Source organism: Calonectris borealis, chromosome 5 (assembly GCF_964195595.1).
Source record: "Calonectris borealis chromosome 5, bCalBor7.hap1.2, whole genome shotgun sequence".
Classification (NCBI taxonomy): Eukaryota; Metazoa; Chordata; class Aves; order Procellariiformes; family Procellariidae; genus Calonectris; species Calonectris borealis.
This window is the reverse complement of record NC_134316.1, coordinates 28745062-28993345: the sequence shown is the minus strand read 5'-3', so window position 1 is coordinate 28993345 and position 248284 is coordinate 28745062. Positions and strand designations below refer to the sequence as shown.

Sequence of the window (248284 nt, the reverse complement as noted above, 5' to 3'; positions counted from 1 at the left end):
GGTAAACCAAAGAGTTATAGGTTATGGACAGTTTTATTGATTTTTATCTCAGAAATCAACAAGTGCAGGCTTTACACTTTACACATACTTGCTTAGCTGGTGTTAGGATCAAATATTTCAAACTGGCTTTCCCTGCTACCAAGTCAATAAGCATTTTAGTTGTTTTGTTCAAGTTGTACTGTTGATGTTAATATTACAGAACTTTTTTGCACTTAGAAGCTTTGGGGGAAAAGATAGCCAGGTTTATATTTGGGCCTTTTAAAGCAGAAGTCTAAACATTTGTTTGTCCATCTACTTATTTTTCTCCTGTAAGACTGCATTGTTATATTATGGCTATAAGTGGACAAGCATATGTATTTTTAGCTCTGCGTGTGTGTCCTGGTTTCGGCTGGGATAGAGTTAATTTTCTTCCCAGTAGCTGGTATAGTGCTGTGTTTTGGATTTAGCATGAGAATAATGTTGATAACACACTGATGTTTTAGTTGTTGCCAAGCAGTGCTTACACCAAGTCAAGGACTTTTCAGCTTCCCATGCTCCACCGACTGAGAAGGCTGGAGATGCACAAGAAGCTGGAGGGGGCACAGCCAGGACAGCTGATGCAAACTGGCCAAAGGGATATTCCATACCATATGATTTCACACTCAGTATATAAAGTAGGGGAAAGCTGGCCAGGGGACTGCTGCTCGGGAAGTGGCTGGGCATCTGTCGGTGGGTGGTGAGCAATTGCATTGCGCATCACTTGTTTTGTATATTCTTTTATCATTATTATTTTTTTTTTTCCCCCTTCCTTTTCTGTCCTATTAAACTGTCTTTATCTCAACCCACAAATCTTACTTTTTTTTTTTTCCCTGATTCTCTCCCCCATGCCACTGTTGGGGGGAGTGAGCAAACGGCTGTGTGGTGTTTAGCTGCCTGCCGGGTTAAACCACGACAATGTGAGAAAAGGATCTTCATTGTAAAGGCAGCAGAACTGGAGTCTGAACAGGAAGGGTCTGCCAGTTTCTGGAGGTTTAGCACCCCTTCCGTTGACAAGGTAGAGAAGGATAACTGAGATGCAGCTGGTAACAACACCTAAAACCATTTCTGGAGTGCTCCCAAGACATTTCTAAGGCAGTCCTGGAGTGCAAGGGAAGAGAAGGCTTTCTGTTTCTGGAGTTTGCAGTGCACCTTTGAGACAAACCAGACACAAACTTCACTGCTCGTATTCTAGCACTGAAATATGCCTTGGTCCTTTGTCCTGTCTCTGCGGGTGCAGACATTTCCACAAATACCCACTCTCATCAACTGCAGCTTACGGAAATATTTAATCTTTAAAAAACCCCAACCCTTCTTCTCCAAGCTACTTACCATAAACCCTACGTAATTTTGCAGGATGAGTTCAGACATGGGCCGAAATTGGAGAGGGAAGTCCTTGTTTTTCATGCAGACCCTCCATAGGCATTTTTAATTAAGTTTAATATATGGGAAAGATTTCACTGCTAGTCTTACCTAAAACCTTGGCATGCAATCATGTCCCCAATTCAGCAAACAGGAGTTGTGCTGTCAAGCTACAAGATGTCAAGATTCCATGCCAGCTTTTTTTTTAGAGGGAAAATTATTTGGGGTCTATTGCTGTTAATTACACATTTTCATGCAATCTAATTGGTCTTCAAGAATGTGCATCAAGTCAGAGTCTGCTTGTTCATGCACACAAAAAAGCCATCATTCGCATTTAACTCCGCTGTCAGAGCCACAGGCACAGACACGGAGCCCGGGATGAGTGTAGCTTCAAGATTATTTTGATAGCTTCTCTTCTTTGTGTCCTGGGAGATAAGGCTGTTTCTCCCACAGCTGCATTTTTTCCTGAATGACTGACAACCCCTTTAGAGGAGATCAACCCCTTTTTGTGCCCTTTCACTCACTCGGAGGTTATCAGCTAAAACTGCACTCAGCATTCAATCACGTCTTTCCCCTGTGGCCGTAACTCCTGTTAACACAGTTAACCTTCTGATGGGAACATAAAATGAATCTAGGGAGGGAAAAAGAGCAGAAATACATTCCCATGTTAAGGATTAAATGGCCATAGTGCTTATAGCAGTGTTTTTTCACCTCTTTCTCTTCCACAACATCGTGTGTAAGGGGCTATTAGCAGGAAGTCACCTGTCACAAAATTCTTCCTAGCAATCCCAGCAGCTCTTATTTTATCGGCAATTTTTTTACTTTAAGGTTGATGGAAAGTATTATGGGACATAAAATTGGATTGCCAACCAAATTAAAATTTGTATTTGTTTGTGTTTTGGTTTGCTGACCCCCCGCCCCCCAAAAAATCTAAATCTGAAAGATACTGATTGACAACCAACATTTCCTTTTTTTTTTGGGGGGGGGAAATGATGGGGACAAATAATATCTGTCTTCTTTTGGGTTTCTTTTTCTATGACAGTATTTTGAAATGATAAGCGGACCCATTGTACATTCATCTTTGTTCTCATTTACTGGCTGTGTTTCTGTCCTGAGCTCGGTATATCTCTGTGTGCTCCCCTGGCTGTGCCCTAGCACGTGTCTACTTTAAGGGTGTTTTACCCACAGTACTTTCGAGGAGTCTAAGTACACCCCCAAGCCTCCTGAAGCTGCGACATGAATATTCACTCAATTCTTCCCCTTTTGTCTCCCTCTCCACTCCATGGGTGGCTTGTTGTTCTGAAGAGCCGGGGGGGCTGGGGTTGAGGCCAGCAATGCCCCCTTGGGCTCCCTGCACAGGCTGCAGCCCATGACCCCGTGGGTGCTGTGCAGGTCTGGTGCTGAATAAACCTCTGGTCTGGCTCTTGCTCTCACTCTGGTTATCTTGAGCAAGCTAACGCTCTGCCCCATTTTCCTCTACAAAAATATCTGTGGAGGATTTTCCCTCAATTTTAAGCGCACCAAAGTCCTTGAGTGAAGAACTAGACATGTATTTGAGCTGCTGAGGTAACGCACTTGGAGGACACCCCCTTGGGCCCGTTGACCCCCAGCAGTGAGGCTGAAGGTGGAAAGGGGTTGGAAGGCACTTGTTCTCTGACCGACTGAGTCTATACCCCCTCTGTGGTTAGGAGAAGGGCTTGGAGAGGCTGGGCCTTTTGACTTTCTCAGGTCTTGCCTATTCTGAAGTGTTGTCCAGCAGCAGGTACTTGGTTGGTGCCCGGTTTCTGTACTCCAGGCGTTTGCAGGACTCTGTGGTGAAACTTGTAACTGGACAAGGGATGGAAAATAAATACCATTTTTCTAGCATAGGCACATCCCCAAGCACTGACAGTGGTTCAACTGAGCCAGCAGTTAAATGAGACGAAGGCAGTTTGTGTTTTTCTGTAAGATTACAATAATGCTGATTCAGACTCTACCCCATTTACCAGATTTGCATAAAATCACTAATTGTCCAGGTCTAGCTGCACTCTTTCTCTGCTGGTTGAATTGGTTTTATGCAATGCCTCTGGTGACAGGTTTTGGGAACTCTGATCATTGTAGCATCAGGTATTTAGTATGTACGTGCCAAATTTTTCTTTTCAGCATCCTTCACAGAAGTAGAGCTAATTGCTTAAACAGTAACTGAAGCAGGCAGGAAAAGACAACAAGCCACATTTTAATATCTGTAATTCTTACAGGTTTTTGTATGCTGTGATGTGAGGAATAGGATTATAATGCACATTGTAAAAACAAATGGACACGGCAAAATAATGTTTAGGACAGACTTTAATAATGTCCAGTCTGATTTGTATGTTGTTACATTTCCAAGTTTCTTCCTCACTTTCTTGTTACAGCCCTGTTGTCCCCAGTGGGGGGTTAGGGAATGATCCACCTGTGGGTTACTTTCCAGTCTTGCTGCTGTAGATTTGGAAAAGTCTTGTGAGGTTAAAATTTCTGTTGAAAATCCCACAGTTAATAATGCTGGAATGTGTCCCTGGCAAAATAAAAGAAGGTCTTTGCAGCTAGAGACAAGTGCCATGTGCTGCTGAAGAAGAGCCAAGGGAGTGAATCTGCCAGTTTGCAGATGAAGCAGCTACTTGGGCACAGAAGAGATGAATGAGGACACACAGTTGATGGGAAAAGGAAGATGCAGGGCTATCAACTGACAACAAAAGGTTGGGCTAATTTTCATTGTAGGTTTTTTTCTCTATTTCATACCTCTTTTCTCTTTTCTTTTCAGTTCAGATGTGTTAGTTGTTCATCTGTCCTTGTCCTGAGAATTGATTGTTGCATCCATGGGAGATTGCCGGCACGAAGAAAACACTTACAGTAATTAAAGTGAGGAAAGCTGATGTCAGGGTGGCTTTCAAAGGAACTAAGAACTTCACCAGAAAACAGTTTAGTTTCAAATCAAACTTCATTCCACTGGATGCAGTATCCACATGACACAATTAAAATATGGCTTATTGTAGTGCTGTAGCAATGGAGCACAACCGTGGAGCTCTGTGGTGGAGATCACACTTAAGGTAAGGGTACGACAGAAGAATTGCACATAAAAAGGCCAACAAAGGATGAGGCAAGGTTAAATAAGATTGCATCCCTGGCTTGCACTGGTATCCCTTGGCTTGCTTTTCACAAGAGATACCAGTTAGCCATTAGCCTTTCCCAGGCAACTGCCTCCAATTCAAGAATCCTCTTACACGTCCCCGCTGCAGCCTCTTTAGAGGAGCAAAAACCGCGTGCGTTTGGCGGGGTCGCAGGGAGGTGGCCATGCGGAGACGCGGTGTGTGCCGGGGCAACGGTCGCACCCAGGGCACGGGGTGCAGAAGCGCTTTCTGCTGAGCTGAGCCAGCTCTGAAGATCATAACCTGCCGTGCTGGTGGGCTGAGGGCAACGTCGGTAACTCGGGTTCTCCCACCGGGGAGAGAGACATGGATATAAACAGAATGGCTGCAAAAATGTGAATTCAGGACATACTAAGCAGCTCTGATCCTCCTGAAAGACATGTGCGCTGGGGTGTTATGTAAATCCCGAAAGGATGCAGCTCCCAGCTCATCCCGTTGTTGAAAGGGATTAAGCCTTTGTGAGTGCTGGGCGCTTGGGGATTATGGCTCAGCGTCCAGAGCGGGATGCACCCGGGGTGACTTATGGTGTTTAAGGGCTTTATGCCTTCACTCAACACTTACAGCTGTTACGATTTCTTTTACTTGATTTCTGGAGATGGCAGGCTCTTAGTTTTGCCAAGTCCCATTGACACGCAGAATATCATGGACTCTCTTTTCCTGGATCCACACACAGATGTGCTACTGAAAAACAGTATTTGAGAGACAGCACCGTGTCTTTTCTGCTAAACCAGGTCACCTTTACACAGAGCAGCTACCATGTACGTCCTCCTTCACTGCCCGAGACCCACAGCTGTACCAGGCGTATCTGTCACCAATCTTTTCCCAGAAGAGCCTCGCTATATTTTACAGTCCACGGCACCTCGGATTACTACTTCATGTAAAAGTTCAGTGTTGCGGTCCAGCCCCTGGGAATCACAGCGTCTGAGCCGGCTCTGCAGTACCGGGGTGATGTGGTTATTAATCCTTCTGATGGGGCTGGAGCAGTCACTGTCTGGTGGAGGGGCCTGTGCATTACCACATAATACATCAAACCTCCGGTGCGGCAGCTTCTTCCAAAGAGCAGATAAATTTTCCACTGCTCTGTGTGCCTCTGTGCAGGGCTCTGCCATCCCGCGTACCGGGGATTTGCTTATCAGCATCGGGGGACTCAAGCCAGAGCGGGGCAGGTTAGGTTTGATTATTCTGAAAAATGTGTCCTGCTTCAGATGCCACTTAACACAACCGTGGGTTTTTGTAAAGGAGACCTCTCATACAGTTCTTGGAGAAAAGTAAAAGGGGCTTAACTGGGAAATAAATGGAAACAATTCTGTAATAGAAACTATTCACTCTTCCTCATCTTTTTATGGTGGGACAATCTCCTGCACCAGCGACTGTGGGAAAGCCACACCTTCACCCCCCTCTTTTTATTATTTTTTTTCCCTTGACAGGTACTTCTTTTGTTACAACTCCGGGGAATAACTGAGGCTGTACGGGTCTAGGCTGTCCACTGCTGGTTTACACTCTGCATTATCTAGTTTTGCTTATCTGAAGCTGAAACTCAGAAAACAGAAAAGAAAACATGCGAAGATGCTATCGGGGTTGGATCTGCTGTTTCAAAACATCTGCTATTCTCCATTTTTCTGGGCTTGTGCTTCCTCCCCCTTTCCTTCCAGTAGGCATCTCTTGATTAAACAGAAGTAAAATCCATTGGTCTGTATTTCAGAAAGCAGTCTTTAAACTTCCAAACGTAGTAGACATTTTCACCTGTATTTTCTGTGCACAAAAACTGGATGTGGAACAATATCAGGAACAATATCAAAATTGGCAGTGTGTGCCCTGAAGTCCTTTTATAAAACTGGATCCGTTCAAAACGGATTTCATCCGTATTTCACCCTCAGTCCTAAATAACTGATTTATGTTCCAAGTGAATTTCTGCAGCAATTTACAGTTCTTCTACTTTTTCAATTATCCATTTTTCCCCTATTGAGATCTTATTAATTTTCATTTACTTCTGCAAAATCTTTTTTCCTGCTCACAGTACCATTATGCCTTCCCTGACTATTTCTTTGAAATTAAGTGCTTGGTTCTTTATCTTTTCATCATTAATTACCGATGTCTTTTTGACCTCTGCTTTGTAAGCTACCATGACATATTTCTATTTCCTATCTTTCAGACTCGGTTTAGATATTTTTTTTTTCTTTAATGACCTGCTCTGAATAGCTTTGTCCTTGTTTTTCAGTCAGTTCCCAGAATGGCCACACAGCCGAACCTTTGCCCTCTTCTCTTGTTTTTCATTTTGTCTCTATTATATCAATGGCCTAGTTAAAAATGTATTTTACAGCTCCCTGAGGCCAAGCCGCTCTCCGTTTTTATAATTATGCTGATTATAATCTATATAGGCATCTCGATAACATTTTGCTATGACTGTGGGCCAGTTAGCACCTCTCTTTTGAAGGCCAGATGTAGTTGGGTGTGAACAGAAGTGGGTGCCACTGTGGGACTCAGGGTTTGGTTTAGGAGATGGGAATGACATGAACAGAAGCCACTGCATGAATGTTGGATTAGTGCAAAGTTAGTTTAAAGTTAATGCTGAGGATTTTTTCGTGTGGAAAAATTGTGAACTTTTTTTGGCAAGCTCTTCACTGAGATGGGTGACATTTTGGTAGTTCAGGAAGATTCAAACTTGTCCTTAGGTATCCAAATTATTTCTTGGGCTCGTAGATACACATATATATATCCAAATCATATATGGTGATACCCATATATCATTTCACCATGCCTTATAGCGGCATTTTCATTTGCTTCTTTCCTCATAATCCTTCCCGAAGTTTTTTATTTTGTAATTGAAAAAATTCAAGTAGTTCATAAATTATTTTCCTGCCTTTGCCAAATCTCCCATTAGCGTCAGCGGAGTCTCATTTAGCAAGCGAGGTTAGACTCTACCATTGCCTTTAAGTATTCCTTTCTCGGGGAGTGATGGCTAGGAAGGACAGCCAGCTGGTTTCTTCAAAACCGTGAGAGTGGCTGGGCCTTCTCGCTGAAATATATTTTATAGATGTGTAAAGGGAGACATGATAAATGCAGGCATTTGCTGTCATTCTGTTCTTTTAAATAAATAACTGAGTATAATGAGTCTCAGCCACAGAATGAACATAATGAACCTCCAAAAAAGATGTAGTCTGAGAGCAATAGTTACCACTGAGCAAGGGATTGTTACAGAAACAAAGATTGTTTAGACATTAGTGGGTGAGATAAGAATCTATTAAAGGAATTAAAAGCGAAGATGATTCATCACACATTTCTGCTTATTTGTAAGAGACACATGAAAGGCAGGGATTTCAAAACATTTGTATTAGAAAAACATCAATAACAAAGCCCCCTGATTTAATTTTGCAGTCTCTCGGGCTTCAAAAGAAGATGTGACTTTTCCACATTTGCCTTGAAAAACACACAGCACTGGAAACGAGCAAAGGCTCGGTTTGCTTTGCTGCATTTCATTTTTAGATTGGTCACCTATACATGGTATTTACACCATTTTCTTCTGTGCGAAAATCTAGGAACCGTTTTCGTTGCGTTGAGAGTCGGATTTCTGATACCTTTCAAAGGGGTGAAGTGTTTCTCCTGACGCTGCTGCCGAGGCTGCTGCGCGCGCCGAGGAAAGCCTGTCTCGCCTCCCCCTCGCCCCTCGCTCCTGCGTCCGCTCCCCTTCCCCAGTCAACCCCTGCTCTCCCTGCTAAGAAAATCCCTCTGTAGCAGAGATCAAGGGAGTCCATCAGCCGGCTGTGTTTTACTTTTCCCTGTCCTCGGTATGAGAGCGTTGCAATAGGCTAGTGTAAAGATTTAGGTTTGATAGGGCCATACTTTTACGTGGGTACTAGAGCAAGGTCTCACAGCACAACTATGGTAGGAAATTTGTCTTAGAGTGTTTTTCATAGCACAATACAGATAATATTGATAATATAATAGAAGATAATATAATAAGATAATAAGATAATATAATAATACCAGATTTTTATGGGTATGTTTGCTACAGGGGGATAATAGAGAACACAGGAACAAAAGCAAGAAATAGAGAAAGAGGTGAAACCAAAAGAGAACGTGTAAATAAACAGGCAAGCTGTTAGCCAGCGTTGTGACCGTGTGAGCTGTTGGAAGAAAACAGGAGTTACAGTTTAGCAAAGCCCAGTTCCTTTTGTTGTACAGCCCAAGTTTTGCTGAACAATGTTCTTTTAGATGTCTCCTGTAAGTCGAGCATCTATTAAACAGCCTTTGAAAATGAACTGGCTTGTACCAGCTCCTGCTAATTTGAACGGGGGGTCAGTAAAATCCTGACGTGGTGGAAAGCGGCAATAATTTCCCCAGCGTGGGAGTGGTACTTCAAGGACCAAACACACTTCTAAGGCTGAGCAGCAGTAGGGAACGACCGAGCCGGGGAGGAGAGGGAAGAGCTTGATTTGGCTGTTCCCTGGGTGAGCGGGGCCCCGGGGAGCCGGAGCCGCCTGCCCCAGCGTGGCCGGGAAGAGCTGCGAGGCCGCGGGACTGCTGGGGCTCCGCTCCCTTCCTCCGCCTCCCACTGAGCACAGCGCGGTGCTGCAGACGTAGCGTCAGGAATAGCCCTACAGCTCGCTGGCTTTGAGGAGACGTGCAGCATGTTCGGGAAAGTGACTCTGTGCTGAGTTCAGGGCCGCAGGGTCAGCGTCGAACTCCTGCCAGGTTTCCCCAGTCTGCCCACTGGGGTTCCCGGCCCCCTGCTCATTCCCCAAGGATGAGAAGGGTATCTGAGGTGGGGGAGAGGGGACAAAGGGGGCAAGGAGGCTCTGAGATCTCACGTGGTGCTTTGAAAGGTGCTCTTGGATCTAGGAAGGTCAGCGGAACGTTAAGGGAGTTACCTCTGCGTGTGGAGGGCCTCCCCGTCCCCCAAAGCACCACCATCCCCTGCACGGGCTGGGTACAGCAGGCACCACTGAAACCCAAACAGGCTTCTAGGGGCTTTACTTTTTAGGGAAAAGTGATGCCTTTCTGAAGTGCAACTTTATGGAAAAAAAAGAAGAAAATCCCCATTTTGAGAATTAAGAAAAACTTTATCAGACTTGTTTATTTTAATGGCAATTTTTCTCTTTACACTGTATCATTTAAAAATGCCGAACTGCATTTTTGCTCCCACTTAATAGTGTGATGAGCCTTTGTAAACATAAACCGGGCACAGGAGATTTCAACCCAAGAGCCAACCGTTTTGCAGATACACAACGGTCTAAAGAAAAATGCCTTTATGCGAAGAAACACCACACAGCCATAGGAGTCACTGCCTTGTTTGCTACAACGCCCAATGCTTATTTTACATCCTTACTCCACTATTCTTTACTGTCATTTTCATTTCTGATACAGTTCTGCTTGTGTATCTTCCAACTGAACATACTGTGCTTCTGTTTAACTGTCTATTTATAGTCATAAGAGAAATAAACATATAAAATAAATGCATCTTGATGCATAGCTGTGCAGGAGTACAGATGTTTTATTAATGAAAATGAATCCAGCTTTTTGTAAGTCATGGCAGCAATATAACATATCATTGTTTGCTTCTCCGCTAGACGGTCCCTGCTGTTTTTACATAGAAATTCCTGTAATACTTAATGGACATCTGGAAGAATTCAGCCAATTAATCGAATTCACGCAGGAGCTAGGCTAATGGCTGTCTGAAAGGCAGATTACATTAAATCAAACTTGCAATATGAATGAAAGTACTTAATCATACATGCAACATTCATTAGACGCGGCACAGCAAGTGTTTTGATTACTTTAATGAAAGATCAGGTAAAGTGCATCAACTGAACAGATTGAAGAGACAGCATGCTTACAAATGTTTGATTATGTTGACTATCAACAGAAACAGTGCCAGTAATTTACAGCAAAACATATTTGGAGGAGGAGGAGGAGAAGGTTGGAGCTGGTGAACTTGGGAGGGGAAGTGAAATTTGGGCCTCGCCTCCAAGCACTTTAATTAATAGTCAGGATAGCGAGACTTTAATCAAATGTCACGGAAGAAGCAAAACAGATGTATTTGGAGAATCCTGTACGGCAACTGCTAGGGATCGCTTATGTTTGCAGTACTTAGAGCCTGATGCTGGTTTTGAGTCCCCTGTGTTTTGTCCGACTTTGGAGTAAACAGAGTCCTAACCAGAAAAAATATTTTCAAAACAATGAGATTCATGCTTGATTTTTGGTCTGCAAAAGGTAATGATTCCAGCTTGGTGCTGCTCTTCCCCCCAGCTCTGCTGGAGACACCCTCCAGCCACCGCTGCCCTCGCCCTCTGCAGCAGGCGCTGGCTCCCAGGGAGGAGCTTTGGCTGCGGATCATCCTGAGGCACTGCCGCATTTTCCCTTTTCCGACCTCGTCAGCCAGCAGAGCGTTGTGTCCCCCCCGGGGTTGCCCATGGGTGTTGACCACCAAAGACGGGCAGAGCCTCCAGCCTGACGCACCTGCCAGGACCAGCACTGCAGCCTCGCCCCTCCGAAGCTTTGTGCACGACGGGCGTTTGCCAGGTCTCATTTGGGGATGAGCAGGGTGACTGACCTCAGAAGCCGGAGGTGCACTGTTGGAAAAGAGCAGCAGGTCTCTGGCTCAGTGCTGCCTTTCCTTTGCCCTTCTCCTCCATACTCCCCGCATGGAGATGAATCGCCATTGCCTTTTGGGAGCTGTTGCCCTCCTTGTTGCTTTTGTGAGACGCAGGCCCCCAGCTCAGATGTGGTTTCCTCGTAATGCAGTTTTCCTGCTTGTTTCTTTAGGGTGCTGCTCTGCCCAGTTGTTTCTAGCCAGCTTTCTCCGTTGGTTTGCTCTCCTTCTCCTATTCCCTGCCACTGTTTTTCCTTATCACCGTCTCCCGTGCTCCATCTGCCCCTTTGCAACTGTTGCTGGCAACGATAGCTCCTACGCTGCCATCTGCTTTGCAGTGGCCAGGACGTACCTGCACCTTATTCCTCAATAATTCCTGCCATTCCTTTGCATAGGCAAGCAAAGCTGCAATAACATCCTTCTGGCAGGAGCTACCTGCAGCTCAGGCAGGAGAGGGAACCGGGAATTTGGTAGGACCTGAAGAAAATGGAGGAAGAAGTACACAGGGTACCATCGAGTGGGGATGTGAGAAAGGTCTTGGGCAACAGCCCTGGGGAATTGCCTGTTGCCCCTCCGAGCCAAAGGAATTTTATGGAGGAAGCTGGCCTTGGCACAGGGGCATGAAAAAATTCTTGGGGGGGGGAAAGAAGAAAAAGGTAAATATTTTCCTGAGGGCTCAGCTCCCTGCAGGACTGGACGTGCTCCAGCACCAGCACAAGAGCAAGACGAAGCGTGGCCATAACAAAGTATTTGTTGCTGTGATTCACCTGGATCTGCCCTCTGCTTTCCAAAAGCCGCCTGGATTGAGCCCTTTTGGGAAATTAGGCAAACCGCAGGTTTCTCTGTCCTACCTGAACTTTGCAGGAGACAGGCAGGGAGCTTCCCAGCCCCGCGTGCAGCACAGGCACCACTCGGGAGCTGCATTTCTCCCATCTCCTGCTGTCTCGTCTTCTTGTCTCTTCGGCTGTTGCTCTCTTCACATGCAGAACTGTCCACCTATCTGCACGTACATCTGCACGAGCGCAGCTGGGACTCGGCCTCGCTGAAAGCCACTATTGCTATTCACATAATTAATAACCATGACCTTTCTGTACAAGGAGTATCTTGTGAATTACAACATATAATGATGTTTGTAGGAAACAGACCGCTGAGTATCTCATGCCGAAGGAAGCCAAAGCTTCCTATTTATGACATGGTGAGATCAATAAATAACTCCATTACAGGCAAATTTGTCATGGCAAATGGCTTCAGCCTGTGGGGTACGAGCTGAAATCCAGCTGAAATCCATAATGAAATAACAAAAGTCATAATGGTCCCATCGAGGCTCTCAGATGACTTGTATGAGTTTGGGAATGTCGGGGTGCTCCCTGGAGAGGACCTGGTGTCCCTGCGATGGGCTAACGCAGACAGAGGTGGGGTGGTCAATATGCGGGAGCGCCCATTTGGCCCTTACGCTGCTGCTCACTTAGGGAATGGGGATGGGAGCCGCAGCGTCACTGTCCTCCCAATATCAGCTTAGTGCTGGCAGCGTGGCAACACCCACAGCATCACTTCATTTACAACAAAGAGGAAGGCTGAATGTTTTTGTAGTGTCTTAAAACCCCTTCAAATCCCTCTAGCCCGAGTACCTTCACAGAACAGTGTTTCCTACCTTCTCTTACGGAAAGCTTTTTGTTAATATTTGAGCAATGAAGAAAACACAGCAGCTGTTAGCATCGTTTTCCCCTTGAGGCAGATTGTCCTCAGGTAAAACAAAACACAATTAAGGTACCAGCAAGGTCAGTTATATTAGACAATCCATATCCTCATAATGCAGATATTTCCTTCAGTGTCTGTCACCAGCATCAAATCCCCAACCGCAGCAAGATAATTGGCAGCCTCCTTCTAGGAGGAAGATGAAATGGCTTGTGCTGCCACCAAAAACAGCCTGGATTTTGTTTGTGTAAGTGCCGGAGCCTGGGGGTGGTATCGCTCATCTAGCTATATTGCTGGAGAAGTCATGTATCAAGGACAGGCTTCTGAGGCGGCTTCTGTCTCCCTCCTATTTACTGCTCCTTTAATTACAAACCAGATGTCGGGGGAAGATTTAAAAGTCAACTTTATTTGAAATTCTGAAATATAAAAAACTTGACCACAACAATTTTTTTTGTGGTGGGGAGGGGAAACATGAAGGAGAGAAATGTTCTTTAATCCTTTGCTTATAGTTCTTTTCTATTTTATTTTTAACTCTTATTTTTTAAAGTTGTGGTTATTTTTTCTTTTATTAAGTGGCCAAAGGCATTCTCTTTTTCTTTCTGCCCCCTCAGCCCCCAGAAGAGTTTTTAGGCTTTTCTCTGAGAACCAGACCTCACCCGAGACCTTCTCCCTCCCAGCCGGGATTGCTCTCATACATTCCTCTTGCTGTTTATGCCCCAAGACTGTTCAGAAACATCAAATGCAGCTGCCCGCTTGCTTAACGACATTTTATTTGGGGACCGTGTTACACCTCCGCTCCAGCGGCTGTGCAGGCTCCCAGGTGCCAGGCAAGGAGCCAGCGCTGGCCTCCAGGCTCTGCTGGAGATATGGCTGGGGCTGGGAGCAATGGGATTCTTACCTTGCAGCCCGAGATCATGGTCCCTGGGCGGCGCGTGGGCACTGGGACGGAGGAGGGCCTGAGTCAGGAGCTGCTGCTGCTGTGCTCTGGAGTCCCCCAGGCAATTGGACGGAGCATCCTCCAGAAGGCACCAGGAACTCTCTGCTCCAACAGGTATCCACAGGAACCTGAAGCCTGTCCTCACTTTGGAAGGTCCTCAAGAGGTTCACCCAGCCTTTGAGTCTGATTGCTGAATCTTGATAAGGCTTAAACGTGTCTCCCAGGCTTATTTTAGCAGCAGAGTTATGGACAAAGGTAGAAGTCTCTTCACACGAAATGGGAAGCTTCTGCCAAAAGGGAGGCCAAGCAGCACCATACCACTTTCATTTCCATTCCCTATACACACCAGCATTCAACTCCAACCAGAAAGGAGGGAATGGTCTGAGGAGTACAAGGAGGAACTGTGTCCTCTCGTTCTCACCCCTACCAGTTCCCCAGGGGTGCCCGTGTCCTTCCCACTCACCACCTACTGCAGTTTTCCACTAGAAGTTTGATTTCCTATTTACCATGGGATTAATCCTTTGGTTAATCTAAGGTCATCTAAGGATGACTTTCATACGTAAGGGGCCAATATGTTTGATCAAGTCTAACCTGATTTTATCAGACTGGAGGGAACGCAGCGTATGGTCAGGAGCAATGACATTGTTCAGTTTCTTGCTTAGGAAAGCCTCGACCTTAAATAAAGTTCCCCTGTTGTATGATGTGCAGATGGGTTAAGTGCTGCACTCTCAGCTACGTGATGGGACTAATGGAACTTAGTAAGTCTGTGGAAAAAAAATCCAGCAAATTTCTACAGGATTTGGGGGCAAGTGCGCACAAAATTTTTAAATAGCCTTATAAATTATCTGAATTTTCTAATGATAAAATTTTGGGAAGGAGTAAAAGCTGAAAGCAAGAAGACAAACCCATGTAACCGTTCAGAAAGCTGAGAAGCTGTGAAAGCCGGGTGTAATGCCAGTCACCAGGGTTAAACTCACTTGTAAACGCAGGGAGGGAGGGGAAATAATCTACAATGACCCTGCGAGTGGGAGCCAGGGCACTGGGAGCCAGCACTGGGGCAGGGGCAGCCTAGAGAAAACAATATGATTATTGAGACAAACGAATCACAAGGTGGCTGCAACAATTTCAATCCCAAGATCATTTTGCCAGTGTTTTTGTTAAAGATCCGTGGGTGCTGGCACATGCTGCGGCAAGACCAATGATGGAATGATGGGTTCTGCAGTTTTAGATCCCACCTCAGAAACTGATAATAAACCGGAGGCAGACGGAGAAGGCTACAAGAAGGCTGTGCTGCGAGCGCATTGTGGAGCATGGGGCAGACAAACTCTCACCAAATCACGGGGAAGAGCTGAGAAGTGCAGCAGAAGGAGCAGTGGGTGGAGAGGTGGAGCAATGATTCCACCTCTGCGACTTCGGGAGGGGAGACTCTAAGCTGCCTCCCCCCAGTCTTCCTGTGACCTGTGGGCCATCTCAGACCCAGGACACTGAGGGCCTGAGGAAACTCCCCGACGCAACTCCAGCCTACAGCTTTTACTGGAAAAATGTTTGCAGTCTCAGTAAATGCACTCAGTGCACCTGCTTTCCAACTGGCACTTCACCAGTCAAGGCATCACTGGGTTCCTCACTCCTTAGGACAGAAGCTGAGCTGGACATTCCTACCATTGACTGCTTTTGCAACGTGACAAAAGCAAATGAAACATTAATGGGAACATTGCTTACAAGGGGAAACTGAAAACTATTTATGTATCGCTTGGAGGAACAGTATAAAACAGTGGATCGGCAACCAGAGATCCAGTTACTCGGTGAGAAATGTAGCTGGGAAGTCCCAGTTACAAAGGGCAGCCCAAATACTAGGCAAAAATCATGCAGCCAGTCAGTAGAGTGACCTGATTTGCGCTGCAGCATGGCTCATCGGTCTCAATTACAGTGGTTTGTACTAACAAAGGGTGATCTCTAGCCCGCAGAGTCTATAATCTAATCTAAAATTCAGTGCAACCATGAAAATGGAGGAAAATGGGAGAGGAGAGTAATATAAAACATGATTAAGACTTTGCTAAGCAAATATAATCAGAGCACTTACACAGACAAGTGGTTGAGCGTTTTGAGCAGGTGGGGCAAGTTCTGTTCTTGCACGAAGGCTTCAAATCTTTCTTGCCACTTCTGGAAAGCCCCTCGATCTAGAGGTGCTGGTTCTCCCTTTCTCCCGGAGCTCTCTAATTTCTCCTGCTAGGGGATGCTCCCGAGACGGTGAGTCCGACCGTACTGCCGTGGCAAGGGATGTCTGTCCCCGGGCAAGGGATGGAGTAAGGCTTTAGCGTGTTCATTTTCAATGGCACGCCATCTTGTGTATACTGCGAGCAGTAGGTCTCCGGGCGGGATCGCACTGCCTTCAAAACCGGGCTCGGATAAATGAGTGACCAAACAGGAGATGCTGGTAACGCGCGGTGGGGTCGGAGGGGCTGCTGGCAACCCTCTGCGAGAGCACCGCATTCCCCACGGAAACAACCGCATTTCTGAAAAGGCGATTAGTGGTTTAGCAAACACAACTACTGCCTTGCTTCAGGGATGCACAAGCTGCCACTAAGGCTCACGGCATCCACAGCCCGGCCGGGAACTACAGCTGGGGAGGGTGGAGGGGGCCGGTTTTGGCTCTTTGGCAGTTTGTTGCACCACAGCTCAATCCTGCCTCCCCTGGGCTCGGGAGGCTGCCCATGGGTGAAGCTGCCAGGGTACCACAGCCACGGCCATTACACAGATCAGTGATTTAGCATTCTGAGCGGCAGCGGCAATCCTGCTCTTGCACGGGGACCTCACCTTAACACAAGATCTTTCTGGCTACTTAGGAGAAAACTCTTCATGCAGCGGTGCTGAAGGACGGAGCAGGCTCCCAGCTCTCGCTCCCTTCAGAGGAAAGCCGTGCAGGGCGGCCCGGCCCGGCCCAGCAGTGGATGAAGGCTCCTGGCACAACCAACCTCCCGCAGCATCTAGAGATGCTCCTGCCAGAACCCAGACCGGCCCCTCGGCCGTGCCCCGCCGCGGGGGTCTCTCCCGTCTCGGACCCACGCCCCCCGTCCCACACCTCTCTCAGTCCCGCAGGGCGCCTCGGCCGCCCTCCCCGGCTCCGCGCCGCGGGGTGCGCTCCCGGGGACACCCCGCCCGTCCCCGCTGCCCGAGCGCGCCCGCCCCGGCAGCGAGGAGCCCCGGCGCGGCCCGGCCCGGCCGCCGCCGCCGCCTCCCCCCGCCGCCAGCGCCGGCCCCAACTCCTCATTGGCCGCCGCCGCCGGAGGGAGGATGACGCCCGGGCGGGAGCGGGCGCCGGGGGTATAAAGGCCGGGCGGGCCGGTGGCGCCGCGCTCCCGCCGCCCCGCCCCGCCATGCCGCGCGGCTTCCTCGTCAAGCGCAGCCGGCGCCCCGGCGGCTCCTACCGGGCGCGCCCGCGGGAGCGGGACCCGGAGCGGGGCCCGCCGCCCGCCCCGCCGCCGCCCCCGCCGCCCGCCGCGGGGGGCAGCCCCGCCGCCAGGCAGGGGGCGGGGGAGGAGGAGGAGGGCGAGGAGGAGGCGGGCGCCGCCGCCGCCTGCCCCGCGACGTGGCCCCCCGGCGGCGGCTGCGGGGGGCCCGGGCTCGCCCCGCCGGAGGGGCCGGGCGCCTGGGGGGCGGCGGGGCCCTGCAGCGCGGCGGGGCCGCGGGCGGCTCTCTTCGAGCGGTGCCTCAGCTCCCCCGCCTCCGCCGAGTCCTTCCCCCTGGCCGCCTCCTTCCCGCCCGCCGAGAAGCTGCTGCTGCAGCCCCGCACGCCGCTGCCCGCCCCGCCGCCGCCGGCGGCGGTGCCCGCGCTGAAGCGGCCGTCGCGGGCGAAGGCGCCGGCCAAGAAGGCCAAGGCCACGCGGAAGCTGAGCTTCGCCGACGAGGTGACCACCTCGCCCGTGCTGGGGCTGCGCATCAAGGAGGAGGGGCCCGAGGGCCGGCCGGGGCCGGGGCCGCCGGCGGGGCGCACGCCGCTGGGCGAGTTCATCTGCCAGCTGTGCAAGGAGCAGTACGCGGACCCGCTGGCGCTGGCCCAGCACCGCTGCTCCCGCATCGTGCGCGTCGAGTACCGCTGCCCCGAGTGCCACAAGATCTTCAGCTGCCCCGCCAACCTGGCCTCGCACCGCCGCTGGCACAAGCCACGGCCCGGCCCCAGCGCCGACGGCGCCGCCGCCGCCCCGCCGGGCAAGGAGAACAGCCCCGAGCGGCGGCCCCGCGGCCCCGCCGCCGCCCCGCCCCAGCCGTCGCCACCGCCCCGTCAGCACCGCGGCGGCGCGGACAGCGCCGGCGGCGCCCCGGCCCCCGCCGGCCCCGGCCCCGGCCCCGCTCCCGGCCCCGGCGGCGGCCCCGGCGGGGAGGCGTTCGCCTGCCCCTGCTGCCAGAAGCGGTTCCGGCGGCAGGCCTACCTCCGCAAGCACCTGGGCACCCACGGGGCGGTGCGGCCCGCCGCCTACGGCCCGCCGGAGCGCGGGCAGCTCGCCTTCGCCTGCCACCTCTGCGGCGCCCGCTTCCCCTCGGCGGACATCAGGGACAAGCACCGGCTGTGGCACGCCGTGCGGGAGGAGCTGCTGCTGCCGCCGCCGGCCGGGCCCCCCGAGGGCGGCGCGGCGGGCGGCGAGCGGCAGGGCTTCCCCTGCAAGCACTGCCCCGCCACCTTCTTCAGCGCGCCCGGGCTGGCGCGGCACGCCAGCAAGTGCCACCCGCCGGAGAGCAGGCAGGTCCTGCTGCTCCAGGTGCCCGTCCGGCCGGGCTGCTAGGCCCGCGGCCGCCCCCGATGGGATTGCTCCGGGAGCCCGGGCGAGCCGAGCGAGTCCTGTCCACGCTGTAATTCCTATGGAAAGTCGCGGTACTCACGGCTACGGAGGCGGAGGAGCCGCCCGCAGACTCCCGCGCCCCTCCGCCTCCCCGGGCGGTGGGCAGCGAAACTCGGCCCCATACCAGCAGGGCGGAAGGTTGAGCCGACGGGCGGTGCCGCCGCCGCCCCCGCGGGTCCGGCCGGCAGCGTTGGTGCCGAGCCCCGCCGGGGAGGGAGGCGCAGCCCTGCCCTCGGCTGCCGCGGCGGCCGGGGACGGCGGGGGGTGCGAGGAGGGCCCCGGGCTGGCGGGAGCGCGCGAGGAGCCGGGCCCTGCCGGCATCGGCCGGGGCGCGGGCAGTGCCGTGGAGGCGGGTGTCGGCCCGCTGAAAGTACATCTTCCGTAGCTGCTCTCGGTCCCGGGACAGAAGTACAGCTGTATATACGATATTTAAGGAGAGGAATTATTTTTCGTGAGAAAAGGAGCCTGATCTAGTGACCTTGTTCTAATAGCCTTAGCCCCCGAGCTTCAACATTTAAGTTATTGTGAGGTGTTTTGTTCGCTGTACTCTGTACTAAGATAGTCGAGAAGGTAGATGTTCATATTAAGTCAATGTCAAGTCATATAATAGCTAGCAAAACGTTTGGAAAATTAATCGTGCTGTCTGCTTAATTGAAGTACGAGGTGTTGATCTTCTATAGCTAAGTACGCATCTCCCGCTTACTCTGCGTTTCTGTACTCTAGCGACGGTGCGGTAGGCAAAACGCGTGTCTCCGGCAGCTGCCCGTTTCAAAACCCGCTCCGATAGTGGCTTGTTGGTGCGGCACGAACAGCAGCAAGAAGCGCAGTTCGGTCTCGCCAGGCCGGGCAGCGCGTGGCCCTGCCAGCCCCTGCGTCGTGGGCAGGCAGGGGGTCCCTGTCCGCACCCGGCCTTTTCGGGTGGCCTCCGACCCCTCTCCCCCGTGAGCCGCACTGTTGATGTGAACTCCTCTGAGTCTTGTGAACAGCTGAAATTAGAACATGAAACAGTCTTTTGATAGGTTGCTAAAGCGCAGCAGATGACAGGCTACCTTCCTTCTCCCTCACGAGACCTACCTTTAGCAAAGCGACCCACGGTGTGTATTCCCTGGCTTTAACGGTGGTCTGGCCAAATGCTTTGACATACTGTCAAATTTACCAGCTATTTCAGCTGGTGTTTATTTATTTATTTATTTAATTTTTCCACGCATGAGTGCTTGTTTCTAAATGTGACAGCAGATGAGGCCAAAAACAAGGGCAAGCAAATTCAGGAAAGGATTTAAAACAAAGCTCACGCCTTTCTTGAATTCAGCAGGGCAAAGTGGGTCAGCTGGTGATTTCTGAAGAATTGATCCCAGCCGTAGTCTTTGTTCCAACACTCTCTGAAATGAGCATGCAAAATATTTCAGTCTTTTGATTAGCATCCTGTAAAGCAATTATTTCTGTAGTTTTATACTTTGTTACACACAACAAAAGATTCACATGTATCGTGCTGAAAGCAAGCGATAAGTGCTTTACTTTAAATGTGCTTCACGGACTTTCTCGTTTTAGTTCCAGGGCCTGGACAAATGAATTTAACACAATATAACCTAAATCAGCCAAGATTTGCTATCTGACGAAGGAGGCTAAATTCACAGCTTGCTCTTCTCATATGCCAGAAATAAAGCATGTTATTTTAAGTTGTGCATTTTTCCATCATTTGTTGATAACGGAGACTTAGGTAAAAATGCCCGTTTACGCAATTAAGCGAGTCCTCCCCTGGAGAAGGTCACTATGTTTTTTTTAAATCATCGCTCTCCTCTCTCCACTTGTACAGTCAAAGATGAAGGGCTCCGGACCACAGAAACCTGGTGATTATTAACTGCTCCTACAATTAGCACTCGAACAACCAGCCTGCAGGAGGGAACATCCTGCGCTTTGCGTTACCTGCGGAGCTACGTGTATTGTATTTACTAGAGCTGGGGAAAAGTTTTCAGTACGGCGTTCTTGCGATGGGTTGGGAAAGAGCTCCTAAGAACTCGTGTACTTTTTAATACAAATGAAAACTGTGTATCGCACTTAACTGCTCCACGTGTAATATGCTATTCTTCTATAAATTGGAGTAAGAAGCTAATCACTGAGGTGAATGACTAATATACAAAAGGTGGTAAGAATAATTTTATTGTATTATTAAATAGCATGTCTTCTCTTCAACCATTACAAATTTGTAGATACTACATGAATGACAAGACATAATTTATCTTTTTATTGTTGCCCATACGATATATTTACACATGCAGTTAGTACCGATGTCATGCTACATTTTGTTAACAGCATTTTGTTGTCTGCCAGACTCAAAATGTAAGCATTTCATCTTCTGTAGGAAAATATCTCTGGGTGGGTGGAACGCATGTACTAATCTGCACATACAGGGCTGGAATCGTCAGCACTTCAGGCCAGGCTCCTGGAGCAGGTTCCCTTTTCTTCCCTAGTACACATCATCAGAGCACTGAATTTCTATCAGGAAAGTGCTTTTTTTTTTTTTTTTTTTTTGAATGTAAGAAACAAGAATATACATCTAGACCCAGCAGCCCGGTGATAAAGGCTAAACCCCATGAAACTCAATGGCATTTACTATTGATATCACTTGGAAAAGCAAACATCATAAAAATATTTGGAAGCCAAGCATAAGTAGAATTTCAGCACAGTGATTTTTTTTTTTTCTGTTTTTCTGGCATAGATTATGGCATCACCTGCACAGTTATGAAATGATACATTGCTTTGTGAAGAAAGAGTTAGTGCTACGAGCAAGTTATTTTGTTTGGACTCTGTAATGCTTGAAAGGCCGTTGAACTATTTTATTCTTAACATAAATAACCTGTACATCCTGTGCATTAACATTGTGACATCTGACAAAGACTTTACAAATGCAACTTCAATTTAACATTGTACATTCATTTTCAAGTTGTACATATTTCTTCCTTTGTTACAGAGAAAATTGCAATGGGGCACAATAAATATAGTGTAATCAAACTGCAGTCTCCAATTCCATATATGACTCAAGATCAACCAGAGTTAAAAATGACTACTGTTAAGATATCATAATCATACAGGAAGGTAAAAGGTGCAGAGGACAAACTGCACTGCAAAAAAAAAAAAGAAAAAAAAGAAAAAAAAAAGGCAGCCTGGAGTTTGATAAAAAACCAGAAGGTAAAATATTAAAGTAAAATTCCAGTGTCACTGTTTAAAATAAACGTACAGAACAGGGGTATGCAGGGGAGGGGCACACACGCATTAGAGACATTATCCTTTAACGGAAAGCGGCGAGTCGCTGCGGGAAGGGTGGCCGATCGCTGTTCACTAGAAAGCTGCAGGCATCTCGCCACTCAGGACTTGTTGGCTGAGCCAGAGGAGCGGCGCAGTTTCATGGACATGCGGCTCTTGCTAGTCCGAGGAGACATTGGAGAGGCTAAGTCTGTTCCATCCACCTGTGCTGTTGCTGCTGCTGGAGTTTCTCCCGGCTGAGTCTCTGGGCAGAAGCCTGCAGAGGACAGCAAGAACCAGACGGGTCAGTGCCGCCTTCCGCACTCGCAGCGCGAGAATCTATTCACAAGGGGCAGAGCGGAATTTCAGTGCTGCCGTCACTCCCACAGCATCTCCTAGCCCTCTACCAGCTGTGGGTGATGGCACTGCACGTGGAGCTAGCAACTGCCACAAATCCACCTCTAGAGAAAAGATGATGCCAGAAACCACTGAGCTCCGAGACTGCAGAACCCCCTCGCTCTCGGCAGTTGAGGCAGCACTGAAGTGGGCGACATTCTCCCGCTAACCAGGAGAATAAGCACCTCCAGTTCCCTCGAAGGGATGGGGAGTCGTTATTCAAACCACCACCCAGAAGGATCCAGTCTTTAATGAGAACATGAAGGTTGTTAACAGCTCGTTGCTCATGAAGGGAGCTCTAGGAATGCAGCTGAAGAGGTGGAGTGAATCAGGGGCCAACTGGGAGAGCAAAACATCTTCTCCCATCCCAACTTTAGTCGGTGCTTCAAAAGGCAAATTCCTACAGGGCCCACAAGGCAGAAGCTTGAACAGATCATACTAACTGGATGCACTATACGTTAACGTTTCTTTGTAAAAGGAACAAGATGAATTTGAGATAAGGGTATGTAGGTCATTAGCCCAGCGCCCGGAGCTACGCTCCGGTGGGCCCCGAGTCCTCACTGCAAGAGGACAAGGCTCTTCCCTTTCAGACGGGCTGTTTGTAAATCTTCTTCCACAGAGATACAAAAGGAAAAGGAGAAAACATGAAATCAAAATTACGTTCTCCTTTCCATGTACAGAACATTAACACTATGAACTCACATCCACAGAACTAAAGTGCATTTTAATTAGCCATTTACAGAGACTGACAGCCTGACTGAACTCTATTACCTCAGTCACCGCGGATCGCTTCTGACCCATATAAATTACGGACAGAAGCTTAGCCCTGCAGAAGTCAGTGGGGAAACCCCTGCTGACTTCAGTAAGCCAGAATATCACTTGCTATTTCTTCCACACCACGCTATTACTGGCAATTCTTTAAAATAATAATGCAATAATCAGAACTGAAGATCTCTCTCCCTCAGTATACGTTTTATATATAAAGGGGTGCAAAAACCATCCAAAACCGATCACGATTTATTTTGAAAACTCCTCTAAAATAAAATCACAGGTCACCAGGAAAGAAGTCCAAGAGTACATTTAAAACCTATCGTCATAAATCTCAGTGATTTAGCGAGCTGGCCGTCCTCCTTGCCTGGTCATCACCTGCCTGCTCCAGAGAGATGGCACGGTACTTTCCATCTTTTTCAAACTGACACGACCCATGGAAGTGACAGGGAGGAGGAAGGACTGTTATTTGTTCCCCAGCTGGTGACAGTAATTCTGTTCATGAACTAGGTACTTCATTGCCAAACAATCTGGAAAAGCATGATAATGCCTGACTCACTGTGCCTTACAGAAAAAGGCAGGCAGGGAAACATGCACTCTCATTTTCTGAAATTCTATCTTGTTCTAATTTTACAAGGAATTAAAGCATTTCAAATGGTGGAAGTTAGAGAATAGAAAATAACCGTTGTTGTTTTGCACAGCATACCATTCACAGCTAGCGTGAAAGACCTTCCGTTTCAAGCCTTTGCCCTTTACCTTGATGTGGCCAATGCTTTCTAGTGGAGGTTTTGGAAGGAGAAGAAATATCACAGCATTTCTTTCTTTGTTGAGAATGAAGAAGTGATGAGGAAGGAGGAGTGGAAAGAAGTGAGGAAGGGGGAGGAGAAAAGATAAAAGATAACAGGTGTGAGACATGAGACACGAACCGCAGAGATTGAAGGGTATTAACAGATGAGCACAGAAAACGGAATTTCGAATTTCATTATGCAATTGCTGCTCATGCTACAGGTTAAAGAGAGTGATGAGTTAGTTATGTGCAATGAAGCAACAGGTCTGAAATCCGGCGTCATACTTACCAACTAAGCATTACAAGAAAAAAAGGAAGAGAGAGAGAAAGAAAAGAATTCTATAACATTATCCAGATCCAGCAACCTTATTCATAGCAACTGAGATACATCCTAAACATTGTCTGAGATGCTTGCTTAAAGTCTGTGAAAACAGTTAAATACTCACACACATACACACAATCGAGAAGGAAAAACAAATGGCAACTCGATATATGGCTTCTGCTCCCCAGCTGTTTCACAGTATTAAGTATGCTAAAATTACAGCCAGTCTCAACATGAGACTCCCGAAATCATGTACAGAAGAAAAAACAGAATATTTAAGCTAGTTAGTCTGCATCGAATGGTCAAACCCTAGTGTGAAATTTTATCACGGGCTGGATATAGAAAACCTTAACCCCCCCGTTATTTCAATTAAGGTATTATTCCAGTTGTATCTTAAAATTTTGTTTCTAGTTCCTGCAGACAGAAGCACAGACTCACACGCAATCCCATTTTTTTAAGAAACTGACTTAAAGCTATTGAAGAACAGAAGTCATGTAAAGTGATTTTCACATCTGAACATATCACACCAGAAGAGTGAAGAATAATGGCACTTAAAATACATTTACAGTCTGACAGCAGTCAACAGACTGATTAGTAGCTCAATTTCTTCGGATTTTAGATAAGCATATATATCTATATATACATACATACGCACATACACACATGTGGATATTAAATGTGGTATATAGAAATTTTGCAGGTTTTGTTTCCCCTTCACAGTTTTAAAATCTTCAGTGTAAAATGTTATTATCTTTATCTCTCTACGCAATGAAATACTTAGTTATCCAAAATATAAAAATAGGGTTAAATAAGAAGGCTTTATTGACAACTGACCTAGAACCAGAAAGTTCTATAAAATAAACAAAATAGATGTGTTAGGATTTTTAAGAGGTTGAAAAATGTCAGGAAGTGATCCATATTTTTCATCTCTTAGGCTTGACAAGTGACAAATATCATAGTCTGATGAGCTATGATATTTTGGGGCCATAATGTAAAGCCGTTTCAATTGCTTTTGAACAAGGACGTGGATCAACAAAGTTGAAATGCGACATTTTCACACTCCATTGGTAATTTTAGGATCTTCTAATAATAGTATGTTGGTTATTTGACTCTGAAATTAACTATTTAAATGTAAAATCAAATCCTAACTACACACAGACCGAGTTAGAAGCGAGGTGAGGTGGAGGAATCTGGAGGTATCATAACACACGCGTTGGCATTTCTCCTCTCGCTCGTCAGTTCTGATTTTCAGAGAGGTGAAAAATGCACCGAGCAGAAGCCTGACAGGGTGCTGATGTTACGACAGGGTGCTGCATGGTAAGACGTCTAGTTTTATCACACCTTGTTGTCTGGATCAACATTTTCCCGAGTGCCATTTCTGAGAATGACCACAGAGGAAAATTAATTTGTGCATGTTGGTAAATTTTGATGGCCTTTTAAGATACTTCAGCCCTGCCCCCCCCCAACCTCCAGGGAAAAGGGTAATCATTTTTGTACAGCTTGTGCCCTTTGCCGCTCTTACAAATTCCAGTCCGAATCTGGCCAAGTTATCCGTCATGCTCAGCAGAGCCTTGCTAGAGTCAAGTCAATAAAGTCTCTCACTAATTTTGGGAAATGAGGAAAGGAAGCGAGAAGCGGGTGCAGAGAGAAAGACTGCAAAAGCAGCTGCAAAGCAAGACGAGAAGGTGAGGAAGGGATGGCGAGTGGCCTAAAGACCTGGGAGACTGGAACTGGGTAGGAGAGAAAGAACTAAAAGCCAGACATGAGACAGCAAAAAGGGATTAAGTTTATGGCAAAAGAGCGGCAGAGCCCATGTCCAGGGAAGAATGCTCTTCAGAACCCAGCTGGAAACATCACTGTTGGGCAAACTCACTCCTCTCTGTCAACTAATATCTGTGAAACCCACTGGCAAAATTCCCAATCTTTCCACTACTGGAGATCTAGGCAGAGGTAAGACAGCTTACCATTACTACCAGTTATTGCCCTATCTCAGCCTGCTGGCGGTAGTGGTGGATCTAGAGGTTACAGTTTTGCTTATGAATCAGTGGCTGTTAATTAGTATTACAGAATTTCTCTTTTGCCCTATGCCTTAAAGAAAAAAAAAAAGGAAGGAATTACACAAGGAAAATGTTGTCACAAGACAATAAATTCATAGTCAAACATTCAAAAACTAGGATTAAAATTTATTTTTGTCCCCTTGTGCATGGGTTGCTTTTTAATTGGACAATCATACTCTTTTTTTTCCAGTAGACCCATTTCATTAAATGTAGAAAGTTGATCTGTTTGGGTCTCCAGCAGTCCACACTGAATTTACTGCCTCAGAGTGCTGAGGATCCCCAGCTCACTATCACCCAAGTGGTCGACTTAAGGACAACAGTTCAGAAATGCATAAAGTTTCAGCTTCAGTTGTTCCAATATGAAATTTTTGGAAAATTTCAGTAAGTTCTGTAGTTTTGCTCTGATTCTGTGATTAAGTGCAGGTAAATCTCAATTTTTTTTAAATGTACACATCCACTACACTAGTCAGGTTCCTAAACATGGGAAGGTGGACTTGTCAGGTATTTTGACAGGGCAAACTAAGTATCTAGATAAAACAGCAGCAGCCACAATCACACTGTATTGAAGAGCAACCACTCTAAGGAAGGAAACCGCTTTTGCTGAGGGCTGAGCCTTTGATAAAATATCTGAGGAAACAGAGTTTGTTGCCAAATGCCACGTTCTCTATTTGCTCAATTACCATAGCTCAAATGAAAAAACTGGCATGCTGAAACCAGCCAACGGGATCACAACAACAACAAAATTACAACACCTGGTGATGGGCTGTAGTAGCTTCACAGTTTCTATATATCTTCCTTAGAAGAAAAAGTTGTATATACTATTTTATAAAAGTTAAACATATTCAGCAATTGTAATCTTGGAGATCATGATCCAGTTAAAGAATCAAGTCTATAATATCTGAAACGTGGAAATCTTTTCTAGTGTCTTCTGGTCAGTTCTTTTTCATTAAAAAAACAGACATAAATGAAATATTTTTAATTTAAAAAAATAATTGTGATGTATTTTTAGAAGCTGGTCAGAAATTTTCAGATGACATGGAAATGTGTGGCAGACAGCCTGCAAGGTTTTATCCGAGTCATCTTGGGGGTGATGAATGTGTGTGGATTGCCAGGTAGGACTCCAGTGCCACTCCTATGTGCAATCCTGGCACAATTCAGAGCTCTTACAGAATCATAGAATCATTTAGGTTGGAAAAGACCTTTAAGATCATCGAGTCCAACTGTAAACTTAACACTGCGAAGTCCACCACTAACCCACATCCCTAAGTGCCACATCTACAAGTCTTTTTAAATACCTCCAGGGATGGTGACTCAACCACTTCCCTGGGCAGCCTCTTCCAGTGCTTGATAACCCTTTCAGTGAAGAAATTTTTCCTAGTATCTCCACGTATCGTTCAAGAAATCTGTCTGTTGTAGGGACCCTGGAAACTTAGGGGTATCTATTTTTTTAATAGCACATGTGGTGGACTTTCTTGGGATCACGGTCCATCGAAGTTCTGGGTCATCTGTAGCCACCTCGCTCACAGGTCTGCCTTTGTTAGAACTGGAAACCCGTGGTTTTCAGTAACCTTTTTGGCAGACGACTGCAGTGTCAATTTATACCTGCTTCAAGCTTTAGAATTTATGCCCTCCAGAGTCAGCTTAGAGGCAGACGGTGTGGTGCTATCTCAGGCACTCTGTCCTGGAGCTGAGTATCAGAGCCCCAGCAGCCCCAGACCGAACAGGAGCCTGCCCCCAGGCTGCAAGCAGGACTGCCAGAGCACCCCCAGCGTCCCTGTGCTGGAATGAAAACTCAGAGTCAGGCAGGTCTGGGGACAGGTTCTTTGACTCTGACACCGGGTCACACTGTCCTGCATGTCCGTCCTAGGAAGCTCCTGGCTGCTCCTGACACTGATGTATTGGTCAGTTCCACTGCACAGCGCAAGGTCCAGAAGAACGTGGCCCTCAGGACAGGACATCATGTTTCGTGATATGTAAACACACCCGCGCATACAAGCAGATGTGAAATACATCACAAGCTCCTATTAATGAGATTCCTGCAGAAAATTATTACATTTGATAGAAAGATTAAGTCCAAAATCAAGTTTCCAAAAATCATAATCTTTTCCCAGATCATGTTCGAGAGTATCAAGTATGACTGGACAATTTTTAAAGGAATACAGGAATTGTCACTGTAGAGAAGTGTTCTCCAATGCACCAAACTAGTTCAGAAAAGCAGCTTTGCTTCACCCCGAAAGAATGAACTAGAGAAAGAGGGCAGAATGATTTAGCCTGGAATGAGATTTCTGAAAGTGAATAGGCAGAACTGATACAAGTGCACTAGAATATAGAATATATACTAGCCCTACAGAAGTGTCTGGTGTTGAATACTTACTCAGTGCATTAGGTAGGAAATGTGGCAAGGACTGGTATCCCTGGTTATTGTTTTTAATGTTTCTAGTTACAGATTTTTCCTATTCAAATGTTTTCATACATTAAATTATGTTATTTTTTTTAATACCAATTTAATTAGTTTTAAATTAATTACTTTTAATTATGTTTCCCTTTGGTCTTGACTATTTGCACTAGCATATAACTGTACCACTTATTATACTTCGAAACTGCACCTCATTTCTACTTATGGTTTACACTTTCAAGCAAAGGAGTCTCAATGTTTTAACATCTCTCAGTCATTCTTTCTGTAGTCCTATCACAACTTCTCTATAATTTTAGAATTTATCTCTGCATATTTTTGCAATTGAGAAGCAAATTTTGAGATAACAACTTGCCAAATTAATTTATTCTTACAAAATTTCTTTTATTTAGATTTACAGCTTTTCCGCAGAAGCATTTTGATTTGTTTGTTATTAAATACTGAACAAGGAATTTCAAGTGTTACACATTCTTCTTCTCCTTCTCTCCTATGTTATCACTGCAGAATGTCTTACAACATCAATGAAAGACAGCACAGGGTACAAAACACACCACTGCCATCCAGTACTACTTGTTCATGCTGAGAAACAAAGGTCAACACAATAAAGTGTTACTCATTCAACAACTGTCTCTATCATTAGTTACCTTAATCCCAGAACCAGTGTTAGTGCTTCATGCAGACCTGAGGTTAGTAAAACACTAAAACTTTAAGAAGATGTAGTGGTCATTTCTCAAATCAGTGTGAAATTCTTTTTAGTGTGAACAAGGGCAACAAGGAAAGTTCGCATACAATTTGGTTACAAGCTTAGTGCTCTAGTAAAAGTAAGAGGAACAAAGGGGTTTTTTGGACACTTTGTCTTACCTTCAGATAAACAGAACTGATATTTAATGATCTAAAAAGAGGGGAAATAAAATAATGAAATAATCATAAGGAGTTCAAGAAATTTCAGAACAGGAAGGCCTTGAGTTACTCATTTTCTTTTACCGATTTTCTCATTAGTAACTGAAAATGCAGTATCCTTTTATAAAACAGGTATTTTACTGGAAGGCAAAAATGACCTTAAAAACAACTTTGCACCTAATAACCTGGAAACAAAACTGATGATTGCAAGGCTCTCAGTTTTCCAATTTAAAACTTTACATTCTAAAAACGTAGCGAGCCCTAAAACTTTCCTGTGAGGAAGGACAGTACTTTGTACTTAGATTAAAGAATGTGTCTACCTGAACTAGCCTGGATGAAGGAGTACCAACACTTCCATGGAGACTTTATACAAGGGAACGCAATAAAATTCACTGTAAAAATACAGGGTCTGGTTGCTGCATTAAAGCAGCTTGCCAAATCTTAATGCCAGGCATTGGCTCATGATGCCAGGCAACAGAATAAAGATTTAAAAGCAACTTTGCCCAGGTCCTCAAATACGTACATATAGTCTTTTCAATTAATGGTAACTCTTAATGATGTGCGAAGGCCTGAATTTTTAGTCTTTATAAGTAAGGATACTGCATTTCAATAAGACTGTACAAAAACAGTTCTTTACTGTAATTCTTACCTGTCTCTGAGGGCAAATGGTGGTAAGGGGCTGGACAGAAAACCTGAGCAGCAAAATCCTCAAAAGTTGTAGGCTCTAGATGATGTTGAACAATTGTTTGCAGGTATCGTGCTCTCTCCTCATAACTGGTTTAGCCAAGAATTAAGGAGCAATTTATGTAATGTACTGTAACTGCTAAATATCAGTGCCTAGTAATTCAGAATTCTTGTTTTTGTTAAATACATATCATGTATTTCAGTGACTGTACACACTTCTTTTTAATTCTTTATATAACTATGATATTATCTGATGCACTGAAGTAATATTAACTGTAAGATAAACACGATTACTGTAAATCTTATGGTTCAACTATCTTTTTTTCACGCGTGATGCAAAACTTCCCGAAAATTTTTTCAAACAGCAGCAACTGAAATACTCTCTTTTAAGTAACTGATTTGGCTGTACTCTGGTCACAATTACATATAAAAATGTTACAATTTTTAAGAGGTATAGCATGAAAAATAACATTAGCATTAACAAAATAAATGATTTTGCACTTTTCCGTAACAAACTGCTTCATAATCCCTAAACACACACACATGCAGTTAAAATAAACACAGAGCTAAATTTGAGTATTGGGAAAAACACCTCGTCAATTATGCTGTTAAAACAAGCAAGAATATTTGTAAAGAATCCACAGGACCCTTAAATACTGGCTAACAGGGTGTCGGCAGGGCACTGACAGCAAAATACTGTACTTCTTCCTTTTCCCTGTGTTCTCCCTCTCTGATATTATTGACAAGAGACTGGTATCTTGAAGTGTTGTTGCTTTTGAAGAACCCTCTCCAGGCTTTTTGTTCCAGCAGGCCTGATTGTGCTGTTAGCACAGAGAGAGCGAGAAAAAGAGAGAATATTTCTGCTGTTCACGAAAGCAACTATGGAAATGGCTGTCAAAATGTAGAGCAGCAGGCAGCAACATACAATTATCAAGAAAAACTACCATGCTGACTTCATGTCGTATAGTTCCTGAACTGAGAAATCACTTAACCTTTTCTCTCACAACTTTCAAAGTCCTCCAGCTGGACTCAATACGTTGAATGAGGGAGACCTTCTCCAGTTATCTCACAGAACCGTAAAACGATCAGAAATTTTCCCTGGCATTTATGCTTGTGCACACTTTATTTTCATATTTTATTTGTAGATAGTGAGATCATTTTCTCCTTACACAGTTCTCTTTTCCTAAAAAGAAAACCCAAACAAATCGGCATGCTGTGGAGGAATGCACTCAGAACCAGCTTCTTGAAGTTCTGACTCAGGTTTGCTGCTCTTTTTGGGGGGAACAGGGACAGTGAGGAAACCATCTTTCTGACTCAATTTCACCATCTGTAACATGGGGATAATATTGATCTCACACGCTTTTTTTTAGCAATCCAAACATAAAAACTGCATTACAAGTGATAAACATTTTTAATAAGAAGTGCTAACATTTAAAATAAATAACGATACCATTTTCAGTTATGATAAGCAATAAAATTGTCAGCCCCAAATTACAGCTGGAAGCAATACCCTTCATCTTAGCTTTTAAAACTATACTTCAACCATTACGGAACTTTTCCTAGGAAACCTTTTTGCAGTTGTTTTCTGTACCATATTTACAGTAGATTTTGCAGTATATCTAAAGATGAAAAAATGTGTAGAGAATACATTATCTGAAAAGAACTTCCAGTGAATAAATCAATCTTCATTGTATTTCCTTAGACCACAACTTGGTTACATAGTGAAACTGGGAAACAAGTTTCCCTCCAAAATCTGTGTTCCGAATTCTTTCTGGATCCTGAAACAGCTGAACCTCAGCAAAAGTCTCAGGTTGGAGAAGCTATAATAGAAGCACTGGGACAAGAGAAAATATAAAAATCTCCCATTGTAACAGTTCTTAGGTTGGGGGATAAACACAGTATTGAGCCTTAACAGAGGCAAGTAATACAGCACAGTTTTTAAGAGGCTATGTATAAGTGGTAGACGATGAAACTGATGGTTGAAGTCTAAATAATACTACGTATCTCACAACTTGTTGAAAAGCACTTTTTTCATTGGGGGAGATTCACAGCTGCTGAATTTTCTGCAGTTAATAGAGTCCTTTGATTCACAGCAGTGCCCCTTGCACAAAAAATACTGGCCTTTGTGTATTACCAGAAACTAATTTTCTATTTGGCTGAAAAGGGAAAAATGGGGTTATTGCTTCTCCCTCCTACAGAGCTTTTCATTATGCCTGATGCACTCAACTTCTAAGCTCTTCTGAGAAAAAAAAATAACTGAAGAGGCAAGAGGTAGAAAAATGAGCTTGTTAGCACATTAGAAGTGAAGTATCTTGGTGGGCCCTAGAAATTCCCAGTGGTGTGTTAACTTATCACTCTATGCATGCTGGCACTGATAGTCTTCCAATTGATCACTCTCTTTTCGCACCAAAGGTGCTGCCAGGAAGCAAAGGCTGAAGGCCCACAGGAGAACAGGCTGCTATCAAAACAAGCTGTTTTTAAAAGTCTGCTTGAATGGGTAAAATGTTCATGAAAAAGTAGGGTGGAGACACCTACCTGCTTTTAAAATGCTCTACTTTCAGAGGTCTCTAAAGGAAACCTTTTAGTTTATCCTATTATATCCAAAGCTTATACACAAATAAGGCAAAAATGAAGGAAAGTTACTGCTTTGAACGTGACAAGGACATTCACATTCTCCAGTCTAGGTACCTATCTCCTAACCAAATAAAGCAGTCTCGACACAGATGTTGACTGAGGAGGATAATGATGTTTTCGTTACACAGTGGAGAGGACATGCTTGTATCAGTTCTAGAAGTCTAATTCAAATGCACACTTAGTACACCCAGAGAAAAGTAATTCAGCTAGCCAGGTTGCCGCTTGTCCTAACAATCCACAAAACCATCTGCAGCTTGTTAAAAACAGAACCCTGCTTAAAAACAAAACAAAAATCTGATGCGAACGCCAAGTCCAAAGCTTGCTGTATTCTGCACTAAGAAATTACATAGTCTCCTCAGAAGAACTCCTTTTCTGTATGAGAAACTGAGTAGCCAAGATTTGGATACTTTTATCTTCTATTCACTTATACTCTGAGAACATTCTAGTATTTTAAAACTTCAAATTTGTATGCTGTTGTGGCTGAGATAATCTAGTTCTACACTGTATTTGAATGCAACTATCTGCAAGAGTGACCATAAAGCCATGGTAGTTAATTTCCATGTTATTTCGAACAGGCTAGACATTTATTTCTTTAAAATGCTGCTCTCTAGGGAAGAGTTATTAGCAAGTATAAATTGAGTGGCACATACAAACTCAATGGCTAGTAATAATAGGGCAATGCAAGCTGTATTCTTATGGCCAGTGGATGTTGCCACTGGCATCAGCAATTAAGATGGAACGGGAATGATGCATGGACAAACCAATGGAGGAAGACTCTGGCACAGAGAGTGACTGAACACTTAAACAACAGTGTTGTGAGCTTTCTGCTTCTGAAGAAGGTGCTAACTGGAACAAAAGAGACCAGATAAAAAGGTAAGATATACATTAAAGCATTCACCCAAATCTGTCAGCTAAAAACTTGCAAATATATAATCTGCAAAAAGTGTAACAAAAAATCTAATGACTTCATTATACTTTTCCAGAAGATATTGTTCTGAAAAATACAATCAGTACAAGAAAAAGATCAGGAATCATACCTTTATAGGTTATTCAGGTTGTAGTCACTCCAGCTAAAACTTCATTTGCATTACAATACATTTTACTTATTTTCTAAATCTGCAATTTTTTCTATTAATACTGAAAATACTGTACTTTCCATTATTACTGTAAATATGCGATTTTTTTAGAACTGTTGATTTGCACTTGGGAACAAGCACCGAAAACCTGGCTGTCAGATCACCTTCTTATACTTAATCTGTCTGAAAAACATCTCATGTCTTCACCTAATAGCTCTCCATCACTCTTGATTGTATCACTTTCTTTTTTAACTCAAGCTCTGTTTAGATTCCTATGGCAGAATATATCTACACCTTGCAGATTCTTTTTGCATAATCTAAGCTAAAGCTTTTTCTAGCCATCTACATGAACAAATTATCTAGGCTCTTACTTCACATCTTAGTTACTGCCATATCTTTTCTCTGGCCTCAACAAATGAATTTTTATTCCTCCTTATATCTACTCTGAGCATTGCAGAGCCCACTTTCTGAACATACTGCTTAGATGGGGCATTCTCTTCAGATATCGCCATCAGTCTGACACTCCCTAGCACAAAGTCAGGCTACTTATTTTAACTTTATAGTCCATACCTATTTGATCAATTTTATCAAAACTATTCTTGCCTCCAGTCAGTTAACACAGATAGTCACTCTCATCCACCTTGACATTTTTGGACAGGCACTTTTGTACTTTTTTCCACGTGGCTTCTTACGCTGAGCACCAGGTCTCTGTAAGTGTCCACAAAACAATCCCCTCTCAAACTCTCGCCTTTGCTATGACGTTTATCAAAAAAGAAAAAGGAAAACACCTTGGAAGACTTAAGTCCGTTGCTGTGTAGGTCATGCAACTATTCATGCTGTCTACTACTGTGTCACATTTCCCTGAATTTTGTATCTGCCTTCATTTGCTGTCTTCAGTTTTATACTTGGCTTTTTTACCTCTGGGGGACAAACAACATCTGTCTTGTGCTGTACTCCATCTCAGTATAATGAGACTGGGGTCTATGCTAAGGATATATATGTGCCACAATAATACAAGCAAAACAGCTCTCCTCCTTGCATTTTTATCCACCATCTTAATCTTCTTCCTTTATATCCAAAACAATTCCCTCACATTGCCCATTTTTTTTTATCCATGGCTTTGTCATCCTTCAATTTGGTGAGGAAATCTGTTTGCTACATTTTCCCACATCTGTAGTTGTTCAATATTTATTTTTTCCTTTCCTGTAATTTTAACCACGCAGTCTCCACAAAATCCCATACTTCCCATTGTTCAGCCTCTTCTACTGTCTCCATCTTTCAAGTCCTTCTGTTGAATTCATCTCCTCATAGTCATTTCCATAGATTCATTGTCATTCTGACTACACATTTTCTTTCCGTTCTTCTTATTCACACCTCACAGTTTTAGAACAGAATAAAATGCACTACAATAAATCTACCTAGTATTTTGCAGTTAAAGAAGAGTGGATGCATGATTACAATGTTACAATCAACCAGGGAATACCAATCCTAAAATGTCATTAACCTGTGGCTGAAAAAAATGAAAAAAAAAACAGTTTCAACATGGAGTAAAATTTCCAAGACTTTAATTAAGGATATGGCACTTCACAATTCTGTCATCTCTCTATTACCAGAGCATCTAAATGCTAGATTCACAAAAGGGCTGGAGAAGAAATCCTAGTGCCTGCTCCAAAGACCATTTGATAACAAATGCTTCCTGAGCAGGGTCTGGAATCCAGGGACTCTCCTCTCCCAGGAAAGTACCATAACCATTAGGCTATACAGATGAGCATGTACTTTCCCTGTGATTCAGAGGAGATCTTATTTTATGAAACGAAGAGCAATTTCAGCAGTTAACGGAGTGTGCCTGATTACAAAATGTCCTCAGTCCCAATGGTTAGAACAGTTTTGTAAGAGGCAGGAGATGTGGCCTCAAAATTGGAAACTGCGCTCTCATTTCCTGGCTGATTGATATAACCAGGGAGTTACCTCCTGTTGTGTTTGTGTGGGCTCTAATCCACTGAGTATACCTTAAAAACTCTTAGCATCGCTGCCTTGCAGGTCAGATGAGCAAAGAAATACCTGCCTACTCAATGGATAAAGAGGGGCATGAACTGGGCATTTGGCTGTTCAGGATATAGTAAGGACACAGGCAGCTCTAGTGTGTGCTGAAGTGGGCAGATCTCCAGGGAAGGGTGGCAGTGAAAGCTTTAGATACCTGTGAAATTCAGAGGCATCCAAGAGTAGGCATTTGCTGTGTGGCAATTCTCATCATCTGTATTTTAGACTCAGGCACCTATAGGGCCAGTAGGGAGGAACTTGGGTCAGATCAATAGAGTAGTTATATGCTTAACTGCTCTCAAGACTTTTGGAAAAAAAAAAGACAGAGAATGTTTTATCAAGACAGATTTCCTAAGCAGCTTCTGGGGGGAAGCATTATGCTGGGGAACCTACTCAACGACAGAAAGTTAAAAAAGTGCTGAAGAGATGTATAGTTCGTTGATACACTGAAGTGGTGATGGAAATATTTCTAATGTCTGAAAAACCTCTTTAAAAGGTCAATATTTCATTTGTCCAATGGAATTTAAAACGAATGCATTTGTGAAGCACCTAAAGTCACCAAAGGCAGAAACCCCGTATTTTTCCAAAAGTCAAAAGAAAGTATTTATCACTTCAAATTCCACAATAAAATGTTATGCCTCAGCTTCCATTTTAATACATGACTTCAAGATGATGTCTGGATGGTTTAAAGTGCATCAAGATCACTACAGTTCAGGAAATATGCTAGAACTATGAAGTTCCAAGTTGTAAGCTCAACAATGCTACAGGCATTCCTACACCCCTACCGATGCGCTGGTCAAGTCCAGTAGACTGATAACACAACTTTTTTTTTTCCTTTTTTAGGGAAAAAAAGAGAAAAGTCAGAATTATAACAAAAGGACTCCCTTTGTGAAAGGGAGTAAAAATGTGGGCTCTTCACTCAATTTTTTCCATCCCTCTGACTCTCATTCAGCAAAACTGAACATAAACCAAAATGAAAGACTTCCATGAAAGTTTTATTCATAAATATATATATGTGCACACCTGTGTAGTGTATCACAATATAACTGTGTACTGGAATACGTGATCACAATACTGACGGTACGTAGCACCTGAGATTTTTTGATTCCAGTGCTAGGAATGATCGCCTAGAAATACCTCTCAGAAAAAAGCCAGAGAATGCATTTCTAAATAGCAAGATGGACTCTTTCAGGTTAAATTACAAACTACTGTCAGAAATACATGTACAGCTGCATTCCTGGCAGTTCCAACTGTTAGCAAAATCAGCCAGGAAGTCAATATATATTGATATGATTGTGGAGAGTATGACTTTGTCAGCCAGGCATTTGGAAAATAATTTAGACAAGCAGAAACCAAAGCAGTGCTCCATCTTTAACTGGAAAATGAAAATCCACCACCCAGAGATACTTGCTTGTAGGATCAATGGACACCTGCAAGAGGTTTTTTAATTGCATGTATACACTATTTATATAAAAAAGATTAAAAATATTTTAAGAAAAGCTACATAGGATGGCACCCTCTTGTTTACTACATTTGCCCCCTCAGCAAATTTAGAAGCACCTCTTCTCTTCTAGAAAAAACCCAAATCTGTAGTATTGTCAACATACGAAAATACTCCCAGGATATTAAAGACCAAAGGAAACAAAGAAACAGTGAGGCACAACAAATGGCATATGTTGGTAGGAGATTTTAAGTTTCTTGCTCCCTGGCCTGAGAAGGTGTGCAAACCCCACAGAATTAATTGCTACAGTTTGAAGTACTTAAAATGATGAAAGCGTCAATTTTATTGGGCAGGTTTTTCCTAGTAAATTACAATTCCTGATATCAAAATGTGAAAGGAGGACTGCCTCCAGTGAAAAGATAACAAGTACAGGTGAGGACCAAGGTTTTAGAGAAGCTGAAAGGAAAAGTTAGCCATAGCAGAATTTGACTTCTAAAGGAAGACAGGACAAAATCCACACATGACAGAAATGGAAGTTTTTTCTGGGAAATCTCACTCTGAAAGAAGAGATTGTGCAGTGGTTGGCAAACCAGCTGAACCCATACTGAGTCACAGCAATCTGTACTTTGTTGGCTCTTAGAATTAAGGATGTAAGTCAGGCTGCTATTGATCCAGTGTTGGAAGCCCTGCACCTAACTGCGTTTTGTATGTGGGCGGGTGATCAGTATCAACCGGCCACACTGAGAGGAATAGTTAAAGTTCTCTTATATTCTGAAAAGTGACTCTGTAGAACTGGCATCATGGTGTTCCCTATTTATTGCATTTCAGTGATTTCCATATCTAGTTTGCATGGTATACAAATAAAGAGATTATTTTTTCCAACTGCAACTTCTATTTACTCAAGTCAACTTGATATCTCAAAGTCAGCCTGGGTTCTTTTCTGTTCCTTAAATACTGCCAATATTGAAAACGGCATATAAATATTTTGCTCTGCGCATTCGTTTACACAGGTATACTGTAAATGAAAGCAGCTTCTGCGTATGCAATTGGAACTTAGCCACAATACGGATGACTCATAACGCAGAATTCAGTTCATTCTCCTCATATTGGATGCAAGTTATTTAGGTGAAAGAGAAGAAAAAAAATTACTATGCTTGACACTACTGAACAGGTGAAAGAATTAATAATTTTATAGTCTTCTAAGGTGATTTTTGTCTCCACTGAAACCATATTTTCAATATTAATGACAGCACTTTTGCAATAAAATGTAACAATCTATTTTCTTCCTCATAAAAAGGGAACATAAAACTCAGAGGACAAAGTTGTATTTTAAAAATAAACTTTTAAGTTGCATTTCATGAAAATATTTTGAAACTGCAGAAGGGACTCGGTGTTAATTATCTAAACCCACAAATTTTAAGAAGTAATGTATATATATGACAATCTACTAACTAATGTAGATGTCATAAAAAAATGAAAATAAATATGAAAAACAAATAACAGACTAAGACTGTAGAATTTAAGCAAACATAAAATGTAATATCTAACATCCTCAATAAAAATCTTTTTCAATACAAGTTGTAACTGCAAAAGGGCTTTCTGAGGCAATTTCTGAGGTATATTTCTTCACGAAGAAAACAAGGGAATATATAATAAATCCATACAAATTAATCCCATCATTCCAGATCTTGCAATTTGTTTCCAATGCACATCGTTACATCATTCTTTAAATGAATATAATGAAAATTACTTTTTATTTTTTATACTACTAAAAAGTTCAACAAATTTGTAATAAATTAAAAGTTATTGGGCAAATTATAACAACACATATTTTTGCCATTTAGAGGCTTTTTTCTTCAAGAATACTAATCTTACAGCTAAAGTAGATTACTTCCAGTTTATCTATCCTACAGTTAAATGGTCAAAAGTCCTGCAAGGTAAGCACAGACTAGATAAAGTTGCAGCCACTGAGTGTTTCCAAGTCAATGCTATTGCTTTCTGCCTAGTTTACTAACACATTATATATTGAAAGGCATTGACTTTATCTGAATTTATATAAGAATCTTCATTTTTACAGCGTGAGCACTTTCAAAATTGCTAATTTACTGCAAGAAATTGTAATTGATGCTCACATTTTCATTGGAAAACCCAATACGTTTAACATTCTGCAGTACTGTCCTAGGAAAATCCTTGATATATTGTTTATTTTTATGTTGTTCCATCAGGTCTTACAGCTAACTAAATTCTTCAGTGGTTTATAACATCATCTAGGAAGAAAAAGCTGTGATTCATCAGCGCAGACAAAGCTGGGCTTTAATCCATTCCTATAACCATATTGCCAAGTCTATATTGTTTACATTGCGTCTCAATTAAGAGACAGGCAGGACACCTGGTACTTCTTTATCTAAGTCCCACGGGCTGCCAGATGACTCAAAATCCATAACAGGTGCTAAGGCAGTGTGAGTGTAGCACCATTAACACAAGCTGGAATTGGATAAAATTTGGACTATGCTTAACCACTTAAAACACTCAATTATGAAATGAAAAATGTAACCACTCTGCACCAAGCTCCTTTACAAAAGGCACTTATAAAGATATGTAGAATTAGAGTGCAAGGGTAATGGACTTAACAAATTTTAATTTAATATAAATATTCTCCAAAATAAACTATACAAAGACCAGCTATATAAAAAAGTTATCTTTTTAAGATAACCCTATAAAAATATTATGAGACTATACTTAGTGAATTGAATGAATTCTAATTCTGATCATCTGCTTAGGCAGCAAAAAAACCTGATGCTCAGACTTCTAGCAATGTCAAAGTTAAGGGAAAAAAATCTGAATTAATAATACTTTACTGAATTCTTGTACTCTGTAGAACCCAGAAGTTATTTTATTTTAAGGACATTTGCAAATGAAAGCATCCTACGGAAGGATTTTAAAAACAAGGTTCAAGTGAAAAGCTATAGGATAAAAGACACTCCTTTGCACTGAAAAATCCCACTGTAGATCTCTTTTCAGCACTTTTTCAGCTAAAGTGACTGAACTAAGTATTAAGCTTAGACACTGACAGAACACACACCTCATGAGAGAAAAAATGAGTATCAGAAATTTTACAGTGGACAATTACTTAAGAACTATCTGTATCTAAATGTGCAGTAATCCAATTAAGTTTCTATTTAATATTGTAATTATCAAGAACACAATATAGTGATTTTATTACCAGAGTAAGCAGTAACAAAGTACAGTAAACTGTCATTTAAGACAGTGTCATAGTATCTATGATAAGCAGCATATTGGCTTAAACTAATGCACTATATGCCTCTAGGGAATGACAGGTTCAGAGACTGGGTTTTAACATCAGAATCTATCCATTAATCTTGACTTAAATATAATCTACTCTGCAGTAAGAGGAAGAATGGGCATTCAATGAATTATCTGTTTGAAATATAGCAGGAGCATATTAACACAAACATATAGTAGAAAGGCTCAGTTTTGCTGCCATTTACTGTGTATTTGTTGGGTTTACAAACCCATGCATTTTAGCACGAAATTAAAAAGATAGTAAGATCAAATGGCTAGCAGTATCAGAAGGACGAATACCTCAACACTATCACAGAGTACTCATTAAATTTACTGGCTGTGTGGTCAGAAGACTAATGACACTATTTGCAAATACCCCACTCGTCCACGTTACTGCTCCGTAGTAACAGGCTACGGAGGTGAAAACAAAACGGTGAAGGAAACAGTACTGAAGCCCTTGCGCAGGCAGAATTCCTACTCCAACTTCCAGGGAGGATTTGTCTTACTAATGTGTCCAAGACAGGAATCGATGAACCTATAAGGTATGTTGTGCTAATTGTTTTGAAGCCCATTACAGCTGCCGCTGCTTCAGGCCCTCTTTGGAGCGATGCTCCTGCCGGCAGCCGTTCACCTGGCAGCAGCGGGTTTGCAGGAGGCAGCAGGGGAGGCAAAGGGCCAAGGGACTGAAGCTTATCAAGGGTGTTGCACCAAACGTGCCAGTGAGAGATGTTGAGGTGTTGCAGTCATCACTTCAGCCCACAAATAATGTGGAATAGTCCAGGCCAGGGGGAACTGCAGGCCCACACACTAACTCCTGATTTTGGGAGAGGGATTTATCCCCACTCTGACACTCAGTACACGTCAGTTTTAACTCAAGTAATTAAGGCTGATGAGTGTAAAAATACAGAGGCAAAACTGGCTCTTTGCTCTCTGCTATTAGCATGAATGCTTAAGCCCACTGTTCACACATTCAAATGTTTAAATTTCTATCTTAAATAATTTCTCTGCATATATAGATATATTCGTTGATGAGAGAAACAGTAAGGAAAATGCCTTTCATGAAGACATCACTACAAACTGTAAAATTACACAAATATGAAATTATATTAACATTAAATATTGTCCAGCAAAAAGACTGCATATAAAGACATGTATTAATTTCCAATTTCTACACTACATAGTAACAAAGAAAACTTCTCTCCTGACAAATTTTGTCATTAATTCCAATCTGTACTTTAATAAACTTTACAACTACCTTTTTTTTTCCTTTTATAGTTGAAGAGAATGTTTTCTCTTTACCCTGGGTTGCTGCAGCAGTGGGACGAAACAATCGACTTACAAGTCTCTTCGGAGGGCAGTAAAGTCGATTTAAAAAATGATTTTTAAAACTCAAAGACAGGCTTCTTCTATTTAAATGCAGAAAACAAATATTAATTTTCAGTTACTTCCCTCTTCCTTTATTTTGAAGGGCAATTAGTAAAGCAGCCCCTTTGCCCTCCTCCCTAGTGCTGTCAAGCTGTTGAGAGCAGTTTGCAGCACTACAATGGTACTATTGTGAACACAGCCTGGGCTTCCTTCCCACAGAGAGTTAAATGGGCAGTTCCTGCTGCCCATGATTGGTGTCCAGCGAAACAATACTTAAGAGCCAGGTTTTATCAGTTCCACGCCAAAGAAGTGAAGCCAGGGAACCCAAGCCTTCATATCATGCTGAACCATATGCCAACCCTGCTGGCCCCAAAGGTTTATCACTAAGAATCAGGATCCATCATGTCCCCTGTGAAATTTCACTCCACATACCTTCTGTGAAATGCATGGCTTTGCTGAAAACTGACCTTTTTCCACAATTGGCAAGAACAGATGGACGGTAACTATGGTTTGGCAAGCAGAAATTAAAAGATTTTCTAATCGCCTGCATTCTTCTATATTTGGGAGGAGAAGCATTGAGAAGGAGATAGATGCATTTGTGACCCACAGATCTATTCAGGTGCAGTTAATCAGCAATTAAACTATTTTCTCAATGTCTAGAAAGTATATTGAGATTAATTTGATTGGCCAGGCTACGATTAGGACTCATGTCCTTCAGACTTACCATATGGTAATTCCAATTACTGTAATACTAACTTTTAATCCTTACTTTATTTTAGTTTATTCCATTTTTCTATTAAGTATGTGGCACATACAGAATAAACTATATACATACACCCTTTTTTGTTATAATTTTGACCTGTTTAATTAGCAAATATTGTTACATGAAGTATATTCCATCTCCAGCTAGATATTTCCACATACAGACAAGTATTACACATAACTCCTTTTTTCAGTAACCGAAACACAGACCTGTAGGAGAACAAAGACAACCAATGTGCTAGTTTCTATTAATCTCTTTTTTTTTTTTTTGTACCTATCATCTTCTAATCCCTCTGTTGGCACTGGAAAGCATGCCCCAACTGTCCTGATTACCATATGCAGAATGAAGCAGAAACAGTTTGCCAATATCTTATTCAACTCACCCGAAAACATCGTTCTATCTCACAGACATTACTGTTTGTCAGTTTTGCTTGTTATAAATAATCTCCTCCATTTCCCACCAATTTAAATATCAGAATCAACCATACACAATGTTATGTACTTATTCTTCATATATACACAGCTTTTAGTGTTTTATCATACAAATCTTTCAAGTTGTTTGCAAGTCACTTATCTGTTATTAGGAGTGAATTATTACTAGAAAAGGATTAAATCAATAAACAATGCTGTCTTTTTACAACATAAAAATAGGGCTTAAATACGTTAAAAACGTATTCTTTCTTTAAATCTTAGAAACATCAGGAAAAATTGTTTAACCTTCCCTGCTTTAATTCACAGACTTCTGAGAGCTATCAAAGAAATCTATATGAATTTTAACACCTGAAGGGGGCAAGAGTCTTAACATTTTAACAAAGGGCTTTTGTTATGCAAAATGCTTAATTAATTAATAAGGCTAAGTAGGTATTAACAAAAAACCTGTCATTTTGTGTTATGTACAAAGCAATCAACTCTGCGTAAGATTGAACTAGTTTATCTTTTTCATTCCAGTTTAAGGACTCCCAGCCTTCTCCCTGAGAATTTTTGTTTAAAAGAGGGATCTATACACATTTAAAACACATTTTATAATGAAAGAGTGATTGCTCTACTAACTTCCAGTTTACAACATACAAAAATTTCCCACCTTAAAAAGATGCAGTAACAAAGAAGAACTTCCCTCCCTCAAGCGATCTGTACTGACAGATCCAAATTCAGAAGTTCTAGGAGGCTGATAAAGCACTTCATTGCTTTTCAGGGTAGCCCACTGACATCCTTTTATTCTAAACCAGAATGCAACCAGCACAAGGCTACCCATATTTTACACAGAAATCAGTAGAACCAATACCCTCCCTTCAGATGGGTAAATTCAATTTATGAAAGAATGTAGAAGTAAAAAACCTAGAATATATTTTTCTTAACAGTACAAAAAGATTTGAGTCTCCCCCATAATTGTCTATGACATCGACAGAGCACTCAGCTCTTTGTAAGTGCAATTATTAGTAGAAAATTGTATTATTAGAGTCAATCAGTTTTGTCTCATTTGATATTTTTGCTTTTTTAGCACTTTCATGCATTTCATTAGGGAAGAGTAACTAATAAATAAAGCTGTACTACTAATTAAAAAAAAAGTTATAGATATCTTGTGATGACAACAACATTACTACCCATGTGCTTACACTGTAACTCTCTAACAGGTGCTCCCAGCATCCTAGTTCATATCTGCAGACAGCCCATAAGAAGAGGTAGAGACAGTAGAGCTACCTGGGGTAGAGAAGGCAGGTTCTGTGGGATTAGGGCAATTACTGAAGAAAATATGTTTACCTGAACATGTAAAATCCAGAACTGCTGCAAAACAAAAGCATGTATGTGTGTTTTGCAAAAAAACCTCACAGACTATATAGATGAAAATATACTACATTACAACATAGCTTTCAAGTTGTACGCTTCAATTTATTCCTCATATTAAAAATGCATGAAAACCAATTGAAATGATGAGTATGTCTACATGAAAATGCAGTAAAAATAGCAGCTTGGTACACACATCTGGAAGTATTTTCCAGCAGTTATTTCAAGTGTCTATATGACAAACACTAAGGCAAGAGTTTAAAAACCTATCACAAATGTTGGTTCAATCAGTTGTCTCTAGTGGCTAAAATCAAAGGCATTTAAAGTGATGCTTTGGAATTATTCATTGCAAAACAATCCTATTCTTTCAACAGGTAACTAATAAATGATGGCTGAGAACAGGCTTGCACTACCCCTGAGGTCCAATTGTTACTCAGAACACTGCCTACTTTTGCTCCCTGGTGTTGCATTTTAACTCTAATTGCATGATCAAGCCAATAAATTGGACTCAGGGGACAAAAAAACACTACAAAAGTACCTACCCTGACAAAACCAGGGGTTGCAAGAAAATGCACTTCAAACAGAAGTGAAGCAAGACGAGACAAGCGAAGGAGAGGTATCAAGGCTTGAAAGACAGTCATTAATACTGACAGATTACTGTAATTCTGGCTGTCAAGGTGATCGATTTAAGCAGCATATGCCAATCAATACTCTCCTCATTTACTGAGCAGCATTAGATATATAGTTAGGTAAGATGTCCTTAAGACAGGATTTGAAACCATACTTAACAAACACAAATAGCACAATTTATGCTTTGGAATCTTAGCTGTTTTTTCATTTGGCCTTTTTTTAATTGGCTAAACTTCAGTGAGATGTTATCCATACAAAAGTTACTTTAGATGATTCTACTACACTGCATTGCCATCATGTATACAATTCATTTACATGAGATATTTCAAACTGGACCAATTTTCTGTATAACATTAAAACACTAATCTTGAATATGAGCATTCTTAAATGCAGCAGTTATTTAGGTACTATTCATTTTGCTTTTTTTGCATTAGGGGTTTGCCATTCTGAGTACTTTAGCCATCCATGGTTTACAAGAAACCAAATCTTCCTAGAATTTTCCTTACAACAGTCTCCTATTGTTCAAATATACTTGTGACATCAAAGGAAAATAGATTAATTGGATGTACTCGTTCAGGGGAAAAATTCTATAAAGATAATAAAAATAGCTATTACTGTCACTGCATACCTGTAAGTAGACACACACATACACACACAAACGCACACATACACATGCATGACTCTATATAGAAATATAAAACTTTACTCTTATATTTACGTCTTCTTATAATGCACAGAGGAACTGTTACACATGACTCCTTGAAACTGAAACACCTGAACAGTCCATTAAAACAATCAGATACTTATAAATGCCTTGGAAATCTTCAGTTTTTCATGGTATACCATTGTATGCAGGCATTTAATTAATCACATTTTGAATTATTAAAAGATGAAGTGAGTTGTCAGCAGAACTAGGATTTGGGAGGACAGCAAAACTGAGCAACTCAAAGTACAGGAAAGACTGAACATCATATTCTCTCCCTTATGATTCTTGCTTGAACTTGGAAAACAATTTCCGTTGCTAAACAGTAAAATAGATTTTAGAAATAACTCTATTTTCTTCTGGAAAAAACAGCGGGGGTCATATGATGAACTCATCCGTGGCTCTTACTTGAACTCATATCAGATAAGGCTACAATGGTATGATTCAGGGATGGGATAAATATTCACTGAAATCCTGAAATTTTCAATTATTTGTTGTAAAGCATATAGAGTAGTATCTAAAAAGTGTATCAAGCATTATTTTTAATGTCTGTTTCTTCTCACCTGTAATGACAGAAAAACTAGTAACAGGTATGTTAAAACCTTATTAAATGTCCTGTATCAAAATTGTATTGCCAGAAATACAGCAAAGATTGCCAAGAAGCTTGGCATATGGCAGTTCAAAAAAATTCTAAACCAGAACATACTAGAAGAGCAATTATAATGGCATGCATTATTCCTTCCACTATACCACAATTAATTAGTGGCACTGTGAAAAACAAATTCATGATACATATTTAAGGAGACAGAGCACCCTTATGCCTCTTCCATTTGATACACAGTTATCATTGATGCAGTGTCACTGTATTCATTTTTTTCTTACAGATGCTCATGCATCTATAAGATAGAAAACTTACTGGACTCAGAGGAAGAGAAACTGGCATTGCCAAAACCAGTGCTTTCCAGCTTTAACTTGTAAGTTTCTGTATTAGCGAGAAATCTCCAAAATCTTCACAAATTCCAGTTTGAAAATGTAAATCAAACAAATATTCTTAATTAAATGAGACAAATGTGGCCAGAGAATCTGAAGAATATTCCTTGCTCACTATATGTCATAAATAACGAGCACTTTCTTTTTAAAGATAAGCTTTCCAATGTCTGCAATCCTACCTTGAGGCAGATGATGTTCAAGCAGGCACAACAGTGACACTACCAATAAAACCCTTTCTTGGGGCAGTTGAGTATCACATCAAGCAAGAAAGCTTCTTCTGAGCTATGAGTTTTTAATACAGAGGAAACTTTTAACAAACCACGCAAACATATTATTTTATTCATAAAGAAGTTACTGTCTTGTCAGATACCATACGGAGTTAATCTCTTCCCTTCCTCTGGAAGACAACTGTCTAAAAAGGGTAGCTACAATACATCAAGTACCAACTGTTTAGGAATACAATGTCTAAAAAGGTAGGGGGATGTAAATTTTCCAGTCTTGATAAAAAAAGATTAATTTATCAAATCATTTAGATTAAGATTTATTCTGTAGCATTTTGTAGCTGGAATAATTAAAACAGCATTATATTTTTGCTACTTAAATCAATCTGTTTCATACGACACCAAAGAAAAGAAATCTAATTGGTTGAAGAATTCTTGGCATTAGGTCAAAACTTTGTTCATTATTATAAAGAGGTGAAAATTATGCTATGATGATTATATATAGAACACCTATATTCCAGGTGTTCTAAAATTCCAACAAATTTCAGATTTAAAAGATTCTAAATACGATTTCTTGCTGCGTGTCTAGCTACATATTAGATAGTGTCCTTTGGGAGGGGAATACTACGTAAGAGAGAAAGCATTATGGGGTCTGAATTGCGCTATTTGCACTAACTGCACTGTAAGTGCAGATAGTTTGGAATAACTGTTAACACTCCAAAATTTGTGTACAATGCGTAAGAAGTAACACGAGTTGTTTCACATTTGGAATTCCACTCCCACAAGGTTTCTAGTTGTTTTGTTGTTTGACACAAATAATTTTAACACGTTGGATCACTGGAGGTGCTTCCTATGCTCAGTAAAGAATATTATCTTGGTGTACCTCGGCATTTGGCTAACATCTGCTGTTTATTCAGCAAGTTCAGGTAAAATTTTATATGAAGCCACTCTTTCTATTGTTCAAAATATTTAGTACTGATCCATTTCCTACACATGGTAGATTCTGAATTCAGAATGTGACAAAGTGCTTGCTCTGAGGTGCAAGCCATGAATAAAACTATTCCTATCAGAAATTTCAATGCAATTTAGTAAATAAAGAGTATTTAACAATCTCCTAAATATTGGCCTCCTTATTCTACGTCGTAGTGAAAATGATTGTTCCCAACAGTCAGTCCCATTATTACACCTGCAGTTATGAGTCTTAGAAGTTTTCCTAGCATACGTGCAGCTGGAGTGTGTTCAGGAGATAAGCATGTAGTTCTTATGACAACGACAAATGCGATGAGAAGAAGAAACACATTAGCTATGAGATAGAGAAGGGGGTACTGCTGCTTCATTAGCAAGACAATACAAGTATTTTGTGTGTGTCACCTGCTACTGTGTGCATGTATGCCGCCTGTTGGTGAGGGGGTACTGTTACAAGAAAGCCAGGCCACCAAAAGACAGTTGAGGGACTGCAGAATCCTCAAAGGGGAAACTAAAGCAAATTCCACAAATCAATGCAGAAACTCCACCCAAAATGGCAATATTCTCTTCAGGCAGTTGCAGCAATGAAAATGTCAAGCATCAAGTTAAAGCAGGATACCTGCCATGCCCGACTGATGTTTGCTGATAAATTTAGTAAATTTTTAATCTTAAAATACTACAATACGGAAACATATCATTATAGTATTCTGAGCAAAGAATAAAAACACAGAGCAGATGAAACCTTTAAAAACCATTAAAAAAATCAAATCTTCAAAATGTTTTGCTATCTAAGTTTGCTATCAGAAGTATCAAAATAATGTCAGAAAGAGGAAGGTGACTGACAGAGTATGTCAATCTCAGAAAGCTACTTCAGACCGTACAATACATGCTCAAAGTCAGGGCAGACTATAAAAGGGAGATGAGCAGAATTTCCTGTATCCATGCAACCATTATTATACTATTCACACGTACTACCCATTGCCACATCGTGATTAACAGACTAGCGCAATAAGGAAAAAGTTGCAATCAGGTTACATGAAGAGGACTGAATATCCCTGCTGATTACAAATGACAGCTGATTTTTTCAGTCAGGTCTGCACTTAGAAAATGCACTAACTTGGAGGATGGATAAGCCCCTCCTTGGAAGTCGGAGGGCCAAACTCAGTGCCACTTTCTTCACATCCCACATGCAAGCAGATCAACACAATCCTACTTTTAAATTAAGAGTTCACCATGATCCATCCTCACCACAAAGATCTGCAACGTGACATTGTGAATATTTCTCAAACATAGATAAGAACAGACCTACATATCATCACCAACTCCACACTGAGCCAAAGGGTGCCCACCAAGTATTACACAGCACAGTGAAATGAACCACACACCTGCAGGCACAGAGACATCCGTACACTGATGCTGGCTTTGAAATTAAGACAGCTAACACAGAAGTGTAGGGCTTGAAATGTGTTCTGTTTGACAGAAGTCTCAAGTATCCTTGTTCCCTCAAGATCCACATTAAACTGAATTTCTACTAACCGTCATCAAAGTTCCTAATAAACTAACACTGCTCCAGTATATTAGATACTCATAAGTAAGTAAACAAAAATTAATTTCAAGCAGATCACTTCAGAATTCTCTTTCACTGACACCGTTATGGTCCTGGACACGTGGGAAGCCTTGATTATCAGCTTCACTCTTCCAGCTGCATCTCTGCTTTTGGTGTACCTTCTGAAAAATAGTTTCTCTGTTCCTTTTTTCCTCCCTGTTCGAACGTATTGTTTTCAGCACTCTGAGCCCTCTTTTTCTTTGCTCCAGCAACACTCCAACACAAGGGAAGACCACCTTGATCAATGAATCCTGTCTTCTGCAAGAGACATCAAGTCTAGTGGAGTCTTCAGAAAAGCTAGGTAACCACAGACCATAAAATACTCCTGCCCCCACACCCTTCAGCCCACAACAAACTTAAAAGTCAACAGTGAACTGCTACAGCCATAGCTAAAATATGGCAGAGGAAAAAAGCGGGAGACACTAAAGACATCCTTAATGTCTTCAATTCCCCGCTATTGCAGGAACATAATTAGATTCAATTTTCAAATATTCCTAATTAACAGACCATGTCCATGTTACAGGAAACACCCACCAGTCTTTGCCATTTTTGCATGAGGAAAATTCCTTCTTGACCTCAAATCTGGCCACGGGTTGAATACCAAGAGCATGTTCATGACGTTTTTAATCAAGAGTTTTTTAAACCACTGAGAGCTAGGCCAAACCTTGAAGTTTAACATTTTTTGCTATTCTCCACTGACACAAGTGACTCCACCATATCCTAATTCAAGCCAGGGAAGTTTGTAAAGTTTTTTCTAATTTCACGCCAAGCAAACAGCTTTTAAAGAACTGCCCACACCCCCATTTTATTTTTTAAAGTATTATACAAAGCACTGAATATAAGATATTCCAAGCCAGGTGCAAAAAGAATTCCACCAACTACTTAACAAAGCTGCCCTTTAACATCAGTGCCCAATCAACTGGTGCTTCATAAGCTTACCAAGTGATGATACGAAACCCACCAACCAATACTATCTAATATTAAATATACGTAATGCTTTCCAGTTATCATGCTAACTGTATTAGGAGACAAATATCAACATTTTAATGGAGGCCACATTATGTCATAAATGACATGCAGTGCTTTGATGCATATAAAAAGTACAATTTGGAGAACTGAATTAAAAGTGAACGTGCAATACACAGCTCTTAGGAACTGGCCAATTCTAGACATTAAGCTGGCAAGCTATGTCCAAGGAATTTATTACAACTTCCATATTCTGTAAAGAAGTTCAAACATACTAGTTTGTGGGTTTTTTTGGTACTGAAAGTTTGCTATTTCAAAGTAAATTGTTTTCCAATTGCTCATCACTATACATCAATATAATGCTATAAGCCATCACTTTTCATGGTATAATGATGATAATACATTTTAAATTCTTTGATTAAGCCACTTGAGTAATGACAAAAAGATCGGACCTTTCCAAACATAAAAATGCAATGAATCAACATCTGTCATCTACAGAAATGGCACAAACGTCATTTAATGTGATCACATCAAACACCATCCATCATTCATCTGTAAATCCACTTCATGGTATCTAATCAAAAACTCTGAGTATTAACAGTCAGCCTTAGAAAAAACAGAGTATTTTAGCAACAATCTATCACATGATAAATACAAGTATCTACAGCTTGGGTGGAAATTAAGCACAGAATTTCTTTTGGATCAAAATTTGAACTTACCTTTCAATTTATGAAATTAAAAAATAGTATGTTCTTGTTGATTTATCTAACAGGTATATAACAGAACTCAACCTTAAGAAGGGGAGAGGTATAAGTGACTGACTTACCTTATGTTTTTTAATTTCTGGTTGGTAAATCTATTCTTCCAAGAGCAGCTCTTTCAAAAAACTACAATTTCAGTTCCAATGAAAAAAAATGAGATAACCTTTTCTGACATCTTTACAAAAACACTAACATCATTTTGACAACAACTTTGTATTCTGAGCTGAGTAACAAAATCTGTATGATAAAAATATAACAAATTTCTCATCTTGAAGGAAAACAACATTCATATCCCTCTTGGAATTAGAAAACAAAACTATGTCACATTAATACTGGATAAATACTAAATATCTTAAAGAAAGAAAGATTATTAATACCATGACACTGCTATTTTAGAAAGTCTACTCAAACATGGTCATTAAAATAATTTTGTTTAACAAGAAGTGATAAGTACATGTTATAAAATATTAGAAACAGGCGATTTTTCAGCACTATTCTTCACTTAACTAAAAAAGTATTAAAAAAGGCTGGTCTTCATCTGGATTGTCTTATAGAATCAATCATAGAATCATAGAATCATACAGGTTGGAAAAGACCTCTAAGATCATCGTGTCCAACCGTCAACCCAACACCACCATGCCCTCTACACCATGTCCCTAAGGGCCTCATCTACACGTCTTTTAAATACCTCCAGGGATGGTGACTCCACCACTTCCCTGGGCAGCCTGTTCCAAGGCCTGACCACTCTTTCAGTAAAGAAATTTCTCCTAATGTCCAATCTAAACCTCCCTTGGTGCAACTTGAGGCCATTTCCTCTTGTCCTATCGCTAGTTACTTGGCAGAAGAGACCAACACCCACCTCGCTACAACCTCCTTTCAGGTAGTTGTAGAGCGCGATGAGGTCTCCCCTCAGCCTCCTCTTCTCCAGGCTAAACAACCCCAGTTCCCTCAGCCGCTCCTCATAAGGCTTGTGCTCCAGGCCCTTCACCAGCTTCGTTGCCCTCCTCTGGACACGCTCCAGCACCTCCATGTCCTTCTTGTAGTGAGGGACACAAAACTGAACACCGTATTCGAGGTGCGGCCTCACCAGTGCCGAGTACAGGGGCATGATCACCTCCCTACTCCTGCTGGCCACACTATTTCTGATACAGGCCAGGATGCCGTTGGCCTTCTTGGCCACCTGAGCACACTGCCGGCTCATGTTCAGCCGGCTGTCAATCAGCACCCCCAGGGGTCTTCTATGGGTTTAAGTTTCTTAAAGGCATCATCACCATAAAAAATTGAAAATATTTTCCGTATGTTAAGCTGACAAAGATATAAGATGACAGAAACCATGAAGATCCTATCTGTAGAACTGCAAGGGAATGTATATGCCTTGGAAACCATTTGAGTGAAAGGATACAAGTTTTGGTATAATGGGATTAATGATTTCAATGCACGGCTTGCATTTATAGCTGTTGCACGAACCATAATAGGAAGAATTTTTCCATTCACAATAGCACCATCAAAGAGTGGACCAAAAAATGGAACCTGAATAAAAAATTAAGAAGTTCAACATAAAGCAAGATCTTCGCTATAACAATTAGCAATCAACATTAACAATAGAGCACTCAAATATATTTTTTTTTTCTCCTCATCGCTAGATAATCAGACCGGTTATTGTGCTCCATGACAGACCTTTTCTCTTGTAGAAATATACAGCCATGTAACGGCTTGATATCCTTGGTAACAGATAACACAGTATTTGAAGAAAATTAAGCAACCATTTGAATACTATGACTCATCAAAGCTTACTTCCAACATTTGCTGCCAAAATCCTAGGAACAGTCATGCATATGATGTTTATGACGTTGAAAGGCTAGATGACAATATTGTAGGTGGTAGTAAGCAAAAGGAATAATTACTCAAATTTTAAAATAATATTTATCATAGCTTTAGATATAACATGTCCATAAGGACCAACTCAATGTGCAACTGTCATACAATTACTGGCTGACTGACCCTCACCTTCCACTTTCTTCTTCTACCTGTTCTTCTTCCTTTCTATGGTATCTATACTAACAGATTGTAAGCCCTTTACAGGAGAAATCTCTGGTGAAAGTTTGGCCTCTTTGGACCCTAAGTGTAAAGCCTTATTTGTGAGATCAGTAGAAAACCTTGATGTTTAGTATAGGTAGCACCCAAAGGGTTTACAGAACGGGAGGATCTTATGTTTTGGCATTACATTTTTCTCTAATCGATCATCATTTTGCAATTTAAGAAAAAAGAAATTAAAACTCTATTAAGTATCTTCATTTCCTATACATGTGAATAAAGTTCTGAAGCTGCTAGCATAAAGCATGTGAAGAGCACTTTGTGCATCAGGTCAGCAAAGGCAGCAGAGTGTACGCTAATATTCTTCCTGCTAAGATAAAATCAATGCTGCAAAAGAATTTTAGATCCCTGTATTATTTTTGCCATCGGTCATTTAATGTAGTTTTGAGAATACTGAAATCTGATGGAAGGCACTTCTTTTTTCACATACAAGAACCTCTTGTTGGAGTAACAACAATCCCTGCTCTTAGCAGTTTTCTTTTTCTTTCTTAACCTGCACACCCCCAATAACACAACTTTTTGTACTTAAAGTAGTAAGTAAATATATTTATTAATTAAAAACATAAGTAACCCAGTAATAACAAGACCACGTACTGGGTATCATTTCATGCCTATCATCAGATAGAGGCAATCATCATAGAGAGGGAATCCTATTTCTGTCACACTTTATTTATTAATATCAGTGCTTCTAGAAAGAAATTTAATAGTTAAAGTATAGAAATTCATGGCAAGTGACATCACACACCGAAATTCTGCAGTACAAACACTCATGACTACTTTTACTCAGTCTGTGTTCGATACCCTAAACCACTGTTTTAAGAACAGGGCCAACACAGACATTTGAGGAACAGTCATTAGAAAGAGAGTGTGTTCATATGCCTAAGAGATGAACGGTCTTGCTTTGCTGAATTAATCTCCAAATTCTTGTGTGGAGTCAAGGAGAAAGTGAAAACTAGCTTTGAGAAGAAGAAAGGGGAATATGACATGGATGGAGAAAGCTGGAGCAGGGTATTATTCAACTCCCACAGTTATGTATCAAATTTGATAAAGAATTTTGCCAAGTTTATCTTAATATTTAAATGATTATGCAGAATATTCTAGCTTCGTTTCTAGTTTATGATGTTGGCAGATATGCTTGACAGGATCAGGGCTTTGCAATTTCAAGTTACTGATTTTACTATGCATTGTAATCACTGAGTTCTTCCTCTTCCTCCTACCACCACTGCAATTGTCAATGTTAAAGACACATCACCTTGTTGGATCAATCTATTACACCAAAAACTCAGATTCAAAACACAGCTCAGTTCATATTAAACAGACGGAGGAAACACAAAAGAAAAAAAATCTCTTACCTCAGGCTTTTTCATGATCTGGATACTGAACATATGGTTTTTCATGGGATAGATAACTATAAGAACATCACCAAATTCTGTTGGAATTATTCCTCTTCTATAATCTCGAGTATGCTCTGACCAGACAATGTGTACTTCATCATTTCCTAAATGTCTTAGCTGGAAAAGCAGGGATAAAAACCCATCAGTTTAAATCTATTCTATAGCCATACAGCTATACTAAATGCTCATATTTCAAAAGGACAAACTCACTAAAAAGAAATAAAGAAAAATTAATAAATTAAACAAATTACACTATAGTTCTCTTACAATTTCAATGACAGTATTAGTTCACAGTATTGGTTTGTGCTATACATCTTTATACATTGATGCTATATATTTTATACATTAAATGTCTATTTAAATTAACAGATATGTCAATATCTGTTTTCTACTGAAAGCTAGATTTTGTTTCTGTTATCTCAAGAATGCAGAGTGATTCAATCTGATTTACTAAAATGCCTTCAGGATTGCCATCATTGATAGGCAGCGAATTACTAAATTCTATATGAATTTTTAAACAATATGAATGAACATCTGCTTAAAAGCTATGTATCTGAGCAGTCTTTAACCTCATCATTCTAGCCAAATTCCAAACTGGCTACTACAAACAAAAAGCTTTTCAAGGAGAACAGCTACTGCATTTTCCATAGCCCCTAGATTAACTAAACTAAATGCTCATTTCCCATGAAACCTGTGTACCTTCGTAAAAATAACTCCCCCTGTCCCCAAAAAATCCCAAATGGCTCTTGATTTGGCTCAGAATGGCCAAATGGGTTCCTCAAAATCCATGCTGTATCCTCAGTTGTAATCATATAACCAGATTAAGGAATATCTTGAACACTTTGGAATTATCTGCACTGAAGCTCCAAAATGCTCCTTCTGCTAAACGTTACTATCTGCTAAACGACTGTTGACATCATGGAGAGAGGCTTTACATATACTGTAAATATTCAGATTATTAAATGTGAGTTTCTTTCCAGTAAGGGCTATTTCTGAAAATTCAAGCTGGAATCTCATTTTTTCCTCCTTGTGCATCACCAATTATAGCTGACAATTGTCTTCACCTACAGTTTTCAGTTTGTTTGCACAGCTTTAGGTAGGTAGAATTTGTCAAACAATTGCCTTGATGTTATTCAAAGAACAGCACTGCTATTAACAGGTAACATACAGATACTAATCTGAGCACTTAGAAGAAGTTACTGTATAAAAAGGCAACAATTTTCTGTATTCATTTTCAGAACATAACGGCACTTTAAATAAAAGCAAAACATATACACAGTCATCAGAGAAATTTCACTGCAAGTATTCACTTGTTTATATTACAAAACCTCCTGGAATGCTACCTTCGTCTTACCTGAAAGCTTATACTGGTTGTCAGCAGCAGACTTAAAAAAAAAAAAAAAAGGAAAAAAAGAAGCCGCCTCTACTCTTCTCTGCTGGCTTTAAATTGTATCAGACTGAAACAAGAAAAGGATCTTCTTCAGTGTTGGACTGGGCAAAGGACAGATGGCATCAATACGCTACATCTTGTCTGATGCTCAAAAAGTCATTTGTTTTGCCTGGACCAGATCATACATACATCTAATCTACAATGATTGCAGTTCCTTTGAAGCAAGCTGTTCTTGCCTCTTTTGTGGATGGCTGAATTATTTTGAACAACACTTCGTTAGGGATGCTCTTGTGCCAACCGTAAACCCAGCCCAACAAAAGAATTGGTTATAACAACATTCACTATGCTGAGTTTTATTTGACTAGATTAGAACAAAACCAGGCAGCCACCCGAATGACTGATGTGCAACACGCAAACACTGGCTGCAGAAACCTTGGATGACACTTAGCAGCGATGAACATCGTAAAAGACAACTAACCTTGGAATTGTTCTGAGGGCCTGAACTTCTCCTACCTTTCTAGGTGAAGTGACAGTCAAACTATCTGGTGAAATATGACAATGAGAGAAGAGTATGAGGAACTGATGGGCCTGCACTTAGAAGCAAGTGAAAAGCTCAGGAAAGATAAGGCTGCCTAACCAAAGAGAAAGCAAGAGGCAAATCAGTTTAGATATGAAATCTTGTGAAACGTGAAAAAACTGCATGATCCTAGATTGAGGGATGGCCATCCGGTGCACTGACTGAACTGAACTCATTGAACTGACTAAAAAAGCCGAACTAGGACTGATACACCCATCACTGAATTGCACCATTCCTAATTCCTAATATTGAACTATTTACTAGAAGAATTAGCCCTCCTTTACTTACCATCTTTGGACTCAAAGACAACAAACTCATACACTGTTAGAAACAAAGGACAGTGTACATGACAAATAAATGGCTTTAAAATCCAAAACATATAGAGAGTTTCCATAGTGCAGCTTCTTGAGGGCATCACTGCCTCTGAATTTCATTTATCAAAGGTTGCCCCTGTGTGCCTGTTACTGATACTTGCAGCTAATCAGACAGGACATCAGTTCTTGCACTCCTGTGAAAGCTACCCAGGCAGAGCATGGCTACTGATGCATGCTTTCACATCAGACTGACACAGATTTTGGTGTGATAAAAGTGTACTGTGTGGTTATTTCAGGAGGAGGACTACTGACAAGGGGCACATATTTTTGGATGCCAAGTGTACTGAAGCCATTAGTGACTTTTCTCTCCAATTTCAAAGTTTGCTTCACACCCCCATAGAGATGTGAGTATACATTCCAGGCTAAAAGCACTAACTACTTCAGAGGAAAAGCAAAATGAATCAGGTTATTCCAATGAGTTCCAAGTCCTGTCAGGTGTGTTTCACCTCATGATTACTACCAAGAATGATTTGACAAAGATTCAGTTTGAGTAAAGTGTAGAATGGCATCTCTGTGACATATATGGATTGAGAGTCAGAATCAGATGGTGCAAGTAGGTGGATGACAGTATAAACCGTGAATGGTAGTTTATAAGAAGATGTAAAGTACTCAAGATCAAAACTATGATCGATGCCTTGTTTCCATTACAGGAGGTAGAAGACTGACAAAAATAATAGACAAGTAAACAAGACTGGATGTTGCTAATTTCATCTTTATGTTTGGAGAATAATTAAGTTCTGGATAAGTCATTCTGTTCCTTTTTCAAGAGTAGATTAGAAAAAGCTCTGACACTAACATAGTGCGCCTTATTACTTCTTTCAGATGTCCCCACCATGGTCAGCAAGCAAGCTTATGAGAAAGCTGGAATGGTGGTAACTTGATTCATCAACAACACTTGATTCATGGAAGAGATCCAGTACCTGAAATTATCTAGAAAACCTTTCCAAGGTCTGCTAGGTTTTGCATAAACTTTTTAGAAAGAAGAATTTCAGTTTTTCTACTTCATTTTTCTGTTCCCTATTGAAGGACCTTGAAATTGAGCAGTGCTCCACAACAAAGCTCTCCTGCAAGCACAGCAAACATTTGGAGAATCCATCATTCACTGTAATTATTACACCAGAGAGCCAGAGCCTGACCCCTTTCAACTTTAATCTGGATTCTTTACGTCTTTGTATTGAATTGGAAGCATCCTAGAATTCAGTGTCCTGTACACAAATGCTACAAAGATACTGAGCTACAATCACCTCCACTCACTGAAACCTAAAGGACAGACAGCAACATGGTTTCCCAAGAAGAAGGTGTGGTCCCATTGTCATCTAACAGAATCAGGTTTAGTGCACACAGAATGTACAGGTACCAAGGCTGAAATCTGTGTAAATGGCTACTCAAAACTCACCACCAGTTGTGTAAGCCACTACATCTTCACACTAATTTCCTGACCTTGTCTTCCTAAATATACAACTTTTTATGTGCATAAATCACAGTAAGCAAAACAAAGTGCAAATCCTTATTAGAGACATAAAATAAATAATAAAATTCTCTAAAATAATGTTATACTTCAAGTAACTGGTAAGACACTATAGCTGAAACACCTGGAACTATAGGTTACATACCAATATTCTAAAATGCTAAATACTGCATAAATGCAGATCAAACTGCTCTAGGGAGTTTATTATCTAAGCATACGGCAAGACACAAAATGGAGATGGACAAATGCAAAGAAACTGTAAAAAGGAGTTAAAGATTAGAAAAATGTCTTTTATAGCAGCCTTCTTCAAGAATGAAAGTGTCAAGGCCAGCAAAAGGAAGGCTCAGCAATCAAAATAACAGTTTAGGATATAGCGGATAAATTTTAACTGTGTGTATGGAAAAGCTATGTTGCAAGAAATGTTACGCAGAAAAAAGAACCAAGTCTTAAGCACAGACTGAATGTAAGAATCCAGAAAGTGGACCAAATTAAAGACGATTTCAGGCTATGGGCACAAGTGACAAGCACAATGGTCATGTTATCCGTGGTGATCCAGAAAGGTGGCAATAAGAAAGAGATTAAGAACTCTGTTTTAGCCATTTTGAACCTGAGCTGTCGGGAAGACAGCCCTGAGGAGATGTCAGAGACAAACAGATTTTTTTAGGCTTGCTTTGAAACTCTACTCCATTAAAACAAATATATAAAAATGACCGACTGTTAGGTTACCTGAAATTTCAAATTTAACTCAAAATACTTTAAAATATTCTTACTCTATAGCCATCATCATGTGTCAGCTCTCCTAATACATTTATGTTAACTGAATACAAAAGAAACGTGAAATAAATATAACCAGGAGGGATGATCAAATCTAATTTTGATACATTAGTGTCATATGCTGTACATGTTACAATAGCAGCCAGACTTAATACTAAGCTGCAGGCTATACTGAAATTTCCAAATGGCAGATTGTTCTAAGTGATACCAAGTATAATTGAAGTAATAAACGATAGTAAAAGCAAAGCACACTGTCAGGAAGAATTTAAGTATTTACTTTTTAAAATTAAATGAGTTAGGTTTGGAAAGGCAAGACAAGTGAAATAATGCAGGGCTCAATTTACAGAAAATTCCTTTTATTTATCTGTTGCATTAACCCTTGAACTCTTGCCAAAATTACCGTAATTTCTAATACTCACTTACCTAAAGGAGGGAGAAAAAAGGCTATTATATTTTCTTATGATACAACAGCTAGCCCGAACTTTTTTCTTCTTCAAAAATGGAAGTGTTCATTATAAAAAGAACAGAAGGAGCAGAAACATCTGAAGTAATGGCTTAATGCAGCTACTTTTGCGCATTAAATGTAAGCAGCACTGCTGTCTACAGCATATGTACCCTCTAGTTGAATTTTTCACAAAACTTTGTTTCAACAACTATGGTGTGTTTGTTTTTTTTTTTTTAAAGCAATGTGCGTACTTAATTGTAGCTCCAAAGAATACTGTATTAATAATTTACGTCTATAAACCTTGAAGTTCCCAATACATGTTAATACCATAATAAAAAAAACTAGCTATAAATACTGGGAACTATAAATCTTTTATGTGGTTAGGACGATGTCACACATAACCTAAAATCATGTAATACACCCAAAGCCCAAGATGAGTTAATATTCTAATCATTAATAACATTAATACTTTTTATTTACATATCTTGTGTATAATATTCTCACCTACAACGCCTTCATTCCTTTATCAGGCTAAGGAAGGAGGAGCTAGACAGGTGATAAGCTGTAGAGGCACAAACATGAGCTTTCTCATTCTGTGAACTAAGAGTCTTCACAGTTTCATCTAATCCCGATATTTTCTTTGCAAGTTTGTTCTTGTAAGGATAGTGTAAATACTTTTTACTCTAACCTTTAATTCTAAGAAAAACAAAATGAATTGCATTATCAGCATTAAATCTTTAATTTACTATTTGCAAATTAAATACCTATTTTATATATGCATTTCAATGTCAAGTTCCTTTACAAATTCAGAAGATTTTCATCTGTTCTCCCTGAATTAATGTATTTTCTTGCTCTTGTTTATGTCTTCAGAAACAAATGCTTCAGAGGTATCCAAGTCACTTAAAAGTTTTATTTACTACTCTGTAAGACTGATGGAAAATAAGTTTAAAATTGGCTTAGACTCTGAAACAGCAGAATCTTGATTTTGTAGTGGCTGGACTGGCAGGAAGAAGTTTTGTTTTAATTTAATTTAATTTCCATTTATAAGATCAACCTATCATGCACCTCTAGGCACATTCACAATATAAAAACCAGCAGCAGTTCTAAGCCAACTACTGCAAATTTGCTTGTTTTTCTCCCATTGAGTGAAAGAGACAAAGAAAGTACATGGAAGATCTGTAGAGAAGCTCAAAACTCAAGTTCCTCTGGAGATCGTAACAGTACATACACTCAGAACAATTACAATTGTTAGCACACACACGGCTCTCAAATTATTTTGAGGTCCCCCATGTTGTGTGTGAGCTGGCCAGCATCTCATAAAACACATTCCTTTTGCTGATGTGTTCAGTCTAAGCAGCACGAGTAGTTGCAGAACTAGTAGTAGAGTTAGGCCTGTTTTCCTGCTCACATCTCCTGATAACACTTGCTGCTTTCTCCCAAGATGCAGACTTCAGTTGATGCTTTTCTCAAGTCTGGGATGACTTTCATAGCACCTCTCCCTGGTGCTGGTTCCTTGATGTCTAATGCTCCTTCCCATGCAGTCTTTACCTGCTGAGTAGGAGCACTAAGAGTCTCTCTCACTCTATCTCCTTTACTTAGCCTATCTTCATTAAACATACATGAAATTAACACCTTTGAAACATGACTCTCTCAAATTCGATTGAAATGGGCCAAAAGGTGTTAGGGAAGGGAGGAGAGACATAAAGACGGGCTCACAAGCCTCCATTCATGGGGAAACTGGGCTTAAAAAGAAGAACAAAACCCACACACTGAGGAAGAACAGGAAAGAAAGTCACACAGAAATAAAGCAGCTTGGTTAAACAGCCCATCAGTAGCTGAGCTACAAATATAATCCCAATCTTTTGATACACTCTACTTATCCATACAGTCCTCAAATATTCCATGTTACTGACGAGTGAGACTGCGGGTAAAGGAGGAGAGAAATAGGCCTGGGGCAAGCTGGAGTTGTTAAAAAGTCCAGCTGACACCATTTTCTCAAGCTAAATCACAGGCAGCCTGGACCAGCACTGAACCTTGCCTAGCAGGAACAGCTATATGTAGCTTTAGGGTGCTCCTGGAAACAGATATGAGATCCTGCCTGTGTGTTCTGCCGAAGTCCACAGCATTTGCAGATTATTTATTATGAATTAATTTTCACCGTGACCCATCTTCTGCCTTGTCAACACTTTTTAATGCTCTAATTCAAACAGACTATAAAAAAATATTGTAAGGATAATTACAAGCTGTGTTTTATAAAACCGAGTTTCTGTTTAAAAAATACAGAAGCCAGTCAGCTTAGAAAAATCTATATACACACACTGTTCCATACTAGAACAATAGCAACAATCTTATTTTAAAATTAGTTATTTTTGGTACTAAACCACTTTTATAAATCATTTAACAACCTAAGTATTACCCTGGCTCTACTTCAGGAAATGAAGAACAGAAAGGACCCAGCACCATAGGCATACAAGAAAAAACATTTTTTAATTTAAAAAAAACCACCAAACAAACCAACCTAAGATGCGACAGTGAGAAGTTAGAACTCATAGTCAGTCTATAATCATAACAATAACAACAATATTTTTTTCTTCAAGTGAACACAAAGAACAAAAAAGTCATTAATAATTGAAGCTTGCCAGAGGCATGGCTATTTCTCTCTTCACTGTCTACTGTCTAATTTAATTACAAGTATTAAACTCCATGCTGAGGTCAACCAGCTTCAGTTCCTCCAATATTACACTTCAACCAGCGCTCATTAACGTGTCTACTGAATGGATTAGCACATCTGAAGATGTATGTACGCAGGACGGGGGACAGTCTAATGATAGCCAATTGTTCATTTATAATAGGACACATGTTTGAGACTGTAACTTATTATCACTAATGTGGAATTTATTAAATTCTAAAGAAAAAAATACCAATACAGAAAACCATTTTTTTCTTAATGTGGCTATGAGAGATCATACCACTGTTGAACATTTGTGCCTGCTCCAAGACAAAACACCTTACATACAATAAACATTATCGAATTCTTAGTATTTTTAACTTTTTTTTGAAGGGAAAATTAGGTTAATAGACAATATGTGACTCTTAAGTGAATAAAAAGTCATCTTAGAAAGTACTCACCACATATTTATTAATTGGTATTTAAAGTACATCTCAAAGTACTAAAACATCATTCAGAAGTAATGCTTTTTCTTCCACCCAAACCATTACTTCCCTTCATCTTTCACCACTATGCAATGTGATCCTGCCAACATTTGCAATGATGGCAAATATCACCAGTATGGCAAAATTAGAAATTGGTAGAGAATAATTTAAATGGCTTTACCTACTTCAGTAAGATACCAACTATTAGCAGGTAAAGTGTTATGATAGTCTATGTTTTTTTAGAAAATGTTTTCTTTGACTTTAATTTATCTGGCTTTATTACCAAAAGAAAATCTGTTATTCAGAAACACCTACCTTTTTTGTTAAAGAGTCATCTGAATCAGAAGGCATTCTTGTTGACACATGGAACATTACTTCTACTGTCGAGGTAGCAAAATATGGAGTGGTCAGTCCAGTGCTTTTGTTTTTTTGCAGTCCTCCCATAAAGCCACAATGGTTTGTGAGATTTACCTAGAAGTAAAGCCCAGGAAGCATTAGGAGAAAAAAAAATTATCAGGTGATAAATACATTCTTTATACTTTGAAATGCACTGTCAACTGAATTTTTAAAAGTGAAGGCCCTTTTCACAATAGTACAGTTATGCTTTTCTAAAAGAGCTCAGACTCGCTGACTAGACTGGAAATCAACTGCAACGCAGTGGCATTCTATATTCCACTGTCACCACAGATGCTGCTGGGAAGACAAGGTTAGAGAAAAGGAAAGGTGGTGTAAATGAATATTTACTGCATTATTCCCTGATCAGCTGACTGCAGTCACTTACATGTGCTTTTAGAATTTTTAAAAATTCTGTGATACTACATCAGCCTTGACCTGACCTCTGAAGAAACCCTGCGTGAGAGCCAGATAATTTTAAATTGTCTTGTTACCTTCCATATATTTTCTTGAAAAATTTTCATTCTGTGAATATGAAAAAAATCACAGGAAACTAACTGATAATTTGTAGGTAAGTTTCTAAGTCTTAGTTCTATGGGAAACAGTTTGACACTGAAACAAATAAGCATGCCTAAGGTGCTATTTCACTTTTACAACAGTGCCTAAAGAAACCTGTATCTCAGATGTGAATACATTTAATCTCTGCCCACATGGGATATATTTGCTTTTCTGTTAATAAATGATCCAGAATTTAATGTTAAGAGGTTAAAATATTAGATGTCTCACCATGGAATATTAATCCAAATTAGCAACTCTTTAATCTAGCTAATAAAGGCTAGGAGAATTAACCCACTAAAGGAGGATATTTGAAGACATTAATGTGATTTTTTTTTTCTCCTGAAGAATCAGGAATGTGGCAAATAAACATCTATGTTTGTGACAGTCAGCAGACTTCTAGCAGTTTTCCGCTGTCCTGTGGAAAAGTCAGAACCATTATCCACACTGCTAATCTAGTAGTGCTCTTATATACCTAAGGAGTAAGAAAAAGAACAAATAAGATGGACACTCCTGTGGACACTCCCGATGAACACAAGTCACAAGAGGAACAGAAAACCTGCAGATTCTTATGCAGCCAGCCAGGAGCAGGAGTGATTCCTGTACTTCTGTGCAACAGTGCTGAGTTGAACTTTACAATGGAAGTTAATCCTGTGCGGTCAGAAAGAAAGGATGCAAAAAAGGAAATCCTCGTAACAGTATCGAACTAGTGACTACAGAGTTGCAGGTCGATATAGATGATGGGGTACATCACAGTATTTCTGGCTGCTGGAAGAGACATGGAGCGGAGTGTGTGAACAGATACGTGCCTGCAGTGGAAGGCATGAAGAAGGGAGCATGACAGAAGCTGCATGTTTGTAGTTTTTAGATTCCCAGATTTGAGCAAATCTCAAATTTCAATGGACTTAACACTTTACAGGCCTAGAAGGAACTCAGGATGCCTCCTAATCAGTCCATGAAAGCCAAGTACAGGACTGCACATTAAAGAATCATCTCTGCCTGCACAAACTTTCTTAAATCGAAAGAGCTTAAAATTAAATAGCTAGTATTGCTAATGAAATTAAAATCAGAATTCTTCTCCACATCCTACTTGCAAAACAGTGTATTTCAGTACTTGTGAGTAATGCTAAAGAGCCGAAGACTTACAATATCTAAAAGGATCTGTAATTTTCTCTGTAAACAAACTTAGGATAAAAACGTTTTAACAAATACCTCCCAGCCAAGACCAGCTACAAAGTCTTCATAGGCTTGACTTCCCCCAGTATTAGTAAGAATGGAGTGTTTATCTTCTTGTCCCTCAGCAACATAAAACACTGCAATCTTGTGTGTCTCTCGGCTGTAAAACAGAGAATGGTCACTGCATGACAGTGCCTTTACTAATATGAAATCAAAATATGCAAAAGTACACACAGAGCATGGCTTTTAAAACATCAAAAAAGATAGAGGAAGTAAAGTAGAACTATATGGCTTCTTTTTGAATACCTTCTATATTTCCATATTCCCATTCTGTCTTTCCTAGTCTGGTCGTCTCTAGAGCCTAAAGTTTTGCTATACATGAATAGCATTTACCCCTTTCACCACTTCTAAGATGTAGGATGGTGCTGGCAGTACCAATTGCTAATGGAATAGCTGGGCTTCTGAAATGAGCAAAACCTGTAACACAGGCATTACTGGCACTGCACTGCCCATTAACAACAGTGCCTTGTGAATGCTGCGGCAAATGCAGCTTATGCCACTGAATGAACAATCTTTAAGTACTATAGCAATGTCTTCGGTTCACAGCTTGCTGTCAGACATTGGAGCAACTGAAGGTGGTTTCTCACACTTCTGGATTTTATTTCAACTTCTACAAAAACAATTCAAAGTTTCTAATTCTGTGCAACAACTCCAACTAGAATTCCATGTCTTCAAATACTAACAGCATTGGCAAACAGCTAAACAATTAGCCGAAGCTTAAAACGTGGAGACTTCGATATATCAAAGTTTTAAAACCATTCCATGTTATGCATACAAATGTTCATTTTGAAGTTTGTTCTACCTCATGATATTCTACTTGCAGAGTTTCACTCTACAAATAACACCAATGTAACTTCAATATAACACCAATAACTACAATACAGTGCAAAATACATGAATAATTTACAAAACTATTTTAAATATTAGTTAAACTCTCACATCTATAAATTAGAGCCATTTAAGTATAAGCACACCTAAAACAAGTAAGTAGGCAGCCATTAAAAGAATTTACCATTGTCTTGAGTCCAAATTTCTGAGTTCTCGAAGTAACTTCTCATTTTTCTTCAGGAGATGAAAGCTCCTTCTAAATAGAGAAATTTGTAACTCTTATCACCTGTTCACTGATGGATACAAAATAGTACAAGAATGGTACAAGAACATTTGCAGGTCCATTCAACAACAGTCAACAAATGCTTTTGCCTTTTCAATAGTCCTTTCTTATATAAAATACTAAGATATCTTTTAAAAAATATACAAGAAGCAATTTTTTTTACTTCAGGAAATCTTCTATATCCATTATAGTCCTGAGTACAACCTTTACTTCTTTCCACTTTCTTCTGTCAACATATTGGATCCAACTGTGATCAATCTCTCCTCTACTGAAGAACAGACAGAACTCCCTTTGACGCATATATAAGCTGCACACTTTACTAGGCCATAATATATATGCTTAGTGACAAAAGACACTCCCATAATCTGTCCTAGGGAGTTAGTGCATTAAACTCAGAGCTTTTGCTATTCTGAATTGCAGAAGAGAGCAGAACATAGCTCACTAGTCACCCAGCCAGCTGTAACAATTTGAAGAAAAACCAAAACAATATGTTAGAGCAAGAAAGGCACTTTTAATTTCTTTTAAACTGCGCTTAAGATGTTTCCCACAAAACACAGTGGAATGAGTTTAAGAGCAGTACTGTTCAAAACCAGACTGCCTTGAGGAATTAAAAACCCAAATAAGAAGGGTTACAACACCAAAATTCTGTCCGATTCCAGTGAATCTCAGCGACACAGATTAGTTTTGCTTTACAGAATATCCATTTCCCTTCATAGTAAGAAAATATTTCAATGCCTCTAATATGGAATTTGACAGCTATGGTAAAAGAAGATTTCAGAAAGACCCTTAAATTCTAGGATGCTAATATTTGTACATACCCACATGTATATGCAGACATACACCTAACTACACCCACACAAAAATAATAATGTAAACAAAGACACTATTTTGTAACTGAACATGGCTTGTCTCCCAGACAGTACCCAAACATTGCCAATGTTAAAAGAAATATTAGGGGACCCATCTTTCTCGTTAGCTAACACAGATGCAGTGCTTTGAGGCTGCATACAAGCATGCTCTTAGCAGGCAAAGCAGCAGGACACTGTCCAGCAACACAATAATTGAGAATATGACCCTTTCAGAGTCTCATTCTGGCATAGAAAGGTAATGATTTTTGCAGGAACATACATGGGAAGCAAAGAAAGCAAAAAAGATGCCTTCTTTACCCATGGTAGTACCCCTTAGTACAGTTGGTGAAAGGATTATTAGAAAAGATACCATTCCTTCAATTTGCCTTCCAATACTGTTCTAAGGAAAGAATGTAAATAACAATAAAGGCAACAGGTTCCTCCTTTCTGTCTCTCTAAATGACAGGTTGAAACGCAGAATAAAACCGCTTTTTTCCCCTTAGTTGCACATCCCCTCTCCTCTTTTGTTGGCTGGCTGGAGTATTTTTAGCTTAACCCACTCTATGATCAACTATTATTACACAGTAAGAATAGCACAATTCCTTAAAAGAAAGTTCTTAAACTGTGAGTCTTTTCTTTTTACCTTTTATCCCAAGAATTCATTCCCAGTATACTGAGAAGTAATCTGCAGTAGTAAAATGCTGACTGGGGCTTTTGTGAGGTTGGCTCATCCTGCTCCATAGCCCTCATATTTAAATCATTGAAATGCTTTTCAACAAACTCCCTCTCTTCTGTGTGCTGTTTCAGAATCGCATTGATGACATCGTTCTCCTGCTTCTCTGAGATGCAGACTGGTTGAGGAGCAGGAATGTTGAGTGAGACACCAGTTCTCTGTAAGCATTCAGGGCTTGTAACACCTAAATACTGCAGGAGCTCATCAAGGGCATCTTCTTCATCCCTAATGGTATCCCATGTTGGTATAGTGTCTCTAAACTTCCTTTTTACTTGGAGTGTAATTCCATCCCTTGCAGATATATCCTCCACATGCTCAAAAGATGAAAGAGCATCTTCTGATTTATCTTGTTGAGATAATGAAAGTGCAAAAGAGGTTTGTTGTGAAGATCCACATAACGATGATGGTCCATACAAAATGGCCGAATCCCATGAGTATTTGCCAGATAGATCACGCACTATAATTCTAACATTTGAATTAGCAGATGCAAGTCCAGCAGACAGTCCCCCCCCAGGCATGTCGTCTTCTGCTTGGATTTGTATGCAAGACACCAGGGAAGTATTGTTTAACACAAAGAATTGAAGGTTTGGGTTCTCAAAAAGTTCAGGAGAAAGTTCAGGACTTTCACTGTATGGATTGTCATTGTTTTCACACACTTGACTGGTTAGCATAGCAGGACCTCCGCTCATAGGATAGTGGCCTAAGTGGTTGACTAGATGTGTTATCACAGTACGAGCAGCAACAGAAATTAATCCTTGTTGCATGTGACTTTTCACTGCGAGAGAAAGAACATAGGTTTTAAAAGAAGAGTTCAAAAAACAACACTGAGATTTACCTATTTCTTTTGGTCTCTTCTTCATGAGTTTTAAACAGAGGATGAGCACTGCAAGGTTAGAATACAGCCAACTCAGTAATGGAAAATATGTATTTGGATGAACAGTGGTCCCATATATAAATAGCATGAAAAATCATAAGACAGTTAAAGAAGCACCTTCATTATTTTACGGCCTACCACACCTCCTTTACCATAGCTTTGTAATCAGCATGGTTCTTCTAAAATACACAATTTCTTAATCTAGTTAAAATAAATCTTAAATTGCTGATGAAGTAGAGATCATAATTGTGTTGTAAGAAGTCCATTTCCAACTCCAGTGGATTTTTATATTTATACACATCATTACATTGTGAAAAACAAAGGAACATAGATGCACAAAACCTCTAATCCATCTTAATTTCCCTGGGGAGCATACAGCTGTAGGTTAGGTTGAGAATAATACTGGATGTTTTTAAAGTATCAAATCAAACACCGGGCTATCCACACTGAACACAATCTAAGAGTAGCAAAATTTTCAAAAAGCAAATCTCATGCCCCAACTGCATTTTAAGAAGTTTCAGGTTGGAAAAACTTGGAGGGAGAAAGAGAAGTTAATTGTGCCTATCTTACGTGAAATTCATCTTGTGAGATGCACTGGTATCTCGATATAGTTTTGCCACCTCCTTCTTTGTTGCATACTTTCCACTTGCATGCAACATTATCTAAATTCACAACAGGAATTTCTTAATGTTTATACCACACCCTGCCAACCCAGTACTTTATTGTTATCGGATTCTTCTATCAAATCTACTCTACATTACCCATGAAGTACAGAGCTGGTCAAAGCAACTCTGTCAGGCAGACAACCCTCAACTGCTCAGAGTACCCGCTGAAGAACCCATACACAAAAGTATTACACTGTAGAAGACCACAGGTAGAAGAGAAAACAGGATCAATATGGCAAAGCACATACTTCTGCAGCCTCCTTCTTTTAACAGGACCTGGATGCTCTGAATTCGGGATTTACAAGGGGCAGATAAATCAAGACTGTATTCCTCAGGATTACATCATATATTTTAAACTATATTAAACATTGAAAACTGCTGCAAACACTTCCCACCTTCTTTCTCACTGAAAATCCATCAAACTAGAATGTTCTGAACCATGTTACTTTTTCATTCAGTATTTACTGAGAAAATGTAAGCTCTTGGACATGTAAGTATGGTATAATGAACTCATCTCCCTTTATATTGTGTATTTATACACAATAAAAACTAATGTTTAATAAACAAATTTCTTTTTGCAGGTTAAGGTGTCTTAATTGGTTTAACTGAAAAAATAAAGGCAAATTTGTAATGCATACTGACTGTCATGACAGATCTTTAGATTCTGAAGCACTGGATGCATTCTGCGTCTGCAAAAGTAAACAGTTAGTATATATTTGCCTTTTTTGTTTTTCCCACAGGGTTGAGTAAAGCACATAAAAGACATTTGGGATTGTGGCTCTTCTTTACCTTTAGGAAGCACTAGATATGAACTGCAAAAAGGGAAACATTTCATCCTGTTAATAGTTGGTAAAATCAACTTAATTTTTACACTATTCCAAAACTTGGATAAACTCAAATATTTTAATAAATTAAGGCCTTGAAAACTTATATAAACAAATTAGAGACTATATTTTTATTATTTATAACATTCTTGAGGTTTAAGAATTTACAAACACAAAAACATTCAGTGAAGCTGAATTAAATGTCTAGATATTGATAGCATACAAGGAAATTAAGTTATAGTGCCATCTGCTGAAATATAAGAAGGAACTGTAAGCAAGTTTATACAAGACAAAAAGAAAATAAGTTGGATGCTTGAAGAATAATTTATCTGTGCAGTACTAACCAGCACCTGGACAACGCAGAGGCTGGCTCCTCTTTGTCAGGATATTCACGCCAAGTGTTTAGCATTTGGCACTGCACAGATAAGTAAGGTCATGCTCTTCTCAGGTTCCTAGGAGCAAAGACACCTGAGCTTCCCAGCTACCTGAAGTCTCACATTGTTTAGGTTCAATGCCTGCAGTTAAGTTCTGCTGAAAAACCTGAAGAAATGAGAGGGACCTGCTAGCCTGTAAGTTATTACTATCACTGTTTTGTGGCAAATCCTAAAGATCTCAAACCTGACCATGGTTGTACTGTGCCTGTGTGCATGAATTTACTCTCTTAGGAGCCTAAGGGACATATGGAAAAGAAAGGTGATACAACGATACGGAGAGTGGAACATCGAATTTAAATTTGGAAGGTCCATTCCCAGTCCTACCACGGTCTGTCTCTGAAAATTAAAATAAAAAAATAAAAGAATTGGGATATAAATCTGTCATTGCCTCTTTTATAAAACAAGAACAGTACTACTCATTGAGTTTTCACTCAGAATACAGTATTATTGATCTAAAAATGACACAGAAAACTTAAATCAGAAGTACTACGAGAAGCATACTGAGAAGTAAACTGTAAGATGTCACCTGTTATGTTGAAATAAAATAAAGCAGTCCAAAACATTTTTGCCACGCAGAAAATCAGATTTTCGTGGTGGTTTTCCCTTAGCAAAAAAAAAAAACCCAAACCCAGTAATGCTTTTTGAAAATATGAGAAGTTTAAATTAAATTCGCAACTTAAAGGATACATATTAGTAATTTGTTCCTAGAAGCACACCTCCTCAATCAGGAACAACTGGACATTCAATATATTAGAGTTCTTAAAATGAGTATCTAAACCATACTCTTTGTTTCTGGAGGGCAGATCAAAACACAGAATAACACAAGCCATCACAGCTTTACCACAAATTCTATGAACTAAAGCCATACCATTACACGTTAAAGCAGTCTAGCCGGCTGCTTTCCCAACCTGTCTTCCTGAGTGAACTCATCTCTGCTCTCTTTACAGTGATACAGTCTTTATCTTGGGCAATGTAATTTATATGTGTACATGGTCACTTGGTAATTTGCTAGAAGCATGTTATATTGGCTATTTTTTCTCAGTCCCTGAAATTACCTCATTTGTGGAAAGGCTGAAGGTCCATCATCACTAATTTGTATCAGTGGCATGAATGGAGGATTCCTGAATTTCCTTAAGATATGTTGTTAACTCTTTAATTCAACTTTGGCTGAACAACTTCTGAACAACTACAGTTATGCAGTAGAAGGAAAAAGTAATGACTGAGGGTGGAATTTAACTCTCCTCACCCTTTTAGCTATCTAAAGAATGATGCACCTGTGCAGACTGATTCATCTCAGTTAGTTTCCCAAATTGGAGAAAAGGGATGAATCACTCTCTGGAACTCTCTTTCTCCATTACATTCAGAGGGAGCCTAAGAGAGTTCAGGTTAGCTTAGCTACCTGTATTTTCCATTAGCTTAAGGAAGTCTCACTCCTCTCTAATTTTAAGCTTCAGGTAGAGAGATGCGGTTACAGAGAACCTATTTCTAGAACACCCTTCACAAAACACAAACTGTGCTAATCTGGATGCACCATGTATAAAGTGTTTTTTTTAAAAAGTGTACTTTTTGACCCCTTTCAGTAAAAAGGCGAACAGCAAAGCCTTAAAAGAAAAGTACTTTTTATTTCTGATTTTTAAATAAAAGCTAAGACTAAGCATCAGATGGGGGAAACCTTTTCTTCAGAAATTGAAATATATTAGGAAAAATGATCGATCTATCCAAAAGAGTTTAAAATATATTTGGAGAAATATGACAAATGGGGGAAAATTCATGCAATCAATAATTGATGGACCACTGTATCTATGCAATGCAACTACTACCTTCCAATCACAACTCTCTCTAACAGATTTGTGATCTATGAAGAACAGGTTTCAAAATGTTTTTGCCTGTAATTGCCAAAAACATCCCATAAAATATTATTTCCATAAGACTAGACTCTATTCAATAGTCTGATTTTGCTATTAACACTGGAAGATGTATAGCACTTTTTGTTTAATGGTAACTATTTTCATGTAACCAACTTTCCTGTCAATACAAGAGTCACAAAAACCCTCAATCTTACCTTTTCCTAAATGTTTGCATCACTTAATAGAATCATAAAGGTTGGAAAAGACCTCTAAGATCATCGAGTCCAACCATCAACCCAACACCACCATGCCCACTACACCATGTCCCTAAGCGCCTCATCTACACGTCTTTTAAATACTTCCAGGGATGATGACTCAACCACTTCGCTGGGCAGCCTGTTCCAAGGCCTGACCACTCTTTCAGTAAAGAAATTTTTCCTAATGCCCAATCTAATCCTCCCTTGGCACAACTTGAGGCCAATAGAAACAACAAAAAAGCTTTGAAGAAGAGGTTCTCCCTCGTGTATGTTCATGGTCTTGTAATGACAGGTAAAAGATCAGAAGCAGGTAAGCAGATCATGGCACAATGCAGTCCAAGTTGCTTTTGTACATCTAAACTGTATAGTGAAGTGCTATACTATCCTTGGAGAAAGCATACCTCTGTCAATGTGACGCTGAATCCAGGCTAGTTAGGTGTGGTTAATTAGCACAGGCAGCACTTGTATGCCTGTACTGTAGCTAGAGGAAGTTGTTGTCGATACTAGCTAGAGGAAAAGTTCATCAGCTTTCATGTAGACAAGCCCTGTGATTCCTTAGATGTATGAAAGCACCACAGACTTGCTGTCTGCGAGTTTTGATGATGCAAGAAAAGCTTCCTACTGATGTCTTTATTGTCAGCTGCTAAAAGTTCGTTCTGGTTTAAATATAACACTTTAATATACTTAACACTTAATTTCAAAATTATTCTTCGTGTATCTTATACTGCAATCTACCACTTTACCTGAAACCTACAGAAAGGAGGACAAAGAAAATTTCACAGATAATCCTAGGTATAACAGATTCCTTGTGAAAGATAGCACTTGGAAAGTTACTGAAACAGAGAGGGGAATAGTCCTCTTCTCTCCCCACACGGCCTGCTCCCAGAGGATTTATCAAATGTTTGCCCTGCCATTTATTGCAGGGCTTGCTCCAGCCTCTCAATAGATCCTGTCCCCACTACACAGCTGTATGACTGAAAGTCCCATTATCTTCACGGTCTCATAGCACATCATACTGTGGTAAGCGTCCATAAAACTTGTGATGGATCTGACCTTGAACAATGGGAGGCGTAACAGGGTATGTCAATCCCATCTATTAAACTGATCAAAAGCACCCTGTCTTAAGAATTCCAGCATTTCAGTACTTTCAGCTTTGCTTGTGACCTAAGGAAAGAGTCTAGCAATCCTAGTGTCTTTGTATAACTTCCCTGATTTCCCTACAACTGCCATCCTACTCATTTCCACTCCTTCAAAAAAGATATCATGACAGCACTTTTCCTCTACTAAAAAAGAGGTTGACCGATTGGCATACTGCTCTGCTGCTAGCTTGCACTAATTGACCCCTGTCTTGATTGAGTCCCAGACTGGTTGTTATCCACTAACTTTACTCCTCTTACTCCTCCAACAATGCCAGGGAGAACACATGCTGTGTGATCGGTTAAGCACTGCCAATTTTATTCTCTGCCTGGCAATGTGGATTAGAAGTGCCAAGGTTGCAAGACCAGGGTTGCATTATAATGCTGTAGTTTGCCAATTAAATTTCATGATCTGCCTTACAATTCCAGAGCCCTGAAACTTTAAAAACATATGGGGCTTTCTTAATTCATCCAGAGAGATAAAAAGAAAATCTGAAATTACTTTTATTTAGAAATTTAACAAGAAATCATAAAAGACCAGATCACGTACGGAAATGCAAAATGAAGATATCGATGCTAAGGCTTTGTGCAACTACATTCATTTAAAGAGAAATCTATTCAGGGTTGTCTTTTCAGATTGTCAGATTAAACAAGCCACACAGCATTTGCTGCTAACCCATAATTACAGATTATTACAGAATACAAAAGATGCCAGGCATAAAAAGCTACTACAATTCACTACACTGTAATAGAACATGCAGTGGAAGTTAATTTTGGCAAATTCTTTAAATATTAGCTTTACATAATATGTATAGGTGAGACTGTAATTAGGACAGAATGAATCCTTCACAGCCTCTTTCATTCTGACCCAGCAGATGATTACTTTTTACTAATAAGACCACAGCCATTTGACAAAAAGCCAACTATAGTACCTTGCTTCATTCTTCAGTAAATTTAATAATTACAGCTCCTCCTGCCAATAGTTCTCAAATCAGACTTGTTCAATCCAATACTGAGCTTATTAGGGGACAGCTCTATGTTTAGAATTCTTTGGCCAAAAAAGTACTTGAGGATGATGAAGCATGCCTTAGACAAGGGCACAATGATTAGCCATTTTCTCTACATAAAAAACAGCACGTAGTCACTACAGACCACAAAATCACCTGCTGTTAGCACACAGCTGCTACAAAGAGCTTCTGCATTTATCTGGTTCTTAATACCTTTAAGGAAGCCTAAATGGAACAACTTAATATGGAAGGAGAATAGCACTACACAGTTTCTTGTATCAGTATTAATCTCATCTTTTTCAATTTTCTTCCCAATGTAGCCATTTGATATTTACTAGATATACTGCATAATATATGCTACTCCTCTGTAGCTTAGTTGCTTGAGTCTTTATTTTTATTTTCGAGTTCTGAAGAAAATGTTAATTCCCAGGTCTCAAGGTTCTAAGCAGATGAGAGAAAATTTGTCTCTTTTTAGGTAACTCTGTGGTTTTAAACAGTGTAAACAGACTGACAGCAAATTATAATAGGTTAAAAAAAATTCAGAGAGAGCTTTCAATATTGCAAGCTCAGATAGGAAAAATATTCTTAGAAAAAGGAGCAAAATTAAGAAAAAATAAATTAATTTACTGAAAGTAAAATGAAAAGCAACATTTCGCCATGTTGCAGTACTTAACACTTTTTGCTGATACACAGAGCACAGAAGAATCCATACCAAATTGATCTGCCTGTTGTTCAGAAGATACTTATTTCAGTTAATCGAAGAGTAATTGCCCAAAATTATGTTAGCTCATTCCATACTAATGGTCCTTACCTAGTGTCTAGGTATAATTTAAAACTTATGCTTTAGACAAACACTTCAATACTGGAAACCAAGATAAAATCTTTTTGAAAGAAAATGTATTTAGGCAATTTGACAAACCTTCAGTGACTGGCTGAAGTTTAGAAGACCGCTCTGAGTCTGGAGAATGCAGTGGCTCTGGTTCCTTCAAGCTTTCTAAATGCATAAAAGGATCATAATCCACACATGCCAAATCAGAAAGGCTTAGAGGAAAATATTTGGGGTTGCTAAAACATTGAGACCCATAGACACATCCATGAAGAACCTAGAACAAAAACAGAATTTCATGACATTAACTACTGAAATTTCTACTTGATAGTTTTATAAGAAATGAAGTTTATTTTTATTTACATTTTTGAATTGAATTGTTAGAACCAGGTAGGCAGGATAAAATGTTGGAAAAATTTAGATACTAAATGTTTACAGAAACAAACACTGGTGTGGAAAGAAAATTGTTAAAATAGCATCTACACCGAAGTGGAATTTAACAATATAGAAACAAGAAACAAAACTTACAACAAATCACTAAGCTACCTTTATTTTTAGATCTCCTACCTTCTTTAATTGCGTATGCTAGGTCTAAGCTGCTGGAGGTTTTAATCCGCTTCCCTTGCAAAAAAAAAACAACCTATCTTTGTTCCGTGTCTCTAACGGCAGTAATTATAACTTAGTGCTTTTTACTTTGCTTATTGCTAAATAAAATTGTTTGGTATATAAAAGCTACATCCTCCTGTCTTAAATGTATAGCTGGTCTTCTACAACACAAGTGTCTGCTACCAATATGACATACAAAAAGGAACTTGGTTAAACATCACAAAATGTAAAACAAAATCAACAATTCCAAATATACCAAAGACCAAGAAGAGACAGTAAAACGTACAAGAGCTAAGACAGCACTCCACATTTCAGCAATAGAAGGGAGGTCAGCTTACAGAAAGCTTCTGTCTTCATTTCCGTGAAAAATGAGACTACCTCCACACAACAAAAATTCTCATTTAGCAAGTAAAGAAACATGTACCTTATATATACAATTAAGAACGGATCTTTCAGTCTTATCATTTTCTGCTCCTGTAGTGTGAAGAGGCTGCAGCAAGGTCTTTAATGGCAAGGCCATTATCCAATCCAATAAGCACAGAAGTAAAGAAACCACCAACTGGAACAAACACTTTCAATTACAAATCAATTAAACCAGCACCTGCTACTCCACATTTATCACTGTATTTTACTTCTCTGTTTTACTTTCTTTTCTCAGTTCAAGTAGCATCAACCTTCTGCAGTAATGGCAGGTCACACTTGTTTAAAAGCCGCTGTATCCTCAAAACCTACAGCATCAGTAAAAACTTTGGCTACTGAGATATTTAACAAAGACCATCCACACAACAGTTTCTCATCATGGTAAGTCTGTGAGCAGATACCGTGCTTAAGAGGATACCCGTGATTTTTTCAAAATTGATTTGTAGGATGCTGTTTTTAAAATGACAGATTACACAGGTACAAATTAAGGTTGGTGCACCATTCTGCACATAAATCTCACTGAACTATTTCAGTTGCATTTAGTGCTTTATAAATAACACAGAATTTCCTTCACAACATGTCAATAATATTACGCAGCATCAGGTACCATCTGAAAGAAATCCCGCTGCTTTCTGTATTGTAGGCTACTCAGTCAGCAAAAGAACCAACTCCCTCTAGGGGATGTTTTTAAAGACTGTAGGAGAGAATTAGATTAAGACACACATACACACCAAATTATTAATAACTTACTGTCTTCAAATAATAATTTTTTATTTTTAAAACTTAGCTGTGGAAGAGGAAACAATTCAGATAAATAGCTGCAAGATTCTCTAAAATATTTCCCAAGTTAAATAAAAGTCTTTCAAATAAAATCCACTTAACTAGTTCACTAATAAACAACATACAAACTTCATACTTATTTCACATAATACATTACAACTTTGTCTCTCAGAGGTACCGTATAATAAACCTAAGAACGAAGGGCTCCAAGTATTTTTATGTTAAACCAATTTTTAAGAAACCCATTAGGAATATGTTTGTCAAACTATGTAAGTCAATTTTTTACATGATATTTGACATACGATGATCAGCATTAGTTCATGGGGAAACTTTTTCGATTATGGGAAGCATCCTCAAGTGGAAAGATGGCTGGCATACTGCTGTAGTCTACAAGAGCCACTGCCTCCTCGCAAGCAGAGAGGCGAGGCAAAACAGAGCTCTGGAGGCCAAAATGAGCAACAGATGCACGCCAGCTCCCGTGGGAATGGGTGGCCCAGAAGGACAGACAAACTGCACTGAAATGCCCAAGTTTAAATGACCACTGTGTCCCAGAGTCCAAGAGCAGAGCCAGATAATTCAGAAGAGACACAGCTTTCAGGAGGCAGAGAGTACTACTGTGAGTATCACGTGAAGAAAGAGCCCGTCTTAGCTAGGGGACTCAGGCCCACTGAAAATATGAAACGATAGCAATTGTTCTGAAGGATGACAACAATCAAATTCATCTGAAGATTACAGGCTACCTTTCTCATGAATAGATAATAGAATAGAAAGTGCAAAAATCGTAATCTTATAAATATTTTGAAAGGTATTCTCTGCAAGTTGAGAATATATTTTCACTATAAGACAAGTTTTAAAAGTCTACATTACTTTCTTTGCTTGTAAGTTCACTGAGGATAAGGAAAAAGACAACTTTCTAATTGTTGAAAACAATCAATATAAATTAATCTTAAATGCATCTTTTCCTACAGAAACTTCAGAAATTCACTTGCAGAAAAAATATTGCTGGAATTCTGAGAAGACTATACTGTATTATACTTAAGGAGCTGAATCCCTACTTTAAGGTACACCTTCAATTTTTCAACAACGCTATGTCTCACACCTTTGCAATTAAATTGACACATTAAAAAGAAACGAAAAATGTTTACCCTCTTGTCCTGTTCATAAGAGGAAGCTTCTGTACTGGGTAGCAGATGGGTAATAGTTGCTATCAGAATCTGGGGAAAATATAGCATAGTTTCTTTAAAAATACAATTTATATATTTAAGTTTAAAATGAATTTTTAAGCAGGTAAATGTGACACAATACCAGATTCATGGTTAAATTCTATTAAATGTACTTTGAGACAAACTACAGTATTCCTTGCCACTTTTTTTTTTTTTAAATAAAACCCTTTTAATTGAATTTCACAGAAGACATTGAAGGAATACATTCTGCTTGACTGACATAGGCGCATCAGGGACAATGAAATTACACAGCCACTCAAAACGCTCAGGCAGGAAGAGAACTTGATTCAACACACTTGTAGGGTGCAGGAAGGAGCCTGATGTGCGTTTGCGTACGGGACTATTTGAGCTCCATATTTCTTAGAACTACTAGAATTTGTAAACATTGCCTCCACTTAATCAACAATATGACTGCGGAGGAGCAGAGAAATGCCTGCTATACCTCTTGAGAAGCTTCCACACAATTCTCTTTCTGGTTACCTGGGAGACCTCTATCTTTTCTCTGTGGTTCAGACTCACAGAGGCCATCATCTACTTCCTTGTTATTTAAAGTGTATTCAAAATAATTATTTTTGCTTTATACTGAAACACTTCAAAGCAAAGTGTTTTGCATACAGATATGCAAAATACAATTGTACATCCGTATTTTAAGTAATCACTTTCTCACTAAACTTAAATAAACATATTTGAGGATATTTAATATTAAAAAAAATTTGGACTTTATTGACATTCTCATGTAAATAATGACATAGTTGTATCCGAAAAAAAAAGCATGATATAGCCATTTTACATGTTAATATTGGAGTCAGCAAGTAAGTGTGATGTGAACCCCTCCTGTTAATGTTCAGTAAGATTATGTTTACACTAATTCAATGTTTTGTAAAACATACTTGTCAATATTCTGGTATTTTAAGTTCAGGGAAATACATTTTACTGTTGCATTTAAAAGAATTAAAAATTTCAAATTTTTAAAAATTACTTACTTGAATAATTCTTAAAGGTGAATCAGCTTGATACACTTGAAGTCTATGTACATAATGTATCAGCATGTTCAGCATACTGCAGGCAACTTGGGCTACTGTTTTATTTGGAAACTAGAAAAGAGAACACAGCACAGTAACAATGACTACGTGATTTCACGTAAGAGTATGTCAGGTGGCAAGGTGGTCAGGAATTTCAGCGATGGTTTTATACATATAGTTCCTTATGTACCTATCTACAGGAGAAACAGAATTAAATTTTACGAAATTTAAAAGTAAGTATTTTATAGTCATAAACAAATGTTAGCAGCTAACATCAAAGATTTAGGACAGACAATCAGGGAGTTGCGCGCAATGAGGGAAAAGGGAGAGGAGTCTCCTAACTAACTTCAGACTGGTTAGTGCAGTATCACGAAGCCAGGAAGAACAAACTGATTTCTTGTTACCCTCATGATTATTAATATTAATGCATCACTGCAAAAAACCAAGGATCCAATTCTGAAATCAGAAGTCTTTGTTGAGAATCAAGGCAGGTTATCAGCCGTGTATCCAAAATGCATGATATAGTACTAATAGTGAGACTAACTGTTCTGTATTTGCTAGTGACTGCTGTGTACAGCACTTGTCTGAATGGAAATGAATGCACCTCGGCTTCTGTGTTTGATTCCTCTTTTCTCTTTTTCTTTTGAAGGCAGGAAAACATTGCTGCACTGGAGCCTGCCTTCAACAGTTACTAAAATGTTTTCTACTGTGCTGGTCAAGGCAAAAGTGAATGCATTTGTACAATTAGTCCCCAGCCTTGGGAGTGGATGCACACGCTGCCCTACACTCTTAAGTGGGAAAACAAAGAAATGAAGAGACAGGGAGACGTTTCCTTAAATTATTAATGCACAGGACATGTAATTGAGGCTTCTTCCTTCATTGCACTTGCCTTAAAACATTAAGCTGTGCGCCAAACAACAAGCATAAACTGAATTTTACAAGTGAATTTTATTCATCTAGGACATGAAAATCCTACAAAGCTGAGCTAAAGACAAATCTGAGCAAAATGGTTATTAGCACAGCAAAACTACAGACTTCAGAAGACAGCACAAACTACACAGAAGAAAAAATAACATGCAACAGCCCCAAGGGAAGGATTTCAAATACATTCTTATCCAAGAAAATACTCTGTCTTTACTGAAAACAAGTATTCCAAACCATAATACTGATGAATCTCAAATACTCAGAAAACAATTAGGTAATTCGTGATTTAATCATGCAAAATCCTATTCTATTTCTCCAATGAAGGTGAGTGACATCAGAATTCCTGCATTACTAAAAGAATAAAAAAGTAGTTTACATGTTTTAACCTCAGTTTACTTAGCAGTGAAGCTGTCACAGGTGTGTGCTGCAAGGTGGCTGAGTGTTTACCTCTGAACTCAGAAAAGGGTAATTACATTGCAAACATACTTAGATGTAATTTCTTGGCTTCTTAGACTGTTTTCTTAATCAATCCAGTTCTATTAATCTTTCAAGGAAGGGTGTATCTGGGCAATGAAGCCGAGCAGAAAATTAAGGATTTCAGAATAAAATTTTTGAATGGCAAAAATTTAAAGGTGGAAAATACACTGGAAGAAAACTCTGCCCTGGGTCAGCTTCCTATCAAAGCAGAGCTATCATTTTTTACATTTAAGGTCTTGAAAAGAAAAGATACAAGCATAAGCAAAAGTATGGAGTACAAAGCTTTAATTAACATTTTTTTATTTGTGGTATCTATGTAAGCATAAAGGAAGGCTACGAATGGCTCTTATAAGTCAGCCACAGAGACGGAAACCAGAGTACACAGGGTAGTTAATTCTTGTTCTGACTTTCCCTGTTTCTCAGTGGACACAGTTTCACGTTATTGTTGGCTTTCAACTAAAACATAGCAGACACTTTACACCTGCAAGTCTTCCCAGAGCTTACGACAAGAACGCCATTATTTTTTATCCCTCATGAGACAGCCTCTCTCCATGCTGTGAAAGTACATTGTAAGAGCACAGTAAGCAGGGTACAGATTCTAACGTTCAAGCTCAAGTGACAACCAAAAAAAATTAAATAAAATTGAAAGCATAACAATTTGATTACAGAACTTGCGATCAAATCCAGATTGCTGGAAATATCCTTACAAGCTTGCAGGAAAACCCCAAAGTCACTGGAGAGGACAAAAAGGGTGGACAAACCAGAGTAGCTTAATACAGAGTATTCAGATCACTGAATTTAAGAAAAAATTACCTGAGAAAAAGGCCTAGAGACTTTTCAGAGTCTTTGAATAAATCAGCTGTTCACTACTTAAAAACAGGGAGCATTTTCTTGTTTTTTTTTTTGTTGTTGTCGTTTTGGGGTGTTTTTGTTTGGTTTTGTTTTGGTTTGTTTGTTTTTTGAAAAGAGCATCATCAGGCTCTAAACTGAAGACGAGTGAATGATTTCTAGTGCTGGTTTATGCAAATAGGTTAACCTCTTTCTGTTCTCTGGTTGAAGAGAATTTTTTTTTTTTTTTTAATTTAAGAAAGGGAACAAAAGTCAGTGGAGACATAAATTTCACAGAAAGGCTGAAAGGTATAAAGTAACGAATATGAATAAAATTAAAATCTTGTGCACTCGAATTTTCTTTTTCATGGGAAGAGCACCAGGTAGGAAGTTTTGATCAAGAATACGGGGATTGGCCCAAACAGATCAAACGCTTCATCTACTTCAGAAATCTGTCCCAGCATGGTCAATATATCACATTTCAAAAGAAAGCACAGACACTTTAGAACAGACACTTATAGAGCTGTGTGTCCTGAAACGACATTTTCCTGAACTCAAACAGCAACACTGAGTTTATGCTGGATAGCAAAACAATTCACCCCTTCCAAGCCAGCTGCTATGTTCTGACTTCTTTTCCAAGAGCCTTCAGATGTGGCATGAAGGCAGCTCTGCGATGCTACAAACATTTCACCTGCTGTTCTCTATCTCTGGAAAACGCTGTATCTTACAAAGTGCAAGAATTCACTACTTTTATATGATTTTATATTTAGTAGTGTAACTGTGGACATAATTTTTTAAAAGTTACTCAATGGGGGGGGAGGGGAACAGCTTTCAATGAGCTGGCACTTTGCCTGGTACCTAACTCTCAGGGGTTTTCTCGAAAGAGTAGTCTTACCACCCTTTTCATCTTTGCAAGGGTCCATTGCTTTCTGGATGTTACATTAATAGTTTAACCTTATCCATACTTGCAAACAACCTATGTCTAGCACTCGTTCAACTAAGCCTGTACAACACAATTTTGTAATGTATCTGCAGCGTTTTTGAGAGGAGCGTAATATAATCATGAGATGCAGGGTTCTGGACGGCTGGTTAGGATCCTTTGTGCTCAGACTTCAGCAGAGGTTAACACAGATACAGCAGTATCGCCACACTTCTGGGGGAAGAGCTAACTATATTCAGAGTGAGCTGCTGGACTGCAGTTCTGAATATTCCGTATTTCAGAAATAGGTATATAATTGTTGCTAACTTTTCTATTCAATGTTATTTGCTCAGTTGTACTTATCACTAAGTTGGACTAGGACTATAGCTCCTTATCCATTAATTTCTCCTGAAAATAAGAAAATAATCCATTCTGGGAGCTCAAATCTCCGACTACTTGGAAGCCAGAAGACTGCTTAGGTTACAAATGAGAGCTAATTTGTTTCGTCCATGATATATTTATGAACTTTTCATTTCATGATTAAACTCTATTGTGAGTGTATACCACTGCTCAGAACAGAAGAAAAGCCAACATGTTCTGGAAGCTTTTGCCAATGCAAAGCAAAGCAAAGCAGAAATATAAAGATCTTTGTCTTCTCATTCAAGAAGTAATTTATGTTTAATATAAATAAGATACAAATAATTGGTTTAACAAATGCATCAAAGAAAAATAAGAGAAATCACAGTGAATGTCAGGATTAAAAATAGTTCAAAATTTGATAAATTGCAGAAGTAAGATAAAAACAGCATCATTTGCCTAATACCAAACTTGCACAGGAACTTGATAAAATGGACTAGTTAAGGGATATTAAAAAGCAAGGGGAAAACCCTGGAAGAGAGTATTAGTGAAGCTGCAAAGGATGAATGTGATTTTGCAAAACAGGAAATTGCAATTTAGAGTCTAATACTAAAAGCCCTGCAGCTACCCATTTTAGACGTAGACTCAAATCCTACTTCACAGGATGTGATCAGCTGATTTGCTAAGATACTTTTCAGATTCCCATTGCTGAAAAGGAAAGAATAGTTAGTTTACAACATCTGACACAAGCCATGTATAACAGGTGTACACCCCGATTTTTATCAACGTGTATATACAGAAACACTAGACTATTCATTGAATTTTGATGTAAACAAAAAGAATGTACAAAGGTCCTGAAAATAAATTGGGAAATACTTAAAAAGTTGAAGATATTGTTTACGAACATGCAAGTTTGCAAAATGCTAGAAAATGAAATGTTTCTAATAATATTCTGATTATTCCATAAAATATGAACAAATAGGAAAAAGATTTGCAAAAAGTAGGAAAACAAAAACACTCACTAAGGAAAAAAAAGTCAAAAAAGCACAGCTTTTTAACTGAGATGACGAAAGGAATATACTGTTGATATACAAAATATCCAATACAAAAATATACCAATACAAAATCTTGCAACCAGAGTTGAAATCCAGTGAGACTAGTTTCAGAATAGCAAAAACTGTCATTGACAAAAGGAAAGGCAGACAAATGTCAGAAAATCTCTTCTATTCAGAAGCATTTTATAGGCATTGCACCACAATGAACTAGCTGTGTCTGAGCAAGCTGCATTTCCAGGTGAGAATCACTGTGCATACTAGCTACGTTTAACAGATTCAATCAAAACAGCAAATACCGAAAAAGTAAATCATCCTAGATTTCAAGAACGTAATGTGAAGGTGTTTACACAGAATTGCATGGTGACTACCAGAGACTGTAAAGTTTTATCTTACAAATTAGTTTCAGAACCATTGTATTGGGTACAGGTGGGAACGTTTTGGTAGCAGGGGGCTGCGGGGGTGGCCTCTGTGGGAAGGGGCCAGGGACCCACTGCTGTTCTTCCTATGTTCTTCCCTCTCCTGCTGGGGGTGGGTGAATGAGCAAGCAGCTGGGTGAGAGTTTGGCTGCTAGCTGGGGCCAACCCACCACACCCATTAAAAAGAAAAAGTTAAATTCTTCTGAAAAACTGTAAAATTACCCAGTATTACAGCATGCTTCATAAAAACCAGGAAATAAATTTTAACGATAGCCATAAAAACAGGTGCTCTTTACTTTTCACCGAAATTAGAATTCTCGTTATTCCCTTTCAACAGGTAGTTTATTCACATAAACTTTGATGCTAACTCTTGACCTGTCTTTGGATTCAGATTTTTTCTAACAGTTACTGGCCTGACAGACACATCCTGGAATGACCACAGAAAAGCACTTTGCCACAAGAAATCAAACATCTTCCAGTGCTTCCATGCATGCAGTGTAAGTACTCTACATCTCTCCAAATATCTGGCCAGGGCTGAGAAGCAATACTGCATAATGCAGTGGCTCTCGAACTCAGAATTGAACAGGCACAGGATGTTGTGAGGGTATGGGGATAACGGGATTTGGTTGGTGGGAGCAAGAAGAGGGCAGGTGAGCAAGAAGCAGGAGAAGATTTGGGAAACTTCTGCTTGGCCTTTGCATTTGTCACCTTCCTGCTTTCTTCCCTGTCCCCCTCTTACACTGGAGGCTCCACTCAGTCTGGCAGCTAAAGAGTACAAGGCAGCAGCTTGGCTTGGGACAGACTTTTTGCATACGATGGCAGATGGCTTACAAGATTGGAACCCCTTCCAGTTTCCTCTCTACCCTGACCTTTGCTTTTTGCAGTGTGTCAGAAGAATGTACCATGGAGGCTTTACGAGTACTATTAATCGGAGCTGGGGAACCCAGGATGCCAATTAGTGAGGAATGCGACTTCCCTCGGCATCCACGGCTAGCCTAGACAGGAGACACAAATGCTGGAGAAGGAAAGACTCTGACATTTCTGTACTCCAGTCTTTGTATGGATCTGTACTGGGTGTACATGGCAAGGTTTTGGTAATGGAGAGGCTACAGGGGGTCTCTGTGAGAAGAGGCTAGGGGCTGCCCCATGCCAGACACAGCAGGTTCCAGCCATGGACCCACCAAAAGACACAGCTGAGCCTCTCTACCAAGTGCGTGGTGCCTTTGTGAAAACATATTTAAGAAAGGGCAAAAACGCCATACAGGCAGAGAAGGAAAAAACAAACAAAAAAAGGAATGAGAAACAGCAGACAAACACGAAGGTCAGAGAAGGAGGAGGGGGAGGAGGTACTCCAGGTGGTGGAGCGGAGATTCCCCTGCAGCCTATGGAAAAGACCATGCCAGAGGAGATATCCACACTGCAGCCATGGAGTACCCCAGACTGCAGTATTCGATATTTCCTGAATGAACTGCAGTCCACAGACAGCCCACACTGGAGCAGGCTTATCCTGAAGGACTGCAGCCAGTGGAAGGACCCACACTGGAATAGGGAGGAAGGAGTGGCAGAGAGGCACTATTATGGACTGACCGTAACTCCCCATTCCCCATCCCCTCTGCACTACTTGGGAGGGGGCAGGAGGAGGCAGAGGAGTTGGGAACAAAGGGGTGAAGTTGAGCCTGGGAAAAGGGGAGGACAGGGAAAGGTGGTGTTTTAAATCTTGTCTTTGTTTCTCACTGTCCAAATTATTTTAACTGGCAGTAAATTAAATTAATTTCCCCAAGTCAAACTGTTTTGCCCATGATGGTAGCTGGTAAGCAATCTCCCTGTCTTCATTTTGACCCAGAAGATTTTTCATCCTGTTTTCCCCCCTGTCCTGTTGAGGGGGGGCAGTGAGTGAGCAGCTAGGTGGGAGTTTGGCCCTTACCCAAGGTTAATCCACCACAGGCTCCTAGATCTAGTTACAAACAGACGCAGAAAACCCTGCTGGAAACTTGGGTCCAGGATGTGGGACAAAGTTGGACAAAGCCAGTAGTGGTTTTGTTGAAACCTGAATTGCAAGGATTATTAATGAAAGATGGGGTGACGGACAAACTATTATACTCCAAAGGGTAGGGGTCAGAGTGAAGAGGCTAATGATATATATTAAGATAGGGATTCACTATCTTATCTCCCAGCACACCATTTCTTCCAAACTTAAAGAAAGGTAAAGATCTCTTTTGACAGAGTTCAGATATCCACCAATTAAACTGAATTCTTTTGTAAGGATTGAAAATGAGACTGTGAAGTAAGGATGCTAAAATGTGATCATGACTTTGAAAGGGCAAAGTATCTTTACACGTAAAAGCAATAAACATTGTAAAAGTGTTAGTCTCTCACCTTTAAAGAAACACAGATCACATTCAATGCTTCCTTGATCTGAGGATGATGTGATTCATGAACTAGCTCCTCACAGATCCAAATACCAAGGCTGCAAAGAGCAACACATCTGCAAAACAACGTTGGAGGACAAGTTGTTGAGAAACATACTACAAGAATGTGCAATTTTTATGATTCATGATATGTCTTGCTGAAATCTAATAAATATGTTTTTAGTATTTCGAAAAGAACTACACAAAAACCTTTATAATGCTGTAACTTATCTAGAAATGAGAAAGAAATCCCAAGTACAGTGGTGAAGGAACAGGAAAGGACAAAGGAAGCACCCTTCTGGGCACTGAAAAATCCAAAAGACATCAAGAACTCCTGCATCTCTATGTGCTTTTTGGATTAAAAATACTACCTGAAAGCAATGTATGGGAAATTAATATATATTTTTTCTTAAGACAAAGTAAAAATTGTGGTGGGAGGTTCCTCCTCCCCAACATGAGAGTTTGCTCATATTTGTTTAGAGCTTCCGGGACACAGAGACAAGAGAGGGGAACGTTATTCATTCACAGATATTTACATTTTTTTAGATTGACAATAAACAAAGATAAATAGCTGAGAGGTAAATGAACGCTAGAGACAGTATACATATTGTGATTAAATACTTCAACTTTTGTTGTTCTTTCTTCATTTAAAATCAGGAAATAGAAGTGTAGTGTAAAGGTAAAGAGTATTTAGATAGGTGTGTTCAAATCAGCAGAAATGGATGAAATGTTAAGGAGCTAGCTTAAGCAATCTCTGAATCATTAGTAATTATCTTCAAGAACAGAGGCTGCAAGTATTTTGGAAACAACTTCAGAATTCAAAATACTCTGGATAAAATTGGAAAAGAGTCCAAAATTGACAAGATGAAAGCTGGTCACGGGAACTGCAAAGCATTACATCTGGGAAGGAAAAATCATATGCTAGAACAGCAACAGAAACAGAAGTGGCTATGAAGGCTGTGGTGTAGAAAAAGGATTTTAAGGCTATACAGAATCACGAAACTGCTAACAGGTAGCAAAAACACATTTTGGAATTAATGCTACATGATAGTAGAAATCCGTGTTACTATTTAAAGTTTTCTTCATGGTCCTGAGAACCATTCCACATCTGATGACATACTGATGTGCAAAATATCCAGGAGTCTGTGAGGTTTCTACCAAGAACACCAGTTTCATTATCGTTATTCAGAGCAGTCTCTGAAAAACTGTGTAATTATGTGGCTACAATGTTGTTATTAAAGAATCGCAGCCTTAACAGCACAAGCAGAAGAACAGATGAACACTGAGTTCATCAACCTATCACTTCTTTTTCAGACTGTCAGCAGCAGGAGAGGAATTTGATTAATACAGTTATTAATCTTTATAGATGGAGATCTAAGAGTAGAACATGTTTCAGATAACTGACTTCCCTGAAGCTCAGTTGGGTCAAGTATGTAATGAAATGCAAAACATCGAGCCTCTGTGGAAGAGATAAAGAATAGAGATTTATAGCTTGGGTAACAGTAACAGCACTCAGACTTGCTAGAGATATACAAAGCTATGTACCTAAGTTCCAAGAAATCTAAGTTCTCTCCGAGGAAACTGCAAAGACAATTAAGCCTCTACCAGTGGCTGAGATGATGTGGCAAAATAGTAATGCAGATACTAAATATGACCTCTGATAGTAACCCAGGTGAACTATGCACCGCCGTAAAGCAGATGGTATCAGAGAGGTTATTCCCAAAAGAGACAGTGGATAAAGTGCCACTGAGGAGTGAGGCAGTCAAGCTGCAGGTGCTGTGGAAAAATCATTATCCCCACAACAAAGACATACTCAGCTCTCTCCCAGAAGAATGAGAGGGGGCACAGGCAACTCAAAGAGCCATTGGGAATGTATTCCTTTTTAATCTTCATTTAATGTTATTACACACAGTGGTCCAACTTTGTATGTTGGGGGCAGCATAACTCAGCTTTCTGAAAGGCTGGGCATGCGCAGGTGCCTCTGCTCCTCTGCACACACCCTCACAGCCAGACGGGATATGGGGACATGCAGGATGTTCCCTTCCTTTTCCCAGCTACACTCCCAGAACTGGAAATGTTAATACTGTGTGCTTCAGTGCCACTGGATCAGTAATAATATTTTGAAACAACTGGATTTAAACCACCTTTTTCAAAAGCAAAATGGAGAGTGTTATGCTTTTAGAATACAGTTTTGTAAAAGAACATGAAAAATGAAATGAAAATTATCTCAGAACATTCCTTCCTCCCCGTGTTGAGAGAGATTACCAGCTCAAGTAAAGAACAGGTAAGTGGGTTGATGAAAACTGCTCTTGGTTTTCCAACAAAACGTTTTAAGGTTCAATGAACTGATCTTTCCAGTAACACTCTTCAGGCATGTAGTTCTAGTATTTTGCATTTATCAAGTGACGATATATTAGTTGAGCATATATAAACACTCCACCCAAATACATCAGGCAGATAAGTGTGCTCTTCCTCGGTAGGCATTACAGATTCCTGTTCCAATCCCATATGCAGGACTCTATAACTGAAAGCCTCTGGGGATCGGTAAGGAGGAACAAAATCCTAAGCAAATTAAGAAACAGAAAAGAAAACTGGTAACTATCCTCTCTGAAGTTCTCTATTTTATGAAGATGCTTAGGTTTAAGCATCAGAGCAATCATTCCCAGTTTAATGCTTAGCTCACTGTTTTCTGCTTCTTTCCCATACTGTAAAGAAGGGCTCATATACCTTGGATTATTTCTGTTTTTCAAATTAAACCATGTGGTCTAATAAAAAATAACCATACCTCCCTCATAAATAATCTTGTCCTTAATCAAAGTAAAAAATGCCTCTCTCGTACAGAAAATCCCTGAGCTGAACACCAGGGTAGGTTGGGAAAACACACAGCTTATACTCTTACCCATATTTACACCCTTTTCTATCAGCCACTATCAGAGAAAGGATACTGGGCTAGACCAGCCTTTGGTCTGACAGAAGATGTCTGTTCGTTTAATATCTCTATTTACAAACAATTTCAAATTCACATGGTGGACCACAGTTTTGATAGTGGTGAAGAAAAACATGAATAAAATACATATAAACTTTTACGTTAAGCTCTCTAATATATCCACCTCAAAACAGTATAATAAAGAAAATAATCTATTAATTTAGAAGCTCTTTTTGTATGACCTACCGTGCAGGACCAGATGGCTCCTCTCTTGCTGAACTTAACACAGTTTTAATTATGAGTTCCTAAAACAAAGAGTAAAATATTCACTGATTTAGCAGTAACTCCATCACACGAGGCATCAGAAAATTACAATTTTACTACAGCACACACTGGCATGTTGCTTAGCTGAGTCTCTAGGTTTGTGGTCAGATGAATTGTTTGCTTACTACTACTTCAAGCTTCTAGACTGCCCCAGATGCTCACTATTGTGCTACCCCAAGAATACCCCACAGGTTACTGTCCTAATTTCTGCTGATTAACCAGGGTAAAAAAACCCAAAGGACTCCCTAAAGCTAGCTTCTGTGAATAGCGCTGAAGGGTATTACAGAAAGAATCTATTACTTTCAGGTTTAAACAAACATTTTTTTCCCCATCAAAATTATATTAATTTAAAAAGTCTTTGGAAGCAGTTGCAGAACAAGTGACTACAGTGCCTTAAGAATAACGTCAAGAAGAATTTTGACTCAACTGCAGCGATATGTTCCCAAAGCTGTAGGTTGCTCTCAATAAAGCTCAAGTAAACAGCCATTATACAATAGAAATGAGAAAGAAGGAATTCAAAATCAGTCCCCAAAAGGGAGCAGGATGTAAAGCAGCTTCCAAGCCATCATCTCTCTCTAAATTGAAACAGTTTGGAAACTTATGGGGAGCCTTTCTTAGACATAGTAATCATACCTGACACACATACAGCAGTTAAACACACAAACTGAGCCCTGCCCAGTTCCAGTATACTGGCATACTACCCAAGTCTGTGTTGTGATAGAAAGGGTAAGGTCTCCATTAATCTTTGCTTTTTCTCTAAAAGAACACACGGATGTACAGAGGTTCTCTAAAGCCCCTAGGAACACAGGAAGAATTCACCAGTTGTGAATTCTCAATACGTTATTTAATTTATCTTGAACCTCTCAATCTTCTCATCTCAGCTGATTAAAGCTGTGAGACTGCAAATAGCCATAATGAGAGTAGGCTTGAAAAGGTGAGATAACACATCAGTGACATAACACATCATTTCCTTTTACGAACATACGAAAACACTTTATTATTAAGTTAATAGCAACTATAAAGTATGTTCAGTAGTATAAAGTTTGACAAGATTGTACGGTATCTTGAGCCTTACAATCTATTTGAAATTATTTATGAAAAATTTTAGAATCTTAAAATTTTAGTTAATATTTCCTGGAAAAACATCATATTAAACATATACTTGGTAGCTGAATACCATCCAAATATTCTTAAAATTCCTACCTTAACATCCGTAAACTGAGACACAGCAATGTCAGGAATGTTTGGGTGAAGAGCTGGTAGTTCATGATATAAATTGGGAAAACAGACTAGAGATCCTAAAAGAACTTGTGCTTCCACTCTTGGTGCCTAAAAGAAAAAAAGGTCGGGATAAATCTATGTTCTTACTGCAATCAGGAAGGTGACATTTCTAGCTGCCTTAAAAGAGAACAATGGCTGAAACTCTACATAGCTATTTCCGTTCTCCTTCTGCAAATTCTGTAGGGCTGAGCAAACGGAGACCACAGCCCTATGGATTGCTATTCATGCACACCCCATGTTCCCCTTTCCAAAAGGAAGCAGAGGAATTGTTAGGACTACAGACAAATGACTGAACTGCTAACTAGGCTTGGGTCTTAGGCTCAGCTAATTGAACAGGATGTGGAAAACTACTGGACATGACATGAGGTATTGCTGGACATGACAGTAACAGTGTAAGAAGCTGACAGAGGTTTCAGATAGTACCTTGAGGGAGGCTGGACTTCATAGTTAAAGGGGGAATGATGTGAGAAACAGTCAAAACTCACAGACAATTGGAGGGGAGCATTGGGGACCTTTGAGAGAGTACAGTCATGCAAGGCCAACAGCACCTAGGTAATCATATCAGTATTACTATATAAGACTGAAGTTGCCTGGGTAACAATATCAGAAATACATCCAAATAGTACAAACACTAGCAGATTTGAGTTCTCAAGCCTGATCATCAAAGTCATTGCATAGCAGAGATGTGCAGGAATAAATATACTTTTAAAATGAAGGTACAGTCAAAATGGACATTTATCCTAAAACATTTCAAAGCGCAGATAAACGGCAGTCACAATTCCAAGAACTCTGAAGTAAAAGAAGATTCTCTGCTTCAACAGTAATTTTTGCATTCTTCACATATTTTAAGGAGAGGACTTGCATGTGTAGTGTTCTAGAATGAACCACTGACAGTATCTGTATTTGCTAACCATTACATTGACTTCTGGGGACAAGTTAATACCCTAGTGAAGGAAAAATACTGCTCAGTTTTCTCTCAAACCCTTTCCACTTGCATATAAATAAGAATGAACTGATGAATACTTACATTGAGGAAAGAAGAAGCAGCCACTCTTCCTGCGGCTACAATGAAATCCATAATAAGCATGGTGGCGCCAGGCAAGCCAAGTGAAAAGAACTGAGGAGAGCAGTGCTTGATGATTGTATTGACAATATCCTTGCAGGAGGAAAAGGGAAAGAAGGAAAAGAAGAGTATCAACAAGATGAGCGATGAATGAAAAAAAGACAGGTATTTACCAAAGGTAGAAAGTAAAAAAGCAAGAAAGAAATTCATTGTGGCAATTAAGACACTCATTACTGAGCAAAGAGTAATATAAAAAGATAAATTCCTTAAGTATACTCATATTAATATAAGTAAACTGTGGTATACTTTATATATCAATTTAACCTTGTACACCATTGTATGAGGTTGATACCAGGTCATGTATTACATTCATTTACATTTAGCTTTTAAGAGTTCTATAAATGATTAACCATTCATGTAAAGAAGAGATACAATGAGATAACCAGCTATTATACCTTCTTAACAACATGCTTAAATCCTCTCCAACAAGTATCACCTGACTATAACTTTAAAAAAAGGTATTAGCCTCTTACATAGATCCATATGGAACCAAAATATAAAGAAAGAATTATAATAAAGTGTTTTGTAACATTTCTGGTGTGTAGTTTTTCAACACAGCATATTACGTTCTTGTAGACTTGGTGAGGCAGTTTTTAAAACTAAGGTACATGATGCAATTTCTTCAAAAGTATTGGAAAAAGTATAAAATATTTTAATTATTAAAAAACATCCCAGGTTCACAGATAGGCAAAAAAATAACCCTTTCCCTCCTTTGAATAATTCTCCAATACTAGTGATATCCAACAAAATGGCAATGTTATAGGAAAATTTGAAATCCAGCAAGAAAAGCAGCATAAACTGATTGTTACAGAACAGAAACTGGAGATCTCTCCTATCCATAGCCATCTGTGGAATAATTTTGGACTAGTTCTATTTTGCCCAGTTAATGAAAACTGGGTTGTTTGAACCTTTGATTTCCCTACGTCTCTAACTGCTCCCTAAAAGAGTTCACAAAACCAATTTTTTCACACTTGTGATGCAAGCCTTTAAAAAGAGTGTTTAAGCCATACAAGATTTTCAGACCTGTTCATATTAAAACCTATGAAAAAGATCTACTCCCACCGATAGTTATACTCAGTATCCTCGTTCCTGTACTTGCTGTAGAAATAAGCTACTCCAATGTAGTGAGCACAATTTACTTTCCCACTAGCTAAACTGCTGCATGAGGGAGCAAGAAAGAACAGTAGACCTTAAGAGATCTGCTTCCTTCTTTTTCTTGCATGCTTCAATCTGTAACATACGATCAGTAAAAAATGAGAGAGTACCTCTTCTGCCCCCTTATTCGCTTGAAATGGACCACAAAAAAAGCATTTCTGATTACAACCAAGAACATGAGGGCCATTTATCAAAGTTTAGAAAAAGCATCAGTCACATAACCATTTTCAAAGACAAAGTTAAATTACTCAGCTGAAAATCCATCCAGTATTTTTGATAAAACAATTTTATTTTTAGTTATACTATTTATATTAACCTGAATTTCGTAAATAAACTTACTTGATCAACATGAAGAAGTCCACAGTGCATTATATTGTAGAAATGAGTTAAAAAATCCCTGTTTGGAGAAACATCTTGTCTTCGCTTCATTGTCTTACAAATGAGTTTATAAGCATGTAGCTTTCCTTGTTTGTATTTATCAGTCAGCATTGTTGCCTACAGTTTCAGAACAATATTATTCATAAATTAAAAAAATACATTAAACACTCTTCTACAACTACATGAACTTTTATTTCTGTTTCACTGCTTAGTGCTCAAATTTACCTTGAACAGCCATGGTGTTAGAATTCTCAGTGGTGGAATTAAAACTGGTGGAGATGGTGAAGTTAGGTTATCTGTTGAAATACCAAGATTGTCTCTTATCTGCAATTATTCAAAACAAAACAAAACGATAAACATTTAAGGGAAATATATAAGGTGGTGGGTTTTTTCCTTCTGAAAATCCTGCCCTACCAGGTCAGGTTGGAGAAGAGGTTCAGTCCTTTTACCTTGGCCAGATTCTGCCACAGTTCACACAGGTAATCAAAAACCTGAGCATGAATCTCTGGATCCATGATGCTGTTGACATCTCCCAAAATTCCTAGCATTCGCCTCCACATCACAGTAGCAACATCTGCATGCCATCCTGTAAGCGTTCCCCCAGCCATCACGCTGCAACATTCTGAGGGGAATTCACTAGTTTCTGTAATGGAAGAAAAAAGTACATGAGACCTACCAGGGACCTACCTCCAGAGAAAGAAAAGTTCTGACTTAGCTATTACATACATAGTTTTCTTAAAACCAAAAGGAAAAAAAAGATTAGGCTTTCAGAGCAAGATATTTCTTACCCATTCAGCCACCTCAACACTTGAAATGTTTAACTATATGTCTACTTTCAAACTCTGTAGAGGAAGAATTGTCCTGTTCCTTATATTCTTTCCATAAGTAACATTTAAGGTCACTTCTGGAGCCTTAATACTGGTCTGATGGCCCTAGTAAGGCCAGTCCTTTTGTAATTGCTGTCTTACGTTCTTTGGAGTCAATGAATCTCCAGAACTCCACTTGCCTGCTTCCAAGTAAAATTACATTTCAACTTTACATTTTTCCCAATGAAACAGAAAGACAATTTTCCTTAGAATCTACTAGGAATGTGTTTTATTGCAAATTGAAGAGAAAGGTGAGAGTAAACTTGTCTCTGGCTACTGTTCTTTAAGCAGTAAATTTGTATGAGTGGAGAGGCAACATTCAGTAACTAGGACCACAGTCTAACTCTCACCTAGCTCGCTCTACACATCAGCGTTATACGAATGAACGTTCTTTTTTAGGTGGAAGTTTAATCTAGTTTGTCCATACAAAGAAAACTTCAATACATTACGATGGCTTAAGTCTACTCGGTTCACACTTAACTAGCTAAACAACCACACTAAACTAGCTAACGAGCCACAGTTTTAAAGCAGCAGGCATCCAGAATCTCCCTTCTGCCCCTCTCGGGCAGATTTTCAAAACACCTCAGCAACAGAATTTGCTGACATCTTCTGAAAATCTCGCAGCTCCTACAGGCATACAAAATCAAAATGAAATCTGAATTCAGCCTAATCACACAACCTCTTCTTTTGAAGATCTGGACCACTGAAATAGAGACACTAATGGTTTCTAGCCTGTAGATTTCAAAGTACAAAGCAAAATGATGTTATTTCTGTCCATCAGTAGGCTACTTAAAGGAAAAGGGTCTGAAATACACATCAGACACCCTTCTGTTTCCATGAGACCAAATATGGGAGAAATGGGAACTTCGTATTTACAAAGTGAATGTATCCTAGAATTCAATAGCTAGGATAGTGGAAGTAATTATAAATTTGTTTAAATATGAAAGGGAAACAACCGATATTCCAAGAAGAAATTTTAACATTACTTTAAAATTATATCTTATTACTGGTACATCAATGATAAAACAGTCTGTGGCAGGGCCACATACTAGATTAAGCTGCCACAGCTCTAAGCATCAAAAAGAACAATTATAAATGGGTGGACTATTAATCCACTGCTAACAGTTCCAATGAAATGCAAGATAAAACGCAAAAGGTTTTTGTTTGCTTTTAAATCACCGTAATTAAATATTTTTAAAAGTGCAGATGAAATAGCCTTGTACAGGATTGTCTACAACTAATGTGATACTAGCTACTTCACTACATGGCATTGGAAAGAAAGAAAGAACAGGTTTATATTTTCTATTCCAGATATTGCCTAGGTCATCTGGCGTCTGTAAAACAGAGTGGTGGAGCTTCTCATCCAGCTGCAGATCCTTCTGCTCAATATGATCTGCATGAAGAGTGGCAGGAGAGGGTGTCTGTGATCGGGATCCAAGAGCAGATTGGATTGGAGAAGCACTTTCAGAGCCTGCAAATGCAATTTTTAACAGTTACCTTAAAAGCCTTTTCTATTTTCTTGAGCTACTGAAATGTTGACTAAACATAGCATTAAAAGAAAACTGAACTAACTTTTATATATCAAACCTGGGCAAGAAAAGATATAAAAACTGTAAGCAGATCTCCCTGTGAATGGTGCTCTGAAAAGAAAACGAATTACATGCAGGAAAGCTGAGAGATGAACATCAAAATCAGATAGGTAAAGGGATTAACAGAGGTCTATTTTAGGTCCAAATAATTTTAAATGTGTTTGTTCTGCAGCACTTTCAGTGTTCTGACCCAGTCAAGTTTCTCTCCACATTCCCTCACCTAAATTTCTCTCCAGCAAAACATTTAAGCAGAAATTTTCCTGGAACAACTGCTTTTCCAGGTTTATGGATTCATGCCTAAGTTATAAATAAGTTATAAATAAAAGCACAAACCAGTAACAGAAAATTTTTGGTGTTTATCTGCCAATCGGGCTGAGAAAATCCATACGGAGGGAAAGTTCTGTAAAGTCAGAGCAGTGTTATTTTCTCTAAGACGGGAAAACACACGTGTTTGAATGGCAATGCTGCAAAGGCATTTTTCCACGATCACCACTGAGCAGCATCCTCTCCGGGCAACTATTTGGTCTCCTCTATTAAGAGATTTGTGGAGAGGGAGCAGGTACTTGTACTTTTCTTCTGCGCTACCTTAGTTTCACTTCCGGAATTTGCCCAAAGGTCATTATAAAAAGCTGAGTTCAGTCAGAACAGTCAGATGGCAGAAAAAAAGAGAACGGATATTCACCACATACTTCCCTACACATCAGCACATGTTAAAATGGAAGATTTCAAGCCATTAATTTTAACTCTTAGATAAATGTAACTAAGACCCCAAAATATTATAATGATGTGTGAAGTTCAGTGTTAGAGATAAACTGAACTTTAGAGACAGCAATGAAAAAGTGAGTCTTTTAAAATAGTAATTTTCCCCAAATTATTGGCTGCGAAGTGTTCTTTCTTGTGAAGAGAACAAATTGTTTAAAGAACTTGACAGAAAATGTCAGCGTTATCAGAACAGAAATTGTGGTAAACAAACTTAATTACATTGTTAAACTGCAAAGGTCTCTCTCTCATTTAAATGGCAAAGGCAATGAAGCTTTTACTATCAATCTAAATCAACACCTCTATGCAGGAGAGATGGACACTACCACATCACACACAGACTACTGTTTCACTCATGTGGTAATGCTACTCTCCTTTTGCTACTGATCACTTGTTTTCCACATGCTCACAAAGATAATGTAAAATACACACTTAAAAGATGTTCAAAGAAATCTTTTCCTACTTCTCTTCCATTCTGCTCATTAAGTGGGGATGGATGAAAGCAGATCAAGAGAAAGAGTGAGAAAGAGTGATTGGGGGGGGGGGAGAGAGAAAGCGAGGAAGAGGGGGATAGAGAGGGAAAGAGAGGGAGAGAAAGAGTGGGTAGGGGAGGAAGGGAGGGAGGGACCAGAGGAGAGGGTGAAAGAGACCTTCATATGATGGAGGAGAACGGCCAGAAATAATTATGGAGAATTTGCTGAACTACTGGATTCTTCTAAGAAGCACTAAAAGATACTCCAGCATACACGGATCCAAATTTGACAGAGAATACTATGGGTGCAACTTGTTTGTTCTAGGACTCATAAACAGCAATCAATAGTAAACTCAACCATTTGCTAAGAATATGAAATAATGCCTATATGCCAAGAAGAAATTTTCCTTCCAAAAACCTTCAGAGCAGAACTGCTTAGAAACAAGTCGTTTTCTGAGCAGCAGAACCACCGAAAATTCCTTTCTTACGAGTGTATTTTGAGGTTGAGTTTCTGCATGGGTTTGCTGGTATCTAATATAGTGAATTCACATGGCAGCCTCCCTGTCACAGGACTCTGCATACATGCAATTTTCACTAGATAACTGCCTGTCTTTCATAAAATTTCAAAGAAAATAATGTCTTTCTGTTTTCTTCTTACATGTCAACTTAGCAGAAATTAGAAATGGGCTCCAACATTGGAAGGGGGCATGGAACAGTCAGAGACAGACAGTGTAATTGCACAAGTCTTGCTTCCTCAGGAAACTCTGCTAAATGCATGTGACACACAAAAGCTGCCTCTCTAAAACAGTGGTCCAAACAACAAGAAGAGACAGCCACAGAATCTCTCAATGGACAACTCAGTCATTAATTGCAATCTTTTCAATTCAATTATACTGCAAACTTGGACAAAAATACCAAACAGTAATGAAATTATTAACGTATAAAAAAAAAACAAAGAGAAAAAGAACAGATTTTCTGCGAGGACCTTCAACAAGCACACAGAAAAGAGAAAAATGAAGAGAACAAAAGTCAAGCTGAACATTGTTGAACAAGCTGAACAATAATGTCCAAGAAAGCTAATACCATGCTTCTCTCAGCAGAAAGGCAATTTTAGAAAGTGAAAATTGTGGCAGGGGAAGTAAGGATGTCTTTCAGTATCTCTGAAAAAGCAGAGTTTGATTTCTCACAGAGAACAAGACACTGTATGCAGGAATAAGCTTTCAGAGATATATAGGTACTTGTTCCCAGGGTTGTAACAGGAACGGTAGTGCGTAACAGTTATGGAACAAAGAGTATGAAAATGACTATGGATATCTTTACTTCTCATTTACAAAATCTGGCAAGAGACTGTTCTTCCAAATACTCCTCAGAGAGGGAGATTCTCTCTTTCAGAAAGGAGCCCGTTCAATTTGGGTTAACTCATCACTTGGTGGATGCTAACCTAATTGTCATTCTACGGTCTGTCTCAAGAAACAGTTGCAAAGTAAACTGGTGGAGCCTCAAGCTCATCAACTGAGGCCGTGAAACACTGCTGCCTAACAGGCTTACTTTTTCATGAAAACAACAGGGAAAGTACTAAAAGAAAAAGAATTCTTAAGTTACGCAAATGGAATTGATCTTACATGACACAATAACTAACATTTTGCATATTAAAAGCTCCTAGCTACGCAACAGACTATATAGAGAGAGGTTAAGATGGATGTATACAAAAGAATTCCATGATGCTTCAGTGTGATACACTGGTTTGAAAGAGCACTGTCAAAGCCTTCCAGGGAAAAAACCCTTCCTGAAAATTAGCTATCTGACTACCAGTAATAGAAGGACACTTGTAAGAGATCTAGTATACATTATGTGGTAAGAGTTTTCTCCCTGGTAATTGTATAGATTTTCTCATGAAAGGTTTAAAATACATTTAGCACCAAGCCAAGGATCATATGGGTAACTAAGTCAGACAAAGGTTTTCCACTTATGTTATTTCACACGTTACTTTTCAATAGCAATCAAAAATAACTGAAATCCAAGAATCCTCTTATATAGAATATAGATTCATTGCAGAAGCTGGAACCTGCATTCTTCAGGATGGCTGGAAAATTTCTGAAATAAATGCGCTTTTTTTAGGTTTTTTTTTAACTACTTTACCAGTAATAGTTGCAGCTTCAGCAGACAATGGTTGCTGATTGAGACTACTTGTTTCCGAATCTATGTGGAGTGTAGTTAGACTGGCCACTTCTTGCTCCTCGGCACTCTGTTGCTGTCCTGAAATTGCATCAACGTCAGTGGAAGCTGGCGTCCCTGCCTCAGTGCCAAAGCTGAAATCTGTATGAGGAAAGCACTGTATTAACTTACAACCTAAAAATACCCCTAATATAAAAATCAAAAGCCCAGCACCTCCAAAATCCTCCATGTAAAACTTGCATGTGCACCTCCTATGCTACTAACACACTGCTGCAAAATTTACATAAAATGTAACAGCAGAAAGAAATTGATTATCATGAATATTCTCATTTATGTCACAAAACTGTTTACTTCTGGAGAAGACACTCCTATTGTATGTCCTGTATTCTGCTTAGTCGCTGTAAGTGCATCTACATGAGAATAAAGTAAAAATAATGGAAACATACATTAAGAAATTTATTTGCAAAATTTACAAGCTGGAAGAAATATCCAAGTTGGTTGTTAAAGCACTAACTTCAAACTAAAAATATTACAGCAAATGACATTCTAGCAAATGGCTTTTTCAACACTAAAGACAAAATGTCATGCTGAAATGTAGGTTTAAGTAACATCACTTAGTTGCATAACATCTACATATCTAAAAATTGTAGTTTCTTCAATAAATTCTACCATATAAACATTATTTCTCTCTTACATAATACATGAAGTCATAATTCCTAGCAACCATAATGACCCCTTCTGTTGAACAAGAGCGGGAATGGATAAATGAAATGAATGAGAAGCATTATGTTATTAAACAAAGCGTACTAATTTTACCATGATATTACACTTAGTATCTTGATTAATCTGTAGCTACACAAAGACCGCTGTAACTGTATCAGAAGCACTTCTTTAAATTTTACCTAAATGTTTTCAAAAAAGCAACTTCCAAAATAAGTAACCTTTCATTTTTGTATTTTGTGCAAAACAGATGGATGTGCTCCAGGGAGAAGACAATATTGCTTTCTAACTTCTGTTCACTGTTGTTCTGCCTTTTGCACAGTAGTATTCCAGTGCTGTTTTGCTTAGTATCCTATAAACATGATAGCCTCTCTCAAGAACTCTGCTTGCTCCATTAACTTGCTAATGATGTCAGTGGGAAATCAAAATAAGCTCTCTTTACAGAAGACTGCTGGCATATAACTTCAAAAAAAAAGAAAAGAGAAATTTGCAAGCAAGCAATCAAAAATACTACCACTTTTGGAAAAATATACTTGCTTTCAAATTTGCGGCCATCATACTGGAAGGCGCTGAAAGAGTCAGAGTGGCTATCTGAACTGATGAGGTCACTGCTGCCCGCGCTGGCAGGTGATGTCCATTCAGAAGGCACGCCTGGGTCATCTATAGGACGCATTTGGTTCTGTTTGTTCAATATATCAGGAAGGTCTTTAGGAACTTCGAGGCTGCCAGGACTGCTTCCTCTTCTTGTCACATTCTAAACATTGAATAGACATAAATTATCTTACAATCTTGGATGGCTTATTTACATAAAATGGAAAAAACAATCCCACATTTGCAAATGTCAGAATGTAACAAATAGTTCATAAGTACCTAAACCAGAAATTGTCATCATACTACATACATAGCCAAGACTTTCCAAAACCCCAGACAGGCAGCAGTAAGTGAAGAAGCCATGCAGTCACAGAATTTCATAAATACAAATTTTATTTGCACAATGAATTTTCGGGCACATACCTTAAAAGGCTAGGATTCAGACTAGCATGTGCCACACACGTATTAGGTAAGACTTGAGAGAGAAAAATAGTAAAAAAGTATATTATCTCCAGATTATGTTTAAATTACTAAAGAAAACTTGTTAACCTTGGTTCCAGAGACAAGCAGAAAAAAATGTCAAGGAATTTTGTTTTCTGGCCTATATGCTACCATGCTATAAGCAAAAATTTAATGTACACCACAAGCAAATGAATTTACTAATTCATGCATTAATTATCTTATGATTAAGCCAAAACCTTGGTATTGACTTGGGATACCCAAGACAGCATATAGCAGAAATAAGGCATATAGATTTGCTCATGTAAAAGTAAGGTGGTGCTCTACGTGAAGTCTTTCTTCAAGCCATTTTTTTCACAGATAGGATTGTTTACTTGAGAGGGAAGAGAGATGAAAGTAGAAAAGCCATTTTATGAAACGGCTTGAAATCTTTATGCATTATGAGACTGAAGATGACTTCCTTTTACACTAGGCCCAGTCACTTCTCTATTCTTTTACTACCCTTCTACTATCTAGAGATTTACTCAGACTGACAAGCTTTTCATGATACAAGGTTTTAGCATTCAATAGATATAACAACCTAAAACTAATCTTAATAAGTTGGTACTCTGTTTTAAGAAGGCATATCTATTTTTGTGTGATAGATTAGAAAACCAGTGGCAGTTTCAAAGTATTTATTCAAACTTATCTTGGCTGGTTTTTGCTACCTAAGGCAAGTACCAGTTCTCTTGTCTGAACTATTAATAAACAATATTCTTGTGAATATTGATATTCTTGTGAATATCTATGTGAAAACAAATAGCATTCACTCTCTTTCTCTTCTCTTCTGTGGCCAGCTGTGATGAATTCTGTTTTATTAACTTGCAGACTAAGTTAACATTTTTTTATAGACTTCAAGTTAGCATTTTTGTCTTGTAACTCAAGACTTACTAACAAGAACACTTTGTACCAATAGTCAAGTTTCATAAACATGAGTTCAATACAAAAGAGAAAAAAGCATACATTTGGACAAACTCTATAGGTCCTCTCTTGCCATTTATAAAAGATGATGATAAATAAACAAATTTTTCTCATCACTTCGAAGAATCTTCTTCTGCCCATTATTAGCAACAACTAAGTTACTTGTTGACAGCTTTCTACAGGCGCATGTCTTAAAATGACCTTCTTAAAAAAAAAATCTTAAAAAATTCTAAGCAGAAAAAAACCTGAACAACTTTGAAATGCTCCATTTAAATTGCTACCTATTCCGTTCTTCATTTGCTACTTTTTTTTTAATATTTCCCCTTTCATTGCTAGTTAATGAAACACTTGTCTCTTCAAATCAGTCGTCTTGTTCTGTAAGCATTCAACAGTAACCAGAAATTCCTGACTTAAAATTGATTAAAATTTCTCATTATGAATGTCATTTCAAACAATATGACACTTCTGGAAAAGGGTAGGAAGAAAGCATATGAAAAGTTGGTTCAATTAGCAGAGAACTATTTACAAGAAATTACTTAACACTCGTAAGTGAAACAAAAAAATGAAGGAAAAACACACACTGGTGTAGTTTCGTAGTCTGTTGCACTGACTATACCTGTAGAGAATAGTACCATACTACAACACGGTACCTAACTACATACCACACTGAAGACTGCAAATTTACATATAAACTATTATTCTGAAAGTGTCTGTGTACAAAGATCTTTACAGGTGCAATTAAGGCCGTTTAATTCAATGAGATTATTCATCTGACAGTAACTTCTGCATTGCTTCCACAATGAAGATTTAAGAGATATGAAAACACAAATGGCATAAAATGGCATGAATCTATATCAAAGGCAAGGAATAATTAAGTGATATTCTTAATTCTTTCTGATTCATAACATCCAGAGAAATATGTTTTAGTGAACTGATTTATAATGTCATTGACGAGTTCACGCATATATGCGGACTTACATATTGAAATTTAGGAATTTTAAAGGCTTACCAGTGCACTACCACTGCGGAGTCTCTCAGCTATAAATTCATCCATGAGGTCAGGAACATTTGTATTGCTACTGCCAATATCACTATCAATAGGGTGCAGCTTTTGACTCATGTCCTCTCTATTAGCTAAAAGCAAACGAACAACTGTATATAGTAAAGAACACATGAAGACATTTTCAAAACAAAAAGTAAAAAATGAAAAAAACCCTGCTAATTAACAGAAATAATAAAAAAAAAAAATTGCCAAACATGCATTTTAAGAATTTCCCTCTTTTAAAGCAGATTCTACTTTAAGAATTAGTATGGCTTTTTCTTCCCACTAAGCAGGGGTTAGTCGATTTCCAGTACCACCTTTAAGAGCAAGAAGCTTATAGGTAAGCATTACTCAAAGTTGTTAATGCTTGCTTTAAGGATACAGCATATATTCTTCCTCCATATCACAAAAAATAAGTAATAAATCCTAAAAATTTTATATGATTCCTACAGGCTCCTTCTTCATTGCATTCCTAATGAAGAGCAAGGTAGTGGAAAAAGTAAACTAGGTTGTAATATGTACTAATGACAAATGTCAATGTGGCACCGTATACAGTTAGTGTAAATAGTGCAAAGAAAATCTTATGTAATAAAATTATATGCTAGTCCATGGAACGAAAATTCAGACTCTGGATGGTCAATGGTTATGAACAATTTATTAAGTTCACTCATTTATCAGTGTTATATTTTTGATATAACTATACTGCTCATATTTAACTGTGGCTGTTACACCTGACTTCATGATCTTTGCCTTTAAAGTCTTCAAGTTATTCCAGTTCATGTCTTCTCTGTAAGAATTTTTCCCCCAGTGTCATCTCTCATGAGACCACAGTGTAGTTTATTCTAATATTGAGGCTCTGTTAAATGTTACAGATTTCAAATAAAATGTACTTCTAAAATTAGTGCTTTCTAGATATCTCTTTTTCAGAAGTCTAGATTCTGCAGAGAAGCAAATCGCTTTTTTGAGACCCATGACAGTCATGCTCTCGTGGTGCTATGCTTACAAAGACTGCCCTCAGGTGGCATTAACATCTCGATGCAGGATGTATTACAGAATCCTCTGTTAATCATGCCAGCATAACAATGGGAAAAAAGAAAACCTACATTACTGCTGAAAGTCAATTTATTGTTCATTTAAGGTTACTTAAGATGTGAACTAAGACAATGGATATTAGAGCAACAGCCTTCTTTTTTGATCAGTCCACAGAGGTCTCATAGTTAGCAGGAGGACTATCATGAGACCTTCATGAACATCCATGATTCCAAGAAAAAAGAAAGCACTGAAAGATCTTTTCAAGATGTAACTGCATCCATTTTGATTTATCAATACAGAAAGACCTACAGCATGTTTTGAAAAAGATTCAAACCTTATGATTAGACTCACAGAGAACTGTCGTAATGAAATCATTCCAGTAATAGGAGATTTCTGTTTAAGACTATTTTTTAAAAGTTGTCTCAACTGACCTCCAAATGCAAATTTGAGGGGCTTTTTTGTTTTGGAGGAGGAAAAGGAGGAAGAGGAGGAGGAGGAAGAAGAAAACACACTAAATGAACCAGAAATACAATTAGTTCAACCTAGCTGGTCGGAAGCCAGGTCCTTCTCACAAACAAACTACACTCAGAGTGGAATAGCACATTCTGATAAAATATGCATTATGCCAGTCATTCAGTAGGCTGAATTTTAAGGCTCTGCATGGTAGATGAAAATTCAAAACTCTCAAGGCTTAATCCTTTATTAGGTCATTTACTGTCTCTTCCTCTTCCCTAACCTGGTGGTCTTCAGCAGCAAAGAGGTTCAACTAAATATCTTGAAAAGGGAAATTAGTAATTTAAAGTATGTAAAAGTAACTTATGCTGGGAGAAAAATCAGCTGGCTGTAGGCGCATGCATAACCAAACAGGGAAAGCAGTGATCATCCCAAAGCCTTTTGATTGCTTATCAGAGCTTGCTTCAGTTGCATTAAGCCAAACTGGTGCTGCCTTTCTCCTTTTGCACTCTGCACACTGTTAGTGCTCACCTGCAGCTTTCCTTCCAAAATAGCCCATTACATGACTGTACAGATCCCTCAGTGGAGCCTCTGCTGGCATTCTGTTCTGCCTCTGTGGGGAAACATTTGCCTTCGGCTTCGAAAGAGCATGTACAACAGTTTTATAAACACCACCCAGGGAGCCCTGCTGTTGCGCTGACTCCTGACCTGATGCTCTAAAGGCACTACGATTATGGAACTGATTAACTGCAATACCTTCTTTTTGCAACACGGCTGCTTGAGTTTCTGTAGATTCCTTAATTTGCTTGCTGCCAGCTGAAGCAGCATTGATCGCATCTAGAGGTCTATATATTCCAGGTCTAACCAGCTCCGTGACAGCTGATGAGCTGGTGTTTGCACTGGTACTGCTGTTGCTGCTACCACTACCGCTACTACTGAAGCCACTGAGTTTACGAAGTCTTGCTTTCCAAGCGGCCTCTTTGCTCTCAAGAGGATTGTAAAATTGAACCGATTCTGTAGATGGCCTAAAAGTAACATGAACGCTATTTCTTTTTTTAGTCGTTATTTTCATGATTTTGGCCCTATGAGTTACCGTTTCAGATATACTCCTTTTAGTTGGTGACAGTTTGCTTGTGCCTGTGATGTGAGGCATTTGAGGGTTAACTTGTGCTTTAGGAAGAATTTTCTTTGCATGCATAACACGTGAGTTGGTTACTTTTTCATTAAATTGGGCACTTCTATGCTTTTCAGCTACTGCTGCTTCCACAGCTAAATCTACATCAGCTTCAGTGGCTGCTTGCCTGTACAGGTATCTCTTCCCTTCTTTGCTGCTAGGACTACTTGACCCATGATCGAACACGCTTTCATATTGTTTATCAATATTTAACTGTCTGGCTTTATCAAGCGCTTGATTTCTTGTGAAAATGTCTACTTGAGTAGGTGCAATATTACTTATAAAGCCACTTTGGTTCTGTTCTAGGTGCAGGTCTGTGTTATCGGCTCTTTCTGTAACAGTGATGCTATTCGTGCATTGACCGGTCTGATCTCTATTTTCTAATCCATCCAGTGGTAATCTATCATTCCTATTTACTGATGTATCAACTTCGTGAGCAGAAGCCTCACATTTATCTATCTCAAAGTTACCGCAAAGTTCTTCTTTTTCTTTAAGATATTCTCTCAGAGAGGAAAGGAGATCATCTTCACCTTCAAGGTCAACATACTGGCTTTGTTCAAAGGCTGTGTTTGCAAATTCTACTGGCCCTATTAAATGACAAAGATGGTCATAAATACTATCCCCAACTTCCAAGGAGGACTCTCTGCTATTTGTATCAGTGATACGGCTTTCAGTGGATCTATGCATTGAAGAGGTCTCAGTGGAACTCTGTAAGCTTGGAGCATGATGGGATGAACTGTCAATGACAGGAACTGCACCTTTGGCTCGTTCAACTGCGAATGGTTCCAGGATATCAGAGGTGCTGCTGCTTCGTGGCAGTGGCTGTTCCTCATTTAATGCACCAAAAACTTCACTTGGAGCATCCTCACTCTGTGAAAAATGTCTGACTCGAGGTGGACGTGGAAGAATTTGAGCATCGTCAATGTCTGTAGGAAAAAAGTATATGTAACATGCACTAAAATTTACATACAGAGACAATAGTTATTTACCACTACATCCTAATTACGTGACTTTAAAAGCCAGGAAAGTCCAGAGCCTTGTTTTCTTAAGTACAACAAAAATATTTTTTCCAGTACTAGAGTGTTAAAAACACACGCACATAATATCCAGTACAGAATGTAATATAAATGAGTTAGACCATCAGAACACAGTTTTAAATGTTAACATGCATGAGAACAAACAGTGAGACCATGGAACGTTTGGAAATACAGTTAAAGCTAGGGCTGTGCCAATAAGTTCAATAATTCAACCAGTATTATTCCAGCTAGCTTGTTCAGGAAATGGTTACCTGGAATACAAATTAGCTTAACAGTAGTACCCTTCACGGAATTTACATCTTCAGAAAAATGCACAACTCCAAAGAGAACAAGTAAGTTTTCTGGAAAATTAGAATTGTCTATTAAAGTGGCAAACTATTGCTTTTTTCGTAACTTGTATGAATATATGTAAATTACTGAAATATCAGAAAGAATACTATCATACAATTATGAATATTATGGCATATGTAATATAGTGTATACCTAAAGACTAAAGCTTTTAAATGAGAGGGAAGAGCTGGCCCTATATGGAAAAGATGACTATATAAAATGGATAATTTAAAGATATACCCTTTTTCCCTAGAAGGATGTTTTGTCTCTCATCTTCAAAATGAGATACTAAAATGAAACTAAACTTCAAAACGAAATACTAAATGGAGGCTTACCTCCCCCTCTTCTTCCAGTTTTACTCAAGCAAATGTGACATTTCTGAGAATTACCGAGTTAAGGACTCTGCTACTGAAAAACATCCTGCAGCCTCAAAACAGTTAACATTAGAATAAAACCACTTTTGTTTATGAAAAGACCAGAACATTTGTTATGCCCATTTAAATCAGTGATTCCTTGTCTCCGTTGAGACTGCTAATACGTTAGCATCAGTACAAATCATAGTTAACTGTAATGAAAGCTGCAGTTCCAACATGGATCACCTAGGAATTGTACAGAAGTATCTTCAGCCCACTTCACATCACCCACCAAAATCAAGATCCTTCACGCTCCTCTTCAGATTTCCCGATATATTATAGGAACATATATCAAATCACCAGTGTAGGCAAGACTAAATACCTCTTACAGACAATTCAACTAACTGCAAGAATTCAAGCTATCCCTTGCAGTCTTTTTACGGGATATTTTTTCCCTTATTCCCCAAATTTAGTTTTTTACTACCTACCACTTAAAAAGTTGTAGATATCCTTTTAAAATCAGGAATAACAATAAAGAACACCAACAACAGTTACTTGCTACAATAAACTGACTTACCTTGTTGTTCTACCTAGAGGGTTTATCTTCAGGACTGCAATGGTGAATTTACTTAAAATCAGCACAAAATTTAAGCTCCTTTCCCTCCCCTACATCTGATGTGTTACTGCCAAAATAAATATTTCAAATTATTACTTCATGGATCTCTATACCTATTTCAGTAATATTTCATAATGATAATCTGAAGTCACCTTAAAAGTGCTTTAAAGTGCTCACACTTTTCTGAGAATGTTAGAGCTGCAGCTGAATTTTCTCATATTTTCCTTCTGAGCAAAGCATACAAACTGGAGGAATGAGATACATCTGTGCTTAACTAAACGTATGTGTTGGAAGAAAATGAAAAGTGTTACTTCCATGCTCAATTTTCCAGAGAAGTTAAAAATTGAAAATTAAAGTTTGGCCTGATACAAAGTTTACTGAACTGTAAAGAAGCTATTAGAGAAGAAATAGAGAGGTCTATATTGGAAAAAGAGAGGAGATGTCCAAGCTATTTCAGAAAATAAACATGAACTGAAAATCATCGTATACACAATTTACTATCCCTTTCCACTCTCTTCAGCTTTGATAAGCAACAAATTTCTCATCATTGTTCTTGTTCAACTTATTACTAACTATATGAATGAACACCCTCTGAAATGAATAGTATCCCTCTCTAATTGGAACTGTTATTTCAAACTTTCTATTGACTCAGAGGCAGAGATTGAGGCAGAGATTAACAAAGGTTATGGTTATAGTTCTCAAAGCTACTTCTTACACCTGCAAAGAAAGGACCACAGCATTCAGTCAAAAATATGTATCATAATGTTATATATGAGATTAATATATGTAACTATGATGCACCAATCTCATCTTGAGCCCTCAGTATGCATCTTTTATACCTTTTGTAAACTCAAGCTTATCTAAAGCAGCAGCCTGAGGATTGCATACTGTGCATGCATGCAGTGATTACGATTTTCTAGGATGTTAAAAATTACTGGATGGAGAACTCCAAATGCACGCCAAGCAGCTCCACACATTGAAATAAATTCAGCTAGATTTATTTCAATGTTGATCCAGTATTAATTTTGGGTGCTTACGTATGCATGACTAGCACATACAAGTACACAAACATTTTTAAACAAACGAGTAGTGCTTGTGCCAACAGAGATTTCTTTTTTTGTAGAACAGAGGAAGAAATTAAGGAAATGAAAAATATACTGTTATTGCAATATCAGCACTGAAAATATGGACAATGTTTAAAAACCCAAATGAACAGCTCCTTCACAACCAGGGCTCACCCTTGCATGCAGATATACAGTAAAGTTGGGACACCATCAATTCCTAAGGAGTTTTCACTAACTAAATTGCAATTGTGTGCCAGAAGGCTGTGTATCTGACACACTGCATGTACTTAGGAGAAACGCTGGCCTGGTTGCTAATACGTTACAGTGAGGAAGAGATCGAAATTGGTAGTTCTAGCCAATCTCACCCAGTCACAACTTTCCTTAAATCAACCTTACCTCTTCTTTTTCTGCTAGAGGGCAGAAAGAAAAGGTAGTTTTTCAGCATCAAGTGGGAGATAGATACGCTAAAATACAAACTCATGGAGAGACGCATTCTGGCAAGACAGCATGAGTGCAAATAGAAGATTCCCATATAACATTGGGACAGGATTATATTTCCTCATGGAAAGTTAGTTCAGAAAGCAGAGACAAAATAACATGTTTTGCTTCTCAGCTTTCGTTTTGATCCTTTTATAAGAACACACTCATTCAGTGAGTTTCTGGGATTATAGAATAGTTACAGCCATATTGACATTACAATTATGATTTCTTTATATTTCATCTTAATGATTACTTACTGATTAGGGAGCAAGGTTGTAAAGGCATAATATATGTCTCCCTTTCATGTTAATACTTCCTTTGACTCTCTTAGTCCCAGTGGATAAGGAAAAATCTCCCACCTGCAATTCATTAGACTGCCATTGTGGCCCATTGCTTCCAGGAATCTTGCCTACATCTCACCGACAATTTTTTTCACAAGCTGTCTTGTACCTGAAAATCCTCAATAGGAGCAGGAATGTATCATTATTTTGCTAGTTATCCTGTAAACGCATAAGACTGGATTTCCTATGATTCTAACAGGTTCTTTTCTAAAAGAAAAGTTCTTTTTAGAAATATTGCAGATTTGCAACAATTGCACTATACCAAATCACTTTACTAACTAAACATCTTAAAGCATAAATCTCTACTGCCACTTTCTGGATCCTATTTGAAAAGTTGCAAATATTCTGCACATGGAGATACAGCGTAACTTAGAAACTACATGAAGGAACTACAATCTTAGGAAAAACATCCTCTATGATGCTAGATGACTAGATGTCAATATTGAGCTTTTGCAATAAATTTTTTTAACCTACTGACTGATCTTTAAGCAGAAACATTATGTCTCAATAAATAACAAATTATAGTGGGGTGTTCTGCCTTCCTCTTGAAAATTAATATACTGTACTGTACACAAGGTAAAGGTTTTGGCATAAATGTTTTCTTTTGGACTACCTGTCAAGATTCACCAGTGTTCAGTGAGTCAATCTTTCAATGAGAAGTTTCACAGCTAAAAAGGAGCCAAATACTACTTCAGAAAACTTAAGATTAGGGCATCCCACTCTTTTGGAATAATTTGAAATATCCTCTCCTTCGAGTTGTGTTAGATCTAAAAGTCAGTTTGGATAACAAGGATATTCATATAATTGTAAAATAAGAGGAAGGGCTGTCACAGCAAGCTAAACATCATTCATTACCTAAAGCACACTTATGATAGAAACAATTTGATTACTTCCCAAATTACATGCTGTACATCTGAACACAGAAAGCTTTCAGAAAAGAATATATTTACTGTAAGAATATATTTACTGTAAGAAGAAAAGGCAAGGAAAATGATAAAGCTCCATGTTTAAAAAAAAAATAAAGAAGAGAGACAGCGCGCAATAAAAAATGCAAAAATTAAAAGTGCACTCTGATCCGGTGGATAGCTTTTCCTTCACTCTGCTACTTCCCCATCAACACTCTAACGGCTTGCTTTTCTTCACTAGAGGTTTTTAGTTTTCTGGCGATGTTCAAGATTCTTGGGCACATCATAAAGCTATTTCAACACTCATCTGTTGGAGAAGACACCAAAACCAGGAAGCGCCTAGGACTTTTTCTATGTTAGAAATGCAAAGGTCTGTAAAATTATTTCACTTTTAAGAATTACATTGGTTGTGCAGTTTTTGTATCGGATGAGTATCAACAGAAAGGATAATAGCAAGAGAGTCATCAGGTTTGGGACACATTAGAAGAAAGATGCAAGCCAGGACTTTTCGGAAACAGGGATGATAAAATTGACTGCAAAAGCACTTTGGCGTTCTTTAAGACAGGATAATTAAGTATCAGTGACTATATAACAAAATAATAGTTCACTGTGACAATCCCTTCTGCAGGTGCACTTAAGATCTTCATTAAGAATCGACTGTTTCCAACAATGTTATGGCCAGGTAAGATCTATTTCCTAATAGGTTGTTCATGTTTCATTCCTATAAAAAACCCTATCTTCTAATAATTTATATCTCAGAAGAGATATTCTTTGCACTCCTACATTTATTAATTTATTACATATAATTTGTATTTTATTATTCTTTGTTTGTGGTGTCAAGATTTGCATTCAAATACTTAATAATTTTTCATTGTGAAAGTCTGGTATCTATAGAGTGGGTTCCTTGAACTTTCCTGATTCTCCATTTATGTTTTTGGATTGAATACTAAGGCATCACGTTTCTGTCTCACAACACGACGACTTAACTTTGGACACACATCAAAATACCATTATGAAAATACAGTTCTTGATACTTCTTGGGTAACAAAGGCAGGCAGGAGAGACAGAAAAGAAAAAAAAAGAACATATCTCCCATAAAAAAAATTACTGCCATTAAGTCCTTAGATTTGTACACAGTTTTGACTATATATATAGTCCTCCCATTGTGCTTTCATTTTTTTTTTTCACTCTTTGAGACAAAGGCATAGTATGATTGTCAGCCTTACATGCTACTAATTTACACCTATGTAATAGCTGGAGCACAGGAAAAAAAAACATTATCTGTAAACTTTCATGCATGCATTTTTAAAATCTGTGCTAATTCCTAATTCTAATTGATGAACCTATTTGTTCAAAGGAAATTATCCAAAGAAAGCTACTGTCAAACTTCTAGCCAACCACCCTGCTGGACCAAACATAATGTTGAGGAGAACTACAACTCCGTAAAAAAAAGGATCATTTGGAAAACACCACCAAAACACAGCACTTCAGAATTCCAAACAGTATAGATTTTTTTATGTTTTCATATATTAATGAAAAACAGGCATATTGTAAAGTGTATTATATGATACCATATACTTCAGACATTCTTTTTTTGTGGGAGCTAAAGTACATCATTATCATGGTTGGCCACACAACATCTATGACACTGAATTCAAAAATTTGCATAGAAAAGATGTAAATGGCACGTCAAAATAAAACTGTGTTCTTCCTTTCCCTCCCTCACTCATCACAAATAAAAACTTTACATTAGTTGTACTCTCTGGTAGACAGATGCTATATCACTGCTTACCAGTAAATCGAAAAAGCAAGAGATTTCACTAATTTTCACTTTTATGATAGTAATCATTGGCACAGCACTAACTTCCAGCAGTTCCAGAATGAATTGCAAAATAGCATGGTATTTTACATAACTCAAAATATTCATTCTTAATCTCTTCCCCTCTCCCCCCATCCCCCAAAAGTATTTTTACTTTGAAAAATTTAATGATTTAGCAGAATTTGAAAGCAGAAGGTTTAAAAAAGTGATAAAGGGGGTGCAGAAATTAGCAGAGGTGGCACTACCTGAAAGCTCATCAGAAAGGGGAGTGAGAACAATATCAGGCAAGAAGGGTTTGGAAGTATGGATCAGAACAGGAGCACTTTTAGCACTGCGTATATAGGCCGATGGCAGAGCACATTCACCAATGGATCGGCTTCTCATGGCTTTAAAAAGGAAAAGAAAGAAGTGGGGAAGGAAAAAAGAAGAGTGACTATAATGAAAGGCTTGTGTCACAGAAAAAGCAGCAACAGAGAAAACAAAGATAAAAAGGAAGAAAATTCAAAAATTAAAACATTTCAGCACGGCAGATATTGGCAGAGCTGTAAGAAAGAAAAAAATCAGTGGACACGTAAGACATTTTGAGTTTTTAACTTTTATGTAAAGCAGCAACAATGCCTTTATTATGACGATTACAGAGATTTTGCATTCAAAATCAAGAAACTAATTAACACTTTTTTTCCTATTGCATCAGGGGTTGAAAAATCAAAGTTAAAGTCACTCCACAAGCACTCAGAACTTGAAATTTTTTAACAGAAAAAGCAACTTACACAGCATTTGCATTTTTCTAGTTTCCTTTGGTTTACTCCTGAAAAAGTATCTCTGAATTTTACACATACCCATACTCTTGAATTCAAGATTCTCCAAAAGACATTCAAAAGCATAAGGAGAAAATGACCGATTCTGTGTGGAGAAATTTGCAATACAACTTGTTATAGTTGTGAAATGAAGTGACTGAAGTGAAATGGTTTGACAACAAAAAAGCATTAAACTGTTCCTTATCCATAGGGCCTGGCTTTTAATCGATACTGGATAAATCTTGCTAAACCGGTCCTAATTCACTTTTCATATCTCATCTCCTGCCAACAGTCCTACAGAATGGAAAACTTACATAAGAATTCTGGCATCAGGATCAAGGTTATATCTGCAGCTTTTCCAATAGATTTAAAATGAATCTTTATGACACTTGTTTTCCTTTGCCAGAGTAAGACATAGCAAGAACCGATACTGCATTCAATCTCAAAGTACACTTGAAGTTCTTAAAAAAATAATATTCATTGTTTCAAGCAGCTTCCTTTTCAAACTCTTGCAAATTTGATAGCTTGTTTTAAAATAGTTGCTGATAATCTTCTTTAAGGAAACTTCAGTGCATCTTACATAAATATTGTCAGTACAATATTTAATCAGTCTTTGAACTTTTCTATATCTATTTTCAAAACAACATGGAATATGGACTTAGAATCTTAGTGCTCCTGATCTGTATGGGAATCAGAAGTACACGAATGGAGGGCAGTGAAAGTTGAGCACATCACACTTCTAAATCAGGTTAAAGAATTGTCCCTAACAGCAACATGCAGATAACTTGGGTAGGTCAATGTACATAGAGCAGAAAACACATCTGACAAATGCAGCACAACTTAAGTAGAGTCTTAACATCAGTTTGAAAAAACAATTCAGAAAGACAGATGTTTTAAGACTGAAGCAATTCTCTATTAAACTTAGTTTATACAACAGAAACCAATTTTTTTAAAAAAAAGGCAATTACGTATAAGGCTTTAACATCTCTTTTTTTAAGAGATACAATAATAAAATTCAGGATACAGTGACAGATGCATTACATTCATCATTGTGCATCTTTGAATGAATGTAGGCAAGAGAAAAAATAACAAGCTACATAGTAAATCTTAAGGGTCTTTTCCAACCTAAATGATTCTATGATTCTAAATAAACCAAGGTTTTGAGTCTGGATACTGTGTTGATTACAGATTTTAACATGTAGTGTCCCTTGTAATTTGACTGGTTCTTTCCACTGTATTACACTGATACTAGCAAGGAGGGGCAGAACAACCCATTTACAATTTGGAAGGTGGAAATTTTACAGAAACTTTTGAAGGAAAAATTGCAGTATATGATTACTGAAAGCAAAATAAACTGAGACGCTGTAAAAGGAAAATGTGATCTCAGTGAATTATTTTAAATAAGATGTGTCACATTCAATTAAGTAGTTAAGTAGAGGCAGACTTAATAGCAGAATGTGGACTAGATATTTGACAGCTTATAGCCTTCCACTGTTGTCTACAGACAAAAACAGAACAATAGATTAGTAAATTCTTTCTGATGTGATATTTTAATAGGACTAGAATCTGCTGCCTAAGCCACAAATTCTGTATCTAGCCCTATAGAAGATTTTTCAACCCATATGCATATCATGTTTAAAGGCCCTTTTCCAAAAATTACTTTACATAAGTTCAGGCTAAAAATGTACACACTGCATATCAGAAAAGCTGTGATTTTTATTTGAGTAACACACACACACAAATTTGGTGCAGCAATAGATGTGTGCTGGCATGAGGATGGCTCAAAAAATAGAGGTGCACAGATGTACACAAAATGTGTACAACATAAAACAGATGAAAAAGAAACCCCAGCTTTTTCTTAGCATAAAATATTCAACATGCACATCCCCCCTACTCAGATATAAAAAGTGTATTACTCACAATCAAAGGAAATATGCTACATATCGGATATCATGCAACGTATCTGAGGTCTGACTCAATTCCAGACTTAGCTTGTGGAGCTAACGTTAAACTGAAGGAGAAGATCTGACCAGCAAAACGTTCTACAGAACATTTTACTTATTGTGACTATAAAGCAGTTTTTTTAATTATGTGACCCTGTATGAACTGGCACAGATTAAAAAGCATCCGAACAGCTCTCTTAGTAGACCTGAGAGACAATAACAAGCAACCGTTCGCAGACAGTTAAGACATATGCTTTTGTAACATATTCTTCATTAACATTTTAAAAAACTGAGGAGTTTGGCATTCTGGCTCTGGCAACTCTTTTTGGGCTTTTCATCTTTTACAATCATCCTACTAATGCTGTGATGCTTGTCCACAGATGGCATTCTACAACATGAATAGAGCTGAAATTTTAACTGGTTACAGTAACACAAACTTGGCTTATTAGTATCAAATATGTAAGATAATTGGAGGAAAGGAACAAAACCATGGAAGCTAAAGTACAGTGAAACTAAAATCAGATTAGTTTGCTGCTAACCAGGTCAATATATAGCTTGATTAGAATAAATGTCAGTCATTTTAGGGCTAACATCATATAAATAGCCATTTTTCAAATAGCAGCAAAACAAAACCATTAATAAACTGACCAAACAATATAACCTTCTGACAGAATATCTGAAATATTAACAATTTGGGAAGGAGAAATTTTAACATGAGCTTTACCTTGTTAAGATAATTAAGATTTAAAACAAAACCAACTCAACAGTTAATCACAGACTATCTACAAAGAAGGAGAAATTACATTTAAAGTAGCTGTGATCCATAAGGAAAACTTTAGTCAAACTAGGTGCTGTCAGCATGAAATACAAGAAAAGCTGTGTAGCATTTGAATGCATGAAAAAGACAGAAAGTTTTGGAGTAGTGACTTCATTTTCTCACGATTGTTCTATAAGCAGTACAGACACAATTCTCCCACACCAACAAAAGCTTTACGAGAAAACAAATTTTTAAGGTGGAGAATTTTGAAGAATATTCAAATAAAAACTTTGGCTAAAGAACCTCTGTGACTTAAAAAAAATTAATTGCAAATATTTTTGGAAAGAGAAAGAAAATGTTAATTTCTGAAAAGCTAACACAATTATATATTCAATTGCCATTATGCATCCCTGGTTTCTAAAACTGTGTCAGAATGTACCTGCTTCCAAGAAGTATCAGTGAAGTAACAACACACAATGACCGAAGCCACTACTACTACAGAGATAGTAAAAAAGCAAGAGATATTCCTTAAAAGGTTCTTCTCTTAAATAAAAAAGTAAAATCAGCTTAATTTTCCTTCACATAAAGGATAGCACTGAGATCATCAAGATGAGACAACAGAGTAAAGAAATCGGTAGTCCAGTTCATGTTAAGATATTCTAAGCAAATCATACAAACATAGATGAGCCTTCTTTTGAGCAACCCACCTAAAGCACTGTTTAGCATCACTCATTTCTAACTCAGGAAAGAGTATCTGCAAGTAATGAAGTTGAGAAATAAATGGCTTCAGAAATGGAGAATTGCACACATATGTGCCAATCTTTCATTAATGCAAGATACAGGGAACAGTAAAAGACAACACATTTTATAAACTATGCATATATATATATGTTTCTCACACTTTTCTTTGCACAATTGGAAAATCTCAACCTGTTTTGTGCACAGTTTATGAAAACACGCACTTAGAAAGCCTTCTATTACCCACCTATCCATACCATTGCTCAAACCATTCCAGCCTTTTTCTCTTTCATATACGAACAACAGTATTATTTTTCCAATCCAGCTTAAGCATGTGACCAAACTCATTAAGAATTAAATCATCAACTGCATTACTTTCATTTGCAGTAACTGTAATTCTAGTAGCAACAAGCTATTCAGCTACCCTAAAGCACATAAGGCTGCGTAATTTACATATTTAACTAATTATTATAGATGGTACACTTCTGTGGAAAGAAGTTATCCACGTCACTACAAAAGTCAGTTATTAATTCCTTACCCTTTCTCAAATGTCACTTACATCAGCTTTCACAGATACGTACCAACTGTTTTCTGCCGTACTATGCTTCTTGCCTTTTCTGTTCCTGGAGAGCCAGTGGTTGTAGCACTGCGTTGTCTCATTGGTGCTTGTCCAGGCTGATCACGGCTCCAGCCTCTAGAAAAGGACTTATCAACAGAAGATTTTGGGAATTCATGCCCAACTCCTGCAAAAATAGAATTGCAAATCTATTCACTTCTTTTCTGGTATCACCAGATATTTGTAATCGTGTTTTTGCAAAGAGTTTTAAAGTTGGATAGAATAAATTATGTTATCAAAGCAAGCATGATTTTAAAAGCTGAACAGCTCATTACTGGTTTTTAAATATATAAACCCACTCAGCCAGCATTAACACTGAGGGATACTCAAACTTTTTCAGAAGTGTTGGTGCTATTAAACTATTGTGATTTTCTTTTCTGACCAATCAAGTGCAAAACCACAAGAAAACTGGGTTTACAAAGACTGTAGCCTGATAAAAATGTATAACTACAGAAACTTTTCCTTTGCTGTTCCTATTAGACAAGGCACACAAAATCATATGTTACAGACCATTAATATTGTGGGGTTTTTTCCAAATAATTTCGTGACATTTGAGGAACATGAAATAAAGATGATAAAATATTTTAACACCGAATGCAAAAGCAAAAAAATGGGATGATGGGCTCAGAAAACAAGGCGCTCTGCAAATTCACAAAAAAATACTATACTAAGATTAAGAAAAGATGGAACAAATTCAGATTTGACGTTTATACTGAAGTAAATAAAGCTCATATGACGAACTATCAAAAACAACTGTATGTTAAAAAAAAACGTGATCTAAAGAATATTTGCAATGTATTTCCTTATCCACACTAAACTCATATAATCCAAAATTATACTTGATAAACAATTACAATCATTAAAAGGGCATCTTCTTGGAAAGTGAGCCCTAGTACAACATGTTCATTATTATTAGCAAATGAACAGGGCCAAAGAAATTTGGCATAATTTGTATGATATTTATTACTTCCAAAGCTGGAGTTAACTCTGCAACTCACATTTAACAACGGAGGCTTTCTCTGGAACTCTATTACTGAAGGCTAACATAAACTCTTCTCATGTGGCTCTGTATGGGTGATACAGATGATTCAAAATGTTTTTTAAGCCTATATTCAAATAACTATACACATTCTTATCTCACATCAGACTACTTTTTTTTTTTTTAAACTGTGTCTTTTGCAAGTGTCCTGGTTCCGGCTGGGACAGAGTTAAATTTCTTCCCAGTAGCTGGGGAGCTGGGGGTGCTGTGTTCTGGGTTTGGTATGAAAGGAGCGTTGATGGCCCATTGATGCTTAGCATGGTGGTGGTTGCACCAGGGACTTTTCAGCCTCTCATGCTCTGCCAACTGCAGGGTAAGCTACGGGGGGGGAGCACAGCTGGGGCAGTTGACCCAGCTGGCCAATGGGGTATTCTATACCACGTGACGTCATGCTCAGTATAAAAATGGAGGGGGCAGGAGGGGAGGGACGGCTCTCACCCCCATTCGCAACACGAGGTTGGCGAGTGGTGAGCAGTTGCATTGTGCATCGCCTGCCTTGTATATTCTGTTATTGTTGTTGTTATCATTGTTATTATTACTGTTCTACTTTGTTTTATTTCCATTATTAAACTGTTTTTATCTCAATCCGGGAGTTTTCCTACCTGGGCCCTCCTGATTCTCTCCCCCATCCTACTGGGGGGAGGGGGGGAGGGCGTAAGCGAGCAGCTGCGTGATGTTTAGTTGCTGGCTGGGGTTAAACCACGACAGCAAGAAAAAGAAGAAAGCTGTATAGTATAGGAAAACAAAAATGCATGGTCTGGAACAACCTCTCAGGGTCAACTACAGAGAAATGTATTTTTGTCCAGTTGTCACACACCTGAAGAACAAAACAGAAGTGTGAATAATGCCTTTGCCCAAGATGAGAAATTGGGAAGCGTGTGAAATGTTTTTAGCAAAAAACAGCCTACAGGAACATCCTCTTTAAGAGAGGGAGAGAGGGAAATGAACATCCACACAGATTACTTCTCACTGACAAACCCTAGGATATTGTAGGAAATACCTTCCCTCAGGTTTGACTGGAGAACCACATCAATCAGAACGAGAGATTAAAAAGTAGACAAAAATTACACTTTTTTTTCATCTTTATTACTCACCCTAAATATAATCCTGCCTCTCACTATTAGATCTCAAAGCACTTTTTAAAGGAGAACAGTATCGTTACCCGTGTTTTACGGAAGTGGAAACAAAGACAGAAGTGATTGCTCATGGTCACATGCAGAAAGTCTCCGATCTGGGAAGAGAATCCTGGTTTTGCAACTCTCAATCCAGCCCTCCATCCATGAGGACAGACTTCCTGTCCCTTAACAATTCCAGAACTGTACCATTATAAGCAAGCAGCCACCTCCTCTCCCCATATTATGTCCTACAGAGTACTTCCTGCATTGTTTAGGAATCTGGTACCATTCATATGGATTACTAAAAGTATCCTTTCTCTTAAATAGTCCAACAAGGTCACTTCGACAAAACCTGTCTTCACCATGGCTTAGTGATGAATTAGAACCCAAACAAAACTACGTCCATCTTACAGTTCATCTTTAAACAACATTCATTGGATTTCAGGATCAATATTCCAATTGTGCTTGCAATAGCTAATTTTTGCTAACTTCCTACCTGGCTAATTTTTACCAGATATGTAATCTTTGTTACGGGACTCAACTATTTAATTGCTTTGATAAAAGGAGAAAGGCATAACCCATTATAGTGTAACATTTTAGGTTAAATTCAGCACACCTTTAAAGAACTACATTCCATATGTGCTTAACTATCTGCAGGACTGAATTTTGTGGTGGTTTGAAAAAGCAGCTTTATATTAAAGAAACTGGGTTATTTCAGGTGATAGAGATGCCTGATTAGGTGTACTAAGAAGGCTAGACCAAAATTCTTCTGTGCCCAACATCTCATTACCCCAGCTCAAATTCAAACAATGTGTATATAGTGTTGTCTTACCTTTGCCTTTGTGTTTTTTCTGCTTCTGCTCACTTAATTTATCCAATGGCAGGTCACTGAGGTCCAGGCTATACAAGTTTCTAGCTAATACTTTAGTTAGTGTCTCCATTGTCAGTGACCACTCAGTGGCCAACTCTTCCCAATATGTCAGCGATGACATTACAGACAGCAAGTCATCCCAAAGTTCTCGAGAGATGTACACATTTAGGTTTGCTTTGATCCAAGCTACTATAAGAGTCTAAAAGAATAAAGTGAGAAAAGTTGGGTTCTGAACATAAGATGACAGCATTCAAATGTTACTGCTTAAAAAGAAGTTTCTAACTGTCACAGAAATTTCTGTGTAGTCCCAACATTCTTTTCCTCACCAGTACACACAGACTTCTCATGAATTATGAAGTGTTATGTTAGCATGGGCTTCTGACTTAGATAGAGGAACAACTGGTTTAATACATGAAAGATCTTTCAGTATCTTACAAGTTTTGCCAGAGAGTTTTGTAATACTGTTCTCAATTAGTTCTCATCACATTCTTATCTTGTGTATGCTTTTTTTTTTCCTACTGAAGAATCTAGAGACTGTACAGATCCTATTTACAGAGAAGCCACCACAACAGCACCTGCAACTGTAAACTTTGAAAGGATCTGCTACAGCTTACTGTAAGGAGTAAAAAAATCAGTTGGTTAGGCATGGATGGCACAGAAGACTTTGTGCTGACTTGAGCTAATTTTGCAATGGAAGCAGGCTAAAACTGCACACATTGCTAGTTATCCCAACTCAAGTAAAGGACGGGAATTTTTTAATTTCACAGTACCCCAAAAACCATTGTCCTGGTGTCACTGAATATAGGACAGAAAGTGACAAATGTAGCCAGTTCTTTAACCCACACTGTTCGCATTATCTGGGTAACATGATCAATGATTTAAAATGACAAAGCAGCCAACAGTGGTTGTTGCATCTAATCTCTTGGTCAAAATTAAGCTGAATTAATTAAAGTGAATTTATATTTAATTGCCTGGAAAAGAGGTCCTGCAAGTCTTCCAGCTAAAGTGGAGTTTTTTCTTCCTTGATACTGCAAGAAAGTTTGGGGTGGTATTTTCAGTACAGATTCAGTAACCCTGAGCAACACAAGTAGCATCTGTTCCCTGCAAAACAATATTAAACTTGGAGTTACCATTTTGTTATACTTCTCTATATACCAAGATACTTTTACAGATAATAACCGAGTTTGTCTTGCTCAAACACATTCCAAACAGGACATAGTGATTACAAACAGCCTAACTAACAGCAAAAGAAATTACTCCAATCTTCTTTTCACACTTAAGAGTGAGGAACCCCTGTTGCCCTCTAGTATCTTCTGCCAGGCAATTCAAGTGCTATCACCTTCAATGGCCTGAAATTACAGGCAAAGTTTCAATTATATTTCCAAACTGAGTTTTGGAAATGACAGGTTCTGGCAATGTTACATTATCATTAACGTACTTCACCAATTATTTTGTGTGGCACAATCTTTGCCACCGCAGTCTAGAGTCACTTCCTTACAGTGATGTGAAACTGGGGAAGAAAATACTAATCTAGTGGAATCTATTTTCTATTATTACTCCCAAATCTCCCAGTGGCTAGTCCTGAACCGACTCCTTATTTCCTCACAAAAGGAGACAAGCTTCACATGACATGTAATGCCAGCTCTATCTACCCAGAGTTCAGGAAATACTAGTGACGGATTGAATGCAAGTCAAGTTAAAATGGCGGAAACCAGCCATTTGAAATCCCCTTGCTACTCCTTCCTTGCAATGGAGAATGCCTCATTAGAGACAGCTATTTAAAGGAGAGGGGGAAATAATACAAAGTAATTTGAAAATGGGTCCCTTGTACCTGCTAGGCACCTTAAGCACTGGAAAGGAACAAAACAGTTAAACAGGACACGGACTCCTGTACGCAATTACAGATCAAGAGCAACCCACATCTGATTGTAATAGTTATCCGTGCTTATTTTTCATTTATTTTCAAATAAGGCTGTGAAGCTTCATATATGTTTCCATATTTAGCACTTTGACAGGAGCAAAATGCCCTGGAAAAAAGTCATCAGTAGCTTCTTAATAGTAGTCTGTATATCCTAGCTTACTTCTTTCTTCACTAAGGGCTAAGCTGCCCCAAACTAACTAGGTGCTTACTACTGGCTTTAACAGAGCAGATAACCTCTTCCTCTGTGGTAAGTTGTCTGTGATGTTAAAGTTCATAGAATCATAGAATCACTTAGGTTGGAAAAGACCTTTAAGATCATCGAGTCCAACCGTAAACCTAACACTGCCAAGTCCACCACTAAACCATGTCCCTAAGCACCACATCCAGACGTCTTTTAAATACCTCCAGGGATGGTGACTCAATCTGGTTCACATAGTCAATACCACTCTACTGTATTTACTACCAAGTAAATTTTCAAATTGATCTTGTGAACTAATAATCTAAGATAAAAGCATTAGTATTTTACCATGTCTTTTTGTCCATAGTCACTTGGACTACCATGTGACGGTAGATATTAAGAATGCGTTTACACATATCAGTGTGTTCATCCAGCAGAGCTTTAATTTCATTTGCAGGTTCAAGAAAGAATATATTTGAAGAATTTATTATAAAAACCTGCAAGTAGAGAAGAGTGGATGTTATGAGCTTGAAGCACTTTGATGTTTTCAGCAATTCAGTTGACAGTAACCAGGAAGACAAAATCTATGATTAACAGAAAAGGCTGCATATGCACTCAGAAGTATATATTTAAATATATGTTAGCTTGATGTGATGATAAAGCAACAATAAGACTGATTTTTTCCCGTTTTTTTCTATAAAACATACTTGTATATTTTTGATCTCATAGACACATGGTACAACAAACTACTCAATAAAATTATTTTAATATGATGAACAAAAATGTCCCAGTAAAGAAGTCCACTGCACAAAGAAGTTCCACCTGTAAGACAGCCACTGACTAGTATAATATATGCTAAACTACTTGAAACAGTCCTGGTACACAGTGTGTGCTTCAGCATGACAACGCCTGTATTATGTTCTGGGAAACTAAAGCATTCATCCCACTGTGATCAGTAAGGCTTACCAAAAGAAGGAAACAGGATACCTTCTCCAAAGTGGCTGACTTCAGTGGACAGTGAATTAGGGCTTTCAGAATGAAAATGATGAAAACAAAGTAGGCAACGACACTGTGGGAGTTACAGGAGCTACTACTGAAGTGTTGTTATATTTTTATGTAAGTTTAGGAAGTATTTGAATCACGGTGAGCCCTAGATTTCCAATTAATTTTTATTTGTCTTTCTTAATGCACAGGAAATCATTGGTTCTACAGTTGTAATTTCCCTCTACTGAGAGCTTTGGCTTTTAATAATTAAAAACTATTAGTATGCTTTACACTCACTAGCCTCAACTAATGAACTATAAAGATATAGTGAACCACTGTCATTATTCTAACAATATTTATCATCATACTTTTTAAATCTAAAAGAATTTTAAAAATTCAGAGATGCTTTGAAGGAGCATGCATTTCCCTTGCAAGAGTATCGCACTATATTCCACTCTTTATGTACTGATAACAAGAGCTTTATTATTAGGATGAAAATTAGGTATTAAGTCTATTTCATACCTGCAATACTGACTGCACTCCAGCTCGTACATTTTGCTCTTCAGAATCAATTTCGGACATTTTATGCAAGGTGTCTTCATAACAGCCATTTCTTGCCCAGTTTGAATTTCTAACGTGACTGGAGTTCATCCCTTTTTCCTGAAAAAATTTTTTTTTCTTAAAACCCCATGGATTTTTAGACAGGTATTTTGGTTTTATATTAAAGGAAAAAGGATATAATAGATATTAAATAACAAACAATGGTAGACAGATGTTTAAGATGCATCTTAAAGGCACAACTATATTTTAAGAAGTTTGTAACAATTATCTTGAAGTATCTGGATGAAGTAACTACCATATTCCTCATCCTTGTATTTGTATATATTTTTTACACAGCTGAAGGTTGGTATACTGTATAATCCACATCTTTACAACAGTTCATAAAACCATAGGAAATTTTAAATTGAACTAACCATATCAAAAATCTACAGATAATGGATCAAATTGGTAGCCCATTCATGCACTGTTTAATTACCATTGATTTTCCCCAACAGATGCTCCGATATGAAAGTAAACCACATATAATCCGTCGAGGAGGCCACCTCTCTGTCTGCTAGTGTACCCAAAAGATGCATAAATATTAACCAGCAATATTTTACCTCTTCTCTTTCTTTTGCTTTCTCTGATGAATTGTGGTCAACAATTTCATCACAATCTACAGTTGTGCAATGCATTATTTCTTCAGGTTCTTTCATAAATAAAGGCTTGTCTTCTTGCTGAATCCATTCCTGATACACCTTTACCACTTTCCTCATGGCAGCTGCTTCACATATTGGCAACAGAAATGCCTGTGAGTAGAAAAAGAAACAAACAAAAAACCAGTTACAATACTTGAAATCAAGTTCGGCTCTATAATGTACAGGTTCTAAGGTATAAGGGGGGAAAAATAAAATACAGCCACTGTAGGATCGTAACAGATAAATTACTCCTGAACCTAAATGTTTGCTTATTTTCTTCATCTGTAAACTAAAAACATGAAAAAAATGTTTTAACAAGAAAACTTGTCAAGAAAGTACTCCGAAAACTTCACTGCCAAAGAGAGAGATATGAGAATCCATACAGGCATATCTACTCGAGACCTTGCCTGCTGAAACTAAGCCCCACATACTCATCAAAAGTATGCAAAACAAATGAGCAGAAGTGTCTATTACAACTTCAGAGGACTTGGAAGAGTGAAGTTAAATCAGTTCTAAACGACTAACAAAAATTCAAGTGACATATATCACTGGTAGCCACGTATCTTATTTTTAGCTAAATGAGATTTTACAAAACAGTGTCCTTATAAAAAATGACTCCCTGAAAAGACTTCACAATTATTATTTCAAAAAATCGTGCATTTGAGTCAGCGTGATGGCTGATTAGTGCCCTCTTCAGGAGGTTTTCTGTATCTGCTGTGCTAGTAACAACTAGTCATAGATCAGAAACTTTTAACATTAGGCAGGTTTTAACTAACTATAAATACATTTACCAAAGACCACGATGCCCTAATTGCATTTAAAAAAGAGCAGATAAACTACACTAACACATATTTTTATGGAGTCCATGGTGTGAATGTTGAAAACTCATTGTCCATGTCTTTAAGGAGTGCCCACTTGACACCAGCAGTATGTTGTCTCTCTGGAAATGGACATTTCATACCAGTATCGCACTAAAAAGAACTTTGCTGTGTATTACAAATTCAACTGACAAGTTCATCAGTCACACACTAGCACTCATCAAGTCTAATAGTCTTCTGCAAGCCCATATACATTTTTTGTACCCTGGAGTCTAAAATGCATAAAACTTTTTTTTTCCACAGACAATCTTCCCACCATTCAGTAGAACTGAAACCTCCTCCTGACTGGAATAACTTAGCCCTAATGTTTTAGAAACATTACAAACATCTGGCATATTAGAAAGGAACTTACACTGAAAACTTCTGGCTAAACAATGACTTAAATAAGATCTCATAACCACACAAGAAATCCAAATAATTTACATAACTCACGGAGTGGCTTGTGAAAAGAACAAAGAAAATTGCCTTTGCTGCCTCTTTCACTGGGAGTGGCAGTTTCTAAATAGACCATCAATAATTTAACTCTACATTCAATGTCTCAGATTCTGTAAGCCCTTGAGCGGCAACTAAATTTGGGTAACTTTATCTCCTTCAGTAATGTGTCCAAGTTCTTCAACACATTGGATGTGGATAAGCTTCTGACATTTATTTGCTTCATTTGAAAATATCCATTTCATCCAGATATACTGGAGTTTTAAAATGTTTAGTTTTCTGCTGTTTAAAGCCATTAGTGTCATGCATATCAGTTGAAACTTAGTATATTTTTCTTTACTATTATTCAGAAAAATCTCTTCAACTTTTGATCTATAGCATGGGGCATAAAGAACGTCTGTCTTGTTCTATTCTCCCACATTGAACTCAAAGTTATGTATTTTCACATTACAAATAGAGACTCCATATTCTGGCATATGTTCTCAGTTTAAATTTGTTTAATAGTTTCCAGTTGAGAAACACTATTTTGAGTACGCTCAGCTAACATTTCTGGTTGCAGTAAAGTCAGAAGCAAAAGCTGTTACCTTCTATAGCCATCTGTCCCACTCTTCTGATGAACACTATCAAGGGTACGGACATTCGATTGCTCCTAAACCAGCTCTTTAACAGCTGCAGACTCCCACTGGAGGCTTATTTAACATGCCTGGTTGTGAGCTCTAATAGCTACGGGGTTGATGTATAAAAAGATCAAACATTCCTGTCTATGGGGAACTGTAAAGTCTAAGTTAAATGTTGTCAAACTGGTTATTAAAGAAGTAAAATTAGAAAAATCAGGAACCAGGGATATTCTACACAGAAAATATTTCAGAATTCTAACTTTTCAATTCTTGAACCTTAAAGGCAAGATGACAGAAAAAAACCGTACATTTATATAATGTTCTGCTTAGCAAATGCTCTTGAAAGAAAACCATGACATAATGATCATTTACAATATAATAATAAAGATTCTTGCATTCTAAACAGGGTTCTTTACCTGTCGAAAAATCTCAGTTAGAAAATTAACATTGCTTCTTTTAGAAGAAAAGACTTTCCGGACAATTTCAATATCGGTTAAATGCTCTTCATCAATACTGCAGAGGCTGGAAGAACTTGGTTCTCTCTCTGTTAGAGTACTTGTATTAGAATGAGATTGTTCTGGCTCTGCATTTCTATCCTGCTTATCAGTACTGTCATTTTTGCTGTCCTCCCTTGAAGCCATGCTAGCAGCTGCTCTCTGAAACAAAAATTAAAGAATATTTCATAGCTCATTTTTAGTACAACAATTGAACAATACAATTTAAGTTATAAAACAGTAGAATTTAAAACAGTACAAAGAATTCAGAAAAAAACTCAAAGATAGGATTCACTGCATTTCAAGGCTTCTTACGTCCATTTGATTATAAACAAAATAGCAGAATTTGAAAAAAAAGCAGCAGCACAGCGAGTCCTTCTAAAGTGAATTCATAAGCAGAAAATTTGTTTAGAAATTCCTTTTTTAATTCTTCATTAGTTGTAATTATCAGAGGAGTGCACACTGCTGACATAACAATTAAGACAAAAACATGAAAACAAACACTTTTTTTTAATATTTGCTTTTACCTGAATATTCTTTGGCACATTTTCTCCTTCCATCCCGGGAATATGAGGTCCTGTATGAGGTTTTGGCTCAAGCCAGAAAGACACCAACCATCGAATAACAATAACACGACCCTTAATAAAAGGTTCCTTTGTGCAATATATTGCCTCATTGGTTTCAGCATCTTTCTTAACCATTACATAGTGTGGCTTTGGTCTCATTTGCGGTATATCTGTAAGGAAACACAACATCTTAAAAATATGTGCAGAGAGAAAGTTCTATATAAGAAAGAAATCCTAAAACCATAACCAACACACGTGAACTTTCAGAGGTGCTATTTTTTCATATTCATCCCAAGATGTGCCAAAATAGACGAGATAGAGAAAATTTCAAGACTAGACTATAAGACATCAAAAGGCTGCAATTTTCTCCTGGAGGGAGACAATATCGCTGGTTCAACAGACAGCAACTTATTTCTGCTATGCAAAACCTTTAATTTTTCATCTGAAAGTGATTTCTATAGCCTTACACCTTTGCTTGCATTTTTTTTCTAAACAGGTAAACACATTTCTTTTCATCTTTTTTTAAGCTACATGCTATACTCAGTATTTAAAGATAAACTTCAGCAAACTCACTACTTCACACTTTCATTGAAAACTACAAAGGAGTTCTCAGTAGCAAAATAACTATTAAGTAGACTAGAATATGGCCTATATAAGAAAACTATTTTCATATAGAATTAAGATACTGTCAAATTTCTTAATTTTTAAGTAGTGTTTATAGTTGTTTAAGTTACTAAGCAACAATTTATGTAACTCGTACCACTTTACAGCCTTTTAAGACTCCTATATGTCACTTATCCCCTACTATCAAACCTACTGGGAAAAGCACATGCAGTTCAGATGCAAGGGATCACCACATTTCCTAATGCATCCCTAGAAAGAACTCTATGTTGGTCTGCAGCAATCCACAATAAAGCAATGTAATTAGCGATAAGGGTCATCAGTTCTTTACTGACACAGATCCCAACATCTAATCATGGCTACAATGGGAGAACTTTAATTCTAAACTGTATTCTAACAGCAGCTGCAATAAACACAGCCTCTTCTGGCCCTGCAATAGGTGAAAGATGAATAGAACAGAGAGAAATCCTGCTCCAAAGCCATGTGAGTTTCACAGCTTCATCTAATGCCACATCTGCACTGGCTAATTTTGCTGGACTTTGCTGCCAGAGCAAGGGCACATGCATCTTCCTATGACTTAGCTGAAAGATGATTCTGTGGCAATGGCTTCTGTACTAGCTTGCAGGGAATGTAATGAATGATGCCCAGCAGCATGCCAACTGGCAGGAACTGTAGTTATCGGAGTCTATAACCTACAAATCCATTTTCTCCATTCCACATTCTACACGATGGTCCAGAACTGTTTAGCTCTTCTGGTTCTCTACTGTGCTAGTGACAAAGATGCTGACAGTGTCATCAGTATTCCTGAATCTGCTTCAGAAAAAATTGACAGTCCTTAATAACTCAATGTGGATGGAATCGACATGTGCAGTAAAAATGTTACAAAGACGGACAGTTTTTAAACTGTGCATAATGCACATTTCTGCAGGGACAAATATTAACAGCCCAGTTCAACTCTAGCCATGTATCAGCCAACTCAACTGCAAAATGTCATTTCTGGGTTTCACAACCCAGGACAGGGTGTAGAACAGTTCTGCAATACCAATCATCAATCTGAAGCAGCTACAAAACTTTTAGGTGCAAGTGACATTTCTCTGGAAGTGGTGTCTATTCCTAGTTCTAGAAGGGCAAGTATGAGATCTGCTCTGATACAAAAAGTAGATGAAAATTTGTCTGAGGACTGATTTTGACATGTGCTGTCAGAACACACCCTGCTGCTGGTGTTTCAGTATCACAATTTTCATCTGGTGACAGCACACACAAAAAAAACCCCAAACCAACACGAAACAAAAAGGAGGAGGCATGAAAAATGATGGTCCTATTCAGATATGGAGAGTGATAGATTGGACAGAGATGGTATTTCAGCACTGCCTCAACTTTCCTATAGCTTGTGGTGCATGAGTAAGAGAGACGTTCCATGGTTTTACAGGCCAGAAGGCAGTTCAAAGATACTAATGGTGGCAGTCAAAGAAGATGCAGAGCAGTCATGCTGAAGAACATAAAGTTGTTCCCTGACTATATCTTCCTAATGCAAGGTCAAGAGTTGTTTTAAGGGACCCAGCATAACTTCTGCCAGGTTATGGTATCATAATCCCAGAGGAACAAATCTAGATAGCAGCGAAGAAATAATCAGCTACTATCTAGGCAATTAACTTATGACAGCCATATATACTTTTAGGCATTTGAAGTGAATACAGCCTACCTGCCAGACTGCTGTAAAGGCTTCCTTGTTAATGTTACAAATACGCAACACAACAACCAGCACCAGCATTGAGGATATCCAAGCTGTTATATCTTTGTGTCATTTCAACAGCCACATACAAAAGTAGTGATAAACTCATCATGATGCCGCTAAACTGAGGAATGTTTCCAGAACAGACTTAAAAGTTACATCCACTATTTTTAATGGAAGCATTATTTTTAGAGGAAAAAACTACATGACTCTTGCATACCATCCACTAAGTAAGCAACAAATGCACAGACGACTTTTTAAAAAGCTTATAAAGAGTTTATTTACTACAAATAAAAACCAGTACATTGTTCTCATTCTGTGGAAAACAGCAGGTTAGTAAGAAAATTAAAAATTACTATATCTTAAACAGAAGCAAGTATAACAGCACAATCAGTGAAAAAAGGAAGCTAATGCCTGGTAGCGCAGTATTTAAAGATGCAAAAATCAATTCTCTCTGGTATCTATTAGCATTTAGCAGGGCGTGAAGGCTGCAATACTGGCAGTATTTTCAAAAGGACAAGACATCCAATAGACATGCAGTAAACATGTATTTGCAGCACACTGTTTCCTTCTGTAGTTTCATGATATCCTCTCAGAACATCCTCTCTCTCTATTCCCTCTCAACTGCATTATGTGCTGCAGCTACTTCTCAAATGTATCCTCCTTCAGTAATTTCTTTTATTTTCACATTTCTGTCCATCTTGGAAGTAGGTGTCAAGGTTCCAGATGAGGACACTGACGTAAAACCAAAGCAAAACAGAAGCTTATTAGATTGGCTTAAATAGCACAAAAGGAAATATTCCCTTCCCCCAACTTTCCATTTTTTTCTTTCTGTTTTGGGCTTTTCCCACCCCCCGCCCTTGCCCCTCTGGGAACTTGATGTGAGCCAGTGCCAAAAAGGGCAGGAAGCTGTAGGTGGTGGAAGACATACACAGGGTAGAAAATGAAAAGGCTAGCTAAAACACAGTTATAATGGTGGACACTTGTAGTTTTGACCACGATTACTTTTTAAGGCAATAAAGGGCTCAGAAGGAATGAAGAGCTGCAGACAGCTGTAGGACAGCACACTTTATTGTTTCCCTGTAAATCAAGGACCCCATCTAAATGGCTTGGAAATCACACAGAAAGGCACATTACTATGATGGAAGAAACAATGCCCCTGGAATCTTACTGCCGTATCTGTAGTTCTTACTAAACAGTTTCTAAAGACTATCTTACAGCATCTAAACAGATGTTAAATGACATTCAAAACAAAACAGTCTCATGGGCTCTTCTAAGCCTGTAACACTCAAGCCAGAATTTGGTGGAGACACAATACTAGCTTCTTGCAACTGGAATGTCGGTGCTTGTTACTGTAACCAATATACTTATCTGAAAATCTCCCTTAACAGAAGGAAAAAAAAAAAAAAAAAAAAAAGAGAAAAAATCTCAATCCAATATACTATCTCCAGTAAAGCCCTGTATCAATGTTTGCTTACTAAAACTACCGTTTTGATTTGTACCTCATGACTTCTCCTAAATTAAACATTACACCACTAGCATAAGAACTGTTTTTAGTAGCAGGCTCAGTGCCCAAGTTTGCCCTGTTTTCTGCCTAAATGTTGTCAATTTTGACAGAACAGGCACAGGATTATTTTCAAATAGGGTGGGAAGATGTACACCAGAGAACAACTTCTTAGAGGAGAAAAGACTATTCTACTTACCAGTGTTTCTGTTGCTTTCATTACTGTATTCTTCCCCAAATCCTCATCATTGTTGCTGACTTTACACAGTTTAAGGCACTGACAGTGGTTTTGGAGATCTGTGCCCACTTCTTCTTGTTCCCCATTGTCCTCTTCTTTACTAAGGCCTTGGAAGTTTCTTGTTTACAGTTCACAGAAAGACAGGACTACAGTAAGACTTCTGTGAAAGACTCAATCAAGATCTTCACAGAAAGAGAAAATATTGTTTCCACATTTCTTGTTCGAGGATGTCAAGCAGCACTTGGTTTGCTTTCTCAACATTGCTTACCATCCCTCTTGTAGCTATTTTATCACTGAACCTCTTCAGTATCTTCACACAACTCTTGTTCTACTGTTGCTTATGGCTGGGTTTATATTGTTTCTTCTCCCCTAGATGAGAAGGTCCACTGTTTGTCTTTCCCAGGAGAACATGGTTTTGAAACATCCATCTCTGAAGAAAGCCACAATCCAAATACATGTACACGGACTGGCAGAAACTAAGACCTTTTCAACAAACTTCCCTGACAGTTTGATTTTAAAATACGAAATTGTGTCTGGAGATCACTACTAATCCTTGTGAGATGCTGCATCAAATCGTGTGGTGCAGTGAGGTGTCCGTATTATTCAAGTAATGAAATGGCAGCTTAAAGCTTGTGTACATGGTATTGCTTTGCAAACAAGAGTCTTAAACTCTGTTGGCTTACAACCAACATGTGCATGGGTGCATGCAAACCTGAGCTAGCAAAATCAAGATTTGCAAACAACTTTCTAGTTTAGAATGGGCTAAAAACCTCTGAGCAAAACTCTAGTTAGGTTTGCCTAACAAACACCTAAAATTCCACTCTCTATATGGAAAGATATATTCTAGCACCATCAGCTTTAAAGATTGTGTTAAACCCTAGCTTCCTCTTCCTACTGCAAGCTCTTGACAAAATACAGTTGACACAAAAACATAACTAACTTTGCCCTATCTGAACTATGAGCAAGCACCGTACAATCCAAACACTATGATTCCGTACAGATAAAACCAACATCCCCCAAAGAAGAGCACACTAACACCTTTTATGTCAGCAGCAGTAGTTTCTCTTCAGAGCACAACTTAAATCAACAGCAGAGGTCACATTAAAGAACTGTTTTACAAGAACATTTAATTTACCTGAATCAGGTTAATATAGCAAGATTGACTCTAATGAAAGGGTCAGGTGCCTCCACAAACAGAGAACTGAAAACCTTGAACAGGAACTATGCATGACATGTTCTTTCATAAGAAATACTTTTGGAGAATGTTCTTTCTGGGCAACATGACTCAAGCAAAAAACTGCTTTGCTATATTCTCTATTAGAGAAAATGTAATGATTTTATCAGCTGTGCTAACACTTACCAAGTATAGGGTTATACAAGCTGGTCTCCTTACAGATGTTTGGGAAAATAGAAGGTAAGTAGTATTTCTTAAAATTTGAGAATAAAAATGAAAATCCCTTTTCCTGGTTTTCCTTGTTCTTCCATTCTAAACTCTTAACCTTAAAAAAAGAAGTTGGATAAAGTAAACATCTAGAAGTAGAAGAGAAAGATGACTGATGAAATGGCTTCTTTGTAAGTTATTTCTTTGGAACAAAATCATATGCATTTTAATAAAAACTTTTAGAAAGATGAAACAGAAACTAGGTAGGAAATGTCAATGAAACAAAGACCGTTCTCTTCCAAAACGTTGCTTCAAAATGAACTTGAACAGATGAAATACTGAAACCAATAGAAATACATCTGCTTTTATGGTCATCTTGCCAAGTCAGGGAGTAAACCCAAATTGATTGTTTTTAATAAAACTGTTTTTATATTTCAAAATGTTTTACAAGAAAAGGACAATTACCCATGCTACTCTGAACATTTGTTTGACAATTTCTTTTAACACATTTCAGCTAACAAGTGTCCATATATTCATTATAATAGGTACTTGGATTAATTTGTGTGGTTGGCAATATGAAACAAACAAATCTGTCAACCACAAGCAGCAGAAGATACAACTTTGAAGTTGAATTACACAAATCTACTTTCATGGATCATGTGTGCTAAGCCTTTATGAAATGTTTTCCTACTGAAAAGCATGCTAAGTTCTCCTTAATAATAAACCCAACATGCAGTTTCCATCTTTGTCCAGGCGAATCCATCTGCCTGCAGAGCTGGGTAATCTGCCAAGTCTACCGTAAATAAAATAAAGGAAGCTTTGCTTCCCTCCCCCCCGCCAAAAAAATAAAGTCATCATCTTCTCCTAAAACTAAAGTCCCACAAAGTACAGTTAAGATACTAACATGAGTCATGGCACCATCCCTGCAAGTTCTGGATAGTAAATATCTTGTTAGTCAGAAAAAAAAAAACCCAAACAAAAAAACCCCACAAGCTCTTGCTAGGAAGCCATAATCTCTGTGTCACGCTCTAAACACCCTGAAGCATTTCTACTAACCAGGGCTTTCCAGTAGCTCAGAGTGTTTCCATTAAAGAATGGAGAGGCTGTATGGTTAATCTACTGTAACAGCAGAAATTCCAGAAAGATAGCTGGAGGAAAAATATGACCCTAAGCACAGACACTGGCACTCCCAGTCTTACAAACTGTTGAGTATGATCTCCTATTTCTGTTTGGTTTTGTCAGCTAGCCCGAGTATAAACCTAGGGAAAGGGCCAGCAAAAGTCTGGGACTCGTTAAAAGCCTGTATCACAAAAATCCAATGCTTTCAGTTAGAAGTTTCCCCTTAGTTTGAAAAGCAAAGTCGCTGACGACCACAAAACCCACATAATAAAAGCGAGCCCAGTTGATCCTTCCACTGGTTGAAGGCAACAGGGCAGGGAGGGGGAGGTGAAAATGGGAAGGGAGCTGGAATCAGCATTGCTGGAAGTGACTGACAAGTCTTGTTTTTTCTCCATGCTGCAACCTGATGCAAGACCCTCTGATTCAAGGCCTATGAATCTTCACACAGAAGATTTTCTAGGAGAATTTGCTTTTTAAGGACACTTGAGGGAGGGGCAAGGGGGAGGAATGTTTAAAACATTTTTATATACATTTGCAGTGCTACTAGTAAACGTCTTCTTGTAATGGACAAGCAGGTGTTAGTTGTTTCATACTTGTTTGCTTGAAAACTATAGAACATACCTGAATTACTATGTATTTCAAAAGTGCTTCTAAGAAATAGCTTGTTAAATCTTCTTGTCCTTTATCTCCTGATTGTGGAGGAACAAGTGGAGTGATTTCCTCTATAGTCACTTGAGCTATTTTTTTTTTTTTTAAAAAAAAAAAAAAAAAAAGTAGTACATCTAACATTTAGACCATTTCTTCTCATGCATAAATATCTACCAAGTTAGGAAAGTAGAAATGTACTGGGGTAAGCAGAGACAGTTACAGGCAAAACAATCCACCCATAGATTAATGAAAATCAGGAAATTTTAGCTAATAAAGAACCATAGAACTAATTTCTTACACATAAAAACACAGCAGATGATAACTAAGTTCTCCCTATGCACCTTGGGAATCTACCTGCCAAGACCCAATTTTTCCAAAAGGCGTAATCTATTTCTTTTGGAATTTATGCAAACAATAGTGTAACATTTGTGTTGCACACATGCCAAATTTTTATTTACATCTCCCACAATTTTCTTCATTTAGCAGTTGATCAGTTACATTTGTGTTAAGTTTTACCAGCTCTACCCTTCCTTTGCCTCTACAGTGAAGTTACTTCAGAGTTTATTTTTATCTTGTTCCTGTAGTCAGATGTTCGCATTTCACTCTTTGAACTCTGCATTTCTATGCTGCCTGTATCCCCTTTAGATTAGTTCCTCCTTTCCCTCTGTAGAGATATAACACAAGATAACTCCAAAATAGGGCTTTAGGTATGTAGCAAACTTTTATCTGCAGAGCTATCCTGCCATGAAATTTGTCTGCTAAGTTTCAGTAAATTTAATTACCAGTTGAGGAGACACTGCTTGCTTCTACAAGCAATCCTTGTGTCGGCTCCAAAACATTGGGTGGAGGTGGAAAAAAGGCAACAGCACTTAACATTCAGAAGAAAAAGTGGTTAGCTTCTTATTCACATTTATGTGAATGCACAGTTTGCACTTATGACCCCATCCAATTGCAATTCATCAATAAATGAGCTTAAAATTGTACTAACAGGAATAAATTGAGTTAGGAGGCAAGAGGCTCCCCAAAGTAACCAGTAACTGATACTTACCGCTAGAGTGAACAGTCAAAGGAAAACTGTCATGAGAATCATCTTGAGAGAAAAATCACTCTATTGATTAGAGTCAAGATAATGATCTTCACATTTAAAAAAAAAAAAAAATCTCAAAAGTATAAAAAGCTTATCTCAGAATGCTCAAGCCTTTCCACTGATGCAGACCTTTCTAAGCTCAGGTTTTGCAGTTTACAAGCTCCAATTCTTTTGGAAGATTCTGAGCCACAAGAATATCACAGCTTTAATTGCCTGGTCATACACAGACACAGCAGGAAGATCAACCATTTGGGTTTATGCATTGCCCTAACAACCACTCATTCTCTTGAAGGCCATACCAGAAACTGCTTTGCATAGCTTGCTCTCTAGAGTATGGCCAAAGCCAGTGCAAATGTTCAACACAAGCAGAATCCGCCTGTGCAAGCCTGCAGCAGATGCAGCATCTGCTTGTAATTCTTAAGAAGAATTACATAAAGCTGGTCAGTTTATTTTCACCCACTATGTGTTAAGCTACTATAGCCATACTTCTAAAAAACAAAACAAAAAACAACCCACCCTGAAAAACCACAAAAAAAGACAAAGTTACTATTTGAAGACGACCTGATAAACTGCCAAGGAACTCATTAACAGCTCCATAATCTCCCTGGGTACATATGTATCCAAGTTCTTTGTTACTTCAACTTGCCTTTTCTGTGCTGAGAATTGAATTATGTAGAGAATTGGGTAATATTACCAAAATACTTACTTTCTTGAACATTAAGTGGAGGGTTAATGAGATTATCTAGTGTTCGGGGGCCATATTCAGACTGTGGTGACGAAAATCCAGGAATCAAGCAAGAAAACATCCATAACTGTTCTTTACTACAGTTATTTTGAAGTGCTTGCAGCCACAAAAGAAAGAGACGCACGCCCTCTCGCCGTATCTTAAAGGAAAAAAAAGGAACAAGTTAACTTGTCCCAGAACATACAAAAGCATTTCCATTTGTCCTGGAGGGAGAAGAAAGGGAGTAGTAGAAAAGGTGAGAATAGACAGGCAGTATGACCACCAGCAATCAGCAGAGCCAAGCTAGCGCATCTGCTGCTCCTGCTGAAATGCAAGGACAATCCCAGCACCTTCGCTGCTGTTTGCCTCACAGAACCTGTTTCACAGGGTTTTCTCTGAAAGAAGAGGACGAAAACCAACACGTCTAGTCACTTGCTTAACTACAGCACTGCAAGACACCATGTGAATTTTCCAGAAAATACAAAGACCATTTTGAAATTTCTAAATGTGTTCGTGAATTGTAACAACAGAGTGAACTTTTTGCAGCAGAACCTGTTCTACCCTCTTCCATTCCTTCTTCAAGAAAGGTGATGGAGTCCTAGAGCAGTCCCTCCTGGCTCTCACACTGGAGAACTTCAGCACCAGCCAAGCCTGCAGATGGTTTATAGAGGAGTGGCATGGTTGTCTGCTGCAGTACCCGAACTACACGTTACACTTGGGTGGCTTTTGTCCCATGGTCAACCGGTATTACACTACCCATCAACAGGTCTCTTTAGCGCAGATAATCTTCCACTTCCAAGACAGCCTGAGCCCCAAAACCAGCTTCCTTGCCCCTAACAACGAATGGTTAAGGCTTACTTCTGCTTTAATGCAAAATCTTTCAAACCATTTGCTCACATTCTTAACTTGGCTACTCTATATAAACACATTACTACTGTGAGTAGTTCTACTGAGGGAAAGCTGATGATTTGAAGTCATTCTTTCATGACACACAAGTCATGATCTGGTTCTCATTCCTGTGCATTTACCATAAAAATTCGCCCGTATATTCTTATTTGTATTTTAGACAAACACAGTATGCAACTTTTTCTAATACCTTTAATGAATTTCCAGTGTGAAGAAGCTTCTTTAAAATCAACCCTAAAGAGAAGAAGAAAAAAAAAAAAAGTTTGTTTGTTTGTTCTTTATTAAGTAAGATGTCAGAGTTCTCGGTCAGACTTGATAGTAACTTTTAAACAAGTCCTTGGCAACCTCCAGTTTAATCTTGGTGAACTTGATATCCTCAGGCAACTCTCTCAATGCCAGAAGGAAAAAAAAGATCACCTTTCATAGCTTCCTCATAACCCGTAACATTTTTCCACAAGGACTTTTTGGCATGTGTACGTTAAAAGTAAATGATTCTCAAGTCATTAATGAGCATAATATCAGCATTCCCCATTTAGAAATACAGACCTCACCCCAATTTTGAAATTTATTATTAAGAGAAAAAATTAGGAAAAAAAATAATTACAAAGCAATTTTCCACCTGCCCTTGTTCCTTCTCAGATGCTGTTCTATTTCCAGATTTAATTCTATCTAGAAGAGCATTGATTACATTGGTGGGTTTTTTTGTTTGTTTGTTTTCTTTTTTTTTTCCCTTCCTCTAGCTTGCAAGAGTTTCAAGACCATAATCCCTGTTATGCCACTTAAAGGTTAAGGAAATGAGTAGCACAAACCACTAATAGCTACTAATAAAAAATAAGATTTTTAAAAAAAAAAAAAAGACAACTTACCAATACTATGAAATTGCCATCTCTGATGAATCCTTTCTGGAAGGAGTTGCAAAATTTTCTACAAAAACAGAACCCAAGGATCTATGTTGCAGATATCGCTCTTGGAAGACCAAAGAGCGCTTCCACAGAGGCCACAGATCAGAAGCTGAAGGTTTAACTCAGAAAATTTCCACACTGCTTGTCTTGGAAGCATTACTGTCCTTTCAAGATAATCCTATTCCTAAATCTAAGAAGCCCAAAGGCTCTGACAGACTGTCTGGCAAGTCCTGCATTGGAGACTTCAGATGCTACTGCAGTTTATCTGGCTCCACTGCCTCTCTGCTGGATATTGCTGCTTATAGCATAGGGAGTGGAATGGGATGAGTATCTGTCTCAGTCGCCCTGGTTCCCAACAGGTTGTATTAGGTTATTCCACCTTTATAGTGGCTTAAGATGGGATGCTCAGCTGTCAACTTGCCTCTGTCGCACAAGCAAACATTTGCTTCAGCCTTCTCAACAGAGGGGTAATGAGCTACAGCAAAACAATGAAGAGAAGACTTGATGCAATAATGGTCTAACACCTCTCCAGCTAGATTAGAGAATGATCATCTTCAGATGGTAAGAAACAGAGCATAGTTAGTGACAGAGGCATTTAAAAATCTATTATGTAGCATTTCAACGTTTATCTTAGAGGCATGAGCAACTTGTTAATAACCTGATTTCCCAAATGGATTCCTGGCTGTGGCCCTCCAGCAGCCCGTGTAACCGTTTCCAAAGCACACGACACCTAATATCCCTTTATGTAGGAACTAGTGAACAAATGAACTAGCTCTCTTCAGATTCACTCTCCTTGTAATAACTAACCCTACAGTTTTAAGCACCAACGTACCTTACCAAAAAAAAAAAAAAAAAGCCTTGAATTTGTATTCAACCATGTGATAAGCATTCAGCAGCTTTCAATTTTACACATTTTTAAAAAACACAATCCTTGTTCTATAATTAGAAGCCTCCATCAAAAAGGAAAGACAAAAACACTGTAAGCTATATCTAAACTATAATCTCTGCTCAGAAATGTTCCGATTTCATTAAATTAGTTTCTAATTCATCTTAATTAAATCAAGATATGCTTTTGGTAAGGATATTGTGAAACGCTATTTTCAAATAATAAATCTTTTTGAAAATAAAAAGGATCTATAAAAACTAATTCTGCAGTAGTGATCTACTATGAGAAAAGTCAGAGATAATATGCAATCAAAAGGTCAAAAAGATCACGACTAATCAGAGATCCCATTTATAAGAATTTCAGAGTGTTTAACACATTGGAAGGGGGTGGGGGGAAACACTACCACCAAAAAGTAATGAATTATCTGCAGATGCAGAAAACATCTTTTTCCAGTTAAGACATCTTCCTGCAAAACTGCAAGTCAAATTCTTTTTCTTCTCACACAAAGCACATATATTCAACTCAACGCAAAAGGAAAAAGGAATGCAGTTAAATGTAAAGCGTATTTCGAGGCAACTGTAGAATAGCTGTACTGTTATTATTTAACAGAACATAATTCAAAGCAAAAAACTCATATGGGAATATTCAATTTATCTTACCTCAAAAATAAAAAGAATAGAATCTAATTCTTCTCTCTGAGACTTGTGACCTAGATGCAATTAAAAATAAATAGAAGATACACTTTCATTATCAAAACAAAATGTAAAGAACACTGACAAAGATCCTTAGATGTGTAAAACAAAAACATGCATTTCTACAATCATAATTTTGAATTCCTTCTGCAAATCAAAAAAAGAGTATATTTCATAGTTATGGTTTATAACAGTTACAGTTTGTATAACTTTCTATTATGGCATCAACAGCTGGTAGAGATTGAGTTACACAGTATCTTGTTAAACAGAACTTGAAATAATTCTGCAGAACACAAAAGGTATAACATCTTAAGAATCCTCACTTTGCAAAAGGGCAAACCAGTCAGAGAATAAACTCTCCTTGCTCACCTCCACTGCATCCACCTCTAATTGCTCTGCCTTTATTTGCAAAGTTAATGCTTATACATATTTCTGCACACCTAATGTTGCCATTTGTGACCACAGACACACTTCTTTAACACCTTGCTTTACTTTATAACAAAAACACAAGCACAAAGATAAAAAGTGTTCTATTTGAAATACTTACCTTTTTGTTTAAGACCTACTTCAATAGTCACAAAGTTTTCAAAGAACACATAATATATATGTGAGAAATGTAGGTCGAAAAACTGTTTGAGATCAATTGATTCTGCATTCTCTGAAAAATAGAACAGAACATTGTTTTTATTTCTTTCAGATATTCAGGGTCAACCACTGCATACCATTATCCAGTAGTAAGAACTGAAGATATTTAGAAGACAAATTATTATTGGTAAAGAAGTTCTTGAACTTTTCATTCTTTTAAACTGTAGCTAGTGAAATTCAATATGGCATGCCACAAGTGCCTAGTGAATTTTAAAACAGGAAGCAGTGTCTTCTTGCATGCTCATTATTTGCATGACAGTAATGCCTGCAAAACCCCAGTCATAAACCAGAATTCCATCAGGACTAGCACTGTACAGATGAATGTTGTTTTAATTGTTAATTCAATAGAAATAAAGCTAATGATGCTTCCCAAACTCTACAACAGAAAGACCATCACTGCTGCCAACTGTAATTACTAAACACAACTAAGCTTACTTAAGAAAGTGGGAGAAGGATGATAAGTGAAGACCACCTCTGCTCTGTATAGAAACAGGTTGGGAGGAATTCTGGATTCCCACTGCTGCCTCCTTACTCCCTCCAAGCTCCAACATGCATTTCCCTTTCCAGTCTGGCCCAGTCCCCGGTACTCCTTTGATTGTGTAGTCTCAGGAGATCAGAAGTTGGAACCTCAGGGATACCCTGAGGTGGAAACATCATTGTAGTGTAGAGGGATGTGCTTTCTTGTGTACCCCAGGAAGGTTTCCAGACTCTCTTCCCACAACTCCCTAGATGGTTTTGTGCGAATCCTCAGTTAAAGAAATACATGATGATTTCTCTAGATTAATTTTAAATTGGTCGTTTTAATCAATTCTTTCAAGCCCTAGTACACACTAAACCAAAAGACATTCCCTGTCCTGTTATTTAACTACGTAAGACTAGAGAAACTAGGTGGACAGAACAATAGTATGGAAACACAGAGGAATAGGGAGACAGTATTTTAAAAAGCAAAACTCTCCCCTTTCAGAATATCGATGTGAAACAAAAAAAAACCAACCCCAAAACATGAAGAAAGGTGAGGCAAACGAAACCTTTATACCCTTCAACAGCTCTACACACTGAGGCATCATCTTTCACCATCATCATCATATATTTCAGATACATCTTTTGTAAGTCCCCTTCTAATTCTTTATTGGATCATAGTTTTTTTAACATCAATCTTTATCATCTCACATGACTGGATATACAACTGGTAGAGTAAAAAGCACAGAAACAATCAATCGAAAGGATAGCCAAAAGCATGCATATTTTCAATTCTGTTTTATTATGTAGTTCTAAATGACTGTCAACTCAATTTTATCACAAATCTTGCTACAAATGTTTCCAATACATGTTCAATTTTTGCAGTACCACAGCATTCTGCCAACGTCTTGCATAATGAGCGTAGTGGAGCCAGAGTGCTCTTGGAGAAGACAGTGCTATATTAACAGCTAAGGTCAACTCTTAAAGCAAGACAGCTTAGCTAGCAATAAACTTAGCGGTGCAAAGTGGCAAGTGCGTGCCTGATCATGTACAGGATTACCAAACCTCCAGGTTTGCAGAAACTGCTACACCACTTACAGATCAGCAGCTGAACTGCTAGAGCTTAGACTCCGAAATACTAAAGTAAGGACAACAAAAAACAATTCCACTTTAAACTAGACCACGATTTTCAGGAGGTCAGGGCAAGTACGCAAGAAATGGAGCTATGACTAAAGCATAGGCACAACCATTATATCCATTTCCACTCATGCGGCAGAACCCTAAGCAAGTTCTAGACTATGGACAAGAAAACATAGCAAGAGGCAAATTGAAAGGTTTTAAGACAGGAGGATTAAAGGGAAAAAGAAAGCAATGATTGAAACTTTCAGGAGAAAGGAGGCTGGCAGAAGATAATCTTTAAGCCCATACGTTTAACTGCTGTTTGGGAATTACATAGAAAGCAGTGGAACGGTTCACTTGACGCGAAGCAGCGGAAATAGTTCCAAGTACTAAAGAGATCAGAAGCAGTTAAACAAGGTCTCCGCCAGTCAACACACAGGAATGCTGCATTTTTGCAGGCACATTAAATGTTTCATTTCCTGAAATAGGCCCTCATTCTCTCCCCAGACATGGGTCAACTCTGAAGCAGACAAATAAAAAAACCAAAACAAAACTTATTCTTTAAAGACTCAATCTCAACACAACAGTTCATAATTTTTGGAGACACTATTCCTAGACTCGTCAGGAGGCAAACTAAAGGCTTGCCCAGCTAACCAGCTTAACAGTGATTCTCATTTTACCACATAATTACTGTGTGACACTTGCATGCATACAACTGGCACTGCGGTAAGGCGTTCTGCCTTTCCAGAGTTCTGGTGGGGGGCAGGAGAGGGAAATTTCAGAGGATGATCTTTTTTTTATTATTTATTTTGTATTTCTTTATTTAAGAACAATCACCTGCCAATCACCTGAGAAAAGACTCAAAGGAGCATTGGTATTCCTGTATTATTATCATTAACACCCAATTAACACTAAAAGCTAACCTTCAGAATACAGCTATATTTTGGAAGAGTAGGATGAAAGTAAAAAATTCCTTGACTTCGCAACTTTTCTAGCAAATGCATTTCACCCTGATTTCTTCCTAAGATCACACTTGATAGCATAATCAAAAGCAAGTTTTTGGAATTCAAACCAAACAGTTAATAACTGAATTCTTGCAATAAATTCTATTGCTTCAGATGGAAGAAAATCAAAATATAACATTTTATTTAATGGGAATTTTGTCCTGGCATTACCTGAAAATAATACTTTTAAAAAAACCCACAAACTATTTCTGTTAGTAATGAAAAACAGCTTTCCTTCTAAAGGAGAGAAAATACACTTGTGCATCTGATAGGTTTGCCACCTAGAGCAAAAGAGAGCATCTGCTCATCATCAAAGGACACCTATAATGATTCAGTAAACTGCTGGTCCAGAAATTTGGAACCTTGCATTGGTCAAGAAGTTTGGAACTAATTATGCATACCCTGACCAAGAATTATGGCAAGAAGGAGAAGGGTGAAAAAAAGCAGATACAGCATGGACATAATAAGGTAGACCTGAGAAGCATTTGATCTGGAAATCATCTAGTCTGGCCACCTGCATACATCATTCCACTTCACAGCTACCTTTATACTGAACACAATCCACATGACTAATACACACGTGGAGAGATTATTACTCTCCTTGATTACTTTAACATTAAAACTTCCAGCTATATGCTGCTGTTACAGCTTTCTTCATTAATTAAGGATCTGATATTTTTTCCTATGAAAATGTCTCTAAAACATTCAGTTCACCTTTGTCCTTGTGATCAACTAAAGATACAGCTCTTCTACAGTTCTCTCATCTTAAACCATTTTCTCCAATACTAGGTCATTTTCTCTTTTCTATGCTCTCCCAAAGTATCATGAATGCTGCATACAGAGGTAAAAATTTCCTCTACAAGGAGCATATGTATGTCCTTTTCACACAGCCTTGAACTGGGAGTATGCAGGAAGTTGCTTGTCTGCTTTGGCTACTTAACCTTTTCTGCCTTTTTAAGAAGAGAGACATAGCCTTGTTCTTACATGAAGTGGGATTACACAAAAAACAGGCTTTCCTCCATATTTACAGTTCATTTATTTATTTATTTTTAAACAAAAGAACTTTGTATTCTCCTACCACAGATTCATGTAGCTAACACAAACTAACGTATTCCTTATGTTCTTGGTACTTATGCCCAGATTGGGAGGAGTGAAGGACTCAGAAATAGATCTGGCACTGTATAAAATAGTTAGAAAAGTTTCTCAGAATGGGAGAGGGGAAAACGGGACATTACTGTATTCCAACAATGTAGAAATTGAAGCTTCTACTGTACAAAGCATAGTTCCAGTACACTAAAATCCAGATTTCCAGAATCACTTAAGGAAGCTGTTTATCAAGAAAATGCAGTTCTCTTCAGGCTTCACAAGAGCAAGAAACATGGATCTTTGCTGATTTTTCCTTAATAATTTTCTGTAACTTAAAAATTGATACATATCTGATCTCTGCATTAACTGTGTGTTCAATGGTGCCTTTTCAGTTTTTTTAAGGAGAAAGTTACATTTAAGCACAAAGAGACACCGTACAGCTTCTCTGTCCTTTTCTTCCTCCCACAGAACTTTTCTAAAAGTAGCTTTAGTTTTTTCTAGGTTCAGCATTAAGAAGGTAAGTTATCTTTTTTGGTTTAAGTTTTAGAAGTCGTATTCAGCTTACAGATTTCTGTTCTATTTTGATGCATGAAACAGAGAACTGAACTAAAAAATGGAAGACTAGTTATCTAAGCTATTTGTATGACCCTCACTACAAGAGCATTCAAGTACCAGATCAACTGGAATTCATATTTCCATTAAACCCACTGAAATTTGGAAGTTCTACTATACCCCACCTTATAGACTGGAGCAACTTTGTAGCAACAAAGGACTAAAGGAAAAAAAAAAAGGCAATCAAAACAAAAAACCCTCCACCTCTCCTACCAACTTCTGTGCTTACATGTGACTGTACTTTTAGGAACTTACTTTCCTATATTTTCAAGTGGCCAACTCTTTTGAAGGTTAATTGTTCAAAATTTTCTGAAAAGTTACTGAGATACTTGAAAAGAATGTAAGATATTCAAAACTTAAGTGCCCACAGTGATCATTTTAAGAAGGGAAGATTCTAAGCCAAAATTTTCCTGCAGAAAATCTGTTCTGCCACAGAACTCAGCCTGACAGTAAACCCATTTGCTCCAATGCTTTTATTATGGTTCAATTATCAGCACATCCCTTTTTAACTAGGAATAATTTTAATCCACAGAAGTATTTCAATAAAAATGTGACCCTTTAATAATACACATTAGGAGGAGGATACTATTTGAATAGCATATCATACTTAGAATTACAACGCAAGGGTACCACCTCAGAGAGCTTAAAAAAGGACTTTGTCAGATGTAAAACATGAACCAGAAAAAGCAACACAATTTTTACTGTATATTTAAACTTGTAAGGGATCACCTGAGCCCGATTCTGCAAAGCTTACAAGGTTAGATGTACAACACCCCAACCCTCTGTAGGAAGAGAATCTCAGTGGGCTTTAACTTATGTTATACACAATTCACCTTCCCTGTTTACTTTATTTTCTACATATTACCCTCTAAATTATTGTAAACTAATCCACAACACCTGTTACATATTTATAAATGAGTTGAGTTAGCAAGGGAAATGCATCTATACTATTTAGATGATTGCCTGCTGTATGAAATTAAAATATTATTAAGCAGGTAAACTTGTACTTTCTGCACAGGACAGAACTTTAAAGATAAACAGTCAAAATACTGAACTTAAAACTAAAACAAAAACCCACACACAGATCTTAGATATATATATTCACCTTTCTGAAGGGAACATCAACATTCACCAGTTCAAACAAAGCATCGCAGAAATTTACCACAGCATTTAACAGAATAGTCTACATCATTACAGATCAAGTTGTGGTTAATTTTACATTCGATTTTAAGCATTTCAGAATTTAATAGTATGTTTATACTATTAAATAGTATAAGATTGTTACAGCACATAGTACAACGAAAACATTATACTGTCTCATTCCGAGACTTAGTGGCTTTTAAGTCACTTTCCCTCATCCTTACCCAAAAATAAAATACCAGTGACAACTGCAGCAAACAATGACCTGGAAGACGGCCAGACTTGTAGTTCTACTTCCGTAAAGCAAAGGCCCGCTATAGACTGAAGTGTTCAGTATCAATTCTCATAACAAACTGGTGCCATTAGAAAGCAAGAGGTTTCTAAGCATCTTCAATTTCAGTTAACATATAAGCAAAATGGCCAACAGAACTTACTCACTCTTAATTCTCCGAGCTGAAAAATTTAACAGCTGCTTTACAGCAAAGCAGTACAGAGGTTCAGTTACATATGGACAGTCTCTTGAATAGAAAAGCATGTCATTTAGACAGGTTAAGTGGAAAACCTCCAGAACTAACTGGTGGCTCTGGCATAGTTAAGAGACTGTCAAAGCGAAAGAGACCTGATAACAAACCACAATGTTTCAAATAGTGAGCTACAAATGCAAATCTATTAAACAAAGGCTTCACATTAGTCCTTACTGTTTCAGATCACTAACAGCTATTTAACAAAAACAATTCAATTTTTTTAAAAAGGTAATTTTGTCAAAGAAAATATTCTTGAGGTTTTTGGTACTGAGAAAAGAACACACTTCAAGAAATCTTTTAACAGACTTCTATTTTGCATCAGACAAGCCTGAACTGATCACCACTACCTTTTAGATACAAACATACAAGGGGGAAAAAAAAAAAAAAAATCACAAATGACTAAGCAGGTTCACAGCACCAATGAACATCATTTACAGACAAACTCTTACAAATTTCAACTCTACACAAATGAGCAGAAACAGCTGACAGCTCTCCAAGCTAATTCTTTCTGGTTGCTTGCAGACTGCAGAAGAGTTACGCTAGTAAACTTTTAAGAAATGCTTCCATAACAACTCATGCACATTCCAGAACTTTAGCTTTTATGTAAGCAACTTCAAACACTTCCGTAGTAATGTACTTATTTTCATTCTGAACTGCCACAAGCTAAACCCACACAGACCTTTCTTTCGCATCCAAGCGGTCAGAGCCGCCCCTTTGTCTAGCCTGGGGCTTTGATCCGACTCCAGCCCTTAGCCTTGCAAGCCAGCAGCACTGGCCACCGCTGCTCTCTGCAAGTTGGATGCAACGTTAGCCAAAATCCTAAAGCAAAGCAATTCTTCCCCATTTTCTCCTGGCCAAAACAGAACAGAATGGGTTCAGGGTTAAGTCAAGACTGACAGAACATCAAGTCTAATTTCTTAAACTGCGCTCAACCCACAGCCAAATCCAAGAATTACAGCGGTGACATGTCCTCTGCAGTTAGAATTACCAGGAAAGGAAGGGGTGGGGGGGAATCTACAACTCTTGCCAAAAATAATACAGCTTTGCACATCCACAGAAACTTCTGGAACAGTTATCTCCAAAGAAAATTCCAGGCAGCTAGTTTTGCTGTAGCTTCTGACTTGCCTCTCACTTTAACGACCATAAAACATTTTTCATTTATTATAGTATAGAAGTGATATTATAATGTGATGTTGATGACCAATGAATGCCATCCAGCTGAAGCATTAGGGCTCACTGCCAGTGAAATAGATTTCTTAAATTAAAATCCCTTTAGACAAATGCAATCTTGTTTAAGTATATTGTTTAATATTAAACAATATATCAGAATGGATATCCAAGGCAGCCTGTTTCATTCTGTCCAGTATAGCTTGACTTTTCCCTTTCAGAGATCACCTACGTGAGATGTCAAGCACTAACCAACCACCAAGAATAACAAAATAAAATAATAAAAAAACACCCACACTTTAAATACTCTGTTCTCTTAGCATTACATTTTACAAGCATTCTCTCCATGGTTCTAGAGATACAAGCAGTGTATTTTTAGGATATCAGATGCAAATAAAATAATTTATGAGAAACAATATATTCCTTTTTCCTTTACTCTGGATTAACAGATTACAGGCCTGTAACTCCTACTCTACAAAAAAATGAAGAAGAAAGAAAGAAAAAAAAGAAAAAAAGAAAAAATCTCTTAAGAATTCAGCCCTAAACATAAATCTTAAACCAAGTATATTCATTTGACTTGCTTGCACATAGTAAGGTTATGCAGAAATCATTAAATATCTAGGGGGTTTAGCTTTTTTTTTTTTAAAAGATGCATATATTTACAAATTCTGACTGAAACTAGAATTCAACAGGTAGCAGCAACATATTTGATATCAAAACGAGAACAAAACATGAAGTCAATATTGTTAAGGTATGACATTATGAAAAGGTCACATATCTACCTGCCTTAATTATTTAGAGAGTTCTCAAAGCACTGTTTTAACAAAAGGACAAATCAAGCATGATTTGATGCTTGAAGGATTACTAGAACAAACTTTTATGAACTACCATTTTAAAACAATAGAATTTTAGCTTGATGTTGAAGTCTGATTAAACAGTGTAACACTGTTTATAAGAACAATGCAATATTATTTCCATGTTATTTCCTCTGAACGACCCCAAAAATTGCAGTGAGCTGCTAATTCACTAGGGACTGCTAAAAATATATATTTTTCTGGAAAATCACAGGCTTCTTTCTGCAGGCAACACCTAATTCCATAAGGTACACTATATGCCTCCACTTCCATCTGCTAGAAAAGTCTCAGTGATCACACCTGCACGAACTGCAGCTGGCAGCCTTCCTTATAGCAGGGCCTCGCTTCTGACGAGGCTGAGCCATTGCCATACAGACCGCAAGGGAATCCCATTAGATGTTCCTGCTCAAGGTTGATATGCTCTAACCACTGCAGTAGCTCATAGTAAACAAAACTGTTACAGCCTTTCTAGCGTAAGAAAAAAGACAGAAGAATAGTTTGATAAAAAGTCACATACTGACCAAAATAGCATTAGGGAACTGTATGAGACTTAAAGGTACTTCCCAGACTAAGAAGGGGGGGGGAGTGGGAGGGGGGGTGGAAAGAAGGATGAACACTTCCCTACAGGAAGAAACTAATACACCTCATAAGAATCAAATCTCTTAAAGCAGATACTTCCAGCTGTTTCAAGAAAAATACTGCAGCAGGAAAACAATGAAAAGCAGATTACCTTCACTCACAGACTGGTATGTCCCAGGATATGAGACTTCAATCTCTTTCCAATTTTTCTTAGCACCTCTTAGAGATAATAGTATTTATTACTACTTGGAGGTCTCCTAAAGGCTTTAACCTCTATTAAAAAAAACTTATGCCTGTGACATGCATAAACTGGTCATGTATTATATTTACTTTAACAAATAATTTAATCAATTCTGAATTAGTCATCTGAATTTCACTGAGTTTTCCTTGGTTCCTGAATTACAGAAAAGGCTGGATAGAGCCATACTGAAGCAGAGCAGAGAACCAGCCAGAGGCAGGACACTGGAGTGAAGTGGCAAAGAGCAGTTATCTACAAAAGAGTTTCAGCTAAAAAAATACAAATGCATTTCCCCCGGTATGCCTACAACTGATAGTTAGTCTAGGACGCAGGAGCTTCCCAAGCCAAAAATCTTTTACTGTAACTTCAAATTTGGTAGGCCTTAATAGACTTTGTTTCCTACTCTTTTTCGCATATGTTTACATATTTTTCATATGTTTACATATTTTACATATTTTTCATATATACAGAAAGTGATTCCAAAGCTTTCAATGTCTTTTCACATTAAAGTTTTACTCTCATCTGAATCATTCCCATCTCTAAATCCTCTATACACTGACTATAGCAACAAGACTACTAAAGCTGCAATGATATTTGGTGTAACGGTACACCATTGTTTTACAAAGACACTAAATTTTCTATATTCCTTATGCAGTCAGACTAATTTGCATTTTTTACTAAATTTAAACTGAGTTGTCACCAATGACAAGATACTTTTTGCTGAAATGATACAACTCACTGCATTCTAAGTTATCTTGTAAAAGACATTTACATAATTCCATCTAACGTACACTACTTTGAATTTCTTAAAAATAAATGTCACTTGCCTTTGTGCTATCCATTCACTTAGCTTTATATTAGGTTCTCTGAAATTGTTCTGTCTCTTCTGGACTTTACTAACAACAGCATTATACTATCTTAAATATTTTTAGATGATGCCTGACTTGCACCATTGCCTTGCAGGATCCAACTGTCAATCTCTTACATACGAAAATTTTTAGATTTCTCCTCTTTGGCTAATAGACAACCAGCAGTCTATAATTCGCAAGCACTCTGCCTGTTTTCATGACTATTCCATTATTTTAGCTTACTGGAGAACTGCTGCTTTGCATGCCTTGATAAAATAGAGGGAAAACGCACTAGTACTCCCTTTCCTCCCCTCAAGTCTTAACCATGAATCCAAGGCCATGCTTCAGTTTATCGTTGCTAAACCAAAGACTAGAAAGTACAGCAAAAAAAAATTAACTCTGGTCCAATACATCTTGCAGGCCTACTGAAAGGATTTTAAGTTTAAGAACAAGAGAAAATTCTCTCCTTCTCCTGGATGTGGAACTGCAGAGAATTCTCTTCTGGATAGTCTTTTAGTCTCCAATATGCAGGGGCTAAGAGAAATAAACAAGACAAATAATTTTTCATTCATAAAGATGCTGAACAGAGCTGAACTGAGATTTCCTCCTTTCTCCCCTCAGATAGTCTGTTGGCAATAGCTAGCTTGGCTCCCCTGAGCACATGGAAACATGCCAATTATTATGCTGGGGGAGTTGTCACTGAAGAAAAAAGATAAACAGGAAAATGCAGCACTACGCTGCTCAAGCTGCAGGATGGTGCTTGCATGCAAAGCTATCTCAGGTAGCAGTCTGTCTTATGTGGGCACATTATTTTTTTAATCTGGTCCTGCAGACTAGTCAAATAAACAATTGGAGAAGAAAGGGCATAAGCTTATGCTTTGAAAGCCAGTTTAGGGAGCAGAGAAATTTAAGGAATAAGGCAAGGTGATCACTGCAGAAGACAGACTTCAGATAATCTGTTATATACTTCTCTTGCACTACAGTAGGAATATGTGGAGAAATATCCTACTGCCCCTGCCCCCAAAAAAGACCTTGTTTTTGTACCTTGTGCATCTAAGAATATCTGCATAATGACAAAATCTCATAGAAGCACCCAAGACAGACAAGCTGAAGAGTGCTGTTACACCTTTGCCTACTTACAGTGTCACACACTGTATTCACCCAAATGCAAAGAAAGGATATGCGGGAGCTGTGCTTCAACAGCTGATATATATGCATGTGTGGGGGAAAAGGGGGAATGGCCATCACATGAAAACATGCCCCAGCAGATGTAGCCTGTCCTACAGCCAGCAAGCAGAAACCTTAGATTAGATAAGAATGTCTGCTTGACGCAGAGCTCATGGCTTGCATCTTACAGAATGCATCCAAGTATTAACAAAGCTGAAGGAAAATGTTGTAAATAAAAGACAAGCAACAGAAATATCAAATCTAGAACAGATCAGATCAAAATCACACAGATTGTTTTCAAGACTAAAGCAAAACTAGAAATAGTCACAATACTTTAGCCAGGAATCCTAAATTCAGAGAGGTACTTAGTTTCTTTACCGTGATCTTTCCTCTTATGTTTCAACTGACAAAGCAGCTAAAAATAAATATAAAGCAACATAAAGCAAGCCACAACTGGCTCAGTACAGCTAGTTAAGAAGAGTGGTAACATTCTGAGTGAGGCAAGAGCATACATCTGACTACTGAAGTGTCTTGGATAGCGAGCTACCCAACTGTTCTCCATTTCAAAAGACTAAATTATTATGTTGCAGAAAATATGTCATGCAGCAGCAGATGCTGCCATATAGGAACACCTGTTCCTTCAAACACCGATACAAAAGAAAAAAGGGAGCAATAACCGTTTTCCTTTGCAAGGAAAGAATCCAGCTTTGGAGGCAAAGGACAAGGTACTTAAATACCGCCAGACTGTGAGCAGAACCCAAAATAATCTATTTGGAATGGTTAACTCTGTTTTTTTTCCCACTGTTTTTTCATTAGGCAATTACTGCATACCATCACAATTTCTAATTCACTGGTCAGGTCAAACAGCTGTTGACATGGAACTGTGGCAGTGCTTAAGTGCTTATGTTCCCTCCTTGACCAAACGGCAAACCAAAAGTGTTTTCAGACTACCTGTATGAATGCTCACCTACATCTACTCTGGTGAGCACTTATTGTTGTAGCTCTTACCTTGAAAACATACACGAACATAAGTTGTTACTGTAAGCATTTAGGGGAAATGGATTACGGAGTCACAGGCACCATTAGCGTGCACCAGCCACTTGTATCCAAGCGCACCGACTTAGCAGCATTTATGTAGCTCTAGAGAATAATTCACGGCTGAAGCACACCAGCTTTTCGCCTCCATCCACGGTTGCCAAATGAATTCCGCTTTCAAACGCGGTGGAAACGTAGGCGCCTCAGCACAACAGCGGGAGCGCACCATGCCCCGCTGCGCCCGCCGGGGCCGGCGGCCCCTTCACAGCTGAAGCCTCGCCGCCGCCAGCCCCGCGATGCCGGGCGCGGGGCCCTCCCTCCGGCCGCCGTGCCGAGGAGAGGCTGGGCCCGATGGGGTCTCTCGCCCGAGCAGAGCCCCGAGCCCGTCTCCCTCCCCGGGGCCCAGCCCGTCCCTCTAAGGGAGTTGGCTCCTACGCCGGGACTCGGGGCCGGCGGCCCACAAACCCCTGGCCGTGGCCCCCCGCTGATCCACTCCCTCCCTCCCTCCCGGCCGCCTCACCGATGAGGACGCGCAGGTGCTTGAGGCGGGTGAGCGGGTCCTTGCGGGTGTCCAGCACCTTCTGCGTGGATTTCCGCACGTCCCCGTGCGGCTTCTTGGAGAACATCCCGCCGGGCCCGGCCCCGGCGCCGCGCTCCAGAGGCGGACAGCGGCCTCCGGATCCGCCCGCACCGGGGCCCCTACATAGCCAGCGGCGGCAGCGCCGCCTCCGCCTGCCTCCGACTCCGATGCGGCGGGGGTGGAGGGGCGCGGCGCGGCGCCAACTCCCCGCGGGCCCGGGGGCGGGCCGGGCCGGGCCGGGCCTAGACTCCCCCTTCCTCTTTCCCTCGTCCTCCTCCCGCTGCTTCACGACAGCCGTCAGGTGCGACCCCAGGCGTCCCTATGGCAACCGCACCGTGACGTCACGGCCGGCGCTCCCCAGCGCACCTCCGAGGCGCGGCGGGCGGGTCTCTTCCCCTGCCTCCCGCCCGGCCGGGGGAGGGGCAGGGCCGGGGCCCCGGTGGGGAGCTCCGTCCGCCCGGGGCTCTCACGGGTCTCCTTGCCAGAGGATGGCGAGCAGGCACCGGAGCGGGACAGTCAGGGGCTCGCTGCAGCGTGCTCTGCGCAACTCGGCAACAGCAACTGGTGCAGGAAACCGTACTTCAGCTATGTATAAGTAAAATATAAAATCATCCCATTATACAGCTACTTCTGGCTATGAAGTGTAATGAGGTAAGCGGGGAATCCCGTGGGGAATAAGGACATAAAATCCAGGCGGGGATCATATTCGCCCAGGCAGCGACTCCAAACCTTTACTCAAGCCTCAGTTGCGCAAGCGGCAGCGATGTGTCTCGCAGTTCCTCTTTCCACACCGGTCCTCAAAGTGCTGCAACTCCTCACCCGGAGCTCCTGCCCAGAGTCGCTTCTTCCCGGTTTCGCTGCCTACGCCTTTGGCTGCAGCGCTGGCACCGAGACTGAACCAGCAGACGTGGCTGGGTCCAGCGCGACGGTCTAGGGTGTCCTCATTTCTTCTGTGCTGCGCTCCGTGGGACGGTCATGCCCACGGCGCTCCTACGGCAAAGCCAGAAACAGGCTCAAGAGACCGCATTTCTCCCAGCCCCAGGCACAACCTCAGCAGAGCGGCCCGCAACGACAGCCAGGGATATGTACGAGGCGCGGTGTTAACTCTGCTTGCTGAGGGCTGAAGTAGTAATACTGAAAAAGCCCAAAGTTTCTCCTAAAAGCCTGACATTGGTTTACAATCATGAAATTTATGAAATAGAGAATTCTTGAAGTTTTCAATAGACATCTGCTGTTGTGTCGTTTAAGACGAAAGATTTCCAGTGTCTCTTTGCTTGGATGTCTTTAAATAGTCCCTGGTGCTCGGTTTTGTGTTGAGGAAATCTTGTTCCCTCAGCTAAGAGTCTGATGACAACATCTGGAGTTTTTACTATAGGCAATATTTAACTATGTGAGACCTGTTATAAAATCATAAGAGTTCTCAAAATTTACATACCTGCTACATAAATAACATAACCTGAGTATTTAAATGCATGACCAATAACAGTTAATGTTACAAGCATTAGGGCAGTGGGATTTAGTCAGCAGGGCATCAGTGAGGGAGTCAGCGTCATCTGCCTACCTATGTGGTCGCCCCAAAGCATCTCATGTTCTACCATCTCTGTAAATGAGATCTGAAGATTAGCAATGTTAGGTAGTATTGTGGTAGCTAGTATTACAATAGTTTATTTTACCGTAATGCATTACATTTTAGCTCTGTAAGATTTGATGATGATACATTGATTTATCTGCTTTGTTTTCTAAATTTCATTAATTCTAAGCACATTTTTTTATTTTGACAATCTTCAAAATGTTTTCTTTGGAGAATTTGCTTGCTTTTCTGATAATTTTTAGGTCTTTAACTCAAGACAGAGTTTAAAAACAATAAACAATAGTAAGACATCACCAAAATATTAAATGAAAGGAGGGAGTGGTGTTAACCAAGATAATAATGGCTTCTACGGAGAACCTCCTCGTGCAGAGCACACCAGGCAGGAAGGGCATGTTCCATACACAGCGAAAGCCGTGATCTTGCAAAGGCTTGACTTTGAAGCATGTGACTTTGACGCTTTTGATTATGCATGGAGGACAAGGTTAGAAAATAGCAGGATTAGTTAGGGAGGGGTTAGGTTCTGCTGCATTCCAGGCAGCTATTACTGTACCCATTCTTTGCATTTCCACTTTAAAGAAAGAACTTTTCAAGTATTTTTGTCCAGCCGTGAGGGGACCCCCATAAGTAAGTTTAACTGAACTTTTAAAGGAGTAGTGTAGACAATTAAGTGCTGCAGAACTTTTTTCTCCTTCTTTTAACTCTCTCTACAGGGCCCCATAGGGCACCCAAAGTAGTGGGGGCAACTGGGTCACACTCATACCAGTGATTAACTTCTCACAGTTCATCTAGGATTAATGATTTCCAAAGAATTTAGCTGTTGCCAAGTACTTAAAAAAAAAAAAGAGTATTTTTTGATGTATCAAAGAGAGCACAAACCATTCAGTTCTAGCCTGTTTCAACAGTTCACATTTCAAAGAGATAGATTATGTTTTGGGTTCTTGCATCCACCGCCAGAAAACAAAGTTTCTGGAACCCCTGCTTTGCTAATATTTACACCACATTAAGGTACGTGATTAAAAGTGAGTTAAAATTACTCAGAATTTCACCAAGTATTTCCCTTCTTTCAAGTAGCATGAGTCTTAAATCTGACCCCTCAGAGGTGCATACTTATATTCCACTGAAGAGCTATTTGCCCACATGGTCCTTCAAGAGAAAACATTAAATTTAAAAGAATTTTTAAAAAGCGTTCCACTGTTGCTCATCTCTTCGTACTTAGCTCAACAGCTGATCCCTTTGAGGCTTTTCTCTAAGTACTCCTATTTCTACTTTTCTACACTACCCTCCGCAGTTCCCTTCCTATGGGGGTTGTCTTGCTTTTGAGAAAGACGCTTCTCTAAATTGCACCTTGGGCGTTAGGATGGTGTGTTGCAATCCTCTGGGTGTATAGCTTTGCCTCTGCTACAGTATTCCTGTTTGGGAACCATCCTGAGTAACAAATTTTTAATTGACTTAATTGGCAACTATTTGATTTGAGAAAAAGACCCCCAAACCTAGATATTTAAGGTTTGAATAGTCAAAACCAGGGTTCTGTACAGTTTAGTACACTAGTGTAACATATTGATACCGGCGATGTTGGCCGCTTTGACCTAAGCAGTCAAATATCAGGAACCTGTAAGATATTTCTAATATGAGCATAATGGAAGAGCTAGCTGTTCCTTAGACAAATTCCTGTTCCTGTGCAAAAAACCACAAATTCCCATTTCGTTTGCACAACCCCGTATCTCACAGATGAAATCAGGAATCTATATGTTTCTGTAATTAAGGGAAAGAGCTCTTCATGAGCTTATACTCTCCTGAGCAACCAGTTCTTGCTTTATTGCTTTTTTTTTTTTTTCTTAAGCAGTGTATCAGCATTAATACCTTTGTGTGAGCATCTGGTACAAAGTCAGAACACTGCAGTCTTTCCAACCACCAAAGATCCCAAGGTTGAATAAATTTTTCCATGAGCTACAGAATTAATGAAGCCAGATTTCCTCTGAATTTGTCCTCTAGCCTCTGAATGCCATGAGTCACCTACTTCCACAACCATAAACCTTTCTTTGCTTAGTCCTCCCCTACCTATTTGAGATGGGCAAGAGGCCTGATTACAGTTAAGTCTTAACTCTGTGTATACAGGTTGGCAAGCTGACTGCTGTCCCTTGAAAGGGTAAAAGCTAAGTTACACATTTCCCTCTGTGGGACGTTAATAGGGGTTCTTTGTTCCAGATACCGTTTCACAAAACACGCAGAAACTTGCTATCTTTAACACTTGTGCTCTCATGTAAAATTATATCTAAATTAGACAATGGCTTCAAAAGTAGCAGGGAGTGTGGGAGTGAAAAAAACCCCAAACCAAAACCAACCCAACAATCATTACCTAAGCTTTGTTTTCTTAACACGCTAGGACTGTGTCAGGCATGCTCAAAGAACAGAGGGGATATATGGCCTATCAGGACAAGAAACTTCCATACACATGAAAGTTATTTTTCAACAGGTGTAACCATTACTAATTCCTGTCCAGCGGTGCCAGAGAATTTAGACTTTTGCTGTCCAAAGTCACCTCCAACTCACAATGTTTGAGTTCTAATGTAAGCACTAGCACCCATATCTGATATGAAAGAGGTTTTGAAATGTGAATACACTGATACAGTGGCAGTTACAACAACCTTTTTTTTTAACCAAAAGTGCTCAAACACTCTCTCAACCACTGAGATGTTTTCTTTTTCTTCCCCAACTTATGAAATAGTTTTGCAATATTGACAAACCCACAAAAGAACTTCCAGAAGAGAAAAGCCCTGCAGAAACTCTGCATGTCTGCCAGCCTCTAGGGGAGAGCCAATTTTGCACAGATTATTTCCTTTTTATCGAAGGAAATATTTTGCCCCCAATCTCTCCCCTTATCTGACCTGCAGGAGTAAGCAGGGTTGTTTAGAAATAAGTCATATCTCTTTGAATTTATCTTTATTAGTAGTTTAAGCTTACTTTACACCATTTGCATTATATACCAGGATATCTTGCCTAGATAATATAACGAGCTGAGGGAGGAACATGATCCAATAGCCTTCAAACATAACTAGTAGCTTGCACACCGTGGCTGCTACTTTAACTTGCTGCTGACCTTGTCCTGCAGGGAAAATAGTCTTCTCAGTGTTCTTGTGATCCACCTCCTAATATTGCACTTTGAAATTGAGGGTGAAGAATCACATTTAATTTGATAGAACATCCAGTGTATCATTTCTTTGTGTTACTGGATAAAAATTATTTCAAGTGACATAATTTGGTTTGCCGGAGTTCACAAACACCCCAGTGCTACGACTTCTTTCTTAACCCATACTACAGGTGAGGCCCAAGAACTGACTAAAACCTCACATTTATCTTCCAGATAAATTTCTCTCATGATTCTTCTTTCGTCGTTAATAACACATACTGATAGACCTGGCTAATGTCTTGATGTCCTGTCCCCTTTGGAGGACCTTACCCCCCACAATCAAAGTTGTGATGACAAGTCCAAGACAAACCACATCTTCGAATTGGGAGAAACTCCTAATGAGAAGATATTTCAAATTCATTAAGATGTCGGGCACTATATTGGATCAAACACAGTAAAAGCTCTTTTGTCCCTGCTTCTTCTTGAAGGTTTCATCTATATCTGTATTCCACTGACTCATATTATCTTTGGCTTCTCTCTTTACAATCTTCTTCTCAGAAATATTCAGTTACTATGCGGTTACTTATGACAACAAAACCTGGCAATCAGCTTGGCAATCAGAAAGCTAGTAACTGCTTTTCAGATTCTAGTGATACACGTTTCCACTCACTGGAACTCCATTCAACAAATTAGGTGTAAAATTACAGCCCTGTTTCCTAGTTTTTTCTGAAGATGTCTGGTCTAAAAGCTACCATGCTTGTGCCAGGTTCCACTTTTCTGTGTGTTTCACAGATGTGATTCAATAGCCAGATTCAGATTATCGGCTTAAGTGCCCAGATTAAGTACTAGGAAGCTGATGCTTGCATTTCCAAGATTTTCCTCTTCACATGTGTGAGCTCCCATCTTCAATCATCCCTCTTTTTCCCAAACTAGGAAAGGAGATTTCACCATCTGCCAAGGTCTGTGCTGGCCAGCATTTTATTTAGAATGATTGTTATCGCGTCCAAATTTTTTTCAGTACCAGCTTTCAACAGAATTGCCAGTTTTGAATTTTACATTGTTGCCAACTGTCCCTGTTAATGGACTATGTCTCTTCCTAATTGTTCAAAAATACCGCATGCCAGCTGTTAATCCCACTTCCCCATTAAAAGCAGAGCCGAGCTGATGAGGATGATGACAATCACCTTCTTCCTGATGGCTGTTTTATGCTGATGAAGGGTATAAGTCATGACCCAGAAAAAAATCATAGCTTTGTAGGCACCTAATGCTTCCTTTCACTTACCTTGATAAAATGGTCAACCTACAGACTGGTCCTCTGGTATCTGACTGGATTCCTAGCTGGTATGTACACACAGTAAGACACAAATCTTTGCAAGTCCTCTAGTAAGCCAGCCAGAATTTCTTCTTTCCCTCTTCCTTCTAGCACACATCTGGCCCTAGATAGCTGATTAAGATAGATCTTGCCACTTTATATGTTAAGGTCTTATAGGTGATCTGATTAATTAACTTTGTATTTCTGGGAAAAAATTATAAGCTGCCGCTAGCACTGTGCCACCATATATAGCTCTTGGAAATACCCTTTTCTCTTAGCTTTTCTAGCACTCCATTTGGACAGTCAGGTTAACTTCAACCAGTACCTTTTTTTTTCCTCCTCAAGACAGTAGATGTTTGTATTGCTTTAGCTGGGTAGTCCCCCACTCTCCTGGCTACAAACAGAAGCAGCATGTAAAATCGTGTACTACTAAAAAAAATTTTCTGTCTCAATTCCCCATCCTGGTTGCTGATTTCCACCATGGCATGGGAACTTTGATTTCCTTCTGGGGCTTATTTTTAGCTCCCTTAGACCTAGTTCCAACTGCTTGGATAGGAAGTTACAATCAGGCCAAAGGTTTCCTGATTTCCTGCCATTCCTTTCCCCTGAACTGTTTCCAGTATTTTTTCCTACTCCAGAGCATTTGATTTCTAGTCTTTTTATCTTGCTAGTCCAAAATGCAACACTTGAATTCGGGATTGTTAGACATTTTTTATTTCTGGTTTATTCTTTTTGTCAAATCCCTACGGATCTCGTAAGAGAAATTTCAGATCCAGTTTGTAAAATCCAGTGGTTTTCTTTGGGGACGTCTCCAGCTCTTGTTTCAGCCCTTCTCCTAACTCCTTTCAGCCATTTGAGTATCAGACATCACTACTAACACTTTTGCCACGTTAGCTCAAAGGACCACCAGCTTAAAAAACAGTTCCTTGGCAACTGCCTCTTAAGTTTTTAGAACTACGTGAACCAGCACTCGGCCAGATTTTGGGGTCCCGCAAGTAGTTTCTCAACAGGGGAAAACCTGAGGACAAGGTCAGTCGCTGTTGCTCTGTTCAATAACCAGAGAAGTTAACAATCCCCCAGCCCAGCTCCCCCGGGCAGGAGCCCGGGCAGGAGCCCCGGCCCGCCCCGCCGCGCTCCCGCCGCCCCCGCTGCTGGTGGCAGGCCCCGTGCCCCCGCTCCGGAGCCGTGCTGCCCCCTGGCGGCGGCGGCGCGCCCGGCTTCGCGCCCGCCCGCCCGCTGCCCGCCAGCGCGGAGCATGCGCGGGGCGCGGAGCATGCGCGGCCACCTCCGCCGGCAGCCTGCTTTGCCCGGGCCCCGGCGTTGCGCGGCGCTGGCGGGAGCGGGGTCTGGGGAGCGGGAGAGGGGACCCTGAGGAGAGGCACGGTAGAGCGCCTGGGGGAGGTGGAGGCAGGAGAAAGAAACATGTCTTCGGCAACTACAGCGGCCCACTACTGCGGATCTAGGAAAGGACTGATTCCGGTGTGCGCCGCAGTTCTTTTAGAAATCATAGGTGCTTCCTATCATATACTTAAAATCATAAAAATTGCGATAGGTGTGGAGAAAGCATGCCAGGTTCTGCTGGGTCCCCAGTTGGCTACAAAGCCAGAGGCACGAGAAACGGAAGGGATGGAGTTTGCACAGTGAAGGACGGGAGGCGGTTAATTGTGTCTAGTATTTCTCTGTGTGTGTTCTTGGAGAAGAGGTGGCACACCTACATACACGCCTCTTGGTGGAGAGACAGGGAAAGTAGTTGCTTTGGAGATACAGAGATGTGGGAGAAAAGAAGCGGCTAACGTACGGCGATGGTTATTGTGGGCGAGGTGGGCAGCTATTGCCGTGGAGGTAGAAGTGCAGGGGAAGCTCAGAAGTTACTAACTGCCTCACAACATAACCTGCATCACATCCTTCCAGAGCATGGAGAGTGAATAAATCTGGATCTCTACTGCTACTGCCAGGCAAATACAACCTTAACTTTACTGGAGCAGCACAGCACATCGCTGAGACACACAGGGCTTCCCTGCTGCTCCTTCACCTGGCCCAGACTTCAGAAGCGGCCTGCGCTGTACAAGTGAGCTCACCTTCGCCCCAAAGGTACTGCCCACGCTTACCTGCAGGCCACAACCGACTGCACGACTCCTGAGGATCCCTGCCAGGCTCCCCAGTGCATGCACGTGTCCTGAAGTGAAGCTAGTCAGTCCCTCTAGCCGGGGGACAGTTGGGACAGCTTACTCCAGTAAGCATCATTTGTATTCAGTACATCTCACACGGCACAATTAACGGCAATTGGCGAATAAACAGAAAAGTACTGATACTCAAAGCCAAAAAACCTATCCTAACCCTGCACAAATTGCAGCATATGTATTTAGTCCCTTCTCACGTCCGCTCTCAGTAGTTGCTGTCAGCTTTGGGGGACCACATTAAGTCTGATTTAATTTAAAGCATGTCACAGAATGCAAAACTGGGGAACAAGGCAGGTTCTGGTGGGGGGGTCGCTATTCACAGGGACCTCGGGAGCCCAAGAGGGAAGGCGTGAGGGAGGCGGTGAGCCGCAAGGGACGCCTTTTGCCAGGGTAGCAGCGCAGGTGCGGAGCTGTCAGGCGGGCGGCGCGGGCAGACGTGAGGCTCCCCGTCCTCCCTCCGCTGCTCCGGCAGGGAACGGCAACGGTCGAACCCCCGGCCCCGCAGGCCCACTCCCCCGCCCGGGCCATCTGCGGGAGACGCGGGCAGGTGCGAAGCCCTCCTAACTCTGCCTGACCGCGATGGAGCCTCTCAGTGACGAGCAGTCCCGTGAGCGCCCCCAGACGGGGAAAGGGGAACGGGAAGCCCTCGCCCCCCGCCCGGCCCCTCACGGTCCCCCACAGCCGCGGAGCGGCGCCTCCCTCTTCCCCCGCGCCGCTCCCGGCGGACGACAATTCCCAGAGTGCCCCGCGCGTGGGCTAACGTAGCCTGCTGGAGGGGCTCGGCCAATGGGAGGGCGCGGAGGGTGCCGGGCGGGGTAGGCTGCACAGGCGGGGAGGGGCGGGGCGGAGGGGCCGGCGGCAGCGGCGGAGCGGCGGCGGGAAGGGCTGTCCCAGGGCTCGGCGGCGGCGGCGGGGACGATGCCGGTCCATTCCCGGGAGAAGAAGGAGAATAACCACGATGAGATGGAGGTGGACTACGGGGAGAACGAGGGCAGCAGCTCGGAGGAGGAGGAGACCGAGAGCTCGTCCGTGTCCGAGGAGGGGGACAGCTCAGGTACCGCGGCCGCCCGCAGGGCAGCGCTTCTGAGGGGGGCGCCGCGGCGGTTCCCTCAGCGCCCGGCGCGCTGCCCCGGGAGAGAGAGCGGCCCCCCGCCCCGACTCCGGTGGCTGCCGGTGCCCACCCCCGCCGTGACCCCGCCCCCCCGCCGCTCCGGCCCGGCCCAGCCCGTGCTCCGGCCCCGCGGTTCCTCTCCGGGCCGCCGGCCGGGGGGGCGGGACGTGGCGGGGCGCATGGGCACGGAAGCCCCGCTTCGCGCCGAGCCGCCGGCTCTGGAGCCGGCTGGCACCCGGGCTTGGCGGGCCGGGCCGCTCCGTGTAGGTGCTGTGGGTTGTGCCCTGCTGGGCTTGAGTGCATGCCCGCAGGGGGGTGCTCACTAAGGTCTGCACTTAAAGGCTTGGCATACATACATACATACGTGTGCATGCATGCACACAAAATACAGGCATACATGTGTGTAGGTATATATACGTATGTATTTCTTCGTATGCAAAATCGAGAATTTGAATTAGACGTCTGGAGGCCTGTCTTTGAGGGGGCATCGGAAGCCCTGTCAGTACCATTGGCCTCTTTTGCAAAGCATTTCAACTTCTGCTCTGTTGAAGGTCCCTTCCTTTTTCCATAGCTTCCTCTGGACTGTAAATTTTGAATAATATTAGTAGGTGAAATCCAGCTTTAAAAGGATTATTTTTTCTATGCTTAATTTCCACTGTGTTAGAAGAAAGTTCAAACTGTTCAAACTTCCCTTGTAATTACAAGGGATAATTTAATAAAATGGTCATTTACTGGGAAACGTACTGATCATCAGATGCATACACTGCTGCTTTGAAATCACTGGGGCTCCATGAGTAAGTAAGCTCCCAAGGGCTAGCTGAAAAACAGTAGCTGTGTTCAGTGCTAGCTGTGGTCCCCATGTGTGTTTCTGGCAGCTTAAGTCATCTACAGTGGTCTGCTGGGATCCTGTCCCATGCCTGTACTAGCACATTGACTTGTGGCATGAGCGCCAGGCTTGGCACAGTGGAAGGCGTGGGACACCATGAACTAGACAAATTAGGCAGCTCTGAAATTATATTTTTATGTACGTTGGCTTGTGATTGATTTATCCGTGTGTGTTAAAGTCCTCAATGTACAGTTAATTCTTCATTTTTGTTGTTAAAAGATCTGGGAGATCTTGAATGTTAAATCCTATGGCCTTTACATTCACACTGACTGATGCGGTTCAGGGAAAGCCCTGCTATGGCAGTTCCATGTGGACTTGTGGAGCTTGCCCTTGTCTGGGCTGTGCAAGGTGCTGGAGCCCCACAGGTGTGGTACAGAGACAGCCAAGCTGACTGCAGAAGTAGAGCGAAGACTCTACTAGTGCTGGAAAAGTGTGGCTGCCATACTGGGAGAGAGTATAGTCACTCCCTTAGACCTTGATCTGAGTTAGTATTCTGCACCAGAGTTGATCACCCAGTAGAGGCCTTGGTTAATCCACAAATCCAGGTAATCTGCCCATGGTTTATACAGAGCTTCCTGCGGTTTGCTTTTTTTTTTTCCTTTTTCCCCTTCTTCTCTCCCATCCCCCCATGCCTTTGAGCTGGCAAGTATTGCTGATTGAACCCCATTTTACAAGTTAGGCTGCTAGTCCATGGCTGTCCACCTGGATCGAATTGCTGGCTGCCACTGTTCTGCCTCTCATCCTTACCCACTCTTCCTGGTACGCTGTGCTTTCCTGTCCCCTTTCTTGCACTGTCTTCAATGCTTGTTGGGCCTTTCTATGCTAAGCTGTCAGAAAAATAACCCATTAAAAAGGTAGCTAGTGAAAACGTCTCAGTGAAGAGTCTGATATGTAAATGGGAGGCACCGGGGATTATGTAAACCAGTGGTTAGATAGACTGCAGCTCAGTAGCAGCAGAGGTCATAAATTGCAGTTTTGTGAGAATATGTAAACACCTCCAACTTAAATCAGTTAACTGAACACCTACATGTTTTTGTGAATTTGGGACTAATGATTTGCACGGGTTTAGACAAGAGGTCTGCTGGAGCAGGGAGTTCTTTTGTTCTGGGCTGTTCTCTCATCTGAGTGAAGATCTTGCTTCTCTGGTCTAATGCAATGCTACACAGGAGAGCTCTTCAATCAGTGAACTGGGGACCACGTCCAGGTATGGGCTTGAAAGAGTCAGCAAAGTTATTATAAACATAGTGATTTTATTTGTGTCTGTATTAGCAACTGATTTGGCAAAACAAGAACAGAGAATAAGTAGTTCTGAGTAGATAGTGCTGAGGCCCCTACATCTCCAAAGTAATTAAGGTTTATTTCAGATTATGTAGCCTGAACTGAGTATGTTTGGTTGGAAGCTGCCTGAAGGACAAGTCATTGTTTCAAACCCTTGTGTGCTCCATAGATGTTGGAACACATTTGACAAGTACCTGGAATGAAGCTTTGGGTTTAACTTGATAGGAAAAGAACTTGGTTTTTGTTCACCAAAACTGCTGCAAACTGATGCAGAGCCTGATAGGCTGGACCAGTCATGGAACTAGCTTCAAAGCTATGCTGTACTGAAACTTGAATGTGTGCACAGCTTTTATAAACAGTTGGGCTATTGTAGGTGGAGAGTTTATTGATACAATTACAGACTTGCTACCGAGGAAGGCTGATCAGTCTTTCCTTACGCCTGTTCTCTCAAAGTGATTCCATTGAAAAACCAGGCCAGAAAAATGTGCTTTAACTGTCTTGTGTTGTTTTGATGAAATCTGAACTAGGCAGCATCCATGTGTGCTGGTGGTTATGCTGGGAAAAACGTGAACTTGAATGAGGGTACCAGGGCAAGCAGCTGGAGGTATTCATGTTTTAAGTTGGAAAAGCGTATCTGATTATGTGCTTGTTTGCACAGCAACCTGTGCTGTTCCTTTCAGATGTGACTTACGAAAGCATGCTTCAATTTTTTTATTATCAGAATTGTACATGGACTAAAAAGGGAATACTGTATTTTGGATAAGAAGTTAATGGAGATGGCTTTTTCAAGAAGTTCTGATATATGAAGTTTGTTACATCTTTTGGGGGAAGACAGAAAAAGTGTAAAGGAGGAATATACAAGCTCATTGGGCAGTAGGTGGGTGAGACACAGGGTTGTGAAGGACCCCTTGATGAGATCCACGAGCAGCAGTGCAACAATAACCACTACTTACTTAGGCCGTCTTAGCCTTCCAGTTTGCATTAAAGCTAGATGCCGTCTGGGAATGCCCTTTCTTCATCTCCTATTCTAGCTAATCTGTATGTCTGAAAAAATGTCATTTTCTGTGTGAGAAAGGGAGCTTGGTATAACAGATGTAAACTTAACTCTTTCTCTTCTCCAACTCCCTGGCTCTGGTGAAGAGAGAATTGTCTCTGTTAGTTCCAGCTTTGAAGTTTGCTCTTTTTTAAAACTTGCTTTTGCTCCCGTTTGTAGTTATGCTAATTGATATTTTTAAAGAAAACTTTGAAGTTTACATGTCCTCAGAGACACTTTGGTTGATTTTTATTGAAGGCAAATAATTCTGTTGTCTTGCCCTTGTCTTGCTTTCTTCTGGGGTTAAAGGGGAGGAAGGAGGAATTGTGTTTTAAGTGAATGTAGCCTGTGAATATTTCTTTAAAACAATACAAGAAGCTCTCCAGATAATTTCTGTTGCATTCCACAGGGAAATGCTTTTAAGGGAGCACAGGAAATTACATGCTTTCTCAGTGTCTTGACAAATATGAATGTACACCATGGAAGCATATTGCTCCTACAGGCATAAGATGATTAGCACTGCAAGAAATGTCTTAATTAAAATTAGTAATAATAAGAAAAAAAAGATTTTGAAGGAAAGGATTTTTTTTTATTAAATTTGTCATTTGCTTTACTTGCATTCAGCCACCTTTTTTTTTTTTTCCAGTAGATGCCTGAGAATACAGAAGGTGTGGTTAGAAGAAGCATAACTTGCCCTTGAGAGCTGGCACTGTTTCTATCCCGTTCCTTTTGATGCTATGTATTTAGTATAGGGTTTTTTATGGACCAGGATATAGAATAGCATATTAGGGATGAATAAAAAAGCCACAAGTTATGCTCACCATCCCAGATGAGAATTTGGCCATTTTTTAGAGCACTTTATATAGGCCACAGCTTATTAAAAACAGCTATTTTAGGCGCTGTTACATTTTAAGTATTATGGGGTTTTTTGTCTTTAAACCAGGCTGCCCTAGTTACTGAGTTGGACTGCTTGAATATAGTAGGAAAAGAATGACTGTGATTTTGAAAGTGTTTAAAAATACCCTAAATACTTTCTGCAGTATGAAACTTCATGGGAAGTCTGAAGTGTTGAGACAGGATGGGCATATTAGCAAGTGTTTTAATATGAAATGAGGAATCTTCTGCCTCCACTGATGTAAATTTTCAACTGGAAAGCCATGAGATTTGATCCTAAAACCTCTTTTTCGGTACTGCATATTCCCCAATCTGTATGTTGTTTAAGGCCACGGGGAAGAAGTTCCATAACTGGGGAATTAAAGATATTTCAGGACTCTGAAAATATTCATCATTTTATGAATCTTACTGGAGGCAGAATGAAGGAGAAACAATTGAAGAGTGATTTAGCGTGTGAATTGCCATTCAGTATGAATGATAGGTAGAATGTAGACTTCTAGGTGAAAGTCAAAGACTTTTGAGTGTGTATGTAGCTGAGGGGAGATTGGAGAGAGCTATGTGTTATTTCAGTATCTACAAGAGAGTCAGCTGTGCCCTCAGATAACCAATGCATTATAGTCTCCTTGCAACGCAAGTTTAAGATGTAAGGTGCAGTCCCTTGTCCCTTCCAACAGTGAGTGTTGCACTGATACTCAGCCAGGTTTACAGTTCTAGTCTGTTTTATTTGATTTGTAGTCCCTAAACATACACAAACAATAAAATCCATGTTAATTTAAGGAAAAGCTTCTGAGCGAGTTCCTTACTAAAGCATACTTAGAACCAAAAGCGTAACTGAACACATCTGAAACATGTGTTTGAGTTTGAGAATAAAGTGGGAGAACTATTGGGCTCCCAGTGCTTATTCCTGTGTGGCTTCATGGGGAGGTGCCTTCAAATTTTAAAGAAGCTTTATCTTTATAGCACATAAATGCTTTAGACAACTCTTTGAGTAATATGACTGCCACATTCCTTAAATCTGGCCAAGTTGAAAGTTGCCCAGTCAATTCTGGCTTGAGTATTATGTCGGACAGCCAAATAAAACTGCTTTTTAATCTGATTTTCAGCCTTATTCTGGGATTCAGGATCTGCCTTACTTTTGAGAACAATATTTTAAAATAAAATAGTATCTCTTAACAGCCTGATACTCTCTTTCCCCACCCTCCCCAGTGTGCTAAGCATTCAATGTATTTTTTTGAAGTTCTGTCTTTAAATTTTCTTGCTGTGCTTTCAAATACTTCAGGTTATATCATGTTTTAAAACTTTGTACACGCTGTCTTTTTGGCTTGTACTAACTGTAAGTGACAAACTGCAGTAGGTCTTTGATTTGGACGCGTAGGTACCATTGTAATACAGATTAATACTGCTCCACTGCCTGCTAGTTTTCATATCCAGGCAGAGAGGGCTAGTGTAGGTTTTAGTCTTAAAAGCTTGTGATGATTTCAGGAAGAAGCTATGTGCAGAAAACTTCATACATTGAGAGGTCTGAGTGGAAGATCTGAGTTAATCAGATCCTCCAGAAGTAGCTGCGCTGGCCCTGAAGCTACTCCATTCACCTCATCACCTTTGCAAATTGCCATACTTTTTTGCAAAACAATAAGGATGAAGACTTGCATGCTGCTTTCTGTAGTTGGTGTAGGAGACAGCACAAAGCAGTTAAATGTGTCTGTTGGAAAAATGTGAGTGAGGAAGAAGCAAAAGGCTCAGAGTTGTTTATGGTCTAGAAGAGTGAGTCCAGGCTGTCTCTGCTTGGTTCCAGATCCTACTTTGCCTTTCTGTCAGGAGTTAGGATTTTTCTTGACAGAGTAACTGCTTAGATGGATATGGCCTCTATAGGACAGCCCCTTCTCTCAAACACCTGGCCTGTTTGCACCAGTTCAGCCCCAGTTCCTGACTGCATGGCCATCCCTTCTTCTGCATGTCTTCTCCTAATGGTTGATAATTGGTCACTTGTACCATAACTGTAGAGAGCTAATTCCTGGAGATACTGCTGCTATAAAGCAGTTTCAGGACATCTCTGACTTCTGAATATGGCTTAACAAAGCCTTTTTTTTCCTTCTGGAAAGGATGGGAAAGAGTCAAGAATTTTGTAGCTTAGTTTTTCTGTTTTCTAGTCTAAGAAAAGGCAGTGGAGGTAACAACTGATGTTTAGTAACATTATATGTGTCTATGGCAAGTAGCAAAATTTTTGGCCAAAAAGTGGATATTTATTATACTTTACAGTTCTGTTCACTAGGTAAATTAAGAAAAAATTCAGGAATATAAATTAAAACAAAAACTATGGAAAGAGCTTAATGTTAATTACTCTTTCTGCATAAAAGCATATAAAATCAAGTTTCTGCAAAATTCTAGACTTTGCAGGTTAAGAAGTGTTTCATTAGAAATGCAGTCATTTTAAATGGTCATTAAGATGAACAACAGATATTTCTACATTAACATTTCAGCTTCAAAGAACTCTCCCAATTGAATAGGATGAAACCTGTTTTCAAAACCAAGTGTTACCTTTTTTTTTTTAATGGATATTAATAAAACAAAACCTTGAATTTTATATGACAAATGTAACATTGAACTGTACTTGCTTTCCAGGGATTGCTTTTGCTCATGCTAACTCAGGATACACTTGAATTTTCAGTGGTGGCTAATAACTCTTCATGCTTAATAGTGCCTTTTGTCTGGTGTGATATACCATGTTTAGTTTTTCTGTTTCACGCATTCTTAGGTACACTTTGTATTATCAGTCATGAAATTTAACCTCTTGAAGTCTTACAGGGATGTTGTTTCCTGTTTTGAGGAAGAAAAATTGCTGTTTATGGGGTTTCTTCTAGAATTATTATATGATTCTATGATTAGATCTAAGTTTCTTACTTTGTAGTTTATATGGCAAGTTATCTGGTATAAGATAATAGTAATATAATGGAAAATCTATTCATGGCTAAATTCAGGTTTGCTTCAAATTCACTAGAAACAAAATATCCAGTTTATTTGGTTATACATTACATTGTTCAAAATAAATTACCTTTTTTATTCTTAGAAATGGATGATGAGGATTGTGAAAGAAGAAGAATGGAGTGTTTAGATGAAATGTCCAATCTTGAAAAGCAATTTACAGACCTTAAAGATCAGTAAGTATTTTAATGTTTGAAGTGCCTCATTTGAGGATCCATTCCATGAGAATGTTGTGTGCAGCTGGTGTTTCTTGTCTTTCATGTATGTGGATGCTACTTTTGGAGAAGAATAAGGATTGGGAGTTCTGAAATTATTTGCAGGCAGTTGCTCCAGAATACTTTTATGTATTTATTTATTTGTTTTCTGGTTTGCTGTAAGAATGGTTTTGAAGTGGTGTTGCTGTGAAGGGCTGGTGTGGGTCTATTACATCAAAATCCTTAGCAGAACAAAGGAATTGTGATTTTAGGGGAAATTGTTATTTTATTTATTTATTTATTTATTTACTCAAGAACTTTCTCATCCTTTTACACATGTAGGACAAACCCAAGCACTATCTTTGCAAAGTAAGAAATTAGGGTTTTTTTGCAGGGTATCACAGTAGTTTTTATAGTTGGTACCAATGCAAGTTTCTTGTGGTTACTGCAAACCAGATACCAATACTAAAAAAAAATGAAAATACTCTTAGCTCTCTGTCTGTAGATTGCCATAATATCTACATCAGTAGTAAAGACCTAGTAAGTAGAAGAGATGAAATTAATAGCCACAGTTATTCAAAAGTGAATCTCATTTGTATTAGAGCCAGTCGTTTGTATATATTTTAAGTTGGCTTTTTTCCGCATGTGCCCAGACAAGCTAGATGCATCTGATGGTAATTTGGCAACTAACTTAATCAGGTACTTGACAAGTGAAACTTTAAGAAGACCTTGTCTATTCTTGGGAATGTATTTTAATTGAAAATCTAGTCAGTTTTCATTACATTTCAGATGCGTGTTTATATTGTGAGATAGTTCTTTCTACTACAGAACTGAGACATACAACTTGCTTTGCCTAACAGGACACTGTGAGGTCTATCTAATAGGGTCTGGAAATAATTGCCCAACAAGCAATTTCTTGCTGCAGTATCTAAAGAACAGGACTGTTCGTCCTGCTGTTCTTCTTTGGGCTGAGCATGGAGCAACCTGGGAGATGGAGCCAGTCAGTACTGACTGGTTTGGCATTTGGAAAACTGCCAGCTTTTGAGTTAAGTTCTACTCTTCCATCTGTTGGACAGCTTGGATGACTGAAAACAGTTTGTGGAAACAAACCTTTAAGGAGTGAATATAAAGGAGGGTGGTCTTGGGAGGAAGGAAACAAGTATTTCGGGGGGTTTAGGGATTGCGAATGGTGTTTGGGAGGTGGGAAGGCTGTGGTATGTGAGGAGGAAGGCATTTTGTAGTCACTGATTAGTGATCAAGAGAGATTGGGGTGTTTGTAGGGGCTGGAAGAACTGTGATGGAGGGAATACTGGGAAAGGAGCATTAGAAGGATGGAAGAAGGATTATAAGGAGGAGCAGCCATGAGTAGGGAGTTGATAAAGTTTGGAAAGAAGAAAAAGATGCATAAACAATGGATGTTGAGTCACAATCAATAGCAGAGATGATGAAGTGATTGCATCTGCCTCGTCTTCCTTTTCAGGGAAACTGAATTTGGATGCTATGAGATAAGTAGGATTTACAGTGGTTGATAGCAGTTACCCATTTTAGGCAAATCACTGTTTGAAAGTACTGGATAAACAGTTTTAGTCCATCAGCTGCTGCATGGTACCAAATGCTGGCAGCACCCAGTCCATAACTGCTTGCTCTGATGTAGCTGGAACTTGGTGCTGTGTAATCAAATGTTAGTGACCCACCCAGTCATGTGCGCTGTGCACCTGTGCTTATGTTCTAGCTAAATAATTCTGCTGTAGCTCTATGTTAACCATCATGTGCATAGCATGCTTATCAAGGATTGAGCCCAGCAAATGGGGCTTTGATCTGCTGCAGGCTATGTCAGTTGACTGCAGGACAGCTTGCGTATTATCATACTCTGGTAGTTTGCAGGTCAGAAGGAGGGGAGTGATCACTGACTATTGCTAGGTTAGGTACACATGCTTCAACTATGGAGTTGTCATCAAAGTAAAATGATGAGCAGGCTGGTGGCAGATGGGACAGGAAGTATTTCTCAAGGCGGCCTTGATGTATCAGTATACATGAACTTTCTCCTATCTAATTCATTACTTAACCTATGCACTTTAAACAAGTAAAAAAGCAGCATCCCTGTCCCAAAGACATCTGTTATATCTGTGTAAACAGATATAACAAAGGTTCGTTTATCTGTGTAAACAGCTTTTGATTGTGGGGTGCAAGGTAAAAAATGAGAGCAGGAAAAGCTGGTTATATTGATGATTCTACCATTGAACACTATATTTAAGTTATCAGTTACAAAGAGTGGAGCTTTATTGTGGTTGAAATATTTGTAACTGCTATTGCATTAAATTCTTCAAAATGCAAGCAGATTTCTTCATTGTCTGCCAGTAAATATCAGCTTTTATAAAAGGAATTTTAGGTAAAATAAAAATATTTTAAATACACTTCCTTTTGGCAGGAGTGAAAGATGTCATTACAAATTATCCCGTGATATTTGTGATAGTATGCAATATGTGGATTTTCACAGGAGATGAAATGAGGGTTGCTTCAATAAGAGCCTGCCTCTCTTTTTCCTTGGTTTATGGTAGGGTGGGAGCAGATATGTGAACACGAAAGCGAATGGGCATTTCTGTCCACAAAATGTCTATCTTTCTCTCCCATGATGTAAGTCGTATTGTTCATATGTATTGTAGCACCCTTTCCTGTCCTCTTCCATGTTGATTCACCTCCTACTCTACCTTAATCCTATTAACAGCCATGCGATTTTTTTCTTCTTCCTTAGAGATGGAGATGTATTTCATTTTATCTTTACTTTCTACACTTCTGATTGTCTGCATGTGTTTTCCAGAAACGCTTAATAGACATGAGGAATATTGTTGAAAAAGAAAATATGTATTGGAAAATTCAAATGGTAACAAATCTTAACTTTGCTTCAGTGGATGTTCTGTAACATTAAGAGAGATGCAGAATAGTTGTTCTAAAAATATTTCTTCTTGTGTTTGTTTTCAAATAAAATACATGGTTTTTTATTTCTATTATTTTAAGACTTTACAAAGAAAGATTAAGCCAAGTGGATGCAAAACTACAAGAGGTCATAGCCGGAAAAGCACCTGAATATTTAGAACCATTGGCAGCTTTACAAGAAAATATGCAAATCCGAACCAAGGTGGCAGGTAGGCGTGCAAAATGAGTATTGCTGTTTCAACAGTGTAAACTTGCTATGCATTTTAAGGTCAATCTCCTTTTTTCTTTAGAATCGTTAAAGGAGTGTGTTTTAAAGTTAGAAATACTGTGGCATAGTTTTAAATACAAAATATTTTTCAAGTCAAAATGAATAGGTTGCTTTCCTCTGCACAAGTTGCCTGATAACATCACACTAAAAATACGGCTTTTTTGTGTTTCATTTAATGGCTGTCTGTCTTTGTGTAGTAAGCACAAAATTCCTGAATTAAAACCAGTAATAATTCTTATTAGTCAGAAGATTTGGGATCAAGTCTGCACACTGGTCACTGTTGAAATGAAGAGATAAGTAGGTGCTATGTCATGAAGTGCTTGCCAGATCATCTGAGATGACTATGTTTTTCCTGCTCTTCTAATCTGTTTCTCTTCTACTCCTCTGCTCCCATCCTCCTGTTCTGTCTGGGGAAGGAGGAAAACTCTTGTCCTTAGCAGCTTTTATCTAAGCTGCATTTTAATTATTAAAACTAATGTTTAGGTAGGCTTTTATGCTCATAGAAGAAGCAGACAAGAACTTTTATCTTCTTCCGGCATACAACCCTATAGTCATATGGAACAGTGGTATTATAGGAAGACAAAGTTCTGTACTTCCCTATTGTAAATTCTTTTCATGTTATAGCTCGACTCCTTTAGGAGTAATTCAGCTGTCTAAGGGTTACCTAACACAGGCTGTCAGACAGCCAAAAGGCAGACAGCCGTGATCTCTCTAGCCAGAGAAGCTATGCCAATGTCTTTTCTAAGAAATTCAGCAGAAGCACAGTGCAGACAAACTGGAAAATGGCAAGCCTGCTTATACTTTTCATAATACTAGTGCTACTTCAGTGCTACTCAGTACGTCTTCATTGGTACTTTTGACTTCACGCTATGAAGAGAATTTGAAATCTTTTGGTCTATTGCATTTATCTCCCTCCTGGTCTTCCCCATAATGCTTTTCCTCAGCTGGTGACCCAGAATTTCTGAGTTTTAAGATCTTAACCCAAATTTACTTGATGACTCTTAAGTAGCCCACTTGGGCTTTGCAGAAGGTTCACAGGTGATGTTGCAGAAGGTTTGATACAAAAGCAACCTTAATCGAGGCTTTTGACTTTCAGTTTTAAATGTCAGGACTTTCATGTAGGTGGGTATGGATAGGCAGAATATTACTGATTCTCCTGATTTGTCTTCAGCAGCACTGAAGATCCATGTTCCAACGTGAAAAGAGCCCAGGGTAAAAACTACAGAGTTTCCTTGAAGTTGAGACTAGAAATCAGGATTGTTGTTGTATTTTTTTTTTCCTTTTTTCCTCAACTGAATGAGATTTATAAAATTATTCCGGAGCAAGCAAGAAACTGCAGAACAGGCTTATTTGGTCTTACTGTTTGAGAGCCTTGGCAGAAGTGGGTAGGAGCAGGACTTGAGCTCCAGCAGGTAACCCCTAAGGACCTACTTCTACCTGAGAGAGGGGAAGAAGGGGTGAAAAAGAAAAAGCTAAATTATGTTTAGCTAAACTATGGATATAATTGAATCTGTGGTAGAAAAGAAACTTGTCTTCCTCTGCTCTCTAAAGCACTGCACACTATTCACACAAAATGTGGATCTTGACTATTTCAGCAAGTCGGGAATACAATTGTTTCTTCTAGAAATATTCATACATATACTGCTTGATTTCAGGCAAATAAGCAGTGATTATAAATTGGTAGACCTAGGTATACCAGTCAGCCATAACTATTTAAAAAAAAAAAAAAAAAAAAGCCAGCATAACATACTGATGTAAGAAAAGAACGTTTTGAATTCTAGATCAAAAGTGACATCACAGCGGAAAGATGATTGACATTAATACTTTGTGGTTTGTTTTTCAGAGGAATTGCCAGTAACAATTGTTCCTCTTGTACTGTATTAATTTATAGTCAACTGAATTCTGAGGGAAGTTGTTTTTGGGAGTTCTTCAGTTGCTAGGCAGCACCAGCGTGTGTGCAAACTTAACTCCTGAAGATGGTAATCTGGAACAATTTAAGTATTTTGTGTTGAATGCATTGAATGTACTAAATCAAGTTCTATCTATACTTGCCAGATATTATATTTCAGATACCTTTCAGATTTTTTCAACTGTCTGTTTAGTAGACACATTTTCAGAAATGTCTAGGAAATGCTCCTAATACTCCGAAGCAGTATCCTGTGTATCGTAAGGTGGCTATTTCTAAGAATGGAACAGTCATGTTAATTGATGTGATTTATTAAGGTCATGCATTATAAAATAAGCCTTATTCCAAATATTAATTTGTAAAAGTTTGTTCTTTCATTCAGTTTTCTAGCTATTTAAAACCCTCAAAACTTTATTTAAAACACTAATTAGAAAATAGAAGAGGCCATTTAGTACTTCATGGATTTGCAAACTGAGGATATCCAGGATATTTTGATCAGAAATATGAAATAGACCTATTTTGTAAAGTTAGCATGACCGCTGGTGTAATATGTTGACTGATAGAGGAAAAAGTTCAAATAGCATTTATTTTTCCTCAGATCTTCAGAATTAAGGGATTACTTGTTCTTATTTTTACTCTGTAAAGCAGCTAGCCACTGTAAGTGCCTAATATAATATATCTGTATTTTCCAGTATGTACATGTTTTGGGACTTGCAGGCAGTCTTAAAAGAGAATTCTGAAATCAGATATTAGCTAAAGAAAGTAATACTGCTGTAATTTGCCTGATTACAGGTATCTATAGAGAGCTTTGTCTGGAATCTGTGAAGAACAAGTATGAATGTGAAATTCAAGCATCTCGACAGCACTGTGAGGTTGTGCCAGCTATTTTACATCGATAGCTAATCTCATCTAACTTTACTGTGTGTCATGCTTTCCAAGTTCAGTGCATGTTTTTATTATTGCTGTTATTTGCTATTTGAATGCAATTGCCTTGTGATATTTAAGCCCACGTAAGAAGTTATTCAAAGCATATGAAAATCAGCTTTTATATTAGTTTGGCTTTGCATGTAAGTGTAGCTAAGTTTTCTTATTTTTCATTAACAGGTTCTTATTAATAGATTCTCACATAATTTTTTTTACCTTTGTTATGAAAAGATTACCAAGAACAGTAACTAAAATATCTGACATAATTTTAGCAAAAAGCACCTTACATTTTATTAACAACAACAACAATAATAATAATAATGATGTCTTTTTAAGATGAGTTGGACAGCTAGTCACCAAGTGCTTGAAGCAAAACAGATGTCTAAACACAAACACTATTTCATTTTAAAATGGAATTTTAAAATGGTCTCAGAACAGATAACACTCATTTGGCATTTCAGGTATATGTAAGAGGCTTCCGCCTTTTCAATTCCATTGGGAAATTTTTTTTATAATTAGGGGTTGAAAAATATATGAAAGGTCTTTGGAATTTAAATACTTTGTAACTTGAAGGGAATGGTAAACATGACAGCCATTTAGTAGAACAGGGTTCTTTGGTTTTGTCTATTCGTCGACTGTTTTGCTTCACTCCAGCATACTAGCTTGAACATTGGTAAAGGTTAAGTTTCTGTTAGTATGCTGTGCTACGGGCAGGAGCAGTTGAGGTGCAGACATCTGCTGACTTGGCTCTAGGAACTGCAGCTTCTGGCAGAGACATGGTAGCAAATAGCTAGATGCAGTGACTTGTGCTGCTTAAGCTGATTTTTCAGTAAGTCCAAGCTCTCTGTTTTCCAGAGTTGTTAAAGATGTTGCTCAGTGAAAATGAACTTTAAAATGTAACAATCAACTCTATTTCCTACTTGTGTTTTAGGAAATGTGCAAGCTTATGAAAGAACAGTAAATTTATTTCCTTGAGGCTTGGAACTCAGCTTAATTCCAAGTTACTGATTTAGAGAGTTTAGTGTTTTTCGATGCTGCCTTTAAAAGGGTAACTGATCTAAATAGATACTGTGTAATTTTGGTATCAGTCCTATGTGGTGGACTATAATTGAGAGCAGTTTACTACAAAGTTGATTTTCTCGAAACACTTAGAGATGGAAGAGATGTAGACTGCACAAAACGCTGTAGAAAGTTCACATCAGAGTGTGGTTTTGTTTGTCTTTGTATATAAAAAGTGCTAATGAGACATTGAAGGCATTATGTTAATCTATTTGGATCAGAAATCGCGTTTTAAAAGGACGAATTAGCTAACTTTTCTAAAGCAGTGCTTTAGAAGTGTTTCTCAGCTTTAAGGTAGACAATTTTGCTTTCACAACTATCTAGATTATTTTATGTGCTCAATAAATTCTTCTGTGGGAAGGTATTTTTCAGATCTATGAAAATAGACAATTATAAATACTATTGTAATAGATGATAATTCTCTATAAATGACTGCAGGTTTATTGATATTGGAGGCAGCTTAATAAAAAGGTTTCCATGAAAACATTAGCTTTTCTGATTTGTAATGAAATATGGCATAGAGGTCACTACTTCACAGTTATTCATTGTGAATAAATCTTTGCTATCCAAAAGAAAAATACTGTATTTGTGTCAAAATACAAACAGTTATTCTGGAGATCTAGCTGCATGCTTTTATATACTTAGTTATTCTTGGTACTGATATTTGATAACTATATTTACACTTATGCCAAGTAAGAGTGCTGTCTTTAAGGAGCTAGCATCTCACGCTAGGAGAGTGGATAGAGGGAAATGTCATATGCTTTGTGCCTTCTGAAAAATTTTCACCTAAAGCTACCCTTACCTTCCCTCCGCTGAGGCTTTAAATTGTTGTCATATGTATTTAGATAATAGAACTTAGTCATGTAAAAATGTGTAATTTCTTGCCTTTTTTAGAGTGAAAAGCTTCTGTTGTATGACACTGTACAAAGTGAACTAGAAGAGAAGATTAGAAGACTTGAAGAAGACAGGCATAGCATTGACATTACCTCAGGTGGATGGAAATTCAAAGTTGTTGGGGTTTTGTTTGTTTGTTTGTTTGGTGTTGCTTTTTTGTTGTTTGGTTTTTTTTCAATCTTCTGGTAGCTACTCATTAGTTGACTGTACACATAGTATGTCTGTTGAGTTTCAGGTTATCCAGTAGAATGCTATTCAGCTCTAAACTTTAGGCGGGGGGGTTGAATTTAAGCTTAAAACTTCGGTCTAGTAATTGTCAGCATCCCTTGTGTATTTTGAGAGTATTAATCTATGACCACATAACCATGTAACACCTTCATTCTGTTCAGAAACAACATCTCACCAGAAAATGTGGGTTTTTTCATTTTTGGACAATGTTTTCTGCTGTAAAAAGAGCTAAGCATGTAAATGTTTCTGATTCATAGCATGTTCTTATCATGTCCTTTCAGAATTATGGAATGATGAGCTACAGTCTAGGAAGAAAAGGAAGGATCCATTTAGTCCAGATAAGAAGAAACCTGTTGTTGTATCAGATATCCTTTTACTGAAATCATTATTTTTTCTAGTAGTGTTTACTGTTTTAGAGCTAGTCTTATTACATATGTCATTAATAACAAGTTGAAGTGATAACGCATTCTCAGAATTGATTTTTGCATGGCAGATGTTATTCTAATTCAGATTAGAGAAACCATGTTGACACATCCCATTATGAAAACTGAAATTAAGATTCTCTTATCTAACTACCAGTTTCATATAGAGAATATTTCTAAAAGTTGATTTTTCTAACTCTTCAAAAAATAGAGCTACAAAACAAAAGCAGAAAAAAGTTAGGCATTATGTTTGCAAAATATAACTTGACTTGTGTAACTTCTCCTGTATAGCTTTGCTTCTCATACTGGGACATCTTTACCTCCATTTATTACTTCTTAACAATTCCATAGACTTTAGAACCCTCTTCGATTAAAAGTTTAAAATTCCAAGAGTTGGGAGGGTGGTGTTTGTGGGTTTGGGATTCCTGTAGAGTGAGTATAGTATTTAAGAATTTTGCATTGGTGACTTCTTCATGGCTGTTGACAAGCATGCAGTGCAGCTGAAACTTTTTAAGGTGTAACACCTAAAAGATGGTATCATCTTTCCCTAGAGAAAGGAGATGCCTTTGCAAACAGAGTGTTCTCTCTACTCCTACCCCTCGCCTAGCATTTTTATAGGTTAGAGATGTGATGGCTTAGAAATTGCCAGAATCATGGAGACTACCTAAAAGAGACTGACTTCTAAGTGTTGACATTATGTGGTATGAAGGCCATTTTTTATTGCTAAGTTGCTGCAAAAAATCCTGCTACTTTCACAAGGTTTTGTAACATTAGGAGAAGGTGGGAAAGAAGTTGTTTCTGAAAAAACTGTCATTTTTTCCATCATTGGGACATCCTCCTTCAGGATGGTTGATTTACTGGAACACATCCCAGGTGGATGATTTGTCCTAATAACGACTGTTCTTCCATTAGGATGTGTCATAAATTCAGTTTAGTAGAGGTGTTTTTTAACTAGTGTTTAAAAGCCAAGTGGTATTAATTAATGCAGGTACAAGTGGCTTCATTAGTTTCTTAACTCCTTTTAGCAATTTCAGTGCCAGGCTATGTGAGTGTGTTTTCTTTAGCTCTCAGTCATCCTTGTCTTCAGGATGTCCTCATAAACAGCATCAGATTCTGTGAATTATGAGCTACCTTGCCATTTTAGAATACATTCCAAATGGAAAATACTAACATAGTATTAGGTCTAAAACCCCAGCAATTTCAGGCAATTCATAAGGCTGAAAATGCTTTCAGTTGTGAAGCAAATTAATTTGCTCTTTTTGCTTATGATTTTAAAATAGTTGTGAACTTGTCAGTTTGTACAGATCTGTGTAAAGCAAATACCTAGAAATTTTACATGGATTTTGATTTGTAATTCTTTGCTGTTTAGAGGAAAACAAATTTGAAAATGGCTAAAGATTCTTAAAATTTCAAATGGAATATAAATTAAAGCATCATATTCCATTTTAGGAGATTTAGTTTTTAAACATTCATAGCACCTTTTCCTAAATTTGTTTTTCGGAGATGAAGTGGGGAAGAACAAAGTAAAAACTGAAGATTTTTGTAATGCAATAGCTGTGCTATGTGGAGTTTTGTTTCGAAGTTCACGTATTGTTCTAATACACAGTTTTTACTTTACAGTTTATAGTTCAAGGAAGGGGCTTTACCTTTCTACTTCCTGTTTTTCGGATATTTGATATTCAGAGATGTGGTGCTGTCTACACTTTTCTCTCAAAGAAATATGATGCAGAATACTGTAAAAATAATGATGTTATTAAAGTTGATACTAGTGTAGATGCTGATTTGCAGTGGTATATTGAAATTGCAGTGGATTTTAATTGTAATTTGTAGTATGCAAATAGAATGATTTTTGGAACTGTTAGGGATGGAATGGTTGTATCACAATTGTTTATCTTATCTTCGTGTTGAACTCCAGTAGTCTGAATATCTACATACTATTACTTATCCCTTAATAATTTTTAAAGTGTATTTCTAGGTTGCATAATTCAAAGATGCATTTATTTTTGCTGAGCTTTCACTTCACGTAGGTATTCTTTATGTAAAAGATTGGCAGAATAGAGCTATTAATATCTTTCTACAAACATTAGAGTATTTTTATTATTGCTGTTCAAAAGAGTTTTCCCTAACTTTTCCACGCCCCTATATAGTTTATATGTTACAAGACCTTGATATACTTGAAGACTGGACAACAATAAGGAAGGTAGGATGAAAGGATGAATGCCAGTGGCTGTGGGTTTTGTTTGGGTTCTTGTCTAGTCCTATTGCCTCTTAAAAACATGATCTTATATGATCAAAACTTTAAATATATTTTGATTTCTTCGGTAGTCAGGTAATCATGCCAGTTCAAGCTATGTTATTGCTACTTTTTCTGATTCTACCCAAATCGTGCAGCGGAATCCAATAAAGTGGTGGAAGAGGTTATCTCTTAAATGGCTATTCTGTAATTTTCCATGATAAAGTGAGCCTAAAGCCTGTGTCAAGAGGATCTGCTTTCTCACAGTCTAGCATAATTGGGTGGAAAGTATGATAGGGTAGTTTGATAGGATTTTGCTTTAAATTAAGATTTTTAAAATATACATCATATAGTATGTTTTCATGTAGTAAATAGTTTATTTTATGAAGATTTTTGTGCTTTGACCTCTCCTTATATCTTTTTTTTTAATAAAGTGAAACTGTGTTTTTCCCAGATTAGAAGAGAATCAGGGTTTACAGGAAGAGAAGTTTGTTTGACCAATTGATGTATTTGAAAAACTAAATCCAGCTTTTAAGCACAGAGTTCCTTTTTCAGATCTTTGTCATATCGTTAAAGTAACTTGCTGTAATGAAACACTATCCTTGTCTTGCACCTGCAGTCAGTACCCTAGTACCCTAGTGCTTCCCAGCTTATGGAATAACAAACTACTTATGTGAATTCAAAAACTTGGTGGGAAATGTCTTTGAGTTAGTTTCCATCCTGCTTTATACTTGTACATATTTCCTAAACAAGAAGTAGAATGTGATGTCTATGTGAAAACTTGTCTGACTTTTCTGTTCCTATCACATCAGAGGAACAGACACAAAATAACTTTCCCTCAGTTTCTTTCCTGTAGGGTAATACAATTTTAAACAATAGCAACAGACCCAGAGTCTACTGGGGACTTTGCCTTTTCTGGAAGTAATTTAAAAAAAAAACAAAAAGCAAACAAACAACACCAAAAAACTCTTAGAGGTTTTTTTTAAACCTACATTAATACCACGTGTGATCTAGAGTTTGCATGAGAGAAAATTTGTGAGTTTATGAGTATAACGTATAAATTAAGAGAGTAGGTTGTTCATATAGCATTTTGTTTTTCAGCATGAGTTAATGTCCTTTTGTATTTTCTTGACAGAATTACGTAACAGGAATTTTGAGGGTTTAATTTAGAAAACCTCCTGAGTTAGTTGAAATCAAAAACTTACTAAAGAAGGTGTTTTTTTTTTCCACACTCAAAATGCACTTTTATTTGGTTACCGAGTCACCATTGAACACACTTTTATTTTAGATTTGTTCTGATTGTGGTTTTTGCATGTAAAAGCAAGTATCCTGAGCTACACTGCATTTAACTTCACAATTAAAGCTGGCAGTAAGGAAAAAAAGACTATGCTTGCTGACTAACTTCATTTTCTTTTGTGTTTCAAGGCAATGGCTACACTGGGGCCACACAGAGTAAAGCCAGAACGTAAGTAAACATTGTCTGGTTTCACAAGACAAAACTTGCTGTGTGCAATGATGCAAACTGCAGATCATATTTATTTTAGCCCTGGTGGATGCCATTTATTTTAGCCATGGAGGATGGGATGAGGTAGCTGGAAGATGTGGCTTTTGTCTTTCCCTTCTCTCAGGTGCTTATACTTGTAGCTTGATTGCTGATGATTGTATTGACACCTGAATTCTAGAAAATTATCAACAAAAATTTAGACTTCTAAAAGTGGGTTACACCAATTAATATTAGCAAGCTATGCCAGCGCTTACACAAGATGATGCAGGAAACTGAGGGCATCTGGACTTCAGGGGTGCATTCTAAAGGATGCTCACATTCACTGCAAGCTATAACCCTGAAAAAGTAGAGCTATGGGAAAGGAGTGGTAACTGATATTTGGCACTGAGGTGAGAAGCACATTAATGCTAGGTAAAATCAAATACTTGGAGGTGGTAGTAAGGAGAAGAAGGGAGAGGAGACAAGCAGGTGATGTATTCCTTTAGCGACATATTACTACTTGCACGTTGTGGTAATGTGCTGATGAAGAGGTTTCAGATTCTGCCATTTGAAGTCTTCTCTATATTGCATTACTCGATTTGTGAAAATTCATATCACAGATATGAAGGTTGTGGGATAGATAGCTTCTATCTGAAAATGGAAATAAAACTTTTAATTTACCTGACTGGAAATAAAAAGGTATCTTGCTTCCAATTTTCTTGCATTCTTGCAATTATTAAGAGAGAGGCTACTTTTGAGAATGGAAAAAAAGTGAATTCTATGTAAATAACTTGATGAATGTGTATTTAAACATTTAACTGACTTCTGCCAAGTCAATATTAAATGACTTTTATTGATCATTTCAGCACCTGTCAAATTAGAAAAGCATCTACATAGTGCTAGATCTGAAGAAGGAAGACTTTACTATGATGGAGAGTGGTATGGACGTGGACAGACGATATGCATTGATAAAAAAGATGAATGTCCTACAAGGTAAAGGTTACTCAGTTTATGCAGCTCTGTACATTCATGTTAACCAATAAATAAGATGATGGTCTTGAAGAATAAGGCTTATTTGGAAATACTGCCACCTCAGTAACATTTATTAGTTCACCTTAGAAGACAGGCATTGTCAAAGAAGGTTGAGCACTGGACTTCTGAGAGAGGCTAGTAAAGGTTGGACTTCACTGAAGGTACTGAGATGTTCGTCAAGTTAGGATCTCACTAACAATTTAACCTCTTACTAGTTTCTGAATAGCCGTTGACTAAATTTTTTTGTTGCTTTGAGAATTTGATCTGTTGGCCCACCCAAAAATACTTAATTATGGAAAAACACTTTACACCATTAAAGATAAGCTTTATTTTCAGTTGATTAATGCTCTGAAAGAAAAAAGTTGGAACTTTTTTTACGGTATTTCCTTCTCTTAACAAAGGTTCTACCTGGGAATGGTCTAAATATTACAGTGCTAATTTGGTTGAATGTTTAAGATACCTAAATGTATTTTCTCTGTATGAATAAAACTTGTAAATTCTAAAAATTCGGGTATATTTAAAACAATGTTTAAAATTAAATTTATATCTTACATTTTACTGAATGGGGCAAATCAGTCGAAGCGCAGTGTTGATTAAATATGCACAGCTACCCAGGAAAATTAACTTTAACTTCATATACCAGCAATTTACTGTAAAACTGGCTGTTTCTTTTCTTCTCTGTGTATGGTGAAGGGGAACAGATTTTGGTGATTTTGGTGTTTGTTCAGGGCTGTAACAGAAAGGTATTTTAGTAAACTATATATTCTTTCTGAAATTTAAAAAATTCTGAATTAGTTTAGCAGAACATAGCAGTTATACTGGGCCAAAAAAAGATCTTAGTATCCAGTGTCTGACAAAAGCTGATGCTTAACAGGGCAAGCATACAGTAGAACTTTCCCAGCCTTTCAAGATTTCAGCAACTTTTAAGACTGAAGAGTTTCGTGGAGGGAGTTTTGTCACACTGAGTATGTGATAGATCTTTTTTCCATTAACTGTTTTAATCTCTGGTTTTGAGCCTTTTTTTGTCATCAATTCTACTTGAAAAAAAAATTTCTTTTCCTAGGGGGTATGGGGTTGCATTCACTAGTTGTGTTAAGGTTTACCACAAGGGTTCATGTAAGAATGATTCAGTAAATCAGGCTTTGACTTTATTTCTTATGGTCTTGGTAAAAATAGTTGAATACTTTTTCTGCTTTAAATCTTGGGCTTCAATCTGTTTAACTTTTTTCCAAATACTTCGTATTCAAAGTAATTTCTGGGTATGTTTTCTAACAGATCTGTTTTTTACCATGGGTAGTCTATTGTTGTGTTTTCTATGAGTGATTGTTGTTCTTTTAAACAATTAAAATATTTGTACATGTTGAGGGTTTTTTCGTAGGAGAGGAAAATAGATAGATGGCTGAAAAATTAACTACCTTCACTAAAACCACATGCAGTTACCAAAGAATTCTGTTAAAACTATTCTTACAATGGAGCTAGTGTCTTTTCGGCCAAGCATTTACAACAAATGCATATTTTCATTTACTGTATGGAAATACAGCTGCAGTTTTGAGGTTATTTATTAGCTTACAAGGTTTCTAAACTCTTGTTTTTCTTACCCTGACCCTTCTTTCCTCATTTTCTGTAGTGCCATCATTACAACAATTAACCATGATGAAGTTTGGTTTAAAAGACCAGATGGAAGCAAGTCCAAGCTCTATATTTCTCAGCTACAGAAAGGAAAATATTCAATAAAGCATAACCACAACTGACCGTTGCTAACCAGATAGGAAACAAGTGGTATTGCCATGCTTGATGTGCCATGGGGTGAAAGTTGTATTTAATAGTGTTTTGTATTCCTTATAAATTTACAGCAGTATCTGATGTGTATTTGTAGTGCTGTATGTAAACTTCATGTGGATGGCCTTCAGAAACCTGAAGATGTTAAATCATGTTGACAGACATTTTACCTCTAAGTTGGGTCCAGTGCCTGAGATATGAAGTATGTTCTTCAAGTATAATGGCTCAGAACTTCTCATATTGGTAAAATGGGGGGGGGGGGGGAGGAAGAAAAAAAAAGATTTTTTTTTTTTTTTTTCATTGGTGACCAGTTGGTGTGATAAAAATGATAACCATAATTACCAGCAACTCACTTTGTTTTCAGTGAACATGTCATGCTTCTCTTGTGGATGTAAATTTAGCCTGCTCAGTTGTTGCTTTTGAATAGATTGTAACATGCATAAGCATTCTTTTATCCAAAGTGGACCGATTTATTAAAATTATTGCCCTCTACAGCTCTGCTAGTACTGACTGTGTTATATTTTGTAAGGTTTACTATATTGCTTGTAATGAGACAAAGCCAATATTTGAGCTACATTTTTTGAGGAGCACTTTTTTAGTTTAGGACCCTACTCTATAGTAAATAAATCGTTGGTGATTTTTTTTTCTTCTTCCCCAGATTGCCAGCAAAACTTATGCATAAAGTAGACAGTGTTGCTCCAACCTGTGTTATATGTAGCCCACAAAGAACAACTGTGGGGATGGCTATGTAAATACTGTTGCATGCTCTGCTTGTTTGGTCCACAGTTGTATGAAATACTATGAATCTTTTTTTCAAAAGGAAAATATTTCCCCAGAAATCTATATCTGGGAAAATTTACACTGACTTTTTCACCAAACACTATTTTCCAAATTTCTGCACCCTACTTCATCTTATTGTACACCAGAATTATTTCATGCCGCTTAGAAAGCTGAATTTCTCTTAAATCTTACCTTTTAAGCCACGGAGAAAAGTCCTAAATCCTTGATGTTACTGTGATGTGCTTGGAGCATCTAGAATGATAGATGGGGTTGTTGAAGATGGGATATTAATGCATTGGTTATGTGCACTTTAATCTCCACTTATGATTCTTTTTGGAGAAAGAAAGCATCCATTTGCTTTAAACGATCACAGCAAATAAGTATTTTTATTGTAACATATAAATGTTTTATTCCTATATTAATTGTCTCTTCTAGTGCAGGGTGGTAACTACTTTCCAAATGCCAAATCAGTTTCTGCTGAGTGATGCTTTTCTACAATTGTATGACATTATTAATCAAATGTACATAAAGTATCAATTGACATGTTGGCTTTTAACAATATGAACTGTATGTATACAGTTGTTTGATAAACTTTTTGTAATAAAATATTCGTATTTTTTAACTTAGTGTATAAATAAATGATCTGTGGTAGTGGACATGTATTATGTTGTTTTGCTGTTTGGTTTTCTAGTCTTGTTGGAATTGCTGATATACCAAATGCTAAAGGGAAATCTATTTAAGTTTTCAAAAGGCCTAAATCTTTTTAAAGACCTTTGACTTGCACTTTTTTCTTTTGAATTTTGAGAGTTTGTATGTATAGATTTTGTTTGTTTGTTTTTACAACTTTTTTCTTTAATATTTTATGGAATGACTATTCTGCGCTGTTTATAAATCACATGTAAGCACTGCTAAGAACCTCTTAGCTATTGATGTGCTTGAAATCATTTGTATTTAGGGCATGCTGGGCACCCTAAACTGTTTCTGTGGTTCACCCCTTTCCTCTTTCCTCTCTAGCTGCAATTGATTATTTCTAAAGCTGTTCCTAATCTGATCTCCTCGGGTGCAGAACTTTGTCCAGCCCTGCAGTTTGGACTGACACTTGGTGAGTGTGGCTTCTTTATTCAGAATAAACATCATTCATATCAACATGACAGAAAATAAGCATAGCAGTATGGGTTAGTGATCAAACAACTGGGATCTACCTGTTCCGTTACTAGGAGTCCAAGAAACTGAGCTATGGCTTTCCTTTTTACGTGTAATCACTTCTGTGTATGCAATTGGAAAGTTATGAGGTTGGTCTTTTTCTGTAATTGGTTAATTGTTTCATGCCTAGACAAATCATGTTTGGTACATGTTATATATCTTTTTAATATTTGAACAGTTAATGGTTTGCTTGCTCCATCATAAAATATAAGAGGTGTCTTCAACAGATTTTAGTCCTTTGAAGTACAGAGGTTGTTAGCCTGTTGTCCATCTGTTTTATCTTTTACACCGCTACAGTAAAGCTTTTCAAGCCTCAGGATTGTTTTAACCTACAAATAGGATTAAGATCTGTAAAGTGCTGAAAGGAAAAAGATGTTGGGCATACTGTTTATTCCTTGAGATACAATATGTGAAAAGGGGAGTAAATGAAGAGTAACAGGCATTGAGTGACAAAAATAACTTTCCGTACATGTAGAAAAGGCTTCTATATCAATAGTTATGTTTCAGAGGAGGTGCAGTTTGTTTTTTGCCAATCACACAGAGCAAGCTGATCTGTTAATCTTTCTCGTAATGAAGTATCCGGTATATTTAGTTGAAATGCAATTGATTTAACGTGACAACACTTAATGCATAAGTATAATGTGGAATTTAGCTTAGGTATCTTATAATGAGCAGCTCTTAAACTTTAAAAATACACTTGGATTTTGGTGCTTTGTTGCACTGTGTTTGTTTTAAAACTATAAAAATGGGCTATGTGTAGCCCATGGAACATCTTGTTTTGTATTTGTAAGCCAAGGCCTGCATAACTAGCTCACCACCTCCCTCAAGTGGCAAGTGACCATTAAGTACTGAAATTTTCACACATTTTGAAAACCTATACTGTCTTCCACCAACAGGTTCAATTTGTTCTGGGGGGGCTTTTTGTTTGTTTTTGTTTTTTTCTTTGAAGCGGAAAGGAAAAAAAAAAGGTTTGGGCTTTTAACAAAAGAAGTACTAATACTGCTCCCAGTCTCCTGGAGAAATTCTTCAATTATTAGTGTGGGAAGAGCTGCATTTTTTGCCTTTTTTTGAGGTCAAGGGGAAGAGGTAGGGAGAAAACATGTGTTCGATAGACCTTGCATTTAAATAGCTCAAATCTTCAGTGCTTTTAGCCATATTGAGTTTGTTGGAGCCTTTCACTGTTCCTTGTGGTAGCTAAATGGGACATGCTTTCTTCTGTTTCTGCATATGACAGCCCTGTCCAAACACCCTTTTACAAGTGGGGTAAGCTCTGTTCTAAGGGCACTTGATTGTTTCTAAGGAAGTTTTTTACAAGGCCCTTCTTGGTTGGGGGCATGGTTACCGTTGGAATTAAGACGAAGTAGCCAATATTTTACCTTGGGTACCTAAGGTACCTCAGAGGTCTGACAGTCAGGATGCTCTGGGTGATGTGTACTTCCAGGTAGCACGGTAACTGCCTGGTGTCTGGAAATACTTCAGTGTTTCTGCAGCATATGTGTAGATCAGCTGCACGGTACATCTGCAGTAAATCAGCCTGGGATTTGCAGTCTACAATTTAATCAAAAGCACAGCATGTATTCAGTAAGCCTGATATTTCCTGGAAATGCCATCCTAACTGTACTTGCATGGCATTGTCTATGCTTTTATTTCTCTGTGTGGAAAATCTGGGCTTGATGGAACAGCTTTGACTTCCGACATTTAAGACTTATTTCTGTTTTTTCTGGAACTCCAGACTGGAAAGCCAAAAAGTGATGTGCTGAGCTCACTCCTGTTTCAGTGTCTGGCTCCTGTAGACCTCATTTCTAGAAATCTAACTTTCCCAGATGTTGTATGAAGAGTTTGAATGCTGAATCTGAGCTGAGAGATTCGCTAGTGAGCAGAGGACCCGAAGTTAGGTGCGGTGCTGAATGCAACGTTGAAGAAATTCCAGCTCCAGAATAAAGATTGGAGAGGCAAATGGAATAAATGAGGTGATGAAGCGTATGTCAAAGACCAGCATTTAAAAAAATGGTAAGATGAGTAACTTAGCCCTAGTTACCCTGGGCATTGGCAGAGGCAACCTCTGATAGGAAAAAATACTGTATGATTTTTTAAGTAAGGATTGTTTCACATGGCAATGGGTTCAAAAAAAGGCTTCGTAGGCAAACTTTATATTTGGCATTTCCAAGATTTAAAAGTGTCAATATTACTCTTCCAGTATGGTTTGGTGTATGAAAGAGTGCAAATGTGTAGGAGTCATGTCACTCAGTAAGGCAGTAATCTCCAAATTCTCCTAAACCAGTGTTTTCAAATGTTTTCACTACAGACATGACTTATTGTAAGATCTGACTTGCTAGATCTGGGTTATGTTTTTGAAGATGGTAATTTCTTTGAACAATAGGAAAATACAGAAAGCACCCAGTGTTTAAGAGGTGGTTAGCAGCAGTGGAACTTGTATCCTTTTTTTTTTTTTTAATGTGTCAGTTCAGTAGGAAAATCTTCAGATATTACCACTGTCTCCATGAACAGAAGCAAGCTGGAACAGGGCAACACAAATGAAAATAAGCTGCATTATTTCTTTGAACAGGGCAACATTAGTGGATCCTCCTTTTCCTATAAGCAAAATAAATCTGAATCAGTTGGCACGAGTAGGAATATTAAATCTGCCTTCCCTCTATGGACAGGGGTGCGTGGTGGGGGTACCCTCGCTTCTGTGCTCTGGAGACCCATGTTGCTGAAAGCCTGCAGGTGGCAGTAAATTTATGCTGAAGTTACTTAACAGGAGTTACAGAATTTTCTGTCTAGATCCTGTTAGGTTTTTTTGCTCAGTTTCTTTTCGTTGTAGCAGTACTACAACTGGCTTTAATCCTAATGCATACTAATTAAGGGATATTTGGAAAGAACAGATAGTACCTGGAGTTCTAAAGAAGGATTATCTTTTGCTACTGTATCATGAAAGAAAATTGCTATGTAAAGGCTTAGGAAGGAACAGAAATGGATTAAATGCTTTCTAGTTGCTATAGAAACAAAATATGTAATTAAACAAAATGAAATATATTACAACTCTTACACTGATGAAAGTACTTAGGAAGGGATGGACAATGAATGAGTGTTTTATATTGCAACACCAAACTGAGAAATAAACAGAGGGTTCAGGTTTATTTTTCTAATGCAGTTTTCACCTACTGCATTTTTTATGCTTGCTTAACTAAAACAAAAAATGTTTTGTTTCCTGAGGTGAATCCATAAAAAGGAATGTCAATAATAATAAGCAATAAGTAATGCAGTGAGGATTTGCATTGATACTGTTGCAAATTAATAACGTTAATATTATGTGATACTAATGATATGATGAAATGAATACAAATCTTAAGTACATGCTTTTTCGGGAAAAAACAAAACATTATTTTATGAATATGAACTGTTTAATTACACTTGCTTTAAAATAACTTCTAACAGATCACTTTAGTGTTTCTTATTTTATAAAAGTATATTAACAGTTTCATACCCTGGCTCTATAACAGCTCTGTCTAATAAAGACAATTTCATAACAAAAACTGTGTGTCAAAAGAACTTTCCGTTAATCGGAGAGCAAGTGGGTTTAGGATGCCTTTCAAATGAGCAGTTAGTGCCACCTGCCAGAAGAGGGCACTTTGAGGTTTCTCATGAAATGCTGTTTACTTTCAAAGTTAATAACTTGAGTTCTCAGAATTTTCGTTTTCTTTCTCGTATCATAAAATTTCACTGTTTAATGTTCAGAAATGTAGCAGTGATTGTTACTTGTCTTTGTTAGCTTTGTGTTGTAGACGAGGGAGATGTGCCAGAAGCAGAAGACTGCTGGGCTCGGGGGGACCCGTGTCAACTGAGGTGGATGCCTTGGGTGTGATGTAATTAGCAAATAAATTAAGGTAATCTTCAGGGCTGGTGTTTTCAGCCTTTGCAACTCCCAAATAGCAGAAATGCAAACCATTTCATCTTTGTGGCAATGGAGATGAATGTATATCACGGAGAAAGTTTTAAACACACAAAAGATAAGCTTAGTTTACCTCTTGCTGATAAAGAATTACAGGATTCCTTCTAGTGTGGAAGAATTATCTGGTGGGCTGTCTCCAAAATAACTGAACCTCAGTTGCCACTGGTAAAATACAGACATAATTTGTTCTTCATATAAGAGAGATGTCTACAGAATCATTCCTCTTCTATCAGGTTCTTGACAATGAGAAATAAAGTTACAGTAAACTTTATTGTTTGAACCTACCTTGCTGTGAGGTGAAAGCATGGAGGGTAGCCATAACTTTGATTTGTGTTTCTTTTTCCCAAGCTTCATTAGAGTAAATATTGAGATAACGTGTCAACATGCCTTTATTTCTAGTCTCACTGAGCCTTAAGACAAGATCAAATGACTGTTGAATATTTTAATTCTAAATGCTCAGTACACAACCTTCAAATACGTTCAGAAGAAAATCTTGTCATAACCACCATTTGGAGAAAAAATAAAGGTCAGTCTTCAAGAAGAGTGGGGGCTGGAAAGGTGTATGTTTTCAGATTTCATTGAAAGAGTAGAAGATGTGGCAAAGAGTATAAAAGTTTAATCTTTTAAAAGGAGCTATATAGTACTTCTTATATGTGTTCTTAAATATCAAGGAAGACTATAGGATATTATAGCATATCCCATTTCTTTAACTGAAATAATCCTGCAAGCCTTTGCTGCTCGGCTCCTAAATACCACTGGGAGTTTGACTCTTAATCTGCACGTGTCTGTCCCCACTTGTAAAACAGCACTTCCTCCGTGGGAAGCCTTGAGGTTTAATGTGTTCGACACTGGTTTGTCAGATGATTTGGTTGTGGGAACCGTAGAACTAACAAAAATAGCCAGTTATATTACACAGAATGTACTTTGAGGCCAAAATAAGAAAATTATTTTGCGTTTAAGACTATGAAGCGGGATCCAGTTTTTAATCATACAGAGACTATTTTGTTGGAATGATTATTGGATTGAAGCACATGAGTAACTTGAGTGAGACAAAGTCTGTGCATGGTATGTAACCGATAGCTGTCCATTTTAATTTTTTTACCATTTTAAGAGCAGGGATCAAATCACAAATCAGTTTTGTGGGTGTATCATTTCTGTTTCAAGAACTCATTTGTGCTGAACAGCCTAAAACTCAACACCTGTGGAAAAAGTTGTGAGATACCGTGATAAAATGTACTATTAATTGCAAAACATCGTTACTAAATTCTTGCATTTGTCCAGGTTCTTTCATTTCTCTTGTTGTGCGGTCTTGCTACTTGTATGACTGCAGCATTCATTAAATCTCTAAATAGAAAGCAAAGGAAAGCTTTTTGGGCTGAAATGCATTGTTGTTATCTATTTTTTTTAATTCTTTCTTCCACTGTTTCCCTTTTAAATAGTTTGAGATGCATATAAATATTCCTAATGATTAGGCAGTAGTCAGCCAATTCCAACTTGCCTACAAATGAACCATTTTTAATCAGGCTTCATCTGAATTGGACTCTATCATAAAAATTTCACGCGCAACTCGGAGAAAGCTGTTTCTCATTTTAAGTAATGCTCTTTCTTTGTGGGTTTTTGTTTGGTTGATTTTTTGTTCTTGTTATTTTTTGATTTTTTCCCTTCCTGGAGTATAAATAGCCCAGTATTGTTTGGAATAATATAGAATAAAAATGGCCATGTAGGATTTCACTGGCCATGTAGGATTCAGGATGTGGGTTACTTTATTATTGTACTTTATGATACAAGAAATATTTTTATTACAGAAGACTAACCATATCCCACTCATATTTTGTTTTATGAAAGAGGCCATCACAGCAAGGGTTATCTCCTGATACCTAATATCAGGCTAATCTCATTATCTCTGATTTTAACTCTGGAAACATACCTAACCAGAATGTTGTTAGCAACTGCATTTGGTGATAATAATTTGAAAAAATTTTCAGCTTCACCAGCTTTTGGGATTTGGTGTCCCCTCCTTGGAAGGAGCGATTCCAGCGTGGGTGGGCAGCCCCTTTCCTGGCCTGAGGTTGCAGACCCCAGCCGGGACTGGGCAGCAGGAGCAGGACTCAGCCTGCCCTCACTATTACTGGGGGAAGCAGGAAGAACCGAGTAGACAGGGCAGCAGTTCTGCCTGTCCTCTGAGGACTCTCGGCCCCCTCGCAGCAGAAACTCTCGATGCTTTAAGGACAAGAGGCGGAAGATGTTGTAGCTGGTGGAAGAGGAGCAAGAGTGACCTTAAAACCTCAACCTTCAGGTCTCTTCTGCTTCCCTCCATAGGGGATAGTAATTAATGTAAGCCATTCCCTCCACCCCCAAGTTCTCACACACTGTGTGGCAAAGTATTTTCTTGCTGCCTGGTCAGGTGTGATTAAAGCTGAAGAAAATCAGCAGTTGTTAGAATGAAAGGACAGGTGGACAAACAGGCGAGTAGGTCTCATTTCCTTAGAAAACTAAGCTAGGTACGTGTATTTAATATTAAAAATAGTGAGCAAGCAAACCAAAGCCAGGGATAGGGTTTTGTTTCTTTTGCATCTTTGTTCATAACTTTTATAATGCTTTATGTGTTAATTGTAAATTTAATCCCAAATACTCATACTTCTGCCTGCTGTCTGTATTTGTTTTCTTGGTATCCTGTGGCCTGAAAGTTACCACAGAATATGTCATTTCTCTTCTAAACCACTAGGAAGTAATCTAATATAATCACATCATGAGCATTATGGACATATTTTACGAGTTTTCTATGCATATCAGCATGTTTAGGAATTTAATTTTTATGATTGGTGCAACAAGTTTAAATATGTGTAATAGATACTGATTTTCTTTGGGAGTTTTTCCCAGGGGAATTCCATTAGGAATTCTTCCATAAAGCAGAAAAATAAGCAGGACTGAGGGATTTGCAGCTTGGCCAAGCAATGTTCCTGCCTCAGGAACGCTATCAGACATGCTCCGTGGCTCTGGTGATCCCAGCCAGGAGACAACTCTGCTCCGAGGAGTTGGCGATCCACATCAGTTAACCTGGAAAGCTGCAGGCCTGTGCTGCGCTTATTTAGCAGCTTATAGATTGTGCTTGTAGCTTGGCCTTCAGGCCTGTGCTGAGCTGCACGGACGTCTTGGCCACAGGATAAACGTTGCCAGTGAACTATGATGGAGCCTGCAGGCAGCTCCCGTTTGGTATCAGGGATCACACCACCCGCATGTCCTTGTCTTTATCTGAAAATGTGGCAACAAGTTCTCCTATGAATGTCCTTTTTGTTTTACAGTAGAAATGAATAGAATTGTTTAAAGCAAATCCCATAAAAGCTCAAAAGCCCCAAATGGGGTAGGGATCTGCACAGCATGCTGTGCACTGATTGGAGACCCACCTGATATCGTGCAGCTCAGGATTCCCAGCATCTGAAGGGATGTAAAATAATCCATACTATCCTCTGCTTTTTTATAGTACTAGATCCACTAAATGACATTTTAAGTGATACTTCAGAGAGTCAGAGTGCCTTTCTTATTGGAATCATAACAAACCGGGACCTCTTGGTGCAGAGCAATGGCACACTAATTTTGAGGGAGAAATGTAAAACCAATCATACTGGTCTGTGTTGCTGGTATGACTTGCAGAGAGTGAATGTATGGAGAAGAGTGCTACTCTAGTTGCTCTGAATGTCTGCTATGAAATTCCATATGTTTAGCTTTTATTTTACATGCTGTAGATAAGTCTGTTGATGTTGTTTTAGCTCTGTACACGTGCTGGTTTTGACTGGGGTAGGGTTAATTTTCTTCACAGTAGCTAGTCTGGATAGCTAGTGTTTTGGATTTGTGCTGGAAACAGTGTTGGTAACACAGGGATGTTTTCGTTACTGCTGAGCAGTGCTTACACAGAGCCAAGGCCTTTTCTGCTTCTCACCCCACCCCACCAGCGAGCAGGCTGGGGGTGCACAAGAAGTCGGGAGGGGACAGAGCCGGGACAGCTGACCCCAACTGACCAATGGGGTGTTCCATACCATGTGACGTCATGCTCAGCATATAAAGCTGGGGGAAGAAGAAGGAAGGGGGGGGACATTTGGACTTCCCAAGTCACCGTTACGCGTGATGGAGCCCTGCTTTCCTGGAGGTGGCTGAACCCCTGCCTGCCGATGGGAAGTAGTGAATGAATTCCTTGTTTTGCTTTTCTTGTGTGCACGGCTTTTGCTTTACCTGTTAAACTGTCTTTGTCTCGACCCACGAGTTTTCTCACTTTTACCCTTCCTGTTCTCTCCCCCATCCCACAGGGGGGGAGTGAGCGAGCAGCTGCATGGGGCTTAGTTGCCGGCTGGGGTTAAACCACACCACCACATTATGTCTCTCAAAGTAGGAGGCCTGGTCCTGTACCTGAGAAACCTGTGGATGAACTTTTGCATTCCTGGAAGGTCTTACTGATGTGGAAGTAGTACTGCAGAGGTATAAAATCTGCTTGTGTGGGTGTGCAAGTGCTGGAGGATCAGGCTTTTGGTGTTTAGAGAAGAGGGAGGATTACCTGCCATCTGTCAGATCTTATATTTAAAACTTCTGTACTGCTGTAGTGCTAAAGCTACTCTGACTCTGTTTGTACCATTGATAATATTCCTTCCACGCTGGTACAGGTGTGAGCCATAGCATCAGTTGAAATTGCTGTTGACTTTGCATAACATAGGATTTGTCTTTTAATGTTTTGCGTAAGATCAGTTTAGCAAAGCTTAGGAAAAGCTATGGGAATTTTTTTCTTAGTGGCCTGCGATTTAAAAAAAAAAAAAATTTGCCAGTTTTACACATGCAAACAAAGAAAACGGGGAGTGATGTGGCTAGCTGTAAAGTTGCATAAGGTTAGCTTTTCTGTGAATTCAGGGCTGGGTATCAGCACCCAGAGGAGTGCAGGGTCCTGCTGGTGGTGCAGTGGCTGAAGGACCACATTTCCTTCTCTGATTTATTGTTCAGCTAAGTCAAATCCTCTTTGCAGTTTGCCACTGGGTCTTGTGAACGCTGGGGTTGGTACAGCACAGCTGAGGGACATGGGAAGTGAACTCTTCAGAGCTTATTGCCTGCTTAAATGTGCCTCAGCGGATAGCCTGAGGCATCCGAGCTTTGCTTGGATAAGGATTTCGGAGGAAGCCATGAGTGTGCACTTTTAAGAGCTGCATAGTAAGTCGAGTTGAATTCCTCTGCGAGGTTCTTGATTTCGTGGAGTGTTGGAAGTTTCGCAGCAAATTCTCTTGAATAAAGAAATTTATGGAATTAGAAGTGAAAATATGAATGCGATTTGTACATTAGCATTTGTGTATTTTCCTTTTAAAATGGTTTATTTTTCAGTCTTAATTTGTGTGCAGTGAATACCCTTAGCAGCTTTTATCTTCCATTCTTTTGTTAACATTCATGTCCTGTAATCCAGAAACACAAATTCTGTGATTTTTTTTGAATAAATAGTGTGTACTTCTGGTATTTTGAGAGTATAGTGGTTATCTGTTACTATAAGAAAATCTGATACTCGCATTGTGCAATTGCCTTGCAGCTGCAGACCGTACCAAAAAATACTTGACCAGCAAAAGTGTGTGCAATTTCTTTACTGTACAGTTGCTATACATAAGTGATAAATGTTTACTAGCATTTGTTAGTAAATCCTCAGATGCTCAGCGTAGTGTAACAGCCTTGTTTTAAAGGCAGTTTCAGGTGTAGTCAGTGTAATGGGAGGGAATGCTAATAAAGGCATCGGTGTGTAAGATTCGCTCCACTACAGTGTCATCAGGTTTTCCTGCATTTTTATAAAAAGAAACTGTGAATTAATTCTCTGTATTTTTGTCTCAAGTGTAAAAAGCACATTGTATTTCCAGAACCAAAACTGAAAAAACCCACCAAATGGAAGTTACCTTTGGCTTTTAGTAAAAGTTGAAGAGATGACTTTTGACATGTAATGATTCTTGTCTATGCACATTGTTTTATGGTATAAACATATGGTATAAACATAAACATATACATTTTTATATATATGCTTTTCTTTTTCCTAAAAGCAGAGAAATATGCTTGTCTATTCTCAACAAACATTTTTGAGTACTAAATTTAAAAAAAAAAGCACCACCTTTTTGAAGCGGTATTCAAGCTTCTTCATCTTTTTGTCTTGGCTTTCCACGGTTGCCAATTGCAGGTTTCAGCCTGGCTACCTGGGATCTGATACCCAGTGTGACTGTAGGTGTCACCTCAAGTACACTTAAAGAATGTGTGTACCAATGCAGTGCATGAAGGTAAAGCAGAGAAATAAGAATTGTAGTGTTCTTTGATGTTTATCTCCATTTCCCTCTGCTACTCCTCTTCCTTGAGTTATATATGTCCTAACACGAGATGTTGATGTTGCTAGTTAAAGCCAGTTTAAGTGGCACTTTTTAACTTCTCCATGTGAGTGTGGGTTTTTTTGTTGGTTTGGTTTGTTTGGTTTTTTTTCCATTTGGGTTCTCATTGCATGAGGCCCTGGCACCTTGCTTTAGCTGAAATTTCAGTAAGTAAGTTTTTCTTAAGATTTAGCCCTAAGTGCCTCAGGTTTGGAAAAATGAGTTCTAGGCACTGAGGTATTATTGAAAATCATCTGCCCTGAAATCACTGGATATTTATGAGAACCAAGTTGTTAAAGAAGGAAGCATGTTTGTAGTCATATGCCAGTTTGCATTATGCTATTGTTGATCTCTCCTTTAGTTTTCTCTTGGTAAGTTGGTTCAGACCTTTTTTCAATTATTAATAAAAATAATACACAATAATGAAAAAAAAAGGTATTCACAGGTAGCTTGGTAATAATTAACTTTAAAAATAATGTTTTAAAGTTCTAAAAATAAAATATTAATATAGAGAAAGCACGGATGCTCGTGCACGCACACACACACAAAGACATTACTGCCTTTTCAGTTATGCTTCTGCTGTTCCAGAAAACCAAACATTATGTATGTTAAATCTGGAGAGACAATCCTTAATCATCCTTGTGCCTCAGGGAAGCTGTAGATAATACTAGAAATGGTGACTACTCATCTCATCCTAAAATATCTGTTCCAACTCTTTTGAACTAAAACTGCAGTCTAGTTGAAACTATCTCATCCAGTGATCTTTTTATTTGTGCCTGTAATAGTCATGCAATGGGCTTGTGATGTTATATCACTTAAAATGCTTCTCAAAACCAAGTCTTCAGAGGATAAAGATGCAGTATTACTTGTTGTGTTCATCTTTGTGAGATTTCCTGAAAGACCTAAAATTTCACCCTACAGCAGTTTCTCCTTCTCTTTCTGTCTGTCTCTTCTGGTAGTGGAACAAGGTATCTTGCTAGAAAGTGGGTTTTGTTTGGTTGGTTGATTGTTTTTTAAGTCTTTGATATGCTGGAATTAAAGTAAAGCTGCTAAAAGGTAAAATAAAATGAAAAATCTTAAGTCCCCTTGTAAGACAGCCTTACCAAATACATTTCTGTGTTTTCAGGGCCATGTTGGCCTCCAGTTTTCTCATACAATTTGCACAGAAAATGAATATATACAGATTATATATGTTAACTCTTAAATCCAAGGATTTCTATTCTTCTGAGAAGAAAGGGCTGCAGAAGCCTTATAGAAAAAAAAGGTGCACAAATATTGAGCATTGTTATTATCCCGTTCTGATTTATGTCCTGCACTGTTATTTATGAATAGCTTCCCTCTGATTACATTTGAAATGTAAACCAAGTCTCACTGATATAATAAAGATTAAAAAGTACAAGCACAAGCATTAACCATTTAGACTGTGCCAAAATCTTCTAGTCTCTGTAACTGTATACCACAGAAAAGTATTTTAAAATATTTCATATGGTTGTTAAGATGGTTTTATGGGAAACAGCTTCAATCACTAAATGAAAATCTAGTTTCTGTTTCCAAAGATTCATTTTCTTCCTCCCCTCCCCCCCCCCCGACTGCAGTGTGGAAAGTGAGTTTTGCTCCAGGCTGACAAAAATCAAAAATCTTGCAGTAATGCTCTTTGCCATTTGCAGAGGGAACACTTTGTATTAGTTAGGAAAACTGTGGGCCTAATGTAGAAGGTGTATAATCTGCTATATCCAACGGCTACAAAAATAAAAGCCTCAAGTGTTGTCAGCCAAGTAGGCGTTTTCTGCTTCAAAATACTTTATAAACTCAGGTTCACATCTCCTTGCGGAAGAGAGGCCAAAAATAATTTTATGGCAAAACTATATTGGGGAAGCACAAGTCTAACATTCCAGCATAATTTGCACTAAGATTACAATACACCCATATATATGTGTGTTTATTTATACACATGTGAGTATACACGTATATATAAATATACACCAATCTCTCCAAAGGGAGACTGCAAACCTACTGCGCTACGTCCAATGCACGTAACTGACCTCCTAAACTGCTCATCTGCTCAGTTTTATCACAGCTCAGAAATAGTCTTATTTCAAGAAATGAAGTATTCTGTCAGTGATTGCATGGTAGTTTAATATATTACTAGTAAAACGATTTTATAAGCAGAGTTACTTGGTGCAGGATCTGTAGGAACACAAGTTTGGATGCTTCTTGGCGACCCCATAGCAAAAGCTGAGGTGTTTTCCCGCAGGTCCCTCACCTCATGCTGCTTTGCTGGCTGCATGGTGCCATGGGCATGCAGCTGCCTGTATCCTGAGCACGTGCCATCCCGCGATCGGGTATTTCTGTTCCCCTCCGCATCCCCAACTCACGTGTCTGCTATATGACCTGGTCGGTCAGACAGGCCTTTCTCTGAGACGTGACCCCGCCGCGAGATGCAGGCTGTGGGAACGGTGAGCTTTACGCTACCATCTGAATTTGGCACAGGTGTGCTAGTGGATGCTGTGACAGATGTGGGACGGCGTGGTGCCCAGCTCCAACGGGGCAGCAGAGCTCTGCCCTGGCTAACGCCTGTGGCAGGAGAACAGGAGCCTGCTGGTGGCATGCCACCCTCAGCTGAGTCCCCGCTAAATGTGCCATGGTTGTACCTGCTGCTGGCATGCTGCTCTCAGCTAAATCCCGGCTCAATGTGCCATCGTTGTACCGGGCTGCTTGCGGCACAGTAAACATGCAGCTCATAAATCACAAATCTGGGTGAAGGAGGTGACGCTGAGCCAGACACAGTCCTCGCAATCCTTTCCTGGCCCTAGACCAGCAGGCAAAGGCTCCGGCTATGAGAGAGGCTGTTTCCAACACGAGCTAAACGACACATTGCAGTGCAATGTGGTGAGGATCTCACTTTTTTTTCTTTCTTACCTTAAGGCAGTTTTAACATATCCCATACTCCCTCCTTTGCCTTACCTGTACAAGCTCAATATATAGCCTACGTGTAGCCATATCTGAAATTTGCTCATCATCTGTTTGCAGCAAGGGCCGTGTGTTCTGTGAATGGCATATCCCACTCCTGGGTGCAGTAGACCAACATGTCATAGAACAGATCCACAACATAACACTTACATTGGTAATTTATAGCTTAGAACGTCAGTCTGTGGCAACTTCATATTGGAAAATACGAAAAAAGGAAGTATCACATCATCCTTATGCTACAGTAGATGCAATGCACGTTTTTAAAAACCCTTAGTTTTTTAAACACTGTGATAATATTAACAGATACTTTTTAGAGTATTAACAGATGCATGTTTATGAAAGAGCATTCTTTCCCCAAATAAGATCTGTAAACAGATGGAATGATGACCAATTTAATGAGCTACAGAGTAGCAGCCGTGTGTCATTTTTGTAGACTATAATTATTCTTACTGAAAAAAAAGGAGTCAAATGTTGCATATGTGCCTAGGTATACCTTTTAAAAAAGTTGTAAACTTGGACTGTTAGAGTGAGCAATAAAACGTCATATCTGTCTGATCCTCCTTTTTAACATCAGATTTTGAAGACATCCATTGTATTTGCAGGAGGATGGACTGCTGAAGAGCAAGACAGTTGTGGAGCCCAAATGCCCAATTGCCTCTTGAAGGCAATTCTTGAAGGAATGTTTTTTTCTGCTATTTGTGTAATGGGGAAGTTTTCCGTTTGCTTTCTCTTTACAGATACTTCATTTGTCTCATTTTAGCTGTATGCTCTAAGGCTTTGAGCAGAATTATTTACTTACAGAAAAATCATCTTTGATTGTTACATGAGCTGATGCACTTGTTTACAGTTAAGATGTTTCTCATCTTAAGCTGCTATGAGCTTCTGAAATTAAAACCAGTACCATTCTTATATAATAGAGTTCTTGCACTATGCCTCGCTTACTATAATATGATAAGATTTAGGAAACATATTTAAATCAACTAATCCTAGAACTTTGGTAATATTTTGAAGAAACATATGCATCACAAAGCCCTGTATGTGTTGATCTCTCTTACTCTTAGACACAAGCTTTTCCTTTTTATACATGTTTCATTTTAACGGCCAGTGCATGTGCTGTTGCTTGGCTACAAAACACTTGAAAAAGTTGTGTGATATAGGTATTCTGCCGGATGACTTTTGCCATGTTTTGTTTATCGGGTGTTGTATTTTCATTGAAATTTTCATTACAGATTTGTATTACAATAGTTGCATTTTTCTATGGAGGGCACCTAATGTACTAAACAGTCAAACCCAGAGCAGTAATTAGTCTGGGAGAGATCAAAGGGTGCTCTTCTAAATCTCGACGATTTGATGGGGGTGAGCAAAACCAATAGCCTGTCTTTTGCCTTGCTCTCCTATTAATTTTCCCTCTCGTTTGCTGCAGAGCAGCTGCTTTCCTGTCAATCCAGTGCCTTGCTTGAAAAAAAAATCCATTTGGATGTCATAAATGCAATTTCAAAGGGCTTAGCGAGAACAACTACTCTTTAACGTAACCCTTCTCTTCTGTGACAGACTCACGGGAAGAAGAAATTCCTTCAGCAACTGTGTCTCCAAAACCCACCAGAACACATCGCAGGGGGAAAGTGGTATCTGAGGCCAGTGCCACGTCCTGAGATGTGAGCTGGTCTGATTCTTTGCTGAGTGACAGACACAAACCATGTGGCATTTAAAAAAAAGGAAAAAAAAAAAAGAGTGATCGACAGCCAAATACTCTGATAAGAAGCTGCAGAGCTGGAATGGTAGTATTAACAGCCCACCATTAGTATTGTCAGCAGAGAGATTTCTTCCTTAATGCACCCTGCTGAGCTAGATGATCTCTTGAAATCTATTTCAGCCCAGCATTTTTATGATTTCATGGCAATATCTCAGTATTTTGGCTAGTACTCAAAGTCCTGTTCTCTCTCCTTTCTCTGCCCTATATTGTCAAGTGGCTAGGGCAAAAAAGAGGTTTGATTCAAGTTCTTTGCTCTTAAAAGCAGAGGCTACTGCTGCACTCTGTAAGAAGAGAGAAGGTGGGAGCACGTCTGTGTTCCCGTCAAGGGCAGGTGGAGGGCGAGGTGATAGAAAAGGAGATCCTCGCCGAGCAAGGGGGAAAAGGTAACACCCCCCCACCCCGCCGAGCACTGCAGCAGGTAATGATGGAGGAAATTTTACACACTGAGGATAGCATAAAAGTTGCAGAATGCCTTAGGATGTAGAGGAATAAGAAGGAAGAGCATCATACTGCAAAAAGCGTGCCATGGCCATAGTGTTTCCTTCCCTTTACTGGTTCTCCCTCTGCCTGCCTGGTGAAGAATATTTTTATAGTCCCCTGCGTGGGAGTGGGAGAAAGGAGGTGGGGAGGGCTTCTCTACAGGTTTAGTCGAGGACCTCTGCTGCTACATGCTGGTCTGAATTTTGACCCCTGTGTGGTTCTCCCTTTCTCTGGTTTTATGTGAAGACTTGGTAGATTATAGCAGCAGTGAAATGCTCTCTCCTTGCCTGGCTGGGAACTGGGCCTGTGGTTTACCAAACTAAGGCAAACTGGCAGTGCTTGCTTTCTTCTAGCACTGGTGGAAGAAATAATATTCACTCCCAGTTTTAACTCTTGCAGGACAGAGTAGCTGGAGTCAAGTACTTCTGTCTGTAACAGTTTGTGCTGGTACGGTATCCTGAAAACCCTAACAGTCCTCAGTTACTTAGGTAACTGAAAAATTGAAAATCCCTCTGGTTGTCACATCTTTCCCACAGAGATCTGTGATAATTTAGGTGTGCTCATTTTCTTAAGTATTGTTTGTGACGGATATAAATCCAGATACATTCTTCCTACAAGTTAGCTGTAGGCACGCTTTTGCAACAGTTTTTTTCGTTCGTGTCTTTGCATTACAGAATGGTCAAGAATGTGCACAGCCCTGATTTGACCAGAAAGCTGCCCTGGTCTGTGCTGATGGGAGACCTGCATCTCCCGCCCAGTCTGCAGCACGCCCGTACCCCGCAATGCCAAAAGGTTCTGTGCTCCAGACACTGTAAAGTTGAAGACAGTTGTTTTACAGTTGGGTTTTTTGTGGTTTGGGTTTTTTTTTTTTTCACCAAATGCAGACATTGTAGTAAAGCAGGATTATTGCGTCAAATGCTAGGACAGGGGTTATTGTCTCATTCGGCAATTAGCCGTAACGGCTAATTGTGAATCCCTTTGGCATGCCGGCTGCCTGCAAATGCAGCCAAATGGAAATGATCTCTGTCATCATAAATGTAGGTTGTTTTAGTGGGGATAGTAGTTGTCATTTTCAACATATGAGCAATCTCTTTGAGTTTAATTCTTAAATTATCAGACAATTGTAAAGATGTTTAATTCAGCTAGCCATAATGCAACTTTCTTAATGTGATATGAAGGCTTTTAAAAACACCTCTTTAAAAAGAAGTCCATTTGCATTAAAGAAAGAGAACCTTTTCTCTTACTGCTTTTGTTCTGATCTCCTTTGAAGTGACAACGTCTGAGATCTATGTAAAGCTCAAGTGTTGTGTATGATTATAGGAATAACATGATATTAAGTGGTTGACCTACCTATTATAGAATTTGTAAGGCACGGAACTTTTTATTACACAGTGATAAATACCACATTATGGAGAACTGAAGCTGCTACTTCCCATTTGAAATGGAGCCATTTTTAAGCCAGCTGTAATATTTTAAACACAGATATTATTTGCTTTTTCATTAGAATAGGGAGAAATAAATCTTGACCATTTTTTCCCATCTCTTCACAGTACCAACCAGTATTTCAGAAAATGATCCTGTTCTATATTTGGATATATTAAAAAGTGTAAGAAAAAATCGTTTTAGCGAAAGAATTAGTTAAATGAATTATTCCTCTGAATTTAAACAGGCAGGTATGTTAAGCATGTTTGTAGGGATGAGGCCTTACACGTATGACCTTCCAGTTCTCACTGTATGTTCTGTGACCAGACAAGCTAGTGAGAACAGCTGGATGGAACAGGAGGAATGATCAGCATTGTAAACCCTAACATTTTGAAAAGCAACTAAGAGCTATTAGTTGTGACTTTTAGGAAGATTTAAAAAAAAATTTCTGGATATAAATGTTATCCTGTAAAACGCTTTGGAGTGCCCTTAAGACCAAGAGTTGTGTAAAAAGAGCCTTTCTGCCAGCTGGGTGCCGAAGCCTACTGCTCATCCCTTTGGGAGAGGCAGCAGGTTCCTGGGTCTGCCAGCTGTGCGGGGCAGCAACGCGAAAGAGCAATTTTTAGAAATGGAGAACTGGAGATGTGGAAGGAGAAGGCTAGCTGGGAAATTATTGCTGTTTCTGGTTTTGTGCACATTTATAAAGGCATCGAAGACTAAGTCGTCCAAAGCAGCAGGAGTTTCTTTCCCGCTTCACGATTTAAAGTTCCACAGAGATCTGCTGAGCCTTTACGGTCATCTGCATACAGAGTAAAAGAAGGAGGAAATAATGAAAAGCAGGTGACTCTGCACTAAGTAAAAACAGTTTTCTTTGGGGCAAATTAGTTTCAAAAGTTTTTAAAGGAGAAATTAGTTTCTCCTGGTGTTATTCTGGTAGAATCTTTTAGGATATCCTATTGAAATTGTATAGCAGCATTTAAGGCTACAACATGAGAAAAAAAAATCGTATTGTTCTTTCTGAACTACAAATCTCTGACCAGTTCCAGTTGTAGTGAAAATTATTATAAAACGCATAATGAAGATGAACACAGCTTAAAGGGTTCCTGAAGTCTGTAGGTTAAACCTCTTCTTAGACAAAATTTCTGTTAAATTTTCTGGAACTTTTGTATGCTGGATGCGAAGTGGAAAACAAGTAGTAACAGTTAGTAAACAATTAGGTACTAGGGAAAATATTTTATCAGGATATCCTTTGCATTTTCTTCCGTCTTTCAAAAGCTCGGAGAAGGAAAACAAACATGCATAAAGTTTCATAGAAAGGGTCGTGGAAAACCTGATGTAAATGGATAGATACCTGTAAAGAGCTCATTTGTGTCTTATGGTCATTTCTCTATATTTTTATAGAATTTAAAGCAACACCTCTTTTTTCAGCGGAGCTGTCCTATTTTTTTTAATAAGTAATCATGTATCTCAGAGCCAGGTTGATTTAATGATTATTTGAAAATGTTATCACTCTGTATCACAATTTTTTATGTTATCAGCCTGAATTTGGATTAGCTTAACTATGCATGAGTGAAGAACCCATCAATAAATAATGCAAATCATGTCTAGACCATTAAAAAAACAAGTAAACTAAAATCTTAGTTCAGTGTTTGTATTGACATCATGAATTCTGTATTTGCAGAATTTAAAAAAATGTTACAGCAGCTTGGAAAGAAAAACACTTTAAACAGTAAATCTATGTATCAGTCCACATGTTGGCAATGGGAAAAAAACCATTATCTCATTAGCTCTCTTTATCAAATCTACTTGTCATTAAAGTGGATTTTCTTTGCATTGGAGTGGAGGAATGTTAAATCTGTTGTTTGTGCAGGACTGACTATTGCCTAGTTCATGTTTCTGGCCCACAATTTCTCTCCTGTCTATTTAAAGTAGAAGGAATCCCCTGCTGGTAAGCAAGGGATTGAAACAGCAGCCAAAGTCCAAAGAAGAGGGTTTTTTCCCCAGGTTGGACTGCTAGAAACTACTGGGAGTTTTTCCTCTCGCCTTTGTAGCACGGTGCTCAATTCTCTTCTTAAAATCGCCTGGGAATTGTATTTAACCAATTCCCTGTAGCATAAAGACCTAGAACATTGCTGTGGTTTCTTCCGTTTCTGTGTGACTCGCTGCAGCTGTGGTTTTTGGTTTCAGGTTAGTTAGAGTTGAGGAAAGCTTTCTGGTGAGCGGTCTGCGTCCGTGGCCTGCCGCCTGTCCTGAATGATTGCCTGGAATTGTGGGAACCACTTTTGGAAGGAGTCCTATCTCAGCTCCTTAAGGGCTGGAATTTCCCCCGGCAGGGGGATTTTCTTTAGTGTTTTTTGTTTCCCCCCCTTCTGTCTCATATGAACGATTTGAAAATGAATGCAAGTCTTCAGGCCTAACAGAGGAGGGTGTCTGTCTTCTTCAGAAGTAACGTGTTTTGTGGAGATGGTTACTTCCCTTCGGCCACACATTTACCACCTACCATGAGCACAGCAATGGAAATCCATTACAGAATTATGAGTTGTTAATTAGAGCAGAAACTGTGGCAATTCTTTGCCTCGGATGTGCTTTGCAAATTCACTTTGTATAGATGTTGCATTCAGAATTGTTAGGAGCCCTGTTTTTATTGTGCCCTGTTTTTTCTCCAAAATATTAGAGGTTGTACTCAAGGGAGAAGAAAAGACGCTCATATTCATAGCGGATGTGAGTTCAACCATAATTTGATTTAATTTTATTTTTTGAAATAAATCAAAATAACTTAATGTGCCCTCTAAGAATTAACCAAATGGTGTAACAATGTGTCCTGTACTGTTGTGAATACCGAAACTGTTTCCTTTCTTGCTTGCAAGGTCCATTCATGCAGCTCAGAAAAACGAAAGGAAATTATTTATGTGTACCTTAAAAACTAAGTTTTCTGCTTCACGCAAAATGAGACTTTAACATTGCCTACACTTGGTGTGAATAGTAAAAGAAACAGGAAACAAAAAAGTCCTTTGGAGCGCAGTTCAAGGGGGTCTGACACACTACAAGAGAGCCACATGACATCTGCACATTTTTCTGTACGTTAGCGCTGGAAAGAGGATAGAATTACCAGGAAACGTTGCCCTGTGATTTCTGTATTGAAGTGGCTGCATCTGTGCCACCTGTTGATGACATGATTGGAGCATTAGTTCTTGCTCTGCCTTAGCACTATTGATAACTCTGCTTAACATCACCACAGGGGAGGCTTTGTTGGAGGCTGCAGTCACTTCGCCTGAGCAATGGTGTACATTGGCTCCGCCATTCAACTCTTTTTTCTGACATTAGCGCATTTGAATGGGCCACCAGTGAAGCCATTCAGTGAGAACATGCAGCGGGGCTCCTGGGTGGCCCGGGGCTGAGCTGAGAACCCCCGTTAATGGACTACCAGCCGCGGCCCATTGAGCTCCATGAACTCGGTGACCAAAGAAAAGTGAGACAAAGATGTCCCTCAGCGCAACGTGTAGGTCAGCGCCAGACAAAGGCAGACAGTGACCAATCAAACCTATTTGATTACTCCACTGAAAAGGGGATGCCTACCACCATGGCAGCGCTGCTCCCGCCTGCGCTGCGCCCTGCGCTCCGCTCCGCCCGGCGCCCATCACCTGGGCGTCGGGAGTGCATCGGCGCTGCGGCTCTGAGGGCTTAGCTGAGCTCTTGCTCTAATCCCGGCGGGATTTGCATCCCTTTTAAGCTTGCAGTAGGTATAATAATTGCTGCGGATTGCTTATGCATCCGCATTGCTTATGCTTATGCATGTAACCCTCTTGTATATTGTTCACCCTATAGAGTGCGCACACATTTACATGTACATGAAATGTCAGCGGCAGCTGAGTGAATTAAGTACAGAATTAAACTTCTCATCTATTTGTGCCTATTATTTTGATAAAGGTAACTGTCTTCATCAAACATTGACCAAAAACTGGTGAATTCAAGATGGAAAGTGGCAGATACTGTGTTGTGCCACTCTCCTAAATAACAAATAAGTTCAATATTAAAATTGCCTTCTGTTGAAAGGGGATTTTCATTGCATTTTGCCAGTGATTATGAAATATTTGCCTCAATTTTTTTTTGTTTTGCTTCTAACTTATACCTGCTGGAACTAACAGCTCCTGTTTGCAATCATTAAAACTACTCCATTAAGTCAGTCGGACACCAGGTAGTGAGAACTTTTCTTCTCACAGTTCAGGAAAAAAGGCCGGGGGGAGCTGCTGGCTCTGAGCTCTTTACCAAGCTAAAGCTAAGATGGTCTGATTTGGATCGGTGGCTTGAAAGTTGTTGGTTGGCTTGGAATAGGGATAGTGTACAAGACTACCCCTGTCCTTGCATCTTTGGGTGCTCTCTCTGAAGGCCTTTGGGCAAGAGAATGTGGTTTTCCATGAAGACTAACAATAGAGCCATGAGAAACATCCTGAACCCCAAGTAGGTGTTGTGACCTCAGTTGTCAAATTTGCTCATTTGATGAACTGATGGGGATACACCTCTATCATTTATCTGTGTGGATCTTTGCTTTCAACCTTGTGAAAATATCCCTCAGAAATTTGTATGGGTGCTAAATGTCCCTGCAGCTAGGGGGAACCACATATGTGCGACTTTATGTTATATTTCCTGCACCTCATTCCCCTTTTGCTTCAGGAAAAACCCTTAGGACTGAGCTGTCTGGTACCCAGAAGATGTATACTTGCTTTGTAATCAATCTTCCACAGATCTAACTCTGCCTTTTCTAGATCACTTCTCCTGTCTTCAAGACGCATGTGAGTTTTCTTCAGCAGAAGACAATATGACAAGCTCTCAGCTTCTTGTAAATAACAAATTTCCATTTTGATTGAAGATGAAGGACAGAAGAGAAATGAGTAATTTTCTTTCCTTGACATTATAATACCTTACAGCAAATATTCTCTACCAGGGTTTTTGTTTAGTTTTGTGTTTTTATCAAAATTAAGACAAAGTGGACCTAGCCTCAGAGACCTCAGAGAGAAAACAGGAGGTTGTGGTTGTAGAGGTTGGGAGAGGCCACTAAAGCAGTAAGAATTAGTTGAAAAATACTGTGGGTATATCTCAATTCCACACTTTATTAATTTTGAATAGACTGTGGTTTCAGGATTTTAAAACATACAGTTGAAATCGGCAGCATGAGAGAATTCTATGAAGAAAAGACATAAAGCAGAAAGAAGTCCTTTGGGAAGGCTCAGATTGGTTAAAAAGTTTAGGGGGAAAAGGAGACCAAAATAAAGAAAGAGAGGGAGCCAGGTAAAACAGAAGACCAGAAAGGAGGAGATACTTGAGACTGATTTGCTCAGGGAAGATTAGAGAGATCTAATGAAAACCCAGATACATGTAGAGCGGCAGGCACGACTGAGCCAGCGAGTCAGCTGTGAATGTTTGAGCCCAAAGTTCTTACTTCCTAGGCCTGTTTTTCTAATGGTAAAACTATTTCCTACATTACACAACCATCCATGACTTTGTATACCTTTTGGTCCCATCGCAGTTGTGACATTTTACTGCTTTTCCAAAACCAAACAAGACCTCAGAGGCAGCCAGAGAGGCTTTGGAAGAATGAGTGGGAAGCCTTCCTCACCTTGGTACGTTTTGATGGCCGTAAGCAGATAAGATAAGATGCAGTCAAATCTTTCGTGTTATTTTCTTAAACGTAAGCACAAAGAAGCAGTATGTGGGGACATGTGATTCTGTATGAGCAAACAGTAAATATCCAAATTTATTTTTATGACTGCAGATAAATTGGAAACTTCAGATACACAATAAGAAAAAGCATAAGACGCTGCACCTACCTATTGCCTTTAGAATCAGATTTCATCTGCAGCAGTAAAGAAAATTATTAGTTTCCCTCACATGGCACTGAAGCCTACAACAGCTCAGAACTAACTAGATCAGAGCTGTTTGGGCCTAGGGCAAAGCAAGGACGCAAGATTTTGCTGCTAATATTAAAAGAAAGAGTGATAAGAGAAGCAATCAATGCAGTCTCTGGGGGGCAGCACACTACCACCTCCTGTGCCTGGATGTAACAGCCACTTCAACCTCACACATCGCCTTAGAAGAATAATTGCTTCTACTGCTAAGTCTTCAGAAAACTTGGGTTTGATTTCACCAGGCTTCCTGCAATAAGGAGCTTGCACTTATTTTTATACATTGATTATAGGACTACGTTACTTAAAATCTTGTGACTTTGCAAACGTTGCCAGTTTTATGCGTGCTCAGCAATATCAGTTTAATTCTTCTGTTATGCTCTTGTCTCCTGTGGCTACCCTCTGGTATAAAATTTCATAAAATTACCTTGATCAAAAATGGTTCGGGTTATTTTTCTCCTGCCTCCTTCCAGATTGTTTCCATTGCTGTAAAGGGTCCTGACGTGGAAAAGCAGTCCTTTAGAAAGGATGCTCTTTTTTCACTTCTTGCCAAGTGGTTTCTGCATTGGGTGTTATGGGAGCTCCTGTGCACCCATTACTGGAGTCCCAGAGGGGCAGCTTATCTGCTTGATGCTCCATAAACCCAATTAGAATCAAATGGGTCCATGGGATTCCCAACGTATATTTGTTCCTATGATATTATCAGTAATCGAGAACTGTGCAATGAATAAGGAAGAATCCAGGGACTAATTTAAGTCAGAATTTTCTTTGCTTATCAGCTGTTGTGTGCTACAACTGAAAGTGAGAACAGGAAGGTAAAGAAGAGAATTTCTCTTTGTCCTTCAATAGGTTCCACAGTAAAAACATCCTGCTATAAAATAGTAAACAGCACTCTCTTTGTAGCTAGCAGATGTTTCTTCAGTTATTAACTATGGTTCTCAAAGCTGAAAATTAATACATGTGAGTGCCCTCTTTAATTTGATTGATAATTCATATGCCTAATAGGATGGTTTTTTTCAGGAGAAAGTTTCAAGAGAAAGGAAAAACTTTGCAAATTCCAGTGGAACTTGAAGAATTGGTTTTGGTTGAATACAAATTTCGAGGTGTTAGGGAGCATTCACAGAAACAGCAAGGAGAAAACTCCTATTTGTAATCGGTAACCAAGACTCCCACCAAGAGTGTATAAACCTACATTCAGATCTCCTTGTTGTTTGCTTCAGGAAAAAGGTTGCAACCCAGATCTCCTACATCCCAGTAGACTACTTTAACATGCAAGCCAAAAATGTGCATTTTAGAGTAGAAATCTGTGCCCTGCTTAATCTTGATTTTTTGTGTGTGTTACAAAGTATATTAAGTACCTATTGGGCATAGAAGAGACAGATTAGCGGTTCAGTCACAGTTCTGGGAGACCTGTGTTTCTGTCCCTGTTCTTGGATATTGAAATTTTTATTTTTCAATATGAAGCAAGGTGCCTCTAGCTGGAATGACCAGAGCATCTGGTGGGTTCTTTGGGGACTTCTTTAAGGGACTGTTTTTGTGAAACAGGTAAATCTTAGTTCTAAAGTTGTACTCTGAATCACATCGAGAGAGGCTGAATCCTTAGTGCGACTGTCCTCATCCGTGTGGAAACACAGTGCTGGAGCACTACCAGTCTCCTTTTCAGGTTTCTGGAACATTCTGAAATGTTGGCTTTAATCCAAAGCATGCATACAAATTTTAAAATGTGTGCAAGTACCAAGGGATAGGTATACAAATAGAGGCTGAATTTTTCAAACTGGTACTGAATGAACTGTTTGCTTAGTCTTACTAGCAACTGTGGTGTGGTCTAAACTATATTTAAAAAAAAAACAAAGTAAGTGGAAGAGAAAATGCTGAAACTTGATTCATCACTTCTAGACCCAGAGGGATGATGCGAACTTCCTTGGGATGTTGGAAAGCCTTGATGGCTTTCATAAGTTTGCGAGGGGCACACTGCTTATTAATTGCTGTTGTCAGAAAGTGAGAAAGACGAGAGAGAGGCGTAGGGCACTGGCATCTTGAGCAAACGGATGACAATAATTCTTTGCATAGCATTTTATTAAACTTTTGGAGGTCAAGAGAACAGCATCTAATTTAGGTAAACAGTATGACATGATTGAATAAGGCCTTAATTTTCATGTCGTCATTTCTGCAAGCTCAAAGAACATTGAAAGGGTTAATTTGCAACACATAATCTGGGAAAACAGACAATGGATCATGTTAACTAACAGTTAAGGTAGAGAGACTGTTAGTGCCACTAGCTACGATAGATTCTGCATAATACTTAGTCCTTCTGCTAGTGGTACTGCATGTCTTAGGAGAGCCCAAATCCCCATGCTTCATTTCTTCAGGAGCTTCAAATCTGTTATTTTCAATAGAGAAATCTTTCTCTTTAAACAGCTGCAATATCCTCCGCCCTGGCTTCCCAGACACATCTAGTCCATAATAAGTTCTTCTAAGTCATCTTTCACATCAATTTCAAGTCATCATTGTGCCCACTAAATTCTTTGCAAGGTTTATCACTTGGATTCTGGAAATTGCCCGATATTCTAATGTATTAAAGTATTTGCACATACAGCTCAGCTATTGAATATCGCTGCCTAAAATTATGCCTATCCTACCATTTTTGTATGAAACACAGAAGAAATTGTCTGGCATAACAGCTAACCGTTTAATATGCTGTGCTGCACTGAACATGGAGTTCTGTTTTGTGCAAAAAGAAAACTCCCTCTTTAATATATGAAAGCTACAGAGATTTTCTTCAGAAAATGTGATGGACTCAGAATTATTTTCTTTAAAAAAAATCGCATTTCAATATGAAAAATAATTTGAAAATAATTAAAAATCGGGTCATGTGAATGACACTAAGAATATCCCTCCTGTTATAAGGACAAGAAAACACAAAAAATGAAGTGTGCTTTTAAAAGTGGATTTTATCTGGGAGTACAAGCACTAAAATCCCCCACATAAGAGCCCTTTTTCCATTGTGGAAATTTTCAGTTTCTCATGGTCTGCTGTAGTATCTATCATTATACTTTTAACAACAAACTCTTTAAAGACTATGCTAAAACTATAAAGCTTCAATATTGCTCCATGGAACAGCTGCAGGTCTCTTAACTTGGCCTCGACAACCATATTTGCCTAATCAGAATCTCATGATTATTAGCTTGTGTTATTCCAGGCCAGTATGTAAGGCCTTTGAATATGAAAAAAATAAAGCATATAACGATATCCATGATATCTTCATATATTTGGATTTATTTCAAGTGTGACTTACTCTGTTTTTCCAAGGGTTTATAAAGCCTGATTTTTAGAATGGTTACAGTTCAGCCCTGTAATGGTTTTACCCCAAGTCATCACTGCACGCATCTCAACTTCAGCTCCATCTTCCTGTAGTTTTTATCTGACAATAAGCACTGATCTCTGTTGTGGGGTTTCAGAGGGAGGTCCAACGCATGTAGGTTGACTTAGGATTTGCAACATGAAATCCTATGTTTAAACATAACAGTGAAGTGGGGACAAACACTGTAGAAATAAGGCTTTTATAAATCTAGACCATGACATCTCTTTGTTGCTCAGCACCAATCTTGGGTATAGAATTGGTTTTATCCAGAAGTAATTTTTAAACACGTGGTCTATGGTTATAAACTAAGACTCCATCTTTAAGAACATGTTGAGAGAGCACTTAGCATTGCGAGAGCAGACATATGGTAAAGAAGATATTTGTAGAACATGTCAGAGAACAGAAGAAGGATGTATAAGGGGTCAAAAGCATGAAAATAGGGCTAGAGAGGGTTTGGAAAGAGGAATAGGCAGCTGAGAACCTGGGAGCGACAGATGGTATTCAGTATTGCAGGGAATTCAGCGCGGGGTAGGTAGGTAGCTCTCCTGGAAAAGAGTTTGTGATGCCAGGCTCAATTGCAGTGGAAATCAGAGCAAGCAGGATAAAACAAAAGTAGTAATCTTCGTTAAAGTAGGATGGCAACAAATAAATTTCTTACTGAATTGGCAGCTTTTCAAACACTAAATAGAACTATCCGTGAAACAAAAATCTTTCTGAATGCTAAACAGCCATTAAAGGCAATTATTTTTTCAAACAAATGCACAAAACAAAGTTCCCCAATCACCTCAAACTGCTGTTCGCTGTTTGGTGTAACCCAGAAATGCGGTTTTTAATAAGCAGCCTGCCAGCAGGGAGAGCCCCAGAAAAAGAGCATAAAAGATTCGGACACGTACGTGTGGTCATTGCAAGGTTTTTCCAACCTGAGACTTTGCTAACCCGGCTAGTCTGGGTTCCAGCTCGGCTCCGGCTCACAGTCACAGCTTGGCCCAGGTTTGGGAGATGCAAGTCATTAAAAGCTGCATAGGATGGTTTGGGGCAGCTGCCAATGTACAGTCTATCAATCAATTGTATTTAGTATTGCACGCCTTGTATCAGACTGAGAGCTTTATTTTAAGCAGGGAGTTGGTTGCCTTCCCTGCCGTGCTGACACGTTTACTGCTGAGAAGCCAAAGCGACGGATGCTGCTGGAAGCCCCGGTACCCGACCGGACGCCTGCGAGGGGCATCTGATAGAGGAAATTGCCGGCAAAAAGTAAGCCCAGGGTGCCCACAGCTTCGAGCTCTGGGAAGGTGTGCTTAGCCAGTTAGGGGGGTCTAGAAGGAACTGGTGCTTCACATTTCAGTGGAGAGGTAAGAGTGTCTTTGTGTCAGGTATAAGCCCATGCCTGAATTCCAAATTACCAATATCAGTCACAACCAACATATAGGCAAAAATCTGGGCTCCACCACGGAGTTGAGAGAGCTTCCAAGAGGAGGCATAAGGAGAACTTTGCTTCGAGTGGCCTTGGTCCTAGCTCGAGAGCACACCGACATGTAGTGTGGCTGAGTACAGCGCTCCTGGCCCGGCAGTATCGCACACGTCATTTCCCCTTGCAGCAAGAAAAAATCCTTCAGAAAAAGGCCATGACATCGAATGTCACTGTCCTGGTTTCATCACAAAAGCAAACGGGATTTACAGACAGCTTGGATCCTGGCTTCTGCCATCCCCATACTGGCAGTCGCTGCCACACTCACTGGTGCTGCACAGGCGTGAGGGCAGTGGCCTGGAGCTGGCTGGGGGAGAGCAACAGGGATTGCCCTCCTGTCTCTACCGGTTCCCTATAGGCAATGAAGTCATAGCCTAAAAACTCTTTCTATGGACCATATTTGGTGGGGGAACAGGCTTAAACACAGCAGCCTTGTAGGTGTCCAGCAAGGAACTTCTAGCAAGCTTTGTGGCATTGTCATCACATAAGAAAAGAAAGTTAATGTATTTTTTTCACAAAATGGTCTGTGGTAGTTTAGAGAATGTGAGTTGATGTTGCGGCACGCTTTATCTTCACTCTAGTCTTTTTTTTGTGGTAATATTTCCTCATATGCCTGACTGTGGGTGTAAAGAAGGATAAAGATCAGTGTTTCTCCAGGAACCCCGAGTTCAGAGCTCTCCTGTCCCTCTGAGAGCCTCTTTTGGAAAGCTGTGGCTGAAATGGGCTGGTAGGCTAGGGCAATGCAACCTGTCCTTCTTGGCAGCTTCTTAAGTTTCCAAGGGGCGTTTCCGAGCTGTAAAATGAAGCTGTAAAACCAGGGAGAACAGAACTGTTGTAATTAAGTTGGAAAAAGCTCAAGCAGCCTAGCTGTTTCCTGGGACAAAGGAGCCACCATAATCAAATTCTGCAGTTCAGGGTTTCGGGAGGGAAAAAAAAAGTGAGGTGCCAAAGCTGCAAGAAGGCAAGAGTCCACTGGTGAAGCCTTCCTTTGGGACAAGGACCCTGGGTGGATTTGGCATGTCACTGCCTCCCTGCACAGGACTGCATTGAAAGGTGGGGTGGCAGAGCAGCACCAGCACCAGCAGACCAGGTCTTCAGCAGAAGGAGGAGGAGCACGGGGTCAGGAGCACCTGGAGGAGGACAGGGTCAGGACAATTGCTAGGTACTCTGCCAGGGCAGTGGTGTTGCCTGTTGTGAAGGGCTGCTATATGGTTTTTCTTTTCCTTCTTTTCCAGTTAAACAAAGTCTGTTAAGCCCCCATGTCCTGCACTCTCCTCCTGGAGAAGGATTGTCCAGAACCCAAATTGTCCAGGTCAGGATGATATTTGATGAATTTTCCTTTGTTTCCTCAGTTGCACTCTGCCCCTGCAGTCGTGTTAGCAACAGTTTGTGGGTTTGTAAAGCTAGTGAGATTTGGAAACTAAAGAAGACTGGTTTTGAGTGGAAGGACAGCTATTCTCTTGAGCTCGCCTCCCCCCTGGCCCCAGCAGACTTGCATCAGTGCAGCCGCGAGGCAGGAGTGGGCTGGGGCGAGCCTGCGAGACGCCGGAGGGGCTCCACGTGGCTCCGCTGCTCTCTGTTGAGCGGTGGCCTTCGTGTGCCAGGTTTCTGTGGAAGGGGGAGCAAGGCGGGCTTGTTTTAGTGATTTAGGGATTGAAGCTGGCCCTTGTGGCTACCAGGCAGCGGTGCCAGAAGGATTACATGGGAAAATGGATCACTCCGTTGAAACACCTCCTGAAACGGCTTTGGTCCTCCTGTGAGCACAGTGGGAGCGAGGCAGCGAATATCTGCCGTAAACCCAGCACGGGAGGTATTTGTTCCACCTGCGTTGCACTTTGAGGGTGGAAAAGTCTGGATTTCCTCTCTGATTTACTGCTCTGTAGTAGTGACGGGAGATGTTTTGCCTGTTACCCTGTTTGATCTGTTCTGAGTCATTTGGTGCTGCCGGCTGAATCACCAGTATAAATTTCTTTTTTATGACTGTAACCCTAAATTTTTCCATCTAACTCTTTATTTGATTTAACTTGTTGAACCGTTATTGAATTTGTACTATGTAAACATCTATCTACAGGACTCAAATCTGACAGAAGAGAAATCAATTAGGGTAGGAACAAAAACCATACTTGAGAAGTCTTGAAGGACACTCAACTATATTTAATATCCATTGTGGGCAGGGAAGCTTCTATAAGGTGACTGTTCCCTGACATTGGGAGTGTATTTACTATTAAATCATAATTGGAATACAAGATTGCATTTTATTTATCCAGAACTGTTAAAATGTAGAAAGGTTTTATTTCTACTGCAGGTCAGAAAGGTGTAAGAGTAGGTTGTACATATTTGAACATTTATATCTTGAAAACTGTAGATAACGAGTATATTTTAAATACTTTTCTTCTGAATAATATATTGAAGCCAAACAGTATTATACTAGGTTCGTTCGTCTTCACAAAAGAGCTGTATGTTTACTTGAAGCTTTGAATTTGCATGGCATATATCCTATGCAGTCTTATAGAAGAAGTATTTCCATTTTAGAATTCAACTTTTGTAACCTTTGGCAACATGTAGTATCAATGGCTCTTTGTTGTTTAAAAAAAGTGAAACTGTAAGCTATCCACAAGGATATGCAGGGCATTGCTATAGCAACACAGCCTCCCTTCCAGCACCAAGAGAGAAGTCATGAATAAAAGATGGGGTTCTAAAGACAACAAAATAGAAAAGGTTGTTTCAACCCTTCTAATACCTGACATTTGCAGTTATTTTGTTAAATGCAAACCAAAAAGAAATGTTGGGAAAGGGCATGCCTTTGCTGAAAGTATGCATTTATATATTGGGAATGGCACCAAGCAGATATACACTTTTTGCATTTATCAGCTTATAAAAGGGGAATAGAAATCCATGGCAAAAGCCAACAGCATGCAATTTCTTCAAATGTGTATATATACATAAAAGAAGTAATCATCTTAACTATCTATCTGATCTGAAAAAACAGTAGACGCTTGCTATCTGAATTAACCTAATGAAAATATAATCTTGGAAAAAACCCACCCATTTTCTGGTCTATACTTGAGTTTTAAAAAAATTGAGATGGAAATTGTCGTTCAGAAAAGGAAAGATTCTTAGCCTCAACAAATCCATATTTTCCGTTAGCTGTATAGAGATTATAATGAAAGTAAAGCTCAATCTCATTTTCTTCTGTGCCCTACTCCACTTTCTGGCCCTTTGTATTTTTCATGGAAATGTCTTAATTAATGAATTAAGACATTAAGCATTGAGGCATAAGAACAGCAGCATGGTTTGAAAGGTTCTTTATAAAAATGCATGTTATTTGTTACTGCATTTGAATTCAGATTAAATCCAGGGAGGGCTACAAGACCATTTCCTGTCTATGGTCTTGTTTATTAAAAGATTGTTTTAAAAAATACTGTTGCTTTAGAAAAAAATTGATTACTCATACGGCACTGTATTTGAAAAGTAGAGAAACAGGTATCTGTGATAATCTTATTTCATCTACTCTTTGGAATAATTTGCTGCGTATATATGCACTTTGATTTATTCTATTTGAAATGATAACATCATGATAAATGACTGTCAGTTATGCTGGCAAATTTTCACTGAGTAATTGTAAATGTGATGTAGGAAGCAATCTGAATCAGTAGTGATGTTAAAAAACCCTTGTCTATCAGTCCTACAGCTTGGCTTCAAAGCTGGGAAACTCACTTCCCTCAGATCATAAGTTTTGTTTGCTCTGGGGATACACTTTGCTTATAATTACATCTTTGTCTCCACTGAGCTGTACAAGTATGAAGAAAGATTGTAGAACAACATTCTCCTCACCATTAGAAAACCCAATTAACTGTTATTCTTTCTTTTTCTTTTTCTTTTTCTCATTCCAATCCAGTCACTTTCCTGCACTTTGAGGTACAGCAAGCAGATGAGGTCTCATCCCAGAGAATCCTGAGAAAGGCTTTGATCAATTTTATAGTCTTTAAATGTGGTGTGAATTGTCCTTGGTCTTGCCAAAAAAAAAATAATGCTTTTGGGGGGGATCTTGTTCTTTGGCGAGATAAGTCCCCTTTTGCATCTGTGCTGCTGCAGAGCTGCTGGTCATTGCTATTGCTCAAAATCCTCTTTATTCTGCCTGGTAGTTTTACCGCATCACACACGTCGGCACTGAAAGCCTTGCCCTTGGGAAGACTCCTGGCTCTTTCACGGCCCTGGACACGGAAGCGCTGAAGTCATTCTTGAAGACTTGTAGCTTAGTGGTGATGAGCAATGGTGTTAAGCTTTTCAGGTGAGGTTTTGAGAGGCAGGATTCTCCTTATTGGCTTCAGTTGTTAGATTAGCAATGCAGTCTGTCAGAGCGATGAGTGGTGCTGCTTAGACCATGCATTAGTCAAGTGCCGCTAAACAGCCCTCTTCTCTAGAAGAGGCGCCTTGTCTGAAATCTCATTGACTTTTGTTTCCTACAGTTTTGACATTTACTGACTTTGGACAGTGATTGGGTTTTTGGTTCATTTATCAGTGTCTGTGGGAAACAGATTAAACATGAGCAAAATCCATTTCTCTGTCTCCCTGCAGAATTCTGGTTTGGTGCAAAAGACCTGCTGTAAGACAAACTGGGATGGAAAAGGATGTATCTGTATTTAATTATTTTGGAAATATTCAGCCAATAAATTTGTTCCAGTTTGGACATCTCAGGACATCTCCTAATTTCATAAAACTTCTAAAAGATGTGTTTTTCCAAAGAAATATCTCACCATCTTCTATCACATGTGGCCTTCACCTACACTGTTGAAGTTTTTGTAAATGAAGAGCGGTACCTCCCACTCAGCTTTGTTCAGCAATGCTATTATGTGACAGTATTACCCTGCAAGACGAGGGAAAGGGGAAAGGCAGATTATCACTGACAGGGTTGGGGGGGAAATTAAAATCTGCAGTTGTTAGCAGAATGTTATTCTGACTGGAAAAGTTGTACAGTACTGTTGCCACAAATAGTTAGCAACGTGATCCCATGCCAGTTGTTAAGGGTATTTCAATACCCTTGCTAATGCAATTTCGTTATGATTCCTTTTTCCAGTCCTTCAGGTGATGCATACGCTCAGACAAAGGGCAACCATTTCACGTTCTCTTTGTGTTGCCACATTCCATGGGTAGCTTCTGCTTTCAAGGCCTAAAAATTTTCATTTTAAACATGAAATAAAAAATAAATCCAGAATTAAAGTCTCTGTAGGAAGCATGATGTGCTTATCTTTTTTTTTGTGCCAGTCTGCATCTGAACAAAGGGTGGTTACTGCTTCTTTGTCACGGCACATGGCTCCACTTGAAAAGTCCCTACACGGAAAACATGCTATAGCAAGTAGCAGAGTAGCCAAAAATACTGCAACTCAAATTTGCAAATAGACCATATTTGGCATTAAGGCTAGGTGGAACAATGAGACATAACATGAAATGTGGTGAATATGTATGGCTGCATATTGCAAAGGTAAATGTGGTGGGGTTGTTTGCTGCTGCGTCAGGAAGACAGTTCTTTACCAAAAGAATTCCAAAATAACTGCAAAAAAAGCATTATATCAACATACAGAAAAATTATACTGTTTTGACAACATAACAAGAGCTCTAAAAAGAAACTTACTGTGATTATTTAATCAATTAGTAAAGCACTTTAGTTACTGCTCTATAAACAAGAGGTAATAAAGGCTATGTGGTGCATAGCATTGCCTTGACTCCGAATGGCAAGGCAATTACAGTCTAAACAGGCTGGATAAATGTGCAGAGCAGAACGTAGAGAGAACCCGCCTGGCCACAAAAACGCATCGAAAGGGGAGTCAGTGGAAATCTAACACTTTAACCAAGAAATAAGCATAAAAAAGGAAGAAATTTGTTCAAGGAGGGTATCCACACTTATCCCCCAAGTGTCTAACAACCAACCTTGTTATGGCATTTGCTGTTCAGGATTCAGTTATGACTTTGATGTTTATGAAGGTTACAATTCTATTAACAAATTAATGGTTCAGTTATTCTATTTATGGATGCATTGGATGGCTTGATTTAATAGTAAATGACATCAATGAAGTGATTCCCAGCAGAATTCATTGTTATTTTTGTTATTCATTACAACATTTCTGAAGAAGAGATCTCTTGCTTACAGGAATTTCATTCAATCTTTCACTTTCAGGAATTTCATGCATTCTTTAAAAAAAATTATTAAAAATTATATAAACTGGCAACTGTACTATTCTATTAATTTCAGCCCCCCAAAAAGTACATTTTTGTGTGTTTCTTGATCCAGGGATTTTTTTCTACTTTTTGGCCAAGAGAAATATTTTTGCCTAAATGTAGGCAAACCCAGAGTTTCTCATGCTCGTGTACTTCTGGGATACAGGACTTGTCACAAGCTAAGGCAGAATTTTTTTGCAAGAACCTCTTGATAATATAATTGGCAGAGTATGTTTGAGAAGGCTTCATGAATGCCTTGCTCTGTTAAAAGAACCTCCTCTCCTCGTCAATAGGTTTTAATATAATTGAAGATTAAACATATTTAAATAGCAGAAAATGCAGCAAACACCTATTAGCTTCTCTGAAAAAATGTATATTCAGCAATAAAAACTTTCATTCTAATGTTTTATAGCCAGACAAAATCTCTTCAGAGCTCCTCAGCTACACATCCCATTGATTACCCTGTGAGTTAATTACATGCAAGAATACTAGGGCAGAGTGTTGTCCTTGAAAACCTCATGATGTTGGCAAGAAAAGACGTGCAGGCGATTGTCTGATATCTGGAGAACTTGTCTGGCTTCTGTGTCAGCTGGAACCTGGGTCTGTATTTGTGCCATGTACTCTGAAGATTGTGTTTTCAAGCATTTCACTGATGTTAACATGGCTTAATATTCATCAGAGGACATCTTTTTATAAATATCTCCAGGAATTCCATGAAACCACAAACGAAGTTCAGTGCTGAAATTGTAAAATAGGGTTTGCAAGATAAATAGGGTTTCCACTCTTCCTTCGTGGCCCCACATTTCCCTGGTTGCTGTGCATGACAAGTACTTTTGTTACAGATGAGTGGTCCAGTGTGGCAGAGATGGGAGGAGGAGATAAGAAGCATCACTTGGAGAAAAAAGACACCTAGTTTTATTTTTTTTTCAACATCATGCTATTGAACAAAACAAATGCAAAACCAGAGAAGAAAAAAGCTAGCACAGTAAGATATCTACTGTTTTCTCTGAACTGCAAACAGGTGTAAAGATCCCTAAACCAATAAGTTTTCTATTCTTATTATTTTTAGACCATGCCATGACAAGATTGTGCTTGGATATAATGGACACTGAGGTACCAGGGAAAAAGGCATTTATGCCCTGAGTACCCTCTTATGAAAGCAATGGGGTAAACTAGCTGAGGTTGGTTTAGACAGAGGCTATGTCCCAGGCAGCACCACTATTTGAATGCAAAGAAATAAATCAAGAGGGGATAGGAAGAGGAGGGAAGTCAGGTAGACGAATAAAAGAATACACATGGAAATGGAGGAAGAGGGAAAAGAATCGAAAAATGGCAGGAAAAAATCAACAGGGCAAGGTGTAGAGGGAAGAGGAAAAAATGTATTAATTTTGAAAAGGGCAGAGGAAAAAAGAGAAAATATTTTTGTTTTCTTTTATTACAAGTTTGTTGCAAAAATATATTTACATATAGTTGAAATTATTTTCAATGTTGTGTGTGCATAGGTTTGTGGATGCTTGCCTTAGATTGTCTAAATTTGATTTCTTTATAGTTCTTGCATGAGGTGGTTGTGTGCAATATTTTATTATATTTTAAGTGTATTTGGAACAAAAATATTGCCTTTCCAGCATGAAGTGCATAGAAGGGGGCTTTGGTTGCAATCCATGTAATTACAGGATGGAAAATTCCTCTTGGCAGTGGTGCTGCCATTCTTCAGTTCCTATCATTTAAATTTCAGGAAATTGTTGCTAGTTTCATACTCACTTAAGAATGTAAGAGCCCCGAACATAGTCTTTAGTCACCTTTATTCATGCTTGAATTCTGTTCAAAATTTGCTTCATGGCACAGTTTTTTTTAGACCACTCAATACACGTTTACTTATATGAACCTCTTTTCCCACCCACTATTTCTCACTGTGCTGGGGTGGACTTAGTGAATTTCTCTCTGGGTAAAATGAAGAAGGCTTGTCTTCATTCTGTTCCTATTTCGGGGGAGCTCACTGAGCTGGGGTAAAAAAAGGCTGCGAGTCACAAAAGAGATAGAGGAAAAATTATAAAGCACTGTCTATATCCCTGAACCAATTTAATTGTGATCCGGGTGGTATGAAGACTCTGTTTGTGCTGAGCTGAGTAATTTGCTAACATTGACTCTTGTTGCAGCAAATCTCAGTAATTTAAAATGTCAAAAAATGTGAGTCAATATTTATATAGAATTTGGATTTTTAAACTTTTGCCCCTCTTTTACTTTTTTAAAAAAAACACACTGAATTGAAACACATCTTGTTAAAACACTGATTTTGAATTAGTTTTCCTCTGTAGCCTTTGTTTTGCTCCGAATCTATCAAAAGTGACTTTTATTGTGCTCATGCATGGGGCAGTGTTTTCAAATAACTTGGGGTCTGCCACAGTCATTGGTAAAACACAGACAGAGAAGATTGATATTGTTTAGCACTATATATAAATAAAATTCTGGTATGATCGACCAAAAATAAACTTCCATTGAATATCATTATAGCCAGTACAATGTGGCAATTACTGTCACACAGAAGAAACAGTAGTCAGTAATTCATTTTTGGTTATTTTGCCTTTCGATATGCTTAAAAATGAAAATGCAAAGGTATTTCTGACAAAAAAGTACTGAAATTTTCAGACTATGCGCAAAGAGTGAGAACAAATTGCTGACAGATTGAAATAATTTCTGTGAGGTCACTCATGTTGATAGTGATAGGCAGAAATTTTTGTTGTTTTAGTAAGAATTTCTTTTAAGCTCTTAACTAGAAAACTGCGGTTACCTTTTTTTGCTTTTTCATCTTTAGTGGTGCAAATAACAATGAACTCTGCTCTTTTTTTCATTTCAATAATCTGGAAAACAGAGATTGCTGAAATGATAACAGGGATCTCTTTTCCTTGCAAGATTTTGTATATTCCTGTTGAATGATAAAATGCAATGTCTAATCTTTAGCCCAGGTGAAAGCTTCTGCAATTTCATGAAAAAGGCAGGCTTAGCCATATTCACAAACTGAATCATTTTTTAAAACAACAGCAACAAAAAGCCTGGCATAATAGATTAAGATGATCATAATATAATATTTCACAAATAATCCAAGACAGCATATGTTTTATTCCACTTTCTTATTTAATGGTAGTGATTTAAATTAGATTTTGATGTTAACTACATGCCATACAGTGCACATATCCATCAGTGGTTACAATTCTTAAGGCTGTTATTTTAGTCCAGCAACAGATTATTAGAAATTCATAAAGAAAATAAAATTCATTTTATCCTTGCAATTCTTTTCTAAAATCATAATGATGATGCAATACTGACCACAGCCTTCTCGAATTCAGTATCACTGAAGGCAGAAAAAACACAACTTCTTGCCTGTCTCCCCACCATAATATAATTTACAACAAGAAAGTACATACAAATGAAGAACCTTTCTCAAAAGAAATTAAGAGAGGCAGCCCAAAGGGTAAAATCCTTGCAGGAGACTGTTTAAAGCTACCAGAGACATCTTCCATTGTGGAACTTCTATCCAAATGAGAAAATAGATAATGTAATACTGTTCTGAAACTGGCCAAAAATGTTGTTGAACCTTGACTTGCTAAAAGCATTAGCACAGCTAATAACAGCATTTAAAATGCAAAAGTGGAAAGCCTGACTCTAGTTCTGACAAAGTGTAAAAGAAACATTCAAGACGATATGATTTTAGCAAAAAAAAACCCTACATGAATTATTTCTATTGTTGTTTACTAAGAAAGAGCAAAAAGAGGGCTTTTTTTCATACAGGAGCCTTTCTGTGTGGAGAACAAACTAAGGACCTTTGACTTAGCTGTCATGAAAAAGATTTAGAACAAATTGATATATGTATAGTAACAAACCAACAGAAATAAATTGTGTTCATCTAAGAACGCTAGCAGAAGTCAAAACTAAAGTGCTGAACCACTCCCTGTGATGGGTAACTATGACTTACATCAGCCCTGACACCTGAGGAGCGGAAAGTGATAGTTGTGAAACCAAGTTTTTTAAAGAGCCTGTAGGGTGTGAGACTGAAGTTTGTTAGAGTGTCTGGACTCTATAGCAAACAGATTGGCTGAAATCATAATAAAGACCAGAATTAGTATGCCACAGTGTTTTAATGTGTTGTAATGGAGAAGAATCGGCACAACTTGGATATTTAATAGGCGTCTCACCAAAGGCTAACAAAAATTAACTGATATGGGATATGGAATAATCCTGAATTAGCAATGGGTTAAAGAAAGGGGAAAAAAAAAACGAATAGGATAGATAATCTTTTTCCAAAAGATTTAGTAGGGGAATGAATGAAGCTGTCTGCTATTCAACATGTTCTTAACGGATCTAGAAAAGGGAGTGAAAAAAGAGACATTTTTTGGCTGATATGAAATTACTCAAGGTAGCCAAAGCTTATTGTAGAGTTGTGGAAGGATTTTACTGTGTTGAGTGATTGGGTAAGAAAAGACCAAATTAATGCTAAGTAATCCTCCTGAGGAAAAAACAGTTTTAATCATGAAGCTCACAGTGGTGGACTCTAAATTAGCAAAGAAGATCTTGAAGCGCTTCTGATTAATTCCTTAAAGACATCAGCCCAGTTCTCAGCAGCTGCCAAAAGACAAACGGAATATTAGGAAGTATTGGGGAAAGAATAAAAAAAAAGAAACAGAAAGCTTGATTATGCATATATTGATGAGATGGGCACATCGTGGATGGTTTGTGGAAGTGTGGAAGGATATAGACCTAGAAAGGGCAGGGAGAAGAGTGGAGGGGAAGGTTAGAGGTATGGGACAGCTTCTGTGTGAGAGATAACTGTGCCAGTACTCTTCAGCTTGGCAAAGAGACAACAAAAGGCAGGTGTGATAGAGGAATATAAAATTATGAATGACACGAAGAAACTGAATAGGGAATGATTACTCACTGCGGGGTACCCAAGGAAACTATTAGGCAGCAGGTTTAAAACAAACAAAAGAAAGCCCTTTCCTGCATAACAGTATTACATTTTGAGACCCATTTTCATGGGATGCCAAAATTACAAAAAAGTCCAAAAAGTGATTAAACAATTTTATAAAGGAAAGACCATGAAGAGCTATTAAACCTGAGATGGATGATTTTAAACAGGAGTAGCTAGCAACTACTGCTCTACTTTCCCTCTTTCACATGTTCTTTTTTCTAAACATCAGCTGCTGGCTACTGGCTGAGAAAAATCTGTTAGTTTGATCTAGCATGTCTGTTTTTATGGAAAAGAGCATAGAAAATATGGTTTATTCAGTACTAAATATGTAAGCTCTGATTCTGCTATCCTTTCTCCTGGCCTATTCTCAGTATAAAAGCTAACCGAGTTTCATTGGGGTTGCATGATTAAATGTCATAAAACTGAGCACTTCAGAATCACTAATCTTTCAATAATAATCCGATCAAAACCTCTATCAAATGTTTCTTTTTAGCCATTTGTCATATATCTAATAGTATACAAATACTTTCAGCATAACGAAGAATAAGGAATAAAATAGAACATACAGCTCGAGACTCAAAACAGTAAGTATAGTGTGGATTAAAGAAGAATGAGAAAGATATATCTCCACAGTCTAGCAAGGGATGCTAATTCAGTTTCTCTACAGCAAAAATAGGGAAGGAAGGAATGGTTCAGTATTTTCAATATCTTTGTGTTTATAAAATAGTACCAGAAGAACAGTAATCCAGGTGGTTGTTGTCCTTTATTACTGTATGAATGCGGAGACTTCCATTCATTTCAAGGGCTGCCCCCACTAAATGTGTGGTTTCTGTGGGAACAGAAAACAGCCTGGTCGGAGAACGTGGGTGTCTTCACGGGTCTGCAAAGCTAACGTGACAATGATCCTTTCTCTGCCAAGGCCCAACGTGAACAAAACCGCAACTCTGGGATCAGCACACGGAAGGTCTGCAAAATGTTAGCGGGGTTTTCCTCCCCCCTTTTCTGAGTACAGGAAGTGAGATTCTCCTGACTGCAAAGCTGAGCAAGTTATAGTTTAAATTTGCTCTGCTAGTTGAGAGTATTGTGCAAAAAAAGCCCTAAATATTTGTGGCAGAATCAAACCCTTAGAGCTTGTGAGATGGGAGTAATGACAGAAAATGGAAAGGCCGGCTGTTAATGTTGCCATCAGCAACTGAAATGTTGAGATGAACTGTCAAGAATCAAGTGTTCTTCTATTTATTTAAAATTTCTAGTCAGGTACTATTACCTGGAATATTCACTTCTGAAAGCTGAAGAACGAAAGAGCCTGTTTGAACGAGCGCCCCGCTACTCAGGCGGCTTCCTAATGGAGCTGGGACTTGCGCTGCCGTTTGTTTCCAGCACCAGAGGTCTGGGGATGCTGAACGCGGCCCTGGCTTCGTGTGAGGATGTGTGTGCCGCGCTCGGCTCGGAGAGGCATCGGGTGGGCTCCAGCTGTAAGAGTAGCATGTCTGGTGTGTCAAGTTGGGCCGGCTGGAAATGCTGTGTGGTGGTGGATATATGCAGTGGTGGATATACATTGCACAATGGCAACGGGCTGAACGGTCCTGTCGGGTTGTAAGCTTGTGGTGTAAGAGAAGCACTGTCCTGAGCACCGTAGCAACATCCCCACCTCTGGGACTCGGACAGACTCTAAGAACCCTTTCGCTTTGTCCTGAGCAGGGCTCAGGTGCTGTTGCACATGCTTCAGTGTCCACGTTTAGGTGCTTTGAGGAATTTGTGTCAAAAATTGAGATGCAAATTGAGTGCAGGTATGAGTGAGGATTAGATTTCCAAGTTACTCTCTTGAGCTTTCGCATTTAAGTTCTGATCTGCTCTGGCATGCTTGATGCACTGTGGTCACTGCCAATGGCTTTCTGATTACATTTGATGTATGTTTGCAGCCGGTGGAACCAAGTAGTTTTTTTGAGAAACGTTCTGCACGCACTTCTTGAACTCTTGGAATGACAGTTTGATGAAACCAGAATAGAAATGGGATCTGCACCTATGCCAAAGTAGGAATACTCAAAATGGAAAATTCCTAGCGTGTGGTCTGGATGACTCAGTATCAGTGTAAGTTTGATTTCTATGGGCTAGTGGAGAGAAAGTGTTGGGTGAAAAGACCAGGATTCAGTTCCTGCTGTTATTCTGCAATTTTGAATAAAACATCCAAGACCCACAGGCTTTGTTTCCTCATGCTGTTAAAATGCAGGTAGTAAACCTTGACCATATTTGTAAATGATTTTGTATTTAAGGTTGATAATACAGTTCGGAAATTATTTTAACAAAGAAAATGAATATGAATATGATGTTGCAGAGAAAAAGTTTCCTCAGAAAATTTGAGAATGGTATAGAAGAAACCTATCTTCTCGGTGACTGCTACCTCTGCAAGTTTGCTTTGGACTCCAGAAATGAAGCTGTTTTTTGGGTTGTACACAGTCCCACAAATGCTGGCCCACTGAGATGAGTCCGATATAAGTAAGGTATGAATAATGGTTCCTCTCCTCCTGAGATAAATAATACTGATAAAATTGTTGTCAATTCTTTTAACAATATGCAGATTGTAATCCCTGAAAACATTTGCTCACTTTCTCTTAGCAATAAAACTTCTGCTGTCAGAATTAAGATTGTCAAATAAGCAGACTTGATAGACTTTTCTTTTGAAGTATCCATCCAAAATTAATGCTTTAATCAACACATTTGTTCCTTGCGTTTAATTGTAAAAATTAGTTCACCAATTAAGTATAAATACAGGATCTAATGCTGTTGTACTGCTTGCATGCAGTTATACTGGTGATAACTAATAACTGGAGGCAGGATGGGGAAAGCAGGCATATTTCCTTTCATTTGCTAGAATAAAAATGATGGAGATAAGGTGCAAAATATTCTCCATGTTAATACTAATTATGTTTACCAAACTTTTTCATGTATGGACCACATTTTAACATGTATTATCCTCTATTTATTGCATGACATTTCTATGGGGAAGTAGAGCAATACGGGTGTTGGAAAATGTGATGGGGAATGGTGCTTTTTTTTTATCCCCCAGTACTGGCTGGCAAGGTCACTGTCTGAATAGATTGGCTGCTTACAACCTTTTGTGTTGTACAAATAAGAGCTTTTCTGATGCAGTTCTCAGAAATTATTAAAAAGTTAAATTGAATATTCTGAATTTGATCACAGGTCTTGTGGCTTTCCTTCTGCATTAGCATTTTTGATAGTCTTCAGATTTGTTTCTTGATTGAAACGTGCTTTCTGGTATATCCCCTGTCTGGTCACATGTGGTAGTGTTATGTTTTCCTGAAGCTGTTGTTGTTTGTGATGAATAGGAACTACTGGAATAATCCGTAGTGATGCTAATTCACATTCACTTGTAGTGCTGCTGCCTAGATACATAGTAATTGTTCCAGGAGCCTCCATTCTGGTAAGGACAAATATTCATGATGAAGACATCACTGATTTTCAACTCATTTGTCCTTTAAGCTCAGCATAACATTGGTTTGTTCCTAATGAAGAGAAGTGAAAGCATAGGTATATGGATAGAGGTTTTGAGGATGTATATATATGGGACTTTAGTAATCCTAAAGTACTGTGACACATCGGTTGAACACATATGAAGTATATTGTTTACAAACCGAATCTTGCATGTCACAATTTATTTAAAGTATTAATGTCTTAAATACCGCAATGCCAACGTATCTCCCATGTTTTGCAACCCTCTCCATCCATCCCCAGTATTAAGGCACTTACTCTTTTTATAAGAAGGAGGAATTTTCCCTGAAGATAAAATCAGGAGCGTTCCTCAATCAGCTGTTGGTTTCATGTGCTAGTGCACCATGTTGGGATGCGCAGAACTGCACCAGGCTGGATACCTGTAGACTGTCATTAAGTTTAAAATGACTTAGTTGCAATACACCCTGTTGTGTTTTCAACCTTTAAAAACCTGATGATAATTTATTTATTCCGGAGTGGTTTAGTGTATGGCATTATCAAAACAGTTTTCATTTAAAAAAAGATTAGAATAAACTCTAATCATTTAGGGTTTTTTGCTTGCTTGCACGTATGGGCGTGTATAACTATGCAGTTTTCAACTGCAAATGCAGTTGTCTGTGGTCAAGTGGTTTTGCCATCGTTTTTGAGATCAGATTAAGAAACATTGTTCTAGAGTGTTCACTTGGAGTTGGGATATCTGATAGGAGAGAGTGGTAGGAAGAGATAGAGGTAGAAGAGAGCTTGTAGAAAAAGCCGTTGAATCAATGCCAGCAACTTTGAAGTGACCATTTTTAACAGTGAAGGTTAGGTGGTGGAATCTATGTTGCCTGGCATTTTAAAATCAAAATAGGTTATCTTTCTAGAAGTCTTTGAATGCTTAAAATAATTGACCCTATTTGTGTCATATGTTCTCTTGGGCTCTGAGTTAATACAGAGTTTTCTTCAGCTGTGGAGCTACAAGCTTTGCTTTCAGAGCACTCACCTCTGAGTTTTATCTCCAGCGTTGCTAACCCCTGAGTGGCCCTGGTGTTCATGAGATTCACAACCGGCAGAGGACTGCTTCAGTATATTAATAATACCATACTTTGTTCATTTAACCATATTGGAATTTGATAAGCTGGTTGTTTGATTGGCTTTTGCTCTTCATGAGCAATTTGACATGCGTTTTATCTCTTGACATGCGTTTTAACGTCTTAGCTTCAATCTTCTTGCTTTAGTTGGCAACTGTTAATTTGAACCAAACTGAGAAAATGCTGGAGAGCTTCTTTTGTAATGGCAGTTTGCTAATCTGAGTTCTGTGTCCACAGAGAGGTGGGGGAATTGGCTCTCAGAATAGCTTCTCTTTGTTCTATCTATCTATAGTACCCTTAAAGGCCTTTTAAAAACAGTGATTGTGAATTACCATATATCAAGTACAGAGAATCTATATGGGAGAAAGGAATGTAAGAGAAAATAAAATTGCATTCCAGAATGTCATGGTTTACAGAAAAATTGAACTATAGAATAGAATGGGAAACCAGGAAAAACTGGTTTCCTTTTAATCTTCTAAGACAGAATTTTATAACCTTTTACATGGCTTTGCTCCTAGGTGTTATCCAGGGAATTAATACTTAAAGTTTGCATGAATATCAATTAAATTCAAACTAAATATGTATTTATTTACAGAGTATTTCGATTTTAGAGGGCTTATTAATACCTGTTACAATTTAATATAACATGTTTGTTTATGGATTACTTGAGTATGCTTCAGGTTTACTGGCCACCACTTCTCCATATTGGTATTTAAATTATTTAATAAAAGGGGAACTTTGTAATCAATAAACAAGCAGCTTGCCTGTTCTTACATCAGCAATTGTGCACTGACAGCTTGTTTTTCTAACTCATATGGACTATTACTGTTTACTGGCATTCTGCTATTAGAAACTCCTTTTATAAGATATACTTCTCTACAGTTTAAGGACTTAACAGTGGTATCTCTTGGCAAAGAAAACTTCTATAAGTTGTATAGCTAAGAAATCAAACACACTTTTTTCAATTTAAAACTCGCCATTTATTTCCAACTTACCCATATTGATTCCATTGCTCTCAGTAACTAGCATTGATAAATTATGCCTTTTAAAGTGCTGATGCTTCATTGCAATATCCTTTATTAAAGCATATTAATAAAATGCTGAAAAGCAATTGCTTTTGGATTTCCCAAAAGCTCCAGAACCAGTGACGTAGACAGACATCAGCTCATTTGGGGAGAATAGTTGATGGAGGAATTGACTTGCACAAAAGATTGTAGATGCAGTAACTGCAGAATCTTTTCCAACGGATATGTTGTGCTTTCCCAAGTTATTCTCAGATTTGACTTGATTTGGTGCTGACTTTACTCAACCTTTTCTGGAGACTGGTATTAATAAGACTAAATCAATTTCAAAGCATCCCTATGAAATCAGAGGCTTTTCAGGTAAGCATCTTAGAGCCCATAACCTTTCCCACTTTCAAAAGTGGCTCTGAAAAATTCAAACTGTGCATGAGAACTAAGCAACAACCCACTTCAGGGGGTCTTTACAATTCAGGCAATATTCTCAGCAAGATAATTACCAGATAATATCCTGTTAAAAGTTTCAAGCATAAAGAATATAAAAATAGAAGAACATGAGAGGCGATCCTCATGTTTCTCACATTGAGGGAAAATAAGTGTGCAAGACAACGTATGTATGCCAGGAGGAGCTGAGGACGTACACTGCCTCAGCATGCGATGCAGCTGTGGCCATGCAGCTCTGCGGTCCCCACCCTGACTGCTGCCTGAATCCCACGCTGACAACTCCAGCTATTTCAGCACAGTGGACTCACCCCCAATTCTTTCCATATTTGGCTTCCACATCCATTTCCCACAGGACTTCACCTATTTCTTGCTGCACAAAGCTGACAAAATGTGATGTGACTTTTTCTTCCTCCTCCTCTCTGCCTTTCCTGCTGTTCTCCTAGGCTAATGAGCCTTACGTCCTACTTTGTGCCCTACCTGGTGACCACATTTGTACTCTCCCCCAACATTGTCCATTACTTCGCACTCTTTCCTCACAATAAAAGCATGTTTTAGATTCCTGTTCTAAAATGATGAGACCTTTCTTCCCACCTACTTCTTCCCTCCTTTTCATTTCATAGATCTCTGATTTCATAGATGCTCTGTTACCAAACTCTACTTCCATTTCTGTTTTCCAGTTCTACCTCTTGATCCTCTTAATCTGGTTTTAGGATTTACATTTCACTGGTATTTCTTTCTGTCACTACAGCTTCTTTTTAGATAAATTTAGTAAAGTATTCCATCCTTATCCCTTGGACTTGTTGGCCAAGTGTGACTGTGACATGGTTATTCCTTCCCAGCCTTTCATTTGCTCAGATCCTGTCTTCTTCTGACTCTTTCCTACTTCTGATTGCTCTGGGAAGGATTCCCTTGGAGAAGTTGTCTGATTCACCTTTCTTACAATTTTTATAGTGGACTGTGTCTGTTCTCCTTAACTGTATCTCTGCATATCTGGCTGTGAAAACATTAATCTGCCAACCTTTTCTAGGCTGTTGCCTCACAAACCTGTCTCTCTACTCCAGTCTTGGCTTATTTTGTCCAAATTAAATTCTTAGAACAACTTTCTTGTATGTCCTCAAAGAGGCTTGTGAACTCAAGTTCTGTTCAGAGATAGCTACTAGCCTTTGACTCTAATTCCAGCCTACAATTTCATTTTTTCTGAGTATGAACACTGCTAGTCTTGTCAGTGAGGCACATAGCATGGGTTTGCTCTGTAGGTTATTTCTCCCATTCAGGCTGTCTTGATGATTCTCACTGCAGTATTTCAAATCTTTCCCGTCTTTCTTTCCATGTAGCAGAAGTTGGCATCATCTTGTGATTCAGTTACTGTGACATACTTTTTGTCTTTTGTTGTAATTTTTTTCCTCTGACAATTCCTTCCTATGTTTCTCTTACCTTTAATTCCCTTGCTTTGCAAAATCCACTCCCCTTAGCTTGCCTCACTAAACTTAAGATGTTGTTTGATTCTCAAGGCCTTTCACAACCTCTTGCACCATACTTACCACCTTCTTTTCAAGACTGAGGGTGAACACCAACTTCCAGTTAGTCTGCAAGACCAGCCTTCTCCATCTACTTGTTGAAGTTCCAGGCAGACACGTCTGGTTTTTATCCCGTAGTTTTCCTATATCTCCCCCTAAGGTAGGAAAGGGGAATGTCCCTATAAGCAGCCCCAAACTATTTCATTATCCTCCAAATCCCTGCTTAATATTCTTCTTAACTATGACTAATACATGAGACAGCATGAGCACCGTTTCCTGAGATCCAGCTGAGCAATGCTGGTTGCTTTATTTCCCCCATTGATCTGTCTGCATTAATTTCCTCTTTACTTGCAACATAAGTCATCTGGGGCAGAGAGAAGTAGCATAAACAACTTCAAAGTGCTATAGCAATACAGTTGATGATAAGTAATGATTTTGGAAGGCTGGCACCTTTAGGAGACTTTGAAGTGGTGGCCTACAGTGTGCGAATGCTGCAGAACCTGTGCCTCCGGCTGAAGAATGAGAAGGTGTTATGGGATTTACTTTCCATTTCCTTACTTCTGTGAAAGGTTTACTTTATTTTATAGAAACCTCTATTGTTTCTCAATTAAGTCATCTGTATATTAATGGTATCTATGGATAGCACGGGATGATAAATATTGAAATGCGATGTGGAAGTGATTCATATTTCATGAACTCTGGTCCTGACCTTCTTACAATTACCAGAACAAATTACATTAATTACACCAAATTACATGACAGGTGGAGGAAGTTGTCATTAGTATCCATTACATACAGCAACATAGAAAGAAATTCCCTGGTTTTCTGTGGTAATTGACTGTAAACATGACCAGTCTCACATAACAGCAATGCATACTCAGGAGGTGATGTTAGTTTTGTTTGTGCAGCTTTCATGTGAAAAGAGCTTACTTATTGCAGAATAAAAAGGTTGTTCCTGAGTGATAGAATCAATGAAGCCTGAATTCCTATGGATTAGGATCCCCTGTGCCCACTATTGCAGCACCGTTTCCACCTCCCTCCATGTCCTCTGTAGCATCCTTGGCTGGTCAAAAGCAAGCAGTAACACAGGTGCCTGGAGTGACGTACTCCTGCCCGTGCATTTGTGCCAGCTGTAGAGGCCGCCTGTCCGCCCCTGGGGCAGGCAGGAATTCCTCTCTTTCCCTCTCTATAGCTAACTGCAGGTCTTCAGGAAACCTGTAGGAGTGCAATCGTCTATAGGACTTCTAGTACCTTTCAGATTTGGGTTAATAATGATTGCGTGTGTGGGAAATTAGATGAGAGAGAGATACTGTGGTAACGTAAACCTTGTTTCCCTAGGCAAAGAAACAGGCAAAAATATTTTCTATGAAGGTCAGCATCTGAAAATGTGAACCCGAGAGCCATCTAGCAGGGTCAGACAGGATGCCCCATGTGACAGGCTGCTGTAGCACGACATTATGCTCCACCAGGAGCCCCACCAACCCCTACCACAGCGTAGACATCACACTTGCTTTTCCTTTTTAGTCACAGTGATGAAAAAGGAACATATTCTGATATGTACAGGTTTTCTTAATGCCTGCCCTAGTTGAATTGTTTACTAAGCACATCGGAAATTCACATTTTACCAAAAAAAAATTTTTCTTCAGTTTTCTTAATGGGAGAAAGAAGCTGAAAGGCACAGGTTAGATCTTGTTTCTCCTTCACTTTGTTTTCTAAAGCCTTTCACTTTGTTCTTCCCTGGAGAGCATGTGGTTCATGCTCTCCTTTTGCTCTTTTTCCTTGTTCTGTTATTCATCCTTAAACAAAGTTTTATCCCTGATGTTGGTTTCTGTAAAGAAAAATAATTTTAGTTTAAATCTTTTGAGGTACTATTAAAAAAAATGAGAAAAAATATATGAAAAAGAACTGAACAACTGCCTTTTAATAAATTTTTAAAAAATCTCTGATTGTCTGAGAAGGGTTTAGAGAATGTGACTCTAATAATATATTCTAGAGACTGGTTTATTCCATTATCCATTATCCATATTATTCCATTCGCTTTGTAGACTGTTTTTAATCAGCAGAAACGTTCAAGTAGCTTGGAAAAAATGAAGACATCTTCCTTTTCTGGATGTCTGAGCAGAGCAGACTTTGACTTTGGATACAATTTATACATTAACTTTTAAAATTTTGGCACAGCTTTTCTTTAAAATGCTTAGCAGGATTTTTCATCTAACACTTGAACTGGTTGCCACTAGATCCCTAAATACCTCTGAGGACTGGGGCCTGCGACCCTGCTAAAGCAACTGACCCTCGGTAGGGTGTTGTGTTGACATCCAGTCCCATGGAGCAGCTTCATGAAGGACCATGCGCAAAAATAAGATGCATGGGTATTTGCTTGCACATACGTACATTTTTCATGCGGTAGGCATGATAAGAACAAACCAAACTGCTTTCATAAACTTCAGTTTGTTTCCCAGGTAGGTGAATGTGCAATTCGATATAGGTAAAAAACCCAGCCATTAACAACAAATGGGTCTTACCTTAAAAAAATGCAGTGAATCCCCTATTTGAGTGATGAAGCAGTCATTATTTTCACATAAGCTCTGTGGTTTCAAAAAAGTAGTAAAACCTCATAAACTAAGTTAAGAGCATAATCAAGAAATCAATACGTCTCAAATCTTTGCAAAAAAGACAACAGAATCTGTCAGAGGAGACAGTGGAGAGGAAAGGTGTGAATGAAGGCTTAAAAAAAAGAAAAAAAACTGAAGTCATCCTTTAAAAAATGGATGAATGCGGTAAATGCACAGCGGTATCCAAATGCAGCAGCACTGGAGGGAGTGATGTGGTTAGCACGGGTGTGTCTGTGACCTTCCAACCCACCTGGGGCAGCTGGTGGTGGCCTTTGGCTTCAACCCAGGACCAACCTCAAACTGGGGATCCCACAGAAGGGACACTGTGACTCCTCTGTCATCATCATCATCTAGAGAGCGTCTTTAAACAATTCAAGGTTAGGGTATGATTAAAAAACCTTTCCTCTTGTTGTCCAATAAAATACTTTAGAATGATGGCCCAGCACTCTAATTTATGGAATAAATAACGTATTTCTGCTATAGGTGCACTTCGTCACCAAGATGAAGGGTGCTAAGAGAACCCTGAGGCTGGGGACAGCTGTTTTGTGTATAATGAGATTTCTGCAAGAGCTAAATGTTGTAGAGATCACAGGGGTGGAAATCCTAGAGAAAAGAGTGAGGTTTGTGCTTTGCCTTGCACAGGCTGAAGCATGTATTTGCTGGATCTGTGAAGAGGAAGCTTTTCTTTTTGAGGCTGCCTGACACAATAGGAGAACTTGCCTTACATGTGGAATCAGAATTCAGAAAGGTTTTTGTATTATAACAAATACACAAACCTGTTAAGCTACAGTGACGTGATCCAGGCCTTCAGCAGCTTAGTCTGAAATGTCATCTGCACATGCCAGCCCAAGATGCAAAAAGACTTGAATATATGGTGCACAGGATTTAGCCATTTCACAGTAAATTAAATCGGACTTCTGAAACCTTTTGAAACTGTATTTTTGAAGTTTTGTGCTTTTTAGCTTGCTTTATAAATGTTAAGCCTTGCTGCCCTTTTCCTGGAAAACTATGACACTGAAGGAAATTTTGCTTGTTTGGTATGTTACTACAGTTTTTCTTCAAGCCAGCATTGAGCTTTAGTACTTAGTACCATTTAACACTATATAATCATTTAAATCCACTTTATGACTTTTGTAACATAAATGTTTTAAGTATAATAACAATTATTTTAACAAGTGTTTCCTGATTCCAGGCATGTGTAAAGAAGGTGGGGTATGTAATATATCTGACCAGAAAACTGCTTTTACAAATTATATTCATTCTTCTTTATTTAGCTGCAAAATGAAGAGAGTTCAGTGTAGTTCAAGGAAAGCATTGTGGTAAACAGGCAGCTTAAATGTGAGCAGTGTAAAGAGCAGCAGCTTGCAGAAATATTGCTATAGATACTAAGACCGTATCCTGCCTCGCTACGGACCACACATAATTGAATCATGTTCAATAGAAGGCCATTACAAAACAGAGCTGATTTGCAATGCTAATGTGGTGAAGACAGCTGTCACTGGGAATTAAATATGATCATTCAAAGCCTGAATAAATGAGGTGCCCATTATCTTCTGGCTCTGCTGCAGCCTGCTTAAAGAACACAAATAAATGATACTGTCTCAATAACCAGCTCAGTTTTGTCTTCTAGCCATAGAAATATGAAGAAGACAGAGGGAAGAGGGAGGGCACGCAACAACATCAACAACAAAAAGCAGAGTCAATTTACAGAGACATGCAGAGAACCGGTGCCCTAGGACTCCATTTTCAACAGAACGGTATTTGTGGAAAAACGGAGAAAAAGCCCTTTAACCAAGCTAACGTGTTTTAGTGTAGAGCAGGCATACTTATTTACAAAGAAACAGTGAAAAAAGCCAGGTGTCTAAAAATCACGGTCAGTGATTTTCCAAAAGAAATCAGTCAGAGAATCCAAAATGTCACATGAACTGGCACAGAGTCTGCCAAGAGTGATAAAGAATAGGTTAAGGTAAATTTCTTTTCCTTTCACCACGCAATGCTTTGAACGTCGTCAGGTATTTCGATTCAGTTTTAATGCGAATCGTAATCTATACACAAGGAAAACGCTGATTAAGGTGGAAGAAATTTTCATTTGTCTGAAGAAGAAATTTCTGGGAAGTTTGTGTCATTTCACAGGCAGCGTAAAAATCAACAGTGGTAAGAAGAAGGAAAAAGAAAAGCTAATAGAAAAATGAAGGGTATTTCTACTTCAGGTAAGACTCTCACAGCCAACTTACCAGTCCCTGACGTAGCTAGTTCCTAAGCCGAATCTGCCGGGTTTAAGCTGCAGCTGGGCAGTGCTGTGAAGCAGCCGAGCCCAAGCAAGAGCTGCGCAGTGCCGGGGATCTGCATTCCAGAGGTGGGCACCCTCCGGCTGGTCTGCTCCCTGCCCCTGGGCTGCGGTGCCGGGGTGCTGGCGGAGGGGAGCACCGACAGCTGCGGTGACGAGCGCTGTCTTACTTGGTATTTAATTACCAACTCACGCCTATAGAAAATACTGTGTAAAATTTGCACTTTAAAGGAGAGAAGACAGAGAAGTAACTTGCAGAAATCATATTGATACTATGCATGCACGTGTGCAAGTGTTTCTTCAGACCCGTGATATCCACGAAGGATTACCATATATGAAGGACTATAGAGCTGCTTTTCTTCCATCGAAGTATTTGTCCATCCACTGCCTCTTCACAATATTTTACATTTTCCAATATGAAAATCAGCTGGCAGAGCCTGGAAATGGTCAAAATAGGCTGGGCAAAGTGGGAGGAAAAAAGTGGAGAACAGCTATGCCCCGGGCCCCTATCTCTTGTAATGCCAGGTCCCAGGGCAAGTCTGAGACCTTTGGCAGCCCTGTGTAAGTGTGCGACAGGCAACAGATTTCCCAGTTGGCTGCACACCTGAGAAAACACGCTAGTCTAGAACAGTGAACTAAGTGCAAAGAAAATACAGGTATGTGCAAGAGATTAATGCATTCACTATGCAAAACCAGCAAAAAAATGAAGGCTTAGAAGGTATACGACTGTGAAAAATTGCATCTGACATAGTGTTAAATAACAGCAAATATAAGGTAGTATATATGGCACAGGAAAGCAAATCAACAGGATGGATACAAATTGGGGATTAGCTCTTTAGAAGTCAGCAAGTTTAGGAATGGGTGGAGTTGTAATGATAACAAAAATAAATGTGAAGTTGCAGACTGAAGCGCGGGCTGGTTTTGGTGGAATGTATTGTGAGTCAGTGCACAAACGAAAAGCAACGGTGTTTGCAAGACACACGGCGTTAATGCATCTGCACTTGAAATGCTGTGTTTACTTATGTCCACACATGTACTGAAATGCTAATGAGGACAAAAAGAAGGAGACTTAACATGGGGAAAAAACATAATACAGAGTACATGTGGAATGACCAATAGCACCATATCTCTCTTCTTTAGAAATCAGAGGATTTGGGGACACAAATAAGTCAAGCTATACCTGAAGAAGTGGAAGAATTTCTAATTCAAAAGAAATCATGGGTGTAAGAGGCAGCAGTGTAAAGCAGGTGTGAGAGGAGTTCCCAGGCCAGAATCCTTTGATGTCTAAACATTTTATAGGTAAACTTCTCTTGTGAAATAAAATAGAGCAAGGCCAAAGAAATACATATCTGAAATTACTGTTTTAAGTTCTTTCATCTATCATTTACTTGATAGCTATACAGTTTGCAATCCCCTTAGCTGTGAGCTGCTAAATAGAAGGCCTATTGTGCCCTACTGTGAGAATATCTTTAATGGATTCTCTATTTTCCTAGTTTTGCTTGGGGGTTAGTATTTTTCCTGTTTTAAAACCCAGGGAGGGAAAACCTTATATTCACTATTATGAAACTCTGCAGGTGCAATATAGCACCTGTACATTTAATATCAAAGTCTTTGATTAAGTTTAACTGAGGGGGTTCTTCTTTCCTGCCCCATTCCTTCAGGTGACTCCTGCATTCCCTGTAGATTTATGCATTTTACCACTTCAAGAATTTCAAAATACATTTTAATTGCTAGGTAACTTTGTCTGCAAGACTCTGGTTGATGCAGGTTTGTTGCTTTTTTATAACGGGACTGGCAATGCCACAGGTGATATGCAGCCAGAGAATGAACCAGGGCACGGGCAAATTGTCACGCGCTGCGTGATGCCGCAGCGCTGCGCACTGGGAATGACACCTCTCATGGAACATGCATGGCAAGGTCTTTCAAACACTCTCCTCTGACTCTGGTCGTGTGTATTGTCCTTTCTTGGTGAAACTTGGTGCAGGATTCTTCTCAGATCCCTTCATCCCTCTCATCTCACAGCCCCCACAGCCACAGCAATATCTTTTCCTTCTCCTTTTTATTAGATGCTTTTACTACCAAACAGATTATTATGCCCACGTGTTCAGCACTTTTACTGCCAATATTGTTGCATTTTTCATGCAGGGGCTACCGTGTTTACTTCACAGCAGGAAATGTAAGTCTCATTGGGCAGCTTTCTCCTCAGGAAAGCCCTTCATGCGTCACTGGATGAATGAACAATCCTGTTGCTTTACAAAGGAAAGCTAGTATAATTCAACATTTCCCCATCTTCAGTAAAGCACTTGGTGTTTTCATGTGTTGTAATTGCAGCGTTTAAACCTGTATACATGGCAGATGCAGAGCAAGGCATATATTTACCAAATGGAAATATGGTTCATCCACAAGGTATCCTGCTAGCATGGTGAAAGCAAACTTTAGTCTTGCTTAATAAATACCCTCTTGTGGCTAATTCGTCAATGTAGGGTGATATCGTCTTAGCATAGAGAGAAGTAAAGAATCACAACGCACTTTATTAGAGAAAGTAAATGTAAATTGGCTTTGCTATATATGAGGAATCAAGCATGTAAGGTGCTCGGAATGAAATGTCATTGTACCTGTAAGATATGTGTTTGATTTGTACCAGGGGGGCTACGAGAAAAAAAAACTATGCATAATCTAGGGCAAAAAATCAAAACCCAGGAAGCTACATGGACATGTCCTACAGCAGGCAAAGGTTTTGCCCCCATCCATTTGCTTCCCCTTTGCCATTAATTACAGAGCTAGTGAAGCTTGATTTCAAAAATTCTGGGTCTTGTGCTTAGACTGTAATACCCCCAGCTTCCTCCTATTCCCCTTATATCTCCCTACCCTGCTGAAAGAAAAGGGACAAAACATGTATATTGACATGGTATTTATCATTTGATTTAAAATCAAAGCACTTGTAGCTAAAGACCAGGGAAAGGGGGAGAGGAGCGGAGCAACGGGGGGTGTTAGCATTAGTAGCTGGAGCGCTTTCTGCGTATTTCAATTCTAAGCTAAGCTGAATCCTCTCACATCCTTGCCACTAGCCTTTTATTTCAAATTCCTCTTGAATGTTGCTGAAATCCATGGGAAAATTCCTGTTAATTTCCAGTCGTTGACTGTATTTACTTTTCTATGTTGTGGTATTTAAGTACCGGCATCTAAATTTTCTAAAATATACTCTTCTTCATGGTGCCTAGATCTTACTTAATTTCCTATTTTGTGTAAGTACTAGAACACTTAAGAAAGACGAGTACAGAGAATGATGGTGTCGCTTCTAGATAGGAATGGAGTAGAATCCCATTTGGATCGATCTTCTTAACACAGTTAAGGAATGCAGCTTGTGTCCACAATGGAAACGTGGTGGGTATTGGTGTTTGTTTTTTTTTTTTTGACTTGCACAACTCAGATAAACCCAGCATTTTCCATAGTAAATGGTAAGTAATTGATAGAGACTAATTGCAGTATCTCATAAACAATGATTGTTGTTAAATGTTGGTCTTTGTTGCTTAGTTTTTGTGCAGGACTGCAGAACTCCCTGAGATTTCACTTCTTGTGATAAGACAAGCTTCTGTGTTTCCTAAATTCCTGACTGCATACTGCCTCGCAGCTCTGCATCAGGGCTTCAGGTATTGCTCTTATTATCATGGTGATTTCAATTCAGATGTACTGCAAAGTGAACAGAACTTCATAAAATCTTTGAAACCTTCAAGTCAGAGACCCACATGCTTAGATACCTATATATTCTAGCAATCATTACTTTTTTCCTGCTACATGTAGTCGGATGCAATTGGGCTAGCTAAAACCCAACATCCAAACATTGAGTAGGTTTAATGTATTTGCTTGAACTTCTGTTGTTAATCCTGTGCATAAGCTGTAATTTATTTCCTTTTCTCATTACGCATTAGATTGAATAGAAATAAGCGTTGTGGTAAAGTGTTTGTGTCGTGTTGATAAGGCTGGATACATAGATAGCTATGAGGCTGTTGCGCAGCAACAAAGTGTATTATCTTTACATTATGAGACCGCTGTAATTTTTGTATGTTATACTCAAAATATGAAAATAAACTGTAGTGGAAGGTCTTCAGTAGAGCTTTGTTCTCAGCTTGCATTTTTTCAGTCATTTTATGTCTTTCCCAAATGGTCTAATCTGTATTACATTTCCTGTCAAATTTAATTAAAAAAAAAAAACCAAACTTCACACTAATTAGCTAATTAGGGGCCATAAAATGTTCTTTCTGTCCCGCTCTATTTTTATTCTTGTTTATTTCTGAAGTGTGAATGGGGTGGAAAATCCATCCACTAAAAGGGAGATGGAGATAATTGAACTCTTTTCATATAGTCCCAGGTAGAAATCAAATCCAAGACCTGGAGGTGAAAGGTGAGCTCTGTAACTACTATAGCAAACTATTCTTGGTAATTACCAGCATGAGCATAATTATTAACATTTCAATTATACTCACAGTATTACATCTCTCCAAGGGGTTTAACTCCACTGATTTTCAAGTTGTCTTGTTTTTTTGGTAGACATCCAGTTGGAACAAAGTTGCTGGATAATATTTTTGACACAAAAGGGTAACATACTTTTCAGAATATGTGATCTATGTGTTTAGTCCTCAATGACTCTTGTGTGCTTCCAGATTTTGATTGCTTGGTAACACTACTTGGCATAGTGAGGTATCTATTTCAATAGATTTAAATAACTTATTACACAGGGAAGAAAAAACTGTATCCAGACTCTTCTCTCTTAAAATCTGAAGTTTGAAATTGTGACCTAGATTAATAATACTGCATCCTTTGATTTTAAAATAACATTCACTCTTTGTCTGCTGTCTAATAACTTTTAACGTCTCCTAAAATTTACTTAGCCAAAGTATGAAGCCAAATAATTTATGTATTTTAAAATATTTTATGTTTATATACCTTGTTAACTGTTTCTGAGTATTCAAACCTAAAATGCTTAATAAAATAAGGATTTATGATAAGTGGGAACCACATGAGGTATTTCCATGCCTTTATTAATTTTGTATAATCATCTTTAGTGCTTGTACGTTATGGCTAAGTTCTAGTTACTTGGTGCTTAAGCATCTCCAGGTAGAGGTGCCATATTATTCTGTATTTATAGGAGTGGTACTTTCAGAAAATGCTTATGAGAGAGACCAGCCTGTGTGGGAGACGAATGGAGACTTCAGCTCGAAGACTGAGTATGATGGCAAAAGTGACTCACATCCTAAAGACATGTGACCTCTGCACAAAACAAATTAAACAAAACAACATTAAACAGCAGCAAAGGAGGTATCCTATATTCCTGCTCCTCATCCCATGGGCGTGAAAGAGACTGAGTTTAACTACTGTAAAATCTTTAAATCTTCATAGGAAAATGGCAAACTTCCAACAGGACTGGAAGAAAGATGACTACAGTAAACCTGGGAGAGTGTTAAAAAAGTGTATCATTTTTTTTTCCTGTTCTTGTGCACTTTCATGGGTATCTGCTTTTGGCCACAGCAAGCTGCATTAGATGAAGCTTTGGACTGATACTGTATGGCCATTTTAATGTTTTTTTTCTGTAAGATCTATCCTTTTAGCAGTTATAAGCTACGGCTGCAACGTGGCCTGAGAACATCTGCTATACCAGCAGGATGTTGGGTTTAGTGACAGGATTTATGTGTAATCAAGAATCAAGAGAAAAGAATAGATGGGTATATCGCCAGCTTGCACAAATGATTGACTCATAATTAGCACATTTTAAAGGGTGGACCTATTCATTGTACTTTTGTGATGACCACGAAAGATGTAGGAACCTAATGGGAATGCTCCAAGATCAAACACGAACTCTATCCAATGTTGTAAATATGTGCCTTGCTAGTACAACTATAGCAGAGAAAACAAATCACCATTAGTACAAGGGAAGCTTACTGATTCATGGAAAACCTTGCAATATCTTTGGAGGACCCTCCCTGCCTCCACCCAAAAAAAGCAGGATGTCTTTGGATACTATATAAAAAAATTGTACATTTATGAAAAGGTAAATCTTTGTCAACAGGCAAGGAGGAAAAAAAAGCACTGTATTGAGGAGTACTGTAGGGACTTAAGCTATTTTGCACAAGTCCGTGCCATGCAAAACTTCAAAATCAACCATATTGCGCAGCTCAGAAAATGAAGGCCAAGACGAGCTAGATATGTATAAACTTGTAAGGCTACAATGATGTTATCAGCTCTTTGGAAGAAAAGCAATCAAAACCAACCAAATTGCAGATGTACAATGGAATGATAAAATATCACCAGGAGAAATATAAATTATATTTACAATGCCAAGTAAAATTTTCAGCCTGAAATGATCAGGTAAGTATCAGAACTCGAAAGAATTTAGGATTTTAACCAAATGACTTTGTATATCAACAATGAAACACAAAGTAAAACCATACCCAGAAATGGTTAGGTACTGTTACTGTCCTCCAACTATTAATATAAAATTGCCAAGATGTAGCTGAGGGACAGAAATGTCTTCTGGGCACATTACACCTAGAAAAACACTGAGTACTTCAGCAAATTAAAACTATCTGCTTTACAGCATATTTATTCATAGCTTTAAAGAAAAGTGAATGGAACAATTATGTAAATTAAAAATGACAGGTTAACCGGCCATGTGATATTGCCAGCACGTTTGGTTAACAGTGTCTTGCTCAAGCCCAGCCCTGCCACGTACCCCTGGCAATGGGCTGATTGGCTGGTTCTCATTCTCCACACTAGTAAAAAAAATTCCAGTGTAACAAATGGCCCTGGCAGTAGTTTACCATGTTGTCTGTCCTTCTGCTTTGTCAGAGCTTGCCACCCTTGCAGCTGAGAATGATCATGCTCCAAATCCCAGCTGCTGTAGCTGACACACGGACAGGTCCTGCGTTCACCACCTGTGCCGTGAGAGCAGAAACTTCCTACATAAACTGGAGGTTGCACATATGTTTATAGTAAAGTTGATCCCTCTCTTCTCCTTCTTTTGAATGAAAGCAAGAGTCTCTGATGTGTTTAGATCAACGCTTTTGGTTTGTGTTTGGTGTACTCAGATCTGGGGGCTGAGCCTGGATCTGGAAACAGGGACATCTGATTTGTGAGATACAGTGGTACTTTGGTATGAGGAAACTCTGAATATAGGTCTCCTTCTTCCCACACACCAAGTTGAAATGGATCCAGAGTCCTAGAAAACAAGTGGAGAACATTTGGGCTGCTCCGCATCCACTGCCTGCAGGTACAGGGTGCCATGACACAGCAGAGACTGCAAGCAATAAGGAAACGGAGGGACGAAGGTCAGAGAGATAAATGTCAACAGTCATAACGGAGACAGATGCTGTGGGCCTGGTTGTAGTACAGAAAAAAATCTTGTTTTTTAAATGGGAGATGAAGTTGATAATTGCAGTGTTCTTGAGTGTTGCTGAGTAGGGAGTAAGCCAGAATATGTTACTTTACCTTATAATACAGATACAGATGCTAAACAAAGACCTTGTGAATGAGATGCAGCCACTTTTGTGTCTCACCAGCAAACAGGTGATTCAGGGGCAAATGCTCCAAACATTCAAGCAATAAATCCATTTCCAAAACCCAGTAATTGTTACTACAAGCACATCTCCAAAGAATTAAGAGATTTTTGTCTCAGCTATAAACACATTATTTGCCAGCTGAGTAAGCTTTGTAACAACTGAAGGGAGTAAAGGCCACAGGTAAATTCGGTACCTACCAGTGTAGTTAAAAAAACTGAGAGTGCCTTTTCTCTGCCCCCCAAAATCCAACCAACCAACACTGTCTTGTCTCAGATAAAACTCATCTGGTGTTACCAGAAATACTTCTGAATGCTTTTTGCAGGATATTATCTTCACGCTTATTAGTACAAGATAGCTGATGTCACATTTTCCTGGCCTCTCTACCATTTTAGCAAACTAGGTGAGCATTTATTGAAAAACATTAAGGTGATAACTTGTAACAATAATTTCAAAAATAAGTTAAATGAAAGAAAAGTTCTGTGAGTAACTGTGAAGGATTAGCAAGTCTATGGGAATGGGTTGAGAATATTTTATATGGACAAATGAACATTAACATATGCAAAGCTGTTGAGTTGTTGTGTCTGCCAAAAACACAGGTCAACTCACAGTAGAGTTCCTGATAATTGCAACAGAAAATTGGAGTCTGGAGCAAAGTAATTATACATTTGTTTATGTAAGTTTGAAAAAGATACATGCTAGCCCTAATTTCCCTGAAATAGGTTTATTAGGAAATGCTGCAGCTAAGGAAGTGATTATGTACCTCATGTCTATTGTCCCTTGTCATCTGTAAGTCTATTGCCTGCTGACAAGCCGCACCGTTATGGGCAGGAAGTCGGCAGTCTCAGGTATGTATTTGGGGAACCTGACCATTCTCAGCCTAGCTAGCCAGGGAAAACAGTGTACAAGATTGTATTTAAAACAGTGGCAGCCACAGATTGCCTACTGTGTTTATATCTGATTAAATTATGGCACATTACCACTACAGCGGCAGTAGGTTCATCCTGAACCTGGTGGCAATGGGAGACAGGAGCTGCAGAACCATTTGGCTGTGACTTTGCCATGAAATTCGGACATATATATGTTGTATGAGCTCATGTTTATGGCTGTAGCCCTCTTTTCCCTCTTCCCGGTAAATGTACATGCACCTCTGGGAACTCCTTGAGCCACCATCCATTTGTGAGTGTAATGCTGCATGACTCCATGGTGCCTATGAGGATGTTGTAGAGTTGCTGTACTCCAGATGGAGAAACAACACTGTCCCCAAAACTGACTAATGAGATGAAGGATAGCTAGGATCTGCTTTTTTTGCCGGATAAGGCCTCAGGCA

The 248284-nt window shown here is 39.1% G+C and overlaps 3 protein-coding genes across 8 annotated transcripts; 2 read left to right on the top strand and 1 right to left on the bottom strand.

The window, feature by feature from the left end:
* Window positions 1-17136: 17136 nt before the first annotated feature.
* INSM2 (INSM transcriptional repressor 2) lies at window positions 17137-18540 on the top strand. The gene has a single exon (XM_075152509.1). The coding sequence runs from the start codon at window positions 17137-17139 to the stop codon at window positions 18538-18540; it is 1404 nt and encodes a 467-aa protein (XP_075008610.1).
* Window positions 18541-20733: 2193 nt separating this feature from the next.
* On the bottom strand, window positions 20734-154681 carry RALGAPA1 (Ral GTPase activating protein catalytic subunit alpha 1). Of its 5 annotated transcripts, none has more exons than XM_075151628.1 (42): window positions 154306-154681; window positions 141856-141966; window positions 141276-141325; window positions 139695-139752; window positions 139019-139062; window positions 137905-138082; window positions 137160-137201; window positions 136085-136200; window positions 134324-134462; window positions 128830-129038; window positions 128225-128464; window positions 125804-125992; window positions 125166-125303; window positions 124008-124156; window positions 122532-122661; window positions 121522-121759; window positions 118501-118662; window positions 113930-114070; window positions 106097-107665; window positions 104048-104172; window positions 101566-101782; window positions 100273-100449; window positions 96632-96784; window positions 94897-95090; window positions 94673-94771; window positions 94409-94564; window positions 92819-92947; window positions 91714-91839; window positions 90433-90491; window positions 87229-87337; window positions 79838-79948; window positions 78777-78845; window positions 76856-76990; window positions 75919-76102; window positions 67866-68730; window positions 66276-66347; window positions 65240-65363; window positions 63395-63550; window positions 54857-55015; window positions 52813-52940; window positions 30130-30254; window positions 20734-22114 (listed from the first exon to the last, which is right to left on the bottom strand). In XM_075151628.1, exons 1-42 carry the CDS (start codon window positions 154409-154411, stop codon window positions 21960-21962), a joined length of 7836 nt encoding a protein of 2611 aa, XP_075007729.1. In that variant the 5' UTR covers window positions 154412-154681; the 3' UTR covers window positions 20734-21959. The 5 variants fall into 5 exon arrangements, with proteins under 5 accessions (XP_075007729.1, XP_075007734.1, XP_075007732.1 ...); XM_075151633.1 differs by lacking the exon at window positions 137160-137201 and adding an exon at window positions 23708-23822; XM_075151631.1 differs by lacking the exon at window positions 137160-137201 and having other exon boundaries at window positions 107498-107665.
* An 8735-nt stretch (window positions 154682-163416) lies between these two features.
* Window positions 163417-186370, top strand: BRMS1L (BRMS1 like transcriptional repressor). 2 transcript variants are annotated; one of them, XR_012673886.1, is made up of 11 exons: window positions 163417-163629; window positions 170845-170935; window positions 173969-174096; window positions 176854-176933; window positions 178939-179035; window positions 179448-179531; window positions 181724-181788; window positions 183247-183286; window positions 184171-184297; window positions 185211-185301; window positions 185964-186054. XR_012673886.1 is itself a non-coding variant. In XM_075151626.1 (10 exons), the coding sequence occupies exons 1-10, from the start codon at window positions 163494-163496 to the stop codon at window positions 186085-186087; spliced, it is 972 nt and encodes a 323-aa protein (XP_075007727.1). In that variant the 5' UTR covers window positions 163417-163493; the 3' UTR covers window positions 186088-186370. The 2 variants fall into 2 exon arrangements, 1 of the variants encoding a protein (XP_075007727.1); XM_075151626.1 differs by lacking the exon at window positions 185211-185301 and having other exon boundaries at window positions 185964-186370.
* Window positions 186371-248284: the final 61914 nt, after the last annotated feature.

Excerpts from the sequence above, each read along its gene's own strand:
- INSM2 (XM_075152509.1), top strand. The coding sequence starts at position 17,137 with ATGCCGCGCGGCTTCCTCGTCAAGCGCAGCCGGCGCCCCGGCGGCTCC.
- RALGAPA1 (XM_075151633.1), bottom strand. The coding sequence starts at position 154,411 with ATGTTCTCCAAGAAGCCGCACGGGGACGTGCGGAAATCCACGCAGAAG. Across the intron at positions 125,993-128,224 it reads TAACTGAGATTTTTCGACAG|GCATTTCTGTTGCCAATATG; the intron begins GTAAAGAACCCT and ends TTCTACTCACAG. Across the intron at positions 104,173-106,096 it reads TTTTGGAAGGAAAGCTGCAG|CTAATAGAGAGGACATGAGT; the intron begins GTGAGCACTAAC and ends GTTTGCTTTTAG.
- BRMS1L (XM_075151626.1), top strand. The coding sequence starts at position 163,494 with ATGCCGGTCCATTCCCGGGAGAAGAAGGAGAATAACCACGATGAGATG. Across the intron at positions 179,036-179,447 it reads TAGCATTGACATTACCTCAG|AATTATGGAATGATGAGCTA; the intron begins GTGGATGGAAAT and ends ATGTCCTTTCAG. Across the intron at positions 181,789-183,246 it reads ACTGGACAACAATAAGGAAG|GCAATGGCTACACTGGGGCC; the intron begins GTAGGATGAAAG and ends TTGTGTTTCAAG.